Consider the following 288358-nt stretch of genomic DNA (forward strand, 5'->3'; position numbering starts at 1 on the left):
CCAGACTGGCCGGCTTCTCTGCAAGCAGGGCGGAGGGGCCCCATCTGGAAGTGTAATGGGTCTGCAGCAAGGCTGAGAGCCCAGGTGGGCTTAGGCCTTAGGGAGGTGCTGGAGAGGATGCAGAGAGGGCATCTGTGATTTACCTGAGATCAGGCCCCCATCCCACCCCACCCCGCCCCCAACCACTGAGGCTTCTGAAATAGCCAAGCAAGTTCTTCTGCGGCACTTCCAAGGTGGAGGGCAGGGAGAGAGGGGCAAGTAAATGCCCTGGTACTCAGGGCCTGTTTGCAAACACTGGGGGGAGGGGGAGGGGGAGGGGGAGGCACCCAGGTCTGGGCCTCACTCTCTGCCCTCCCACAGGCAGATTGCTGGCCCTCCTCTCCACCACCCCTCGACCTCCTGGCACACTGCTCCCGCAGGCCTGAGAAGGATGTGGAAGTTGCACCATGTCTGGAGCTGCAGCCCACACCATCCTGGGCAAGGAACCCTCCGAAGCCATTACAGGACATTAAGTCAATGGACTTCTTATTTGTCAGCACTCCAAGAGCCGAGCAGGTTTTTCAGCTCCAAAAGACTGCCCAGGCCAGGCGTATTTTATTCACTCTGCAGATCCTGCTGGCTGTAACCCTCTCAGAGACCAGAGCGGACCTTCCAGAGGGGTGAGGTGAGGCTGCTGAGGTGATGTTCTCGTGGGGAGACAAAAATGACTCCTGGTCCCTGCTGGGGGCAGTGCAGGAAACACCAAGGCCATGCTGTCACCTCCCTGCTCCCTGTGGGCAGCGACGTCATCACAGTTCTATCTTCTTTGCCCAGAGTCAGCTCCCCAGGATATCCAGCCCTGACAGATGCCCTGCCTCTTGTCCCTCCCCATTTGAGTCACTTTTTAAAAAATGTTTAAATTAAAACAAAATTTAAACATTTTTTGATTTTTGAAAAAATTGTATTGCCATATAGTTGATTTACAATGTTGTGTTAATTTCTGGCGCAGAGCAAAATTATTCAATTATGCATGTTTGCATTCTTTTTCATATTCTTTCCATTACAGTTTACTGCGGTTACTTTTGAATGCCCTATATGTGTGCCTCATGGGTTAATGATTGTCCGGGAGAAGCTCCACAAAGGGTGGGTCTTTGTTTAGTTCACTGTGGCGTCTCCATTGCTGAAAGCAGTGCCTGGAATACAGAAAGTGCCCAGCAAGTATTTGATAAATAAATGAACTTTTCAAGAAGGGACAATGGGACATGTGTAGATCGGCTGAAATATAGACTCAAATGTGAATTTTTGAGCAAAAACAAGACTCAACTTTATGCTCGTTCGTCATGTTAGGGTCCATGATTGGGGAGGGACATTTGGGGCCCCTCCCTGTGGGCCCTTGAGTACCCAGTTTTGTGATTCTCCCCTCCCATAGCACATGTTACTTGTCGCCGGCTTTTGTTTTTGTTTTTGTTTTTTTTCACTGTGGGCCATAGACCAAATCAAGAAGCATCATCCATCTTACCTGAAGGTTTTGCCATTTCAGTCTTGAAACCGGAGAAGTCATAAATAGGTTTTGCAATGGTAAAGGTAAGCTTTATTTTTCATTCACCTCTTGCTAATAACTGATGGGGAGGTCCGCCTTCACTTTCAGAAGCAAAAGGGAAAGGAGAGGGCTTCCTAGTGACAGGATAATTTGTCAGAAAGTTATGAGTGAGCACAAGCAGGGCTGTATAGGAAGTGTGTATTGAGTGATATGACACACTGGCTTCTAATTGCTGCTGCCTCTCTGATCAATAATACATGTTTTCAAAAAGCCTTCTGTTTGCATTTACACAATGGACTGTAACTACTGCAAAGGATCCATTAAGACCTATTTTAAAAAGTGCATTCGTAAAAACTTGTCTAAATCTGCATTACAAGGCAGATTATGAAACTGCCTTGGGAGATGTTTTTTCTAAAAAGCATTCAGGCCATATCTGCTGGCCTCGCCAATTCGAGCTCCCTGGATATCTCCATGGCTTGCTCGTGAGCCAGGATGGGCCTTCTGGTGTCCTGGAGGCCAGAGGCGGCCATTGCCAGGCCCGAGGCCCCATTGGTTTTCGGTGGCCTCGGGCCAATGGTACCCTTGGCTAGGACTCGTGTGAGCAAAGTCCCCAAAGTCCAGGTGAGACCTGAGCATTAATCAACCCACCACTCCCGAATGTGTATTAAACACCCAGATAAGTGCTGCTGCGGCGGAGAGGACTCTGGAATTCCAGGCTTGCTCTCCTACTGAGAAAGGTGCAGGTAAGGCCTGGAGGGTGAGAGACAGGTGCTGGCTCCCGCAGGCCACTCTCACTGGCTGCCAGCCCCGTACAGGTGTGACTCGTTACCTATGCAAGTGGGGAGCCAGAGCTGAAGGCATGAGACAGCCCAGTTTAGAGACCACCTGCTTTCTGTGCTACCTTAGCAGGGTCCACTGACCACACCTGGGCCTCAGCCTCTATAAGCCGATGGAAATCAACAACAAGAGCTCATGCCGATTACCTGGGACTCCTTTGTTCTTGGGCACCTGGGGAATTTAGGTCTTGATAAAAGCTGCCCTTGTGATACTCCAAGAGGGCCTGCCGCAGGGGGGGGGGGCACTGACAACACTGTGATGTGTCCCCCTCCCCCAGCATGAGAGCTTCTCAACACCCGAGGGAGCCACACCCCTCAACAGTGTGGTGGGGGCAAAGCTAATGCTACCGCCAGGTCCGGAGCCAGGGCAAGACCATGGCGGAGATATATTGAGCACTCCAGGTGTGCCTGGCACTGAGCTCCACCCTCTTTTCATCCTCATTCTTTCTGCTGAGAGGAGGGGGTTTGCAGTGGGGGAAACTAAGGCTAGGAGAGAGGTGACTAGGGGAAACTAAGACAGGAAGCAGGAACCTCCTGCAGACTCTCCTGTGCAACTGTTCAATTGCCCTTGGGACAAAGAGAAATAAGGAAAGGGGCTTCCTGGGAATCACAGACTGGCACCTTCGGATTCTAGCCCAGCTTGGCCTCTGGACTCCGCTTGTGTGACCTCAGGGAGGTCACGTCCATTTCCTCTCTGCCAGGTGAGGAAGCTCCTCCCTGTTGCTCTGATGTTCTGGATCTTGAGCCAATGCCTAAGCCCAGGCAGGGCAGAGTCGCTCCCCTCCCTGTGGTTCTGGGGCCAGCAAGCCCAGTGCTTCACCTCTGCCCTCTGCTGGATGTCCCTGTGGTCAGGTCCCTGGGCATGCACATGGTGGAAGGTATACACTCATGTCGCTGTATGTGAACCAGGTGTGTATAGACGTGTATGTACAGGGGTACACAAATGAGGCCCCCCAGGCCTTTTTCTGAGAAGAGGGCAATGTTCCCACCATAGTGTCAGATGTCTACTCAAGACCGGCAAGGGTGAAGGTGAAGAGAAGGTGGGAGGGCCTGAGGGGACCCAGGCAGGAGCACAGCCTCAAATGAGCCCCTGAGGTGGTCACACAGAGCACAATCGGACATCTAGCCTGATCAGTGTCAGCCAAGATCTGGCCAGGGTAGTGTCTGGGAGGCACAGGGGTGGAGCTGGTTGGAAGAAGGGACCACACTACCCCCTTCCTCCCGCTTTTTCCTGCCATGGGAGCCTGTTTGTAACAAAGAAGACATTTCCTTCAGGCCCTCCCTTCCTACTCAGGTCCCTTCCCTGTGTAGAGGCCTGAATGTGGAGCTTTAGCAGCTATTATTAGCACCAGAGGTAGGGCCTGTCTACACCCAAGGGAGTTCCCCATGGCTAATGCCAGCCCCATAAATCCAAGAGCTGGGGCCCTGGGAGTGTGAGGCAGGCAACACAAGGTCTGGTGGCCGCAGGGCGGCTCTCCTGAGCTGGCAGCCCTGAGCCCTGGCCTCCTGCCAACAGGCCAACTCTGGACATCTCAGCTGGCAGAGCCCCCAGCCAGTCTGTCTTGGCAGCTCCTCCTCCTTCCTGCAAGGGTGACTTCACTTTGACTTCATATCTGCAGAGTGATGTGCAGCCGCTCTTATTCAGCCCTGAGCTCAGCCAGGCAAGAGGGCGGGGCTCTGTGCACAGCACGAAGAAGAGACACTGAAATAGGGGCACCTCAGGCCTGGGTATCCTGGACCCTCCCACCCCAAGGCCCCATGGGCTTCCAATTCTCTGTGCCTAGGTGGAGGCCAGATCTCAAAAGGCAGCTAGGGGATGGGAGGAGAACAGTGAATTTTTCCCACGGAGGCCTTGAACTCACCTCTGACCTCGCCCAGGACCCCTCAGAATTAGGGGCCTAGAGCCTTCCCTTGCTTTTTTGGGTGTGTTTATGGGCATCATTTCTTGGGGGCAAAAATTAAATTCTTTTGGGCTCCAGTTCTTCCCTACCACTTGGTCTGCTACCCAGTCAGCCCCACATCCTAAGAGTTCTGTTTGGAGGGTGTAGGGGGCACCCACCCTCCAAGAATCTCATAAAGCCAGCTCCAGATCTCTCTGAAAGGAGTGCCCAGAGTTTCTTGCTCCCATTAGTTGAACCAGTCCTAAAGAGGGAGGCTCACAAACTACCCCTAGGAGACTCCTACCGTCTTCCCCATCGCAACCTCCTCGGACCTTGTAAGCCACGAGCCAGGTTCGCCCCAAGAGTGCGCCGCAAGCGCTCATGCTCCCCCTTCCCTAGCCTGGGCTCTTCCCCTCCTCCCGTCTCTCTGGCCCCAAGAGAGGCCGCGCTCCCACCGCGCCTCCCACCCCCCCTCCGAGAAATGGCGGAGGATGCGCGCCGCGCCGGGAGCCTGGAGGCGGGGCGCCTTCCTAGTCTCCATGTCCGCTCGGACGCACCCCCAGCCAGTCTGCCCAGACCGCGCATCCCAGCGTGGTTTCCCTGCCCTCTCTGGGCGGCGAGGAAGGTCGAAGCGCTGAGACTACGAGCGGGAGCATAGGCTGAGAAAGAGTGGCTGTGCGTGCGGAGGTGCGCGGATTGGGGCTGAGACTGGCAGGCCGGCACCCCGCGTTCCGCACCTCGCTCCTATTCGCGCCCGACTCCGCCCGAGCACTGCGTACAGCCGTGGTCCCCTCACCCGCGCCCAGTGAGCTGCACCAGGCGGAGCCCGGAGGGTACCCGGTGCCCCGCCCTTACTCCCGCACCCCGCCCGCACCCTGGCCCCGGCCGACCCGCCCCCAGCCCGCCCCCCTGCCGCCCCGCCCCGCCCCTGCCCGCTCCGCGGGCGCAGCCCGCGCCCGCCCCGCCTCAGTCCCGCGGCTAGAGAGCCCGGCGCGCAGCAGCGGAGAGTACCCCGGAGCCCGCGCCCCGACGCTCTGTGGCCGCAGTGTCCGTCGCGTCCAGGGCGGGCATGGGGCGGCCTGGTTGAGCGTCGTACCCCGCCGCGGAGACCCCCAGCCCAAGCCACCGTGCCTCTCGCCGCGGCCCCTGCGTGCACGGCGATGGCGAAGGCGACGGTCGGTGCCGTGGGGCTGCGGTTGTTGCTGCTGCTGCCGCTACTCGGCGAAGGTGAGTCCAGCCGGGGACCGGTGCCTGTAGCGGCCGGGGAGAAGTTGGCGCCGCGCGGCGAGCGGCAAGCGGCGGAGTGGACGCGTTAGGAAACGCCTTTCTGTTTGCGGCGGGCAGCGGGCTGCGCAGTTGCCGGCCGCCTGGGCTCGGCTGGGAGAGAGGTGGTGTGGCGGACAGGGCGCCTCCGGCCCCGGGTTGGGCGGGTCTCGGGTCGGAGCAGGACGCGGGCCGGGCGGCCGGGGTCGCTGCCCAGAGCCCGAGTCGCAGCCGCGCGCCCTAGCCTGGTCGCGCCTCGTGCCGCAGTCGCGTCTTGGAGCGAACTGAACGGACCTTGTCGCCGTTTCGGTGCAGGTGGGGGAGGACCGGTGAGGTGGCCCTAGAAAGCCAGAGACTTGGGCGGGGAGTTCTGTTTCTGTAAAAGATTACTCTGTCGTGATTTCCTTTTTGCTCTACCCGTCGGCGCATTCCTCCTCCAGCTCCCATACCTTGCTTGGTTCGCCGCGGGATACGGAGGGGATCCGTTCTTTTTTAAAAGGTCACTTGTCTCTTGTGTTTTTTGGCCCAATTTTGTACTTAAAAAAAAAAAATCAAAAAGCCAATGGTTTCTAGGGAAGCTGCCCTCGAGATCCCGCTCATACTGGCCCAGCGCAGCCTGCTGAGGGCTAGCAGTGGCTCTGCCCCACCCGCAGCTTTAGAGTCCCGCGCTGCTGCCAGGCTGGAGTTCCCAAAGGTGCGGCCTTTTGGACCATTTGACGGCTCTAGGCCAACCTGTACCAGGCGCTTTTGACCATCTTGGAGTGGAGTAGAGCTGTGTGCCACCAACATTGGTGCTGGGAGAATTAGATGTAGCCTTGCAAAGGCTGGTCATTGCCCCTTCCTTCAAACCCTGACAGGGTGAGTGAACCCGCAGAGTCTTTGACCCATCTTGGCCACGAATCTTAGTTTCCTTTAAACTGTCCCTGACTTCCCTTCTGCAGTTATGCACCAAGTTTCCCTCTGAGAGAAGAGCCTCAGCCACCCTCCCCCACCGCTTACAAAGGGCTTTCTCTCCCTGTGGCCTTTGGGAACAGAAGAGGCGGTGGCCCCCTGCTTCCAGCCTCAGGTCCTGCACAGACTCTGGGACCACTGGGTTCACAGTTCCGCTCAAGACTTCGTTTTCGTGATTGGATCCTGAGCTCCAGAGGCAGATGCTGAAGCCAGAATGTGCCCCAAGTCCATCATAGGGAAGGCAGGGAAGAAAACCTTTCCTTGTCCTGGAAAGGATGCAGGAAAGTCTGTTTCCAGCAATGGAAGTCTGGGGATCACAGTGCTGTGGCAAGAAGGGGAATCAGGTAGGAGGAGGCTGAAGGCAGGCTAGAAGTAAACACAAACAAGTTGTTGCAAAGATCTCTTACAACTCTGAGTTGCAACTTTGTAGTTGGGGGCAGGCTGGTCAGGTGTGAGTTGGAAGCCAGTGCATTCTGGGCAGTTCTGGGCAGTCTCCTCAGCCTGCGTGGTTTTCCATGCCTTTCCACAGTTCCTTGCTTAGCCAGGGTGCCCAGTGAGGCAGTGAGGAGCTGGACTGGAGGGGGCGCTGCGAGGGTGGGTCTTTGACACTTGGCAAGAATGCACGTGGCTTTTCCACACTCGAGGCCCATGGAGTTGGGTGGTGGAAAAAAGACCCTCCAATCCAGGGCAAGTGAGTCCCCAGCCCTGCCCACCCTTCCCATGGGATGAGCAAGAAACCACGATTTATGGCACTGAGCGTGGAGAGGTGGCCCCGGAGCACCCAGGAGGAGACAGCTGGCCTTTGGAAAGGCCTGCTGGGGCCCTTAACTCGCAGTAGCTATCCTGGAGCTGCCCAGCCTCGCTCTCAGTGAGCTACTCCAGACAGGAGCTAGCCAGCCGGCCAAGGCACCCCGACCCGCCCAAGGTGAGAGCAGTTCTGCCTATGGGCGCCCTCTTGTGGATGAATCCCTCCAGTGGCTGGGCCCTTCGCCTGGGGGATGGGCAGGGTCTCTAGAGGATGGAAGCCTTCCCCTGCTGGACCACACACCTCCCCAGGACCACAGGCTCCCTTCTGTGCTGGGGGACTGATGGGAGATGGGTAGGGGGACAAACCAGATGAAGAGGCAGGGCCTTGACCAGAGTGCTTGGGAAGAAAGAGCTGCCCCAAAGCTGGCAGGGAGGAATGCTCATAGCAAGGTCACGGGACAGAAACACATCCTGCTCCTTTCAGCATGTGTGTACTCTCACTGTGTGTGAATGCACACACCTTCAATCCAGAATCAGAATAAGACTTCTCACATACCTTGGTATCCATGTGACCACACATGCACACACACACATGCACACATATATACACCCTTGAACCAGGCTCACACGCTTACTCTCGGTCATCTCTAAGACACACTCCTGTCCTTTTTTAAGCATATGTGATCACGAGGCCTGTGAACATACACACATATTCGCACAGTGAGGCTGGCCCTCACATTGCACCCTCACCCAAGGAACCTGGCCCCTCCCATGTCCTGGGACCTCCATGTGTATACACAGGGACACCTGTCCCCTGTGGCCCCTGCTTCCCATTCTCAGGAGCACAGCCCATCAACCCTGGGTATCCTGGGACCAGAGCTAAAGAACTTCCATCTAAAAGTTGTCTGTAGCAGAGTTTCTGGCCTTTTGCTGCTCTGGTACAGGTACAAGCATGCTGGCTGCATGGATGAAGAAACTGAGTCCCCGCTTCTGGGGCTGCCCTTGGATGTCTCAGGCTGACCCCTCAGCCAGCACCATCTCCCTGAGCTCCTTCTCTTCCTCACCAGGCCTCACATCTCTCTGACCTGGCTTCTTGTGTCCCATTTTGCTTAGCACCTCTGGCCACAACGAAAGACGTGCCCTCTCTGCCTGTACATCCTCTGGGCTTCTCCCTTTCAGGTGCTGAAGAAGGGAAGGCTGGCCATGACTGGCCAGGTTCCCTGTCCCATGCCACGTCTATTTGGACCAGCAGGTGCAGAGCAGCCCCTCAGCCGGGAAGGCCACTCGGCTGACTTCTTTCTTTGACTTGGCTTCTTCTTTGACCAGGGGGTTGTGGAAGACGTGTCCTACTTCAGGGTTGCCTGGGCCCTTCTTTCTCCTCCACTCCAGCCCACTAAGCCCCTCTGGTCTTTGGGAGCTGCCTGTGTCCCCTGCTGGGACCCAGCCTACCCAGGGACTGAGGGACTGGGTCAGCTGGTGGGCTCCTAAGGGTGGGGTCTGAGAGTAGAGAGCAAATGGGGAGGTTTATGGAGACCATTGCTAAATTGCCTTGATTCTGCAGAATTGCTTTAGGAATATCTAAGTACATCACTGTTTCCTTGGTGGTGTGAAGAAAATGGGATGTATTCATCTAATGGGGAGCTAATGGCCTTTTAGCCAGGGGACGAGAAAACTAATTAAAAATAATGGTATCTATTAAAATGGAGCCTGGGGTGCCAAGGGGAAGTGGGGACCAGGAAGCTGCTGCTTTCCCTGAGGCCTCCCCTGCTCTGTGACCTGAGAGAGGACTCCTCTGTCCCCTGGTCTTGCCTGGATAAGGCTGATGCTGGCAGCAGCTACCAGAAGTTCATGGCCTGGTCCTGTGCTGAGCGCTGCCTGTCTGCTAGGTTACTGTGTCCTCCTGAAACCCTGGGAGACATAGCCTTGTTTCCCTATTTCACAGGTAAGGAAACTGAGGCTGCCACAGCCTGTGGACTGGGCCTTTGGAGAGGACTTCTTGACATCCCGTCCCTGGTCCCTGGGCCTTCAGCAAGCCTCTTCTCTGGGCCATTGGTGGTGGGGACCAAGGGTGGGGCTGAGGAGGGGTCCTAGGAGGGGAAGGTGGCCCTGAGTCCCTCACTCATTCACCTGCTCGTGGCTCTAGGGACAGGCTGGCCCAGGTATGGGAGGGAAGTGGGGCATGGTGCTCTGACACCTGAAATAGGAGCCCCAGTGGGTCTGGCTGGTTCTCAGGCGGGGCCATTGCTTTAGCTGAAGTCTAGAAGTCCTGTGGGTCCAGGCACTGCCACCAGGTGGGGTCCTGTCATAGCTGGTCCCAGGGAAGGGGGCATGTGTGCTCTGCCCTGGCAGGAAAAGGTCTCTGCTGGTGGTGTTAGGCCAGGCATGTGGCCCCTGCACCTGCCATCTGCCTGGGGACCCAGAATCTGACAGAAGCTACTGTGCTGGGGGCGGGGAGAGGGGGCTAAGGGCATGTGGGTACAACTGTTTCTTCTTGTACAGGATGCCTCCCCAGGGCTCCAGAGAGAGTGGGAGAAGAAAGTTGGGGTTCCTATTGTGGGGCAGTGGAAACGACTCCAACTAGGAACCGTGAGGTTGCGGGTTCGATCCCTGGCCTCGCTCAGTGGGTCAAGGATCTGGCGTTGCCGTCAGCTGTGGTGTAGGTCGCAGACATGGCTCAGATCTGGTGTTGCTGTGGCTCTGGTGCGGGCTGGCAGCTACAGCTCTGATTCGACCCCTATCCTGGGAACCTCCATATACTGCAGATGCAGCCCTCAAAAAAAAAAAAAAAAAAAAGACAAGAAATTGCCCAACTGGCACCCAAGGAAAAAGGGCAGAATTGGAGAAGTGCCCCTGCCATAGGAGTGGTTCCATCCTGCAGAAGTGGCTGCATTTCCACTGGGGAACACCTCCCCCTTCCTGTGCGTGTGAGGGAGGACATTTCCTTGTGTGAATGTTGTTCTGGGTGGGGCTCAAGCCCCCCTGTCCTCTGCCACCTGCTCGTTTCTTCTTCCTCTTCTCCTACCTCTGCAGTTGTTTTTCTGAGCAAGACACTTAGTAGTAACAATAACAGTAGCCCACAAACACTCCCTGAGGGACCACCTGCAGGGATGCCCTTGCAGAGACAATGGAAGGTCCCTTTAAACCTCAGGGTTGTCACCCTGTAGGGAGAGTGTACAGTTAGGGAGGCACTGAGCGGTCACTTATCTCAGATGTGTGTGTGATCTCAGGTGGAGGTATGGGGTGAGGGGTAGGCTGAGGGTGGGGTGGGAGGGGACTATGGGCAGCCAGACAAGGAAGTGGCCCGCCTGGCCATGGGCCACCAGGGTGTGACGGTAGAGGGCAGGAGGGGTCATCTGTCACCCTCCCATCCCCTATTCCCTCTCATTTGCCTCCCTTGGGTCTCCAAGGATCAATCTTCCACGCTTTCCATGCTTTGTGTGGAGGTGCTTCAGCCCCTGGAAGGCTGAGGGGGTCAGTGTGACTCAGAGAGATCAGGCTCAGGGTGTCCCTCTGAGGGCCATGACTTAGGTGGCCTGTAGAGGGCGCTCCACGGAGGGTGCCTTGAAAGGGGAGAAGGCCCACATGGCTTCTCCCTCCAGGGCCCCAGAACAGCAGAGTGGCAGCCAGGGTCATCTGTGTCCAGGTGTTCAGGGGAGACTGTGATTCCTGAGTTAGGACTCCACCTCACCTCCAAGGACCTTAGAGGATGGGGCCCTCTTTGGGCTGAGGCTCTGGAACACCTGGAGCCCCTGTGGACCAGGTCCTCCTCCTGCCCTCCTTCCCTGCCTGTCCTCCCACCATTCTCCTTCTCTGAGCTCTGAGGCAGATGAACTTGGGCTTCCAGCAAGCTTTGGGCTCACGGCTGTGTGATTGTGGGAGCCTAGAGCCCCCCCTCCACCCCTGAAGGCTGGAGGCTGTAAAGCCAGTGGCCCTCTCAGCTGTCCACTCTGAGACCCTGGGCAAGGTGGGGGTGGGGCGAAGACGGCAGCCGTGTTCCCTTAGCTCCTCCCCATGGAGCTGGTGCCCTGTTGAAAGCATGGTTGTGAAGTCGATGACGCCAGTGGGACCTTGAGGGAGGCAGTATTTAGGCACCACCTGGGCCCTCAAGGAGAGCAGGTGGCCAGCCCCAAGCAAACACCTCTGTTTGCTTTTGCCTTGTGAGTGGCTCCATAGAGTATAGCAGCCAGGGAAGCACTGCAGAAAGGTCACCTGTACACCTGGACAGGTGTGTGCCCACCTGGTGGTCCAGCTGGTGCAGGCTCTCCATGACATCAGCACCGCCTTGGTGGGACTGAGTGGCAAGGGGTGGCACCCCACAGCTGGCAGGGACCTGCCGAGGGGTGACCCCCTCCCCACAGCAGACCCAGGTCCTGGGCACCCCAGCCCCCTTCCCAGATTCAGATACAGGCAGCTGCAGGTGAGACACCCTTCCCCCCGTAGACCCACGTCCTAGGGGCCCCAGCCCCCCCTCCCATGTTTGGGTACAGGCAGCTTCACCTCATTGCAGTCTTAAGCCTTGACTCTTCTGACATGGGGTGCTACTGTCTGGGTTCTGCAGGGCCCAGAGCTCCAGAGAAGTGCCTGGGGCAGGGTGGCTGGGGGAGGGAGGCAGAGCCTTGACCTGTGCTCTGATTGGAGGAAGTGTTCTGCCACTGAACCGATCCGAAAGCCCCTGGCCAGGCAATGGACATCAAAACTGGTTCCAGCACCCCCACCCCCACCCCACCTCCATGTGCTATGAGATTGCCAGAAATTTCCAATGGCTGTCACTCTTGCAGAAAGGAGAAAAGAAGCATTGTAAGTTCCTAAACTTTAACCTAAGCCTGGAAAATTCTTGGGAAGATACACAGGTTGTGTGCCAGGATCTGAGAGTGGGGTGAGTGTTGGGGGGAGGCCTGGGGGTGCCCTGAGTCATGGTGGGAGTCTCAGTGGAGGGAGGGAGGAAGTTTACTGAGTTTATTCCTCAAACTTTTCTGCCTCTGAAACAGCCAAAGACCCAGAAACTGTGAAAGAAAGGAAGACCCAGAAGCCAGAGGGCTGGTCCCCTGTGGACTTTCTCCCCTGCCTGCTCCTCCATCCTGTCCTTCCAGCATTGCCCATGGGCCATCCACTGCTGCCTGTTCACTTCTTTTTTGGGAAAGAGAAAGGATGGAGTCAGGAAGTAGGGCTCCGTTCCAGCCACCACTTGGCCACAAAGTGGGTGCATCTGCCCCCCATCTCCTCACCTGGAAGCAGGGTTAACATGCACTTAGCACTGTGGGCACCTGCTCTGTTACTGGAAGAGGGTCTTCTGGGCAGCTGCAGGTGGTCTCTACATGGGACTGCACAGAGCCTTGAAAAGTCTCCACTGTGGACCGGACCCATTGGAATCTTCTTTGCTTCTGCAGCCCCTCATCCACCTGTATCTGTGAGGGCAGGAGAGACAGGGGACTTAGGGGTGACAGAAGCTCTCATATTCAGCGTCTCAGTGCAGTCCATTTACCTCCTGCTCTTGGTGCTCCACCCTCCCCAATCAGCCACGCTATGCCCGGCTGCATGCATGGGGAGGGGCCAAGGGCACTTTGCCCATGGGCATGAGCTGGAATCCTGGCACATGGTCCTTCTCTCAAAAGTAAGGTAGAGTATACAGGAGAGTGTGGTGGGAGTGGGGCACACACTGGGGTGCCTTCTCCTGGGGGTCCCCCCTCTGGACTTGTGCTTCTGTGCACTGCTCTTCCATATTGGCCTCTCCTGATCAGCATGGCAGGGGTTTGTGTGTGACCTGGCCACTGGGTTGGGTTGGGAGGGAAGGACGGGGTGGCAGATACTTACAATTCACTACTTTTTTTTTTTTTTTTTGAGGTGAAACTCACATAACATCATCTGTTTTAAAGTGAACAATTAAGTGGCATTTAGTACCTTCACAGTGTTGCTTAGGTATGACTCCTGTATAATTCTAAAACATTATCATCAAACCCTGTATCAATTAGGCAGTGCTGCCTGTTCCTCCCACCCCAGCTCCTGGTAACTGCCACTCTGCTTCTGTGTCTATAGACTTGTTCGTTTGGGATATTTAATATGAATTGACCTTTGTATCAGGCTCCTTTTACTTAGTTTGATGTTTTTGAGGTGTATCCACATTGTAGCATGTATCAGTACTTCATTCCTTTTTGTTGTGAGCCACAGAGGAAGTCCCAAGAACATTCCTTTTTAAGAGTAATATTCCAATGTGTGTATCTATCACATTTATTTATTCATTCAACTGTTAATGGAATTTTGGCTTGTTTGCACCTTTTGGCTCTTGTGAATACTACTTCTGTGAACATTTATGTGCAAATACCTGTTTGAGTCTGTTTTCAGTCCTCTTAGGTATATACCTTGGAGTGGAATTGCTGGGTCATATGGTAATTCCAAGTTTTATTTTTTGAGGAGCTAGCGAACTGTTTTTTCTTCAACAGCTGAAACATTTGACAATCCCACCAGCAGTGTGTGAGGTTTCCAGTTTAACCACATCCTTAACCAACCCTTGTTAGTTTCTGTTTATATTTTTAAATTGTATCCATCCTAGAGGGTACAAAGTGGTAACTCATGTGGTTTTGATTTACATTTCCTCAATTGCTAGTGGTGAAGGGCTTCTTTTTTGTATGCTTATTGGCCATTTGTATCTTCTTTGGGGAAAGATCTATTCAGGGCCTTTGGCTATGTTTTAATTGGGTGGGGTGTTTTTGTTGTTGGATTTATTTTGCTTTATCAAATTTCCACCAAGTGTTGTTGAGAAGCAGTTTTAGTCCAGAGATGTCTCTGTCAGTGTTTGAGCTCCAGGTCCCTTTGGAAGAGGACGTGGGTTCCTCCAGTGTCTTTTTGTGGCATCGAGTCACCATGACTCCACTGGGACCTTGAGAACAGTCTCAGATGATCTGGATCCTAAAGCCACATTGAGCTCAAATGTCCCAAAAGCAAGGATGTCACATCTTGTATGTGAGATGCCAGTATTCAAGGACTGTCCTGTGAAGGACTCAGAGGATGGGAAAGCAGGAGTCGTGGGAACTAGCGACCCACCCCGCCCACCTGACAAGGCAGGACTTGGCAGCAGGGGAACCCAGGGCTGCCCTGTCTTGCTCAACCTTAATCCAGGCTCTAAAAATAACCAGGCAGATCTGGTGTAAATTGATTACCGTAATTGCAGCAGTGTGATGTCATGCAGCCAGCCCCTTGAAGCCCTTTTCCCAGGTCGGCAGAACTCAGCGAGGCAGTGCTTCCCACTTGCACCCAGAAGCTGTGTGAGTGCCCCCAGAAGCTGCATGAGTGCCGGAGCCCAGTGCGGGGTTGGAAGGCCTCGACCAGGGGGAGCAGGAAACCTTTGTGGGCCTAGGCAGGTCTAATTCAAGAATCAGGAAGGGAGAGAGGAGGAAACTGGCTCTGGCTTCCACCAGCAAGTGCTCTGTCCCTGCAGTGCTTCCAGGGAGGGGATCCTGTCCCAGTTCACAGCTGGGCACAGACCCAGAGAGGCTGAGAGCCAAGCAAGCTATGCAGGAGGCAGTGAAGGCCACTAGTTGCTATGATAACTGCTAGACAGAAATGGTGGGCATGATGACTAGTTGTAAAGGGTTCAAGAGAGAATGAGAAGAAATGAAGAGAGATCGCAAGGAGAGCACAGCCAGAGGTCCATTAATAGAGCTGTGGTGTTGAAGAATCTTTTAAAGTTGGCCTTGCCCTTGTCCCTCTGCTTCTCAAGTCACAACAAAAGTCTCGCCTTTGTATCTAGACTCACATCTTCTTGCCTTATCATCAGTGGCCTAAGAAGACATGTGTGTTTCTAATCCCGTTCCGGCCCCATGTCCCTGGCTCCCCAAGGGACATCTAGAACAAAACCCACCCTGCTTATCTATCCTGCCCACTGTCCTGCCTCTCGGCCCCTGGTCAGGGAGCTCATCCCATGAACCTTCCTGCACAGACATCACAGAGGCTCACAGGGGATCCGAATTTGTTCTGAAAAAGCCTCAGCCTCCAGTGCAACCCTCTTATTGTACAGATGGGGAGACGGGACGAGGAGGGAGGTGTGGGTTTTCACTCTGGTGAGGCTTCAGTTCTGGACTTGGTTGCCATGACCCCCTTCCCCACGTGGCTGTTCCAGCCCTGGGATTGGGTTCCCTTTTACTCATAAAGTTGAGACCTTTGAGGCCTGGGGTCCCCGGCACTGGTCTGCCTGGTGCACATTGTCCTTCAGGATGTGCCAGCTTGTCCATCCAGGTTCTGCTCTGCCGAAAGCTGCCTCTCTCAGAGGCCTCCCCAGCTCTTCCCTCCACCCTCCCAGCAGAGCAGACCCTCAGGCCTTCTTTGGGCTTTACCCCCACCCCTACCCCCACCCCCAGGGAGAGCCCAGCTTCTGCCCCAGAGACCCTTGTTGCCCTGCCCCCAGCATCTTACCTGCAGTGCACGAGCTGCACCTCCCCACGCTCACAGTGACAGTGGGGAGAGGAGAGGACAGTGGGCCCAGAGCTGGGAGAGGGAGCGTGGGGGGCATCCCAGCAGTGCTCTGACATCCCGAGCCTGCTCTAAGCAGGAGGAAGAGTGCACCATGAGCAGGAGGGCAGGCCAGCTTGCTTCCTCTGAAAGGGTCGACCTGTCCCCCATTCCTCTCAGGCGTGACAGGGAGGTGCATCCAGGTAGTAGGATGGCCTTCCAGCAGCCCCTCAAGCTCCAGTGGGTCTTGGCAAGGCCCGGCTCTGACAGACTAGCTGCTGCAGGCTTTGCCTTGGTCATGCCATGTGGGTGCTGCTCTCCTAGGGGCAGGGCTGAGCCCCTCCCCCACCAAGAGGAACAGGTCCTGGGTCCCCATCCACATGCAGAATCTGCACTTTGCCTGATCCACCCTGATGGTCCTAGGGCCTGACAGGGGCAGAGAGAAGGATCCCACAAGGCTCACTTCTGTGTCCAGTGGGCGTGGCCCCTAGCATCTGGGGCGCCTGCGCACATAGCAGCCATGACCCTGTCTGTCCCTGAATGGCTGGAGCTGCTGGTGCTGCCTGAGCAAACTCCCATCTGGTCAGGCCTTTCTGGCCCTTTGCCCTACTCACTCAGATGCAAAAGAGCAAATTTACATGAGGAAACTTTTAGGGGTACCTGCTTTGAGAGGAGCCGGAAGGAGGCTTCGGATGGTTATTCATGGTTGCGATTTCTACCCGGTCCACAAGCAGGTGGCTGGGCGACCTGGGTTCCCAGGTCATGGTGCCCTGGCTGTTCTGCATGTGTGTGCACAGCCATCAATGAGCAGAGGAGCCTGGTGGCCACATGCCCTGGCCTGAGTGAGACTCTTGTCTTAAGTCCTGGCTCACCCTCTGTGTGGCCTGGGGCAAGGTAACCTCGCTCTGCCTCAGTTTTCCCCTCTTTAAGACAGGAATCATGGAGTTGCTGCTGTGGCTCAACAGGTTAAGAATCCAACTGGTGGAGTTCCCATCATGGCTCAGAGGTAAGGAACCTGACTGGTGTACATGAGGATGTGGGTTCAATCCCTGGCCTCACTCAGAGGGTTAAGGATCTGGCATTGTGATCAGGTATGGTGTAGGTCAAAGATGTGGCTGGGATCTGGTCTAGCTGTGGCCGTGGCATAGGCCAGCAGCTGTAGCTCCAATTTGACCCCTAGCCTGGGAACTTCCATAATCTCACCTGTGCACGGCACCCCCCTAAAAAAAAGCAAGAATCCAACTTGTATTTATGAGGATGTTGGTTTGATCCCTGGCCTTGCTCAGTGGCTTAAAGATCTGATGTTGCTGCAAGCTGCGATGTCGGTTGCAGACGTGTCTCAGATCCCACATTGCTGTGGCTGTGGCGTAGGCCAGCAGCTGCAGCTCCAATTGGACCCCTAGCCTGGGAACTTCCTTGGGTGTGACCCTAAAAAAAGAAAAAAATAAGTAAAAAAGACCAGAATCATAATCATTGCCACTCCTGGCGGTTGTTGTGTTGGTTAAGCAGGATGTCGCATGTCAAATATCTGGAACAGGGCCTCTCAGGCAGAATGTAGACGTCTCAGGGAGAAGGGTGCTGGAGGGAGGGGAAAAATGGGCAGGACTATCTCTATTTGAGGAGCTCACGCTAGATGAGGTGACAGATTTTGTTTAAGTCTGAGTCACAGTGCCCTGCTGGGGGTAAGGGGGACAGTTGCCCAGGCAAGGCACCGGGGTCAAGGCTGAGCTGGCACATGTGAAGTTGATGGGGGCCGCAGGGCACGAGAGCCCTGGAGCTGAGCGGACTTCGTGACCCTCACACGGTCATCATCAGGCCACTTGGGTGGCCAGTCTTTTTCCAGCCAGGCCTTGCTCTGGGTAAGAAATTAGTTGTAACCTAATTGACAGTTTCCTTTGCATAGAAGCCGGAAGGAACTGCCAGTGAGGCTAGTGATTAACTCAGCAGCAGCTGGGAAATCACATTTAGGCAGGAGTGTCCATCTTCTGAGCGAGGCCACTGCAGCTGGTCTGGGTGGGTGGGGAAGCCTGGATGGTGGCGGGGGGTGCCTGCTGGGTACAGCCTGGGACTCTGGGAGAAAGCTGGAGCCTGGGTGCAGGGGATGAGTCTGGGCTGCCGGCTCCCAGGTGCCGGGCTGCAGACCTTAGCTGTGCACCTCACTCCCAGACCTCTGCCAGGCCCCGACCCCTTCCCCAGGGCATGTGGATGAAGTGGGGTGTCAGGAGACCCGGGCCTGGTTGCTGTTCCACTCCAAGTGCAGGACGTGATTCTGTTTCCCAGCCCTGGATGGGGAGAGTGAGGTGTCTGGCTGGCGGCAAAAGCTTGGGCAAGGTGTGCAAGGAAGAGCTTTTCACAAATGTGGAGGAGTGGGCCTGTGCTCGCAGGGGCAGTGGTGCCTCAGACAAGGGGTGGCTCTCTGGTTTCTCCTCCATCAGCTGCTCTTCCTGGCCACCAGCCACCCTCTCCAGCCAGGGCGCAGGATGATGGGTTTCCTGGGAGACATTGCACCCCTACATGAGGTCCCCTGCCCTTCCCCACCATGGACCACACAGTGGGGGTTCAGGCTGGTGGGATGATGGGGGGAAGGACCTGGAGAGCTGTGGTGTATGAAGGCCCTTGGCAGGCAGGCAGGAGACTGGATTCCTTTTTTTTTTTTTTAAACAGCTGCACTTACAGCATATGGAAGTTCCCAGGCCAGGGGTCGAATAGGAGCTGCAGCTGCCAGTTTATGCCCCAGCCACAGCAACACCAGATCCAAGCTGCATCTGCGATCTACGTCATAGCTTGCAGCAACGCTGAAACCTTAACCCACTGAGCCAGGCCAGGGATCGTACCCACATCCTTACAGACACTATGTCACATTCTTAACCTGCTGAGCCACAATGGGAACTCCAGCCTGGGTTCTTTACTAGACAGAACCCTCAGGAATATGATGAGCCCCGGAGGTCTTTCTGGAAGACTCAGGCACCTGGTGTGTGCCAGGACGGCTGTTGCTCCCTCTTGTGTACCAGGCCCATCCTGCTTGCCCTTGCTGTGTACCGAGACCCAGGAAGGCCACTCAGCCTGTGGCCATAGTGGCACAGGCTGCCCACTGAGGGCTGCTGGCAGCATGTGGGGAAAAAGGAGTTTAAGACTGGAATTGAGGCCACACTTGTGGGGACTGGTTCCTTGTCAGGCACCAAGGAAGTAGCTGGCTCTGGCATTTATTGAGCACCCAGTGTATGCACTAAGCTGTCCCTCTGCTGAGGATACCTGCAGAGGCCAGAGTTTCCTCAATGGTTTTGCAGAGGCTTTGATTCCCAGCATCAGGATGGGAATAAGCTGTCAGATTTCCCCTGAAGGAGGCTTTGGCTTGTAAGTAGAGCAGAGCTGAGTCAAGGTCCCATGAACAGAGGCAACTGGCTGTCACATTGAGGTGCCCGTGGGCTGTTGGAGTACTAAAGCCCACCCCAGACCCTTCTCTTCATACCTGCTCTGGGCCAGGCATCAGGCAAGGTTCTGGGGATACAACAGTGAGCAAGACAGGCCCAGCACTGACCCTGTGGGTCTCAACAGCCCTGCTTTCTTCTCACAGCTGGGTGGGTCAAAACTGCTTTGGAAGCCTCAGGATGGGACGATGGTGGTGACAATGGTGATGGTGGCCATGGTTGGGGGTGGAGTGAAGGTAATGGTGGTGATGATGATTGAGGGTGGTGATGGTATAAGTGGGGGGGGGGTGGAGGTGAGGATAATGCTGGTGGGGGGTGTGAGTCCAGGTGATGATGGTGGTGATGCTGGTTACGGTGAGGGTGGTGATGATGGTAGTGGTGATGTGGGGGGGATGTGATGATGGTGGTGCTTTTATGGCCATACACAGGCGGGCACTAAGCATCCTAGCAGCCCCCCTCACTCAGGGCTCAGTAGGGCTGGTCTATGGGCCTCCTCTGTGCTTACAGGCAGGGCTGCCGCAGAAGCAGCCCCTCCTGCCATGGTCACACTGAAGTAGAGGCCTGCCCTGTCACTCCAACCCCTGCCATTGGGCCAGTCGGGTCCCTGAGCTCTCTGCTCTCAGCTTTCTCACCTGGAATTGGGATAATGAGAATAAACCCTGGAGGCTGTGGTGGTGCAGAGAGGTGGAGCAGGCGTTGTGTTCAGAGCAAGGCTAGTTTATGGGACACATGGGCTGCTTCTGTTAGTACCAGGTGAGAGCTCGGAGAGTTAAGGGAGGAACGGCCAGCATGGAACATGTTTCGGGACAGGAAGAAACGGGGTGCTCACTCAGGAGAGAAGACGAGGTGGGGGTGGAGGACCACATCCCTGGGAGCTGTGGGCAAGGCTGTGAAGAGTGAGTGTGAGGCCCAGAGCCAGGGTGTGACAAGTGGGACCTGCAGGCCAAGGCTGCTGGCATCAGGCCAGGCATGGGAGACCCCGCGAAAGGCACAAAGAGACACCAGGAGATGGGTGTGCATGGTGGCTGCTCAGGGCAGATGGGAGGCCGGGGGTGCTCTGAACCCTGGGTGCAGAGAAGGTGGGAAGGAACTGGGTTGATGCCCAAGGTGCCAGGCAGGGTACAGTGAGTGGCGGCATGGGACTCCTGTGGTTGGCATCTTGGCACATGTGGGGAGAAGCTGTGGCCACCCAGACAGAGGAAAGGGCTCTGAGCCAAATGCAGCTGGCCTGGGTCTGGGCTCTGCATTCTCTCTGGGGACCAGGTGACTCTCTGGAGCCAGGGCCACATCATGACCCTTGTGAATTCAGGCCCTGTAACCTTCGGGGACCCCTTTCCCCACAAAAAAGTGAAATTGTATTTTGTGACTATTAAGATAAAGACAGAGACAAGCTAGGCTGCTTTATTGTTCCATAGCCCTTATTATTACATTCTTTCCTCCTTCTGACTTTTTTTTTTTTTTTTGGTCTTTTTCTCCTTTTAGAGCTGCACCCACAGCATATGGAGGTTCCCAGGCTAGGGGTCTAATCAGAGCTGTAGCTGCCAGTCTACGCCAGAGCCACAGCAACTCGGAATCCAAGCTGCATCTGTGACCTACACCAAGCTCACAGCAACACTGGATCCTTAACCCACTGAGCGAGGCCAGGGATAGAACCTGCAACCTCATGGTTCCTAGTCGGATTCATTTCCTGCTGAGCCATGAGCAGAACTCTGCCCTCCTTCTGACTTTAACATAAATTAAAACATTTGCGTGGACCCCAGGCACTGTACCCACTGTGTGCGCTGAGACAGCTGGCCACGGGGGCAAAGCCCCAGTAGCTGCAGTGTGGGTGCCAATCAGAAACGGAGGACCCTAGGCCCCTGGCTCTGAGGGTGGGCCCACATGGCCATGCCTGTGTGTGCCCTCACCCAGGGATGCTGAGCCTCTCGGCTATTCAGGTCTGGTCTCTCCTGTACTTGGTCCTGCAGTCCTGTGAGTGGCCAGCAGCCAAGACAGGAACCACAGCAGAAACCAGCAGTGTCCAAGCATTTACCTGGTCTGTGGCAAGCAACCAGGGCGGCATTGGTGGGATGTCACATAGGGCCAAAATCTTACCATTTTTGTTTGGCTTCAGTTCTAAAGGTAGAGTTGTGGGGACATCTTTAAAACTTTTTGTTGCACAGGCAACCAAAGAAAAATTTAAAAATCATATTGCATCAAAATTCAAAACATCATAGGACACAAAGTGAAAGGGCAGCCTGTGAAATGGGAGAAAATATTTGCAAATCATATATCTGGTAAAGGGTTACTATCCAGAATATATAAAGAACTCCTACAATTCTACAACAACGCAAAACCCAGTTCAGAAATGGGCGAAGCACTTGGACAGATATTTCTTCAAAGAAGAAATAGCCATTATTGGCTTATGCACATGAAAAGATGAACAACACTACTGGTCATTAGGAAATGCAAATCAAAACCACAGTGTGATATAACCTCACACTCATTAGGTTGGCTGCTATCAAAAAACTTAAAAAAAAAATCACAAGCATTGGTAAGAATGTGGAGAAATTAGATGCTTATACACTATTGGTGGGAAAGTAGAATGGTGCAGCCACTGTGAAAAACAGCATGAAAGTTCCTCAAAAAATTAAAAATAAGGTTACTGTATGATCCAGCCATTCCACTTCTAGGTATATACTCAAGAGAATTTATATCAGGGTCTCAAAGTAATACTTGTATATACAAAGTCATAGTAGAATTATTCACAGTAGCCAAAAAGTGGAAGCAACCCATGTGTCTATCTGGGTGAGTGGATAAACAAAATGTGGCCTATCTAAACGATGGAATATTATTCAACCTTAAAAAAGGGAGGCAATTCTGATACATTGAAGACATTGTGGTACATGAAATTAAGCCAGTGACAAAAAGACAAATGTTGTATGATTCTACTCATGTGATGGTACCTGGAAGAGTCGGATTTAATGGCAGAAAGTCACATAGTGGTTGCCAGAGCCTAGAAGGAACAGGGAATGGGCAGTCAGTGTTGAAGGGGTGTAGTTTCAATTTCACAAGATGAAAAGCGTTCTGGGGTGGATGGTGGTGATGGTTAAAAAACAATGTGAATTTATTTAATGCCACTGAAATACACTTCATGATTAAGATGGTAAATTTTAGTAACCCTCTATGAAATATTTTTAGTAACCTTTTATCAAATATATGATTTGCAAATATATTTTTTTGCCATTTCACAGGAAATGTTATGTGTATTTTACCACAATTAGTTTTAAAAACTGGGATCCCAGAATTCCCTTTGTGGCTCAGTGGGTTCAGACCCCGACTGGTATCCATGAGAACACGGCTTTGATCCCTGGCCTCGCTTAGTGGGTTAAATATCCGGCATTGCCATGAACTGTGGTATAGGTCACAGATGCGGCTCGGATCCACTGTTGCTGTGGCTGTGGTGTAGGCCAGCAGCTGCAGGTCCGATTCACCCTCTAGCCTGGGAACTTCTATATTCCGTGGGTGCGACCCTAACAAGATAAGGAAGCGGGGGGCGGGGGGGGCAGGCAGGAAGGAAGGAAGGAAAAAACCCCACTGACCAATGAAGACTTGCTGTATAGCACAGAGTATGCTACCCAATATTCTATGATAATCTATGTAGGAAAAGAATCTGGAAAAGAATGGATGGCGGGGGTGGCGGAAGGGATGGAAGAGAAGACTGGGGCCAAGGTGTGCGACCTGAACTAACTGTGGGGTGCCTGGACTGCAGTGGGGAGTGTGTTGTCCTGTCAGCTGAGCAGAGACGCAGAGAGGCTGGAGGAAGTTGGTGGAGATGCATCTAGTGCTCGGGTCAAGTTCAGGGCTGGTGGACACCAAAGCCCTCCTCCCAGAGGCGGTCATTTGAGCCAGGGGGCTGGCTGCCCTTTGCTAGAGGAGAATCTCCAAAGGGAACACCTAGAGGAGGAGAGGCCGAGAAGGAGGCAACCAGCACGGGGGGTGAGCAGGCTGGTTAATCGGAGTGAAACTGGAGAGCAGCCAATATAGGAGGTCCTAGAAGCAACCAGAGAGACAACACCAAGGAGAGACAGGGACAGTTAGAATGAGCACAGAGCTTTCAGCAGTAGGAACAGAAGAGACAGCAGAAACCGTGCCTTTGGAGAACAAGATAACTGTCCTGCAGAATTCTCTTCCCAAAAGAAGTACCTTTCGAGAGTGCCATAAAAGTGTTTAAAAAAAAAAAAAAAAAAGTTGGAGTGGGGGAGACAGGCAAGAAAAACACAGACCCAGATTCATGTTTGCTGTGAGTAGATGAGGTGGGAGGTGGGGGTGTGGAGGGGCAGCAGCTTTGCTCAGTGTTTAGGTAGCTTGGCCACGGGTCCGTGGGTGTTTGTTGTGCTCCGTACTTGCAGCGTAAATGTTCTGCCAAATCTGCCCTTTGTATGTATCAGACATTCAATTAGAATAAAGCAAAAACGTGAACGGGATATGGGAGGCGGGGCGGAGGGGTGGACAAGCCACTTCCTGAGAGGGTGATGGTGCCAAGCGCCGTAGTCTGAGCTCTGGGGCTGGAGGGACCCCCCATGGGGACAGCTGGCCTGCAGAGGGAGGGGCTGCCCCTGGGGAGGAGCCCACGAGGTCTGGTTCCCATTCGCAGCGAAGATGATGGCATTAGGAAACCGTGCGTTAAGGAGATTCTGCTGGGCCGTAATAAAACTGTCATCTGCGCGATCTGGCGCTCATCAAGGGCAAGAGCAGGGAGGCCCCGTGAGTGGGTTCTGCAGGAAGGGCCTGCCTTGCACACAGATGCGAGCGCTGCTGCCAGCCCCACGCAGTTCTTATATCATGCCAACTCACAATATTGTTTCTTTCCTGAGAGCCCCAGATGCCAGCTTTCACGTTGCTGTCCTAGGACATCTTTTGTCAACTGGGGCCCTGTGCATGTCCATGGCAGGATGATCACAGTGAGCAAGAGTCACTGATGCTCAGAGAGTCTGGAGGACAGGCCCAGATGTGAGATAAGAGACCATGGTCACCTGGTTAGGAAGTACCTGCCTGGATCTGGACTCGCATGGTCGGATGGCAGCACGTCTTCCCCCAATGGTGGCAAAGGAGGTTGAAGGAAGCTTGAGGGAGCTGTGCGTGGCCCCAGTGCCAGGCTGGCAAGGTCCATGGAGCCCAGGGCCCACAGTCAGGGCCTGGCGGGCTCAGCGTGTGTTACTTAGTGAGCGAGAGAAGCTGGGGGTGGGGGTGAGTATGCAACATTATGAGATTGCCTGTAACCATGTGTGTGAGCTAAGTGTGTGTGTGTGAGAGAGAGAGAGAGGCAGATAGACAGATAGAGGTGTGGTAGTATAGACCATAAGGAGACAGCACCCACATAACAGGAGAACTTAGCATGAGAGTTCGTAAGCAGTGGGAATTCCCTAGTGGCTCAGCAGGTTACAGATCTGGCATTGTCACTGCTGCAACAATTGTCACATTGTCACTTGGGTTCCATCCCGGGCCTGGAAATTTCCAGATGCCACAGGTGGGACCAAAAATACCCCCAAAAAACCACATAAACAAAAAAGTTGGTAAGCAGTGATTAGTGTGGGCCATGCAGGGCTGAGGGCAGGCACCCAGGGAAGGAGCCTCCTCCCCAGGCTGGGGTCACAGTCCCCCAGAGTTGCTGGGCTGCAGCCCATTGCATGTGGAGAAGCTGGCTGGGTTGCCTGGGCCAGGACTGACCTGCAGCCCCAGGGCCAGGGAGGCGACCCTCCGGGGCAGAGGGGAACTGAGGCTGTCCATGGGCGTGCAGAGACGGCTGCGTCTGGGGGGCTGTGGGGAGGTAATGGCAAGGCAACTGTGTGGGCTGGACTAGCACCAAGGGACTGCATGCATGTGACTGGGGTGGAGCATGCAGGATGTCCCCACACCCAAGTTGCAGAAGCAAGGGATGACAGCCAGAAGCAGGAGCAAAGCCCTTGTACCCCTGCAGGGTCCTCCAAAGACTTCAGCAGGTGTGCCAGGAGCAGTGTGGGACCCGCCCCTCCTGTGTGAGCCCAAACCAGCTCCTCACCCCTCAGTGCGGTACCAGGGCAACCTGGGGAACCAGATGGAACCTGAGAGGCTGACCCTGGCCACACCTGCCCAGGGGGAAATGTGAAATGAGGTGTGAGGGGAGGACTCATCCACTGGTGGCATCAGAGGTGGAAAGCATGGGTAGGAAGGCCTTTGCAAGTCCTGCTGTGTTGACCTGCCCAAAGTTCCAGGAGAGGCTCTCATCAGAGGCAGGTCTGAGCTCATGGGCCAGGAAGCCCTTCCTGGCAGAATGGTGCCAGCAGTGAGCAGTTGGCTGGCAGGCCCTGGGCCCTGCGTCTGCCCTGATCCTGACTTCTACCACCACTTTGTTGTCCATTGTACCAAACCCTGAGGTGGAACCTTCAGCTGGTTGACCTTGGGCAGGCTTCTCACCTTCCAGCCTCAATGTTCTTACCTTCGAAATGGGGCAGTGAAAGGATTGGCACACAGTGGTTGTAAATCTGAAGTGAGAGCTTTGTACGGTGTGTACCTGGGCAAAGGTAAGACATGTCTGCACCTGCACTGGCTGCTCCTCCTCTCCCAGGTGTGCCCTTCTCTTGTTCATGTTGAAGAAACTGGGGCCCAGAGGGGGCCAGCACTCTGAAGAGGCTGCACAGCCTGTGAAACTGGAGACCCCTGATGGCCCTTCCCAGGCTCTCCTCACTCACCCACTGGGATTGGCCACATCATTTGTGGGGCCCAGTGTAGAATGAAGATGTGGGCCCCTTGTTCTAGAATTATGAAGGTTTTCATAGGACAGTGACAGCAGAGCATTACACCAAGCGTGGGGCCCTGTGGGCTCCCCAGGCCACCCCCACTTGAGGCCAGCCCTGCATCCACCTCCTCATTCTCTGCTTTGGACCATGTGTTTTTCTATCTAAAAGTGTTTGTGACAAGGAGGAGCATTAAGGCAGCCATGCCCTGAGCACGGACCACCTGGGAGGCATTTTAAGTGCATTTAAGTCTGTTTCTGCTCATAATCATTGCCCGACCCACAAATCCCTTTTGGCAGCAACAGACTGGGCCCCACATGGATCCCATGGGGCCTGGCTCTGTGAGATGAGAGCTGCAGGGCCCATTCTCCCCGGCACATGTGGTTTGTGTAGTTCGGACTGGACCAGCTTGGTAGCGGGTAAGGGGTTCCTGGGAGCACAGTCCCCTCCCACCTCCCAGCTCCGGAACCACAGAAAGTGCGTGTGCTCAAGGGCCCCTCAGAGGAGGAGCCATTCTGGATCTACTCTTCCCGACCTGGCAGGTAGGGACCTCTGAGCAAGCATCTGCCCCAGACAAGATACAGCTGCAAGGCCCTCCCGAGAGTGGCTCTGAGGGCCACCAGTTTATGCACAGGTGACCAGAGCCAGGAATGTGCGTCCCAAGAGAATGAGCCAAGCCGAGAGAAGCCATGATCCTCTCCTGACCTAAGCTCACACACTGTCCCCTTGCTGCTACTCCGGGGGCCAGAACGCTGCAAGCCTCACCTCTCCACAGAGGGGTCTGGCACACCAACGAAAGCTGGTGGCCTGTGGGCTGGAAGACACAGGCTGCCCTCGGCTGTATGCCATCCTGTGGATCCCACCCAACCCAGGCTCCCCCCGCTCCCTGGCAGAGTTCCCTGTGGCTTTGGGGGTTGAGAAACAGTGAGTCCTCAGGGGCCTCCTTCCACTGCGATCTGGTGTTCCTGACTTTCAGTGAACCTGGGTCACGGCTCAGGGCTTGGTCTGGGGATGGAGCCTCCCTGGCAGGCAGATCCCAGGCCCAGTCAGCTGGTGGCCAAGGGCACGGTGGTTGCAGGGCCCAGCCCTTGTGATGTGGGGCTGTGCAGGCTGGTGAGGGATGTGCTGCTGGAAAGACTGCTTTACAAATTCCCATGCTCTTGCTGTCCATGTGTGTGCCCTGGTGCATACAAATAACTTTCCTTTTTTCCAGCCTCAGTGTCTGTGTTTGCAAAGCAGTGGTCCCATTGGTGCACCTCCACCTGGGGCTGCGAGGAAGCTGGAGGGTCACTGTGTGCATGGGGGCTTGGCCTTGCACTGTGTAGGAGGCAGGTGCCATCTAGCTGGCTGCATTCATCCCCCAGGGCACTGTTGAGAGGCGGTGGGAGGCTGCAGCGGCCAGGTCCTCTGGAGAAGGTGGGGGTGGGGGGAGGGAGAGACGTTCCTCCTCTTGTCTGTAGGGCAGTGAGCATCAGCTTCCTAGCCCCTTCCCCAGACCCCTCCCTCCCCCGTCCACACAGCTCCCCCCAGACCCTCTGACCTTGTGGGAGGTTGGAGGAAAAAGAAACGGCTGCTGGTGATGCGGGCCCTTGTCTTGGGCAGCAGAGTGGTGCCTGGTTCTGATCCCCCTTCTGAGCCTGTCTTCCGGGACCTGGCCTTCATGGGGCTGGATAGGGGGCTAGGAGACCCTCTGATTTCTGGGAAGAGGCTGGGTGGCCCCCTGAGGAGGGCAGACCCCAGGTTACTCTGCCAGGCCGCATTGTGGGGCTCCAACACACTCCTGGTGGGAGGTGGCAGCCAGGCTCTGTCAGGGACCCCTCTGCAGCTGTCCCTCCCTTCCTATCAGGTGAGGAGATAGCAGCGATGAGCAGTGTTGTAGGGTCCACTTTGGGCCCCCAAACTCTGGGAGTGTGGGTGCTTCTCCCGGGAATGGAGCCTGCAGGGTGAATCCTCACTGTGTGCTGACTCTTGGAGGACCTGTCAGCTGTGGCCCATCACTCGGCCCAGCTTGCAGAAGGCCTGATCTGAGCCAGAGCCATCGGCTGCCCTGTAACAGCAGCAGAGAGGAGGCCAGCCTTGCAGCTGTTCAGGGCCAACACAGCCCTTTGCACTGCCTCCCATCCCTTCTGAGGGTCAGCTACTAAATCCCCAAAATGGAGCCCTGAGGGCATCTGGAGGGCATCCCGTGTCCCCATGGGCCAGTGCAGAGAGGAGAATGTGTTTCCATGTGGGCTGCTCCTGCCTGTGGTCTCTGCATGGAGACCCTGGGTGGGGGAAGCAGGGTCCCAGCACTGCCTTCCCAGAGTCCCCAGTGAGACTTCATCACTGGGCTTTGGCGGCCTCCCCCTGGGTGGCAGGCAGTGTGATGCTCTGGGGTGGAGCCTCCCTCAAGAGGCTGCGAGGCAGGAAGACCACGGCACAGAGCCTGAAGGTCCCAGGCTGCCCATCCCTGTGCTGCACCTGCAGAGGCCCAGTAATGCTGGCCCCACCCCAGGGATAGACCCTCTAGGGAGCAGCTTCTGAAGGTCTGGAAGGTCAGCAACATGCATGTGCCCCCCTTCACTCCATCTCTGTTTTTTAGATTTTTTTTTCTTTTTGCTGCTCCTGCAGCGTGTGGAAGTTCCTGGGGATTGAACCTATGCCTCAGTTGTGACCTACGCCAAAGCCGTGGCAATGCTGTTTAGTGTGGGATATGCAGGGCCAGGCCTTTGGCCCTTGACAGAGCCTCTCTCCCTTGCCCCTCCTCCTCTCCCCCTTTCTCATTAACCCCCTTTCTCTTTCCCCTCCTTCCCTTTCTCCTGCCCCCTCTCTCCCCCTGGTTCTGTGGTCCTGGCCTGGCTGGCAGGGTAACACCCTTGCTGGTCAGGCAGGATCAAGTGCACATTTCCCGCCAAGTGGGCAGTCCCAGCCTGGCTGCCTTTGAGGTCATCCTTGGGAAATGTTCCTAATTCCTAGCTCCTAGTTTTCTTACTGTTTTACCACTTTGGGATCCAGAAGGTCTTGCCTGTTCTCTTCACCTGACTTCACTTGACACTTGATCGTTTCCTACACCCACCTGTGTCTTCAAGGCCCCAGGCAGCCTCAGGGTGTCCTCTGCTGGTGCAGAGAGGACCAACTAGTCACCCTGATGGCTGCAGGAGAAGCGGGATGCATGTGGGAATAAACCAATTGAAAGGAGAAATCAGTTACGCCCACGTACAGTATTTCTAATGTTTGCTTTATCTGGCGATTTTTTGGTGTGCTTTGTAGAGGTTTTGAAGCATTGTTGGCACATTTATCCATCTTTTTTAAAGTTCTTACTGTTTTTTAGAACTTTTCTTATGATGAAAAATGTTTTATCATGAAAAAAGTCAGCCAAGTAGTAGGACAAGTACCCCATGGACTCACTGCGGCTAAGGTCAGCCCCGCCTTCCTCGTGGCATTTCCAGCTCTACCCACAGCTTCTTAGGCAAAATTTACATAGGTTGAAATGCACAAATCTTAGCTGTGCATTGTTGACAGGCAGCTGGGCCCATGTGACCCACACCCCTGACAAGACTCAGGAGCCTTTATGTTCCCTGGAACGTCCCACCTGCCCTTCGAAGTCTCTTGCCTTCCTCCACCCCCAGCAGCTACCCAGTCTGATTTCTTCCACCTAAAATCAGTCTGGAACCCTGCCATGTGGTTCCACTGCACTGCTCCTTCTGCTTCCTGTGACATCTGTGCGATCCATCCAGGCTGTCACCTCTTCACACCCTGTCCTGGCCACGCAGGGTCCCATGTGCGACATACCACCATTTGCCTATCCATTCCCCCACTGGAGCACATCTGGGCTGTTTCCAGTTCTTGGCTCTGTGAACAACTCCACCATTGGTGAATAAGTCATTTGATGGACATGTATTTTCATTTCTCTCAGATAAATGGAGCAGAATTTCTGGGTCATATGCTATGAGTGTGTTTGACTTCATCTATAGATTTGTTACTTAAAGGGCTTTGTTCATCTTGGGCGACTTCTGCCTGCCTGGCTTGTCTGGCAGTGTCTTGTCCACTTGAAAACTCTGACTCCATGTGATTTGCTCAGAAGCCTGGGCGAACTCCCAGCTGAGTAGGTTACTTGTTTATTGAACTTGAGTAATCAAGAATGACTTTGCCACTGTTTTATGCTGCCTCACTTCTTTTTCTGTTTTAAAGCGGTGTTTTTGCAATTAATGTTTAGTTATACAAATAATAGTTTGTTGATGTTCTTAGGACTACAGATGAGAAAGACCCTACTAAAATCAGAATTTTACTTTTTTTTTTTTACTTTTATGGAGGTTCCCAGACTAGGGGTTGAATTGGAGCTGCAGCTGCCTGCCTACGCCACAGCAATGTGGGATCCAAGTGGTGTCTGCTTACCTACACCACAGCTCAGGGGAACTCCAGATCCCTAACCCACTGAGCGAGGCCAGGGATCAAACCTGCATCCTCATGGATGTTAGTTGGGTTCATTAACTTCTGAGCCATGATGGGAACTCCTAAGATCAGAATTTTGAGTGAATTTTATTTTTTGGTCCACAAAGAAGCTCTTCTTAAAATCTGAAATACAGCAACTGGGGAACACTGGCCTCCCTGGGAGGCTGTTCCAGGCTCTGCTGTCACCTCTTTCACATGCCTCCCTGCTTCTTGCAGCCCCGCTGGGACTCTACTTCTCAAGGGATGCCTACTGGGAGAAGCTGTACGTGGACCAGCCGGCAGGCATGCCTCTGCTCTACGTCCACGCCCTGCAGGATGTCCCCGGGGAGGTGCCCAGCTTCCGCCTGGGCCAGCACCTCTATGGTGTCTACCGCACACGGCTGCACGAGAATGACTGGATCCGCATCCAGGAGGACACGGGGCTTCTCTACCTTAACCAGAGCCTGGACCACAGCTCCTGGGAGAAGCTCAGCATCCGAAGTAAGGGAGAACCCTTGACACCCCCCCCCAACACACACATCTCACCCCGACACCCACCACCTTGCCTCATCCTCCTGTGGCGCGCATCACACAGATGGTGGCTTTCCCTATGACTCCTGTGACTCCCATTGCCTAAGAGTGGAGGGAGGGAGATGAGGCTGGCCTGCCTCTGTGTTTAGCCTGGTGAGGGAACCATTGATGACCCCTGGGCCTTCGGAGGCAGTTAGGATTTTGGAGAACCCATGTGAAGGATTTGGGTGCCCTTTCCATGCTGGATCCAGGTGCCTCTTCCAGTTGGGTTAACAAGGCTTTGAGCTTGTGAGAAAGGCATTAAGAGGGAAAGAAACCCAGGTCTTGATTTAGCAGAGGATCTAGAACCTGCTGGAAAGCCTGTCATCCCATCAGCAGAAAACTGCCCTTGGCACCTGGTGGGGACGTGGCCTGGTGCCAGGGAGGAAAATAGAGCAGGGGAAGGCCTAGCCAGTGCCTCAGTGCAGGGATCCAAGCTGGAGTGAAGGCCACATGTGACACTGGTTCTTGAGGGGAGGGGGTTGTGGAACAGAGTTTTGCCTTATGGCACAAAATGGTGATCACACAGCCAGGATCTGCCCTGCTGAGCACCTCTTCCAGAAACATGGCCTTCTTGGACCCTCACACCAGCCCTGAGCTCCCAAGTGTGGTGAGAGGCAGGCCTACCTGTGAACACAGAACAGGTGGTGCTACCCAGTAGGGACAGAATAGCCGCACCTATCCGACAAGTGAAGCCAGGGTCCCAAGGAAAGATATCCCCTCCCCGTTGCCCGCTGAGGGCACCCCAGATAGTTCCTGGTGGAGGTAGCACTGGAGATAGGTCTTGGTTCTGCACACACTTAGTGGCCACCATCTTCATCTCGAGCCCCCAGTGGGGAACTTGAAGAACCAGGGCCCCTGGGGTGGAGGCCAGGGTGGAGTTTGCTGAGGATCTGAGTTTTCATAGGAGGCCTGTTTTGTTCATGATTGGAAAGCAGCCTCATGTCCCTATCAGACCCAGGCAGGAGACAAAGCACAGTAATTTGAACTGGGAACATTTGTATAGAGAATTATTAACCCCAGCAGGGGACTGGAACAGCAAAGTTCAGGCTAAGAAGCACAGAGAACCAATGACTTTGAGAAGAGCAGATGTGAGAGGCAGCCACTTCCCTGTGGTGGAGATAGAGGCTCCAGGAAGAGCCCCCTACCCCAGGTGAGAGCCCAATTGGTTGGAAGGGAAGTCACTGTGGTGCCTCCATGATGGAACTTGCCAGAAATCCCCTATAGGAGTTCCCACTATAGTGCAGCGGGTTAAGAATCTCACTGCAGCGACTTGGATCACTCCAGAGGTGCAGGATCGATCTTAGCCTGGTGCAGTGAGTTAAAGGATCTGACGTTGCTGTGACTGCAGCTCAGGTTCAGACCCTGGCCCAGGAACTTCCATTGCCGTGGGTGCAGCCATAAGAAAGAGGGAGGAAGGAAGGAAAAGATCCTGTCTCTAGGTTCTGGGAAGTCTGTGTCTCTGCAGAGGTGCTCCACAGTGAAACTGCCTGGGGGAGGGCGGGGAAGGGGTCCCCTTTTGTGGCAAGAGCCCACCTAGAAGCTCTCTACCTGGTGTTAGACCCAGGGCTCAGGGCACCTCCCTGGGGCGGAGGGTATGTGAGCTGAGACCTGAATAGCAAGAGAGGTGGGTATGTAAAACACCCCCAGGCTGAGGGAGCAGAAGGGCCCTGAGGTGGCCAGGGCAGCAGTGCACCAGCAGAGCCCTCTGGACCATGGAGAGGACTGAACTTTCCACCAGCCCTGAGCTCCTGCCCCACCCCCGCCACCGCCCCCCACCTGGCAGGTGTGGCTGACGCCACACCACACTTGACTTCTCACTTCTCTCTCTGCAGACGGCGGCTTCCCCCTGCTCACCGTTTACCTCCAAGTTTTCCTGTCACCTGCGTCCCTTCGAGAGAGCGAGTGCCAGTGGCCAGGCTGTGCCCGAGTGTACTTCTCCTTCATCAATGCTTCCTTCCCGGCTTGTGGAGCCCTCAAACCCCGGGATCTCTGCTTCCCGAGGCAAGCCTGTCCTTCCGCATTCGGGAGAATAGGCCTCCTGGAACCTTCCACCAATTCCGCCTGCTGCCTGTACAGTTCCTCTGCCCCAACGTCAGTGTAGCCTACAGCCTCCTGGGAGGTGAGTGCCGGCCACGTGGAGCTGTCCCTCAGTGCCACAGACTGTGGTCTTGCCATACGAGCCATCCATTCTAGTCTCCACCACCACATCATCCATTCATTCAGAAGTCCATGAGGCTCTAGTGTGTGCCCGCCATGGGTAGGCACTGTTCTAGGGGAACAAATCAGGCCAAAATCCTGCCTGCCTAGAGCTTTGATTCCTGGGAACACTCATACTAGGGAACTTGGGTGGCCTCTGAAGGGACCAGGGGGAGGGCATGGAGCAGGGGGGACCCCATCTCAGATCAGGTGGCTGAGAAAGGGGCACTGGAGCAGAGACCGAGGGTACCAGGCAAGCAGGGTGAACTGCTTTGAGAGCATGGAGGTGAGACCCCCTGTGTAGCTGGAGGACTGAATGATGGCTATGTGGAAGCTGCTGAGGGCAGAGAAGTTCCTGGGAAGGAGGCTGGGCTTCCCCTTGAAGGAATGGGGAATCATGGAAGACGTCTGAGGGGGTCCTTGATAGGACCTGATTTAACTTTAAAAGATTAGTCTGGCTGCTGTATTAGAAATGGTTCAGCTGAGTTCCTGTTGTGGCACAGAGGAAACGAGTCTGAACCCAACTAGTATCCATGAGGATGCAGACTTGACCCCTGGCTTTGCTCAGTGGGTTAGGGGATCTGGTGTTGCTGTGAACTGTGGTGTAGGTTGCAGACGAGGCTCAGAGCTTGAGTTGCTATGGCTGTGGTGTAGGCCAGCAGCGGTAGCTCCGGTTTGACCCCTAGCCTGGGAATTTCCATATGCACAGGTTTGGCCCTAAAAAAAAAGAGAGAGAGAGAGAGATGGTTCACAGTGGGTTGAGGGGGGAAGCCAGGAAACAATCAAGAGGCAGGAGAAATCCTTGAATGAGAGGATGAGGACTGGGGTGAGGGTGGAAGCCTTGGGGCAAACAAGAGGCATGCAGATTCTGAGTGTGTTTCAAAGGAAGATCCAGCAGGTTTTCCTGGTGAGTTGGATGTGAGGTGCTGGAAGAAAGAGGGAACCAAACATGGTTCCAGGATTCTGCCTGGGCAGCTGCAAGGACACCTACCCTTGCCACCTGATGGCCCTGCCACACGATGGCCCTGGGGAGGCCAGGAGCTGGCATGGGGGAGAAGGGGTTGGATTCCAATGGAGGTGAGCGTTAAACCACTTAAAGGCAAGGAACTGGGACTGAAAAGGGACACTCAGTAGCTGGACCACTAGTAAGTAGAACCTGGATTCACACCAGGCTGAGGGCACACACACGGTAATAATGTTAAAGAAAATCTCAATAAAGTAAGTAAAGGGTCACTCACACTCCCCCAGCATCCTTCCATTTGCCCTGCACAGGGAGTGGTGTCTTTGTACAAGATTGCCAGCAAAGCATATGGTTTAGCATGCTGCCCCTTTTTGCTAAAACAGCCCATGATTAAATTTTGATTTTGTTGAGCGGCAGGGCCGGCAGGGCGTGGGGGGAGTGTAACCATAAACAATAGAGGGAAGCATTATATGATAAGCATTTCCCACATGTGTAATTCACATGTAATGTATGGCTCTGTTGTGACCCCCCCCCTCCCCCGCATGGTTGGCTGTGGGGTGCTGAGGCACAGAGAGACAGAACGACCAAACTCAGGCCACGCAGTCAGAGTGTGGATAGGGTAGCAATTCAAACCAGGCAGTCAGAAATACTTGTATGGCAATGTAAACAGACCCTGAATGTCCACTGTGTTTGTCTTCCAGTGGTGAAATTGTGGCTTTATTCTTCCCATTATCTAAAATGAGCACACATTGCTTCCATAATTAAAAAAAAAGAAAAAAAAATTCCTAACTTTTTTTCAAAAACCAGCAAATGGTGGGAGCTGACAATCTGGGCCTGCAGTCCAGCTGAGCTGGTGCCAGCCCTTCCCATAGCAGAGGCAAGGTGGGTAGAGGGGTGTGCCCAGCCCTCCCAGGGTAGTCAGGATGAGGACCTGATGCAGGCTTCCTGGTCCCCACCCTTCTCCATGAGCACCAGTGACGCTGCAACCACCGTGGAAGCTTAGGGCACAATTCACTGCTAATTGTGCTTGGAGCGCTATGCCCCACGGTGGAGCTGAGGAGGAGCGTCAGGGCGGTGGAGGGGGTAGTGCAACCATAAACAACAGGGGGCTGCTGCCGCCCAGCTCTGTTCGCAGAGCCCATTCCCGTGCGCCTCTCCCAGTAGGCACCAGGGGGAGGCAGCTCAGCCTTTCCCCAACCCGGGAGTCATTCCCGGGGTTTCTGGTGTGTTTGGTGCTCAGGTGAGAGTCAGCCCTTCCGCTGCGCCGCCGACAGCCTGGAGGTGAGCACGCGCTGGGCCCTGGACCGTGAGCAGCGGGAGAAGTATGAGCTGGTGGCCGCGTGCACTGTGCGTGTGGGCGCACGCGAGGAGGAGGTGATGGTGCCCTTCCCCGTGACGGTGTACGACGAGGACGACTGTGCGCCCACCTTCCTCGGGGGCATCGACACTGCCAGCGCAGTGGTGGAGTTCAAGCGGAAGGAGGTGCCTGTTCCCCGCCCCCGGGTGCTTGTCCGGTGTCGGTTCTCTCTCTTCGTGTCTAAGTTCCTCCCTCCGCCATTGACTCCTAGCCAGACATGTGGCTGACCAGCCATGTAGTTACTTGTCATTCGTTTGTCTTTCAGTCTGTGGGATTTTCTGTTGCCCTCTGGGATAGCTGAGGAGAAAAAAGGAGACTAGGCCCGCCAGCACCCAGCTGACCCTGCTTGGGGGGAGGGGGTTGCAGGGTAGGGCGGCTGGGTTCCCAGCCTGTGCCGGACTCACATCTGAGGGGCGCACATGTGCCCCTGCGCGGGCGGGGCGCGCTGCCCGGAGGAGGGGAAGGGGACATTTGCCAGGAGGGCACCGCCTTCCCCGGGTTGTCAGCCGCTCAAGGGTTTGACTTTTGGGGTCAGGAGGTGGTTCCCAGGCAGTGAAGAAAGCCTGAATGGTGGATCCCACCGCGATCTCCCTGCCTGGCCCAGCCCGGCCCAGCCCTTCTCTGGTTCACTGAGGTGGAGCATGACTGCCACCTACTGGGCCTCGGCCCATCCTGCAGCCGGCAGGCCGGTGGAGTGAGGGGAGAATGGGGACCTATGTCGTCATTGCCTGCTTCTCTCCGCACCTCAGGGCAGGTTTGGCAGGTGGGTGGTAGGCAAACCCATTTTAAGGAAATGTCTCACAAACCTGGCAGGACCGCCTTGTGGTGACATTGGGGAGCCTTGGTTAGCAGTGAGAGCAGAGATGCCTTTGACTTTGCTCAGAACCTTCCTCATGATCTCCTCCAGCCTGGTGTACAGAAGATGCTTGGACACCTGGGCTTGTACCCCAGCTCTGATACTATCACTGTGTGACTCTGAGCTAACTCGCCCACCCTGTGGTGCCTGGTGTCCTCAGGGGAGAGTGGGGGTGCCCGCTGTGTTCTCTGGGGACCTGGATGAGATCTTGAGTGGAGCACCAGGGCATCTGCTCTAATCCATTCTTCCGGAAGATCTGTAGATGCCTAGCACATCTTCTGCACAGGTGAGGTGCAGTGGCCCAGGAAGGGTGAACCCAAGTGAGTCTGTCCCTAGAGCCAGCTCTGACTGCACACTTGGTCCACCTGTGGGGCACCTGCTCCCTCCCTCCATGGTCTCTGGCTTTAGGGACTCTAACTGGCACTCCCTCATCTCTGCAGGGCACTGTGGTGGCCACGCTGCGTGTCTTCGATGCAGATGTGGTGCCAGCATCTGGGGAGCTCCTGCGCCGGTACACGAACACACTGCTCTCCAGGGACACCTGGGCCCTCCAGACCTTCCGAGTAGAGCACTTGCCCAACGAGACCTTGGCCCAGGTCAACGGCAGCTTTGTGCGGGCCACCATACATGACTACAGTAAGAGGCCAGGCGTGGCCTGGATGGGCCCCCTAGGGTTAACCGGCAGCCCACTCTTGGGCAGGGCAGCACCCTGCGCGCGCGCGCGCGCACACGCACACCACACACACACACACACACACACACACACACACACACACACACACACACCTGTCCTGGCCCCCTGGGCCCCAGACAGCTTCCCCTTCCACCCCCACCCCTGCCCTTCCTTATTTCTGCTGGGCTTGCCTCAGCCACTTTGGTGGTGCCCACAGGCTCCCCTCTCTCCCTGAACTGTCCCAAGGACCCCCTGGCATCCCCCATGCTGACCCCTCTGGGGCTCACTGCTCCTGCCAACACATATGTCATCACCTGAGGCCTTCCTCTGGGCCCTGGCATCTACTTTGCCACCTGCCAGGTGCCAAGTGCCCAGGGATTATTGCCTTTACCCCAACTCCCGACAACTCTGCTAAGGTGGCAGGAGCGTGTTGATGTCCAATGGCAGCTCCGTGTCCTAGAGTTGGAAGGTTCTGAGTTGGTTGTCCTGTCTGCTCTGGGAATGCACCCACCTTCAGGGCTAAGCCCAGGTGGCCACAGCACTCACCTGCAGGGCAGGACATCCTCAGTACCTGCCAGGCTGCCCTGCTCTCCTGCTGGTGCTTTCCAGGGCCACCTTTCACCCCACTTGCACTTGGGTTCTTGCTTGGGGATCTGCTTCTGGGAAACCCAGGATCACAGGTGCCTTTACCAGCTTCTGCCTGGCCCGGCCCTATCAGCTTCTCATCCTCCTCTCCCCCACCAAGCCTCTGAAGGCCTCTGTCCCATGCGAGGGAAGTGTCATCCTTGCCCCCAGTCACTCACTCTGTACACATGTGTGCCACAGCCCCCCTTTTCTGCCCCTACTATAGCCTTGGCACATGGCAGGTGCATAGAAGTATGGAAGCGCCCAGATGCTGGAGGCCTGGGGGGTCCGAGGGGTCTTTACCCTGTGTGTGCCTACCCCGCACATATCACACATTGCACATGCAACGCACACACGGGTTACCAGATTACCTCCCAGCTGAGAGGGGTGTTCTGGGCTTCCAGCTCAGCACAGAAGCTAACATTTAAATAGTAGTTATAACTTAGTGCCTCCTGTCAAGTGTGTTATCTGCACTGTGTAGCTGGAAGTACCTGCTTGTGTTTGGGAGGAGGTGTGCAGGGGCGTGGGGCAGTGTTTCCCACCGGCAGGACCCCCACCCATCATCACTGTGCCCCCACCTGCAGGGCTGGTTCTCAACCGGAGCCTCTCCATCTTGGAGAACCGGGCGGTGCAGCTGGCCGTGCTGGTCAACGACTCAGACTTCCAGGGCCCCGGAGAGGGAGTCCTCCTCCTCCACTTCAATGTGTCCGTGCTGCCCGTCAGCCTGCACCTGCCCAGCGCCTACTCCTTTGCTGTGAGCAGGCGGGCCCACCGCTTTGCCCAGGTGAGCAACCACCTGCTGCCTGCCTGGGGAGGGGCGCATAGAGAGGGGGACCCCCAGGGTGGGGTCCTCTATTTAGCAGACTTCAAGTGGGGGGTGGGGGGTGGGCAACACCCCCTCCCTGAGCTAAGTCATAGACGGAGTGGCCTAGGGGAGCCATGAGCACAGATCCAGAGAGGCTGGGTCCATGGAAGTGGGACAGTCACAAGCTGGGCTGGTGGGCTCCAGAGACCCCTCTTTTTTGCCTTTTTGCCCTTTGTGGTATCTTTAAAGCGTGTTTTATGCTACTGAAAGAGCGGCACCAGGTAAATCTATGCATGCTGGCTTGGAAGGACATTCCTGGTGAATTAAGTGGAAAAGTGGTTTGTAGCAATACTGGTGTCACGTGGCTCCATATGTTCCAAAAGGAGTCTTCATTGCTGGGAGTTTGCAAGTGTGGGAATATGCAGGCAGCAGTTATCAGTGGCGCGCCCTCTGCAGGGAAAGACAGGGAGTGCTTCTACTTTTTGTTTTCCAGCAAGTTTGTTTGCTAGAGCTTATTTTGCATTTCTCCTTGGAACATAATGACTAGAAGTGGAAAAAGTTAAAGTAGGAGTTCTCTTATGGCTCAGTGGATTAAGGATCCAGTGTTGTCATTGCAGCAGTTTGGGTTGCTGCGGTGGTGAGGGTTCATTCCCTGGCCCGGGGAACTTCTGCATGCCCAAAACAAATAAACAGCAAGTAATAAGTATTTATCAAAGGAGATAAGGGATAGATGGGGGTTATCTCTTCTTTTCATATTAACCAGTGTTTAGCATTTTGGTGCAGTTCTTTCTAGAATGTTTCTCTTAAGCACTTAAGATTTTCTTGCAGTTACTACACGCACATGCTGCCTCCTCCTATGGCACCTCTGTGGATGCATCCTCTTTAGAATGCCCTGTTTAGAGCCATGTATTTCCCCTCCAGTGGTTTTGCCACTTACTGTGGTTGGTTCCTATGCCCCCTCAACTCCTGGAAGCCACCCAGGGCCAGCCACCCATGTGTCCTCCAACCGCCCCCCCGGACACATCCAGGCTCCCTGACCTACCACCCACCCCTAGGCTTTTCCTGGAGGCAGGGGTCCAGGATAGTGGAGGGGCAAAGGGTCCTGAGGTATGTCCAGTGGGCCAGGCAGGAGCAGACGTTGCTGGATGTGGATCACCTGTACTCCAATAGACTCAGAAAACCACAGGGGATCCGAATCCCAGTCCAGCCTAGGACTTGATGTGACCTCTCACCCACTCTACCATTTTTATGAATGTAAATTGAGGGTAGTGTCCTTGGGCAATTTGGGGGATCACGGGAGAGAGTAGAAGTGAGTCCCCTTGGTATGGGAAAGTGCTCAGATACCAGGAGGTGGTTTTGTTGTGGTGTCACCGGTGGGCTTGGAGGAGCCTAGTTCTCTGCCTGGGCCTGAGCAGGACTGAGCAAGGGCCTGATGTGTGGCTACAGGCAGGGCTCTGTCCCCACTCATCCCCCACCAAACCTCCAGCCCTTGGCCTTGACTAGTCACAGCTTCTGATTTCAAGCCACTACAACCCTAATTTTAACTTGAATGGATGAAGGAGTAAAAAGGAGAGTTCAACTGGAGTTCCCGCCATGGCACAGTGGGTTAATGATCAGGCTTATCTCTGTGGTATTATGTTCGATCCCCGGCCCAGCACCATGGGTTAAAATCGACCTTGCCAGTGGTATAGGTCACAGATCCAGCCCAGATTCTATCGCTGGCCCAGGAATTTCCATATGCCCAAGGTTTGACCAAAAAAAAGAAAAAAAAATAGAGTTAATTGCCCAGGTCCAGGCCCCTGTGATCGCAACTGTCAGCCTGGCAACCCTGGGAGAAGCATTCCCTCTTTTCTGGGGGGTCCAGCCCAAGTCCCAGGAGGGCCCGTTGGGTCCCTTGTGGGCAATCCTGCAGGCTGGGTGCCAAGCTCTGACTAACTGGTGGGTGGCCCGGGCAGGGAGTGGACCACCCCAGCCACATGCACTAAAGATGGGAAGTGGCGGGCCCCAGAGCAACACTGGCCAGGCTGGAAGAGATGGGAGTGGGGAGCATCCGGGCAGCCTTTGTGTCTGAATGAGTGAGCAAGTGAGGGATGAGCCTGGCAAGCCAGCACCTCTCTGAGGGCCAGCCATGCAACCAGAGCCAGTGCTTCGTGTTCTCTCACCTTCCCTCCCAGCAGCAGGGTGGGCGGTGGTGTGATGGCCAGGGCTGCACGATGGCTCTGCAGGTTCCAGAGACATGGAGGGTAGGGAGGTCGAGGGAGCTACCATCCCTGGGCTGAGCAGGAAACTGTCCTGGACTCAGGCTGCCAGGAAGTCCCTCCAGCCACCATCCCAGGCAGACCAGCCACCCAGCTAAGGCACCCCCTGTGTCCCACACCTAGATTGGGAAAGTCTGCGTGGAAAACTGCCAGGAGTTCAGTGGCATCCATGTGCAGTACAAGCTGCAGCTCTCCAACGCCAACTGCAGTGCCCTGGGATAGTCACCTCGGCTGAGGACACCACGGGGACCCTGTTCGTGAATGACACGGAGGCGCTGCAGCGGTCCGAGTGTGCCCAGCTCGAGTACAAGGTGGTGGCTGTCGACCGGCTGACCCGCAGGCAAACCCAGGCCTCACTGCTTGTCACCGTGGAGGGGACATGTGAGTGCCAGGGCCGCACGGAGGGTCGGAATGGATGGGGTGTGATAGAGCCTCCGGCTTTTCCCACACGGAGGGGCCTGGTCCTCTCCCCCTCACTAACTGGAGGCTCCCCTGGCCTCAACCTCCTTCCCTCTAAGATGAGAACAACTATGTGTGCTGCGCCGCCAAGCTGGAAGGACGACAAGGACAAAGGGTGAATCTGTTTAGCTTCGAGAGACCACATTGTGGGTGGTTGCTACCTGTCACTACCCCATCAGCATGTCCTACACATGCACTCACTTTCAGGCTGATAGATAGAACAGAGGACCCTGGGAGTTCCTGTTCCCGTTGTCACTCAACAGATTAAGAACCTGACTAGTATCCATGAGGATGCAGGCTCGATCCCTGGCCTTGCTTGGTGGGTTAAGGATCGGCATTGCCTTAAGATGCAGCGAAGTTCGCAGATGTGGCTTGGATCCAGTGTTGCTGTGGCTGTGGTGTAGGCCAGCAGCTGCAGCTCTGATTTGACCCATAGCCTGGAAACTTCTGAACGCTGTGGCCCTAAGAAGAAAAAAAAAAGAAAGAAAATAATAGAGGCCCCGTGGTTAAATGTAAATTTCAGAAACAAGAAAAGTACAAGCAACTTGGGGAGTGTAAGTATATCTCACACAACTTTTGCAGGGTCTCTTAAAGATAGATTTCCAAGTGTGTTACCATGATATGAGGGAAATACTTACTATATAATTATGCATAAGCATGTATTCGCTGTGATCTGAAGTCCAGGTTTCACTGGGTGTCCTATGTATCATTGGCTGAGTGTGGTCACCTCACATCCTCTCTCTATACTTAATCTCAGCCCAGTAGCTGTCCCCGCTTTGGGACAATGGTACCACCCATTCCCCGTCAGGCCCCATCACTGCCCTTCACCCTGGTCCCTAGTTACTCCCTTCCCTTTGGGCTCAATGCAGCTCAGCCAGTGCTGCCTATATTCGTGGGTGCCTGGGCAGATACCAGGCCCAGGCTGGGCCCCCGTAACCTGACTTCTTCCACCCCCAGATGTGGCTGAGGAGCCAGGCTGCCCCCTGTCCTGCGCGGTCAGCAAGAGGCAGCCCGAGTGTGAGGAGTGTGGCGGCCTGGGCTCTCTGAATGGCAGGTGCGAGTGGAGACAGGGAGACGGCAAAGGTAGGCCCCCAGCAGAGCGGGGCGATCTGCCAGCCCCTGCGATGCCCCCCGCAACCCCTACGCTGTCTGTTCCCCAGTGCCTTATCCCCTGTCGTGGCTCCTGATGCCAGGAGAGGGTGGAGGTAAGTTCAGGGACCAGACCACACATTCAGGCTGGTGATCGCTGAGGGATCACAGGTGCCTGAGGCTACACTCTGGGCTTGGGGATGGCTGGGCTATAGCTAGAACATAGAGGCTCTAGCTGGAGGGTCCCTCTCCAGGGGGTTTGGCCCCAAGCAGTAAGGGCCTGAGCAGGCTCGGATGTGGACAGCAACTGGCTCTGAGCCCCGCCCATGGAGGGTCACTGTGAGGATCCTATTCATATTGTGGCCTTGAGAGGGTGCCAGTCTTATCTGGTCAGTTCTCATCTCTCCTGGCCTCCTTGATGTGAGGCCGGGTGCAGCCCTGAGTCTGCCCAGCCCCTCCGGGCCTCCCCACCCGGGCTGCCCTGTACATTCAGGACCCTGGAGCTCTCCTCAGGCATGTGCCTGCTGGTGGGGCTCCGTTCATGGTGGTTCTGCTCAGGCCTCAGTTTATTCCTCCTGGCGGGGAGTGGAGTGGGGCTGGGGGCCAGGTTGGCCTGGGGGGCCCTGGGGTGCAGCCCTTCTTGTCCTAGAGGTCTGCTCAGGTGAGTGCACCTTTGTGGTGATAACCGGCCTGCTGTATGTCATAGGAATCACCAGGAACTTCTCCACCTGCTCCCCCAGCATCAAGACCTGCCCTGACGGCCACTGTGATGCCGTGGAGAGCAAAGATGCCCACATCTGCCCCCAGGACTGCCTCCGTAAGCAGCCCTTGAGCCTCACATGCCACCTGAGCAAGGGCAGGACCTGGGATGGCTGAGGGTGTGGCCTCGCCATGTCTCTTGCCCTGGTGACCCAGACTTCTGAGCTCACTGCTCTCCCAGGGCCTGTGTATGCTGTTGTCAGGTGGGGAGGTGCATCTCAGGTGGTCCCAGCTGCTCAGGACCACGTAGAAGCTGAGTGGGCTGCTGAGCGGGCTATATCTGTCACCAGGGGGCGGCAGCATCATCGGTGGGCACGAGCCAGGGGAGCGCCGGGGGATTAAAGCTGGCTTCGGTATCTGCAACTGCTTCCCTGAGGAGAAGAAGTGCTTCTGTGAGCCGGAAGATAACCAGGGTCAGTGGATGGAGGAATGGCATGCTGGCAGGGGTCCCCACACCTCCCTGAACTTCAGAAGTGAGCGAGCGAGGGAGGAAATTGCAGCAAGACACAGAAACCCAGGAGACCGTTTTCCTTCTCTCAGAGGTCTTGGTGCCCCCATCTGTGCAGACAGGGAGCTGGGTCAGCACCTCTAAGACTGCCTTTAGGCCCCAAGTTCAATAGTGAATATTGGACTGGCAAATTAGTTCTTCTACTAGGTAACTCAGCATCTGCTTAGTTGTCCCTGTACAGAGCCCTTGCTGGGCCCTTGGCATTGGCCTACAGGGTCCCTACCCTCCCAACTGGAGCCTCCAGGTGCTCCTTATGAAGCAGCAGGTACACCACTGAGCACCTAAGGAGCTTTCCTGTCTGAGCCCAGTGGCATATGGAGGTTCCCAGGCTAGGGGTCTAATCACAGCTACAGCTGCCAGTCTACACCACAGCCATAGCAATGCCACATCCGAGCTGCATCTGCGACCTACACCACAGCTCACAGCAATGCAAGATCCTTAACCCACTGAGCGAAGCCAGGGATCGAATCCTCAACCTTATGGTTCCTAGTTGGATTCGTTTCTGCTGTACTTCGACAGGAACTCCTGAGCCCAGAGATGCTTTTCTGGTATTTGGGTTGTTACTGCCCGGCCCCAGGTCCTGAGCTACTTTGTTTTCTTCCTCACTTTATATAAAGAAAATTCAGGAGTTACCGTTGTGGCTCAGCGATAACAAACCCAACTAGTATCCATGAGGGTGCAGGTTCAATCCTTGGCCTCGCTCAGTGGGTTAAGGATCCAGCGTTGCTGCAAGCTGTGGTGTAAGTAGCAGACGAGGCTCAGATCCAGAGTTGCCATGGTCGTGGTGTAGACTGCAGCTGTGGCTGAGATTTGATCACTGGCCCAGGAACTTCATATGCTTCAGGTGCAGCCATAAAAAAAGAAAACACAAAAGCCCCTGGGAGGAGCTTTGCCTCCCTCCCCACCAGCCCTCCTGGGCTTCTGTGCACACGTCCTGGCTGTCGTGAGCCTGGGAGAGCTATGGTGCACTGACTCCGCTGGGTATGCGGGGACCCGTCCTAGAGTGTCATCTCACGCCCCCCTCCTCTACCTGCAGACCCGCTGTGTGATGAGCTCTGCCGCACAGTCATTGCGGCTGCTGTGCTCTTCTCCTTCATTGTATCCGTGCTGCTATCCACCTTCTGCATCCACCGCTACCACAAGAACGCCCACAAGCCGCCCATTGCCTCGGCTGAGATGACCTTCCGCCGGCCTGCCCAGGCCTTCCCGGTCAGCTACTCCTCATCTGGTGCCCGCCGGCCCTCGCTGGACTCCATGGAGAACCCGGTCTCTGTGGACGCCTTCAAGATCCCAGTGAGGTTCCAGGCGTGGCCTTGGGGCTGGGAAGGCAGCCCCTTGCGGGGGCCCTGCAGATGGTGCCTCTGGTTGCGGGCAGCTGGGAGGTGTGGAGGGGATGGAGCACTTGGAGCTCCCTGCTACCCTGTATCCTGCAGCCCACAGGGACTCATGCATCCTTGCCCTCCAGAAAGACACCATGAGCATTCCAGCCAACCCACCCTCACTGAGCTGCCTTCCAGGGAGGGCTCTGCCTGGCGGGTGGGTGGAGAGTACGGAGCAGGGTGAAGAATGACAACTGCCGATTTAAATGGACTGAGATCTGGGCCTTAGCGTACAGGGAGGGCAGGCCGTGTTGTACCTACCAGGGAATGAGATCTATCCTGCAGATGCTCCAAGAGCTGAGGGGAGGAAGAGCGGGGAGCCCTGAGGATGAATGTGGATTTTATTCTCAGAGGGTGTGACATCTGAGGGTTGGGGTCCATGTTTGCCTTCATTTCCGCAGGCTGCTTTGTGCGGGAGTCCCTCCATGTTGAGGGACTGTCCCTATCCAGCCAAGAGATGCTGCCAGGCAGGGACTTGGCCAGGGTGGCAGTGGCAGGGAAAGGAGCTGTTTGTGGCAGGGAGGGTGGGGGCGCTGAGGGCCCATTAGGGCACCTGCTGTGGAGCCAGGCCCTGGGGCTCTGTAACTGGCCGGCTGATGGAGAGGTGGCAGCCAGAGCCAGCAGACCTTCTGAGTCCTCACGCATGGCAGGGCTTGGGCCTGCAGTCGGCCTGTACTCCTCAGACATCACCCCTGGCATGGCCAGACTTCTCCCCAGCCTGCTGTGCCCCTTCAGTGTTCTGGCCAGAAATGCCCAGGGAGCTGGAAGTTGGGTTCTGGGAGGGCCTGAGGGCAGTGGTCAGAGCCGAGGATGCATGGGAGCAGAAGTTGCAAACACAAGGCTGGGTAGGGAGCATGGCAGCGTGTGTACCTCTGCAGGGGCCTCTGGGCGGGAAGCTCAACACCTGGGGGCTATGGCATGGGGCCCTGGCAGTCTGCAGCCTGAGCTAGGAGGTAGCCAGGGTTCATAGGAGGTGTCACACCAAGGGATGCTCACTCCTTGGTGAGGGTCTGGGCCTTGAGGGCCATTCCCAGATGTGGTGGCCACAGCAGCCTCCCTCTTGACTTTCCTAGTTCTAATCGGTCAGCAGGTAGGGTTCTCCAGCCTCCACCCCCAGCAGCAGCTCAGCTTCCACAGCAGGCCTGTGAAATGAACCATTTGATCCTGTTACACACCCTGGTGGTTTGTGGTGACACTCACAGCCAGAGTGATGCTGTCAGGGACAGAGTGTGGGGGATACGGGCCACCCCAACCCCATGTTGTCTCTAGGCTAAGGCACAGAGTGGCCAGAGCTAAGCCTGAGGCCCAAGGGCCACAGTGGCCAGCTCCACAGTCTTGGACTGTTTGGCTTTAGTTAAAGTGGGGAGAATGATTTTTAACAGTTTTAAGAGAATCAAATCAGTAACATCCAGACTGGCTTAGGGTCTCTGTGTGCAGTAAGCCATTATCCAATGTGGTGTCGGGGTGAGGACACCAGGGCAGCGATGATGGTGGTGTTGGCTTTGACCCTGATTCTGGGTTCTTGGGGAACCTGAGATACCAGGACACCTGGAAGCTGACTGGAAGTCTCCCCTGGCCATGGTGCTGGGAGGAGGCTGCCTTGGCACCCAGATACCAGAATACAAGGCTCTGGTCATTGGAGGGCAGTGGATCTCCAGAGGTGTTATCTCTGTTGAGGGGAGCCTGGCAGTACACGTGGTGAGCAGCACCTGAAGCCACAATTGCACCCAGGTGCAGGTAGCCTTGGGGAGGAGGACGCCCAGTACTGGCACAAGAAGGCAGGTTCCAGCCAGGCTTCAGCATCCCCAGTCAAAGTTCAAGTACACAGGACCTAGATGGGGATCTCAGAAGGTGCCCCAGAGTGGTCTTGAGTGGGTGTGGAATATGGCAGACATCAGTGGGAGGGCAGGTGGGTGGAAGGAAGCCTGCAGAGAGGGTATGCATAAGCTCGGGGCAGTGGCCATGCTTGCAGGAGGAACAGCTCTGCCCCGTGTTGGGGTGAAGGCTCCAGGGAGCATGGTGGTACCTTTCCAGGGATGCACCAGACACCTCCACCCATAGCTGGGGGTCCTGGGCTAGTAGGCAACTTGGCCACTGGTGCCAATTTGGTTCTCTTGGGAGTTCTGGGGGTGGTCTCTGAAGAGGGCACACAAGGCCTGGGCTGCTAGCCAGTCAGTGCCCTGTGGTCTGGTGTTCAAAACAGAGGTGGTGCCGCAAGGCCTGGCTTGACTCCCAAGGAAGAGGCCACACACACCCCTGTAAGCACCTATGGATGCTGAGTAAGCCCTGCATCCCTCGTTAGTAACAGAGGCCAGCAGGGGTGTGGGCATGTGGAGCCCAACCTGGTCTGTGACAACACCTGCCTTCCCATGGGGAAGACATGTCATGTCACAGCACCTTGGGGACTGACTCTGGGGTCCTGCCTTTGGACGTGGTGACTGTCACCTACTGGTCCAGGCGACTGTCAGTTGTCTGCTGCCTGGAGCTTGTCCATTGGGTCTTACCTTCTTTCTTTCCTCTTACCCTCACCATCTTTCTTCCCTCTTCTCTTCTCTCCCTTCCGTCAAACCTAATGTAGGAGGATCCAAAGTGGGAATTCCCTCGGAAGAACTTGGTTCTTGGAAAAACCCTGGGAGAAGGTGAATTTGGAAAAGTGGTCAAGGCGACAGCCTTCCGGCTGAAGGGAAAAGCAGGGTACACAACTGTGGCCGTGAAGATGCTGAAAGGTACCTGTCTAGGCAATACACACAGTGGCTTTGCCACACACAACCACGGGAAGCCAAAGGGTAGATGAAGCCACTGTGACAGCCAGGGCCCTGGTGGCTGGCCTGCTGCGTCCTTAAGGCCACCCATTGCTCGTCTTGAGTGGATGCAATCTGGGGACCCCCACTGTGAATGATGTGGGCAGGGGTGCTCCCTAAGGAGCAAGGCAAAAACATTCCTCCCTTGAAAGTTCTCTGAGTGATGCTACTTCTGTTCCAGTCTTGGGTGAAGATCTGAGTTTTAAGTGAAAACCCTTTTGGTTTTGAACTGACAGCTCTCCCACCCCACTATGCCCCATTCTTTCCTCTCAGCCAAGCATCCATGGGGGTCCAAGTGAAGGGGCCACCTGTAAGGACCAGCCCCTGTCTCACCCAATCTCCACTGGTCCCTGGGGAGCCTGCCCCACCCCAGTCTTTCCACAAGCTGGGCCTATTCTTGTTTCTCAGCAGAGTGGGTAGTGGATTGACTCAGGGCCCAGTGGCCGTGGGTGGGCACAGGTCAGCTGGTGGGTTTGGCAGTCAGGGGGCCATGCTGTGCAGAGAGCTTCTGGATGCTTAGCCAGGTCCTCAGTCTGGCGTTGCCCCTTGCCCATGAGACCCCAGGCCCTCAGGGGCATGGTGAGACTGGCCCCAGGCCACCCACGTATAGTTTGAAGGGTCCCGACACCCCCTCTCCCAGCCGTCTTCTCATTTCTAGATGAGTCTGCAGCCAGAAGAGGTGGGGCTCTGGGGCCACTGACCCAAGAGGACTGTCTAAGCCACAGCTTCTGACTCAAAACCCCTCCACACCCACGCTCCTGGCAGGAGCCCAAGCCAAGCCTCATCTGCCCTGGGGACAAACGTGCTCAGTATGAAGTCTCTCTGTCCTCGCCCTTCTCCAGGCCCCAGCCCCCACTGTTGAGTGCTTGGTCAGCAAGTGTTTGGGGACACCAGGGAGTCCCTTGCCATCCCAGAGGGTTAATGGGGGGGGGGTCTCTGTGTACTCCTGTCTTTGAGCGATGGCGAATGCAGGGAAATACTGGCACTCGTGTGCACAGCCCGGCCCTGTGAGGCTTTCCATGGAATGATCGTGCTCACTGGAGGTGTGCTTCTCCAGTTCTTATTCCCCGAAGACATGTGAGGAGACACCTGAGGCTGCCATTGGCCACCCCACGGACTCAGTAGCCCCAAGCAGTGCAGTCCTTGTCGACCTCAGTCTGAACCTGGGTAGGGTGTCTGTAAAGGAGTTAATGGTCTATGCAGACCCCTGGCATGGGTCCCATGACCCAGCAAGGTCGCAGAAGAGGCTAACAGGAGGGATCCCTCTGCAACCTTCCATGTTCACCTGCATTTCAGAGAACGCCTCCCCAAGCGAGCTGCGGGACCTGCTGTCAGAGTTCAACCTGCTAAAGCAGGTCAACCACCCGCAAGTCATCAAGCTGTACGGGGCCTGCAGCCAAGATGGTAAGGCTGGCCGGGGATGAGCAGCTGCCAGGCACAGGCCAGGGGGCTCCGGGCCCTTCCGTTCTTCCTCCTCCCCCTTCCCCATCCTTTCATTCTGTGTTTCCTGTCCTCTGTCTTCCTTGAAGCATGGTCTCTGACCCTGCTGGAGCTTGCCCCCTCCTGTGAGGGTGAGGGGCCAGGAGGCCCTCTGCAGGAGTGTATGTGTGAGGCCTCTACCCGAGTGTGTGCCATGAGCCTGCTGGGGTTGCCACAAGGTCTCTGGCACTATCTTGGTTGTCATTACCCTGCCCCAGACATAGCCCCCAAGGCAGGGAGCTCCAGAAACGAACAGTGCCTCCTGGGCACCCACTGGGGGCTAGACATGCCATAACTGCCAGGTGATCCAACCTCAACCCTGCAGGACAAAGGCATTGTCACCATTTGTCACACAAAAGCATCCTGGTCTGTTGGTTTTTCAAACCTGCTGCATGCATGCGTGCGTGTGTGTGTTGGGGGCGCTAGGGCGACAGAGAGCCAACAAGGAGAGGGCAGCAGGAGCACTGGTCAGCACCAGCAGAACTCAGGCTTGGGCCAAGGACAGGACTGCAGCCTAGGAGCTGCTGAGAGCAGGCAGGGGCAGGGAGCAGGTGGCCATCTGCGGAGTTAGACCCTGTGCCTCCATCAGCTGTCCCCAGGCCATGCTGTGGCAGGACCAAGGATGCAGTGACCCCCTCTCTAGGGCAAAAGTTGTGCTCAACCACCCAGGCAGCTGGCTTTGGCACAGGCTCTGCAAGTGATGTGAGAGTGAGCTGGGACTTAAGTCCTCAGGCTGCCAGAACCCAGGCACCTGCCACCCAGAGCAGGGCCATGCCCATCTGTCCACTTACAAGTAGGGAAGCACATGCAGAGCTGGCCTGACCTTCACCTGCCCAGACCCCGCAGGCAGCCAGCCCACAGCCCCCTCTGCCCCCAGGGCCACTCCTTCTCATCGTGGAGTACGCCAAGTACGGCTCCCTGCGGGGCTTCCTCCGAGAGAGCCGCAAGGCGGGGCCTGGCTATGTGGGCAGCGGAGGCAGCCGCCACTCCAGCTACCTGGACAACCCCGAGGAGCGGGCCCTGACCATGGGCGACCTCATCTCCTTTGCGTGGCAGATTTCGCGGGGCATGCAGTACCTGGCTGAGATGAAGGTGTGTGCCGCCCCCGCCCAGCCCCCGCCACTGCCTGCTACGGGCCTGGGTTTCAGGGGTCCCTGCCCTTGTCTTCCTCGCAGCTCGTCCATCGAGACTTGGCGGCCAGAAATGTCCTGGTAGCCGAGGGGCGCAGGATGAAGATCTCAGACTTCGGTCTGTCCCGAGATGTTTATGAAGAGGATTCCTATGTGAAGAGGAGCAAGGTACCAGGCCCTGGGGTGTGCTGGGCTGGATGGGGGTGGTGGTCAGGGTGCCCACTGGGGGCAGGGGCAGAGCCTTTGGAACACCTGGAGAAGATAAAGCTGATTTTTAGAGTGTAAAGGTCTAGCTCTCGCCCCCAAAGCCTTTCCTTGTTCTGAGTCCCCAGAGACTCACTTCAGGGCCCACCCTGAGTCTGTTCCTTCTCCTTTCTCAGGGCCATACATGCCCTTTTGGAGCTGCCCACTGGGGATCAGGGGCCCTGGGGCTTCTCTCGCTTTTAATCACTCTCACCTTTGAAGGTCATCAAATGACGCAGAAATAACAATCTTCTTCTCCACACTTGTTCCTCTCACGTCTGCAGAATGAAGGTCCCTATTGCATTTCTGTGTAACTTTAGTCCTTTGCTTGGAGGAGAGAAATGAAATAAACCCAAATTTGGTAGTCATTCTTTGCAGAAGAGAATGAACCATTTTACCAAGTGGGGGTGCTCCTGGGACGGGGACCTGGGGACACCTGGCTAAGTGAGTTTGGTCGGTGTCTGGGGAGGCCCTGGAGACAGGGTCCAGGATGTAGGGATTTCAGAAGCTTTTTTCCAAGTCACTGAAACAGGTGATCAAGGGCCCATCTGGGGAAATCTGGCTCCCTAAGTCATCCAGTTCCTCACGACATTGGTTTTGACTCTCTTCATTCTGATGTCCTCAGCCCCTCTCCTGTGCCCTCCCTGTGACAGACTAGGTGGGGCAGCTCGTGGGCCCACTAAGAGCCACAGTTAACCTGGCATTCAGAACAGATGCCGCTCAAAAAGAAAAACACCAACAGTGGTGGCGCACACGTCAGCTTGGCTCTGAGGGTCAGGAGAAGCTGTTGGGTTGCTAAGGGCTGTGACGATAATGTTTCATTTCTTCTGGGGTTTCTGTTGTGACAGCATATCTCAGAACTACTGAAGGGGAAGTGAAAAGACATTGCTCCCTGCCCTGTGGAGGAGGGGTAGAGGGGGTGGAGAGCTTTCCTGCCGATGCCGTAGTCCTCACACGTCATGAAGCAAGAAGAAAATAGGCCATGCACAGCCCTGTAGCTCGTAGGCTGCAGGCAGTGTTGTTAGGAACACACACTCCTGAAACAGTCACATTTCATTAAGGACATAAATCCTAAAGAATAGGTTTTTGTTTTTGTTTTTATGGCCACACCTGTGGCATATGGAAGTTCCCTGGCCAGGGATTGAATCTGAGCTGCAGCTGCTGCCGCATCAGATCCTTAATCCACTGCAGCAGGCCAGGAATTGAATCCACACCTCTGCAGAAACCCGAGCCACTGCAGTCAGATTCTTAACTCACTGTGTCACAGCGGAAACTCCCCAAAGAATGGTTTAAAGAAAAAGGAATTATAGTAAACATTGCATTAAAATCCAACGCACATCTCTTTTATTGTTTTATGCCTTAAGCCTCACCTCCTTGTACTGAAAAGCTATTGCTGGGGTTGCATTGGAAAGAATGTGTTAGGTCTGACCCCAGCACCTATGTGGAGGGGAACACTTTCAGAGGATGCTGAAAGGGCCATGGGATAAAATAAAACCAAAAAACCAACCTCAAGTCACATACACAGATCAAGGGAGATCTTGCTGGATGGTGTTCCTGGCCTGCCCATTGGGCAGCACCACCCAGGGTGCCCCAGAGCTCCCCAGACAGCCACAGGGGGACCTGGTTCATACTTGGTATCAGTTCCTCTGGTCTCTTCTCAACAGGGACATGGTGCATGACAGGCACGCCTACGTAGCTGTGGGTAGGCCAGCTGACTCCCTCCAGCATCTCAGCCAAGCCTGGAAGGGCCAGGCTGGAGCTCCAGCCCCTGTGAGGCTGTGCTGCCAGTTCTGTACCCAGGAACTGGCTGGATGTCATTACTCAGAGCTGGAAGAGCCTGGGACATACCTCCCCAGCCCCCCACCCAGTTCCAGGATGTCAGAGCAATGTTAATACCTCTCTTTCACCTCCTGCAGGGTCGGATCCCGGTCAAATGGATGGCCATTGAGTCCCTTTTCGATCACATCTACACCACCCAGAGTGATGTGTGAGTCTGGGAGTCGCCTTCCTGGGGTGGAGGTGACGCATGCTGTGCCCTCTGTCTGGGCAGCTCTGCTGGAGAATGTGCTGGCCCTGAGTGCCTGTCCGCTCATGCCGGCCATCAGCCGTGACCCCCAGGTTGAGGGGCCCTCCTGTATTCATTCAGCAAACAGCAAGGGCCCAGGCAGTAGTTCTGAAGGCCGAAGTGGAGTGTGTGAGGGCATGAACGGTGGCTGCAGATCCCCTGGGCTACCCTCTCTTCCCATCCCCTCCTCTCCACTCCCCTCACCTCCTCTCTCTGGCTGGCTCAGGGACACACAGGCCCAGCCAAACATTTCCCCTCCTGTGGGGCCTGAGCATGGGCTGGCTTCCAGCAGGTCCCCTGGGACCAGCCCCCCCCTCCCCATCCACAGGCAGGGGTGGCCTTGAGTAAGTTTGTAGGCTTGTGTGCCCCAAATTTCTCCAAGACGGGAGCCAAAACTCAGTCTTCTAGGTCCAATTGCATTCTTGATGGTTTCCCAAAAAAACAACTTGCTTCCAAGTATTCTGCTGTGAACAAGCATGCATATTTTGAATACTGTGGGCTGTGCAAAGGCAGTTCTTGGAGAGTTTTAACAAAGTTGTGTTTTGATTACAAAGTTGACTGTCAAACAATTGGAAAATGCAGGGGAAAAGCATAATCAAGAGACTAAAAGTCACCAGGATCCCACCACCCCTAAATTACTACTGCTGGCCCTCGCAGGCATTGCCTTCTAGTGTTTTCTGTGGTGTGCAGGTATATGCTTTTGTGTGTGTGTGTGTTTTTAGGGCCACAACCACGGCACATGGAAGTTTCCAGGCTAGGGGTCTTATTGGAGCTGTAGCCGATAGCCTACACCACAGCCATAGCAACGCTGGATCCAAGCTGCATCTGTGACCTACAGCACAGCTCACAGCAACACCGGATCCTCAACCCACTGAGGCAGGATTGAACCCACATCCTCGTGGACACTAGTCGGGTTCGTTACCACTGAGTTATCACAGGAACTCTGATATATGCTTTTTGTTACTGTAAGTGGGCACATGCGATAATGCCATTTTGCATAGGATTTTGTTTACACTTCACAGTAAACGTTTCCCTTACAGTCAAGTCTTTTTCTTTAAAAAGCAATGCCTTTTTTTTTTTTTTTTTTGTAAGATCTTATGAAAATTTGCCAGCACACAGAAAAGATGAAGGAACTGTGCCAGGGAGCCTGTGACCTAGGTCCTGCCTCCATTTTGCTGTATTTGCTTGGCTGCTCTGTGCCATTTCTGAGGCTTCAGAGCCTCACCTCAGGGGCCAGCTGGGGGCCCCTTCCGGGTGTAGGGTTTGGCAGGGGCAGGGAAAGCAGGGGGCTTGTCCCCACCTGCCTTATGCGTCCACCTGCACGGTCAGCCAGGCTGAAACCTGGAGCACTTGGGCTCTTCTCTGTCCTGGGGTGACTCAGGGGCTCAGTAGCTGCTGGTTGGGTGGGCGTCTGGGCTGCGCAGAGGGCGCCACAGACCCCGTGCAGCCACTCAAGTGTCCTCTTGCTCCTCACAGGTGGTCCTTTGGGGTCCTGCTGTGGGAGATTGTGACCCTGGGGGGCAACCCCTACCCTGGCATTCCTCCAGAGCGGCTCTTCAACCTTCTGAAGACAGGCTACAGGATGGAGAGGCCAGACAACTGCAGCGAGGAGATGTGAGCAGACTTTGCTCTGGCCCAGCCTCCCCCAGACACACACACACTGGAGGGAAGGGAACCCAACACATCCCTTCCTGCTCCTGGGCAGCCCTGGGGGGCAGCCCAGGGAGAGCTGGGTGGCGGGTAGTGATGGGCATAGGGTGATAGAGAAGAGGTCAGAGAACTACCTTGGGCCTCAGGGCAGGTGCTGGGGACCATCCCTCCCCTGGGGGCCGGGCAGGCCTCCTGGAGGGACTTACTAGGATGAGGAGGAGCTGGGGTCTAGGGAGAGGTGGTGGAAGGATGAGAGGGTGCTTCAGACTGAGAGAGCTGCTTGAGCCCAAGGCCAGAGACCTGTCCCAAGATGTTTGGGGAGGGGCAGGTGATTCAGAGTAGTTCTGGGAACATGAAGGGGAGTGCCCACGTGGAAGGACAAAGCCAGGCAAGGAGCAGACAGGCAGATCCCGGATTTTAGCCTGAGAGTACTGGAATCTTCTCATCTGCTGGTGGTTCCATCAGATGATTCTCAGAGGACAGGTTGAGAACGCATGAGAAGGGGTCAGCCATGGGCAGAGACGCACTGGTCCAGTCAGTCCACAAAGTCTGTGTGCGTCTGGCCTGGGGCTAGACGGGGGAGTGCAAAGTTGAGTAGGTGCCACCTGCCTGGTGGCCTGGGCTGTCAGGCAGCCACCCAGCGCACACCCTAGAAGACCTGTAGCTGTGCCAGGGCCTCAGGGGAGGGAGGAAGGGGCAGGACAGGGGTAGGATTGGCAGGTGTTTGTATTCATGCCCCAGCTCATCATAAGAGTATTAAGGGTTGGCACTTCTGCCTCAGCCACCACAGCAGGCACAGCTGGCCCACAGCACCAGACACTTGTGAACCCCTGCTGACCCCTCAAACCCTGGCCCGCCCAGAGAAGGATGTCAGTGACACAGAAGCAGCTTTGGGGTTTGGAAACAGGGGCCCAGGGCACCATACTGGATGTGTTGGTATGGCTGGATGGTCCTTGCTGGATTGTAACCACCCACCTCTGCATCCCACCAGGTACAGTCTGATGCTACAGTGCTGGAAGCAGGAACCGGACAAGAGGCCAGTGTTTGCTGACATCAGCAAAGACCTGGATAAGATGATGGTTAAGAGCAGAGTGAGTACCTGGAGCTCATTCCTGTGGCAGCTGCTCGAATGCTGAACGTTGCAGTGGGGGACTCCAGTCTCGCCCCCGGCTGTGGAGTTCTCAGTGCCGAGGCATCGTGAGGCTGTGTAGGAGATGGTCATGCGGGAGATGGTCATGCTGTCCCCTGGAGGCAGCTGGTGACTGAATCCTTGTCTTTAAGCCAGGCCCCTTGGCCGTCTTTTTTTTTTTTTTTTTTTTTTTTTTTAATGGTCGCATGCACAGCATATCAAAGTTCCCATTTCAGGTATTGAATATGAGCTGCAGCTGTGACAATGCCAGATCCTTCAACCTATTGCACTGGGCCGGGGATCTAACCTGCACCTCTGCAGATTCTTAACCCACTGCGGGAACTCTCTTGGCCTTCTTTTAAGTCATGAAGAAATAGAGATTTTTTTTACATTGACACTTAGAAAGAACTCTCCACAGACAGGGGCAGGAGGTAAATATTCCAAAGCCAAACAAAATTGTTTTTCAATAACAGCACATGAGAAAGTAGAGTTGAAGTGAATGTGAATTCAGATGCTCTGAGGGGCAGCTGAGGTTGAGAAGTGGAGAACAGTGGAGACTGTGACAAACAGGAGCCCACCAGCTGCTTCTAAAGGACTCTCACTGTAGACACATGTCACCTAGAGAAATGAGTGCTAGCAGGTCAGGTCCTCTGAATTATAAGGGTTATTTTAAGTTTCTCAGGTTTTTTGGGTTTTTGTTTTTGTTTTTTTTTGTTGTTTTGTTTTTGGTTTGGTTTTTTTTTTTTTTTTTGCTTTTTAGGGCTGCACCCATAGCACATGGAAGTTCCTAGGCTATGGGCTGAATCAAAGCTACAGCTGCAGGCTTACGCCACAGCCACAGCCACGCCAGATCTGAGCCTCATCTGTAACCTACACCACAGCTCACAGCAATGCTGGATCCTTAGCCCATTGAGCGAGGCCAGAGATTGAACTCGCATCCTCATGAATCCTAGTCGGGATTGTTAACTGTTGAACCACAAAGGGAACTCCCAGTTTCCCGGTTTTTAACATTAACAACTCCTTTACATTTCCCAAAGCTCAGATAGAATGTATCTGTGCACCTCCAGTTTACAACTGCAGGTTGTTGAGGAGGTCAACCAAGTTTCAACTGAGATTAATTGAGCAATTGCTGCCTCTCATACTCTGTCTTAGATGCTGAGGATACAAGTAAACAAAATAGGCACAGACCTTGCCCTCGTGGTTTCATCCTTACATTAACACATTTACTAGAAGTGGTCATCTCTTCAGACACAAAAAGCAAGATGCGTGCCTGCTTGTAATAACACCTAACGTCAGTGTATCATTCAGGGAAGCCCCTGAATCCCATGAGTGCAGGGTTGTCCTAAACAAAAGTCATAGCTGATGCCAAGAGATAGCCTTCCTAGAACAGTGTGGAGAACCAGCCAGAGAAATACTGGATCCATTCTTTGCACATGTAACCAGCACAGTGGAAATAGCAAGTACTCTCGAATCATCATGCTGGGGAGCTGAAGCCTATGACAGCATGTAAATCCCAATCAGTGACTTGAGATTTCTGAGTCCTGATGTGATATTCTAGATGGCAGGCGTGCTTGGAGGAAAGCTGCAAAGTGTTCTGCAGATGGGGGATGCTCCTTGGTGTTCCCGCATGCGTCATGGGGCTGCAGTGAGCGCGCTCCTAGACCGGTTCTCCAGTGCTGGGCCTGAGGCCCCCAGTGCTGCAGAGAGAGGACTAGAATGACGAGGGGGGCACATTTCTGTCCCCAAGGAGCTGACTTTTTAGTGGCGGGGGGGGGGGCTTGTGGCAGTGGGGACCATGGAGTAGCGGCTGGAGAGGCTCAGTGCTGGCAACCCAGCCAGGGGCTTGGTCTTGGAGCGAGGCCAGTAGGTGCGGGATGGAACTTGGGCGGGGCTTCTGCTCTGCCTCAGGGAGGGGTGGGGCATGCCCAGTAGTAGCCGCACCAGGGGTGACCAGCCATCTCTCCCCTCCAGGACTACTTGGACCTGGCTGCGTCCACCCCATCTGACTCCCTGCTATATGACGACGGCCTCTCGGAGGAGGAGACGCCCCTGGTGGACTGTAATAATGCTCCCCTCCCTCGAACCCTTCCCTCCACGTGGATTGAAAACAAACTCTATGGTAGAATTTCACATGCATTTACTAGATTTTAGCCACGTTGTTCCTCTCTGCACTGTCCTTTACTCTCTGTAACGCTTTTTAGGAGTGTTTCTGGTCTGAATGAAACCAAGATCTGCTCAGAACCTTTTTGTTTGTAAATGTCTGAGTTTGCATCCGTTGACATTCAGGCATTTTGACCACTGTTGTTTTCTTTAAAAAGGATGTGAAAATATGTATAATTACCATGCTGCCCAGCCATTTAAGATGATAGAGAAAGAAGAAAGCAGGGCAGAACTCTCAGGGGATATGGAGAAAATGATAAATAAGTCATTTGTCGGGTGGGTATCAAGGCATAGTCCTTCTTGTATAACTACTGGGATAAATTTACCTGATCTGGGGGGCATTTAATTAGAAAGGAGGAGCCAGCACCTGTCGGCTGGCACCATGCGTGCAGCCAGTGGTTCCCCCAGGCCCTTTCTGAGTGGCAGTGGCTCTTGGAGGCCACCTGGTGCCGGGGACCACCATCGGGGAGGACACAGGCAGACTGCTTGTTTTCACATCCTTTGCATTACACCCTGTCGTGACAGTTGTCACTTATGAAGTCAGTGCTAAAAGCTGGAGCAAAATGCTTTTTGAAAGAACGTAGTCTGTGGTGCTGTGGTCTTGCAATGGACAGTAAATATGGTTCTTGCCAAAACTCCTTCTTTTGTCTTCGATTCAATACTTGAAATTTTTTTTTTTTATTCTGTTTCCTAACTTCACCATGGATTGTTTTGAAATCTTGGAGTTTCAAGCATTTTTCAGCTGAGATTGTTCCTTTTGCATGCCTCCTGAGTCAGTGATTCCTTGCTGGCTAGTGCTACTTGCCATTTGTCCCGTCGCCGCTGTGGGGCTCACCTGTGTGCGCCCTCGATTCAGAAGATGCTCTCCTCCGTGGTAGGCTTGGATGGAAGACAAGTAGGCTCCCTTTCGTTAGAGAACTTTTTATAGCGACTTCCTGCTGCAGTGAGCCATTCAGTAAGGCAAGGTGCTGATGCTCTAAGCTGCCTCAGAGAAAAAGTTAAACAGGTTCAACAAATATATATATTGGATTTGAGAGTTTGAAGCTAATGCAAGTCCAATTGGTAGTTTCTTTTAAGCTGCAGTGACCAAGCAAGGCCGTGCTATTTATCACCCCCCGCCCCCCCACCGCCTAGTGTCCCCGTGTTTTGGAAACCTGGAGCACAAAACCCTTCAGGCAATTGGCCCAGAAAGCCAGAAGTTTGCTTTGAACCTCAAAGGGAGTTTTGCCAAGGCCTTACTGTCTGCACATGAAGTTTGGGTTCTTCAGTGCAGAACAAATGATCTGTTTTCATTTTTAGGCATGTCAGACCCGAACTGGCCTGAAGAGAGTCCTGTACCACTCACGAGAGCCGATGGCACTAACACTGGTTGCCCGAGATATGCAAATGATAGTGTATATGCTAACTGGATGGTTTCACCCTCAGCGGCACAATTAATGGACGCATTTGATAGTTAACATTTCTTTGTGAAAGGTAATGGACTCACAAGGGGAAGATGCCGAGAACAGAAAGTCTGCCGGCCCCATCTCGCGCACTTGACACGGGCTGGTGACTTTCCCTCCCGGCAGACGTGGCGCACTGGACCAGCGTCCCGAGGCCAGTGTTTAGGGGTTCCTTCCTCTCCAGCCCCTCGGCAGTACCCCAGGTTGGTCTTGGGTCATCACCGAGCAACTCACCCTCCGTGCTCACGTGTGTGGGCCCCTCACTATCTGAACTGTTGGATTTTTCTGGCTGCCACCAAACAAGGCCATACCATTTAAACATGAAGCACACACACACACACAAGGCAGCAAGAAAAAACAATAATAAAAAAAAAAACAACTAGCCCAGACAACCTGTCCTTGCTCCGAACGAAACCCCAGCAGGCCTCGTGGTGATGTCAAAGCCCACCAGGAGGGAAGAGGGGACCTCGGGACAGCCCTCAGCTTGGCCTTGGAGATCCCGAGAATGGTTTTATTTTTTAAATCATGTAACCTTTTCATAGGAAGACATTTGATTTTTATCATGATTAAAATGATTCTTAGATTTAGCACAATGGATAGGTGTAATGCCATGTTTGCTAGGTAGACAGGCGGCGGGAGGGGAGAGGGCCCCAAGACATTTTGTCACCATCGCTGAGTGACCGATACCCTCTGGTGAGAACTGTGTGGAGGAGTGGGCCTTGGAGTGGAGTGGCCTCCTGTCCAAGGATTGCTGATGGCAGAGACCTGGCCGCTGTGAATCCCACCTACCCCACCCCCCACCCTCCTGCCTTCGGTGCAGCATCCGTTCAAGCGCCAAAAAGCTGTGGAGCTGTGGTGGCTCATCTCACATGTTGGTGGGTGGGGCTTGTGCTCAGTTTCAAAGGGACAGTTCAGCGAGAAGTAGCATTGCCAATGACCAAGGACTGCTCACTTCTGATTACAGTTCTGATGTGGAAAACACAGCATTTTGGCTCTTATAGAGCCTGTGTGAAAAGGTATGCCTATCCATCCTTTCTGAGTTTGTAACTTCATGCTGCTAGGGCAAGATGTTTTTTGTTTCTTCGGTTCTGACCATGACTCATAAGCTGCTTGTCATTCTTCACTGCTTGTTTGTGGTCACAGACACTCAGCACTCCTCCCATCCTGCGGGGGTGGCTTTCAGGAAGTCCCAGCGGCTCTTTCTGTCTCAGCGTTGTTACGTTGCACGAGAGGGTCGATCACCAAAACACTGCCTGGTCTTCAGACTTAAAAAGCACTGTGAAAGATCCTAGAGTCATGAAAATACTGGATTTTATAGGCGTGGCACAAAAGCAGTCAACTTACAGCATTTTTGTGGCCAAGAAGGCTTGGATGAGTATGTGAAGGAGACTTGTGGTGGGTAGGTGAGTGTGTTTCTGTGCACACACCCCCAGGGAGAGCGCTGGAAAAACACTGCAGATGCACTATGGCTTTAATATAAGCCATCGTTCAGATACACTGTGATAGGTTCTTTTACAAGTACCTAGTTGTGGTAAACTTTGGGGTTTCAGATGTGTTTAATGATAGTCTTGTTAAATGCAGAAGTAGGGGTAAATGCAAGTTCTTAAAAATGCCTACTCAGTAAGTACAAGTGGCTGCAGGGTGAGAATGCCAAGTCTAACTGGCTGACCCAGTGATGGGGAATTGCCCCTTGCCTTGTAATCTAATTGCCTATTCCTAAGTTATAAAGTACTCGTACTGATTAGTCCTATCAGACAGAATTTTCATAGGCATAGTCACAGAAGTTACTAAGCATTAAGTATTACTGAGTATTAAGTAGCAATCTGTCCATTACTAAAATTTGTTAAATCTATTTACGAAAGATTATTAAACGGTACCATGTTAATTTGCTTTTGTAATCAAGGTGACCAAGAAAATAATTTCCGTTCTGTAAATAAAATCATGTATCATAACATGTGTAAACTTCTTTTCTCTTTTTAACATTCTGGTTGGAAACATCAGGTTTCTGATGTTGAAGCTTAAATGTAAGGAATAAGATGTCACAGAGGATCTATTGTAGTGACAGCCGGCGAAGTAATAGTGATCAAAGGCTCCTGGTGATATTAATGACTCGTCACGAACAATGTGTACATGAACAGCCAACATTTATAGTAACTGTTAAAACTCAGCTAACTCTGCCCGTCAAGGAATTCCTTCCCTAAAATAGGGCAGCAGCCCAAGGTCGAGTTCAGGTAGTTGCTCTTCTCTGGCAATTAGCTTGCTGCCTACTTCATGAAGCTGCAGTTGAACAGTTGTGAGAGTATGTACAATGCATAGTCATTGAAGGGCCACAGCTGTTGGAGGAAAAACTGCCCTGAGCCGCAGTGAAGCTTGGAAGACTAAATGCTTCTGCGTACATCTTGCTGTTGTGTAGAAATTGTATGAGCTCGTCCTTAAAAGCCTGGCAAGGAGCAGGTAGGTCAGTAGGCAAACTCAAGTTGTTACCACACAAATCTGCTTTATGATTACATTGTGCATTGGCCGCTCAGGGCCTCTGTCATGTGTACACAGAGGTAGGTACACACCTGCACACACAGGCATGGGGCCACATCACCCAGGGGCTGCCCCCAGGCCCAAGGTGCTGCAGCTCCTGGCCTTCAGCTCCTGTGTCTGTTCTCAGCTTCCTCCTTCAATCTGTACCACAGGGACTAAAAACTAGCATAATTTCTAGGGTCGGTTATTTGCTAACACCCTTTACCTCTGAACATTAAGAAACCCATGCTGAGAAAAGCTGATGCCAGAACTAAAAACTCCCTTTTCAAGAGCAGAGAACTTCCACTGGGTGGGTGGGTGCATGCGTGCGTGCGTGCGTGCGTGTGCGTGTGTGTGTGTGTGTGTGTGTTTGGTTTACATTTCTGAAAAAGTACATTCTCCACTAGCCTCCACAAAGGATTCCTTAGCCACCAGGCCAGCTTCTTTGGGTGGAAATGTAGTTGAATATGATGTCTGAGGTCTTAGACAAATATTTAATGTATAAAAGACAATTTAAAGAAGCATAAATAGAGCATTTTCCCAGGCGGAGCAGGGAATGGTTTCCTCTCTCCTTCAAGCTTATTCACACGTGGGCTATTTGGCTGGTGGTATTTAGGGTGGTTCTAGAAAGTGCCTAAGACTTCCTTACTTCTGTGACCCTGTGAAAGATGCAGTAAAAATGGGCCCCTAGTGAAAATGGGCAGTGGGGGTAGGGGTGCACCCCTCTCTTCAGTGTGAGCTTGTGTGCTGTGCTGTCCACTGGGTGGGCCTGTACCTGCAGAAAACACCTCCCACTGAGGCTGCCCACCCCCACTTCCACCTGCTTCTCTTCTCCACAGTGGCAACCTTGACAGCCTTGTTAGAGCTTTAGGGAGCTGGGATTCATGTAAAGGATTCTTGGCTGAGAATCATAAGAAACCAGAACCTGGATATAGAGAATTTTTCAATTTGAATGTATTGCCGGGCCTTTAGCAGAGGCTGGATGGGAGACAATGGAACAGCCGGGAGAATAAGCCTCACTCCCAGAGGTAAATATGCATATGTGAACATGTGAGAGAAATCCCAGTTAATCTGTGCAACTCGGGTGCTGGTTGCTGTGTCCAGTGACAAGATATTTTTGCAGATATTTCTGGGATGTGCTGAATCACAGGACTTGGTCAGTGAAGATATCTCAGCAGGAGCCCTTCCAGGGGAACCATGACAGGGAGGCCATCTCCTTGTGGCAGCTTCAGGAACATCAGTGTCATAGGTACTGGACCAGGCAGTGTGGAGGGAGCCGCAACCAGAGACCACACCAGTTGCTGTGACTTCAGGCCTTCTGTACCAAACCAGGAGAGACCTTTCAGATCCTTAATCCTTTCAGATGACATTGAGCAATTCAAGTTCAAAATTATGTGGGCGGACAAGGTAAGGAAATTGTATTCTAAAACAAAGGGGAAAAGATTGTTTTTCAAGAAGGAAACTATTTTGATATTTTATACATGCAGTATTTCTCATGCAAGCTGTCACTTGAATAAAAATGGAAAGTTCATTTTTTGTGTCCATGTTTTTATTTATCGATGTCGGGTTTTTTTGGTTTTGTTTTTTGGGGTTTTGTTTTTGTTTTTGTTTTTGTTTTTGTCTTTTTAGGGCCACACCCATGGCATCTGGAAGTTCCCAGGCTGGGGATCAAAACAGAGCTGCAGCTGCCAGCCACACCAAAGCCATAGCAACATGGGATCCGAGTCACATCTGTGACTTACACCACAGCTCACAGCAATGCCAGATCCTTAACCCACTGATTGAGGCCAGGGATCGAACCCAAATCCTCATAGATACTAGTCAGGTTTGTTACTGCTGAGCCACAATGGGAACTCCCAGAAGTTTTTTTTTGTTGTTGTTGTTTTGTGGGTTTTTTGTTTGTTTGTTTTTGGCCTCGCCTATGGCATGTGGAAATTCCTGGGCCAGCGATTGAACCTGCACCATGACAGCAGCCCAATCTGATGCAGTGACAACACTGGATATTTAACCCACTGTGCTACAAGGGAACTCCAAGAAGTGATTTTTTAAGGGCAGGAATGACAGAGAAAAGGGAAGGATTCTGATTTCTCACAAGATAGTCATTGAAAGAAGTTAAAAGCTGCGTTGTGGCAGAAAATGATATTTTTAAAATTAGGTCAAATTATCTATAATCTTTAGTTTTGTAGAAGTAAATGAAAACCACCCAAATGAGGATGAGCAGGGGTTTTTTATTCTGAACTTGCTGTACAAAGGAAGAGGCCACCATCACTTGCTTTTGGCAGAGACTCAAAGCAGGTAAAGTGGTGGGAAAGCTTACAGGAAAAAAAAAAGAGGGAGGTTTTAGGTATGCTGTGATTGGAAGCTATTGGCATGAGGAGGCTGGAGGCAGGCAAACTAGAATCAGGGCATCTTATGAGATGGAAATTGGGGCTGAAAAAGTAGGGAATCTAGCAGTCTTTGACCAAATCCTGACCATTCTGGGCTGTGACTGCAGTGGTTGCGGGTCAGAGTTCTTTAGTTATATGTGGTCTGGCCGTTGTCTGTTTGCATATGTGGGTCTCAGTCCCCCTTTTGGTCATTTTCTTGGTTGAAGATTGATGAATTCAGGGAAATTTAGAAATCCAGATCTTCACAGCTTAGAGGTTGATTGTTCAGCCATCTCCATGGTTAACTGTATTGTGAGGTGTTCTTGACCTTCTGTTGTTGTGTCATCATGGTGATCCTCTTATGAAAAAGCAGCTGTGAAGAAGCATCTGAGACAGAATGCAGTGGACCAGCATCATGAATACTATGACAAAAATAACAGTTGTAATCCCTGCAAGATGTTTTGAACCAAGAACCCCTGCCCAAGCCAAGAACAAATCCCATATAAGCCATGAGGATCAAATATAGAAAAGCAGCTTTGCCTTAAGGCATTTTATAGTCTGTCCCAGCTTCCCTGTTTCAGTGATCCAAGGATGGTATTAGGAATGGCACAGGTCATGCCTCACCAACAAGAAATCTAGAGCAATGCACATGTCCATCACTCCTTGTGCCAACCAGATGGGACTGACGTGTGTGTGTTCCATCTTGGGAACAGGTGATATTCCTGAGGAAATTGGCCAGAGTTGGTGATAAGTTTCTTATAGTCCTATAGGCAAGTTTCCTACCAATAGGAACACTGCTGCAATTGTTCACGAGAACGGTGAGTCAGTAATTCCCCCAGGTGGAGTGCTAAATAATCAAGGGTGGCTTTGTTTTGAAACTCGGCATTTTCAGCCTTGGTAATTTATATATTTAGGTTCTCTATGTCCAGACAAGTCTTGGAACATTAATCCTTATGTGCATTAGATATTGGTCGGAAGCAAACAGCACCAGGCATCCTGACCACAGAAGATGGAATAGCTGGTAGGGACATGTGGCGATCTAGGAAAGAAGTTGTTCATGCCCGAAGGCGGGAACTAGGGTCTGTGTCAGCTGCATTACATATTTAGGGCTCTGTTGGTCTCCTGCAGGTGGTAAATATTTGACTTATCATCCAATGAAAGTTACCGAATTCAAATTTTAGAATTACCTAGCGTCTGTTCAGTAGATTTGGATGGATCGTAGATTCAGCAGTCAGCTTAAGATCTAAAGCATTGGGGTTCCTATTGTGGCTCGGGGGGCTTAAGAACCCAACTAGAATCTGTGAGGATATCAGTTCAATCCCTGGCCTCGCTTAGTGGTTAAGGATCTGGTGTTGCCTCAAGCTTCAGCGTAGTTCACAGATGCGACATGGCTCTGTCGTTACTGTGGCCGTGGCGTAAGAGGCACAATGGGCATTCCCCCTTTCTCTGCTTCTGACTTCAAGGGATATTGGGGAGGTTTAGGTAGTGGCTTGGTAGGATCTATATGAGCTTTAACAGGTTCTGTTCTGGAGTTCCTACTGTGGTTCAGTGGGTTAAGTAACCAACATTGCCTCTGTGAAGATGCAGGTTTGACCCCTGGCCTCACTCAGAGGGTTAAGGATCCAAGGTTGCTACAAGCTGTGGCCTAGGTTGCAGATTCAGCTTGGATCTGGCATTGCTGTAGCTGAGGTGTAGGCCTGCAGCTGCAGCTCTGATTTGACCCCTAGCCGGGGAACTTCCATATGCTATAGGTGCGGCCATAAAAAGAAAAAAAAAAAAAGGTTCTGCTCCAATTATTTTTCCCATATCAGTGGAAATTTTAGCCCATGGAGTGTCAAGTTCAGTGTCAAATACTTATTTGGATTATGTATCAAATATAATGGAGAAGGAAAAGGTATAACCAGGACAGAATCAACTTGTTTATGAATAGATGAGTCCTCTGGAATTTCACAAATAGTCCCAAATACCCTGGTGTATATTTAATATTGCAAAGTCTCTATTAAATTTGTACAGAACAGGAAGGAATGTTTGCAATCAAGGGCTCAAGGCTTGGAATTAAGAGCTAGGATATAGAGGAAGTCTGTGGATATTTTCAGATGCTTCCCATCCCATGTCATATGTTTGTTTACCCCTGGGTAAAGTTGGAGCAAAGATGGCAAGGTTTAGTATAGGAAAAGCAGCACCTGTAGCTACCTAAAATGGATGAGGTTGCCATGAGGATGAGGAAGTCCCTCACAAAATATGCCATGACCTTCAGAACTTCTAAATTTGATCTTATTTGAAAGCAGGGTCTTTGTAGATGCAATCAAATTAAGATGAGGTATTCCTGGGTTAGAGGAAGCCCTAACTCAGTGACTGGAGGGTGATTTGGAAATAAAGAAGACACAGGAAGAGGAACACGTGAGGATGAAGGCCGAGGCCACAGTGATGCATCCACAAGCAAAGGATTGCTGGCAACTACAAGAAGCTAGAAGAGGCAAGGAAGGAGCTTCCCCTAGAACCATAGGTGGGAGCATGTCCCTGCTGGCACCTTGATTTGGGACTTCCAGCTTCCAGAACTGGGAGAGAGTAAATTTCTGTAGTTGTATGCCACCTGGTTTGTGGTAATTTGTGACAGCAGCCCTGGCAAACTAACACATCATCTGTATTTGTACTGGGTGCATTTCATTTCCTTTCTCAGAGCACCCTCCTTAATCTGAATTGAGGGATTTTTTTTCTGTCTTGATTTTTCTCTCATAAGATGGGGCAGTCTTTTTTCGGTGTCTTTTCTGTCTCCGATAGCTGCAAGCGTCCTTGTCAGTAGGGGGTTGATTGGGAAATTAGCCACCGAATCATTTTGGTCTGCAGGGCCACAAGTTTATTTGGGGCCCTGTTTTGTCTTTGTTCTAAAATCCTTTCAAAAATATCTGCTAGGGATTGTTGTTCGGGTCAAGAGCTATTTCTCATCTTAATTTCTGGTTTTGAGATGGCTCCAATTTCAGGTGTAACCACATTAACGAAATGAATGGTGATAGGGCAATTTTAAAATTCCCAAATGTTGTTACAATGTATTTTCTTTCCTCTCCCAAAGATTTTCTGTAGATGCATCTTTTCTCTGTTTGCATGATTGAATTGTGGTTCAATTTGTTTTCCTTGGAGTTGTTTTAGGTATGGCTTTTAGGAGACTTCACTACATTTTGAGCTGTTTTGTGGACTCTCAGGTTTATTGTGGAAAGACGAATCCGATAAGCTCCTTTTCCAGGTGAATCCAGTCAGAATTTAGCACATAAGGTGCTGCGCAACATGTGTACGAGTTGATAAAGGTCAAGTCAACTTGGGTCACCTGCACCCCGAAGTATTCTAAATTATGCTATGAATAGTTGCTGATCTTGTCTGGGTTTGAGAAAGTATTTAATTATAGCTTTTAATTCAGCATGGATCCAAAGTTTAGATTCTTCAGTTGCCTACATGCCTGATGCATGAGAGGAATGGATCTTCAGAGACAAGTAGAATTTGAGAGCCTTAGAAGTGTTGTTAGGGAGTGGTAAGTGGTCTGGACAAGGGCAAGAAGGAGGAGTGGACGGAGCTGTGGTAGAGAGATCAGAAGGATGGGGAAGGGAGTTCCTGTTGTGGCTCAGCAGGTTAAGAACCTAATATCCATGAGGATGCAGGTTCGATCCCTGACCTCGCTCAGTAAGTTAAGGATCAGGTGTTCTTGCAATTCAGTGTAGGTGACAGATGCCCTTGGGTTCTGGTGTTGCGGTGGCTGTGGCATCGGCCGGCAGCTGTGGCACCAATTGGGCCCTAGCCTGGGAACTTCCATGTGCCACAGGCATGGCCTTAAAAACAAAACTAAAAAGCAACCAAAAAACGATGCGGGGAGAAGGGAGAGCGCCACATAGGATGGCAGGAGGAAAAGCTGTTTCTAGAAAAATGAGTCTAGTTTGTTGTTGCTTAAGTCTGTCAAATTTCTTGTTAGGATGTTTTCTGCTGTGGCACAGTGGGTTAAGAATCTGACTGCAGCAGCTCAGGTGGAGGAGGAGGTATGGGTTTGATCCCCAGCCCAGTGCATTGGGTTAAAGGATCCGCCTTTGTCACAGCTGTGGCTGGGATTCAGTCCCTGGCCCGGGAACTTCCATATGCTGCAGGAGTGACCCTAAAAAGCAAAAAAGAAAAAAAATTTTTCTCATCAGCTTTGGGCAAAGAATCTTTCAGGGAGACAGTTTTGGACTCAGAATTCTGTTTGGTGACTTCTGAATATGATTCAAATCATGCCATTAGACCTGAGAAAGCTTATTCTCTTTCTTTTCTAAGGCATCTCTTAAATGAACAAACTTGTCCAAAGTGACTGTTCCTCAGAGTGGCCACTGAACACCCAAACCATCCTCAATGAAGTTATGCCATTTGGAGAGACAGACCCAAAATTGAGATTGCAGGAGTTCCCTGGTGGCCTAGTGGTTAAGAATCTGGCACTGTCACTGCTGTGGTTTGGGTCACTGCTGTGGCGTGGGTTTGAGCCCAGGAACTTCATGCTGCTAGTGTGGCCAAAAAATGAAATAAATTGGGATTGCAATTGCAAAGAGAGCACATATAAGAAGCAGGGGTTTTCCTGCAGGAGACAATTTAGACCTAGGCAACACAAGGTGAGCTGACAGCAGTGGGTGGAATGTAATGCTTGTGCATTCCATGTCTCTCAGGACATAAAATCAAGATGGGAGAACCCCATCCAGTTTCATTAGCAACTGCAATAAATTCTGTCCTAGTTATTGCCTGTCTGGTAAGAACCCCACTCACAGGTTAGTGAGGCTGGCTTGAACAGCACCGTTCTAGGACCTATGACAGTATTCTATGCTCTGACTCTCCTGATGACAAACAGCATTTTTAGACAGCACAACTCAAAACAGTAACACCAAAGACAGTGAAAATGATACAAAAGAGTGAACTGATTCTATCAAAGATGCCCAGAAAATGGGAATCAATGACAAAACCTGAGTACCAAACTGAGATAAAAAGCCAAGGAATTCAACGCAAAGAGAGCAGAGGTTAGGACCCATTGCCAACTTCTCACATCCTTGGGGACTGGATAAATCAAGAACTGCAAGGCACAAGGAGGGCTCTGTGGGTACCACACCTGATGCAGCCTGCATGCAGTCTGAGACAACAAGCAGACTGTGGTGCAGGCTATATCTTGGTGGGGGCCACCAGGAAAACTGCAAACAAATGAAGATTGCTCAAATGAAACAGGCAAAGGCTATTTATTCAGCGTGTGATAGCTACGGAGTCAGACCCATCACTTGCTTTTGGCAGAGACTCAAAGGAAGGCTAGGGGAATGGGAAAGCTTTATAGTTAAAAAAAAAGTCTCAGATTAGAGATTGGTGGGAAATTTTAGTGTTTTTTTTGAAATACATTTTTCTGATATTAATCACACCACAGTAGTACTTTAGTGTTTTCCCCAAGGGAACTACTTATTTTATAAGCCCTGGTACATCACCCATTATCTGCCATTGAATTTAAATTATGCATTATCTTATCTCCAAATTCAAATTACATACATTTAGCATTTGGTTTGGCAGTTAAGATAATAATACACTTACAATTTAAATCCATTGATGGCAGAACCTCAGTTATTTTAAAAACAATTCTAATGGAGAATTCAAAGAATAGTTTTAAAGACATGACACTAATCCTAACCCTACACTGTGATTTCATGCCAGGTCCTGCCCTAGGAGAGCCTCTCTGAGTTTCCTCTCCCAAGTTTCCATTTTCTCTCTTGTCAGCTGAAGACCATAACCTACTCCATAGGATGTCAGGAGACTTGCACTAGAACTTAACTAGCCAACCAGACCAAAAGCTTAATTATAACAGATGGAAAATGTAATCAGTCATGCCATCTGCTCAAGGAGCCAGTCAAGTGGCAGAGGTTCTGGACGGGGGGAGGGATCACTGCATGTTCTCTTAATTCAATTTGTTTTACTCAACACTTACTATGTGCAAAGTACTGTGAGATGAAAAAGACATGGTCCTTATTTGTAGGAGCTTACAGACCCATGGACTCTACGACTGGTTCATTCTTTACTCGGGCTAGGTTGGGAGGAAGAGGCATTAGAACTACAAATGTTTTCATTTGCTCAGAAATAACTTGAGAGAAAAGTGAGATCTTTAAATTAGGTAGAGACTGGAGATTCAGCAAGACTGGCTTAGAAGTAGTCTGTCCTGTTTTGCAGATAGGTTCATTTGTGCTTCACAAATGTGGAAAACAGACTTGTGGTTGCTAAGGGGAAGTGGGAATGGACTGGGAGTTTCGGGTTAGCAGATGCAGACTATTACATTTAGAATCAATAAGCAATGGGATCCTACTGTATAGCACAGGGAACTATATCCAATCTCTTGGAATAGAACATGATGGGAGATGATATAAGAAAAAGAATATATGTATATGTATGACTAGATCACCCTGCTGTAGAGCAGAAATTGGCACAACATTGTAAATCAACTATACTTCAATTAAAAAAAAACTTTTTCTTTTTTTTAAGAAGTAGGCTGTCCAGGGAGTTCCCCTTGTGACGCAGCAGAAACGAATCTGACTAGGAACCATGAGGTTGCGGGTTTGATCCCTGACCTTGCTCAGTGGGTTAAGGATCCAGCATTGCCATGAGCTGTGGTGAAGGTCGCAGATGTGGCTCAGATCTGGCATTGCTGTGGCTGTGGCGTAGGCTGGCAGCTACAGCTCTGATTCGACCCCTAGCCTGGGAACTTCCATATGCTGTGGGTACAGCCCTAAAAAGCAAAAACAAACAAACAAACAAACAAAAAACATAGGCTGTCCAGACTTTTCTACCCATGGAATTTCCCACAGGACATATCCAAGGAGAGCATCCGAGTTAAAGACATCTCCAAAATCATCATCCAGTGAAGACAGTGGTGATTAGGAACATATCCCCCTGGAACGTTGCCCCTCCTGCAGGATGTGCCCCCCAGTCGTCCCAGACTTCTACTCTAACTAATGCATTAATAATGGCAACGAGCTCTGACTGCCTGCCACCTGCCAGGTACAGTGCCAAACATTTCAAATACAAAATTTCATTTAATCCTCAGAACAATATTAGGAAGAATAGGCTATTGGTATTGTCCCCATAACACAGCTGTGGAAACCGAGGCTAAGTCCGCATAGCCTGCCAAGGTCACCCATTAAGGAAAGCAGAGCCCAGATGGGAGGCAGAGCTCCTCTTAGCACGGCCATGTCCTACGCAGACATGGGCAGGGGCTGGCGCTGCGGGGTAGCCCCTCACCTACTCAGCTTAGACAGAGTGCCTTGGGGATGTCCCTGAAATAAGCAGCTGAATGGAGGGGATGCCAAGGAGGGCTTTTCTCTTTTCTCGACCCGATAAAGTTGTGCCTTGTGAGACCTTGAAGCCATTTTCCGGTAAGTTTACCTCACCCCCTCCTTTCATATATAAGGAAATTCAGGTCCAAAAAAATGGAGTGACTGGCAGCCCGGGGCTTCCCGGCTTGGGCCTCATGCGCAGCCCAGCATTCCTGAGGATGTTCGGACATCTCTGGAGACCTGTATGTCCTTAGCTCAGTGCTCCCTCGAGCTTCCAGGACAGGGCTCCAGAGCAGGAAAGCGTTGCCATCTTCCGCGGAGTCCCTCCGGCAAAGCTAGCCTTCAGGCCGGGCTGGTACTCCACTCCCTGCAGACGCTTGTTCGGGCAAGAGCGGTTTCCTGCCTCCTGCACCCTCCTAGCCGCCACAAATTGTTTTTTGAACTACACGAGCGCGCACGGACACAGACATATTTGTAACATATCGGATTAATCAGTACTGGATGCCGATTAGAGAGCCTTCCTTTCGCCTAGCCCTGGACTCGGGAGGGGGAGTGGGAGGGGCTGGGGGTGGTGTGGGCAGGGCTGTCCGGGCTGGGCGGGCATAGGAGGGGAGGGGCGGGCATCGCCGGGCGGCAGCCTCATTTCCTCACGCGCGCCGGAAGTAGAGGCTGGCGGCGCGGCGGCGCGCCCGAAGGGTGGGCGGTGAGGTGGTGGCGGCTGCAGTGTGCCAGGCGCCGCCTAGGTGTGCCAGCGGCTGGGGAGTTGGCGGCCGGACGGTGGCCGCCGTGTGCTGACGGGTGAACGCGGTGAGTACCTGGCCCTCTTGGCCTCACCCGCCCGCGGCTGTCACGGCTCCGCCGGCCCGTGCAGGCGCTGGGGCCGCGGACTCTGGGTCCCCGTCCCAGTCGGGTCACCTCACGGACGAGCTACCCTGGGGGCCATGTCCCCATGGGGTCGCCTTGCAGACAAGCTCTCCGGAATCTGCTCCGGTGTCAGGAGCAGCGGCGGGTTTTCGGTGCGGTTTGAGTTGTCTCTTAAGAACGGTGCTGCCAGAACACCGTTGGTTTGCGTGTTTTATTTTTACTTTTTTTTTTTTTTTTTAACCAACTCAACCACCGTCTCTGCTCCCCTCAGTGGATAAACTTTGTAGTCAGCTGTTACCTCTTTATTGCGTTAGAATAGTCATTTCTGGCGGCAGCCTCTCTATTTCTGCCAGACACTAGGCTCCTTTAAAAGATGCGCCTTTATATAGGAATTAGTTGGGGCCGTGGAGACCACGGGTCGGGAAGCTTCTTGCATTTTCAGACTTCATCTTGAAAATTACACTATTCCTGAGCAGCTTGCTGAGGAATAATCTGTAAACGCAGTAGTGAAGCTTTTGTTTATGATGATGTTATTGGCAGAATGAAAATTTGATTATAAATCTTTAAGTTTTTATCCTTCAGTCTACCCCTTAGGTTTATGTGCGGATGTCTGGACATTTAACTATTGATGAAGGTTCTCAGTAGCTGGGCCTTGATTTTTGGTAGAATTAATGCATTAAAATAGTACTTTGAAGAGTTCCCGATGTAGCTCAGCAGTAACAAACCCGACTAGTATCCAAGAGGACATGAATCCCTGGCCTCGCTCAGTGGATTGGGGATCCGGTGTTGCCTTGGGCTGTGGGGTAGGTCGCAGGCGAGGCTCAGATCCCACGTTGCTGTGGCTGTGGTGTAGGCTGGCAGCTGTAGCGCTGATTCACCCCCTAACCTGGGAACTTAAATACGCTGCAGGTGTGGCCCTAAAAAGCAAAAAAAAAAAAAGGACTTGGAACATGGAATTAGGAATCCAAGTACTTTATGACTGAGCATGTTAACATTGATTTTGTATTATTATTCTGATACCATTTGTTTAAAATTGTCATTATGCCTTAAGTAATGTAAAAAGGATATCAGATTTCCTTTTTTTTTTTTTTTCTTAGGGTGCACCAGAGGCATATGGAACTTCCCTGGCCAGGGCCAGGGATTGAACATGTGCCTCCACAGTGACCTAAGCCACCGCAGTCTCATTTTTTGTGTGTGTGTGTGTCTTTTAGGGCTGAACCCCCAGCATATGGAAGTTCCCAGGCTAGGGGTCAAATTGGAGCTACAGCTGCCAGCCTATTCCACAGCCACACCAACACCAGATCTGAGCCGTGCGTGCAGCCTACACCACACAGCTCATGGCAACACCAGATCCTTAACCCACCAAGCAAGGCCAGGGATTGAACCCATGGATACCCGGTGGCTTTGTTACCCCTGAGCCACAATGGGAACTCCCAGCAGTCTGATTCTTAACTCACGTACCACAGTGAGACTCTTTTGATGTCTAGTATTTATGGCACAGATAATTTTGACATAAATATTTAGTTCCAGCAGTTTGGAAGTTACATTTTTTTCCTTAACTTTTTGATTGAGGTATAAAATATATATGAAGTCATCAAGTGCATAAGTCTTAATTGTACAGCTCAGTGAATTTTTATGTATGTATTAACTTGGGCAGCCACCAGCTAGATCAAATTATATCTGTCATCCCAGGAGTTTCCCCCTGCTTCTTCCAAATTAATTATACCCATGTCATGTGATTCCTATTGGTTTTATTTATTGGAGCTTGATATTAATGGAATCATACAGTATCCTCAGCATATTGCTTATGAGATTCACCCATAATGTTTCATATGTCAGTAATTCTTTTTTTATTGCTGTGTGGTAATCCATTGTATGATATATGGCTCTTCTCATAGAAGAGATATTGGTCGATATTTATGTTTCCAACTTTTATATGTTATTATCGTATATTACTTTCAATAATGCTGTGAACATTCTTGTAAATGGCTTGGTGAACATCTGCCTTTTTGTCAGCTGTGGCATGGCTAAATCATAAGTTGATGGAAAATTACATTTTAATTATCACGGAGTCTTTTAAAAGATACAATTTGTTATTTTAACTTTTATCACGGAGTCTTTTAAAAGATACAATTTGTTATTTTAACTTCTGTAACATTAAAGATTGGTAAAAAGCCTACCTATTATGATTTCAAGACTTATTACCATATTACTGTTGTTTATTCCTTAGATTGCATATTTATGAAAGTCTTCTACCAGAAGACTTTTCCCAGACTTCTCATATTTGTTTAACTGTCTGTTAGTCAAGTCTGTTAGAGCCAGTTATGTTCTGTCCCTGAAGCTCGCATAACACTTAGGTAAGAACTGTGTTACTCAAGTTAGTGGTTGTTAGGGGAAATGAAACATGGAAAGGATATGACTAAAAATGGATTGAAGTATCATGGGATTGCATGTCAAAAACCTTACGTTATTGTTAGCATACTGCACAAGTTCTAGATATAAATACAAAATTGAATTTATTACAGGATCACAGTGATTTCCACTTGTACTGATATACAGGTACATTTATTGTGGGAACAGACAACAGAAATCACTGAACACTTGTAGGAAAGCAGCATATAAGACTAGACAAATATAAGGACTGGCCTTGAAGCAATTGAGTTCACGTAAGAAAAAGAAGGAAACTTTAAGATAAATAATAGTACGCTCAGATTTGGGAGGTTGTTATGCCTATTGAACATATACAGGCTGCCCTGAAACTAAGTAATCAGTTCTTGAATGTTAAAACATAGAAAGTAGGAAAAAATAACCATGGCATGGAAAATAGATTCAACAGAGCCAATGTACATCTAATCAGAGTTCCAAGAGGGAATAGAAGTTAGAAGAGGAGAAATAACCACAGAGACGACAGGTCATGAGGGCAATAGTATCCATGCAGTCTTGGACACCGGATTAGGTTCTAATCTGGGATGTGGAAAGTTAGATGACCATGGAGCAGTGTTTTAAAAGTGCTCATTGGACATATTCTGAACTCAGAATCTTATCCTGCCCAAACTGTTATTCAGAGTAGGGGTAAAATAAAGTCATTTTCACCCAGACCCACTAGGAATACCTCAGGATGTACTACATCAAACGGAAAATTAATCCAAGAAAAACAGATGTGGAAATAAAGAAACAGTAATCAAAGAAAACAGTGGAACTTATTTTTTTACTCCAAGGCATTGATAACTATAGTTAAGAAATTTAATGGAATGCAACAGAAGGAGTCATAAACCAGGGTAGGTATATTTGTAAAGTCTGTAATCTGGAACAAATACTTAATGTGATTTTATTTTATTTTATTTATTTATTTATTTTGAATCTGTTATTTTATTTATTTTTTTTTATAATTTTTTTAATTTTCCCACTGTACAGCAAGGGGTCAGGTTATCCTTACATGTATACATTACAATTACATTTTTTCCCCCACCCTTTCTTCTGTTGGAACATGAGTATTTAGACAAAGTTCTCAATGCTATTCAGCAGGATCTCCTTGTAAATCTATTCTAAGTTGTGTCTGATAAGCCCAAGCTCCTGATCCCTCCCACTCCCTCCCCCTCCCATCAGGCAGCCACAAGTCTCTTCTCCAAGTCCATGATTTTCTTTTCTTTGGAGATGTTCATTTGTGCTGGATATTAGATTCCAGTTATAAGTGATATCATATGGTATTTGTCTTTGTCTTTCTGGCTCATTTCACTCAGTATAAGATTCTCTAGTTCCATCCATGTTGCTGCAAATGGCATTATGTCATTCTTTTTTATGGCTGAGTAGTATTCCATTGTGTACATATACCACCTCTTCCGAATCCAATCATCTGTCGATGGACATTTGGGTTGTTTCCATGTCCTGGCTATTGTGAATAGTGCTGCAAGATTTTATTTTATTTTTGGCCACGCCTGTGGCATGTGGAAGTTCTAGAGATTGAACCCAAGCCACAGCAGTGACAACATCAAATCCTTAATGGCTAGGCCATGAACCCACCTGGGAACTCCTGATTTTAAAATTGATTGGGAAGGTGGGAAAAAGATAAAGCCATGTTGGAAGGCTTATCCTGAGTAAAGGGAAGCTATAGATACTAATTACATGTTGGAATGAATGCTTTAAGGAAATTTATCCCAGCATTTCCATTTCCGGGGTTTTATAGTATAGATGAATTAACATGTGGAAAGTCATGTGTATACATATAAGGCTATTCATGTTGAGATGTTTAATAGTTGCAGTATATTTAGAATGATGCACAAAAACTGGGCTTCTGGGAGAGAAGGGAAAGGTTTTACTATATGCCCTTATATCATGTTTAACCTTTTTATCTAATGTATTTATTTTGTGGAATTTTATAAATACAGAAAATTTTTTTTAGGAATGTAAAAATTGTAAGGGTTTAAACCATGGGTTGCCAGATCTGGTTGACCACCTGTTTTAGTATGATCTGAGATCCAAGAGTGGTTTTTATTTTATTTTTTTTTTTGCTTTATAGGGCCTCACCCACAGCATATGGAGGTTCCCAGGCTAGGGGTCTAATCGGAGATACTGTTGCTGACCTACACCACAGCCACAGCAATGACAGATCTGAGCCACATCTGCAACCTACACCACATAGCTCACGGCAATGCTGGATCCTTAACCCACTGATCGAGGCCAGAGATCAATCCTGCAACCTCATGGTTCCTAGTCGGATTCATTTCCTCTGTGCCACGATGACAACTCTGCCAAGAGTGGCTTTTTTTTAATTGCTTGAGAAAAAAACAAAAGAATAATACTTTATGACATGAAAATTACACGAAGTTCAAATTTCACTTTCCATTGGAACTCACCTGCATCATTCATTTACCCATTTTCTCTGGCTGCTTTTGTGTTATAAGGCAGAGTTGACTGGTTGTGATATTTACTACTTGACCCTTTGCCTAAAATGATTGCTAACCTCTGATTTAGAGGCCAGAAATAGACTTCTATACATATAGGAATTTTGCTTATGACAAAAGTGGCATTTCAAATTAGTGACAGGAGCATAGGTTGTTTAATAAGTGTTAAGAATTGACGATTTGAAGAAATAAATTTTTTTTTTTTTTTGGTCGTTTTGCCTTTTCTAGGGCCTTTTCCTGCAGCATATGGAGGTTCCCAGGCTAGGGGTCTAATCAGAGCTGTAGTTGTTGGCCTATGCCACAGCCACAGCAATGCAGGATCTGAGCCGTGTCTGTGACTACACCACAGCTCACGGCAATGCCGGATCCTTAACCCACTGAGCAAGGCCAGGGATCGAACCCACAACCTCATGGTTCCTGGTCGGATTCGTTAACCGCTGCGCCACGACGGGAACTCCAGGAAATAAATTTTATCATTAGTATTATTTCTGGTAGGGAAGTCAAAATCAAGAAGTCATGCAGGAAACGATTGGTAGGTTTAATGTTAACAACAACAACAACAAAACAAAAGTTTGCTTAATGGGAAATAATATCTAACACTTCATTGAATACTTAATGCTTGTCATGTTTTACTTGGTTAATTGTTATAGTAATACTCCAAGGTAGGTTCTGTAACTGTCCACACTTAACAGATGAGGTAAATCCAGATGTGTTGACATAGCTAATATCTGTGCAGTGGTGTTAACAAATTAAAAATATTTCTCATTTTCTATCTGTGTAATAGTGTTGGGAGCCAGATGGCCTGAATCTGTGTAGCTGCTCTGCCACTTTCTAACTCATCAATATAGACAAGTTCCTTAATCTCTGTAAGCATCAGTTTTCTCATCTGTTATCTGTTTTTATTTCACTGTTGCATATAATGCTAGTAGACTATTCATGTGACTTTATATACTAGTATGAAAATTTCTATAGTTGAGAAACTTAAAAGTGGAGTTGCAAATTGTTGCATTAAAGGGCAGTGCATTTAAATCAAATTTGTCGGAGTTCCCGTCGTGGCGCAGTGGTTAACGAATCCGACTAGGAACCATGAGGTTGCGGGTTCGGTCCCTGCCCTTGCTCAGCTCCGGAGTTGCCATGAGCTGTGGTGTAGGTTGCAGACACGGCTCGGATTCCGCGTTGCTGTGGCTCTGGCGTAGGCCAGTGGCTACAGCTCCGATTAGACCCCTAACCTGGGAACCTCCATATGCTGCGAGAGCGGCCCAAGAAATAGCAAAAAAAAAAAAAAAAAAAATAGTTAAGCTAAATCAAATTTGTCCTCCAAAATATAAGAGTGTGTGTATGTATGTATTTTTAGTTTATCTTTCATAAAGGAATTGTAACATCTTAGAAGGAACTTTGGCCATCCAGGCAAATGGCTTCTTTTTAGAGACAGGCCCAGAAAGGTTAAGTATCATGCTCAAGATTATATAACTGTTAAGTAGTTGTTACACTTGACTCTGAGTTGTTTTTACTGTGCCACAGGCTGCCTTTGGCACATTTTTCTACCTCACCTGTAATGATATAGGTATTACTGCCATTTGTCTTGCTGAAATCCACTTATTGTAAGTTTAGTTTTCCCCAGAAACACTTGTCAAAATGATCTATCTGGTGTTACTTGTTCTTGACACATAACACAGACCCTGTCTTATTTTGGGCAATTATAACAAAGTACCATAGACTGAGTAGCTTATAAATAACAAATATATGTCTCAAGTCTGAGATCATGGTGGGGTGAGGACCCTCTTCCTGGTTGTAGACTGCCAAATTATTGTATCTTCACATGGCAGAAAGAGGGCTACTTAGTCCCCTGGGGTCTCTTTCTAATCCATTCATGAGGGCTGCACTGCCATGAACTTATTTCCTCTCAAAGGCCCTCTCTCCTGATACCATCACATTGGTGGTTAGGGTTTCTACATACATGAGTATTACTGCCTTGTGGTGATCAGTATTTCTAAATATTTGCAAAGCATTTATTCAGTGACATGTTAAAGAATACATGTACTATTATAATACTCATCAGATACTCAAGAAATAAAAAGTTCTAATTCCCTCCCTCACATGTGTTTGTACTTCATAATGTTTTCGTTTAGTTTACTGACAGGTTTTTTTTCCAAATAATTTTTGTGACTTTGTTGTTTACAAAATGAACTCAAAATTATAAATTTAGATTTTTTTCTCCTTTTTACAGCTGCACACTATGTCAAGTTGTTAACCCCCTGAGCCACAATGGGAACTCCATAAATTTAGATTTTAGAAACTTTGATAAGAAATTTTCTGTACAGAAAATTTAGGAGGATTATACAGACTAGAACTTTGAAAATAGGTAGATACAGATTCAAATGGATTGCTTTGTATTTTATAAAAGGCAGTAAGCTACTCTTATTGCAGAAGTTAATTTGACACACTAACATGTGTTTGGCAGTGTAAGTATCCTGGAAATAAATGATGTATGATATGTGTATTAGTAGTTCCATAAAATTACAGAATCAAAATATTGAGTAGAAACTGCTTAAAGGTCATATTATGTAGGGATCAATGCTGTAGAATGAACTATATTTTTTTGTTGTTGTTTTTTGTTTTTTTTTTTGTCTTTTTGTTATTTCTTGGGCCGCTCCTGCGGCATATGGAGGTTCCCAGGCTAGGGGTCCAATCGGAGCCGCAGCCACCGGCCTATGCCAGAGCCACAGCAACACAGGATCCGAGCCATGTCTGCAGCCTACACCACAGCTCATGGCAACGCCGGATCGTTAACCCGCTGAGCAAGGGCAGGGACCGAACCCGCAACCTCATGGTTTCTAGTCGGATTCGTTAACCACTGCACCACGGACGGGAACTCCAGAATGAACTATCTTTAGGACTCATTTGTGACTCAGCATCACAAGACCAAATAGAAAAGCTGTAATAAGACCTTCAGAGTAGTCTGAATTCTGCTTTTTGTGGGGAAGGGGGAAGAGGTGTGCTTAGTTTTGTTTTTTAAATCAAAACTTGTCAACCAATCTTCATGTTTATCTTAATGAACAAGGTGGAGTTTACTCACAAATGACTCTTTAGCAATACCACTAGAATTAAATCTGATTTTTTTTTTTTTTTTTTTTTTTTTTTTTTTTTTTTTTTTGTTGTTGTTGTTTTTTTTTTTTCTGCAGCATATGGAGTTCCAGCTAGGGTTAATTGGAGCTACCAGACCAAGCAAGCAGGATCGAGCCGCTCTGCAACTACACAACTCACGCAATCGTTAACCACTGAGCAACAATCGAAGCACTCATGTTCCTAGTCGGATTCGTTAACATGCGCACGACGGATCATGATTTTTTTAAATAATTTGTTAAAAAAACATTTTTTATTTTAATGGCCATCCCTGCAGCATATGGAAATTCCCAGGCTAGAGTTGAATTGGAGCTGCAGCTACAGGCCTACTCTACAGCCATGGCAACACTGGATCCGAGCCTCATCTGCAACCTACACCGTAGCTTGCAGCAATGTCAGATCTTTAACCCACTGAACTAGGCGAGGGATCAAACACACATCCTCCTAGACACTGTTGTGTTCTTAACCCACTGAGCCACAGTGGGAACTCTGGTTTGGTTTTATTTTTTAAACAGTTTGATTGAGGTATAATGACTTGTAATAAATTATACATATTTAAACTATAAAATTCGATAATTTGAACATATGCATATACTTGAAATCACCACCACAGTCAAGATAATGGACCTATCCAGTACTCTGCAAAGTTTCTTTGTGCACTTTTATAATTCCTTCCAGATACCACCTTCCCCACCTCTGCCTCATCCCAGGCAACCACTGACTCCTCTGTTGTCAGTACAAATTAACCTTACCTTTTCTAGAATTTTCCATAAATGGAATCATACTCTTTCATTGTACTCTTTTCCTATTGGGCTTCTGTTACTGAGATTTATCCATATTGAAGCATGTATCAGTAGTTTATTCCTTTTTATTGCTGAACAATATTCCATTTTCTGGTTGTACTAGTTTATCCCTTCACTTGTTGATGGACATTTGAATTGTTTTGAGTCTTTGGCTGTTACATACAAAGCTGCTGTGAGCATTTATGTACAAGTATTTGTATGGACATATGAGTTCATTTCTCTCGGTTAAATATCTAGGAATGGAATGGCTTGATCAAATGATAGGCTTATATTTAACTTGTTAAAAACCTGTGAAACCATCTTACATTCGTACCAGCAGTGTATGAAAGCACATGGAGGTTCCCACGCTAGGGGTCTAATTGGAGCTGTTGCTTCCAGCCTACACCAGAGCCACAGCAACACCAGATCTGAGCCGCGTCTGAGATCTACACAACAGCTCATGGCAATGCCGGATCCTTAACCCACTGAGCAAGGCTAGGGATCAAACCCGCAACCTCATGGTTCCTAGTCGGATTCGTTTCTGCTGCGCCACGACGAGAACCCCCAGGCATTTTTTTGTGTGTGCTTATTTGAAGTGTTCAAATATTTTGCCAATTTTTCATTGAGTTTGTTTTATTATTGCATTATGATTCGTTTTGTGATTTTTTTTAATTGAAGTATAGTTGACTTACAATATTAGTTTCAGGTATGATATAGTGATTTGATATTTTTATAGGCTATCTTCCATTTAAAGTTATTATAAAATATTGGCTATATTCCCTGTCCTGTGCCTTAGAATCCTTATATCTTATTTACTTTATACCTAATAGTTAGTACTTCTTAATCCCCTTCCCCCTATCATGTACATTCCCCCTCTGATTAATTTTGAATTATGTTCTAGTACAATGAAGTGGTATCTCACTGTGGTTTTGATTTGCATTTCTCTGTTAGCTTACAACATTGAGCATCTTTTCATGTGCTTATAGGCTTTATCTTCAGAGAAAGGTCTATTCGTAACTTTTGCTCACTGAGTTATTTATCATTTTAATAATGGGTTGTAAGAGTTCTTTATATATTCTAATTACAAACCCCATCAGATATATGATTTATAAATATTTTACCCCATCCTTTTCACTTTCTTGATGATATCCTTTGCAGCACAAAAGTATTTAATGAAGTTAGATTTATATTTATTTGGTATTTGTGTCATATTTAAGAAACCATTGCCTAATCCAAGGTCATAAAGATTTACACTTTTGTTTTGTTTTGTTCTAAGAGTTTATAGTTTTAACTCTTACATTCAGATCTTTGACCCATTTTGAGTTAACTTTCAATATAGGATGAGGTAGAGATTCAGTTTCATTGTTTTGCTTGTGAGTATCCAGGTATCCAAGCACCATTTACTGAAAAGACAGTTCCCACTGAGTTACCTTGCTACTCTTGTTGAAAATCAGTTGACTTAATATGACCTTATTTCTGGACCTTAAATTCTATCCCATTGGTCTATTTGTCTAGTCTTATGCTAATTCCATTCTATCTTGATTACTGTTAACTTTGAAGTAAGTTTTGAAATGGGAAAGTTGAGTCCTCCAATTTTATCCTTCTTTCTCAATACTGTTTTGGTTATTCAGGGTTCCTTGAATTTTCCATATGAATTTTAGAATAAGCTTGTCAATTTCTGTAAAGTTGTACAAGTTGCACTGTTTTGGTAAAATTATTCCTAAGCATTTTATTCTTTTCTGTATAAATCAAATTGTTTTCTTAATTTTGTTTTCACATTGTTCATTACTATTTTATAGAAATGTAGTTGATTTTTTTGTGTATTGATCTTTTTTGTGTATGTGCAAGATCCCCTGGCCAGGGATCAAACCCATGTTACAGCAGTGACCAGAGCCGAGCCACTGCAGTGACATCGCTGGATCCTTAACCTGCTGCACCACAAGGGATCTCTGATTTATTGATCTTGTATCCTGCAACCCGAGCTCCTACATTACTAACAATAGACTTTTAGTGAATTTCTCAGCATTTTCTGTATACAAGATCACATCACCTGCAAATAGAGATAGTCTTTTTTTTTTTAATTTAGATGTCTTGTATTTTGTTTTCTTGCCTAATTGTACTGAACATCTTCCAGTATGATGTTTAATAGACATGATGAGAGCAGACATCCTTGTCTTATTACTGATCTTTGGGAAGCATGCAGTCTTTCACCATTAAATATAAGTTAGCTGTGGGATTTTTGTATATGCCCTTTATCAGGTTGAGGAAATTTCCTTCTAATCTTATTTTGTTGAGTGATGTTATCAGGAAGTGGTCCTGGATTTTGTCAAATGCTTTTTCTATGTCTGTTGATAACAGTCATGGGTTTTGTCTTTTATTCTATTTATGTGATATATTATGTTAATTGATTTTCAGATGGAAGACTCACCTTGTATTTTTGGGATAAATTTAGTCATGGTGTTAGGTGTTGATCAAGTTAGTGTGAAAATATTTTATTAAAGATTTTTGTGTCCAAATTTATAAGGAATATTTGTAGTTTTAATATCTTTATCTAGCTTTAGAATCAGTAATACTGGCCTTATTGAATGAATTGGTAAGTATTCACTCTATTTTTTGAAGAGTTTGTGAAGAATTGTTATTAATGCTTGGTTGAATTCACTGGTAAAACCATCTGGTTCTGGGCTTCTCTTTGTGGGTATTTTTTTGATTATTAATTCCATCTTGTTAGTCTATTCATGTTTACTGTTTCTCCTTAGTAGTTTTTGTCTTTCTAGGACTTTATCCACTTCATTCAGTTATAAAATAATAACAGAAATCTTATAATTATTCATGTAGTTAACATTTTTGGTTTCTTCATTGCTTTGTGTAGATCTGTATTTCCATCTAACATTTTCCTTCTGCTTAAAGGATTATAAGTGCAGGTCTGATGGTGATGAATTCTTTTAGCTTTTTAATGCCTAAAAGAAGTATTTTGCCTTTATTCTTGAAAGATACTTTTTCTGTGTAGAATTCTAGGTAGACTGTTTTTCCTTTTAGTTCTATAAAGACATTGCTTCACTCTTTTTTTTTTTTCTTGTGTATGATGTGTAATTTTCCCTGGGCCACTTTTGTGCATGTGTGCGTGTGCATGTGTGCGTGCTTTTCAGAACCACACCTGTGGCATATGAAAGTTCCAAGGGTAGGGATCAAATAGGAGATGCAGCTGCTAGCCTATGCCATGGCTGCAGCAACGCAGGATCTGAGCCATGCCTGTGATCTCCACCACAGCTCACACCAGCAAAGCCGAATCCTTAACTCACTGAACAAGGCTAGGGATCAAATCTGCATCCTCATGAATACTAGTTGGGGTCTTTATCACTGAGCCATGATGGGAGCTCCTCCTTTGGCTGCTTTTGAGGTTTTCTGTTTATCATCGTATTTGAGCAATTTATCATGAGCCTTGTTTTAGTTTTCTTTGTGGCTGTTGTATTTGGTATCTATTGAGCTTGGATCTCTTTGTTGATTGTTTTCATCAGATTTGGAAAATTTTCACCCTTATTTCTTTAAATATTTCCCCTAGCCTCCTTTGGAGACTCTAATTAGATACATATAAGACTCTAGTTACTTATATATTAGGCTGCTTGAAGTTGTAGCACAACTTATCAGGTTGCCCTATTTATGTTTTTCAATCTTTTTTCCTTCTACCTTTTGAATAATTTCTGTCTTCAATTTATTACTATTTTGTTCTAAAATATCTAATCTGCTGTTAATCCCATTAAGTATATATTTCAACCCAGACATTGAAGTTTTCATCTCCTATAGTTCAATTTAGATCTTTTATGTCATACAAGTCCCTTCTTAGTTTTTTTTTTTTTTTTTTTTTTAGCATGAACATCTCTTTAAATGCAGTTATAAGAACTGTTTTAATGTCCTTTTCTGTGAATTTCAGCATCTGTGTCATTTCTAGGTCAGTTTCAGTCACTGATTTTTTTTTTTTTCCACTGTGGGTTGTATTTTTCTTTTTCTGTGCCTGATTATTTTTGTTTGGCTGTCAAGCATTTTGAATTTTACTGGGTGCTGGATATTTTTGTATTCCTATAAATATTTGTGAGGCTTGTCGTGCAGTTACATGGAAACAATCTGATCTTTTCAGGCCTTGCCATTAAGATTTGTTGGCAGGATCAGACCCATGTTTAGTCTAGAGCTAATTATTTCCCACTACTGAGGTGAGACCTTTTTGAGTACTCTATCCAATGCTCATGAATTTTGAGGTTTTATAGTCTGGTGGGAACATTCACCATTCTTGGCCCTGTTTGAATGCTGAGTTCTGTGTCTTCTAATTTTTTGTGTGCTTCTTTCCTTAACCTCAGTTAGTTTCTTCATATTCCTATACTGATCAGTGCTCTGCTGCACATCCAGAGGGTGTTCTTTTCAGATCTCTGGAGTTATTTTTCCGTGCAGCATTATTCTCTGGTGCTGAATCCTTCGAACCTGGCTACCTGGTTCTCCTCAGACTGGTAGCTACACCTCATGATCTCAGGGGGTTGGCTGGACTCTGCTTAGGAGGGGCCTCGCTGTGCTGTGGCCTGGAAACTAAGGCAGTAAGCTGTGCAGTCATTTGTTTCTTGTTTCCTCAGGAGTCAATGTACTTTATTAACTAATGTTCAGTATTTTGAAAATCATATATATATATTTTTTTTAATTGATTGTTTTTGTTTCAAGTATGAGAGTGAATCTGGTCCATATTATTGCACCTTGGCTATAAGCATCTTTAGTCTGTTTTAAAGAGTAAAATTTGGTGGCTGCTAAGGTTTCTTTCAGCTCTGACATCTTTGATTTTGTTTTACATATCTTTGACAGTACAATTTCCCATCTCCACAGTATTCTGTTCTCTCCTTGGAACACTTAACTGTCTGCTGTTGGTGCTTGGAAGTTTGCTTATTTACTCTGGGTTGTTTATTTATCTATTTTTAGGGCCGCATCTGTGGCATATGGAAGTTCCCAGACTAGGGGTCGAATTGGTGCTACAGCTGCCAGCCTAGGCCACAGCCACAGCAATGCCAGATCCAAGCTGCATCTATGACCTACACCATTGCTCGCGGCTATGCTGGATCCTTAACCCACTGAGCAAGGCCAGGGATCGAACCGCATCCTCATGGATACTAGTTGGATTCTTAACCCACTGAGTCACAAACAGAACTGCTCACTCTGGGTTATGATCAAATCTTGTTAATCACACAGACATACTACAAAGAATGATGGCAGTTAAGAATTTAACACCAGAAAATGGATGTTTTCTTTAATACTATTTTTTTGTTTGTTTGTTTGTTTGGTCTTTTTGTCTTTTCAGGGCTGCACGCACGGCATATGAAGTTCCCAGGCTAGGGGTCCAGTTGGAGCTGTAGCTGCTGGCCTACACCACAGCCACAGCAACGCAGGACCCGAGCTGTGTCTGCGACCTATACCACAGCTCATGGCCCTGATGGATCCTTAACCCACTGAGCGAGGCCAAGGATCAAGCCCACATCCTCATGAATGCTAGTCAGTTCCCTAACCGATGAGCCATGATGGGAACTCCTCTGCTACTATTCTTAACATAGTTAGAGCTGTCATAGTCCTTTAGGATGTGTCTAAAGAGTCTCCTTCAGGAATTAGGCAAATAAGACTTTAATTGGAATCTTTTGTTTTTAACAACTACAGAGCTATGCAGCTAATGTTTGTATTTTCAAGTACTTACAGCAGCTTTTCTTTCATTGCAGTGGGTAATATTCAACTGTAAGATAAGCATGTAACACCTCAAACCTATATTTGCTTAAAGGAAGGAGAAAGAAATCCTTGGCTTTGATTCTACTACTTAATAGTTATGTAACCTTTTAAAAATCTTTTCATTTCTGAGCTATTTTTCCTACACACAATGAAGAGAATAGCAAACACTATTTTGAAAGTATGTCAGTATTTTTATAAGTCAGTATCACAACTGACTTATAAATACATTTTATGTGGATATCTCATGCATATGCATATGTATGTGTGTATGTGTAGATATATACATAATATTTGCAACACAAAACACCAGTATACAGCAATATTTCCTGTTCTGTTTTATTGAAAACTAAACCTCTGGTAGTGATCCACTAATGCATGATATATCACAGTTTAAAATACATTGTTTAGATAAAGAAGAAATGAGTTACCATATTAATAAAAGGTTGAAATACTTAGATACTGTTAGTTCTATTATCAAATTTGAATATAGTATAAAAATATAATTTTATTAATAGTTTAAGATTATATCTCCACATTTTTAGTTTTAGTCTTCTCTCTGATAAACGGACTGGTAATAACTTATAAATAGTTAAAAAGAGATACTGCTGAGTTTTAACTTTTAAACAATGAAATTTAAGTGGTTTCTTATGCTAAGAATTAGAGTTTTGAGGCATGTTAAAGTCCTGGAACTAATACCAGCTTTGCCTTCTTATTTTTCTACTTACTTTTCTTAATACAAAATTGTTTCCTATTTTTTTTCTATATCACTTAAAATAAAGATTTATGATCAGTAAAATAGATGCCATCATTGTAAAACTTACTTATGGTGAATTAAATTTTTACACATACTTGGTAATCTTTTGGTTAACTAAAGTAACAATGGCTTAAGATAGTTAAGTCTATTGTTTGTGGTCCACTTGCCAACTTGCCATAAGAAGTTTGAATCTGTCCTACATTTTGTACATATTGTCCTACAAAAAACACGTATTGCAGCATTTTTCACAGAAGGCATCCAGGCTGCCCTAATCACTAAGAAATTGACTAGGACTGATGTTCCCTCATGACCCTCCACAGGTTCTGCTGCACTGGTAGAAATCAACTGTTAAAATCCTACTGTAGTATCATATTCTTGACAAACACTTCATTAGAATAGAATTTCTTTCTGCAGTGGAAGCCTTCTCTGCCTGGTTGTGCAGTTCATATCACAACTGGTTGTGATATGAACTATAGCATGTAATTTTGTAAATTTATAAATGGTTCTTAAATTTTTTTTCCCTGAAGATAAATATGTTCATGTTTTGCTTTATGTAGACTCCAAACCTTTCCAGACTTGTGGGAAATCTGTTGCTGTGTAATACAGTGGAAAGATATGATCTAATGCTCAAATAATCTCCTGGAGGACTTCAGATATAAAAATGTTTCTTAATGAGTTTTCCAGATGTATGTGACCTTTTGAAATTGCTTTTCCCCCCACTTATTTTTAAGGCTCTTAGATTGAGTTGAGCTATAGAAATTAATGAAGTAGAATGTTTGAATTGAATAAGCTGGGAGAAAATCTTTCTTTCTAAAAAGCCATTATTGGAGTTCCAGTTGTGGAGCAGTGAAAATGAACCTGACTAGCATCCATGAGGATATTGGTTCAATCCCTGGCCTCCCTCAGTGGGTCAAGGATCTGGCATTCCCTAAGCTGTAGTATAGTTTACAGACATGGCTCAGATCCTGCCTTGTTGTGGCTGTGTCATAGGCCAGCAGCTGCAGCTCTGATTCAGCTCCTAGCCTGAGATCTTGCATATGTTGTGAGTGCAGCCCTAAAAAGCAAAAAAAAAAAAAAAAAAAAGGCATTAAAAAAAGCCATTACCAATATAACAGAAACAATTTATAGAAACTCAACACCCAAATGATGATATGCTATAGGTGGAAAATGGCAAGTTAATCGAAGTGTTATGTTAATAAAGAGTTACATGTGATATAATTTTCAAATTGTTAGGGACCAATAAAATCTATAACGCAACATAGTTTTAATGTTTCTTTGATTCTTTCAGGTTATGGATATGTAGATGTTCTGGTTGAAAATATTACATGTGATATTTTAGTGTTTAATAAGGTATTTTTCTTAATACGTTCTTCCAACATTTACTAAATATTCTCTCTATATTGGTGCCTCTCATGATGTTCTGTGGTAGTCACATAGCCAAGTTTACTGAAGCTATCAACAATTTGATATACTCAAGGAAACAAAATGCTGATTGATTCTGATCTGTTTCTTTCAGAAAAACCACCACCCGTGTCATGGAATTTTATCTGATTGTGTAGATCAGATTTCTTTATTCTGGGTATCATGGTAACAATACAGAAAATACACATTACTTCTCATTTCTGCAAATAGTCTTCACTGCTGAAGAAAGAAATTTTTAAAGCTACAACCAAATTCATTTTGGCACCTTTTATGGAAATCCTGATTTTGTTTGTACTTTTTAATAATCTTTTACTAAAGGTATGAACAAGCAGAGAGCTTATCTCATTAGACAAGTCCACATTAATAAGAATGCCTAGAAGAGGATTGATTCTTCAGACCCGGAGCCACTGGCTACTATTGGGTCTCGCTTTACTCTGCAGTTTGGTATTATTTTTGTACCTTCTAGAATGTGCCCCTCAGACGGATGGAAATGCATCTCTCCCCGGTATCGTTGGGGAAAATTATGGTAAAGAGTATTATCAAGCCCTCCTGCAGGAGCAAGAAGAACATTATCAAACCAGAGCAACTAGTCTGAAACGCCAAATTGCCCAATTAAAACAAGAATTACAAGAAATGAGTGAGAAGATGAGATCATTGCAAGAGAGAAAGAATGTGGGGGCTAATGGTATAGGCTATCAAGGCAACAAAGAACAAGTACCTAGTGACCTTTTAGAGTTTCTTCATTCACAAATTGACAAAGCTGAAGTTAGCATAGGAGCCAAACTACCTAGCGAGTATGGGGTCATTCCCTTTGAAAGTTTTACCTTAATGAAAGTATTCCAGTTGGAAATGGGTCTTACTCGCCATCCAGAGGAAAAGCCAGTTAGAAAAGATAAACGAGACGAATTGGTAGAAGTTATTGAAGCCGGCCTAGAGGTCATTAATAATCCTGATGAAGATGATGAACAGGAAGATGAAGATGGTCCCCTTGGAGAGAAACTGATATTTAATGAAAATGACTTCATAGAAGGTAATGTGAAAAATGTTGGTCCATAGTAATGTTTGTATGACAGAATTATATTATTGTATGCTGGTAATATAAGTCAGTCATTATCCAAAAAATTAAAATCATTTTTAATGATTAAAAAAAATTTTTTTTTTACATTGCTTTTCTTATATTATCTTCCATCGTGATCTTTCCCAGGAGATTGGATATAGCTCCCTGTGCTATTTTTTTTTTATTACTCAAATGAATTTATCACATCTGTAGTTGTATAATGATCATAATAATCTGATTTCACAGGATTTCCATCCCACAGCCCAAGGACATCCCCCCAACCCCCAAACTGTCTCCTCCAGAGACCATAAGTTTTTCAATGTCTGTGAGTCAGCATCTGTTGTGCAAAGAAGTTAAGTCTGTCCTTTTTTCAGATGCCACGTGTCGGTGAAAGCATTCAATGTTGGTGTCTCATTGTATGGCTGACTTATTCACTAAATTCTACCAAGAATTTGAAGTGACTTTTTAGAAAACCTTACAATGTGATTATAATAAAATAGAAAATAAGGACCAGGGAAGTAGAATAAATCTAAGCTTATATAGCAGAATACTCCCCAAGTTGAAGGACTCTTGGGGTTTGTGTGTTTATTTGCATGTGTATATATTTACATTCATCTCTTAACTTGTAATTGCATTCAATCTTAATTCCTTTTTTATATTTTTTGAAATGTGTGCACTAAGGCGCCAGATTTGAAAACTATTTGCTAAAGAAAAGAAAAAGAATCTAGTTTAACAGATTAGTAGTTATTCTGTATTTTAGGACGAGGAGAAACATATATCAGGAGGCATACATAGTTTTGAAAAGCATATTTGGCATTTGGAAAAGTAAAGAAATAAACCTATTTTCCTAATACAGACTGCAGAAAGGGCATAGGATTTTTGTATGTCAAGATGGGACATGACTCAAAAGTTGAAGATCACTTGTATAAATTTAATGTATTTGTTGATTGATATAAACAGGAATAACTATAGATCTCAACCCATCTCGATCTTAATACCCCCTGCTCAATATTTAATTGTAGACTTAAAACCATTTTGGACACAAATGTTTCTTAAAGTTCTCTTTGCTTGAGTCTATAAACAGTATACCACATGTAGTTTTTTGGACCCCAAATCATTGTGGATATCACTTGCTGTAGTATAATACCTTGGGGCCTTTAAAGGCCATCAGGGAGGGCCTTGTGCTTTTCTGTGGCATTTCCTCTGTCTTCTCCCTTTCGCCACCTCTTTTGCCTCTTGTCACTTCCTGCAGCCTTTGGTGTGTTATTTGTTTCAAAAATCCTGTAATTTTTCTGCAAGCTCAGCTTTTTGTCTTTTCATAAATTCAGTTTGTAATTTATGGCAGAATTGAAAGCTGCAGGGGAAATAAGATAACTAAGATAACATAAAAAAAAAAACCTCCCCCGGATTCTATCACTTCAGGATTTTTCTCTGTATAGAACATATTTTGTTCCTCATTTTTTCTCATTTGTGCCACTTCCCTCACCAAAAAAATAATTACTGACAGTGACTTAGTAGCTCTTGTTCCCCTTCCATACATCAGCTTAGATGTCACTTCTGTGAAGTCATCTGCAACGTGCATGTCTGAGATAGCAGTGCTTCCTGGGTGCTCTTGTTACCTCTACCCTGTGTCCCCTCTCATAGCATTTGTCATAGTATATGGCATTGCCCATCTCTGATTTGTAGTTCTTGTTAGACTATAAGCTTCTGGAGAAGTGGAACCAGTCTATCTTGTTCAGCATTTTATTTCCAGACACATCTGTTGGTCTAATCTCTCTCCTAAGTGTCACACTTAAAAATCAGATTGCCCAGTAGACTTTACATATTTTTCCCCAGAGGCATCTCAATCACTGTGTATGAATTTATACTAATTTTTCTTTGATCTTATTCTGAGTTTGTGTGTTTGCATGTGTATATTACTATATTATTTCTTTATTTTTCTGTCTCCCTCACTAGACTGACCCTTCCTCAGAATTGGGACCTCGTAAACCCCTTTATAACGTCAGTGCCCAACACAAATGCACTCAGTTCTTTTTTTTCTTTTCTCTCTCTCTCTCTTTTTTTTTTTTTTTTCTTTTAACAGCCATACCTGTGCCATATGGAAGTTCTCAGGCCAGGGGTCGTATTGGAGCTGCAACTGTAGCCTATGCTACAACCACAGCAACACACCAACGCTGATCCTTTACCCACTGAGCAAGACCAGGGATCAAACCCACATCCTCACAGAGACAACATCGGGTCCTTAACCCTTGTGTCATGATTGGAACTTCTCAGTTCATTTTTTTTTTTTTTTTTTTTTTTTTTTGTTAAGGTGAACTGAGCAATAAAAGTTTTGAGTCCCGGAGTTCCTGTTGTGGTGCAGAGCAGATGAATCTGACTAGTAACCATGAGGTTGCAAGTTCGATCCCTGGCTTGCTCAGTGGGTTAAGGATCTGGTGAGCTGTGGTGAAGGTCACAGATGCAGCTTGGATCCTTTGTTGCTGCGGCTCTGGCATAGGCCAGCAGCTCCAGCTCCAGTTAGACTCCTAGCCTGGGAACCTCCATATGCTGCAGGTGCGGCCCTAAAAAAGTGGAAAAAAAAAAAAAAAAACTTTTGACTCTCAGGTGTAGAATTTAATATTGCTAGAAGTAATTTCTTTATTTTCATCATTTGATTTCTGTGTTGATAGGCTCCACTATTAAAAAGGTCATATGTTGAAAAGAAACATTGTCATTTGGAGCGTATTTTATAGAGTAAATAATATAACAGAGTGGGGAACATTTTTTAACCTCTCCTTTTATTTATTTTTGGAGGCCATGCCCAAGGCATGTGGAAGTTCCTAGGCCAGGGATCATACCTGAGCCATAGCAGTAACAACGCCAGATCCTTAACCCACTGAGTCACCAGGGAACTCCTAACCTCTCTTTTAAAGAAATAGTTGTTAATGACTGTACCAGGGGGATAAAATTCTCACAAATAGATAAAAACCCTGCAAGTCTGTTTTCATACTTTTGATCTTTGAGTAAAATCAGTAGTCATATTGAATTCGTAAACTTTGGCATGAAGACATCTTTATCCTAATTCTTTCTTTTAGGTTATTATCGCACGGAGAGAGATAAGGGCACACAGTATGAACTCTTTTTTAAGAAAGCAGACCTTATGGAATATAGACATGTGACCCTCTTCCGCCCTTTTGGACCTCTCATGAAAGTGAAGAGTGAGATGATTGACATTACTAGATCAATTATTAACATCATTGTGCCTCTCGCTGAAAGGACTGAAGCATTTGCACAGTTTATGCAGAACTTCAGGTAACTCTGAGGGCTTAGCAATTTGGCTAAGTGCTTCTACAAAGAAGCACATTTAATGCCATTTTATTTAATCTACCTTCATTGAGTATGATTATTTAGAGTTGTAGAATAATTTTATAGGCTTTGGAAATAATTTATAGGCTTTGGAAATAATTTATAGGAATAATTTTATAGGCTTTGGAATAATTTTATAGTCCCTTTTTTCTTAAAGCATGTATAGTATATTGTGACTGACAGTTTGAACTATGAAGTAAGTCGAGGGTGACACTATTAGAAACAAAATTTGATCACCTTTATCATTGTGTTTGAATTTGTTTTAGAACAGGTTGAATTTTGAAAAATAACTTTTTTGAGGCATAACTGACATACAGTAAATCCACATGTTCTAAGGATAGAGATTTCATGACTTTTGACAAGTGTATACACTCATGTAACTGCCTCTCCAATCAAGGTATAGAACATTGCTGTCGCCTCAGAAAATTCCCCTGAGAACCAATTGAATTTTAAAATTGAAGGAAATTTTAGAAATACAAATAAAAAAAGCATGCAAAAATGGGAGAACATTATTCCTTCTTGGGAAGCAGAGACTATAACAGTTTTTAAAAGAATTTTTTCTTTTTTTGGTTATTACATTTGGATATTTTAAAATTCTAAAATGTTAAGGAATTAACAACTACGTGTTAGGGTAAGTGGGGAAAGTCGAGCTTTTTCATTTTAATTTAACAGATGTCATGTTTTTAATATTCTAATATGTTAGTTTTAATGCTTTGTAACCCCAATCTTTGTTCTCACTGAAGTTATTGGGTATAAAAGCCTAAATCTGTCATATAATATCTGGAAGCTGCCAAATGAGTTTTGCCTTTTTGAAATTGCTCTCTTGAGATCTGATTTCCTAAGCATTTTTAATTGCCTTTCATGAAGTTCCTGTCATATGCTATGTTATTCTTTACAGTTTATAATCTCAATCATGGCGAATATTTATTCCTTAATGATCGGTATAATTTCTGGAAATAGCCAGTCTGAAGACAAAATAACTCTTGACCTCAAATTTGAATTATTTATTTATGTGGTTTTGAACTGATTAAACTTATTTCCTTGAATAGCTTATAATTTGTTTCTGAGGGCAATATCAAAGCAAAAGTTCCAAAAATGTTCTGAAATATGGCACCCTTTTGGGTTGCTTACATGGCCGTCTAAGCATTGCATTCATTTAGACATATATTATTATGTGTTTGCTGTGATGCCTTTAATAATTCAGCAATATTGCCAGTTTTATATTTATTTAAACCTTCATGTGATTTCATTCTAAATGAGTAATGCTTATTTTCTTGTTAAAGCTTCATGTGATTGCTTTCAGAATGAGTAGTGCCTTATGTATTTTTCCGAATGAGCTTTATTTTTTCAATTCTTTTAGGGATGTGTGTATTCATCAGGACAAGAGAATCCATCTCACAGTGGTGTATTTTGGTAAAGAAGGACTATCTAAAGTCAAGTCTATCCTGGAATCTGTCACAAGGTTGGTGAGCCATGTCCACATTAAAGTCCTTGATATGTAACACTAGAAGAATGAGAATTTCAGATACTTCATGAGTTAATAATTTTGAACATCTGCCATTTAAAAGTTGGTTGAGCATGTGAGTGGTGGTGGTAGTGAGTTCCTCATTTCACCCCTAAGTGCACTCATGCATCTCTAAAAGACTCGTCTTCTCCTAACCTCTTGGCAGACAGCATGGCATGACTAGGGTGCTCTCCCTCTGCAGCCCACTCACCTTCTGTATATTTGCCTCCATTTATTCTTTATTTCCTTCTGTTGACTCTTGCCCTTTTTCTCACTCTAATCCCTTCACTTTGATATCATCTCCTGAGCTTGTCTCTTACTTGCCACCTTTATTTTCTTTCCTTCCATTTTCCTAAGTTCCTTGTCACCCTGTAAATGATGCTTAGGTATCCCCTATCCTTAAGAGACCCCCACTTGACTCTACAGTACCCCATAGCTACTGTTGGGTTTCTGTCCTTCCACAGCTAAACCTCATAGAACAGTAATCCTCTAACCAAGCAACTCCTATAGTACCTGGCACATAGTAGGTGCTCAGAGGTTTGAATGAATGAATTAGTAATTCCTTAATACTCTATTATTAATTCTATAGCTTCTCATCCTTTTCATCTCTAAGTTATGAAACAAAGTTATAACCTAACTGCCAAATTCAGCCTTTACTCTGTCATCCTCTTTGACTGCTTTTTTACATTTGATAGCTCAGCAGTACTTCCGTCTTAAAACTCTCCTCTGATGTTTGTAAATGTAAATATTTTATAAATGTAGATATGCTAAAATGTAAGATATTAGGTTGTCTTTTCTGACCCCATCAACTCTGTATCCTTTACTTGCTTCTTTACCTTTCTGCTAGTTGTGGCCATTCCCTAAGAGTCCAGATTTGGCCGACCATTCTCGAATCGTTCAACTAACATTCACTGAGTCCTACCGACTATGTTCCAGGTACACCGCTTGGGAGTCTGACCGGGGTGGTTGGGATAGGACTGGGTGCAAAGGAGGAAACTGTAGTCCCTGCCCCAAAGGGACTGTCATAGTATTGGAGTGTGAGAAACAAACATTGTCTGGGCCTCCCCCTTCACTAGCTCCTCCTCCTGATGGCCCCCTTTCAGTCCTGACTAGGACCATCTCATGATCCCCTGGGCTTGATGTCTGAGAGCAAGTGTGTTTCATTCATTCTTCCCCTCTAATTGGTCAATTCCTGTGTACTGCACGGGGCCTTTACTCCGTCCTTTCCTTGCTGTTGCCACCACTCTAATCAAGGTTCTCCCCCTCTCCATTTCTTCCTTTTGTCTCTTCCCTCTTTAACATCTTCAGATCACCTACTAGGTGCCAATGACTCACATTAGTATTACTGAAGTTGTCCCTGCATTAACCAAGACTCCTCTGTGGCAAATGATGCAAACTTATCTTGAACTTGGTTGAGAAAAATGGGAGCATTATTGAAGAATCTTGGATAACTCTCAAAATTAAAGGGATTATTATAACCAAATTTAATGTAGAAAACCAAAACAGCTTTGGTATCATAGGGGTTGGGACCAGAGACTCGAATACTGTCAGAATTCTCTTGTTGTCTTCTTGTCTGTTTTTCCCTGCATGTTGACTTCATTCTCCTGTTGCAGATTGGCTTCTTCCACATGTGAGGTATATGACTGTTGCGGCTCTGGGCTCACGTCTTCTCAGCTTTGCCATCAGAGAGGAAAGAGTTTTCTCCCAGATCCAGTTGAGGAAATCCCAGGGAAGGACCTTTGCCCACTCTTGAGCCAGTCACTGTGGCCAGGTGGGGTTGGGGGGATTGTGATTACCCCAGCTTGAGTCTGGTCCCTGCCCCTCTGAAATTACTAGCGTTTGAGTATTCTGTAATTAGCTCTTCCACTTGGGGCTGGGAATGTGAGGCCATCGACAGTTTCCCCAAAGAAGGGAGAGATTTATAACCTGTAAAAGGGAGCGTGGGCACTCAGAGCACTTGGAGTCCACTCCATGCACTATTGAGCCTTTGTTTCCATCTTTCCATTTCCCATTCTATACTACTGTAAGAGTAATCTCTTTGAAGTGTTCCTTTTTTAATCCAGCTCTCCCTAAGTGTGGCAGTTCTCCAACTTTAACATGAGAGTCACCTCAGTTGACTTGTCCCAAGAGAGACACAGATGCTCAGCTCCTCCCCTAATATTTGATTTAAGGGTTGGGCGGGGGAGGGCTTAGAATTTGCATTTCTTACATGTTCCCTGGGGAATCTGATGCTGTGAGTGAGAACCACTGCCCTGGTGGAAAAACCTTTGACTTCAGAACACTGACTAAGTTCTTTAACTTCTCATGGAAGGTAGTCCTCGGTCTGACCCTTTTCGGTCTTCTCTCATTGTTCCCATTTTAGGATCCCTCTTTTCCAATCTGACTTGTCTGGTCCCTCTTTTTTAAAATGCTTTCTACTTTCTTACCTCCTTGCCTTTGAGAATAATTAATTGGAATGATCTTTACACTCGCCACTGAATTCAGGATTTTAAGCAAGGCATAACTTAAATTCTGCTTCTAACATCTTCTCTAACTACTCCAGACAAAAGCAGTCTTTTTTTCCCCAGAACTACTGTTCATTCATTTATCCAGCAAATATTTATTGAACTCCTACTCTATAAGGGGCACCACATCCATAGCAGTGAACAAAACAAAATCCCTGCTCTCATGGAGCTTACATTCTAGTGGGAGACAATTGAACAAAGATGTCTGGTGGTACTGAGAACAACAATGCTGGGCAGGGAATAGAGACCAAGAGAGGGGAGGTCAGGGCTACTTCACATAGAACACAAGAGGCTCCCTCTGATAAGGGGACATTTGAGCAAAGATCTGAGGAACTCAAGAGCATTCTTAGTATGTGTCATCCCTGTGAATTGCATTACTTATTACCAAATGTTACAGCTATTTTTCCATGTGTGTGTTTCTTATCTCCTCAGTAAACTTTTAAGATCCTGAAGGGCAGTGGCCCCTCAATTCATACTAACTTCATACTATGAGCATGTTGCCTCAAATGTGGGCATTTAGTGTCCATCTGTCCCTGATGATGATCAGGCACGGGAAGCCAATGATTGCCTTTCCCTGTATGAATGTAGAACCAAGATAATAAATACCTGAAGGGTAGAATATATTTTGTAAGTTGTGTTGAAGGGAGAGAGTCAACTCTAAGTGGGACTTATCATTTGTTGTATGTGCTTTCCTCATAGTGAGTCTAATTTTCACAATTACACCTTGGTCTCATTGAATGAAGAATTTAATCGTGGACGAGGACTAAATGTGGGTGCCCGAGCTTGGGACAAGGGCGAGGTCTTGATGTTTTTCTGTGATGTTGATATATATTTCTCAGCCGAGTTCCTTAACAGCTGCCGGTTAAATGCTGAGCCAGGTGCGTAAAACATTGGTGGGTGAGTTGAGTGTAGAATTTAGAACAGTGTCAGCATGTCCCATAATTTGAATCAAGTTAATTATGTTTTTTAAGTTATATTAGGCATAATTTATCTGGAATAGTAAGTAAAAAAAGTAATTTTCTCCTCTGAAGTTCATACTCCTTCTTCTTCTACGGCCAATTCTGCTGTCTACATTTGAATCCAAATAAACAAGTGCAAAGAAATTGAAAGTCTTGAAATTGACAAGGAGGAGGCAACACTTATCAGAAAAAGAGCAGTGTGATGTGAGTCAGAAGCACTCTCCCTCAGGCAGATGGCGCCAGCATACACACAGGCAGGCGCTCACGCAGAGGTGGAGATACAGATGGTGCTTGTTCTCCAGACTATGCATGAGTATTGGAATGATTAATTTGCTTTATGTTGTACATATTCCAAGAAAATTTAAGAGCAAATGACATTTTTATATATTAAATATTCTTTTAAATGTGAAAAGAAAGTTTTCTGCATTAAAAAAAAACTCACAGTAAATGTTTTCTATATAGAACTGCTCATATCATGCCAATTACTACCTTCTTATTAATCAGTTTGGTTAGGGATAGTTGTAGGGAACTCCATGTGAGCCTAGTGGGTAAATGAGAGATAGATATATATTTTTTTACACTAGGCAGCATGAAGTCCAGAATGTGAAAGTTGAAGGAAACGTATTTGCTTAATGTAAAAGAAATATTTTATAGAAATATTTTCATGTATTTGACATTATTTCTTTAATGTAAAGAAATCAATATGCCTCTAGGAAGTTTAGCTCCCCTTGCCTAAGTGGGTATCAATGAAGATAATATGAACATCTGTAAGCCACCGTATAATAAAAAGGTTGTCACATTACCTCCAGGGTCTTTGACAGTTTCTGAGCCCTTCGTGTTGTCTGTCATGTCTGACTGAGGCTAGTCGCAGCAAGAAGTTCTCTGGTGAGGGGAGATGGGCTAGTTAGTTAGCCTTAAACTGCTAACAGTTTGAATACTAATGACAAGGCCTTTTGGAAGGGCTATCACATTGGGTATTTTTAAATCAGTCTTCCCAAGCTTTCCAATCTTATTCAAATCTGTCTGCAGTTCTGTATTTTAGTTTCCTCTCTGTATCCATTGTACAATATCCTTTAGATTCACTGTTTCTATGATTCATATTGAAGGGCGGATTTAAGAGAAGTTACTATGTTTCTTAGTGATTGTCAGAGGTTAATCTACATCTGTTACTGCTAATTTGATGAAATAATGATTAATAAATGACTCACGTAATGAACAGCTGAGAGAATAGACCTGTGCCTCTTCCCAAGGTCAAAGGGAATAAACATGTCAAAAGGGAATAAAGACCAGCAGCTGCAGCTCCAACTGGACCCCTAAACCAAGAACTTTCATGTGCTGCAGGTGTGGCCCTAAAAAAAAAAAAAAAAAAAAAGTTTAAAAAAATAAGTTAAAAGGAGTTCTCATTGTGGCTCAGCAGGTTAAGAACCCAGCTAGTAACCAGGAGGATGCAGGTTCCATCCCTAGCCCTGATCAGTGGGTTAAGGATCTGGCATTGCCATAAGCTGTGGCATAGGTCACAGATTCAGCTCGGATCTGGTGCTTCTGTGGCTGTGGCTTGGGCCAGCAGCTGCAGCTCTGATTTGACCCCTAGTCCGGGAACTTCCATATACTGCAGGTACAGCCCTAAAAAGAAAAAAATGTCTTTAAAGAAAGGGGGGGAGTAAAGGCATCCTTTAGTCTTTTTTGTCCGTTCGTTTCCAAGGTTATAGTTTCATAGCCTGACCTACTGATGTGTTATAAAATCATCATCATTTTCATCAACATGAGGTTTCAGTAACCTAAACATTGATAAAATACAATATTAATAAAATCATCCTATGTTACAAAGAAAGACTTTAATGAAGTCTTAGTAGATATTGCAATAATGGTGCACACCATATTTTATGACTTCTTTTTGTGATGTAAATGTGTATTTTAACTTATAGGTAAGAAGGTGTTTTACCCTGTGGTGTTCAGTCTTTACAACCCTGCCATTGTTTATGCCAATCAGGATGTACCCCCACCTGTGGAACAGCAGCTGGTAAGTCTCTTACTATCAGTTATGAAAAGCCTCAGAGATCCTTGCTAGGTTCCTTTATGTTTGTTTCACAAGTAGAAAACAAAGTTTCAATTAAAAACTATAGTTATTGTAAACACATTTTCATAGTCTACCCTCCTCCATAAAATGCTTTCATATTTATTGTTTCAGAAATAGGTGTCATTCTAGGGCAGGGAAAAAAGCTTTAGGCTATAGAGAAAAATTCATATTCTAGAATGTGAAAATTGTATGGTCTTTTCTACCAGCTTATTTTTAGAAATACTGAAAATTTAATTTTAAAAACCTTACTAACTAGAAATTAAAATGACTAAGAAGGAATAATATATTATAGAAATTACCTAGAAAGTCTTGGAATGAGAATGCCATATATCAGAACTTAAATAAATTTTAAAGAAAATTTAAATCAACTTTGTGGAATAATTTAGCTTTATAAAAAAGTTTGAAAGATAATATAGAGAGTTCCTGTTCACCCAGTTTCTTCTAATGTTAACATCTTACATGACCATGTAATTTCATCAGAATTAAGAAATTAACAGTGGGAGTTCCCGTCGTGGCGCAGTGGTTAATGAATCCGACTAGGAACCATAAGGTTGCGGGTTGATCCCTGGCCTTGCTCAGTGGGTTAAGGATCCAGTGTTGCCGTGAGCTGTGGTGTAGGTTGCAGACACGGCTCAGATCCCGCGTTGCTGTGGCTGTGGCGTAGGCCGGCGGCTACAGCTCCGATTCGACCCCTAGCCTGGGAACCTTCATATGCCACGGTAGCAGCCCAAGAAAAGGCAAAAAGACAAAAAAAAAAAAAAAAAAAAGAAAGAAAGAAAGAAATTAACAGTGGTAAGTTACCGCTAAATAAAGTATGGATTTTATTTAGGATTTCACTAGTTTTTCTACAAATCTGTTTCTGTTCTGTGATCCAGTCCAGGATACTGTGTTACATTTAGCCTAATCTTTTACTGTTAACATTAGGGAAAAAAAATGGAAACAAATGAACCAAGGAAACTATTTAATATGTTTTAAAAATGAATAATAACTATAGGAAAGAAATAAAGAAAAAGGCAGGGATTAATAAACCAAAAATAACTGGTTGACAAATTATAGGAGCTTATTCTTTACGTGCAGAAAAAACTTAATCATAAAGTGGGCAGATGCATGATAAAAAGGAAAACACAACATTAGAAATAAGAAAACACTGAGAGAAATAAATTTCTAGAACAATTACCAGTTACCATGCAGATACATAGATAGGTTTCACTGGTGAGTTTTTTCAGACTTTCAAAGAGCAGGAGTTCCCATGTGGCTCAGCAGGTTAAAGATCCAGCATTGTCACTGTAGCGGCTCGGGTTGCAGCTGTGGCACGGGTTTGATTCCTGGCCTGGGAACTTCTGCATGCCATGGTCACAGCCAAAAACAAAACAAAGAGCAGGTAATATTAGTGCCATATGATCTACTTAATATGTTTTATGAGACCAGCATTGTCTTCATACCAAACCCTGGCAAAGCATGTATACACACACACACACACACACACACACACACACACACACACACACACACCACTCTCTCTCTCTCTCTCTCTCTCTCTCTCTCTCTCTCTCTCTCTCTCTCTCTCCTGCCTTATCTGTAGGCTAGTATTAGTTAGGAATATAGATACAAATGGGGTCAAAATGGCAAACTAAGCATCCATAACTGTCTTACCCTCAATCCTTTGTGAAAATGATTACTAAAAATAAAAAGCATATTAGTATTAGAGAATGAAAGAAGTGTCATTACTAGATCTAAATTTTGAAAAGTTTCTGTAAGATGACAGTAGTTGTCATAGGATTGATTGATGGAGGAGAGAACAGAACCTTGCATCCTCTGAGCTCACAGAGAGCAGGGAGTGGTGGAGTGTGTCTGCTTCCCTGGGTGCTAAGTGGCAGGCATCACAGGCATTGACCTACAGGCTGAGGCAGTGTATGTGGTCACTGGAGCTAGAGAGGCAGGGGAGAGTTGTAGGAATATTGAGTTGTAGGATGGATAGGGAGCCTCAGACTCCAAACGTGAGCTGCTCTTGGCACATTCTGCCTAGGACCACGTTTAGCCCCTTCTTCGCTTTTATGAGAGATAGACCCCTGTAATCATAGCTAACAGCCGTAAGTTTTAGAACAATGATTTTTTGAAACAAAAATGAGTAGCAGCTAACTACAAGTAGCCAAATATTTGAGGGAAACCAACAATACGAGAGAGACAGCACATTTTAATAAATAGAAAAATTCACACACAAGAATATGAATTCAAAAAACAACTTTAAATATATCTTTAAGGAATTAGAGAAAACATTAATTTCACAAAACACTGCGTGTTGCTAAAAGAACAAGAACTTGGAAATTGTGAAAATATAAAAACTCAGTAAATGGACTAAATAGCAGAATCATCACAATTGAAACAGATTTGTTAACTAGAAGACAGGCCATATGGGCACATAAAGACCAAGAAATAATGTGAGAGAAAAACTGAGATGTAGGAGATCAATCCAGAAGTTCCCAGATTGTTTAATAGGAGTTTCGGAAGGAAGAAAAAGGAGAAAACAGTGCAGGCAGGAAACAGAAGAAAACTTCAAAGAACTAAGAAAGATAAGTCCTCTGGCATTTGAGAACAGAAGTTAAGGGACAATCCTAATAGTTTCTAGAGATGCCAGAAACAGCAAAGCCTAGCTTGTCTACAAAGAAAGAATAATCAGGTTGGCATTCGCCTTCTTAGTGATAATATTGGTTCTAGAAAACCATCAAGTGATACCTTGAACATACTGAAGAAAAACAACTTCGATTCTAGAATCCATATTCAAACTATCTGAGGGCAAAATAGACATTTTTGAACATTGAAAAACTTTTTTTTTTTTCTCTGAGACCTTTTCTAATTCAGCAGAATGAGAAATGAACACATTGAAAGAGGAAGATCTGAGAATAAAACAATGGTCAACAACAGCAAAAACCCAGTAACACTTTTGATTAAATAGTTGTTGATGAAATACGTAAAAGAAGTTAATAGCAATTTAGGATTAAAAAGTCAAAGGATGTATACATAGTATCTGTATGTGTATTACCTAGCTCTGTCCTGGAGAGGGCCTAGAAGCAGTGATATCTTTAGAGTAACAAGCACACCTAGCTCCCATATCTTAGTGCTGGGGCAGGAAATAGAGGAACCTGGAGCATCTTATAGCTCCAGAAAATAAGGAAATACTCAAACAACAAAAGGGCGAGGGTATGTCAGAGAACTCAAGAGCCTTAAAGAGCTCCCAGGGGCAAAGCTGGAACAGTTTGAGCAACAAAATAAATAACATAGTACTGGATTAAAACCACAAGCATAAAATAAATACCCACGAGTCCATATTGATATAAATAAATTTGTGAGTGAATTAATAGATAAATAATAAGGGTTGATTGTATTAGATTAGGGGAAAGAGATCTTCCCTACAGAATTCTAAATAACTTTTGTAGATACTCCCTTTTCCAGAAGGTGGGGCTAGATGACTCACTTTCAAAGAAACAAGTATGAAAAAGGAGTAACTTTTCAACAGAGAAACCTAGTAAACACCACCTTAAACCAAGTAATGAAGTGTTGTCATGTACCCCTTCATATGATGTAACAAGGGCACTTCACGCATGTGGTCTTCCTTCCAAAAACTTATAACGCCAGCCTAATGAAAAAAAGTCTCAGACAAACCCGTATTGGAAGACATCCTACCAAATATCTGACCATTGCTCCTCAGAACTGTCAGGGTCATCCAAAAGAGAAACTGTCCCTGTTCCACAGGAGACTAAGGAAACATAACAAGTGCATTGTCATCCCCTGGACTGGATCCTAGAACAGAAAAAAAGGACATTAAAGGAAAAACTGTGGAATCCAAATAGAGTCTAGAGTTTAGTTAATAGTAATGTACCAGTGCTGGTTTCTTAGTTTTGACCAGTGTACCATAACAATGTAAAATAACATCTAGGGGAAGCTGAAGCTGCATGTGAAGTACATGGGAACTGTTTACTATGTTGCAACTTTTCTGTAACCCTTAAATTATTTGAAAACAAAAAGTTTATAGAAAATTCTACTTGAAAAGCAAACCAAAAATAAAAAAATCCAAAATGGATTCAACCTACAAGGATGAAGTGCTGATAATATTGTCTGGTTTGGGAGGATGTAGGCAAGGAATGACCGGAGTGTGGATTCATCTGTTCCAGATGTTGTCTAGAAAAATAAGTTTAAGTACTTCTACTTGAAGTCTTGTTTCATCACTTTGTAACCATTGCAAGTTATTTGACCTTTTTAAGCTTCAGTCTCCTCAGTTAAAACACAAAAAACTTCCCTCTCTATAATGTTTAAAGATATATTAAAAGTAGGAGTTCCCGTCATGGTGCAGTGGTTAACGAATCCGACTAGGAACCATGAGGTTGCGGGTTCGGTCCCTGCCCTTGCTCAGTGGGTTAACGATCCGGCGTTGCTGTGAGCTGTGGTGTAGGTTGCAGATGCGGCTCGGATCCTGCGTTGCTGTGGCTCTGGCGTAGGCCGGTGGCTACAGCTCCGATTGGACCCCTAGCCTGGGAACCTCCATGTGCCGCGGGAGCGACCCAAGAAATAGCAACAACAACAACAACAAAAGACAAAAGACAAAAAAAAAAAAAAAAAAAAAAAAGATATATTAAAAGTAAATAGGACAAAAAAAACCAAAACAAAAACAAACTGAGTTCCCATCATGGCACAGCAGAAACAAATCCTACTAGGAACCATGAGGTTGTGGGTTCGATCCCTGGCCTCGCTCAATGGGTTAAGGATCTTGAGTTTGTAGGTCGCACATGTGGCTCAGATCTGGTGTGGCTGTGGCCGGCAGCTGTAGCTCTGATTAGACCCCTAGCCTGAGAATCTCCATATGCCGTGGGTGTGTGGCCCTAAAAAGACAAAAGACCAAAAAAAAAAAAAAAAAAAAGTACATCCAGTAGGAAAAAATATGTAAAAGGTAGTTGACAGTAATTCACAATAAACATATTTAAATAGTCATTTTTACTAAAAATAAATAAATAAACAATGCGGTACTACTTTTTTTCTGCTGTCAAATTGCTATTTTTATTTTTTATTTTTATTTATTTTTTATTTTATTTTTTTGTCTTTTTGCTATTTCTTGGGCTGCTCACGCGGCATATGGAGGTTCCCAGGCTAGGGGTCCAATCGGAGCTGTAGCCACCGGCCTACGCCAGAGCCACAGCAACGCAGGATCCGAGCCGCATCTGCAACCTACACCACAGCTCACAGCAACGCCGGATCGTTAACCCACTGAGCAAGGGCAGGGACCGAACCCGCAACCTCATGGTTCCTAGTCGGATTCGTTAACCACTGCGCCACGGGGAACTCCAAATTGCTGTTTTTAAAAAACAGCCTTGTGAGTGAGGATGGTAGGGTGGAGGCTCTTCCGTCTCTGCCAGTGATGTGGGAATGCAGGTGAGCTTTCTGGGTCAGGAGTTTTCAGACAAGTTCATCCTTCTGATCCAGCTATTTCCATTCCTAGGAGTCTCTCCTGAGGAAATAATCTGAAGCTGTAGAATAACAGTATGCGTATAATATTGACAAGATTAAAAGCAAGCAAAATTCTAATAATAAAATGATAAATTGAATTATATTGTGGTTAATATTATGTCAAGAAGACAATGTTCACGAAATGGACATAAATATAGCAGTATAAATGTAGAGGCAAATGTAAAGCTAAAAATGGGAAATGGTGGAGTTCCTGTTGTGGCTCAGAAGAAACGAATCTGACTAGCACTCATGAGGATGTAGGTCAATCCCTGGACTTGCTCAGTGGGTGAAGGATCCAGCGTTGCCGTGAGCTGCAGTATAGGTTGCAGAGGTGGTTCGGATCCTGTGTGGCTGTGGCGTAGGCTGGCAGCTGCAGCTCCGAATTTGACCCCTAGCCTGGGAACTTCTATATGCCATGGGTGCAGCCCTAAAAAGACCAAAAAAAAAGAAAAAAAAAGAGAAAAGGGAAATGCTGTATATGATTTTTAGAAATTTTAATCCTAAAATAGCTAATATTTTATATGTACCCTTTTCTATGTGGGAGGTACTGTTCAGTTTTTTATTTTTTGTTTTTTTTCATGCATGTTAACTCATTTAATCCTGCAACAACCTCGGAGGTAGGGACTGCTATTACCCCTAGTTTACAGAGGAGACAGCTATAAGAATTTCTGTGTAGTCGCCCTGCATCTCACTCAGATTTGTTATGTCCAGAACCGAGCTCCACATCATTCCTCTCTGGGCTGGCCCTTTCCCCCCTGCTCCCCCTCTTGGGGAAGGAACCATCACATACCCACAGTCAGAACAGCAGTCTGCTATCATTCTTGGTTGATCCTTCCCTCTTATGCCCCACTCCTGCCAGACTCATGTGAGTTCTTTGTCCTACATCCATCAGATTTTTTTTCTTTCTGTACGTACCATGATAGTCTGTAGTCCAGCCTCCCATCCCCAGGTTGTAACTGTTGCCTCTTAATCAGCTTCCCTGCCTCTGTCCTTGCCTTCTTACGTCTTATCTCTTCTCTCTTATCAGCCAGAATGATCTTCTAAAAACATCATCTGATCCTGTTACTCCTTCTGCTCCTACTCTTCAGAGAATTCCCTTGGCCATTAGGATTAAGCCCAAACCCCGTGACCAGGCGCACATGGTTCTCTCTGAGGTGGCCCTACTGATCACTCTAGGCCAGGGGTCAGTCTGTGGCCTCTAGGCCAAATGTGGCCTGCTGTCTAGTTTTGTATGGCCTTCAAGTTAAGAATGGTTGAAAAATATTTTTAAAAGGATGGTATTTCATAGCACATGAAAATTGTATGAAATTCTGATTTCAGTGGCCATAAATAAAATTTTTTGTAACACAGCATGTTCATTTGGTTATTTATTGTTAATGACTGCTTTTACACTACAGTGGCTGAGTTGAGTAGGTGAGGCAAAGGTTCTGTGTCCTGCAGAACTTAATAAAAGTTTACCGAGCCCTGTTTCACATTTGTGGGCACCTTCTGACCCCAGTGTTTAGTCCCACCATCTTTCATCCACAATTCTCTCTCCCACCTCAGGCCTGTGCACAAACTATTCATTTGCCTGGAACTTTCTCCCAGCACATTTTCTGTCACTTAGCTAACTCCTCCTTATCTCTCAGATCCCAGCTCTAGCTTCATTTCTAGGAGGAAGCTGAGGATGCTGCAGCTTGGGTGAGGTGCCTCTCTCCTTTCTATCAGCCTCCTTATATCCATATCCATCCACACTTCCCTCCTTACCCAATTCAGACACCATGGACAGGCATTGTCCATGGCCTCTTTTCAGCTATATATTTACCTCTTTCATCTCTCACTCCTTCTAGTTTTCTCTTAGAACCCCAACCGGGTTAAGGACAACTCTGTCCACAGAGGAGCAGAATATGGAGAGTGGGAAACATCCAGTCCCAGTACACAGCAGAGCTTTAACTATGTGACCACAGGCCTCAGGGGTTTCAGACTGCCCTGACATCCTGTGCCTTACCCTTGTTCACCCACTCTTTGTTCTCCAAGCCAGCCACACTGTCTTTCTCACACCTCCCAGCAACACTCAGTGTTCCTTACTCCCCGTGTATCCTGCTTCACATCTCACTTAGAAGCTGTCAGATGTTCACTTCCTTATTCTCCTGTCCTAAGATCCATCAGCCTCACTGCCTCTGTGTCACATCCTCAGCCTCTCCCCAGTCTCAGTGGAGGAACTGCCCCCATCCCTTTGTAAGCCTAGCTCATCCTTTTGTAGTAAACTAGTTAGAACCCATCCCTCATGCCTAACCAAGGACACCCTACAGCCATTGTTCACTCTCTCCTGTCCTAATGTTTTGCCTCTTCTAGGGCATTACCATAAGCATATCAGAAATACTCTAATACTGGAGTTCTCTGATGGTTCAGCAGCTTAAGGATCCGGCATTGTCACTGCTGTGGCTCAGGTCACTGCTGTGGTGAGAATTTGATCCCTGGCCTGGGAACTTCTACATGCTGTGAGCACAGCCAAAAAGGAAAAAAAAAAAAAAAATTATTTAAAAAAAAACTGTAGTAACACTGAAGTTTGAAAAATACAATAGCTGTTTCTTAATTTTTTTTTTTTCTTTTTAGGGCCGTACCCATGGCATATGGAGGTTCCCAAGCCAGGGACTGAATCCAAGCTGTAGCTGCAACCTGTGCCATAACTGTGGCAATGCCAGATCATTTAACCCACTGCACTGGACCAGGGATCAAACCTGCGCCTCACAAGTGACCTGAGTCACTGCACTCAGATTCTTAACCCACCAGTGCCATGATGGGAACTCCCGTATAATAGCTGTTTCTTGACCTGTTTTCTGAACTTGCCCATGGTTTCTGAGCTCTCGCCACAGTTGTTTCTTTACTGTTTGTCCAACACTTCAAGTGCACTTGTACCTCAGAGCCATTGTACATGCTGTGTCTCGAAAAGATCGCGAGATACTTGCGTAGCTTGCTCCCTAATTTCACTAAGGTCCCTGCTCAAATGCTAACTCCTCAGAGAAACCCTTTGTGGCCATTATATCTAAAACAGGCCTTCTATCATGCTCTCTCTTCTTCCTACTGCATCTTTCGTCCTGGCATGAATCACTACCTGAGACGTATATTTATTTATTTATTTGTTCTTTTCCCATCAAAACAGAGCCTCTGTGGTAGCAGGGACTTGGTCACCTCTGTTTACTGCTGGATTCCAGCTCCCAGAGCCAAATCCAACAGATTAAACACTTGATGAATGCCTGCATTAAAAAAAAAAAAGTTTATAGGAGTTTCCTGGTAGCCTAACAATTAGGAATCTATCGTCACTTCTGCGGCATGGGTTCGATCCCTGGCCCGGGAACTTCCATAGGCATAGCCGATAGATAGATAGATAGATAAAAAAGGTTTATCAAGCTTCAACTTTTACTTGATTCCGCAGGCTCAATATCATCAAAGTCCTGATTTTCTTTCTCTACTTGGACTTCAGTGGTGACTTCTCCATTTTAAAGCTGTTTTCCCTCATGGTGGAAAAGTAGTGCAGCAGTTCCAAACTTCACATCTATACCCTACACTAAGGGTTGGCAGACTTATTCTATAAAGAACCACATAGAAAATATTTTAGGTTTTGCAGGTCATGCAGTACCTGTTGCAGGTATTCAACTCTGCCATTGTACCATGAACACACCCATAGAGAGTTTATAAACAAATGAGTGTGGCTGTGTTCCAATAAAATTATTTATAAAACCAGGTGGCAGGCTAGATGTAGCCTGGAGGCTTTAGTTTGCTTACTCCTGCCCTACACCATCCAAAGAGAGAGCAGGTGTCTTTTCTAGTATCTCTCTCAGAAGAGTGAGGGAGCTTTGTTTTCCAAAGTTCCAAACAGCCCTCTTTTTTTTTAGCATGTTGACCTGAACTTTGTCTAATGCCTGTTAGTGAGTCAGTTCCCACAGTAAGTGGAGTGAGACTGTCTCACTGGTGTAGGGTGCCCATGACCCTTCTACGTGCAAGTAGAAGGCGCATCCCTGAAGTTCACAGGCTGCATGATGCCAAGTAATTACCAGAGCAGAACTTTACACAACCAGGAAGGGGGCAGGGGATAAGCACCAAATAAGGTCTACTGTGAAGAACTGATATGTGCTGGTATGTGCTCATGCAAGCTAGTGTCTTCCTAAAATAGAATGTAAACCCCTTAAGGTCACATCATTTTCTTTGATCATGAGCTTGCCACCTTGTACAAGGCTTGCATTCAGTTAAATTAAGAGTGGCAGGAATCCTGTGCTCATTGGAATTACTATTTGGAGTGGAGGGGGCAGTTTGTAAGCATTTAATAATACAAATGCATGTGATCCATTATCAGTCACATAAATGACAGGAAAAAGTATTATTTGGAAAATATTTTAATTTGTTTCATTGTTGATTAAAACAACTTCCAGTTTTTGAGGGATTAAATTGAATTTTATTTTTTAAACTTTAGGTTCACAAAAAGGATTCTGGCTTTTGGCGAGATTTTGGCTTTGGAATGACTTGTCAGTATCGATCAGATTTCCTGACCATTGGTAAGTATACCTTAGATTTAAGGATAGGACTCTAGGTATTTACTATAATACTTTACGTCATTTATCTAAAAGATTTCAGATTTGAGTGTCTTTCCTATTAAATTGTGAATGTTTAAGATTAGCTAAAGAGTCTGGAAATATGAAAGGCAAAGTGAGTTTATAATTAGCATTTCTTTGTGGTTCTTTCTTAGAATTTCTGCCTGTCTGCTTACGTTACCTATATTCTTGCATGTTGTCTACTTTTTCCATTAGAGTCCTTAGCAGACTAATCATAGTAGTTTTAAATTCATGGTCCTATAGTTCCAACATCCCTGTCATATTTGAGTCTAGTTCTGATATTTGCTTTTTCTCTTCAAACTGTTTTTTGACTTTTAGTTTGCCTAATATTTTTCTTCACAGCTGAACATGACTACTGGGTAAAGGAAAGTGCAGTAAATAGACCTTTAGTGAAGTGATGGTGAGGTGTGGGAGAAGAGGAGATGTTCTTTTGTCCTATTACATGGTCTCACTCTGTTAAAGAGTTTGTGAGTCTGTACTTAGAACTTCACAATTGTTTCTCAGGCACTGCCCCAACCTTAGGTGGAGCAGGATGGCCATAGTGGGCTGGAGTTGGGTATGTCCCTTCTCCCAGATAGGTTAGACTCTGGTAAAATAGTTTTTCCTGAGGGAAGGCCTTGTTCAGAAGAGCAAAATGCTCTGGCATATTTTAAGAGGGTTACTTTCCCCCTTCTTTTGTAAGCACTGGGGGATTTCTCAACAGTCTTCACCATGAGGACCTGGTAGACCTGGAGGTAAAACTCACAGAAGTGTAGAGGCCCCTCCAGGAGTTTCCAACTGCTAGACTTTTCCATTGAGCCTCTAGCAGTTCATCAATTATAGTTCAGATTTTCCTACCCCAGTACTGGTTCCCCTGGAGATTTCTACTCGTTGGTTTCTTCTCTCATAGTTGCAATTCTGTCTTACCCACCTATTTATCTCTAAATAGTTTGCTCTGTGACTGTTATTTCTCTGAGAGGTCTGAGAAGAGTTGTTTTCACTTTGTTCAACTTTTTACTTGTTATCAGAACAGAGTGATGACTTCTAAGTTCTGTACATACTGGACCAGAAACAAGAAGTTCTCTGTTTGTTTTCGCTATCTACACTATCTCTAATATTTGAAGAGCTTGTTCATATCTATAAGGAAAAAAAGCCAAGATATAGCAATTAGTAAAACTGTGACAATTTAAATTAATACTTTTCAGAGATCTCAGCATTACTGTCATCCTGTGACTATGCTATTAAGTGACATAGAATTATTTGACAAAAACATAATTTGGAAACCAAGCTATTAATTAAAGAATAAATGTTTTCTTCATTTTTAGGAATCTTTTCTAACTTTTTAAAAAAAAACTCAAATTTTTCTTTAAAAAATTAGTTCCGTTTAGATTAATTTGAAATAGTCTAAACTCTCCCTTTTTGTTGGTAAGGCTGTAAGTGACATTTGTGTTGCCAGGTCTACTTGATTCTTTGTAAATTCTTAATTGAGCAGCACACCATTGACCATTTCTTCCTGAAGACGCTTTCTTCATTGACTGCTAAATTGGCACATTCTCCAGAATTTCCTCCCTCTGCTAGAGCCATCTCTCAGTCTCTTTTACTGACTTGTCTTTCTCTGCCTGTTTACCCTCTAGAAACTGGCCTTTCTTAGCATTTAGGCATGAGCTCTGTTTTCTTTCTAAAAACTCTAGCAGTTTCATCCACTTTTGTGGCTTTAAGTCATCTGTGTGCCCATTCTCAATTTTATGTTTCCACCTTGACCATTTCTTCTGTTTTCCCCTCTGAGAAGTTTTCTGTGACCCAGAAAAAGTTGGATCTCAAAGGACAGAAAGAAAACATAATGAAATATTAAGGGTGGCAATATCATGTGTGATTTATATTTCCCTCTCCTTTATTTGACTTTCTAGAGATTTTCTGTAGAACTTTGAAGTTTACAAAGTATTCTCAAATATTTCATCTTGTTTTGATATTCTCAACAACAGACCTTGAGCGTCTAGATGCCAGCTGGTAACTGGAATTCCAAACCAGAACATCAGTCCTCTACTTCAGGTGTCTTTGGACTGTACAGTACCATCTCATTTGAAGCAGAATGCTTAAATATTTATCAGGCCTGACTGTGCTCTTGGCTGCCAGGCAGTTATTTAATAGTGTCAGTTTTGTTCCTGCAGGTGGATTTGACATGGAAGTAAAAGGTTGGGGTGGAGAAGATGTTCATCTTTATCGAAAATACTTACATGGTGACCTGATTGTGATTCGGACTCCAGTTCCTGGCCTTTTCCACCTCTGGCATGAGAAGCGCTGCGCTGATGAGTTGACCCCTGAGCAGTACCGCATGTGCATCCAGTCCAAAGCCATGAACGAGGCCTCTCACTCGCACCTGGGAATGCTGGTTTTCAGGGAGGAGATAGAGACACATCTTCACAAACAGGCCTATAGGACAAATAGCGAAGCTGTTGGTTAATGTAATCATGGACGTGTTAGTCTGAACCGGAAGCCAGCACTATTTATTTAGCCTTAATTCCAGTTCCAGATGCAGTGCCTCTTTCAGAGAAGACGTGCTTATCTTGCGTTCTTGCTGACATTGCTTCAGCAATTTAACTTGGCGTAAGAAGAAAAAACAAGTGTTGCAATGCAAAACTTCTATTTTGTGAGAATACTGCACTATGGAATCATTGACAAATCAAAATCTGGTTTTTGTTCTAAGAGTAGGTTTCCTGTTTGTTTTTTGGTCTTTTTGTCTTTTTAGGGCTGAATTCACGTTATATGGAGGTTCCCGGGTTAGGGGTCTAATCGGAGCTGTAGCTGCCGGCCTACACCACAGCCACAGCAACACCAGATCCGAGCCATGTCTGTGACCTACAGCACAGCTCACGACATCGCCGGATCCTTGACCCACTGAGAGAGGCCAGGGATCGAACCTACAACCTCACAGTTCCTAGTCGGATTCGTTTCCATCGTCCACGATGGGAACTCCTAAGAGTAGTTTTGAGTTAATTTGTATCCGGCTCCATGTTCTGACTGTATTCTGGTTGCATCTGCGCTGAGGGATGGAATGTATTGTGCTGATGGTGGGTCAGAAGCATCTTCTTCCTGCAGAGAGGACAGAGTGTTATGGATGGAGTGTGTTGACAGGGGCTCTTCACCTGCCAACCACTCAGTCAACCCGCTTGGTTTGTAAATGTAGATCTTTGGTCTTTTGCTTGAAGAATCCTTTTTTCACCAAAGCAGAGGGTAGTTAAATGACACATCTGAAATCCCCAACTAATCAAGAGAAGACAGAGATAAAAAAAATTCCTCAACTTTGTTGCTTAGCCCCCTGAATTTTTTTTTCTTTTTTTCTTTCTTTTTTCTTCTTTTCAGGGCCACATCCACGGCATATGGAAGTTCCCAGTCAAATCAGAACTGCACCTGCCGGCCTCTGCCAGAGCCACAATAACACAGGATCCAAGCTGCGTCTGCGACCCACGCCACAGCTCATGGCCAAGCCAGATCCTTAACCCACTGAGTGAGGCCAGGGATCAAACCCACATCCTCATGGATACTAGTCAGGTTTGTTACCACTGAGCCACAGTGGAAACTCCAGCCCCCTGAATGTTTTTAAACAAATGAGTAATAATAGAAAATACTTAGGTTAGCACCTATAACTTGATGAAAAATATAATGTGGTACTACTCATTTATTATGTTCAGGGTTAGGAATCAAAGTTTCTATAAACTACTTTGAACAAACAGATAAACATGGAAACGTTTTAACAGAACAGTTTATTATTTTGGAGTACAGGTTACTAAAGGCATCTGGGAACATAAGTTTACATGAGCCAGAGCCCTGTCAGGGCCTTCTTATTGCTAGTTCAGAATAGATGAGTGTAGCATGTGTGTTTTATGCTTTGTATTGTTTCATTTAGCATGGATCCATATGTATGTATTATCCTTTTTTCTAACATATTAATTATGCTACATCTGTATTTGCATTATTATAATACTTTGAGTTGAGGAGGAGTTTCACTGAAGGGAGAAAAACCAAACAATTGAATGAGGTGTAAAACCATAAGATCACACTGACTTGAGAAAAGGGGAGGAGGGGAGGGTTGTCTAAATGGAAATCTGAATTACAGAATACTTTAGAGAAACATATAACTTGTAGATAGAATGATGTTTTAAATAAGGTGTAAATTATATTGAGACAAAATGAGTAAGAAATTATATTCAGATAGGACTGTACTATGTTATTTAATCACACATGGATCTTTTACCATAGGGTCAATTGCTAGATCCACAAATTGGAGCTATGGTGAAAGGCATGCATAGATTTTTGAAACTTTGGCTTTATAAAGGGATCTATATTGAATTCTCTTTGTATATAAACTCCTGAAAATTCATGGAAGACAAATCATTATTCTTTTTTGCTCAGTAAATCATATCATCTGAAATGTTATAAATCCTAAATTTCTTGGTGCTACATGAATTCAATTTTGTAATAACTTAATATTCTTACAGGTTTAAGTTGGGGTAGCATTTAGGCTTGTTTTTTTAAGATCTATAAGATGTTCTCTGCAGAATTGTTCAGGCCATTGTCTCCTTTTATACGCAGTTATTTATTGTGAAGACCCGTGAATTAGGGTATTTAAAGTGAGAGAACTTAATTATTTGCAAAAGTGAGTTGTACCTTGTTTTTTGACAGAATTGAGTGATTTTTTTTCTTTCCTCCTATTTTTAAAACAAGCTTTTAATTTAAAGATGGAAGCTAAGCAATGGAAACATTACTATGTTTTTGACATTAAACGGTACCAATAAAGTATTTTATTACCAAAAGTTAAATGAAAATGTGATAAGTTTATTTCTGTTGTAAAATATCATAAATACAGAAAAGCATATGGCATGTAATTGTGTACTTTGAAAAATAGTGAAGCCAGCAGCAGTGCACCAGCTATTCAGACTAGAATAGAGACCATTATCTCTGTGTGCTCTTGCCAGACCACATACCCTCACTGTCCCCATAGTAGTCACTGTCCTGATTTTTTGTGCTAATTTTCACTTGTTTTTCTTCACAACTTTTCCAACAATGTGTATATCTCTACCCAATAGACGTTTTGCATTTTTACACATGTGATTTCATTATTTATCTAACTTTCAGTATTGTTTTTGAGGTTCACTCACGTTAACCTCAAAATTAATTCATTTTTTATTACCGCCTAGTATTCCACTGAATGAATATACTACAGTATTTATTCTACTGTTTACAGGTATTTGGGTCATTCATAGTTTTTGTTGTTTACTTTTGCTGTCATAAGCAGTGTTGCCATGAATACTGCTGAGCAGGTCTTACAAGTGAGAGAATCTCTCTAGGAGTAATGATGCCAGGTCATCAGTTGTGTGCACATTCAACTTACTTTCCAGGTGGACCACCTGCAGCACTGTAAGAGGTTTGCTTTGCATCCTTGGAAATAATTTTGTCAGGTTTATTAATTCTTGCCAATCTACTGGGCATTAGGCATGAATTATAATTTGCATTTCCAACCTTTTTGCCCATTTTTATAAGTTCATAGAATTCTTCACATTCTGGGTACCAACTCTTATTGGTTAAATGTTTGCATGTGTCTTCTCTCCCAGGATGTGGCTTATCTTTTCCCATTCTTGATGGTGCTTTTTGATGAATAAAAATTAATGTGTTTAATTCATCTTTTCCTTTATAGATTCTTGTTCTTCTTTTTTTTTTTTTTTTTTTTTGGTCTTTTGCCTTTTCTAGGGCCATTCCTGCAGCATACGGAGGTTCCCAGGCTAGGGGTCTAATCGGAGCTGTAGCCACCGGCCTACACCAGAGCCACAGCAACGCGGGATTCTTAACCCACTGAGCAAGGCCAGGGGTCGAACCTGCAAGCCATGGTTCCTAGTCGGATCCGTTAACCACTGCACCATGATGGGAACTCCAGATTCTTCTTTTTAATACTCATTTATGACCTTGTCATAGAGAAAATGGTCTCTTAAAGGTATTGGTCTGTATTATCTTCTGAATCCCTCATACATAGCTTTCTTTCTCCAGTTAGGTCTTTAACCTAAGTGGAAGAGGTTTTGTGTATGACATGAGGTAAGTATCTAATTTTACTTTTTTTCCAGTGTTGTTTTACTCTGAAGTCCACATTTCACCCTCTGATCTGCAGAACCACTCCCACTCATCAGATGTCATATATGCACAGGTCTAATCCTGGGCTCTCATCTGTTCAACAGATTAGGTTTTCTGTCTATCACCACGTCAAAACATCAGTTTAAATTACTGTAACTTTATAGAAATTGATATTTCTGAGAGCTAATCCACTCACTTTTTGTCAAGTTTGTCATGGCTGTTTATAGCCTTTGTATTTTCATTTAAGTTTCAGAATAAGCTTAAGTTTCAGGAAAACCTTTCTGAATCTGAATCTGTAAGATTACTTTGGGGAAAACATACATCTTTATCAGATTGAGTCCTCCAATCCTTGAACATAATATTATCCGTTTCAGTCTTTATTGTCTTTCAATTAAGTTTTATACTTTTTCACACAGTGGACTTACATGTATCATTTTTTATATTTTTTTTCCTAGATTGCATTTTTGATGCATTTGGATTTTTGATCTTTTATTTTTATTGTTTATTGCTGGTATTTAGAAATCCAATTGATTTTTGTGGGTTAATTTTTGTGTTAAGTAACCTTGCCAAACCCAGTTAATTCTAATAATGTATTCCTAATTTCTCTTGCTTTTCTTTTGCTGAATACAATCATACATCTATGAGTAGCAAAAGTTTTCAATTTTGTTTTTTGTTTTTTGGTTGTTTTTTTTTTTTTGCTTTTTAGCCACACCCACAGCATATAGAGGTTCCCAGGCTAGGGGTTGAATCAGAGCTGCAGCTGCAGACCTACACCACAGCCACAGCAACGCAGGATCTGAGCCGCATCTTCAACCTATACCACAGTTCATGGCAACGCTGGATCCTTAACCCATGGAGTGAGGCCAGACATCGAACCACATCCTCATGGATCCTAGTTGGATTCGCTAACCACTGGGCCACGAAAGGAACTCCCCTTTTCAATTTTTATACCTTTATTTTTCTTGTCTTCCCGTGGGAGACAGGATTTGTTGTGCAGTGTTACCTGGAGATGGCAGTAGTGGACTGCCTGCCCATGTTCCTGATTTCAAGAGAGATACCTAGTGATTCATCAGTAAGTAAATAAAATTAGCTTTTATTATATCCTAGCAAGTTTTTATTTGTTTGTTTGTTTAGGGCCGCACCTGCCGCATATGGAGGTTTCCAGGCTAGGGGCTAAATCGGAGCTGCAACTGCTGGCCTACACCACAGCCATAGCAATGCAGGATCTAAGCTATATATGTGAGCTGTGCTACAGCTTGCGGCACAGATCTTTAGCCCACTGAGTGAAGCCAGGTGTCGAACCTGAATCCTCATGGGTACTAGTCATATTCTTAACCAGCTGAGCCACAACGTGGGCTCCTTCCTGGCAAGTTTTTTAATCATGCTTGAGAGCGCTTATCAAATATTTTTACTTTATCTATTGAGATGATCATATGACTTTTTTTTCCATCTTCAGTGTTAAATTGATAAGAGATTTTTTATTGTTGTTTTTTGTTTTTTTAGGGCCAAACCCACAACATATGGAAGTTCCCAGGCTAGAGATCTAATTGGATCTGTAGCTGCCAGCTTATATCGCAGCCACAGCAATGTGGGATCCTAGCTGCTACTGCAACCTATACCATGGCTCATGCAACGCCAGATCTTTAACCCACTAATGGAGGCAGGGATTGAACCCGCATGCTCATGGATACTACTTGGGTTTGTTACTGCTGAGCCACGACGGGAACTCTTTAATAGATTTTCTGAAGTACCCTTGCATTCCTGGGGTAAACGCCAGTCTGTTATGACATATTATATTATCCATATACATTACTGTATTCTGTCTGCATGCACACACAAACACTTGTTTACATATTTGTGTATATTTGTGTGTGTACGTGTATGTATTTTTTTTCAGGTGTTTTTCATCTGCGTTCATGAGTAAGATTGCCTATATATATATTTATTTCTCATCCTTGGGCATTTCTGTTACGGTTTTACTAGCTTGTAAAATATGTTCTTATTCTGTTTCTAGAAAAGATACGTAAGCCTGGAATTATTTCTTCCTTGAATATTTGGGAGAACTGCCTGAAAGCCAAGGCCTGAACTTTTCTATATGGGGAGATCTCTAATCACTGGTTCAATATATTTAGTGATTGTAGAACTATTCAGATTTTCTGTTTCTTCTAGAGTTAGTTTTGGTTGAATTATTTTCAGTAAGGTGCCATTTTCTAGGAATTTATACTGGTAAATTTGAAATTATAGATGAAATGTGCAAAGTTGTTTGCCATATCTTGTAATCTGTATAATATGTGTGAAATCTATAATGATAGCCTCTCTTTCATTCCTGATATTATTTGTGCTTTTTCTTTTCTCTTGAATAGCCTTGCCAGTTTTTTCTCGGTTCTTACACATAACTGACCCCCTACCAGCCACATATGAGACATCTAGTTGCTTCACATCCTCCCCCTCCAAATATTTTCAGTGTTGTTAATTTAGACTCTTTCATTTCTGTTGGATATGTACAGTTATCTCATTTTGATTTTAGTTTACTTTTATCATCAGGGAAATGATGTTGAGTATCTTTTCATATGCTTATTGACCACTTGGATATCTTCTTTGTGAAATGCCTAACCCTTTTTCTTTAATTGGCTTTTAAAAAAAAATGGATTTGTAGGAGTTACTGCTATATTCTGGATATGAGTCTTTCGTCAGATTTATATACTGCAGATATCTTCTCCCAGGCAGAGAATGTTCCTTATTCACTTAATGTCATCTGTTAGTAAGTGAAAGGTCTTAGTTTTGATAAAATCCATTTTATCAGTTTTCTTTCTTTTGCAATTAGTGATTTTGGTGACCAGTTTTTAAAATTTTTGCCTACTCCAAAATAAAGAAGAAATTTTCATATTTTCTTTTAAATGTATTATTGTATTGCTGTTCATATTTAGATCTATGATTTATCTGGAAATAATTTTTATATATTGTGCGGTGGGAATGAAGATTCATCCTTTAGAAGTTTTTTTTTTAGTAGAGGTCTGATAACAAATACTAGTTTATAAATGTCTTTATCTTATTAAAGAAATATTTTTTGAGGGGTATAGAATTTTAGGTTGCATCTAGGAGAGGCAAACTATGATATATAGGATGGATAAATAGCAAGGACCGACCGTATAATACAGGAACTATATTCAGTATCCTGTGACAAACCATAATGGAAAGAAATAAGTTTACTGAATTGCTTTGCTGTGCAGCAGAAATTAACACAACATTGTAAACCAATTATACTTCAATAAAATTTAAAAAAATCAAGATCAAGAATTAGTTTAAGAGAAGAAAGAAAAAAGAATTCTAGGTTGAAAAATCTTTAGTACTGTCAACTTTAATAATCAAAAAGTTATTGTATGAGCAAAAGCAAGTTTATTCAGGAATAGCCAAAGGAATTGCAGTTCCATGTACAGATACCTGAACTATGGCAGACCACAGGCAAATGAGAGAACAAGGAAAGGAAACTTGCTTCTATCAGGTAAAGGGAGCAGTGGGAGGGACCGTAATGACCAAAGAGTTCCCTGTAGGAAGCTGGGAATCCAGAGTATGAAGGCTTCTCATTGGTGGGCTGCTATAGCCTCCTCCTGGCTGGACTGTCCTCAGGGGAGAGAAATTTTCTTCCTACTTGGTTGTAAAACAGGCAACACCTTCCTTTGATGGAGATGTTTGCTTCCTCTCTCCCTGTTTGGAGTAATTGATGATGTGTAGCTGGGTACGAGAACTGCCCCACCAGGCCTGTTCCAACTCTCTTAACTCTAGCTGAGGTTTCTTTAATTCCACAGCACCTTGATGTTATTATCCCACTGTCTTATGCCTTCAGTTATTTCTGTTGTGAAGTCCGCTATATAGCTTAACAGTTTATATGTATGCTTTTTTTGGTCTTTTTTTTTTTTAAACAGCCGCACCCTCAGCATATGTAAGTTCCCAGGCTGGGGTGGAATCTGGAGCTGTAGCTGCCAGCCTACACCACAGCAACGCGGGATCCAAGCTGCGTCTGCGACCTACACCACAGCTCACAACAACACCAGATCCTTAACCCACTGAGGGAGGCCAGGGATCGAACCCGCATCCTCAAGGATCTTAGTTTTGTTAACCGCTGAGCCACAATGGGAACTCCATTGGCTTTGAAGGTAATCAGCCTTCTTTTTTCTGGCTGTCTTTAAAATCTCTTTATCCCTATTCTGTATCACTCTGATATGTCTGTGTGCAGATTTATTTTTTTCTGATCCTACATGAGAATCTTTTGGCTTCTCAAATTGTTGTCTTTTGTTATTTCTGAAAGATTCTCAGCTATTACATTTTCATTGTCTCTGGCTTATTCTCTCTTTCCTTCTATAACTCTGATAACATATGTTAAACCTGTTTCATATTTTCCAAACTTTGTCTTTCTGTGTTACAATCTGGTAATCGCTACAGAACTTTGTCCAAATGGATTTGGGAAAGAACCAAATAGAGCATCTAGAAATGAAAATAAATTTTTAAAATACAGCTGGTGTGTTTAACAGAATATTAGACACAGCTAAGGAGAGACTTTTTAAGCTGGAATATAGGTCAGAAGTTTTGCTTCTACTGGGTAACTTAGGGATGGTACCGATTAAGGGCCATATTAGACTAAATTCTCAGCTTAAAATTTTTTTGACCAGTAGTTTCCTGGTGGCTCAGTGGGTTAAGGATCTGGTGTTGTCAATGCTGTGTTGCGGATTCAATCCTTGGCCTGAGAGCTTTTGCATGCTGTAGGCGCATCCAAAAAAAAAAAAAAAATGTTTCTACACTTCTCTTGTGGCTCAGTAGGTTAAGAATCCAGAGTTGTCACTGAACTGCTTGGGTCATGGCTATGGCTCCAGTTTGGCTACTGGCCTGGGAACTTCAGCGTGCCACAGGCATGGGCAAAAAAAAAAAAGTATTTTTTGACCAGTGTGATTTGTGCTGTAAAACTTTGTGACACTTACTGACTTGTGGTTATAAATCATCTGGGGTAAAATTTCCCCATCTCCATTCAGTGCTGAGGTTCAAAACAGACAATTTTTCTTAACCTCCTTGATGGGGTTGGAGTAGGAGCATTTTATTTCAAATTCACCATCACAGGGAGGGGTGGTTTTTTGGGATGTCAGCTAGAGTCTCCTACCTGACCCTTCTCGAGCAAGCAGGCTCTGGACTATCCCCCTTGACTTGGAGGTTAAAATTTTGCATAAGGGACTCCATTGGTTTCAACAGGAAAGCAGTTAGTCTTTCATGCTGCCAGAGATGAAGAGGTGCTTAAATTTCTCATAGTCTTGACAGCATTGTTCCCTTAACATTGTTGCTGAAGCTCCATACCTGAGAGTCCTAGGTATGCGGAGGTAGATACTTGTGGGGGGGTTGGCAGCCCCTTACCTCCCTCACAGTATCATGACATCCTCTTTGAGATAGACATTATGTTGGCATGGGCTAAAGTTACCAGTAGTATTTCATTTAGAAAGTAGTTTTAAATCCCAGCTTTGAATCTTTTCATGTTTTTCCCTATGTTTTCATATTTTTCTTATGTTTATAGTTGGTTAAATTTGATACTTAAGTGATTCTTTGGTAATGCTGGAATATATTTGTATTGACCAAGGCTTCCGTTATTCCTTTGAGAAGGGTGTTTATAATCCTTTGTTTCACTTTTCCTGAAGGATTTCTCTCTGTGGCAGAAGTGGTCCATTTTATCAGGGGCACCACTGCTGGTACACAGCTCACACTGACCGCTTCTAGTGAGCCAAGCATCGCACTTTCTGCCATATACAACAAACATTACAATAGCCTCATGAGGTCTAGAGTACTGTAATTCCATTTTAATCCTGGGGAAATGGAAGCTGAAAAATGTAGAGACCTTGTCTAAGGGTACCCAGCTGGGAACTGGAAATGAGGACTCTATAAGTTGAGCTCTTCATTCCTTGCTTTTACACTTAAGTCCTGTCTTGCCTTCCCAAAGAACATAACACATTTTACAAATGTGTGAGTGTGGTAGGTGTATACTTCACCAAAAAACCAAGTCTTGTCATAGAAGTGGCTATGGCCTTGGTAGAGATCCTTAGCTTAGCTTCCTGTCATATCTGATGCTGTAACATAGACTTGTTCCTGAAAGGTGGATGGGAAGTGAAAGGGAGCCCTCAGTCATTGCACAGATAGGAACTGCGCCCTCTGCTGGTCACTGGCCACACAGCTACTCAAGAGGCTCCTACACAGAAACAGCGAAGACTCCAGCCCTGTGATGTGGAAGGTGGGGCAGGTTCCGGAGGAGCACAAGCGCCACTCACCAGGAAGACGTGATGCTCTTCAGAGATACTCTCAGAGATTGCATGTGAGAATATACTGGAGGAGGTGAACGTGCACGAGTGTAAGCCTAGTGCCTGAGTGGTAACGTGCCCCTTGGAGACCTGGGCTATGAGGGAGGCCGGAGCCAACTCCTGCAGAACTGGACCTCCTGGGATCCCTGCTCACACTTGCCTGGGATCCCCACCCCCGCACTTACCGTTCAGCAGGTCTACAGTGGGGGCCCAGAAACATCTCAGACAAGTTTCCAGTGTGGCTACGGCTGCCAGGCTGGGACCCACACCTTGAGGACACTGCCTGGAGAGCCTGCCCCCGGGTGAAGGACAGTGCCGGGGCTAGCCAGGCCAGCTTACCTCTTGCTCCCAGCTCAGGCTCTGCATCTAAGACACAGACTAAGCAGAGGTAGGTAGAAACTTCCAAAAGTAACTTTACCAAGAAATCAAGGGTGCCATTGAATGGAAAAACCTAAAAAGTGTTGTCCTTTACCCAAAACTCACTTATGCATCTTCAAGGGACTCCACAAGGTACATGGAGGGGCAACAGATGATGAGGCCCCCAGGCCTAGCCTTGTATCCAGCATGGTGGCCATTAGCTATTTAAACGTAAATAAGGAGTTGCCATTGTGGCTCAGTGGATTAAGGACCTGACATTGTCTCTGTGAGAATGTAGGTTCGATCCCTGGCTTCGCCCAGTGGGTTAAGTATCTGACCTTTCCACAAGCTGTGGCATAGGTTGCAGATGTGGCTTGGATCTGGTGTTGCCATGGCTGTGGCATAGGCTTCAGCTGCAGCTCCATTTCGACCCCTGGCCTGGGAACTGCCATATGCCACAGGTGTAGCTATTAAAAAAAAAAATATGTAAACAAGATTAGAAATTCTGTTCCTCGGTAGTACTATCAGCACTCAGTCCCTCTGTGTGACCATCAGCCACTATGCTGGATGGTGCAGGTACAGAATACCCCCTCAGTGCAGAAAGCTTTCTGCTGGGCAGCGCTGTTCTAATGGGCTGAATTGGCTGCGAAGGAGCACAGTCAGGTCTGGTGAGCAGACCTCATCAGCCTGGGCACTGAGGACAGGACAAGACACTGCTCTTCTCTGGTGGGATGGACCAGAGAAGAGCAGTGTCTTGGTTCCTCTCCTTCACTTGCACAAGCTCCTGTGTACCCCCTCAATAAATCCCTTCTCTGTAGCTTTTCAAGTGTGACCTGTTGGAACAAAAAGAACTGCGTTCTGCATGCCTCCCTGCAGCAAGATGTCAGCGGGGAGCCCCAACATCCCCAGCCCCAGGAGACCCTGAGGGTTGTGATGAGTCCTGCAGGAAAGGAACCTTGGCAATCATCTAAGGTAGGTGTCCTGAACTTACATGACCATGTAACTCAAGCTGCTCGTGACATCTCTCTGAACACGGACCTTTGAGGAAAGCAGGATAGGACCTGTCTCTGTACAGTGCTATCTTGTTTTGCATTATTTGAAAAGCGCTTTGTCAGAGTGTGGAGGTGAGAACTCCTTGATCCATCTCTGAAAGTGTTGTAGGGGGGTCCTGCCAGTCTCTTCCTCCCTGGCCTGGGAACCACCCCCTGCCTCCTGCCGGCATCAGAGCTGCCCGTCCTTACCAGTCCCCACAGAGAAGAGGCACACAAGGGGAGTGACATGTTCTTTTATTGATGCAAGTACGTCCAGTCACACCAACAGCTGACATCCTGCATTATAGTACAGCTTTATCCTCAGAGTTCATCTTGAGGTACCAAAACGCCACAGTTAGGGTGTGTATCAAATTGGGAAGATAAAGTAGCAAATGTGGACACTGTGTCAGGTAGGGACTAGAACTGATGACCCAGCAAAGTGCACACTGATGGGAAAACTCCTGAACACGTGGACAGAAAAGGATCTAACATCGTATTCCAAATATATATTCTCAAGTTTTAAACCTTTCTTTATCTCAAATACATAAACAAAGCAGTATGTACTATCAATATACAATATGTACTATCTAGAACATCTGAAAAGTGCAAAAACACTGTGACAATACAGTGTAAAGAATATCCTTGCTCCACCCAGGGCCGAGGGTGACATCAGCAGCGATCACAAAGCCACCTCCCTCCTAAGGCTTCGCCTTCACGTCCCCAGCTCTCCTCGGAGGTTTGGGAATTAGCAACTTGCTGCCCCGGCCTCAGCCAGGACTCCCAGCTGGCAGAAGACGGGTGTGCGGAGAGAAACAAGGGTGAGTAATTCCAAATCGGTACGGAATGAGAGCCCTGCCACGAGGGGGAGCGCATCGCGTGGACTGCCCGCTTCTGGCCTCTTAGGGGCCAGGGCGTCAGAAAGAAAACGGAGTGTACCCCTCGCGTTTGGGTGTGGAAAAAACCTCCAAATGTTGGGCAGTGTTAGGTGAGAGGGCTCCAGCGGATACTGGCTAATGTTTCTGTCTCCGATTCTAGCAGGGGCGCTCCCCTGCGCAGAAGGAGGGAGGAGCCTGATTGGTGAGGTGCTTCTTTTCACTTTGAAGTGGGGACATTGAAAGCCAGCTTGAACCCCATCCTTAACTGTACTTTGTATTCGCCTTATTACAGCTAAGTCTCTTTCAGTCACAGCCTGGAAAACCGACAATTCCACGACTCCCCTCCTTACGTTATTTTAGATTTCCTCTTTTCCCAAAAAGTAGTTGAAGAATAACTTGCCGGACGTAATTCCAACAGAAAATATGCTGCCAGGTATCCCCCTGCCCTCCCCCCTGACCCCCATAAATCCCTGATAAAGGAACATGAAAATGTAAACTTTGGAAAGCCCGCGTTCAAGGTTCGCTTCCAGAAGTACGCAAATGAGACCTCCTGGCCACCCTAGTCCTTCATGCCGGGACCTCACTGGCCTAGGCTTTGAGGGCAGGCGCCTTTGTGGCCCAGGGCAGAGCTGGCTGCAGGCCACGACAGAGCGGGAGACCGGCCCTCCAGGACCCTCTAAGGCACTAACCCCGACATCAGAGACACTGGCTGGAAGGTAGGCAGGGCTCACGTTGGTTTTGGTTGGGTTTTTTAAATATTTTTTTTTGTAAGATGTTAATAATCAAAAGTAGAAAATAAAAATCTACATTTCATTAGAATAAGATGTTATCATGGATGCCATCCCCCATGATACTCTTTCCCCACCCCTCCCCAAAGCAGGGCCCTGCCCTGTTATTTAAAATAAACCAAAAAAAAAAACAAACAAAAACTTTTAAGTGCCAAAGGTTGATGCATGAAATAATTCCTTTTTTCTTTTTTTCATAAAAGGTATGTACAAAATGGACCCCAACCAGTGAGGCCTCCTCATCTCAACCCATATCGATCAGGATTAAAACTCGGTACATAGGTGTGCTTCATCCAGGTCTGCAGGCTGCATCCGTGCCTTCAGGCTCTGTTAAGGAGCGTGGTCCTAAAGGTGAGCAGGGAACGAGGAAATGGTCAGGGGGCTGGCAGGCCCTTCCCCTGAGCAAGCAGAGGGCAGGCCTGTGCTCTCAGGGGAGGGCCGGGCTGCCCAGAACTGGCCAGTGAGGGGAGGAATCAGGGACACTCAAATCCTAGGTTCTCACCCCGCCACGGGGAGGCCTTCTAATGCCTGATCAGGGTGGGGGTGCCCTCAGCCACCGTTCAGAGGGGCAGACCCGTCAGGGGTGGGGCTGGTCTTGGGGGCTCACCGACTGCTCCTGGACTTCTCCTACCTGAGGGTCTTCCAGCTGTCCTTTTCCATGTGGTTCTCGGGACCTTCACTTTCAAAGGAGGCGATGAAGAGAGCTGAGGGACAGGAAGGCCTTCAGAACCCATGTCCACATGCAGCCAGTCTGCCCACCACACCAGTTATCCCTTCTTGCCCGGAAAGGAACTCCCGGACCAAGATGGCTATGATTTTCTTTTCTTTTCTTTCTTTTTTTTTTTTTTTCCTTCACTTTTTAGGGCCGGACCCGCAGCATGTGGAAGTTCCCAGGCTAGGGATGGAATCGGAGCTATAGCTGCCGGCCTATGCCATAGCTACAACAACGGCAGATCTGAGCCAAGTCTATGACCTACACCACAGCTCACGGCAACGCCAGATCCCCAACCCACTGAGCGGGGCCAGCGATCAACCAGCATCCTCATGGACACACCCAGTTGGCTTTATTTCCACTGAGCCACAGTGGGAACTCCTAGGAGGGCTGTGACTTCTGCTGTGAGGGTTTCCTGGCCCCACAAAGCCTAGAGCTCCTGGCTGCCTGCCTGGGACGCTGAGAAGCTTCCTGGTTCTGCAGTGCTGGCTCTCAAGTGGCCTCAGGAGCCTTTTTTTTTGTCCTTATCCTTCCTGTGTCGTCCGCCCACAATCTGCCCTCAGGTGCTCACCCCTGGGAGTGAGCCTCTCCAGCGTAGCATGAGAATAACAACCCTGAGAGGGCAGCCTGGGGGGAGCTCTGTGACCTTGCCAGTGTGGGAAGGTGGCCCTCACCTTCCTCGCTGTAGATGGGAGCCGTCAGCAGGTAGCTTTGAATCTTCTTGTCCTTCTCGAAGGGACACTCTACCTGTGTCCATGTCATGAACTCATGGATCTGTCTGGAGATCTCCCAAAATTTCTGAAGGGATGGAAGACCAAATGGAATTCATTTCTTACCTTAAGCTTGAAAACCTTGGTTAGGGCAGGGGACTCAGGCTCTGGTTTCAGTCTGCTGCTCACCTCCCCAGTCCCAGTGAGCTGGGACACTGGCCCTAGAGAGGTGACTCTCATGGAAGCACTAGGTGCAACATCAGAGCCAGCAGGTGCCCCAAGGCCACTCCATCCTGCCCTGCGCCTGAGCCACCAGGCTGCAGCAGGGTCTGTACTCCCCCTGTGCAGGGACCCCAAGAGGGCCCCATCTGGGACTCCAGGCTGAGGCAGGCATCCCAGCCACACCCAGCACAGCACCACCAACTGGCACACGTCATGATCTCACTCTGGGGCCCTGTGGCTCCTAGTCCTGCAACCAGATCGTCCACCCAGAAGAACTGGGACCATCCTCAACACCTTGAGGTCAAATGGCACCCAGAACCCGCCCTGTAGCTTTCAGTCCTAACAGGCCCTTCTGCCACAGGGCCACAGCCCTGCACAGATGGATTCTGCCCCTCCTGTCCATCCCTGCGCTGGCACAGCCTGGCCCCCTCCCCTAGGACCACTAGGGGGCAGAGCTGACCTTGAAGTTAATGTGCCCATTGGGCAGGTGGTTGGTGTGGATTTTGTGCAGGAAGTAGATGTCCTTAACGAAGAGGTTGAACACAGGGATGACGATCTTCTCACGGCTGCTGTTGGCCATCTGGGACCTCTGCGTGGCCCCCTGCAGGGCTGTGCGGTAGTTGCAGAAGTTGCTGGATGGGTCCATGTGGTGCTGCAGGCAGATGGGAGGATATGGTGGGCAGGGCTCCCCTGCACCTCTCAGACCTGCTCAGGACCCCCCTCTGCAGGAAACAGCTCTGGGCAGCCCCATACTGTGACCCCCAAGAGGCCTTCTCTCCAGGAGTGGGCACAGGGGAGGGAAGCCCAGAGGCACCTGGCTGAGCACGGGGCCAGGGCCTTCTGGGTTTGGGTCCAGGCGTCATCGGGAAAACTGGAGAGCAGTCTGGCAGTTCACACATGCCTCCTCCCTCCCCTGCTGAGTCTGGGCCTCACCTCCTTCCTTTGCCCATCTGCTCAGGCTGCCACCTCCCAAAGCTGACCAGCTCCACAAGACACACATTTGCTAAAAATGGGTTCTGTGATCAAATACACGTAGGCAAGGCTGCAAGTGGACCCACCTGTCGGCCCCTGGGCCGCCTAGCGGATCCAGGACCATGGGAAGCTGAGCCAGGAAAAGGCCCGGTTGCTTACTCGGCATTGCCCAACCTGCGGCTGGGGGCCTGCCCAGCTCTACGACCCACTCCCCAGAACGTTGCTTTAGGTGATGCCCATTCTGACTGAAGTCCCAAGGGCCAAGAAGAGCACGGGGTTCCTGCCTCCGGGGGGCAGCAAGTCCTCTGCAAGGGGGCAGAGCGGGATGGGCAGCCCACCTCTCCTAGGGCCGACGCAGGACAAGGCTGGGGTGCCTACCTCTAGGACGTCGAACTTGGCCGTCTTGACTTTGGACCACGTTTTCTTCAGCCTTGCCACAGGACTGAGGTTCATGCCAGCTGCAGGGGACGACAGGTAGGGTCAGAGCTGGGGGAGGGGGCCACGCTGAGCTGGATGGGGAGCCCCGGGGCCCCACCCACTCACAGATGATGGCCATCATGGAGTTGAAGTTCCCGATGTTGAAGCACTCTCGGGCCACATCGATGAAGAACTCCAGCATGCGGGTCCGGTGCTTCTTTTTCACCACCTGGAAGGCGGCCAGAGGGCTCAGCAGGGGCCCCTCCCAGGTCGTCCCCTCCAGCATCAGACCCTGAAGCAGGGCCTGGACTGGAGCTGCCCTGGGCTGCAGCAGAGCTGTCAGGCCTGGGGTTGGAGGGGTGCTCGCAGGCTGCAGGGGTAGGAAATGCAGCCATGGCATTTTCCATGCTGGGCAGAGGAGCTTCCGGGCAGGCTGAGAAGACCGAGAGAGCCCCAAAGGTGCTCACAGACTATGCTGAGCACAGGGTGCCCTCCGTGGATAGGTCCGTTGTAACTTGAGGCACCTCTGCTGGAAGTGGGGGCAGGGAGGGTTGGCACTTCCAAGGCCCTGGCAAGAAGCGCCTCCTGCCTCCACTTGGGAAGTTTCATCATCTGAGAGGTGCAGGAGTTGGAGCCTCAGGCAGCAACTGTGGGGTCAGCAGGAGACAGTGCCACCCCACCCTGTCCCAGGCAGCACTTACCCGGCACACCTCAGTGGCCACTAGCATGCTGAGGCAGTTGAACCAGTTGTCATAGGCCTCCAGGCTGTAGGTCTTCGTCAGGTCTCCTCGGCACTAGGAGGACATGGCGGGTCACAGGGAGCCTGAGGACCCTGCCAGTGGGTGCTGCCCCGTCCCACCCCAGAACCAAGGAGCAGGAGCCGTGGCCAGAGGAGGAAACTGTGGAAGCAGTGGTGGGGTCCAGACCTTGGCAGGTCCAGGTCCAGGTCTCCCAGGTTGTGCGTCCCCCCGCCCCCCTGCCCACCAAGGCCTCCCAGCGTGCATCACCCTGCGTGGCCATCTGCCAGTGCCCTGGAGGAGGTGCTAGGAGGCCAGACCCATGCCTATCAGGTTGTGAGGTTTCCAGCCACCCAGGCGGAAGTGCCAGGCCGCCCCAGAGCACACCGCAGCCCCTCACCCTGTGCTTGTCCCGAGAGTCCATGTGGCTGACAATCTGCATCAGGTCCTCCGGGTGAATGCTGCTGACCCTCTCCTGGATAGAGGTGGGGAGAGAGCACAGGAGGGGTGACAAGTCTGCCCGAGGATGGCCCCACTCTTGGGGTGTGGGGGCGCTTTCAGAGCAGCAGTCAAGATCTCCCCTCAGGTGTGCCCCACAGCCACAGCCCCTCCTCCATCAGAACACCCAGCCCATGGGCAGGTGCTCTGGGTGTACCCTAGGGGTCTAGAAGGCCCTCCTCTGGGAGGAGATGGGGCAGGATGATGGGAGTGTGGCGGAAGCCTCAGGGCAGTGGCTGCAGGGTACCTGCCCAGCCAAAGGCACAGGCAGGATGTGGTGGTGGGTGGGGTGGGGATGGACCTGGCTCTTTCTCTTGAAGCCCTTCACCTCTTCTCTGCTGGTCCTCCATCCTGTGGCCACTGCAGTCCCCATCACCCCAGCCCTTCCCATTAACACAGGTCTGCCACGATCCTGGGGAGCCCACTGCTCATATGGGCACAGACCCACCAAAGACAGTGGACAGAGCTGGCAAGCGGGCATCACCTGACACCCCAGTCTGGCAGGCGGGGAGGCCCTGCAGCTCCAGGGGTCTAGTGGCTCTGGGTAAGCACCAGTGACCACGCCCAGCCCCGTCTTGGGAAGGGTACACTGCAGCACTGACCAGTTCGATGTGAGTCAGCTGCTGGGCCAGCACCAGGGGGTCACAGCACACGCCCAGGATGTCCTTCTGAGCAGCTGGCGGCTTGGCCTTGAGGACGGGCCCTTTGTCCATGGCCGGCGAACGGAGCTTCTCACGCAGTTCCTGAAGCTGGCTCCGGGCAGCCAGGGACAGCAGCAGGCTCTGTGTCATCTGGGAAATGGCCTTCTTCACTGTGCCGTTCTCCTGTGAGGGGCGGGGGCGCAGGAGGTGCTGGTGCGGGCTGGCAGCAAGACCAGCCCGCTCTCAGGGACCCATCTCACCTCCAGAGACATGCCTAGCTTGGAGCCTACCTCCCTTCCCCAGACCTCCTGTGGCACTTGGGCCTCTGATGCCAGAGCTGGGTACAGAGTGGGGAACTGCTGGGGAGGGTGACTCGGCTGGCTGTCCTATGGGGAAGGGAGCTGATGGCCAGGGCTGGGCTTCTGGGTCTGAAAAGCATGGCTTTCCTGGGGTGGCAGCTGAGCTACTCCTTATGGGATTCCCACAGCAGGAGGGGCCCATAGTAGGGAGACGGGGATCCAGAAGGTCTTCCTCCAGGAACCAGGAGACTGCCTTCCCCTGGCCCCTCTCCAACTCTCCCTGGGCTGTGAGCCTTCCAGGAAGGCAGAAGGTGCTGAGCACACGGGGCACTTCTGCCCTGGAGGCCCGGTGCCCAGGCTCCCTCCGCATGGGCTGGGGTCAAGACTGCCACCCCTCAGGTCTCATCACAAGACCAAGAGTGAGCTGGGAGCAGGGAAGGCAGACAGGCTCTGACAACCTCTCCCAAGGCCCCCACTCCACCCGCGGGACAGAAGGTCATTCCCGTTCAGGCCTCAAGGTCTCCCACACCTAGAGAATGCTGAGGGCGCGTCTGGCCTGTTGCTGGCCAGCTGAGCTGTCACCATGGGGTGGGGGAGGGACCAGGAGGAGTCCTCTGGGGAGAGTGACAGTGAAGGGGACCACATACAGAGCTGTCCCTGAAGACCCACCCCTCCCCAGACCAGAAGCTCTGCAGGGTCCAAGGAGGACCTCACCTCGTCACACTGCGTGACCCGGTGGGTGATGGCCTTCAGTTCGGCCATGGCCTTCTCGTCCTGGAAGTCATAGGGGAAGGCCTCCGTCCACTCCTTCAGCAGCTGCACGATCTTGGCTGAGAAGGACTTCAGCTTGGCCTGGGCGGGTGGGGGATAGAACAAAGACTGACCCTTCAGAATGAGCGACAAAATGTCAAGTTGTACCGGCACCCCCCTCATCCCCTAGTTTGGTGGCACCTTCCCACCATCCCCTGCAGGATTTGTGTTTCCCCTGATGGCGGGGAGCGGGGGTACTGCTGGGGAGGGAGGTCCCCCGCCCTGTCCACCTGCAGTCTTGTCATGCCTGCTTTGTTTCATATTCCCCTTAAGCCAGCTCTCTTTTTCACCTAAATTCATTTTCAAAAAGCCCATCCTATCGCTACCATGATGTACAAAGCTAGTTTAATTTGCTGTAATTAAAAGATAGCCATTAAAAAAAAAAAAAAACAACAACAACAACAAGAAAACCAAGCAAAATCATGAATGTTAAAGCAAGAGACTCTAGCCTGCCCCCTCTCAGTGAAAAGCAGGGCGAGGGCGGCAAGTACTGAGAAGGGGCACAAACACACCAGGCCTCCTCTTCCTGATTCCCTGTTGGCCCAGGTCCATGCGCACATGCAGCCCAAGGAGGGGGTGCGAATGCTCGGCGGCATCTCTTTGTGCCCAGCCCTGCACGGGCTCACCCCTCCTGTGCCCGTATTGGCTCCTGCCTGGCCCTGACCAGCCCCCTGTGCCCACCTGCCCAGCATGGACTGTTCCAGCCTCGTGCCCTCAGGGCCTGGCTCCTTCACAACCCAACTCCCCACCCCTGTATCTACTAGCCCACATCAGCCAGTCCACCCATGCACCTAGCCAGTCCCCGAGCGATGGCTTCCCTGAGCCTTACGAAGCCTCCCCCACTGGCCCTGCAGCCACTCCTGGCCAAAGTCCAGTGCACACGGCATCCCAGGAGGCCTTGCTGACACTTCCCCCAGATGCCCCGCTGCACCCCACGCTCAGCAGGGACTAGAACCCTGCATGGCTCCACAGACAAAGGCTGGCTGGCTCACCCCAGGCTCCTCTCAGGCTTCTGCTGTCCCCAGGCTGACCCTCAGCTTAGAATTTCACCTCCCACAAACTCTGTTCTGGTCTTTTTCCGCCCAGGCCTGATCCCCAGCATGTAGGGGGTGCCTGTCTGTGTCCCTGCCCAGCACACCCTGAGACCGGCCCCCCTCTGGAGAGGCGACTCTGACGAGGGCACAATGTGCACAGGCCTTTGCTGCAAACCTCCAGGAGCAGGAGGCCCAGCCTGGAGGGGACAGTCATCAGTGAACAGGAACGGGCCTTGCTCTGCCGAAACCCAGACTAGGCCCCTCCAGCACTTTGACAGTACGCCTGCCACCCCTTTGTCTGCACCAGCCCCTGGCCCTGGGGCCTCAGGGAGGAGCCATGGTTTCTGGACCACCCTGACTGCCCAAAGCCTGACTCAATCAGAAGAAATGACCATGGCAAACAGCCATACCTGAGGCACTAAAAACTCCAGCCTGAGGGTGCTGCCCCTGCCCCTCCTTAGCAGGGGGCAGGGACCCAGGCCTCACTGACTTTTCACCAGCTATAGCTGGACCCTTCGTTTTGGGGGTCCTGGCACTGACCAGGAGAGCTGGCAGAGCTGTCTACTGTGACCCTTCCCTTGGAGGGGGTGCGACCCCCCACCAATGGCAATCACATCCAGCATCCTGGGAGGTGGGCTCAGCTCTGCGTGTGTCCCTGTAGACCCCCGAGAGCCCCGCCCCAGGGACGCCAGAGACAAGCAGACCTGTCCCCCATGCAGAAGGCCTCAGCCAGACTGTGTTCTGCCCCCTTACTCCAAGCAGGCTTCTCTCTCAAGGCTGAGTGAGAGCGGAAGCCAGGGGGATGCAGACAGGCAGTGGCCCATGAGCACACCTTTACCTTCTCAGAGCCGGCCTCCAGCTGCTGCCGCTGCTCCAGGCAGATCTGCCCCACGCGGGCCAGCAGGTCATGAGGGGGGATGAAGACCCGGGAGCTCAAGAGAAACGTGAAGATGTACGTCCTCTGAGGAAGAGAGACAGAGAGAGGCTGAGGAGTGGGTCAGGCCTGGCGTGGTCCCCAGGTGTGGTCACCGCCTGCTCCTCCACCCGCTCCTGCCGCCTCCCAGGCCCAACCTCACCTTCTGCGGGGCCCCTCTCCCCTTGACTTTCCTTGTCTCTCACTGCAAAGCACAGGCAAACCCCAGCTCGCAGCCACTCTCACAGCCCACCCCCCACAAGTTGGGCTCCCAGCCAGCTCACTCTGCCAGCATTCCCCCCAACCCACTGCTCCACCCCACACTGCAGCTAAACTGGGAATGGAACGTTGGAGGGACTCTGAAGGCCTGTGTGGGCCTGCTGCCCAGCCCACGGTGCTCCCCGGGCCAGGTGCCAAGCATACTTGGGTCCAGATCCTCACTGGCCAATGCGGCAGGGCCTGGTTGGTGGGGGGTAGGGTCTTCCCCATAGGGCGGGGCCTCCTTGGCACCAGGATCTCACCTCAGGGACAGCTGCAAGGCCCTGTGCGGTCAACTAACCAGCTGTGGGCCTTGTCCCCACCTGCCACACCAGGTCCCCCCATTTCCAAGTCCACACGTCCTCGTCACCGGGTTGTGGCGCAGGCTCTGAGGGCACTGAGGATCAGGACTGAAAAGTGGCAGGGAGCAGGGCCCAGGATTCTTGGAAGCTTTCTGTCTGATGGGGGTGGATGCCCGGGGGTCTGCATCCTGGCCCGGGCCTGCAGACTGGGTGGGATTGGGGGAGGGGGAGGCTGCTCAGGGCTCTCCCGGGTCCAGTACTCCATCTGCACATGGCTGCCACGGGCTGGGGACCCAGGACCCTCCAACCCAACTCCAGGCCCAAAGGAGCAGGCCTTCCTTGTTCCACCCAAAGCAGGTTGGGCCGTGTTTGCTGGGAGTGTAGCTTCCTGGAACAAAACTCAGGCCCTCAGGCCCTCACTGCCGCCATGCAGCCTTTAGAGGTCACACGTGGGGGCTGCTCTCCCTGGAGCAGCATAGGATCCTCTTCCCCCAAAACGTCCCACATCCTGTCCTGGGCCGTGCAGCAGGGGTGCTTGGGGAGCCCAGCAGGTCAGATCTCAACAGGTCAGGGGATCCTCAGGGACCCCTTCCAAGCAGATGGCTCAGAGTGTGAAGGCACCCAGGTGTCACACCTTGGAGCTCTTAGCCAAGGGCAGAGCTGGGTGTCCATGGGGACTAATGAAGCAGTGTGTCCCCAGCGGCCCAGTTTGCAGGGCTGGGCAGTGAGGGAAGGGCGGGGGAACCCAGCTGCTCAGTGGAGGAGCTGATGCCTAGCTTGACCCCTGTTCTGTCCCCACCACCCCTGTGCTCTCTCTGGGGAGTGGGCTAGGCCCCCAGGGCACAGTGTTTTGGGGACAAGACCGAGTGAGCTGAGGAGGCCCCTCTGGGACAGGCTGAGAGGGGAGGCTCCTCCCCTGGCTACACAAGGCTACTGCCCCGCTGACCTGCACTGGGGTGGAGGTCCCAGCCCTGGGGGGCCGCAGCTGCTACGTCTGCACCACTCACACCAGCATCACCCAGGCTCTGAGAGGATTTACAGGCTGGATGGAAGGACAGACAATGGAGTGGACACAGTCCCAGGAGGGAGGGAGGAAGCCAAGAACCCCCAAAAGTGGTTAATTCCAGTGTCAGCTGGAAGCTGGGGGGCAGAGGCAGCAATCCCCTCCACCGCCCCCCACCGCCCCTTGCAGTCCTGTCTGTCAATCAGAGGCCAACAGGCAGGGCTCTGCCCTCAGGAGGAAGGGGGCACCGGGAGAGGCAGCTGGGCCCCCAAAGGGGAACACGCAACAACCCCACTGCTACTAAAAGATGCCACCTACTGGAGCGGAAGGGAAGCCACACGTGACAAGGTAACTCTCTCCCTCTTCCAAGAATGTGCCAGTGTCCCCTAGGTGGAGAGGCAGGATCTGGGTTGTTGGTGAAGGCCAGTCCTGCCTGCATAGGCATGTGCCCTGGGGTCTGCATGTCAGTGGGCTTGGAGGAGCTGATCCTCTTATTTCTGGACCGTGGCAGTTCATGCACAAAACAAACATCCCGGCTCGGACAGAACATGTGCTGGGTAGACCCTCGCCAGGACCCTGAAGCACTGATCTTTGCCCTTCAGATTCCTCTTCTGCCCCCAGGCCATCTCCCACCTGCCAGGGGATAGCAGGGAAGTCACTGCAGGTTCCCCTGCCCAGGCTGGGGGGTGGGGGGGAGGTGGTCGGAGCAGGTGGAGGAAAGCATGGAGGTGGGGCTGGGGCTCCCTGCTGTTGGTCCCTCCCCCGCTGCTCCATCCTGCTCTGACTGGTCCTCCCTCCCCAGCCCGAAGCAGCCTTCTCGGGAGCTGAGGTCACCCCCACCAGTCACTCACATCAGGGTAATAGTCCACTGTGGGGACCAGGTGCTCCATCAAGGCCTCCAGTGACCCGGAGATGAGGCGTCCTTCTTGGAAGATGAGGTCCCCGGAGCCACCGGCCCCACCTCCTCGCTCCCCCATGCCAGGCTGCCCCTGTCCACTACAGCTGGGCCCGAGTATGCTGGCAAAGACCACGGACGTCTGGGGCATAGTTTCCTGGGAAGAAAGAATGAGGCTGTGAGGCATCAAAGGCGCCTCCGCCAGGCCCTCCTCCCAGGCCGCCCACAGCTTGCATGCAGGTACACAGCAAAGGCCCCGGCAGGGCAGGGAGAGGAGTCATTAGACGTCGGCATGGGCAGAAGGGCAGGCTCCCCAGTGGCCCCGAAGCCGCTGATAAATGTGTCTGATAAATGTTTCTTCAGCACCTGCTCTGAGCATACCAAGCCTCATTCCAGGGACCTGCACACGGAGATCCCTGCCTCCTGGGGTTCCATCCCAGTGGGAAAGAGAAAAACACCACCGGGAAGAGGACACCAAGCATGTGGGGGTTGGTCAAGGCAGCTTCGGGGCAGTGGCACTGAGACAGATTGACAGTGTTAGCTTCGCAGCTTCCTGGGACAAAAGGGATGTTTTAGGCCAAAAGGACAGCAGGTGCCAAGGTCCTGAGGCCTGTGTATGGGAAGCAGATGAGTAGGAGAGTGGTCTGTGACAGGCCAGACCGTGCACAGCTGGGGGCCCAGGCTGCAGCATATGAGACGGGAGTGACCTGACTCAGTATGAAGGTCACTGTGGCTGCCGTGGGGAGACCCAGCACAGGAAGGAGCTGCAAAACAGCTGGTGGGTTTTGCCCTAACAAAACCCCAAGAGAGGTTTCTCAGGCCAGAAGAGAAGGGGAGCAGGGTGGACTCTGGACGCTGTGAAGAATGATCTTCAGCCTGAGCGACGGACCAGCTTGGGGAAGGGCTCAGAGGGTGAGGTGTGGGGAGACGTGGATTGCTTCTGGACATGCCAGACTTGAAATATCTACTAGACGCAGATGTTGGGTGGCGGTCAGGGGGCTCCATGTGACAGGGGCTTAGGGTCCGTGCCTCACATTGCAGCAGGGCTCTGCTGGCAGCTCTCAGGAGGCCTGAAGAGGCTGCAGTCCTCTGGGCCTAGGTTTCCACTCTCAGAGGCAGCTGGCTGCACCTGGAGGGACTCTGGGGGGATGGGGTGACTCACGATCGCCACCTTGAGGCCTCAGAAGCTAGTGCCCCTGGGCGCTCCCTCCCTCCTGCTGGCCGGGTTGTGACCTACCCAGCTCGCGGCCCTATCTAGCTTGGAGGGCAGGAGTGGAAGAGCTGGCCCTTCCTGCCTAGGTTGGGACAGTGGCCAGGCTGCACACTCATTGGTCACTGGCAGGCAGGTGCCACCGCCCCACACCAAGCCCCTTGAACTATGCTGCCTGCCCTACTCAGGCTCCCACGGCCCTCAGGGCGGGCCTCGCCCGTGATGACTGATGACACTTCCTACTAGCCCCAGCCTGTTCTCTTACCCGAACCAGGGCTGACCTCAGAGCCGTTCTGGCCTCAGTTTCCCCACTGTGCAGAGCAAACAGTAGCCATGATTATTTTACTGCCACGAGGGGTCTCAGGCTTTACAAGTAGAGCCGGTTCCAACCCACAGCACATCAACTCAGCCTCATACCAGGGCCAAGGCCCCAAACTACGCTGGCCTCTCTGACAGACACCTGGAGGTCGCCTTAGAATTCTCAGAAAATCCTTTGCAGAGCAGGCAAGAGCTCAAGGGAAGTCCTGGGGACAAGGCCAGGATTGCAGTATCTGTGCTTCTCACTCCACGACGGGGGTTCAGACTCACAGAACACTTCCCTCAACATGTTAGAAAGCACGTTCTCAGGACCCCCTGCGTCAGAAACCTAGGGTGGGACCTCTGATGACGCTCAAGTCAAAGCACTGCTTGAGAAACACCTTCATTTTTCAGATGGTGAAACAGAGCTCGGCAAGAAGGAGCTCAACTGAGGAAATCCTAGGATTTCCAAGCCCAGCCTGGGTGTCACCCCCTCTAGGAAGTCTCCCTGGGTTTACCTGACCCACGAGGCCAGAAGTAGCTGATGACTTGCCTTTATGTCTTCCTGTCTAGCTGGAGTCTGGCCTGTGGCTGTGCTCAGTCAACCGCTTGTGAGAGCAGATAACAGAGGTGGGCTTCTGGCACCTCGGCACTGGCAGCTGCTCGGCTGTGCTGTCACCGGCCCCCCAGGGGACCCGAAGCCCAGCATTTCAGCTGATGGCCATGTGTTGTGGGGCGACTTCCCCAAGAGCATACAGTGCTGGGTTCAAAAGGTGACCCAAGGGTGGTCACCTTCATCACCTGGACCTCCTGACTCCAAGCTTCTCGGTCACTAGAGTTGGCCTCTCCCACTGCGGGGGCGGCGGGCTGCTCTGTTAGGGAGGTGCCACAGGGGGAGCACACTCACACCCCACTAACTCACACAGTCCCTGCTGGATCCTCCACAGGGCAAGGCCACTGCAGGAACGCCTGCCCCAGGACTAGGGAGGCGGGGAGCCAGCCTGAGGACTCAGTCACCCAGCTCTGCTGCCCATGAGGGCACAGGCAAGCGGAGCAGACCAGGGGGCTGAGCTCTAGGCTGGGGAGCCGCTGTGTTCTCGGTCTCCATTGACAGGTGGGGACAGACACTCAGGATGGAGTCACCATCCCTGTGGAGCGGGGGTGGGGGCCCAGTCCGTGTGTCTTGGGCAGCCACTGGGAAGCACTTCCCATGGGCCCTGGTCAGCCCAGGACACGTCACACTGCTCCTCCCTCAAGCCTCCCCACCTATGTGGGGGCCTTGGTCCCACCAACACACTGCCCCCGCCCAGCCCAGGAGGCCACGGGAAGGAGCATCCAGGCGAGGCCCATCCCTTCAGCTTGGGACAGAGACCCCTCTTGCAGCAGCTGGGCCAGGGGCCCCACAGCTGGACTTCCCCTCTGCACAAAATCCCACATTGGTCACTTTAAAATGACATAACAGATGTGTCATGACATCTCGTAAATGCACAGAAAACATCTGGCCACCCATGGCCCCACTAACTGAAGGGTTTACTGTGAGGGAGCAGCAGGAGGGAGAAGATTTTTGTTTCCATTCTACACATTTGGCAACTATTTGGTAACTTTTCTAAATGGCACGGCTAGTTTATCCTTTTTTTTTTCTTTTTTCTTTTTAGGGCTGTACCTCAGGCATATGGAAGTTTCCAGGCAAGGGGTCAAATCAGAGCTGCAGCTGCCAGCCACAGCCATGCCATATCTGAGCCATGTCTGTGACCTACACCACAGCTCACGGCAACACCAGATCCTTAACCCACTGAACGAGGCCAGGGATCAAGCCCTCATCCTCATGGATACTAGTCAGGTTTGTAACCCGCTAAGCCACAACAGGAACTCCTAGTTTGTCATTTTTAAAATAAATTTTTTTTCTTTTTTTTTTTAGTGCACAGAAGCGGCATTTTGAAATCAGCACTTTTTATAAAGGCATGATTGGACAGGGTTGGGCCTGTGGACAGAAGCGTGGCCATCATCTAGCGGGTCACCTGTGAGGGTGCCATTTGAGACAGAGGCCCGGAATGCCCCTGAGAGGTAGGCAGAGCCCACAGGGCTGTGTGGGGGCCAGGCTCCCTGGCCGTGTATCTCCCCCTCCTCTGTACACTGAGCCCCATGGATCCAGGTGCCCCCTAGAGTCCCTTCCTTACCCACCCAGTCCCTAGCAGAGCCCACCCCTACCATGAACACCTTCCTTGAGGAGGGTCTCCAGGCCTGGTGCCAAGTGGGAAAAGGCAGGTTTCCCAAGTGCATCCTCCTTGGCAGGAATTTAGAGCATCCTTGGGTTCGAATCTCAGCTCTGCAATGGGCCAGCTCCTTGTTCCTAGACAAGCCTAACCAGCCTTGATTTCCCCAGCTGTCAAATGGGGATGACAGCAGGACTGCTGCTGGGACCTCTGCTTGGCATCTCTGCCAGCCAACCCACCTGGCGCAGTGGTCCCTTCTGCTCTTCGTGTCCTCCTCTTCTGTCCAGCAAGGACAGGAACTGAGGCTCCTAGCCACACACCTGTGTGTCCATCACCCCAACTGGCCCCCAACTCAGGGACGAGCCGCTCAGAGCAGAGCACCCAGGAAATCTGGGCTCCTGACTTGGCAGGGAACACAAAGCAAGAGTAATCATAATCAGAACCACAATAGCTCAGACTCTGAGGACTTCGTGCCATCAGTGACATTAGTGCCAGAGCCGAATCTTGTCATTAATCCTCACAATAACCCCACAAGAGGAACCACTAGTCTCCGTATGCTGCAGAGGAGGACAAGGCACAGAGGGGCCAAGGGACTGACCCAAGTCATGCAGCAGATCGTCAGAGGAAGGAAAGCAATGAGGGCTTCAGAGCTGCCATTGACAAGTCTTATGATAAACCTTCAGTAGATGACAGTGATGAAGACAGGGAAATGGAAGAAGATACAGAAGAAAGTTTGAGATCGGGGAGATCGCTGCAGGGCCAGGATGGCATTAAAGGCAATCAGGCCTGAGGCTGAGCCTGGCTTAGCCACTTGTGGCTTTATCAGGATCCTCAAACGCTTGCTGCCTTAATTTCCTCATCTGTCAAATGGGCGCAGGGAGCACTCCTTCAGAGATTTGCTGGGAGGGCTGAATGAGCTCACCTGGGTAAAACCTTGCATGCTAGACATGGTATTACCTCCTGCCTGAGGAGCCGACTCCCACATACGTGCCTGCTGAGCCCCCACCCTTACACAGGCTATTCTAGAAACACAGGTCCCCAGGGAGCCAGGCTCTGCGTGGCTGCTCCAGAGCAAGTGTGGTGCTGGAGCACCGTGTCAGCATCACTAGGAACCTGTCGACAGTGGCAGTGCACCTCCCCCATCCCCACCCAATCAGAACTCACCCTTCTTTGGAGTTTCAAGATCCTCTCCTTTAGAAAGCTTTGCTGCTTCCAGTGGGGCCCGACAAGCAGCGCCACCACCTGGTCGATCCCTAAAAGTGCAGGACCTCGAGTCCCAGGCCAGGCCTGCTGGGTCACGCCCACACCTTCCTTGGACGTGCTGGTCCCTGGGAGAGTTTTGGCCTCCGGGTGAAGAGAGCAGCTTCACCTAGGTCAGTGCCTCTGGCTGTATCTGCACAACACAATCACCTGGGGAGTTTAAAAAATTCCTTTGCCCAGATCCCACTCCAATCATTCTGATCTAACTGGCAGGGGTACAGCCCGGGCACTGGCATTTTTTAAGAGTTTCCAGGTGAAAATGGGAGCAGGAAACACAGGGAACTTCTCTCCTATCTCTGCTGTTCCTGCTGCAGCCAGACCCACTTGGAGGCGGCAGACTGGGACGGACATATGGTAGAGAGTTCTGGAGGCCTCCAGAGGCCCGCCCCGAGGAGAAGGAGGATGGGGCTGGGCCGGGCCTTAGGATGGAAGGCCTGAGGACCTCCATCTCTGCCTCAAGTCAGCTGGTGCTGGTCTGGACAAGGCAAGAGCCTTTCTGGAGGGAGTGGGGGGCCGACCTGCCCCCAGTCTGCCTCCTCTGACTCCTTACAGCCCTTCCTCTGCTCAGGCAGGAAGGCAGGCACCTTCTAATTATAGATGCAATCGGTTCACAGCCGGGCAGGTGAGAGTGATTCAGCGGCTCCTAGAAGCCAGGCCCCGCCAGCTTCCCACCTCCCACGTGGGTCCAGGTGCCTGGGTGCCCAGGTGAGGGGGGTTAGGTGAGAAGTGGGCCCTCCTGCCAGCTCAGGAAAGAGCTGGCTCTGAGCTCAGAGGCAGTTGCCCTGTGACGGCCACTTGCCAGTCTCAGACTTGAGTCTACTTGGCTCTCTTGGGACCCCATGGAGGAAGACTGTCCTCCCTGTATCTGGGTCCAGAGTCTCAAAGGGTGCAGGGGTGCCAGGTGAGAAGGCCACACCCACTGCCCAGGTGGAGCAGCACTGCTGGGCCAGGGTGGGCTGGGAGCTGGTAGGGCAAACTGGCCACACAAAGGCTGAGCCGGAGGGGACATTTTGCTACCTGCCTGGATGAGCTGCGGCCAGCAGTGTCCAGGAGGCTGGCCATAGGGCAGGTGGGCCAGGTGGGCAAAAAGGAGGTGCAAGGGCTTCTTGTGGTGGCACTGTTGCCCTCTCCTCCCTCTCCCACCCCTTTCTGGGGCTCCCTGCACCTCTCTCCTGGCCACAGGCTGCCCTGGCCCCAGGCTCAGCCGAGGTGCTCCACCTGGCGTGACTCTTGCCCATGCCCAGAGCATGAGTGATGACGCTCTGGCTATCCCAGCTCACAGTATAGCCCAGCCCCCAGTCTCCTGAAAGTCCATTCCTTTCTTGCTCCCTCTGCACCCTCATCCATGACCCTTGAAAGCACATCTTGCAATCCTATGCAAAGCCAAATCCTTTCCTGTAGTTTCAGGTTCGTGTCTGGGACCTGCTGAGAGAGCCCAGCTTGGAGGGGAAACCTTTGAGCTGCTCCGTGCCTCCCTTTCCTCAGCTTGCAAATTGGGTGTAGAGTTTCTCACCCCTCCTCCCTCGCAAGGTTGTGTTGAGGGTTAGATGAGAAAATGTGACCCTGGGGGCCGTACCGGTGCCATTATGTGCCATGACATCTGTGCCTGGCCTCAATGGCACCCGAGTGGCCCAGTGTGGGCTGCCACCACTTCTAACCTATGACCTCACAGCCATCAGCAGGCCACAGGCCGTGGGTTCTCACTCAGGTGTGAGACCCTGTGGATCCATCGCAGCCCAGCCCATGCAACCCAGCAGGTGGGGCCAGGTAACACCTTGGGGCAAACTTGGACCAGTGGTGATCGGGAGCTAGAAGGTAGGTTCCCCTTCCTCACTGCAGATGCAAAAAGCTTCACGGAGCCGCAGAAGACATCCAGTAAGACTGACCTCCAAATCTATTAATTCTCCCTCCCTCCTGCTCCCCAGGGACCAGCAGCCTCAGGCTGCCACCTCTGAGGAAGCTGGGCTCAGAGAAGGGCAGCCACTCCTCTGCCTTCTACAGCCCGCCCATGTCTAGACAGGCACAGCTGACAGCTCCCAAGTGCCCCGATGGCCAAGCCCCGGGCCCAGCCTCCCCTCTGCTGTTGGTCTGGATCAACTTACTCCATCTACATAAGCCCAGTCACATTTGTCAGACAGGACACTGCACCCCGAACCTCCCAGTGAGGTGTGAGGTACAGGAGGGAAGAAAGCATGGAGTGTAGCTTCAGCCCAGAACACGTGCTCACACACCAGGCTCGACACAGTTGAGAAAGTAAACCATCTCTGGGTTGTGCTGAGCCCGGCCAGGGACTGCGAGAACATGGTCCTCGATCCTGGGATCCTTTCCATGGGTGTGGCCCAGGGCTCTGCATCCACACAGCTTAGGGTGGAAGCCACTTTTAGGGACTCAGCCTAAAACTTTAGCTTCTGAGTATGTGTAGCTGCCTACATGCCCAGGATGTGCGCGCGCGCACACACACCACACACACACACCACGTGCACACCTTCTAAGGAACACAGTGCACCAAAGCATCAAGGGCATGGAAGCAGCTGGACTGAGGGCCCAGGAGGAGAGGGAAGCACAGCAGGGAAGTAAGAGACCTCAGATGGCCGCAGTGCTGTGAGACAGGCTGGCAAAGGCAGGGAGTGGGGGTTTTTAGGACCTTTCCACAGAAGACTATGACATTCCCTCTTGTAGACTCTTCGAGAGACTTCTGGCTGCTGCTCACCGCTACAGTGCTTTCCAATGTGGCCCCAGCAGAGGGGAGCCCACGCCCCTCCACCAGGAGGCAACATCGGGAGGAGGGGATCTGCTCCCGGCCACACGCAAGCAAAAGCCACACGCCCGCAGGGAGGGGCATCCGCGCACGCATGTACAGCATCTGTGCCGTGGGGCTCGGGCCCTCCACTCACAGACTCCAGCTGTTCCAAGCCAGCCTTCAGAGACCCTGCACCCCAGTCCCATTACCTAGGGGCCCTCTGGACCCCCAGGAGCTGCACCTGTGACAGAGGCGCAGAGCCTTCCGAGCCAGGGCTGCTCACACACTATGACGGTCAGCACTGGGTGTGTGCACCCAGGCGGGCCCCTTATTACGCCTTCACATGTCTTCACATCCTCCACTCCCACACTAATCCCAGCCTTTCCCAAGTGCCTTCCCTGCTTTCTGTACTGAGAGAACCAACAAGGCCTGGGGGAGGCCTGACACTGCCCAATGGCCTTGTAAGACTCACAGCTGAAGCTGTCACAGACAATTAAGCACACTTGCTTGGGTAAGAAATCAAGTGACATTGACCCTAGACAAACATCCCATTACTGCAGCATCGGTGTGCAATGTGACCTGTGCTCCCAACTGTCCAGGGAGGCCCTGCACACCTTCCTGGAGCTGCTCCCATGCCCGGAAGCTACTCTGGTCTCCTGCTTCCCAGCCCTTGAGAGCAAGGGTCCCTGCCCAGCAGTAAGGCCTGTGGGCCCTCAGCTTGATGCCTCAGCTCCTAACTGGAAGGGACTTGGGGTGGAAGGTGGGGCAAGGACCTCATCCTTCAGGAGCCATGTGGGAGGGATCCCACCTCTGGGCTCTCCAGGGGCCTCAGGCCTCCTGGCCTCTGATGCCCAGTGATCGGCTCCTACCTGCAGGGCACATCCTGGGAAAGGTGGGATAGCGCCCAAAGAGGATGCACTCCCCCCACCCTGGGGAGTCTGCCCCAGAGGGACTAAGAGAGGAGGCAGAAGGTGCACCAGGGATAACTGGCTGGCCTCAGACACAGCCAGTCTTGCCCCAGCTGACAATTAGGACAACAGCCCAGGGAAGGAACAGTCTCCTGCACAGCTGGACGGAACAGTGTCAGGCCTCTTTCGTCTATGAAGAAGAGCTGTCTGGAGCAGGTTCCCATGGCAAGGTCAGAATTCAGGAGCCCTTCCAGATCCTGGAGTCCAAAATTCTGGAAATTTCTAAGAAATGTAGAAGCAGGGAAGAGCGAGCTTTGACTACCTTTTGTACCTTAGATGTTTACCATCATGAGTTGGGTGCCTGGCCACATAATGGCCATTAAGTATCTCATCTCAGTGCAATGCCCCCAACCCACAAGGGGGTGGGGTAGGGGGGTGACACGGAGATGCCCATTTCTCAGATGAGGACCCCATTTCACAGGACTTGCACAAGGAGGTACAGGCAGGCAGCAGTAAGTAGGTCTTGCCCACGCCTGCCTGCCCCACTGCCCTGCCCCTTCTGAGGACTGTCATTTCTCCTTATCATGGTGCCAGGCCAGGGCATGACCCACTGAGCATCAGATGAAGGCTGGGGCCCTCACCTTGGATACATGGGTATGTGCACATTCCTGCAGCCCTCTACATTTGGTGCCAGGGATTGACAGGCTCCCAGAAGCTCATCCATGCTGCTGAGTTAAGTGTCCCAACTTCCTGGAAAACTGGGACAAAAATGGCCCTGAGGGCCCATCCTGCATGAGCCCCCAGGGATCTGCTGGGAGGTGAAGGAGGGGCACCAGTCAGCCCCCTGCCTCTGCCAGGCTTTGCAAGGGGTGCTTCTTTCGGAGGCAGCACATGGGCTTCTATTTTTCAACCTACTCAACAAAACGGAGACTATTTTTAGCTCAGCAAGCTGCAGGGCATCATAATTAGCAACTGAAAATTACACGTCTTGCCAGTCTCCCCTCTGTTGGCTGGAGGAGAGAGAGGGGGAAAGTGCTCCTGGGGGGAGCTGGGTGCCAGGCCTGTGGTGGGCCGCTTAAACCAAGAGGGCAGCCTTTGGCAGAAATTTCAGAACGAGTGCATTCGTGGGGCTGTCTCTGATTTTATTTGAGTCCCAGAAAAATCCGGCCTTGGTGGGAGCAGGGTAGGAGCCCCATCAACACTCACAGGCACAATTAGGGAGAGACTCATGCTGGCTCTTCTGGACCAGGGCCGGCAACACTGAAGCCCAGCTCTGCTGGGGACCTTGGGGTAGCTGAGGTTGGGTCTCCTGCCCTGTCTGCAAAATGAACCCGCTCACCCTTCAGGACCAACTGCCTTGTTCTCTGCTATCATCTGCATCGGGGTGGGGCTGGAGGTGCTGTGTTCCACAGAGCCCTTACTCCTTTACTGACCCATGACCATTCATTCATTCATTCATTCCAAATGTTGCCAAGGAACTGCCTGCACACTGGAGATCTACCAATGAGAAAAACAGGGTCTCTGTCCCTACTGACCCCCCTGGAGGAGGCTGGAGCTGGCCTGCATGATGACCACACAGATAAGAATATGATATGATGGGTTAGATGGAGGTCAGTGCTCCAGAGGAGGAGGAGGAGGAGGAAGAGGAGGAGGAGGAAGAGGAGGAGGAAGAGAGGGTCAGGAGAGCATCTGCTGCCTGAACTCTGACACGCCTAAAGCAGAACGCTCCCCCCGGGGCTGTTCTTGCCCTCCCCAGACCCCAGCCTTCAGATCTTCCTAACTTGAGGCTAAAATGCTTCTCTCCTAAGCTCCAGAGAGCTCTAGTCCTCTCTGCTGGGGCCACATGCTAAAGATAGGCTCTGGCTGCAAACATGGGCTGGGGGGTCCAGCAGGCTGGGAGTGAGGCCTGGTCGCCCCATGAGCTAAGTCGGAAGCCTCCTCTGTAAAATGGCACTACCAGGTAGTAGTGAGCATAGCGTGAGGCCACCATGCTCAGACATGCTTAATGCCTGCTGGGTTTGGCAGAGTCAGAACTGCAGGCCACTGGAAGGCACGTGGGACACCTGTTCACCAGGTGACCCACTGCTTTCCCAGACACAGATTATGGGGGCTGGTGCTGGCCCTCTCCTAGTCCCACCTCTGGGGCCCTCTTCCCTCCCCACACCCTAGACAGCCCTGGGCCCCTGCTACAGACAGGGAAAAAGTGCAGAGAAGCTGCCTCCTCCTTGCAGGCAGGCAGATTCACTGGCCTCCTGGCTGTACTGCCCTGACCTGGCACACGGGGCTCAGAGGGGGCTCTGTCTTAGGGGCAGCTGCTCGGCCCCTGCCCAGGGGAGGGAGGGAACGGCAGGGGTGACAAGTCTCTGTGGAGGGGCCTCTTTAGTCCTCACTCTTGTACCCCTGGTGGCCTGGCCAGCAGAGAAGTCCTTGGAAGGGCATGGCTGGCTCCATCCTTACAAGTGGAGCCATGGGACCACCCTTCAGCTCCCATCCTCCCAGCCCAGTAGGCACTGGGGGCTGGAGGGTGAGGGGTGACATTTTTCATATAAACCAAGCTTCAAGAAATCATATTCACAAATGCCAGAAGGAAGAGCCATCTTGACCTTCATATGCCCTCTGGGCCATCGGGGCGGTCCTGGGGCCTGGCAGGGGGTTGGTGGGGGCTGTAGGCCGGTCTCCAGCCAGGAGGCGGCTGCCATGGGAACCAGAGCCACACAGCACCTCGGGCGCCTTCTCCACAAAGGCTTGGCCTCCAAGAGAGGCTGACAATTAAAGCTTTGTTACAGATGCATGATTCATTTTTTTTTCTTCCCCTTCTGAATTCCTCCCTATTACCAAATCCTATTTGAATTGACTAAAGGAATCTCGCCATCTCCTCTTCACACTCCTAAGCACAGATTCTGCCGAGTCTGGGTTTTCTCCTCCTTCTTTTCTCCCTTTCTGTCCAGTCAGCTTCCTCTGGTGGCTGCTCAAGGGACAAAATGTCATTGTCCACCAATAACCATCCCATTATTGAGTCTTGAGAGGCCCAAGGAGGAGCAGGTAGGATTTTAGAAAATCCCTGCCCTTTCCCTGCAGGGGTGGGCTGCTGGCACTCTGGCTTCCCACACAGGGCCCTCAGGGCAGGGGACGGTGCCAGGGCCTCCCCTGGGCCCTGCTGTGCCTACCCTTTCCCGCCCTTCCCCTTTGGGTTCGGATTCCACAGGGATCATCGTACGTTCTTGCACGTGGGCGGGTGACTCTCAATTCCTGGAGGCTGCACTAGGCACAGCTTCAGACAGGCGAGAGTGTAAATTGAGATAAACTTGAAAGCCAGTCTCATCACTTCTGGTAACCCTTCTGCAACGTGCCACAGAGAAGGGTGGGCTCGGGGGTAAGGGCAGGGGGCAGACCCCTACCTCAACTGGAACTGCGCCTCTGGGACCCCTTTCTGTACTGGGCATCCACTTAAGACCACTGCTGCTGAGTGTATGCAGCGGAATCGGGGGCAGTGGCCAGAGCTCTTGCCCATCAAGATCCCAGGTTCCAGAAGGAAGCATCTGACCCAGGTTCCCCCCGCACTGGCCACGAGCCAGGCAGGACCCCAAAGAGTGGCAGGGCATGGCAGTGGGTGAGCAGGACCACAAGGGACTGGGTCAGAGCTGAGCGTCCTTGGAAGGCTGGGAGGCTGGGCCCCTAAGGATGGAGTAGGGGGTGGGGGGTGGGTGGTACAAGCACACTTAGGCCTTTCCAGGAGTGAGAGGCAGCCTCTAGTCCGCCCCCCAGGCTGCCTGGGGTGCCAGGGTACAGGAAAAAGAATGTACAGTTCTTTTATTTTTAAATGACATCTAATTAGGCTGAGCAATGATTTTCCTTTGTGTTTAAAAACAAATAAAAATCAATTTCCTTCGCTTGAATTGTCATCTTCCTGGCAGATGCCCAGAGCTGCGCCCTTGGGATCCCGCTGCACGGTGGGAGCTGGAGGTTTCTGTGTGTCAACCCCTGGGTGGAGGGCAGCGGGCACCCAGCTCCCTGCTGGGCCCAGACAGCCACAGCCTTGTCCAGTGGCCACAGCCTCTCAGAAACAGGACCAAGGACACGTGTCTTGACCCTCCAACAAAAACATCTCCCGCTCCCTGTGCACACTGTCTTTGCACAAGCAGCTTTCCTGCTATGTGTGTTGTGTCCCCTGGCCCTGGGGACTGGTAATCAGGTGGTAGAACCTGGCCAGCCCCCAGGAGTACCAGCAACACTGCTGCCTCCAAGCCCACACTCCCATCCCCCGGGCCAGGCACTCACTTCCCCAGACCCCGCCCTGCACACGCTGCTGGCATGGCAGCTGTCATCCCATTTTCCAGAAAAGGTACAAAGGCCCAAGGGTCTAAGTTAGCAGCCCTAGGCCTTATAGCTGCAAAGTGGGGGAGCCAGAATTTGAACCCTGTTGAGTGTGACCGCCATGATCTGACATGAAACCCAGGACCATCAGCGCAGGCTCAGGAGAAGGCGGGCAAGTGCAAGGTGAAGGCAAGTGGAGCTGGCCAGGGCCCCTTGTGAGATGGACAAGGTGTGGCCCAGAAGGAGCCACCTGCCCACAGTGTGCAAGGTGGGGCCCATGGGTGCAGCACTGTGGGGGGGTCGGGGCAGGGTTGCAGGGCCAGCTGTGCATATGCTTCCAAGGGCCCTGGTTCTGGGCAGTCAGATCTGGGCCCTCCCTGCAAGAGCCCAGCAGTGTCACTGCCAATAGATGATAGTCACAGGAGGTTTCCACCTACTGGGCCATCCTATGTCCCCAGAGTGCCCTTCAAGACATTATTGTCCACTTCCAGATGCAATGTAGCTCAGAAGGCTAAGGACAGCCTGAGACCACACAGTCTGGTAGGGCAGAGCCAGGAACAACGTGGGCCCTGGTCTGCAGGCTGGTTCTTTCTGCTAAGAGTTGAAAGTGAAAAGCGCGCGCACACACACACACACACACACACACACAAGAAAAAAAATAAAAAGCAGTTCCTGTCGTGGCGCAGTGGAAACAAATCTGACCAGAAACTATGAGGTTGCAGGTTCAATCCCTGGCCTTGCTCAGTGGGTTAGAGATCCAGTGTTGCCATCAGCTGTAGTGTAGGTTGCAGACGCGGCTCAGATCCCGCGTTGCTGTGGCTGCAGTGTAGGCCGGCGGTTATAGCTTTGATTAGACTCCTAGCCTGGGAACCTCCATATGCTGTGGGTTTGGCCCTAGAAAAGATAAAAAAAAAAAAAAAAAAAAAAAAAAAGCAAACCACCAAGAACATGCCTGCCCCACAGTGACCAGGAAATGGGTCTGGTGCCCCAGTGCAGGGAGCTCCTCTTCATGGACCAGAGACAGGCAGAAAAACTAGAACTTTCTATAATTCCTAACAAGTGGTTGAGACCCACAGAAAGGAGTGGGAGAAAGGAATGAAAATGTTGTAGTGCATTCTCTCGGAGACCGTGGAAATGGAAACCTAAAGAGAAACCTATGTGAAATACCATAAACTAAAACCAGCAAGGCCTATTCTCTCTGAGAGCACTCATCCATATTGTTCATACATCATATCAGCCACAAACCCCCAACAAGACCCCAAATGGAAATGTACAGGTGGCAGAATGATGTGCCTGGATATTAATAAACACATGATGAACCAAAAAAATTCACCCACTTGATAAAGAAAAACTTCCCTAAATCATGTCTGTGTCCAAGATGCAATCAAAACTCCAATTACAGACATTGCAGCAAAACAAGCCTTATAAGGAAACTTCTTGTGAAATTCAACACGGCCAAAGCTGTACCCAGAGAAAAATTCATAGACTTTAATATATTTTTAATAAGCAGAACACAAACACAAACACAAACTAAGCACTTGACTCAAAAAGCTAAAAAGAGCAGATGCAAAGCAAAGTAGAGGAAGGAATTACTAAAGCAAAGTGCAGAAAGGAATTACTAAAAGATAAATTAGTGGATATAAGGAAAGAAAGGCAGTAGAAGTGCTGATAACATTCAAGAGCTGATTTTCTTTTAAAAAGAAAAATTTCAAAGACAAACCTCTGGCAATTCTAATCAACAAAAGGATGGAAGGAATGAAAGAAGCTGGCATAGAGGGAAAGGAGGAATGGAAGCAGGGAGGGAGGAAAGGAATGACGAGGAGGAGGGAGAAATGCAAAAAGAGAGCTGTTAGAAATGAAAAAGGGACTCTAAACACAGATGTAGAGAAGAAACTTTAAAAGAATAGAGAATACAAATCTGTGCTAAAAGGTCTGAAAGCACTTTGAATTGGGATATTATCTAGAAAAATATAAATAACCAAAATAGACTAAAAATGTTTAGAACCCAAAAAGACCAATAACTATAGTACAAATTAAGTAAGGTGACAGCCAACTAAACCTCAGGGAAAAATAAAAGCAAGCTGTGGCTGAGCTGGTTTCTAAAATGAATTATTTCAAGCCTTGGAGAGTAAGATAATTTTATATGATATTTAAACTATTTCAACTATACAATTCGTGTTGAAAAGCTTTCCTATTCATTTTATGAAGCTAACATAGCCATGATTTATAAATGTGACAAATACCTCCCCTAATAGAAAAGTATGTATAAATTCTTACCTATGAATATAGATGAAAATACCCCAAGCACCATATCAGCAGAATGAACCCAGCAGCATTTCAAACCACAATCGAGCCTGACCCAGTGGGATTTATTCCAGGAACAGGATGATTTAGCTCAGAAAAGCTAATAAGTCAACACATTAATAGGTCCAAGGAGGAAAGGAATTTGATGATGTTGCTAGATAAAGGAAAGCCTTGGGTGAAACTGAATATTCTTGGTGTATACTCTCAGCAATTAATGTAGGAATGGAGGGTCCTTCATGATGAAAAATGTCTATCTGAAATTTAGGGCCAATTTCAGACTTAACAGGAAGACATTGGAGTCCTCCTCATTAAAATGAAGATCAAGCCAAGGACAACTGCTATTATTTAAAGCTGCTTTATACCTTTTAGAAAACACAATAAGATAAGAAAATGTTTTAAAAAGACATTAGAAATGAATTAAATTCACTCGGGTTTTCCAGGGAGCCCAATTGAATATTTGTTCAAACCAATATGAGAGTTTAATTACCACTTCCCTAACAGACATTTTTATAAGATCAATAACTTACCTATCTATCTTCCCCGGGTATAGGTGTCCCCACCGCCAAAGACAGCCTGACTCAGTCCACCTGGAGTGCTGCCTTTACGCTCATTTGGTGGCGAAGGGGGACGGGTGTGTGTGCGAGCAGGTGCCTGGGGCCTCTCAGTTCTGTAGGTCTCCTAGCCACTGTTCAGGGACACGCTGTCCCCCGTAAGGCTGCCCTGCCACCCAGGTCAGCCACGTGGCCCACAACCTCCTTTCCTGGCCACACACCCACGACATCACACCATTCTGCCCTCTGGGTTGGGCAGGCACCTCTAGGAACCTCCCATCCTTCTTCTAAGGATGTTGCCCAGGGCCCTGGTGCTTGCGGTCGGCCAGCCCCAGAATGAAGGTCGGCTCCTCCTGCTCTGCTCGGGGTGCTGCTTTAGACCTCAGCGTCTCAGCTTCCACTTGTGTCACTGGAACAGTGACTGCATGAGGGTTAAAGAAGACCCAGGTCCTCTGACTCACTCTCACCACGGGCAGGTGGCGGCTCATGTGACAGCCACACTGACCTTTGGGAAATGCCGTGGGCTGGACCCCAGGCAGGCAGGCGGTGTGAGTGGGACAGTGAGGGTGGGGTTATTCCACTGGAGGCTGAGACGCAGGGCACTGGGTTTGCCAGAGAAACCCCACTGGTCGGCCAGTGACCGTGAGGCTACAGCCAGAGCCCTTGGGGGCTGCAGAGCTCCAGAGAGGAGAGAAGTGAAGAGACAAGGTGGAGGCCCCAGGCTGCTTTCCTCCGGAAACCCCAGGCCATTGTCCACATGCTCTCATCTGGCCAATCACCTGTCACCTCCAATCTGTCTGCCTCTGGGATCCCTTAGTTCTGGAACCCACAGGGTTCCAGGCAGCCCAGAACCTAGCATAGCAGAGGTATCCTGCTCTGACCCCTGACGCACTGGCTGAACTTCAGCAAACCACAGCCCCAGTGGGCCTCACTTTCCCCAGGTGTAAAATAAGAAAACAGAACCAGGTAGTCTCCATAGGCCATTCCAGCCCTCATGTCTGTTTCTTCCTTCTCTCACTTATTCAGTCAACAAACATCCCTGAGGTCTTGCTGACCTGTGCGGCACACTTGGAAACAGGAGAACCTGTGGACAGCAACGTCTGCCAGTAGAGGCAGAAGTAACACCACAGTGCAGTGTGAGAAACTCAGTATTAGGGGTCTATGCTGGGTGCTGAGGGGGCAGGAGGGTAGGGGAACTAACTGTAGGGAGAAGTCAGAGAGGGCATCCTGGAAGAGGTGATTCTAAGATGGGCTTTCAAGGATGAGCTGGAGTTTTCCAACAGATTAGGAGATGAAAGAGCAGGGAGATAAAACAGGTCTCCTGGCTGAAACCACAGTCCCATCAGACCCAGTTCTCTTTTGGTCACTGACCAGCAGCTCCCTAAAGGGCAAGGCCCAAGGAGCCTAGAGGTGTAGAGGTTGCAGGCAGCTTCCACGGGTAGCTCAACTCCATCTCTCAGGTCAAACCCTACCCATCCCAAAGCCAATGTGTGACTCTCTCCCCTAAATAGCTCTCCCAGACAGCCCAGCCCTAGAATCCCTTGCACCACTGTAGTCCCTGTACTTGGTGGGTATGAGACCCACAGGTGGTACTGTCCCCAGTGCTCCTGAACCTCAGACAGTAGCCAGGCCAACACACAATGCTGTGGCTCCCTCAACTCACCTTGCCTCCCCTGGTGGAGCTCACACGAAGCTCCCCCTGACCCCAGCAGCAGGGGGACCCAGCAAGATGGAGGCGTGGGGCCTGGGGCAGCCTCTCCTGAGCCAGCAGGTACAGGTGTAGGTTGTGTGACCAGGAGGTGGCAGGGGCCCGCAGGAGGGAGAAAGCTGGGGCTCCAAATTAGCACCCCCAGCCAGACCTTCCCCAAACTCCATATTGCCCACCCACTATCAGGTGATGTCACCTCAGTTCTGGCAAACCCTGCCTCCTGCCCACCCCCTCCTGCTCCAGCTGCATTTTTCCTGCCTCTCCTTCCTGGAATCGGCCTGCCTCCTCTCCATCACTGGCACCCCATCTCCACCATGGTGAGGCCTCTTGGTTTACCTTCAGAGTGGGTCCAATCAGCCCTTCTCTCCTCCCCCACTGCTCCCTCCCTGGTCTGAGCCCCTGGGCTATTGTGCTAGCCAGACTGTCCTCTTACCCTCACCAGCTCTGCTCTTGACACCAGCCTCCAGGTTGGTCTCTGAACACATAGGCGGCTGCCTTTTCAAAGCCCTGCGTGACCTTTTCCAGCTGTGCCCCTCCATTCCCACTGCCACTAATCTTCCTCTCTCTCCTCCATCAGATGAGGGAGGCTGAGGCCTTCCCCGACCGCCCTACCCGAGGTACAAACAGCAGCCCCACACTGGTAGTCATAATGCTTGGCACCATACAAGCTGGACCCCCACTTGCCAGGCTGAGCAGAATTGTCATCACTGGTCCTAGTGAGAGTGAGTGGAGCCATGTGACTCATCTAGCTCAAGAGCAGTGAGTATAAGCGACGCCTGGCACTCGGAACTGGAGCATTAAAATGTGAGTGCAGGAGTTCCCATCAAGGTGCAGTGGTTAACGAATCCGACCAGGAACCATGAGGTTGCGGGTTCGATCTCTGGCCTTGCTCAGTGGGTTAAAGATCTGGCGTTGCCGTGAGCTGTGGTATAGTTTGCAGACGCGGCTTGGATCCCGCGTTGCTGTGACTCTGGCGTAGGCCAGCAGCTACAGCTCCGATTAGACCCCTAGCCTGGGAACCTCCATATGCTGCGGGAGCGGCCCAAGAAATGGCAAAAAGACAAAAAAAAAAAAAAAAAAAAATGTGAGTGCAGGCGTTCCCACCGTGACTCAGTACGTGAGAACCTGACATAGTGTCCCTGAGGATGCCAGTTCAATCCCTGGCCTTGCTCAGTGGGTTAAGGATTGGGCATTGCTGCAAGCTGAGGCATAGGGTGCAGATGGGGCTTGGATCTGGTGTTGCTGCACCTGTGGTGTTGGCCAGCAGCTGCAGCTCCGATTCAACCCCTAGCCGGGAACTTCCATATGCTGTGGTTGCAGCCGTTTAAAAAAAAAAAAAAGTAAGTATATATACATACACATGCTTATATGTATATATATATGATTGAGTCACTGATGTACAGTAAAAATTGACAGAACACTGTAAATCAACTATAATGGGAAAAATCATTAAAAATTTTTTAAAAAGAAAAAAAAAATGTGAGTGGAAGAGCCTCTCTCCCTCTCTGCCATGGGACCTGTCAGCCCAGGTCCCTGAGTGAGAAAGGCTTGGATCAGGGCCCTGCCAGCTCATGATGGACATGCAGATAAGTGAAAATTACACCATGCTGTTCTAAGCCCTTGGCTTTGGGGGTTGTTTGGTTACTGCTGATAACCTAAACGATCCCACCTGATGCACCTTTGATACATTCTACTCCTCTTTCCTGCTTTACTTTTTCTCTTTAGCACTTACCACCATGTAACATCCCACATTTCACTTACTGATTGTGATTTTTCCCTCCCGGTCTCTCTTGCTAGAAAGTAAGTTCCAGGAGGACAGAGACTGTGGTGTATCTACAATGCCAGCACACAGCAGGTGCTCAATAAATGTGCGCTGAATAAGTGAATGAACAAGAAACAAATGAGTCCTGCTTCTTGGGCACAGCCTGGTGGCCCCCATCTACACTGAACCTGAGGTCCCAAGTCCCTGCTGAGACAGCTTAGAGCCTCAACACCTGAATTAAACTGCCCGCTTGTTTCAAAGGGAGGGTTATAATAAACAGCTGTGGAAATGCAACACTGCCTCGTACTCAGGATTAATTCCAGGATGGGTTCTCAGCTTCTCCTGTAGAAAGCAAGCTGCCCCTCGCCTTGGGGTCTCTACCCCTCAAAGCCCCAACCTAGAGCTCACGCTCCTTAAATATACAGACATCTATCTGTGGGCTCACACAGGCACAGCCCTGCCCCCTATATGCCTATGCTTTTCCCTCTCCCTCACACACACCATATATAAACATGCCCACATTTTCACATACTCTCACTCTCGCCCACACATCATACATACACACCTCCCACCTGCCCACAGACCTCCTCTCCCCGCACCTCCTCCAGGGCAAACAGGTGTCCTCAAGTCCAGAAAAGGATCCACTGTCTTCTTGGCTCTTACAAGCGTGACTGTGCCAGTCCCAGGGCAGCCACCCACCTGCCCACCCTGCTGCTGGAGCTGCTGTCTTTTGCTGTTCACCCCACACTGTCCCTCCCAGATTTGCAGGTGCCCGTTCAGCCATAGAGGATCGTTGGCGTCAGCAGGCCACTCCAGGAAAGACAGTGGCAGCCTGAGCTGCCCATCCATTCTGAGCCCTGGGCACAGCCCACCTGGCAGCAGGTGCCCCGGTGGGAACACACAGAGGGAGTGGCCTGACAGAAGATGTTCTGGTCGGGATGGCCGGGAGGTCAGCACCCTTTCCAGAGCTCGGCGGCGCAAGAACGCTTTGCCCCGCGGTTCTACCGACACCAAAGGGTTGCCCTGCGAGCTCGTCCACGTCACCGTCTCCACGACGCGCCGCCCCTCACCTGCCACGAGAGACAGCCCTACCTGGGGCTCCAGAAACATCCTGGCTGCCTCCTCCCCGCGCTGTCCCCCGGCGCCCAGGGCGACCCGCGTGCCGTTGCTCCTCTCCCCGCGCGCCAAGGCAGCTTCAACTCCCGGGCCCAGCCCGCGGACTTCCCCACGCCCGCCTCCACCCGCTTGCAGCCTCCCGCGGGGCGGGGCGGGGCCAGGGCGGGGCCGAGGAGAGGCGGGTCCAGGGAGAGGGAACACTAGGGGTCTGGGTGGGGCGTGGCACAGGGGGCGGAGAAAGTGCGGAGGGGAGGGCGGGGAAAGGATGGGGGCGGGGTGCTGCTTGGAGGGTCCCGGGGAATAAGGGGTTTGGGTGCGGGAAGGGGCGCAGCGCGGGCAGGGCGCTCAGATCTAACGCTGGGCTTGGGGGCGCCAAGAGTACAGGGGACGCGGACCGTAGAGTCAGTTGGGACGCCTTGACACAGTGTCGGTGCTGGGTGCGCCACTAGACGAAGGGGCGCCTTAAGGGTCGGTGCTTAGCGCGGGATGGCCGCGGTCGTATTGGTGAGAGCCAGCTCACCCTGCGATACGAGCCCCCTGAGACCATATCCTCCCTCGAGCCTCTCTTCCCCCTCCCCGACCTCACCTCAAAGTAGGTGTCCACTATAGAGCTATGGCAGGTGCTTAGCCAGCATATGCCTCCACTTACCGGGCTCTCGCTCCACACAGCTCTGGCCTCGAACGTCCCACGGAACTCTCTGTCCGTCCATTCTCTTGAGTGAAGGGACACAGCAGCTGCTTTTGTGGGAGGACTAATCTAAGACATGGCGTGGGGCGGGCCTGGCCCATGACACTAAGGCTGTCATTTCGCCCCCAAGAGCCCCAAGGCACAGAAAGAATCCTATCAGGTGACTGATGTTCCTCTCCACTGGGTTCCTGCGTTGCCCGAAATCGGGCTCTGAGAATTTGAATGGAAAGGGTGGACTGAGGGAAGAGCGCCCTCTCGAGGAGATCTAGAACCAGAGAGCCCAGAGGCTGCGTTGGGAGAGGGAGCAGGGCAGGATTCTAGGCGAGCTTGAGAGCAAGCCCTGGGGTTGGGATGGAGAGAGGTGACATATCAGTGTCCAGACAGATCGCAGGATGCCTCTGACAACCACCCCACCCTACCTCCAGCAGCCTTGACAGGGCCATCTCTTCTCCCAGTGACTCTCCTTTGCCAGTTCTCTCACCAGTAGCAAGATTGGGCCCTCAGACTGAGTCTTGATTGACAGCTGTTTCTGTCTTGAGGAATTATAGGCTGTGCTAAGTGCATTCACCAGCCTCCCCCAAAGATGATGCAGGAGTTTGGAGACAGGTGTCCTTCTCTTGGAGGTCTGCCCCCCATCCACTTTCTCTACATGGACTAGAACCCAGGTGTCATTGCTTCAGCACTGCACAGACTTGTACAGCTCCTATGGGCAGGCTGGGGTCGGGGGTAGGTGGGTTTATCATCAGCAGAAATGGCCAGGACTGCAGGCTGCTGGCACATTAGCAACCCCCCCCCTTTGTCCCAGGCTTTCACATTGTCCTTCTCCCCCCACTGCTTCTGCATCTCATTTTAGGCCAGAGGATCAAAGCTCATACAGCATCTGCAGGGGATTTATGGCACCAGGACCAGCCTGAGCCCTTGGGACCTGCACCTGCTAGGCCACCCTACCCTTCAAACAGCTCCAGAGTGCCAAGAGGGGAAGGCCTGCAGTTTTTCCCTGAGGAAGTCTGCCAGGCACCTACCTCTGCAGTCCTCAGTCCTACCCCAGAGTCTGCAGGACATCTGGACCCTGAGGTGACCACAGCATTGTCTCATGAAGTCCATGTGGGAAGTTAAACCCCTCCTGCCACCTACCCCTAGAGCAAGCCCTCCCCTCTGCCTCTCTAGATGCTACAGCCCAGAGGAGGTGACTGAGCCAATGTGCAGCCCCAGGATGCCTTCCTGTCTCTGCTTACTCACAGATTTCACCAGTATCCCCAAAGACCTTGATCAGGAAGGTGCTTCCCCAGGAGGAAGGGGGACCCTCTACCTATTGTCTCTGCAGTAGGAATGTCCTTGCAGGCACAGATTGTGCTCTCTCTGCTTTGCTCACAGGTGTGACCTCAGCATACCTGTGTGTCCCCGGGACTACATCTACATCCTTCCTGGTGCCCAAGGAGGCAGGGAGATGGGTGTGCCAGGGCTGACCCCTGCTTGCTGCTGCGTGCAGAGGACAAGGTGCTGTGGGGAGAGCTTGTGGGGCCCAACACAGGAACCCCATTCCCCTGCCAGCATTGGCTTTAGAAAGTAGAGAAAGAACCAGGTGTGGGATGGCCAGTGGACAAGTGCTGGGGGATTCTGGAAAGAAGAAGCTCCCAGATGACGAGAGCTAGACATGAGGCCAGGAACAGTACACCCATCCCATGACCATGAGAGGATGCTCTGAGCAAAGAACAAAGAAGCCTGATTCTGGGTGACAGTGACCCTGGACATCCTCACAAGTACAGACACCTGGGACAGACAGGAAACTGGGACAGAAGGCTGGACCTACTGCTACAGGCTTCTAATTAGTGTCCCTGCTTCCACCCGTTCTGCCTCAACACAGCAGCTGGACTGTCCCTGTAACAGCAGCTGGATTGTCCCTGTTAAAACCTGGGTGGGGTCCCATCCCTCCTCTGCCCAGAACGCTCAGTGAAATGAAAGCCAGCATCCTGGTGGCCCTGCAGGCCCTGTTGGCCTGCCCCTATTTGAAACCTGTTCCACTGTTCCACTCACCCCTCACTCACCCTCTGCTAGCCTCCCCCACCCACACCCAGCCCTGTGTGCAGCATCTCTCTGGTGTCTGCAAGGCTCTCCCCCTTGTGTCTTTACTGACACGTCTCGTGCTCAGTGACGTATTTATAGTGTTAACCTCCACGACCACACTTCCTGTCCCACGGAACTTTTCTTCCCATGACTACTTCAGTCTGCCGTATCCTTTCCACTTGCTATTTGTTAGTCTCTTCGAGGGAGAATTTGAGCTCCGTGAATGCAATACATTTGTCCGCTTGTTCACTGCTGTACCCCACAGGCTGTGACATGTTTGCATATGGGGGGGCACTTGGCTCCTATCTGTTGAATGAATGTGTGTGTATGTATTTCTATGCATACATGTGAAGATAGAATATCCAGAATATATAAAGAACTCATACAAATAAAAAAACTTAGAAGATCTAACTTTAAAAAAAAATAGGCAGAGAGCTCCTGTCGTGGCTCAGCAATAACAAAATCGACTAGTTTTTGAGGACACAGGTTTGATCCCTGGCCTCACACAGTGGGTTAAGGATCCGGCATTGCCAGGAGCTGTGGTGTAGGTCAGACTCGGCTTAGATCCCGTGTTGCTGTGGCTGTGGTGTAGGCTGGCAGCTACACTCCGATTAGATCCCTAGCCTGAGAACTTCCATATGTTGCGGGTGCGCCCCCCCCCAAAAAAAAGGGCAAAAATAAATAGGCACAAGATTTGAAGAGGTACTTTATCAAAAAGGTGGTATCCAAAAGGGTTTTAAACATAAGAAAAAAGTGTTTCAACTTCATTTCCATCAGGAGAAGGAAAATTAATGCCACAGTTGACACTGCTGTACACCCACCAGAATGGCTGAAATGAAAAGGCAGAAAATTCCAAGTGCTGACATGGATGTGGCACAAGAGAAACTCCCAGCTGCTTGAGAGGGGAGCTGAACCGGTAAGGCCTCGTGGGAAGACGGTTCAATAGTGCCTATGAAAGCTGAGCACATGCAGGCCCAGAAATCCCTCCCAAGGTGTAGACCAGCAGCAGTGCTTACCTACTCACACTAAAAGGCCCATTCATGAGTGTTCACAGCAGCACTATTCATGATGACTCCAAACTGGGAACCACCCTGCTGCCCTCCACGGCGAGGAGGGGTAGCCACTCAATGGCACACCCCACAGTAATGAGAATGCATGAAGACAACCGCACACAAGGAGCAGACTCACCACCACCCCATAGAGCAAAAAAACCCAAGTGCCAAAGAACATCAGAATCCGAGGGGGCTGCTGGGTCCTGGGCACTCAGGCATTCGCCCCATGAAAATTCACTGAGTGACAACTTTTATGATTCAAGCACTTTTCTGTATGTACATTACACTTCAAAACAATTTGTTTTTCACAAAGTTGGGAGAAAAAAAGAAAAGAAAGGAATAGCATTCCAGGTGGGGTGGGCAAGCTGTCTGAGCCCCAAGGTCCTTCCAGCTCTGCTGTGGGTCATAACTCAGAGAAGCCAAATTGGGGGAAGGAGCATTTTAGGAACACTGGGTGCAGGAGTCTCAGCCTCCCTCTCCTCCTTCCCCCTCAAGACCAAAGGCCCCTCTAGTAAAAATGCCTGCTCCTTCTTTTAAAAAGGTGCAACCTGGGAGTTGCCATTGTGGCGTAGCAGAAATGAATCTGACTAGCAACCATGAGGTTGCAACCAGGTTCAATCCCTGGCCTTGCTCAGTGGGTTAAGAATCCAGCACTGCCGTGAACTGTGGTGTAGGTTGAAGACACAGCTTGGATCCTGCTTTGCTGTGGCTGTGGCATAGACTGGCAGCTGTAGCTCTGATTTGACCCCTAGCCTGGGAACCGATGTACACCGCAGGTGCGGCCCTAAAAAGCTAAATAAATAAATAAATAGGTACAACCTGTAAGGTTTTCGTTTTGGAGGGTAGAAGGTGACCTATTGCAAGGTACTGATTTTACAGAACAGAGGAAGCAGGAACCAAGTGCCCACACTGGGGACCTTGACCGGCATCACGACAAAGATACTGTAGAAGCTAAGACCTCAGAAGCTAGGGTTCCAGTGTGAGGGGACAGGCACAGGTGAAAGTCTGAGGGTGTCCGTGGTGTCCTCAGTGCAGGAGTAAGCACCAAAGGCGAGGGAGCACACTGCCCAGCTGGGACCACCCCCCCATCCCACCAGCCACTTAGCACCCGGGGAAGCCATGCAGGCGGAGCTTTGGCCTCCAGCCCTGAATGTGATAGACAAGGCAGGAGCCTCTCTGAATTCTACGTCCCAGGCATAAAGCAGGGTTCACGACACTCAACTCACAGGGTGGCTGGCAAAACACGAAGCAAAACGAATCGAGCGCTTGGTGAGCCCTAGACACATCTCAGATTCTAGTTCTGAGGGCTTCAGCTGTCCAGGGGCTCTATGCCTGCCCTGGGAGACAGCCCGGGTGCCTACACTCAGCAAGCGTCTACTGAGACCCCCTCCAGTCTCCTCCACGCCCCCGCTAAGAGGACTTAGCAGGAACCTGCTAGGATGCGGTATGGCCCAAGGGCCAGTCAGCACTCTGAGTGGTCACTGGTCACTCTGCGGCACTCACCCCAACGCAAATGGTGAGCTTCATGGCCTGATGCCCTGGAGGGGTGTGGGAAGTGCTGATTCTCCTGGGATGACCCTGTCCCCAGGGAACCTGGACCTTGAGCACAAGTTGATGTCCACTGGGAAACCCTTCAGGTCTCTGCGTTTCCCTCACACTGTCCCATTAACACTCCCTTTTGGAGAATAACGTTGGAAGCAATTGAATCACTATGGTTTTAGGCACTGCTGGAGCAAAAGTGTGAGGGAGGGAAAATGGGGGCCAGCTGACCATTATGAGGTCCCCTCATATCACAGAGGTTACTTCTCTGCCTAAATAAATCGCTCCCAGCAGGGCAGGATCCTACACAAGACTTTTCCCACAGCTTCTGCTTGCCCTTGACAGTGGCCCTCCCGACAAAACAGATCAGGGCAGAGTTGCCGGCCCTGGTGTGTAACTAGCCACATGTATGTAACCAAGTGTGTAACTAATTGTGCCTAACAGCACAGACCGCTTGGGCCAATGGCCTCTCATTGCCCCTGGGCCCTGTCATCACTGTCCCATCAACAGACTGGGAAGGGAGCAGGTAGACAAGGAACTTGAGCTGACCACAGGGTTGTCATGGTACCTGCAGCCCTGCTCCACACCCCTGGCCCAACCCTCACACGGCCCCCACTAGGCATGGGGACCAGTGGGTGGCAGGAGTACCAAGGGACCAGGTGGGCTGGGTGGGGACTGTTCCCAGGGGTCTGACCAGACCCAGAGGATCCTGGGGGCTGGGAAAGAGTGCTAATGGACCGCCTTCTGCTTCTGCAGAGGGAGGAAATGCAGAGGGGCCTCCATCATCCAGGTGAGGTCCCTCAGTCGGGGAGAGGGGCCTGGGCGTGAGCACATCTGGGTCCTGTCCTCCCAATGAAGGGGGATCCCGGAAGCGCCCTTCCCTGGCCATGCTCCCCTGCATCCTCTGCCCCTTCACACTGAGTGTCCACCAATCCAGTCTAGCTGTGGGAGGCAAAGCATGGACCAGAGCCCACTGCACGGAGATCACCAGGCAGAGGTGGAGTCACCTGCCCAGGGCGGCCTGCAGGAGCCTCTGGGATGATGCCCTGGAACCTACTGGGGGGTGCGTCAGGATAAGAAGGGGCGAACAAGTACCACCAGTGCTGCCTGATGCCACACTCTGGCCCCTTCCACAGTCCCACACAAAGGCTTCAGAGTGGCCACACTCAGGTTCCTGCTAAGAAGTAAGTTAATTCCTCACAGGCAAGGCTTCCCTTCGGGCAATACTCCCTCGCCAGGCCAGCTTCTGGAGTGAGGCTGTTTTCTCATCTGTGTGTGGGACCAGCAGCCAGAATTCAGTGCCTGGAAACAGAGGAGGGGAGGGAGTCCTCCCCCAGGGGAAGTGGAAACCCCTTCCCTTGAAGAAGCCCAGATGTGCCTCCCTGGCCATTGCCAGCGGCAGGCACTCCATAGCAAACAGATGGCTCACGGTGACCAGAGTCCCCCTGGGTCAGAGTGGCAAGACCCCACCTGCTGCTGTACCCCAGAAATTTCCTTTCCTCTAACTTGGACATTTGGCTGATAGGCACCCATGGCATTGAAGGGCCTGGTCCATCTCAGTGCCGGTTGTCTTCAGAGAACCTTCCTCTTACCAAGAAAACATGACCTACCCGTTTGGAGGCCCTTCCGTGGGGAACCTGACCTAAAGGGGTCACACAAAGGTCAGGGCTGAGGTGAGCCTTCTGGGTCCTGCAGGGTCTCAAGCTGGGAGGACAAAGATCCCAAGCCTGGGCCCTCCAGAAGGCCTGTGACATCAGGGTGGGCAGCCCTGTGGCCTTGGGACGCCACAGGCCACTCTGTCCAGGAGGGTGGTTGGTCTTTGGGCAGTGGTGAAGTAGGAAGTGCACAGGACTCAGTGATGTCATGAGCCGTGATGCCACCAGCAGACAGCCCTCAGCCAAGTCACAGCTTCTGTGGGCCTCAGTCCTCCACCCCAAAACGGGACTCATGATGTTGTTTCTCTCAAGATGGTGCTGAGAACCGAATATGATCTGGGTAGATGCTGGTTCTCGCACAGTTTCGAGGCAGAGAGGACTGTAAGCATGCCCCCAGGGGAATGGGGAGGGCTGAGGCAGGTACACAGGACGTGTAGGCCACGCAGAAAGTACACAGGATGTGTAGGCAGCACAAGCGGCCCTGGTGGAGAGAGAGAGGTGGGCGTCTGATAATCACCAACTCAGGGACAATGTCGGGGAGGCATGAGGGCAGAGGGAGGGACCCCTGGTCTAGCGCTTCCCCTTCCCCCATTGTACAGGGAAGGAGACTGAGGCTCAGAGATGTGCCTTGTTCCCAGGTGCACAGCCATCCAGGAGCATTAGCACCCAAGGGCCAGAAGAAGGGTGAGTGTAGAGAATGGCCCAGACCACTGTCCTTCCACTCCCATCACAGGGAGTCACTTGGCCCACCTCATCTCTGCCCTCAGCCCAGCTTACTTGCCTCCGCACCTGCCCCATCCTTGTTGGTCACCATGACAACAAACACTGAGCTGATGCCCCACAGCGGAGCTGCTGACTGGGTTTGCACCAACCCATAAACCAAGGGCAGGCTGTCCACGGCCTCCACGTTTCATAAGCAAGGGGACAGAGGCTCAGAGTGGAACTTGGACTTGCTCCAGGCTGCAAAGCAAGGCATTGTAAACACAGGGCTGGCCTGTCGCCTGGTATCGTGTGGCCTCAGGCCAGTGCTTGCCAAGGAAGCCCTAGTCCCCAGGGCTTCAAGAGAGCAGAGTTCTGGGATCCACGCTGGGTGGGCACTGGGCTCTCTACCCCGGGAAGGGCCAGGTGTGTTGGTCCTTATAATGCCTTTGTGAGAATTAGGGAAAAGCACCCCTCACCCTGCATGGCATGACAGACAGCGACCTGGCTGGCAAGCAGACAGCGACCTGGCTCTCTGCTGGTAAGTAGCAGCTCTGCTCCAGAGGGACCACCAGACTGGGCATTTCTCAAAGATATTTTGCCACAGAGCTGCCTTCTTCCAAGGGTTCCAGGAGACCCTGGGGCAGTTGAGGGAAGCCCTTCTAATGTCTCCCCATGCTGGCTGGCCCCCTGGTCCATCTGCTGGCTGTCCTGGTCTAGTTGTGGGTCTGCAGCTCTTGCCCTGATCGTATGTTTGCTGCACCCAAGCCCGGCCTCCTGGGTCAGGGTTTTCCTAGGGGAGGCTCCCACCAGGCAGGAAGCCAGAGCAGAGGCAGCCTTGCTTCCAGGCACAAACACATCATCAGATGGTACAGATGGTACATGTGCGTCTCTTCTCTATAATCCGAGAATTAGAATCTCCATCTGCAGGAAGGTGCTCCTTTGGAAGGTGCGTTAGGCCCCAGACAATTGGTAATGTCTTTTCACAAGAGGCTTCCTTCTAGGAATCCATCTGTCCACTTCTGCCTCCTGAAACCTAGAGGATAGGCATGTCTCCTGCAGTTCTTCCTGGAATCATGTCCTGGGTGCGCTCAGGTGCTGACTCTGCAGGTCAGATGGTCATGGCTCACCGTCCCCACCTAGACTCAACAGCACCATGGAGCTGTCACAGATGCAGGGGTGGGAAAAAGGGCAAGAACTCTGGGCTGGGAGGCTTCCAGATTCCCCTAGAACTTGCTAAAAGGGCAACAGCCAGGACCCATCCTCAGAGATCCTGCCTCCACTGGTACATGTGGATTCCCCACTCTGGGAGGTGACATCACAACTCTGCTTGGAAAGCAGGGCCACGGGACTGAGGGGCAGCCCATACAAATGCACAGAGAGGAGAGGGCGGTTCAGGGAGAGAAAGGACATGGGGCAGGGCAGGGGCAGGCCCAGGGCAGTAGGACCCAGTGAGGCTCGAGGCAGCTGCGGGGGCCAGAGGATGGAGCCAGATATGGGGAGGTCAGGGAGGAGGCTGCCAGGGCACCAGGCAGACAGGGACCAGGGTAGGTGACTTCCCTGAGATGAGGTGGACCACCATGTAAACCAGGCACCCACAAAGAGCCTAATGGAAGTATCTGTGGGGGCAGCAAAGGCAGGAGGTGTAAAGAGAAAGACCCCTTCCCACATGAAGCTCCCCCCTAAGTGGAAGACTGCCTGGGGAACAGGCCAGCGAGTGGGACAAGGATGAGGTGTGAAGGTCCTTGTGACACCCCACTGAGCCTCCACCTCAGAGCCCGGGGTGTGCAAATGAAGAAGCAGGAAAGGCCCATCAACAAGGAGCAAATTGCTTGGTGGCAACAAAAACCCCAAGTCATCAGTTTTCACCTGTACCATCTGCAAAAATAACTTGAGAGGTAACACAGGCTGTCAGTGTGAGTGTCAGGGTCACTGGTAGGGAAAGGAGAGACAGAAGACAGAGACGGGTTTCCATAAGGCACCCCACAGGAGCACAGCTCCTCCTTGGCAGCTGATCTGGCAGAAAACATGACACAATGTGATTGTGTGCAAGTGCAAAAAATGCATCTCTGTGTATTTGCACGTGTGCTTTGTGCTCAAGTGTGCATGTGTGTCTTGTGAGCTGGTGCCTGTGTGTGTGCATGTGCCTATAAAACAGACCAGCAAAACTGAAATGTTAATCGGGGTGCCTGCCTCCCTTGGCCTATTCTCTCATGTCCTCTTTTGTCTTCTCCATTTATCCTTGTCAAATGCCACTCAAGTTTTCTCCAAAGAACATGAAGGACTCTGTCATCGGTATAATGCACTGTGTGTTCTTTTGCTAAAACCAGGACAAGAGGCTGTGGTGCCCCTCCCAAGAATTCCTGGGGGGAGGCAAGGCTGGCTGGGCAACAGCCCACCTGGAGATGCTGGCCTCTGAGCACCCTCACCAGCTCCCAGACAAGGTACACCAGTTCCTGCCAGCCAGAGTATGACCAAGGGCAGATGGGTGGTGTGGAGGGTCAGAGAAGCCTGAGGACCCTGCTGGCTGGAGGTCAGGAAAGGCTGCATCAGGCAGCACAGCTGCATGGCGGCAGCCCCCTCCAGACACCTGGGTCCTTGAAGGTTCTGTCTCTCTATGCTCTGCCATAAAGAACCAACTACCAGAGGCCAGGCCCAGCATCTGCCTCCTCCGGTGGTCAGGGGATCCCTTGCAGTGGAGGGCTGATTTTGCAGATCAAGGTTTTCGCTTCTAATTTTAAAGGGGGAAGACGGCTGAGGCCATTATGTGGGCTATGAATTGGGGTTGGGAAGTCTGGCTTCTCTCCATCTCAGAATCCACAGCCACCCTGGGAAGCTTGGGAATACGCATTCCATCTTTCTCTCGGAATCAAGGGACCCAGTGTCACCCCTCACTCCCAGGAAGATGTCCCAAGACTACCTAGACTGCCCATCTCTCTCCTCTGGGCCCAAGCAAGGGCCTGCCTGTCCCCCAGGCCCTTCCCTGGGCCCATAGGTGCTGGCCTCTGCACTGCTGGCATTTTCTTCTTGGGCAGAGTCCAAATACCTACAGTATGATTTGGGAAATGCGAGCAACGGCTTGTGTGGACTTTGGTTATCTCAATATTTCAAAAACACCTTTTCAAGAAGAATAAACAGATGCCAGAATCCATAAATAGTTCCCCTGGAACCAGATGAAAGGAGGCAGGGCCAGCCCAGCGACTGTGGAACAGGCCCCAGCCTGGGCCACTTCCTGGCACAGGCATCCGTGTGCTGGTGGTAGACTGGCCCCTTGCTGGGCTGGGGCAGAAGGTTTGTTGTTGGGCCCTGGGCAAGCTGTGTTGCTCTGTGTGTCTCAGTTTCCCCATCTGGACTCACAATCTCTAAGGGTCCTACCTCTGATCCTGGCACCTCCAATCCTGCAAAGTCCAGAGACTGCTGGGCAGAGAAGTAGAGCTGGGAGCACGGCAGGTCGCATGAGCCTGGCAAGAGTGGCTGAGATGCTTGGGGGCCGGCCCGGCCCCCTCCACCTCGCCCTGCTCACTGCACCAGAGTTCAGCCTGCTCCCTGTGTGCTTGTGGTCCCCATGTAAGAAAGACCCAGATGCTGCCACCCCACCCACCACCCGTCCCATACCCACCGACTATGTGACCTGAGTGTGGGTAGAAAGAAAACTTCCAGGCCCACATGTGCAGGTGGGGCCCGGCTTCCTGCACCTCTGCATCCCCTGCCTCTGGCTCCAAAGGGGCAGCGCTCAAGAAGGAATCCCAGGCTGAATCCTTCTCCTGCCTGCGGGTATCACAGTTCTGGTGTCCCCTGCTGCTCCTACTGTTAGTCGGCTGGTCTGGGCCCTGCAAGGGAAGGTGACAGTGCTACACTCACCCTTCTGTCCTTGGTTTACCAGTCTGGGGCAGGGGCCAGGCCAGGTGGAAGCTGAGGTCACCTGCCTCTGAGGACTCACAGGTCAGCCAGGAAGGACACAGGGGCCACCAGGGGCTTTAGCCCTGGAGAGGCCAGAGTGCCGTGGGACCATGGGTTCCACCCTGTCCTGCTCTGTGGGGGAGGGCCCGGGAAGTTGGAATGCAGCTGGACAACTGCTTTCAGTTGGACAACAAAGTGCTGTGCACCATCACAAACCTGTCTAGGTGGGGCTTCTCATTTGGCTGTTTTATGGACAGGGAAGACTCAGGGGGACCTGTGACCTCCTAGAGATGATGCTAGAGAAGGTGGTGGGGCTGGGTCAGGGACAACCACCCACAAGGTCATCTGGCTCCATTTCTCAGAGGAGACTCTGGCAGAGAACTCACATCTGAGACCCCCTGGGGTGTGTGGTTTTTTTTTTTGTGTGTGTGTGTTGGAAGGTGGAAATGGATGCATAGGACCAGCTAGTAGGAGTGGGGATGGGAGCAGAGAGTCAGTACCAGCCTAGCTTGGTGGAGTGTAGGGTGGAGAGCGGGATTTGGAGCTGCCAGCAAATGAGGGGAGGGTCCTCCATCTTACTAGGTTCCCCGTATCCTAGGCCAGCTCCCAAACTCCTCCCAACCACCTTCATACTTCTGGAGCTCCTCCTGGCCCTCTCACCAGTCCCTAGAGGTTCCCTGTCTGCTCTCTCACTTCATCCTCCCCTTTGGACAGAGCCCCAGCCATCAAGAGGTCCCTCCTTGGAGCCCCCCGGCAATGGCGTTCTCTGCTCCCTCCCACCCCCTCCACCCCTCCAGCCTCTTCCTCTCCCTCTCAGCTCTGCCAATTCTCCAGAACCGCAGTCTTCCTGACCCTCCCACCCCTGTTCACTGCCTTCCACTCTTTTCTTTCAATCACATTTCTTTCCTTTTGTGTGTGTGTGTCTTTTTTGGGGGGGGGCATATCTGCAGCATATGGAGGTTCCCAGGCTAGGCGCTGAATCAGAGCTGTAGCCACCAGCCTACTCCAGAGCCACAGCAACGTGGGATCCGAGCTACGTCTGCAACCTACACCACAGCTCATGGCAACGCCAGATCCTTAACCCACTGAGCAAGGCCAGGGATCGAACCCACAACCTCATGGTTCCTAGTCAGATTCGTTTCTGCTGAGCCACAACAGGAACTCCTCATCCACATTTCTAGAAAGAGCAGGCTGCATCTGCCACTTTTACTTTGCCTGGTCCCATGCACACTCCCCAGCCCAGGCCTCTTCCTCTTTCTCAACCTTTGGAACAATCTTCTCCCCATTTCCCACACTGTTGCTGCCTGACCCATCCTGGAGCACCTGGCTAACCCAGGCCCTGATTTCGACACTATGTAACTGCTCACAGCCAAGCCTCCGCCTGGGGCCAAGCCCAGGCACCCAATCCCAGGGAGGTCCGCAGGGGCTCCAGCCAGGATGCCCAGGCACCCGCTCATCCGCACAAGCCACCAAGACACAGGTCCCAGGACTGCCAAGTCTCCCTCTGCATGGAGGAAAGTGAAGGCTTGTCCTTCCATCTCCTAGGCACAGGCACCAGGACACCCACTGCTCTCACCTCTTGGGCAGGGACCCAGGCCAGTAAGGCAGGTGGAGGTGTGGGGGGCCAGGAGCCACTGGAGGTGTGCCAGGGCCTGATGCAGGTACGTCTGAATTCCACCTTCGGGAAAAGGTTTTAACGGGAGCAGAACATATGGCCTCCTACGCTTGAGCGTCTCTATTTACTTGGCTGACTTCAATGTTTTGGAGAGTTACGTTATGCTTTCTGACAGTTTACTTATATTTTATTCTAGGCTTGAGGGAGAATTTGGGTTCCTCCTCTGATTTCCTTGATTACTGTCCCATCCTCATGCCCACATGAGTCCTGCAGAGATCCTGCAACCCTGAAAAGGCATTCTTGTGAGGGTTCCCGGGCTCTCCCCTGCCCTTGCTCCTTTGGCCGGAAGAGGCCTCTGTGACAATGGACAGGGGGGTGTCTGAGCAGGGGAGGGGTGCTGGGTGACTGCCTGCCTGTCGGTGCAGCCACAGCCTGAGCCAGAGAGAACGATGCTCCAGGCTGGTGGGTGGGGACCCGATGCCAAACAGGAGGTGACCTGTATGTGCCTCTGTGCACATGCCTGTCCCTAGAGCAGACACAAATGCTCCTGGGTGGGATCTCTCATGGCTGTTCCCAGAGTCAGGGCTCTTGAAAGATGCTGCCACCATACCCCCTCCTCTCACCCCAGACAGCAGCCCCCTGGCCAGCACCTCCAGGTCCTGGCCCTCACTATCTGAGGCTGTCCTGAGGACACCCATTAAAGTCACAAAGCTGGGAGTAGAGTGCATGTCCTTTGCCCTCCGGGGTTCCAATCCTGTCCCTGGGGACCCTGAAGAGGGAGAGTGGTGGGCACAGCCTGCTGAGAAGGGTTCTTCATTCTCCCAGCCAGAACCAGGGCCTCGGGGGAGGGGAGGAGACCAGAGCTGACCTGCGCAGGGCCTTCCGTATATTCACACGTTTGTGGGCCTAGTTTGCTTGTTTATGTTACCTGTTTTAAAATTGGAAGCATAATATGCTCATCAGAAAACAATCAGCAGTACAGAAGATTATGCGAGGAAAAGTAAATGTCCTCCCACCCAGGCCCCAGCCCCTCCCCAAAGACACCCACAATAAAGCTCCTTATGTACCACCAGTCAGAATCTTCTGTGTTTAATGAAATGATTTACATGTGTATGCAGGGTTCTTTTTCCAAACTGAAGGGCTTACACTTCACACATTGTTTTCCTTGCTTTTCTTTCTTTTCTTTTTTTAACAATTAAGGAGTTCCTGTATAGGGAACTAGTGGGGATAATAGCTCCTGACTCGTATCCATGAGGATGTGGCTTCAATCTCTGGCCTTGCTCAGTGGGTTAAGGATCCACATTGCCAGGAGCTGTGGTATAGGTCGCAGGCACGGCTCGGATCTGGCATTGCTGTGGCTGTGGTGTAGGCTGGTATCTGCAGCTCCAATTAGACCTCCTCTAGCTTGGAAAATTCCATATGCAGCAGGTGTGGCCCTAAAAAGACAAAAAACGAGATAAAACAAAAAACCCACAAAAAACAAAACCCCAAAACAAAAAACAGTTTGAAAAAAATTTTTTTGGCCATGCCCATAGCATGTGGAAGTTCCCAGGCTAGGGACTGCATTCACACCATAGCAGTGACTACTGCTGATCCTTAACTGCTAGGCTACTCTGTACACAGTTTTCAACTCGTTTTTTTCTCTAGGCAACTTCTCTTGTTCTATAATAGATGAAGGACAATCTGCTGGGTGGCTGGGCTGTCCCCTAGAACAAGGCACTCAGGTATGGCATGATGTGATGACCCCAAACATTCCTCAGTGACATCTTGACCAAGATACTCAAATGTATGACCATGCTCAAAGAATAATCTTCTAAAATTAGATGTGTTGGGTCAATGATTATGTGCATTATAAGATTAAAAAGACATCACAGAAGTGCTCTCAAAAGAGGACAGACAGGGAGTTCCTATCATGCTCAGCAATAATGAACCCAACTAGTATCCATGAGGATGCAGGTTCGATCCCTGGCCTGCTCAGTGGGTTGAGGATTCCGTGTTGCAGTGAGCTGGGGTGTAGGTCTCAGAAGTGGCTCGAATCAAGTGTTGCTATGGCTGTGGTGTAGGCTGGCAGCTGTAGCTCCAAGTCACTCCTTAGCCTGAGAACTTCTATATGCCACCAGTTCGACCTTAAAAGAGAAAGAAAAAAAAAGAGGACGGACAGATGTCAGCAAAATGGTAGAGTGAGGACCTCTGTAAACCTCTCTTCACAGAAGCAACAAGAAAACTCACAAAAATGATTAGAATCAACTTTTTTAGAACTTTGGAAATTAATTAGTGATGTGGAGAAAATCAGGGAGCATTTATTAACATACATACATACACAAAACAGCTGAATATCAGTAAAAATTGCAAGCTTCGTGATATTTTATCTTGCCTTAGTCCCATCCCCTGCTCATGAGCTTCCAGTGTCTTAAAGAAACAAAACCCCACACTGACAATAAAAACCAGTAGTCTGAAAACCAGTAGGGGAGAGAAGAACAGGGCTAAAACTTTCAAGGTCTTCTTTCCAGAAAATTGTCATTATTTGACTTGTCTGCCAGTTCCCTGAAAGGCTCGTTGGCAAGGATGTCTGTTTTTGACAGACTCAGGGCTAACCCTATACAAAAAGCCTATTCCTGGAGTTCCCTTTATGGCTCAGTGGTTAACAAACCCAACTAGGATCCATGAGGATTTGGGTTCGATCCCTGGCCTTCCTCAGTGGGTTAAGGATCTGGCGTTGCCATAAGATGTGGTGTAGGTTGAAAATGTGGCTCAGATCCTGTGTTGCTATGGCTGTGGTGCAGGCCAGCAGCTGCAGCTCCAATTCCACCCCTAGCCTGGAAATTTCCATATGCTATGGGTGCAGCTCTAAAAAGAAAAAAAAAAAAAAAAGCCTATTCCTGAATAGGAAACAATTATAGGTATTTACTTCCCAGCTATCGAGGCAGTGAATAACAGTTGGATTAAACAACTGACTAACCAAAAACGACAAAATTCAGTAATGAGATGGCCATAGGGGCTTTAAAAAGTTGTAGTGTATTTCTGGGTATCCAGAAGGCCACAAGTATGCCAAGGCATGTGCACATGCTTAGGTAAGCCTTGAGAAGGGCCTCAGCTCTCCTTCTGGCTGACTTTGAGGCTCTGTGCAAACAGGAAGTGAAGGCTAGGGCTGAGTTGTCCACTGCCTTGCTGAGAGTTGAAGATGAAGCCCAACATGCACCCAGAGCCCCTGGGCAGAGACTGGGAGACTGGTTCCCAGTTTTTTGTTTGTTTGTTTGTTTGTTTGTTTGTTTGTTTTGTCTTTTTGGGGCCATACCCATGGCACATGGAGGTTCCCAGGCTAGGAGTCCAATTGGAGCTGTAGCTGCTGGCCTATGCCATAGCCACAAAAATGCTCGATCCAAGCCATGTCTGGGACTTACACCACAGCTCACAGCAACGCCGGATCCTTAACCCACTGAGCAAGGCCAGGGATCGAATCCGCCACCTCATGGTTCCTAGTTGGATTCATTTCTGCTGCGCCGTGATGGGAATTCCTGGTTCCAGGTATTTAAGGAAATCTCTGTCCAATCATTACGTGACAACTAAGATAATCAAACAGAAACAATGGCTATACACAATAAAAGAACAGACTTTGCAGAATTAATTCAGAAAAGTCACTAAACAACCAAACCACAATGACTTCAACAAACAGCAATAGCAACAAACCCTGAAGAGGAGTGAGATTCTGATTTCCAGAGTTGTCCTGTTAAATTATTCAAAATGTCCATCTAGTTTTCAACAAAAAATTATAATACATGCAGAAAAACAAACAAAAAAAATATGTCCCACAAGGAAAGAAGTAATCACTACCAACTGTCCCTGAGGAAATCTAGACATCTGACTTTATTTTAAACAAAAACTTTAAATTAGCTATTTTAAATATATTCAATAAATTAAGGAAGGCAACTTATAGAATAGGTGAAAATATTTGCAAAGCACACATCTGATAAGGGGTTGCTATCCAAAATATATAAGGAACTCATGTAACTCAGTAGCAAAAAAACCCAAACATGCAATTTTTTAAAATGAGCAAGGGATATAAATAGACATTTTTCCAAAGAAGATATTCAAATGGCCAAAAGGTACATGAAAAGGTGCTCAACATTATTAATCATTAGGGAAATGCAAATCAAATCCACAATGAGGTATACTATTAGAATTACTATCTTCAAAAAGACAACAGAAAACAAATATGGAGAAGATATGGAGATATGGAGAAAGACATGCAAAGATATGGAGGAAAGGTGGAAATATAAACTCGTACAGCCACAGAAAATAGTATGGAGATTCTTCAAAAAATTAAAAAACAGAACTACCATATGATCCAGCAATTCCACTTCTGGGTGTATATTCAAAAAACAAAAAAAAAAAACCCTCACAAAATCACTATCCTGAAGAAATATCTGCACCCCATATTCACTGCAGCATTATTTAAAATAGCCAAGACATGGAGATATCTTAAATGTTCATCATTGGATGAATGATGGACACACACACACACACACACACATACACACACACGAATACTATTCAGCCATGAAAAAAGAAGGAAACCCTGACATTTATGATAACATGGATGGTTCTGGAGGGTGTTATGCTAGGTGAAATAGCTAGGTGAAATAAGTCGGGCAAAAAAAATACTATAGGATATCACTTATATGCGGAATCTGAAAAAACAAAATTCATAGAAACAGAGATCAGATGTGGGGTTGCCAGAGGTGGGAGGCGGGGGATGAGGGAATTAGGCAAAAGTGGTCAAAACATAAAAACTCCCAGTATGATAAATAAATTCTGAGGATGCAATATAAAACACGATGACTACAGTTAATAATACTGTATAGTATATTTAAAAGTGGCTAAGAGAGTAAATCTTAAAAGCTATAATTATAAGGAAAATAAATATATAACTGTGGGGTGATGGAGGTTAAACTTACTGTGCTAATCATTTTGCAAAAGATACATATATCAAATCATTAGGTTGTACACCTTAAAATTATACAATGTTATATGTCAATTATATCTCTAAAGCTGGAAAAAAGAAATTACAGAAACTATGCAATAATGTGGAAACAATGCTTCACTAAATAAAGAATATCAACAAAGGGACACAAATTATTTTTAAAAACAGAAATTCCAGTGTTGAAAACTACAATAACTGAAATGAAAATTTAACTAGAGGGGCTTAAGAACAGATTTTTATAGGCAGAAAAAAGAATCAGTGAACTTGAAAAGAGGTCAATTAATGTCATCAAGTCTAAGAAACAAAAACTAAAAGAATGAAGGAAAATAAACAGAACCTCAGATACCATCATGTATACCAATAAATGTATAACGTAAGTCCCAGAAAGAGAAGAAAGGAGCAGCAAGAATATCTGAAGCATTAATTAATGAAATGTCCCAAATTTGATGAAAAACATTAATATACACATCCAAAACAACTCAACAAACTCCAGATTGTGTCAGAAACCAGAAAGGCAGGGCAGATGCAGTGGAATAACATATACAAAGTACCAGGAGAAAAGAGATATCTATCAACAATTCTTTATGCATCAAAACCATCCTTTAGAAAATAAAAACAGAACTCTTCATTAGGAGACCTAACTTACCTTACCTTAGTCCACTAAAGAGAGCCCTTCAGACTGAAATTAAAGGACACTAGCCTGGAACTCAAATACGATGAAAACATCAAAAGCAGCAGTAAAAGTAACTACATAGGTAAATATAAAAGACAATATATAAGTATCTTAAGCTTGCAACTCTTTTTTTCCTCCAGTATGAATTAAAAGACAACTGCATAAAGCAATAATTATAAGTATGTGCTGATGACAATACAATGTATAAAAATGTAAATTTTATGATAATAAGAGCACAAAGGAGAAAAGAGGTAATAGAACTCAGAAAAACAAAGTTTTGTATGCTACCGGAATTAAGTTGGTATTAATTTGAACTATATTGTTATAAGTTAAGATGTTAATATTAATGTACCAAGCAACAACAAAAGAAATAACTCAAGAAGCTCCCATTGTGGCTCAATGGGTTAAAAACCCAATGTAGTGTCTGTGAGGGATGTGGGTTCGATCCCTGGCCTCATCCAGCAGCTTAGATCCAGTGTTTCTGTGGTTGTGCCACAGCTCCAATTTGACCCCTAGCCTGAGAACTTCCATATGCTATTGTCATAAAACAAAGAAATAACTCGAAAATATATAGCAAAACAATAACAAGAAAATTAAAATGGTACTACAAAATATTTATTCAATGCAAGAGAAGGCAATAATGGGGGAATAGAACAGAAATGAAAAACATGAAAATCAAAGAGCAAACCCTATCATACTGGTAAGTGCATTAAATGTAAATGGATTAAATACTTCATTTAAAAGTCAGAGATTAGCAAAATGAATTTAACCATGATCCAACTATATGCTTTTTACAAGAGACACACTTTAGATTCAAAGACAAACAAGATGAAAGTGAGAGAATGGAAAAGATACCCCATATAAACAGTAACCAAAAAAGAGTGGGAATGGCTAGATCAGCCAAAATAGACTTTAATACTAGACAACTAGACTTTATCAGACAAAATAGACTTTAAGAAAAAAATGTTACTAGAGACAAAGAAGGACATTTTATAATGATAAAAGAATCAGTCCATTAAGAGGATATAACAATTATAAATATATGCACCTAACAACAGAGTCACCAAATTTAAGAGCAAAAACTGATGGAATTGAGGGAACTAGACAATTCAACAAAAACAGTTTGAGATTTCAACACCCATTTTCAATAATGGATAAAGTAACTAGACAGTAGATCATTAATGAAATATGAAATAAAATACTTAAACACTATAATAAATTAACTAGATCTAACAGATGAGTAAAGAAAATTTAATAATAGCAGAATACATATTCTCTGCTGGTGCACAAGAAACATTCTCCAAGACACATATGTTAGACCACAAAACACATTTTAACAAATTTAAAAGAACTAAAATCATAGAGAATATGTTCTGTGGCCACAAAGCAATAGCAGAAATCGGTAACAGAAAGAAACCTGGGAAATTCACAACTATGTGGAAATTACACGGCACACTCCTGAATTACCACAGGGAAAAGAAGAAATCACATAGGGAATTTTTAAATGACTTTAGATAAGTGGAAATAAAAACACAATATACCAAACCTTATGGAATTCAGCTAAAACAGAGCTTAGAATGAAATTTATAGCTGTAAACATGTTATTATTATTATTATTTTTTGTCTTTTTGTCATTTCTTGGGCTGCTCCCGCAGCATATGGAGGTTCCTAGGCTAGGGGTTGAATTGGAGCTGTAGCTGCCAGCCTACACCAGAGCCATAGCAACACAGGATCCGAGCCGCATCTGCAGCCTACAACACAGCTCACGGCAACGCTGGATCCTTAACCCACTGAGTAAGGCCAGGGATCAACCTGCAACCTCATGATTCCTAGTCATATTCGTTAACCACTGAGCCACGACAGGAACTCCTAAACATCTGTATTTTAAAAGAACAAAGATCTCAACTTCTATTCGGTATTGTACTGGAGGTTCTAACCAGAGCAATTAGGAAAGATATGACATAAAAGACATCTCTACAAGAAGGAAGAAGTAAAACAATCTCTGTTTGCAGATATGATCTTGTATGTAGAAAATCCTAAAACACACACACATACTCACACACTTAGAACTAATAAATAAGTTCAGCAAGGTTCCAGGATACAAGATCAATATACAGAAATCAGTTGTAATTCTGTACACCTGTAATGAACAATATGAAAATAAAATAAGAAAACAATTCCAGGAGTTCCCATCATGGCTCAGTGGAAATGAATCTGACTGGTATGCACGAGGACACAGGTTCAATCCCTGGCCTCACTCAGTGGGTTAAAGATCCAGTGTTGCCGTGAACTGTGGAATAGGTCGCAGACGTGGCTCAGATATGGCTTTGCTGTGGCTGTGACATAGGCCAGCAGCTGTAGCTCCGATTCACCCCCTAGCCTGGGAACCTCCATATGCCTCAGGTGGGGTCCTAAAAAGACAAAAAAAAAAAAAATTCCATTCACAACAGCATCAAAAGAATAACATACTTAGTAATAAATTTAACAAGAGAAGTGCAAGACATGTATACTGGAAACCACACAACATAGCTGGAAGAAATTTAGTCTTAAATAAATGGAAGGAGACATGTTCATGGGTTAGAAGACAATATTGTTAAGATGGCAATACTCCCCAAATTGATCTTCAGATTCAATGTAATCCCTACCAAAACTCTAGCTGCTTTAAAAAAATTTTTTTTTGCAGAAATTGATATCATCCCTAAAAATTCACACGGAAATGTAAGAGACCTAGAACAAAATATTGCGAAAGCAATCTTTAAAAAGAACCAAGAGAGTTCCTGCTATAGCTCAGGGAAACAAACTCGACTTGTATCCATGAGGATGTAGGTTTGATCCCTGGCCTTGCTCAGTGGGTTAAGGATTTGGCATTGTTATGAGCTGTGGTGTAGGTCACGAACACAGTTTGGATCCTGTGTTGCTGTGGCTGTGGTGTAGGCTAGCAGCTATAGCTCCAATTTGACCTCTAGCTTGGGAACTTCCATATGCTACAGGTGCAGCCCTAAACAGCAAAAAAACAAAACAAAACAAAACAAAACAAAAAAAAAAAAAACAAGTTTAAAAGTTTATTCTTCTCTGTTTCAAAACCTATTACAAAGCTACAGTAATCAGGTCTGTATAATACTGGCACAAGGATGAAAATATAGACCAAGGGAATAGGATTTGAGATTCCAGAGATAAAGTCATACATCTATGATCAACTGAATTTCAACCAAGGTGGTAAGGCAATTCACTGAGAGAAAGAATAGTCTTTTCAGCAAATGATATGGAGACAACTAATAGTCATATGCCAAAGAATGAAGCTGAATCCCTACCTCACACCATGTGCAAATATTACCTCCAAAGGGACCTACAACCTAAAGAGAAGAGCTAGAACCATAAAACTCCAAGGAGGGGGAAAAAACAGGTGTAAATCTTTGTGACCTTGGATTAGGCAATGTTTTTTAGATATCACACCAAAACCACAAGCAACCAAATGAAAAGGAGATGAATTAGACTTCATCACAATTTATGACTTTTGTGCTTGTGCTTCAAAGGATACTGTAAAGATACTCAAAACACAACCTCCAGAATCAAAAAAATTTGTATACCATATGCTGTAGTGTCCCCTTATCAATGGCTTCACTTTTAAAATGGGCAAAGAATCTGAATAGACATTTCTCTAAAGACACACACAAATTATAAGTAAACACAAAAAAGTTGCTCAACATCATTAGTTATTAGGAAATGCAAATCAAAACCACAATACCACTTCATATTCACTAGGATAGCTATAATAAAAAGATGGATAATAATAAGTGTTATTGAAACTGGAGGAATTAGAACTCTAGTACAATACTGGTGACAATGTAAAATCGTGTAGTCACTTTGGAAAAGTCTGTCAGTTCTTCAAGATTTTAACCATAGAGTTACCAACATTTACAACCCTAGGTATATAATCAAGATTATCTGGAAACTTATGCTCACATAAAGAACTGTCATAGGGGGAGTTCCCGTCGTGGCGCAGTGGTTAACGAATCCGACTAGGAACCATGAGGTTGCGGGTTCGGTCCCTGCCCTTGCTCAGTGGGTTGACGATCCGGCGTTGCCGTGAGCTGTGGTGTAGGTCCCAGACGCGGCTCGGATCTTGCGTTGCTATGGCTCTGGCGTAGACCGGCGGCTTCAACCCCTAGCCTGGGAACCTCCATATGCCGCAGAAGCGGCCCAAAGAAATAGCAAAAAGACAAAAAGACAAAAAAAAAAAAAAAAAAAAAAGAACTGTCATAGAAGTTCCTGCTGTGGCAAAACAGGATTGGCAGCATCTCTCCAGTGTAGGGATGCAGGTTTGATCCCCAGCCCAGCACAGTGGGTTAAAGTATCCGGTGTTGTAGCAGCTGCAGCATGGGTTGCAACTGCAGCTCAGATCTGATCCCTGGCCTGAGAACTCCCCATGCCTAGGGGCAGCCAAAAAATAAAAATAAAGAATTGTGCATAAATGTTTATAGCAGCATTATTCATTTTAGCCATAAAGTGGAAATGCCCCAATATCCATCAACCAATGAATGCCTAAACAAAATGTGGCTATCCATATAATGGAATATTACACGGAATGAAAAAGGAATGAAATAGATGCTACAACATGGGTGAACCTTGAGAACATCATGCTAAGTAAAAGACACCAGAGACAAAAGGTTGCATATTGGTTTTTGGGTTTTTTTTTTTTTTTTTTTTTAGGGCTGCACCTGTGGTATATGGAGGTTCCCAGGCTAGAGGTCAAATCAGAGTTACAGTTGCTGGCCTACACCACAGCCACAGCAACGCAGGATCTGAGCCACGTCTGCAACCTACACCACAGCTCAGGGCAGCACCAAATCCTAACCCACTGAGCGAGGCCAGGGATCAAACCCACAACCTCGTAGTTCCTAGTCAGATTTGTTTCTGCTGCACCATGATGGGAACTCCCAAAAAGGTTGCATATTTTATGACTCCATTTTCATGAAATGTCCAGAATAGGCAACTCCAAAGAGTTAAAAAATAGACAGTGGTTACCAAGGCTGGCAAAGCAGCTGTTAACAGGTATGGGGGATTCTTTTGGGGGTAAAGAAAATGTACTGGAATTAGATAGCGATGATGCCTCTACAATTCCATGAATATACTAAAAACCACTGAATTACTCATTGTGAAAGAGTAGATTGGAGTTACCTGGTGGCTAAGCAGATTAAGGATCCAGCATTGTCACTGCTGTGGCTCAGGTCACTGCTGTGGTGCAGATTTGATCTCTGGCCTGGGAACTTCTGCATGCCATGGGTATGGTTTTAAAAAAAAGTGGATTTTATGCTATATGAATTATATATTTCAGTCTTTTTTTATTTTATCACAGCTCCATGGCATACAGAGTTCCCAGGCCAGGGATCAGATCTGAGACACAGGTGCAACCTACGCTGGGGCTATGGCAATGCCAGATCCTTAACCCACTATGCCAGGCAGGGGATCAAACCTGTGTCTCAGCACTGCAGAGCTGCCACCAATCCTGTTGCACCACAGGGGGAACCCCTCAATTTTTAAAAAAAGAAAAAAAGGGAGTTCCCTAGTAGCTCAGTGGGTTAAGGACCTGGCATTCTCACTGCTGTGGCTATGGTTTGGGTTTGATCCTGGCCCAGGAATTTCTGCATATTGTGAGAGTTGCCAAAAGAAAAAAAAAAGAAGACGGCCCTAGTTGTACTCCCAGGTTTACACCCAATCCCCCTCGCATTCACTACAACCTAATAGGTGAGCGTGGTCTCACTGCAGTCTTAATTTGTATTTATTTTTTTGTGTCTTTTTATTTATTTTTATTTTTTAATTTTTTTTTTTGTCTTTTTGCCTTTTCTAGGGCTGCTCCTGCAGCATATGGAGGTTCCCAGGCTAGGGGTCGAATCAGAGCTGTAGCCGCTGGCCTACGCCACAGCCACAACAACTCAGGATCTGAGCCTCGTCTGTGACCTACACCACAGCTCACGGCAACACCAGATCCTTAACCCACTGAGCAAGGCCAGGGATCAAACCCTCAACCTCATGGTTCCTAGTCAGGTTCGTTAACCACTGAGCCACGATGGGAACGCCTGTTTGTTTCTTTTTTAAGCCTCACTGGCGGCACCAACATCAAATGCTTTCACTGACATGTGGAATCTGAAAAAAGGACAGACTGAACTTCTTTGCAGAACAGATGCTGACTCACAGACATTGAAAAACTTACGGTCTCCGGAGGAGACAGTTTGGGGGATGGGGGATGTGCTTGGGTTACGGGATGGAAATCCTGTGAAATTGGATTGTTATGATCATTATACAACTACAGATGTGATAAATTCATTTGAGTAATAAAAAAATTAAAAAAATAAATAAATAAGCACGAGGCCTATGGTACAGAAAAAAATTTTAAATTAAAAAATAAATAAATAAAGCCTTACTGGCAGCATGTGGAAGTTTTCAGGCTAGGTGTCAAATTGGAGCTGCAGCTGCAGGCCTATGCCACAGCCACAGCAACACCAGATCCTCAACCCACTGAGCAAGGCCAGGGATCAAATCCACATCTCCACAGAGACAATGTCAGATCTTTAACCTGCTGAGACACAATAGGAACTCCCTGTATTTCTTTAATTATATGTGACATAATTAAATGTCTTTTACCATAAGACATTTATGGTAGAAGACTTTTATTTTTCTTGAATTGTCTGCTTTGGGGTTTTCTCCTTTATTCAACTGGCTTGTGGATTTTTCTTATTCATTCATTCAATGATTACATGCTGTGCATGTGACCTGCATTGTTCTAGCCACTAGTAATAAAATCATGAATACAATCAACAAAGTCCAGGCCCCCATGGGGCTTATGTGGGAAGATACAAATACTAAACAAGTAAATATACGTAGCTGGCAGAAAGTGCCCTGGAGAGAACTAGAACAAGTGGAGCAGGAATGGATGGGGAGGCAGGGCCTTTGTGATTTAAATCAGGCTGTAAGGGAAGGCCCTTCTGATGAGGTGACTTCATAAGACCTAGATGAAGCAATCCATGGGGATTGGAAGGAACAGCAAGTGCAAAGGCCCTGGGGCAGAGGCCCACGTGGCCTTTGTTCTTTGCTCAAGGCCAATATGGCTGGGGTGAAGTCAGGGTGGAAAGAGGTGAGAACAGATCTTGCTGGGTCTTGTGGGCCAGGATAAGAGCTTGTATTTGTTTCCTAGGGTTGCTATACAAATGGGTGGCTTAAAACAACAGACATGTGTTCTCTCACCACTTGGAAAGGTGGAAATCTGGAGTAAAGGTGTCAGCAGGGCCATGCTCCCTCTGAGGTCCTGGGAAAGAGTCTTTCCTTGCCACTCTCTAGCTTCTGGCTTACAGGTACATTGCTTTAGTGTCTGCCTTTGTGGTCACATGATCTTCCTCCCTCAGTGCCTCTATACTCCCTCTTCTTTTTTTTTTCTTTTTGCCTTTTCTAGGGCCGCATCCGTGGCATACGGAGGTTCCCAGGCTAGGGGTCTAATCAGAGCCGTAGCCACTGGCCTACGCCAGAGCCACAGCAATGCAGGATCCGAGCCGAGTCTCCAATCTGCATCACAGCTCACGGCAACGCCGAATCCTTAACCCACTGAGCAGTGCCAGGGATTAAACCCGCAACCTCATGGTTCCTAGTCGGATTCATTAACCACTATGGCATGACGGGAAGTCCTATACTCCCTCTCCTTATAAGGACACGAGTCACTGGCTTTAAGGGCAACCCTAATTCAGCATGGCCTCATTTGTTCACTTGATTATATCTACAAAGACCCTATTTCCAAATAAAGTCACATAGGTTCCAAGCGGACATAAATTTGGGACGGGACACCATTTACCCCAGTACAGGGCTCCTCTTCAGACCCTCACTCTACGTCTGTGGGTGGTGGTCCCTGCCTCTTTCATCCATCCACAGGTTCTCTTTCCTCCCCACCAGAGGGTTTAGAGTGGAATCTGAAACAATCAAATTTAAACCATTCTGGCTGATTTCTGGAGCTGAGACCCCAGGGGACAAGGTGGAAGCAGGGGGCCAGTCAGAAGCTCCTACGAAAATCTATGTGCTCTGTGTGCAGGGGGTGGGAAGTGGTAGCTTCTGGGCTTGATGGCAGAGACATAGGATCTTCTCATGGATCAGATGTGGGGTTTGTGAGAAAGAGAAATCAAGGCTGCCACTGCAGCTTTAGGCCTGAAAAAACGGGAACAAAATCTGGATTTGTGAGAGCACTCTTATGTAGGAAGAAATCCTTCTGACTTCGAGTTCAAGATCATGATGAACTGAGCACATGCTTGTGCTTTACACCCTTTGCAACTTGCATGAAACAAAAGAGAAGCGAGGAACGGTGGTGGAAGAGGGTGGGTTGCTGGTGGGTAAGAGTGACTCATGCTTCTGGAAAACGGAAGGCAGATGGGGCGGGTGGACGGAAGAAGCCACAGAGGAGCCCAAGCAGGAAACCCCACCTTTTAAGGGAGAGGTGGGCACACAAAGACCAAGCGGAAGGCTCTCCAGGGTGACACTCCCCCACCCTCCAGACACAGGATGTAAACAGGTCATTACCGGGCTGGAGGGGAGGGCAGACGCCCCCATGCAGAGCTGTCTTCTTCTTCTTCTTCTTTTTTTTTTTTTTTGTCTTTTTAGGGCCGCACTTGCGGCATCTGGAGGTTCCCAGGCTAGGGGCCAAATCGGAGCCATAGCCACCAGCCTACGCCACAGCCACCAGCCTACGCCACAGCCACAGCAACGCAGGATCCAAGCCGCATCTGTGACCTACACCACAGCTCATGGCAACGCCGGATCCTTAACCCACTGAGTGAGGCCAGGGATCGAACCCTTAACCTCATGGTTGCTAGTCAGGTTACACTGAGCCACGATGGACACTCTCAGAAGCTTCTGAATAGGCTTCCAGGGTTCAGCCAGGTGCCCAGCAGGCATCAGCAGGCCCTGAGGGGAACAGCAGCTGCCAGCCAGCCCCCTGCACCCAAACCTGCCTAATAGTAAAGTGCTAACACATCACACTTCACCCCACTGTGTCCACCTGGGAACTCCATGTGGGGAAAGACGCTAAGGGCTACAGTCGGATCCTGACATGGCAGAGGAAGTGCCCAGCCGGCCCCCAGACCTCCTTCTTAAAAGGGACAGATGGCCTCAAGTTCAGGAGTCATGAGAGAAGAATGGAAGGCAGGAAAGCAAAAGACCAAATGGGAAGAACCGACCCCAGAGAAAACAGATACTTTAAGCAATCCCAGAAATCTTAAAAGAAGAAGCAATTGTATCCTACTGTACAGCGCAGGGAACTCTATCCAATCTCTTGGGATAGAACATGATGGAAGATAAAATGAGAAAAAGAATGAGTGGGTCACTTTGCTGTATAGCAGAAATTGGCACAACTCTGGAAATCAACTATAGTTTCTAAAAATGAAAAAAGATGTAATTGTAAAAGAGAGAGACTTGAGAAGCTGTATCTCTATAGTGAGAAGGACACTACAGCGAGGACCAAGAGGAGCTGCCAAGCCCCATCCCTGGCCTCCGCCCCACAGCCCATCCATCACCCCAACCCATCAGTTTGCCTGCTTTGTATTTCACACATCTGACCACATCTGTCTGTCCATCCCCACTGGCACCCTAGTCCAAGCAGGCAGTCCCTCTCCCCCAGGGAATGGCACTGACACAGTGAATGGCCTTTTCACTACTGCCGCCCCCCCCACCCCTCACCCTTCCCATCGGCTAATCACTCTACAGATGGTCTCTGCCCGCCCCAACTTAAAACGGTTTAATGACTTCAAAGAGGACAATATCTGGTGACTTGGATGACTGGGCCCAGCCTGCCCTGGACCCCCTACCCATCACTGTCAGGTGGTTCAACTCACGCACCCCCACAAGAGCCCGCACAGGCTGTTCCCTCTGCTCAGAATGTTCTTCAGGCCAGGCCTCCCCCGGCCTGGCCACCTGCCCTGCCAGGGATCCAGAGCCTTCTCTCTACGACTCTTTCCAAATCCCAGCTACACTGTACAGGCTCATCCTATGACTGTCTCCCTTTGTAAACTCTCAGCCACCCTCCCCACCTCCTTTCAAACAGAGCCAATTCCCTTTGATCTATTTTGCATTATCTTGGGTTTCTTTCACTTCAGTGCTACAGAAAGTTTGAAAACGTCTGCCACACACCACGTTGCCTCCAATTAGGAAGAGGCACTTGGAGGGATGGGCTGAGCCTGTAAGGAGGCCCTGGCCACCCTGTGCTGTGCCCTTTGCAGTCCGGCCTGAGTCCCACCTCCGTGTCTCTCTGTCTTGCTCAGCAAGACTCAGGACCTGAGAACAGCTTACAGAGGTAGATGGAATGCTGTCTTCTAGGCTATCAGGCTCTCAGTGTGGACATTCACAGAATTCTCAAAGGAACCTTCTTTAGAATGAGATAGAAGGCACATTAATAATTCACTCTCAAAGAATGTGTATATATATATGTGTGTGTGTGTGTGTGTGTGTGTGTGAGAGAGAGAGAGAGACTGAGTTACTTTGCTGTACAGCAGAAATTGGCACAACATTGCAAATCAACTATACTTTAATAAAAAAAATTTTAGGAGTTCCTGTCATGGCTCAGTGGTTAACGAACCCAAGTAGCATCCATGAGGATGCGGGTTCGATCCCTGGCCTCCTCAGTGGGTTAAGGATCTGGCATTGCCGTGAGCTGGTGTAGATGCAGACGTGGCTCAGATCTGGCATTGCTGTGGCTGTGGTGTAGGCCAGCAGCTACGGCTCCTATTTGACCCCTAGCCTGGGAACCTCCATATGCCACCAGTACAGCCCTAAAAGACAAAAAAAAAAATTGATTGAAAAAAACAATTCTATCCCCAGAAATGAGGGGAGGGCTCAGTGAGCCCCCCTGCCCCAAGGGACTGAGGGCTAAGGTCTTGAGGTGGGCGGGTGTCAGGATGGAGGGGGCCTTGTCTGAGTCAGGTGGTGCTAACTGTGGCATTTGCTCCAGGCTCTGACAGTTTCTTAATCAGAGAAAATGCTCCTGCAGATGTTTCATTTCACATGTTTATACAGTTTCTTTTTTAAATTATAGTTGATTTACAATGTTCCTGTGTATTTCTGCTATACAGTAAAGTGACTCAGTTATACATTTATATACATTCTTTTTCTCACATTATCCTCCATCATGTTCCATTACGAATGATTAGATATAGTTCCTTGTGCTATACAGCAGGGTCTCATTGCTTATCCACTCCAAATGCAATAGTTTGCATCTACTAACCTCAAATTCCCAATCCATCCCACTTCCTCCCTATCCCCCTTGGCAACCGTAAGTCTGTTCTTCAAGTCCATAAGTTTGTTTCTTTTCTGTAGATATGTTCACGTGTGCCATATATTAGATTCCAGATGTAAGTGATATCATATGGTAACAATGAAATACTAGAAAAGGAATATAAAAACCAATACCTTTTAAAATTGCACCCCCCAAAATTAAATACCTAGGAATAAACCTGATGAAGGAGTTCTTACATGCTAAGAACTATAAAACATTAATCAAGGAAATTAAAGAGGATGCAAAGAAATGGAAAGATAGTCCATGCTCCTTGATTAGAGGGATTGATATTGTTAAAATGTCCCTACTACCCAAAGCAATCTACAGATCCAATGCAATCCCTATCAAATTACCCATGATATTTTTCGCAGAACTAGAACAAACAATCCAAAAAATTATATGGAACCATGAAAGACCCAGAAGTGCCACAGCACTCCTGAGGAACAAAAACCAAGCAGGAGGCACAACTCTCCCAAACCTCAAGCAATATTACAAAGCCACAGTGATCAAGACAGTGTGGTACTAGTACAAAAACAGACATATAGACCAATGGAACAGAATAGAGAACCCAGAAATAAACCCAGACACCTATGGTCAGCTAATCTTCAGCAAAGGAGGCAAGTATATAAAATGGGGGAAAAACAGTCTCTTCAGCAAGTGGTGCTGGGAAAACTGGATGGCCACATGTAAATCAATGAACACACCCTCATACCACACACAAAAAATAAACTCAGAATGCCTTCAAGACTTAAGCATAAGAAAAGACACCATCAAACTCCTAGAAGAGAACGTAGGCCAAACATTCTCTGACATCAACCACACAAATGTTTTCTTAGGTCAGTCTCCCAAGGCAGCAGAAACAGAAACAAAAATAAACCAATGGGACCTAATCAAACTTACAAGCTTTTGCAGAGCAAAAGAAACTATAAAAAAAAAAAAAAGAACCTACAGAATGGGAGAAAATAGTTTCAAATGATGCAACTGACAAGGGCTTAATCTCCAAAATAGACAGATAACTCATTCAACTCAAGAGCAAAAAAACCAACAACCTAAAGGAAAAATGGACAGAAGACCTGAATAAACATTTCTCCAAAGAAGACATACAGACGGCCAACAGGCACATGAAAAAATGTTCAACATCACTAATAACTAGAGAAATGCAAATCAAAACTGCAATGAGGTACCACCTCACGCTGGTCAGAATGACCATCAAATTACAAATTACAAATGCTGGAGAGGGTATGGAGAAAAGGGAACCCTCCTGCACTGTTGGTGGGAATGTAAATTGGTACAACCACTATGGAAAACAGTATTGAGGCACTTCAGAAAACTAAATATGGAACTACCACATGACCCAGCAATCCTGCTCCTGGGCATATATACAGACAAAATTTTCCTTGAAAAAGATTCATGCACCCATATGCTCATTGCAGCACTATTCACAATAGCCAAGACATGGAAAAAACCTAGATGTCCATCGACAGATGAATGGATTAAGAAGAGGTGGTATAGGAGTTCCCATTGTGGCGCAGTGGTTAACGAATCCAACTAGGAACCATGAGGTTGCAGGTTCGATCCCTGGCCTTGCCCAGTGGGTTAAGGATCCGGCGTTGCTGTGAATTGTGGTGTGGGTTGCAGACACGGCTCGGAACTGGTGTTGCTGTGGCTCTGGTGTAGGCTGGCAGCTACAGCTCTGATTAAACCCTTAGCCTGGGAACCTCCATATGCTGCAGGAGCAGCTCAAGAAAAGGCGAAACAAACAAACAAACAAACAAAAGAGGTGGAATACTCAACCATAAAAAAGAATGAAATAATGCCATTTGAAGCAACATGGATGGAACTGTAGACTCTCATACAAAGTGAAGTAAGTCAGAAAGATAAAGTTTCTTTTTAAAACAAGATTATTCAAGGACCCGGTCAGGTAAAGCCCCTCGAGGGAGGCAGCACAGTACATGCTACGGGGCCAGCAGCCTGATGGGGCCTCAGCTCTGCATCTCTGAGGAGGTTGGCACAAGCCTTACATCTCTCTGAACTTCAGTTTCCACTTCCAGAAGATACAGCACGTGACATACACCCAGGAAGGTAGATGCCACTCACCTCCTCCCAGCACTGCACGCCCACGGATGTCGCTGAGGTCGCAGGCCTGTGAAAGGTGACCCTGGAGGGAGGGCAGAAGAGAGTCCCCACCACAGGGTGCGCCAAGGAGCTCTGATTCCTGGGTGGCGAGAAGGGATACAGAGACCAACTGCCAGTTCAGAGAGCATCTGTCACTAACCACAAGGAGACAATTGTCCCAGTGGATGGAGGACAGTCCAGTTTATGCCTATTATCTGGCATAATTCACTCTCAGAAAGTGCACGCCATCTCCACCCAACAAGACTGCTAAAAATAGATTCCTGGGCTCCACCCCCAGACCAATTAAACCAGAATCTCTGGAGATGTGGCTCAGGAATTATCCACCTCCCCCCAGCTTGATGGGGCTTCTACTGTGCAGTCAGGTTTGAGAACCCCTGGGTGTGGGGTGTGCATGCCATAGAGGAAGGTGAGTCAGGTACCCCAGGAGGGTCCCCTAGCCCCCTTATCAGCTCCTTGTTTACATCTGCCCCTCACTCAGCCCCAAGGTCTGGCCAAAAAATGTCAAAGGCACCTGAGAGGCATCATGGCTCAGTTGTTTCCTCACCTGCCACGTGGCTGAGGGCAGCTTCCCACAGGGCAAGGGAAAGAGAGGCCCAGAGGCTGGTGCTGGGCAGTTTTCGAGGGACAAACCTCCACCAACTGGGAGGAGGTGGGGAGGGCAGGGATACTTGTGGGCAGGACTTGTCCCGGGCCAGGCAGAGGCTAAGGCCAGGCAGCCTGCTGAGCATCTGGAAGGACCCGCGTGAGCAGAGGCCTCTGCCCCAAAGAGCAGAGGAAGAGTCATCGGGGCCTGGGCATTGCACAGGGCAGTGCCAACTATACTGCAAACCCAGACATTCTGGGGGCACCTCCACAGCTGCAAGCATGGAAGGCTTTGGTTGTCACTCTGATGGATGCCAGCCAGGAGGGAAAGCCTGGGGAGGGAAATCCAACAGGAGGGCCTGTGGGAAGAGCAGCTCTGGGGTGGGAGCCTGGCTCCACCTGCTCTGTGACCCCATTTATGAGACTCAGTTTCCCTCCCCACCCCCACCCCCAGTCCCTGTGTGAGGTATGGATCAGCCAGTTGCAGACAGCTGGAGCCCTCGGGAGAGCCAGCAGATCCCCTTGCCTGTCCGGGGTGGGCCGAAGCCACATGCAGCCACATGCTGCGCCTCACTGTCCTGTGACTTGGGGCTTTATCGGGCTCTCCCCATAAAGCGAGCAGGTTTGGGCTGGAGCAGGAACACACACACACACACACACACACACACACACGTATCGAGAAGAAAAAGCCACACATGTTGAGTTGCTGTTCCTCATTTGCGGCAGAGCAGGAGGCGCTGGTATGAGTGATGGACACAGGCAGCTGTGAAAACTGAGATGTCAGTCCAGAGCCCCCAGCTATGCCATGTCACCTCCAGACGTGGCCGGGGGACACACAGCACAGTCCTGTTAACTGTGAGAACCCTGAGCAGACTGTGACACGCGCTGGGTGTGGCGGCTGTAGAGCCTCGGTCCCATCAGGACTGTCAGAAATCTGGGTCGCTGCCTCTGCACTCCCGCTCAGTCCCCGGCCACAGCCTGCTCCTCCAGGCCTGGACTCTGACGGTGGACAGGGCGCTGCCCAACAAGGACAGAAGCCATGTCAGGCCCACCACTGCCCCATGTGGGGTGGCCTCGGGGGTGGCCTGTACCAGTCCCCCAACCCCTATGAGGATCAGTTTCCTCTTGTTCTCATCAGGTTCAGAGAGGGATGGGCCCCCAGAGTCACCACGACAGCCTGATCACTGATAATGCAAGAAGGGGGGGTCCCTGGCTGGGTGGTAGCAGCATCCCTGAGGACACACAGCAGTGGCATCAAGCTCCCGCCTGGCCCTGGCCATGAAGTGTGGTGTCAGAGGTCTGGGCGAGGACACATGGGAGGCACCTGTCCCCAGTGATGCTGGAAGGACCCAGGACAGAGACTTGCCCAGGTCGGGCCCCTTCGGGCAGACGAAGCTTAGAGCCCCTGGTGGGAGGACGGGGTGTCCCTCCCATATGTATTTGGTGTCTCAACCAAACACACACACACTTCACATCAGGGGGACATGCCTCCAGGTCAAAAGGTATCAGCAGGTAGAGCAGAGACCAGACTTGGTAAAGGCAGAAGAATTGGACCCAGGAGCCTTGAACTGAGGCTTTGACAGTGGGAGAAGGTGGAGGAGGGTAGGAAGCCGACCTTCTCAAGACAGGTTGGGGCTCCATGAGCCCTTTCTAGGCGGGAAGGTAGGGAGAGGTAGGGTAAGCCATGTCTAGAGGGCCACCAAGGAGGGATACTGGGCTAGACAGAACATCCATGTGGGGGTGGCATGGGACAGCCTGTGCAAAGGGACGGGGGACAGATGTACAGATGGATGACTGGAGGGAGGGAGGCCTCTGTCAGAACCACTGAGAGGGTTTCAAAGCCCGAGTCAGGTACAGTGGCTTAACCTGGGCATATCACTGAATTCAGTATCCACCCAGCACACAGCACTGTCCACAGGGCTCTGTTCTCCCCTCTCCTGCGCCAAACTTTGGAACTTTCAGCAGCACCAGAGGAGGTGTGCTCTGGCCTTGGGCTGCAAGGACCGCCTGAATGGAGCAGATGGCTGGGCAAGCACCTGTGCAGTGGCTTGCAGACTCAGACTAGCTGCACACAAGCCCGGAGACCTCCTGCAGGCGGGGCTGGTCCTGATGCCTGAGGCTGAAACTGCCCTTCCTGCCCTGTGGCAGGCATGGCCAGTTGGGCTCTCTGGCTGCTGGCATCCTGACAGCAGGCCTGGGGACCCGCCCCGCCCTCATCACAGGCTCCCTGCTCCCTGACACCTTGTCTTCTGAACCCCACCAGAACCTCCATGATGTGCCCCTCCCCAAACCCTCCTCACAGAGGGCATACCTGCCTCCTTCCCTCAGGACCACCTGAGTTCACAGGGAATAGTATCATGGGCGTGACCACCAGGTCCCCTCTGGTGTCCATCCCCCAACAGAGGGCCTGCAGCCCCACTCTGGAAAGACCCACTGGGGTGAATGGTTCCTCCCACACATTCCCACAGTGCACAGTGCTGAGGAGTGGCACCCCCCCATCCAGAGAGGCTGTCTTTAGGGGAGTCCCAACCAGGCCTGCCCTGGGCTTGTGACTGCCTTAGGCCCTCAAACAGAGGCCTCCTGGATGCCCCAGAGAAGGGACCAGGCTCTCAACAGGGGGTATGGTCCCCAAAGATGCCCAAATCCTGATCCCCATGACTGTGAATGTGACAAAAACACTTGGCAAAAAGACTACACCACAGAGTTCCCATCATGGCTCAGCGCAAAATGAATCTGACTAGCATCTGTGAGGATGCAGGTTCAATCCCTGGCCTCAATCAGTGGGTTAAGGATCCAGTGTTGCTGTGAGCTGTGGTCTAGGTCGCAAATGCAGCTTGGATCTAGCATTGCTGTGGCTATGGTGTAGGCCAGCAGCTGCAGTTCCAATTTGACCCCTAGTGTGGGAACTTCCATATGCCCTGAGTGCAGCCCTAAAAGAAAAGTTAAAAAAAAAAAAAAAAAAAAAGACCACCACAAAAGGGACTTTGCAGATGTGATTAAGTTAACAGGCTTTAGAGATGACAGGATTATCTTGGATCCTTCAGGTGAGCCTAATCTAATCACATAAAATTGGGGAGGCTTCCTGGCTGTGGTCAGAGAAAGAGAGGTGATGACAAGGTAGGGTTGGAGAGAAGGCCCTGAGGTGTAGGAAGCCATGTGTGAAGCCTGGGGGTGAGTGCCCCAGGGATTGGGGACCTTAGTCCCACAGCAACGTGAAACAAACACTGGGATGGGCAGGGAAAGACCCTTCCCCAGAGCCTGCAGAAAGGAAGGCTGGCCAGCACCTTGGCCTTGGCCCACTGAACCCATGCCAGCCTTGGACCCACAACCCTAAGATAATAAGTATGTTATGGACAAGTTTGTAGCAGTTAGGCCAGCAACCTCATGGACATCCCTGGGGCCACGGAAACCAACTCTGCTTCAGAGCACCAGGGACTGGCTGCAGTGGCACCTGGAAAGGGGTCTCACACACCATCTGAACTCCATGGCACAAGCCATCTGGATGCAGGCTCTGGAGGCTACCCACCACCTGCGACCACACATGCAGAGCTGATGGCCCACCTGTCTGCCCCTAATGTGCTCAGGAGCAGGACCTGGGTCTGGCACCACCTTCCCCACCCTGCAGGGCTGCCGTGAGGATGGAGTGGGACCAGACCCCAGCATGTGTCAGTACCCTGGGAATCTGCATCCCTCCAGAAATGCCTCCCATGATTCCAGCTGTCCAAGGAGGAAGTGAGCTGGACAAAAATCCATGGTAGGAAGCCCAGAAGTCAGAGGGGATGTAGAGACGGAGGGGGTACAGAGTGGGGTTGCCCTCAGGGCTCTTGGGTACCAAGACAGCTGTGAGGGGCCATCGACCACCCCTACCCCTGGCCTCTCAATGCTAATGGCCCAGCCTCTCTGCATCTGCATCTGCTGTGGTGCCCCCTGAGACCACACTTCCTGGGCTGCTTCCCTGGCAGGGTGCTGAGGCCATCCCCACCCCCAAACCACTCCTGCTCAGGGCAGGCCTCTGTAAAGGCCATCTTTGTATAACCACTATAAGAAAACAATCTCAAGGTGCCTCAGAAAACTGAATATAGAACTACCATATGGTCAGCAATCCCACTCCTGGGCATATATCTGGACAAAACTACAATTCATAAAGATACACGTACCCCTATGTTCTCTGCAGCACTATCTACAATAGCCAAGACATGGAAACAACCTAAATGTCTATCAGCAGATGAATGGATTAAAAAGATGTGGTACCTATACACAATGGAATACTATTAAGCCATAAAAAAGAACAAAAATGCCATTTGCGGTAACATGGATGGAACTAGAGATTCTCATACTAAGTGAAGTAAGTAGAAAGAGAAAGACAAATATCATATGGTATCACCTATACGTGGAATCTAAAATATGGCACACATGAACTTATCTACAGAATGGAAACAGACTCACAGACATAGAGGACAGACTTATGGTTGTCAAGGGGGAAGAGGGAGGGACTGGGATGGACTGGGAGTTTGGGGTTGGTAGATGCAAACTACTCCATTTAGAATGGATAAGCAAGAAGGTCCTGCTGTATAGCACGGGGAACTATATCCAGTCTCTTGTAATAAAACATGATGGAAGATAACATGAGAAAAAGAATGTATACATATGTATGACTGGGTCCCTTTGTTGTACAGCAGAAATTGAAAAAACCCTGTAAATCAACTATACTTTAATTTTTAAAAAATTAAAAATAGAAAATAAAGGTCACCTTTCTTGCAGGCTCCATCCCCAACCCAGACCAGGCTGCGGGCTGCGATCTGCTATTCTTCCTGCCTGGTCCTTCCAGTCCTAATCTTTCCATTCGGAGCTCAATGAGGCACCACCAGCCTGCCCTCCCGAGCTCCCTCCTTTTCTTGTACTTCCAGTCTAGTCCCATCACTGTCTGTCTCTCAGAGGAGGACATGGAACTGACACCTGTGACACCAGGTCTCTTGAGCCCTGTGCTGCAGGAAGGGGTGGGGGATGGTGGGCACCCCGCTCAGCAGTTGCTCCAGCGGTGCACCTCCCTGAGGCTGTGTTTCCTGAGCAGTGTCTATTGCTAAAGCAAGTCTGGAACCAGGGCTATAGCTCAAGGTCACTGTGGGGTGAGCTTCAAGCAGGGGTTCTCCCTGGAGTCCCCAAAACTGGCTAAAGGGAAGGAGCAAAGGAGGCAGCCTCTTCATGGCACATAAAAAATGTCATGAGTGACACGTGGTGTGTCTCCACCAGGATCTGACCACCTGGGCACCCCTGGTATGGCTGGAAGCCACACCCATTGGTGGCTCCTGGGCCCCACAGCCCTGGCCAGAGTACACAGCAGGGAAAGTTGGGGACTTTCCTCCTGGGCAGAGGCCACAGCATTCCCAGGCATTTGGCGAGGAAACCAGGCAGCACTGAGATTCCTAGCACCTCCTGGGAAGTCCCCTCAGCTACCGCCTGGTCACTGCCCGGCAGAGTCGAGCCCCGCCCAGCCCAGCCCAGCCCAGGCCCTCTGGTTGGCTGAGGGGGAAACGCCATATGAAGAGGCAGGAAAACCCTCCCAATGTCACTGTCCTGCCACAGCCCCTCCCAGAAGCCCTCCCCACCCCTGGCCTTGGCTGACTGTGCCATCTTCACTCTCCCACTGGCCACCTGCTCAATGTCACTCTTTCCTGCCTCACCCACTGCCAACACCCCTGCCTTGCTCACCCCTCTGAGCCGGGACCCATCCAGGGATGGTCATGTGGGCTGGGTGTGAGGAACTGGCCCCAGTCCTGATCCAGGGCTGCACCTTCATCCAGTTTGTCAGAAGGCCCTGAACAGCCTGCCACCTTCATCTTCTCTCAGACTGTCCACTCCTCATGGAGCCTCCTGTGCCCCACAGCCCCACTTGTAGGTGCTCAGGGTGCCCTTGAGGACTGAATGGCCCTAGGATTTAAATATCACAGCTTTGTCATTTACTCCTCACAGTGACTCCTATGAAGAGCACTACCGGCCCATTTTACAGGAGTACAAACTGAGGTCAGAGATGCCAAGCAGTCTGTCCAAGGACACAGGACATGGGTCAGGGTCAAAGTCAAAACCAAAGCCCAGACTCCACATCAGGGGCACCCCGGAGGCTGGTGCTAGAGGCGAGGGAGAAACCCAGGCTTGGGTCCACCAGGTGGTAGGCATGTGGCCATCCCTGGGAGTCCCATCACCCTCAGCTCCTCTGGGAAGACAGCCCTGGAGGGAGAGCTTGAGGCCACCAGGGGCTTGGTTCCCAGCTCTATGCCCACTGACACCCCACTCACTGAGGAAGGCTAGCCCAGCGAGGGGCTGGGGCATCCGTGCAGAATGTGCTCTTCTTGGACACCCTCCTTGCTCCTCTGGTTGCCAAGCAACACCAAAAGCTAGGCATGCATGTAAATTAGAGAGGCCCTTCCTGATTCCCTCTCTGTCCCCTCCCTCACTCCCCTGCTACCTCTGTCAGACTGTTTACAGCAGAGGCTGTGCACCGTGTCCCCTGCCTGGGGGAAGCATGTGCCAGAGGAGGCCCCCGAGGTGACCCAGAGCAGACCTGACTACAGGGAGCCTGCGCGTGCTGACATCCTGGCCACATTGAGCCGTGCTGGCTGTGCAGCCTCCCCTGCACTCAGCCAAATGGGCCCGGCTCACCCACTCCTGGACCTGAACCCTGAGAGATGGAGCTGGGTGGCCCATGTGCCTTTGGGGCCGTGAGCACTGGGGGCCCCCTGCCAGGTTGGAGATCCAGGGAGGGAATAGGCCAGAGAGGACCCAGGCCCCCAGCCGTGTGCAGCCACCTCACCCTGGTGCACAGTTTACAAATCACCTCCTTTTGCAGGGGAGGCCTCTGAAACCCAGAGGGGGGCAGCTGCGGTGCCAGGTGGGAGGTGCCAAAGCTGTCCCCTGGCCTGTGTGCCTCCTAGGCTCTCGCTGTAGGGGATCATGTGGGAAAGCATCCTCACCCCCTGCCCCGCACTTTGGATGTGAGGGAGAAGGAGGAGGCCTGGGCCTGAGCACACACTCAGTGCTGGGGAGTCAGGGTCTAGGGGTGCAGACATCTGGGGGGGACACGAAGCAGGGACCAGAGCCCGGCCCAGCAGTCCCCAAGCCAGACACTTCAGGGCATCTCTGACCAGCGCCTCCACCTGACATCCCTGGCACCTTCCCCAACTCCCCCAAGTCACCAAAGACCCACAGGGTCCCTTGTCATTAAGCAGTGACAGGCTAAGGGACTCGGGCTTTGCAAGGGATGATGGATGCCACTTAGCCTCACCTAAGAAGCACAGCAAAGACAGTCGGCCCATCAACCCTCCTAGAGGATTCAGGGGGACAGTCTCGGGGGACTTGTGGATTGGTCAGCTGGGCAATGTGCACTGACTCTGGGGGGAATGGGGGCAGCCGCAGTCTGGCTGTCTACCTCACAGATGGGGAAACTGAGGCTGAGATGCCACACTGCTTGTCCTGGGCCCAGCCAGATGGCAGGCCTTGGCTCTGGGCTGAACCCCTGGTGGCCAGAGAGTGGCTCCCACTGCATGTGGAAACAGGAAGAAGGAAGGAGGGTCTGGCCACTTTACCTGCCCGGCAAAGGCAGCCAGAGGAATGGCCTGGGATGCTGCTTCCTGGGCAAACTCAGAAGCCAGACCTGCCAGGGGCGTGGTTGTGGGGCCTTTGAGCCACAGCAGGGCACCCAGAGATCCTGGGCCTTTGCCAGTGCTACCCCCGCTACATCCCTCTCTCCTCCACGGTCAAGAGCGCAGGCTGGAGCCTCCTGTACCTTAACCTTTAATCTGAGAGTCTCCTCACCTGTCAGATAAAGATGGAAATGGCCCTGTCAGGACTAGATGAGCTACCGCATGTGAGATGTTCACAAAGCGCCATACATCTTGTGTCAGCCCAGGTATTGTCATCATAATGTCCTCTGCCGCACCTGCAGGGGAGCCCGCCAGGGGTCTGCTCCACTGAGCCCCCTCAACCTCTGCGCCCACAGCCCACATCTGCACCCCTGCACCTCCAGAGGAAGAGGAGAGAGCCTTGTCCCCAGGCCATAGGCAGGGCTGAGGGAGGGAGGAGGGCTTCAGGGGCCCTGCAGACAGATGCTTCCTTTCCGCAGAAAAGGCTCCAGAGGTGTCTGGTCTGGGCTTGTGCTTCCTCCGACTTCAGCTCTGGGGCATTCTGTTCCCCCTACAGCAGGGGTGGGGGAGGGGTGGGGGCTCAGCATGGGGAGGGAGGTGGAAGGCAGAAGGGGTGCAGTCCAGGGTGAGGTAAGTGGCGGGAAGTGGGGGCCTGGCTGGGCACGGCTGCAAGGTGTGGGGGCAGGAAGTGCAGGGACAGAGGCTGCACCCCAGCCAGTGGCAGGACAGCCCCAGGAGGGGGTCCAGCCTGATCCCCGGCTCATTAAGACTCAGGCTCCAGACCCAGGGCCTGAAGTAGCCCAGAGCAACAGGCTCCCAGGAATCAGGCCTGGGGAGTGGCACAGAGGGCAGGGTGAGGCTGAGGCCCAAGAGCAGGGCTTGGATGATGGTCTCTTTGGGGGCAGGGAGGGGAGGCATCCGCCTGGCCACCACTCAGTGAGTAAGCAAAGGCCCGGAGGGGGAGGCTGAGGATGGGCAGGGCAGGGGGCGGGTGGCAAAATGGAAACTACTGGAAGGGGCACTGTGGGTGACAGGAGGGAAGTGTGAAGAGGAAATTACTGGCGGGCAGGAAGCTGGGGGCTTCCTAGATAGCGAGCACCGCCCAGGCAGTGAATGACTGAATGACGTGTGGTCCCACATCATACGCACCTCCCCCCGCCCAAGGCCAGCCCCCCCACCTGAGCTTGTCCCTGGGCTAAGTCTCTGCCCACATCTGCCCAGGACCCAGGAGGATGAGAGGTTGGAGGCTCAGCCAGGCAGGTGAGATCCAGCCCTGAGTTCTCAGTGTACGCCTGTACTCGGGACATTTCTTCTGCTCAATGCCCTTGCACTTAATGGACAGGCCCCTTGCTGCGCCCTAAGCCTGGAGGGAGAGGGGCAGGAGCCACACCCTGGGCCCCAAGGGTGGACAGAGGTTCTGGATGGGCAGTCTCCCAGTGACTTTTCTGGACCTTCTAGGGTGCTGTCTACTCCTGACACAGACCCCGACCCACCCACCAGGTCTGACGCAGCCTTGGCCCGCCACCCAGTGGAAGGAGGGCATCCAGGCTCTGGTCTCCATGGCCACACCATGGAACCTGCCTTTCCCACCAAGGCACAGCCAGCACCATGTGCTGCTGGCCAGCAGTCAGTGCAGGAGAACCTGCTGGGGGTAGCATTCCGGCCTCTCTGACGAGGCTCACGGGGCCCCGACCCACAGCTGCCTCTGCGGCTGCCCAGCCCAGCCTCCCCTCGCACAGGGTTGGGGGACACCAGTCCCTCCTCCCCAGAGGCTGTGGAGACTGTTCACTCTGTTGCTGCTCCTGAAGCTTCAGAAACCAAATAAACACATTTCGGTTCGAGCAAATCCCATGATAAAGACATCAATTTAACTTGTTATTTAATGACTGATTATTTCTCCCTGTATTTTCAGGGGAAGGGAGGGAGAGAAAGCCCCAGGTTGTACACTTGGTCCTAGAGTCTGAGGCTTATGTTTTGCCTGATAGGAAAGTCTGGTGCTCTGGGGACAGTCAGACAAGGTCTGAGTCCCGATGCTGACCCTTACTGCTGTGTGACTTTTACTGGGTTTCCCAGCCTCTCTGAGCCTACTTCGGGCTTCTGTAGAACTGGAGATGGCTGCTGTCCTAAGGGATCTGTGGCACCGAAAAAATCTCACATGAAAGCGTCCCCATCCCTCTCATTCTGCCACTTCCCTTACCCAAAGTCAGAGATTCTTTATCAACTGATCCATTTAGAGATGGTCTCTGCCAGATAAAATCTCCCACTAACGCAGTGGCTCCTTGACCCAGATGTTGTTTTGCCTCAGGCAGAGAGGGGGATGCCACAAGAGACATCAGGCCCCGGAGTGTCCTGGAAACCCTTCTAAGCTCCTGAGTGCCAATTACGGGAAGTCTGATTCATCTGTGCTCTGAGTAACTGGGGCCAGTGACACCCGAGTGATTGAGCTGAGTGTGTGTGGGGGTGACAAGCAGGGTTGGCCTGGGAAGTGAGCTCCCCCACGTCCTGGCCCTGAGCCAGCCACTAACCTCTCCCAGAGGCAATGGCACAAACTGCAGCCCCTGAGGTCCATCCCCAGGGTTTGGTCGACCCCATCTGCCCCATGATTCTGAGACCAAGGTTGAGAGCTGGCCCAACGCCCCGGGCAGCTCCCCAGAAACCAAAGCAAATAGGATGAGAGGAAAGTTTCCCATTTTCCATTGAACTCAAAGGTCCCTGCGCTGTGGCCTCCAGGGAGCCAAGTCCTGCCATGACTTGCCATTCCGGGCTGGCCCTGGTGGGACAGCATCTGGAAGCAGGCTTGGCACTCAGTAGGGTTCAGTGGGCTCAGAACTGCGGGTTGTGGTCTGGGAAGATTCCAGAACCAAGAGGAAGTCATTCTTGTCCAGGCCTGAACCCCTAGGCTGGTCGATCTGCTCTTGAGAAGTGGTTCTTCAGAAGGCGTCAAAATCCCTTGGAGGGCTTATGAAAACACACAGTGCAGCCCCCTCCCCTAAAGTATCTGATTCAGGAGGTGGGGGGAGGGGCCTGAGAATCTGCATTTCTTTCCTTTCTCGCTCTCTCTTTTTTTTTTTTTTTGGTCTTTTTAGGGCTGCACTTGCAACCAGGCTAGGGGTGAAATTGGAGCCTTAGCCACCAACCTACACCACAGCCACATCAGATCCGAGCTGTGTCTGTGAACTACACCGCAGCTTACAGCAACACCAGATACATAACCCACTGAACAAGGCCAGGGATCAAACCTGAGCCACAGCAATGACAACCAAATCCTTAACCACTAGGCCACCAGGGAGCTCCCAAGAATCTGCATTTCTAACATGGTCCCAAGGGATGCTGAGGCTTCTGGGATCCCTCTTTAAGGACTGCTGATCTAAAACCATAGTTGGGAGAGGGCCTGGGAAGCAGAAGGAAGGAGGCATTCCGTTCAGAGCCCAGTGCCCCACCTGACTGGAGGTAGCCTTGGGGTCACCTGAAGCCCAGGCTGGGCTGGGCAGCTCCATGAAGCATGTGGCTAGAGATGAAGCCACACCGTGTGGGAAGAACACCCCAGCCTGCAAGGAAGGCAGGCCTGGAGCTGCTGCACCCTTGCCTGGCACTGCCACCTACACTGGACAGGTGGTCCTGGGAGCTTCAAGAAACCCACTTCCTCCCACTGTGCTTCCTCCTGCCTCTCAGCCCTTGTCCTCTGCCCACCAGTCTCTCAGCACCTCACCTCAGGGGTCACTGCCGACCCCCAACCAAGCAGAGCCTTGTTCTTTATCACACACCTCTGGACGCCCCAGCACAGTGTAGACTAAGCTGCACAGCTGGCCAGATGGCTCACCGCTGTGCTGCCCTTGTGGCCCCAGCGATGCATCAGGGAGGCAGTTTCTGCCTGTTTGTTCATTCAACAGACACCCGCAGCTGAGTGCCCGGGGTGGGAGGGGAGGGAAGAGAAGGCGGCCTGAACATTCAGAAGCCTTCATTCAGGTACCATTAAACCCTCCCTGTCGGTGCCTCTACTCTGAGCCAGGCATGCGCTGGAGCAAGTCTGGACTGCGAGAGGCCTCCTGGCAAGAAAGAGGCAAGAGGGTGCCCAGGTGTGGATTCTGCTCCTGGTGGGTTCTTTTGGCCAGTAAGAGGGTCCCCTGCTTATCGCCCATGATCCACACCAAGATCACCCACCTTAGCAGACCCTAGGCATCACAGGAACTCAAATCCCCAAAAGTCAGCATGGAGGGAACAGGATCATGAGCTGGGGTCTGGAGCCCCTGACTTACTTGCTGGCCCCACCCCCACAGGCCCTGCCTTCCCATGAGCCCCAGGTCTGTGTCTCCAGGGGGCCCTTCTTTACCACATGACCCCACCTCCTTGGGCCCTTCACTGGGAATGCCCAGCTTCTGTACTGTCTATGTACCTGCATCCCCAGAACACCAGCATCTCCTCCCAGCTGGGAACCCTGCCATGTCATGAGCCTGCCACTCTCTGACGTTCCCGAATGTTCTCAACCATGCAAAGGCCCCTCTTGGGTTTCAGTAGACGGTGAGCCTGTCAAAGACTTCAGCTTCCCCTCACACCCTCTTGCCTAATGCACAGATGGCTCAAATCCACGGACAGAGAGGAGACAAAACAGCCAGGATGCACTTCTCCCAGGCAGGCCTCACTCCACGCATCCTTGTCACCAGCCTCCCAAATGTGCAAACATTTCTGCTCAAACAAGATCTAGCATTCGGGAGGGAAAAAGCCTCACCTGCTATAAGGCTGCCCCTCAACATATCAGGACTAATGGGAAAACCAGGCTGAGCAGACCACTCCCGTGGGCGTGACATCACAACCAGGAAACAGTCCGTCACAGGGACAGTACAGTGAGCACCAGCACAGGTCACAAGGCTCAGTCCTACCAGATAAAGGAACACTGCAGTGAATATAGGTCTGTACCTTAAAAAAATGGTAAAAGCAACTTGATGAAGAGCAGTGTGGTCGGGCGAGGTGGCTGAGTTATGGACACAAACACAAATTGAAAGATCAGAGGAACCACGCGTTGGCAAAGGCAATAATTTAGCACTTAATCCTTTTTTTTTTTTATGTGAAATGACTTCAGGGCACCCAAGTAGCTCTGGTTGATGAGGGTTCTTTTTTTTTATTTTCTTTTTTGGCCATCCTGCAGCATTTGGAGTTCCCGAGTCAGGGATGAGATCTGAGTCACAGTTGCAACCTATGCCACAGCAGCAGCAATGCTGGATCTTAACCCTCTGTGCCAGGCCAGGGATCAAACCTGTGTCCCAGCACTCCAGAGATGCTGCTGATCCCACTGTGCCACAGTGGGAACTCTAGGTTCTTCTTTTTTATAGAAGAATTCCACAAATGCCTTTGGAACAATTAGAAACAATTACCCTGGATGCCATACATGACTCAGATAGTGCTCGTCAATGGTCAAAATGGTTAGAAGGATGGACAAATGGATGCCAGGGCATGAGGGTCTATCTCCCCCACGTTCATGCCCACTGCAACCAGACCTGCTATGTGACTCCTCCCACAACGCTATGCAAAGGGCAGCACCATGAAGCATTCTTGCCCAGATAACAGGAATTCCCACAAAATGAAGTTATTTGAGCTAAATTCCAGGTTAGAGGAAGTAGGAGGAATGAAGGAACTAGTTAAATGACACCAAGAGGAAACAAACAAGACAAGTGTTGAAAACAGAACATTCTACGGACAGCTCACTGAGATTCTGCAACGCGCCAATGGCTTTTTCACAAGGTGGGGGAAAGAGGGACTGCTTTAGATACAGAGGCTTTATGAACAAGCCAAACCAAATGCCACATGCGGATTTAATTTGGTTACCAATTTTACAAACTAACTGCAAAAAAGCATTTTTAAGACAATTAAGGAAAACTGCATGTGTCCTGGGTGTTAGATGACAGCAGGGAATTGCTATTAATTTTGTAAAGTGTTCAATGACCATGTGGTTTTGTTTGGAAATGGCCTTGTTTGTTTTAGAGATTCATACTGGCGGATATAGAGACAAATTATGGAGGTCAGTCAGAGATTTGATTTAAATACTCAGTCAAAAGGAAAAAGAATAACAGAAGAGGAAAAGAAAAGAAAGAGGGAAGGAAGAAGTAAGAAAAGTGAAGCATAGTGGTAAAAAAAATCTTTCTTTCTTTCTTTTTTTTTTTTTTTTTTTTTGTCCTGGCTTCCCCATGGCATATGGAGTTCCTAGGCCAAGAATCAGATCTGAGCCACAGTTTCAACCTGTGCCACAGCTGTGGCAACACCAGATTCTTTAACCCACTGGGCTGGGCTGGGGATCGAATCTGTGCCCTGGTGCTGCAGAGACACCACCAATCCCATTGCACCACAGCGGCAACAAGCTGGTAAAATCTTAACTGCTGAGTCTGGGTAATGAGAATGTGGTGGTTCATGATTCTATTCTCTTTACCTTTCAATGCATTTGAAAATTTTCATACTAACTGTTGAATTTAAAATATGGTATCAGTACATGAATATACAGTCAGAGCAACGAAAGCAATGAAGCCAACAAGAAAGTCTAGGAAAAAACCCAAACACATATGGCAGCTCAGTATATCATAAAGGTGATATTTTAAATCAGCGAGGAAAAGGTAATTATAAACGCTGTTGGAAAAATGGGTGGCCATCTGGAAAAAATTAAGTGGATCAAATGGATGGAGATAAATCAAATATTCAAATATTCACATTTGAAAAAAATGAAACTATAGTCTATGAGAAAAACACATGAGAATTTATAGTTTCACAGAAGAGAAGGCCTCTCTATTAGTTTGAATCCCATGAAAGTATTGGTAGGCAAGCAATTTCATATAATTTCATGTATATTTCCAAACAATTTTTTTGGTGGTACCCATGGCACGCAAAAGTACTGGGGCCAGGGATCAAACCCACACCTCAACAGTGACCCAAGCCACAGCAATGATGATGCTGGACCCTTAACCTGCTGAGCAACCAGGCATTCCACAAAACCATTTTTTAAAATGATAGTTCTGACTACACAAATTTTTTAAATTTTGCATGACAAAGATCATAACAATAAAACAATTTTTTTAAATCATAACAACCAAAATGAAAACACAATAAATTGGGGGAAAGATTTGCAACTCATACTGCAAAGTATCCCTTTCCTCGATAGATAACTTCTATGAATCAATAAGAAAAATGCCATCAACCTAACAGAAATGCTACGTTAAATCATTCAAACACCCATTCACCAAAAAGAGAATACAGGTGGATCCTGTACATTTGAAAACATGCTCTATCTCACTCATAGTAAGAGAAATGCTATAAAAATTGCAAGGAGATACCATTTCTCAGCTGCCGGATTGGCAAAGAGAAGGGGGTGGAAAAACAGGTGCTCATAACCAATGAGGTGCAAATCAGTACAGTTGTGGAGGACAGTTTGGCAAAATCTATCAAAATTACACACGCACCTCCATTCCACTCTGCTAGTCTGTTCTGAGGGATTCATCCTATAAAAATGCTCACACTCGAGCGAAAGGATACACATACAAGGATATTCACTGCGGCACTGCTTATAATAGGAGAGCAGACACAGTCGGAACAGCCGCTTTTCAGTGCCCGGATGAATTATTGCACATCCACTGTGGAAAGACCACACAGGTGTGAAAACCAGCAAGGCCGCCCTGCACACACTGAGTTCGGAGCTCCAAGATGCACCGTGAAGAGAAGCCAAGCCAGGCCACCATGGCCCGTCACGGCCACGTGCACCACAAGGACTGACTGCCTGATGTAGAGACCAGACGTATGGGTGGATACTCAGGAAACAGACCAGGGCCTCAGCTGGGAGGAGCCAAGAGCTGGCCAGGGATGGGAGGGTCCGCAGGGACCCTGTATACTCTTTGGATGCTATTAAAATAAACACCACACCAGGATTTGTAAACTGGGGAGGGGGAAGGGAATCCTAGGACAAGGAAGAGATGAGGAGAGTCCCCACCTACATAGCCATGCCTTAGACTCAATGCAAGTCCATTGGTCTCAGCCTGTCCCCGCAGAAAGACGCTCCTCCCCCACCAGGATCTCTCCTGGGGGAGGCCCAAGGCTGTCCATACTGGGGCTGGGACATAGCTGGTGTGGCAAGCCATCCGCTCCTGTGTCCCTCACCCACATGAGTGAGCCATGGAGGCTGCATGAGACCCCAGTCAAGACCCCTGGCTCACCCCAGGGTGACATGTCATCAGTGGCCCACAGTCACTGTCTGCCCCAGCCTATGTCCTCCTGAGACTACTTGTCTCCTCTGCAGGGCACCCCCTGCTTCCAGATGATGGCATGGCTTCCTTCCCCCCTCCCTTCAGGACCTTCCCAGTGAGGCTGCCCTAGTCACTCTATTCTGAACAGAAGCCTCTGGCACTTCCTCCTCCTTCCCCCAATCTCCTTCTGATGATCCACTGTGTCCTTATCTATTTTCAGATTTTGTCTGCATTCCCTGAGCATCTCCCCAGGTTCTTCTGGTTTTTCAATGGCTTTGCCTGAATCCACTTCAAGGAGGCTCAGGGTGGGCAGCATCTCAGAGTGTGCGTCTCATGGCCCCAGTGGTCACGGTAATGAGGTGAGGAGGACAGGCCAGGGTCCATGCTCTGAGCTGGCACTGCTTGGCTGTCCAGCCTCAGGCAGGGTTCTTAGCCCCTCAAGACGTGCCACCACGTGTCCACATCCGCCTCACCCCCTGGACATCTGGGCCCCACACTCCTCTGTGCCCCAGTCCCCACCTCTGTCTTATTTGCCCTGCAGACCTATCCAGCCCCAGTGTTCTATGAAGCAGCATCCTTCTCTTTTTTTTTTCTTTCTTTCTTTTTTTTTTTTTTTTTTGTCTTTTCTAGGGCTGCATTTGCGGCATGTGGAGGTTCCCAGGCCAGGGGTTGAATCGGAGCCAGCCTATGCTACATCCACAGCCACAGCGACTCGGGATCCAAGCTACATCTGCGACCTACACCACAGCTCATGGCAATGCTGGATCTTTAACCCACTGAGCGAGGCCAGGGATCGAACCTGCAACCTCATGGTTCCTAGTCGGATTCGTTTCTGCTGAGCCACGATGGGAACTCCAGAAGCAGCATCTTTCCGCCCAGGCCTCCCCATCTCCCTTGCCCAGGCCACACACAGAGCCCTGGGCAATGTCACGTCCAGAGTCCAGGCTCCCCTCTCATTCTGAAGCAGGCCTGGGATGGACCCATTATCATTCTCAAATGCCAGCCCTGGGCTGTGGTCATAATTTTTATCCTTGCAGTAAAATGTCTGACTGAATCTGGGTTCCTCCTCGCTGGGTTCCCACAGGGGACATGTGGGCCTTGCTTGGCTGTCCCCCTCAGGGCTGACAGACTCACAGGGCCACAGCTGTCCTCCTCGCACTGTCCAGGCCTGGCAGACCAAGTCGTCAGTGCTTCCAGCCGAGGCACACGGCTGCAGCCTGGAGGGAAGTGGGGGGTAGGGGGCAGCAGGGAGGGGTGGGTGGCAGGCTGGGGCCGGGACCTGAGGGCCCCCAACGTCAGAGCTGTGGGGGCTCAGAGGACTTCAGCGGTCATCGGTGGGAGAACATTTATGAGCTTTGGTGAAAGCCACTCACCATAGATGAGCTCAGGTTGCGGGGGTGTGCAGTGGGTAGGCGGGAGGGCGTGCCTGGGGCCACAGGGACCCAATCTCTGGAAACCCTGCTCTAGTCGACCAGCTACCGAAAGAGGGAGAACAGACAAGCAGTTGAATTCAGTTCAACTCAGAATCACCTGAGGAGACAGGTGTTGGGGTGTCTGACCTTAAGGAGGGGCACTCAGGGGAGGAGGTGCCCACTGCTGGCGCAGCCAAACCAGCCTGCCCTGTCAGGAGGCCCCAGGGGAAGGGCAGGGGCAGATAAAGAGCCCCTCCTGCTGGGACTGCGTGAGAGCTTAGGTCTGGTTCTGTCAAGGCTCTCTCATCCTGCCCTCATACTCATGGCCATGGTGGACTGTTGCAGGGGGAGGGACAGCCCTCAGGGGGACAGCCAGAAAGCCACCTGCCATAACACACCTGATGCTATCAGTGCACAGTGCATTTTCTGGGGGTGAGGCTGTGGCCACACCAGATTCAGGGGGCAGGTTGCAGGGAGGGGCCTGAGCTGAGCTGAGGCTGGAGAAGGTGGCCAGGGGGCAGGCAGTGAGGATAGGGTCAGGACAGGCAGGTTTGGGCACACAAGCCACCGCTTCCCTGCAGCCCCACTCTGCCTCCATGTTATGAAGTCACAGATGTCCCAGTAGGGAGGGGGCTCCGATGCCCCGCCCGCCCTTGATCTCATTATGTGATGGGTTTGAGAGGCGGAGTATTGGACCTGGGCATCCGGCAGGCCTGAGCTCCGAAGCTTACTCTGCAACCTCTTAGCCATGCGACCTTTAGAAAAAGAAGAAGTGGCCCTTTCTGTCACTGTCTCTTTCCTCCTGGCCTATCTCCTGCCCTCCTAGTTCTCCCAGCATCTAGAACCTCAGGGTCTGGGGTGGCATCACGTGCACTGGAAACTTCCGTGGAAGACGCTGCTGAGGCTGCCAATCTGAAAACTGGGTGACCCTTCCCAGCATCATGGGGAAGAGCTTCAGAGCCTACTTAGCCCACCCATGTCCACTCACCACCAGGTTGTGCTCAGCCAGGCCCCTCCAGCCACAATGACAGGCACCCTGACCCCTGGACTGGGTGTCTGGGTGCTGCCAGAAGGGCCTTCTGCCTGATGCTGCTCCAGAGGCCAGGTGCCAAGGCACTATTTACTTATCTATCTATCTATCTATCTATCTATCTATCTATCTATCTAGCCACAGTATCTGGAAGTTCCCAAGCAAGGGGTCAAATCGGAGCTGCAGCTGCCGACCCATAGCCACAGCAACGCGGGATTTTGAGCTGCATCTGCGACCTACACCACAGCTTGCAGCAATGGTGGGCCCTTAACTCACTGAGCGAGGCCAGGAATCAAACGTGCATCCTCATGGATACTAGTCAGGTTCTTAACCCACTAAACCCCAGTGGGAACCTCTAAGCCGTGTCTTTCGAAGGCGCGTGTGAGGTAAGCAGATGCAGGCAGAGCCCTTAGAAGAGGACCTGGCCCAAGGAGCTGATTACCACCCGACAAGTCCCTGGTGTTACAGCCCAGAGGAAGGGGCATCTCAAAGGCCCCAGGAGGTGGATAAGCTCCTGCCAGGAGCCTTGTCCTTACTGAGACCTGAGGTGTGAATGTGAGTTCAGGGAAGCACAGGGCATAAGAGGAGGTCACGGTCAGAGTCAGAAAAGGGAGAGAGGGCCAGCTCAGAGCCTGGACGCAGGGAGACAGCAGCAGGAGAGGCACAGATACACAAAGGGAGGCACCAAAGAAGAACATCACCTCCTCTTCAAAGTGTTCCTTGGCACAGAGGAAAGACCTGAGTTCAAATTTTGCCTTTGCCTCTCTCTCCAGACACAAGAAGCTCATGAGCAGAACTGGTATAATGATGCCAGCATTGAAAAAAAAGAAAAAGAAGAGTTCCCATTGTGGCGCAGCAGAAACGAATCCACCACATTGCAGGTTCAATCCCTGGCCTCCCTCAGTGGGTTAAGGATCTGGCGTTGCCATGAGCTGTGGTGTAGGTCACAGATGCAGCCTGGATCCTTCGTTGCTGTGGCTGTAGTGTAGGTCAGCTGCTACAACTCCCTAGCCTGGGAACCTCCATATGCCATGGGAGTGCGGCCATAAGAGCAAAAAAAAAAAAAAAAAAAAAAAAAAAAGCTTACAGGGAGTCCCCTGGTGGCCTAGTGGGTTAAGGATCTGGCATTGTCACTGCTGTGGCTCAGGTCACTACTGTGACATGGGTTCAATCCCTAGCCAGGGAACTTCTGCATGCCTCAGGTGCACCCAAAAAAAAGTTTGCAGCATAAATTAAGTCAGGTATTAGTGAAACACACAGCAGAGTCCACATACATGTACAGCATGCCAGGATCCTGAACACAGACAGGGTGGTCTGTGTGGGACTTCAAGGCCTCTCCAAGGAGAGAAACTCAAAGAGCCTCTGGCCAGGATAAAAATTATCGTACCCTTATCATTGTCCCTTCTGTCCCACTGCAATTGTTACAGAGTTCTCAAGCTTTGCCAGCACAACCTGGCCTACTCTTTCCTCCCTCTACTAGGAAAGGTATGTAGCTCACTCCTCACTCCACCCCCAACCAACCAGCAAGTGTGTCAGTAGACTGTTCCTCTCTCTCCTTTGGGCTATAAAAACAGATACCACCATGCCCTCAGGTCAGCTCTCCCTGATCAGCAGGAAGGTGGCCCACTGTGTTCGCAGCATTTCTGGTCTCAATAAACTTGTCTTTTCTTCACCCCACCCTCTGAGTCTGGGAATTCTTTTTCCAACCCAAGCACAGACCACAACAGTCCAGGACTCTGGCCTCCACCACAATGCCCGCTGTTCTGTCCTCCCTCCACTCTGCAAGCTTGGGCCTTTCTTCACACTGCTCCCTCCTCTCCTTCCCGACAGTGCCCCAGTCACCTCGCAAAACAACAGCTCTTCAAAGCCTCAGCCCAACCTCAGACACACCTAGCATCCTCCCCCTCCAGGGCTGTGAGTGGCTATGACCAGAAGCCATACCCTGGTGGCCTAGCCACCAGATAATGTACTTTAAAACCCCTTGTCGCAGAGTTCCTATTGTGGCTCAGTGGGTTATGACCCCAACTAGTATCCACAAAGACATGGGTTCAATCCCTGGCCTCGCTCAATGGGTTACAGATCTGGTGTTGCCGCAAGCTGCAGTGTAGGTCACAGATGTAGCTCAAATCTGGCATGGCTGTGGCGGTGGTGTAGGCTGGCGGCTGCAGCTCCAATTCGACCCCTGGCCTGGGACCTTCCATATGCCATGGGTATGGCCATAAAAAGAAAAGAAAACCCCTCAGCTCCCCCAGACTCAGCCTGGCCTGACTGCAAGGAGAATCAAGGGGATCTTGCATGTCCTTCAGGCACCCCCACGGTCATGAGAGGTCCAGTCACTGCTCCCTGCTTCTAACCCCTTTGCAAGGTGTCCACTGCCTGGCGCCTTTCCCATCAGCTGGGGCCAAGGAGGAGGCACCTAGACATGGATGTCTCAGAGAGTGTGGGCTCTCCAGACAAGGTCAGCTGGTGACACATCTGCAGTACTACTCTGACTGTATCCCCCAAGTGTCCCCCATTATGTTTGTATTATTTAATTCCATTATCATCTCATTTCTACTATTTCTTCTTAGATTCACCAAGTATTTATACATGTGCTTTAAATTTTCCAAATATTAGACTTTTTTGGCATTATGTCTTGTTATTAAATTCTATCGTAACTGCATGGTAGGCAGAAAACAGGGTCTGAATCACAGTGTTTCTTTGGTATTCCTTGAGGCATCTGGATGGCCAGTTTGCAGGCAATTTTCATGAATGTTCCAATCATTAACTGCATGGTTCCAGGAGTGCGATGGAGCTCATCAGCCCTGCATTGCTGGGGGCGGTCTGGGTGGTGATAACATGGTCTGGGAGGCTCCACTCCAGGCTCTGCCCCTATCAAATGCCCACTCCTGAGAGTGATTTCACTGCCTTGGCCTTTCTAGGGGAACAGGTTGGACCCTGGCCATCCCTGGTCACTGTCAAGTCTCTCTCTGAAATCTTCGACAGCCCTCACTTTGCTGACCCAGCAGTGAGGGCCCAGGACCCACAAGCTCACAGGCCACCACAGCAGCGAGCATCTCAGAGACCAGCAGACCCACTCCCTTGGTCGGGTGGGCTGGGCTGCAGGAGGGAGGGGCACAGGGTATGGAGGACTCTTCAATGGTGGGGTCAAGGGGGAAGGGCTCTGGCCTGCCATGGGCAGTGTGGACAGGCTCTTCCAAGGGCAGCCTTGATATTCTCCTGCTTCTGGCCTGGTCTGGCCAGTAGGAGCTACCCACTGCTAATAATCACAATAAAATGAATAATGCACACAGCCTCCTGCCAGCTCTGACGATTAACTCATGAAAGCTGTAGAGGCTCCCCTAGGAACTCCACAAAATCTTTCTACATGAGCCTCCAATCCCAGCCAACCCTAATCCATCCAACCTAATCCCCGAGCTGGTCCACGTGGCCAACTCTCACCCTCCTTCTCTATCCCTCAGCTCTGAGGACCGAGACCTGGATTCCAGGGCCAACTGCCCCAGTCAGCATGGCCAGGGCTGCCAAGCTCTGGGCTCTCACCCAGTGCCACCTGTCGTGACCTCATTTAATTGGGCCGTAACCTCAGAGGAGGAATGGAAACCCAGTAGGGCTTGCTCAGAGTCTCCAACCTGAAGGTGCTTGGGCACAGAACTTGTCTTCAGGGAAGTCCTAGATAAGAAAAGTCTGGGCCTCTGAGCCTGGCTTTCTTCAGGGACAAAATGGGCCTCCTCACCCTGGGAAGTACCCGGTACCACAGTGGGGCACATCCCCCACACCCTAACTCAGAGGCCTCCCTGGGCCTGCCCAGCGATTCAGTGTGGCTGGGATCCAGGCCACATCCAGATGGAGTCAAGCCTTCATGACATTCACATTGGGAGGGTGTGGGTACCAGAGGCCCAGGGAGCCCCCTAGACAGAGGGGTCCATGTGATTTGGGCAGCCTTGGTGGGGGCGGGAAAACAGGCTCTGCTAATAAGCCCATCAGAACACACACCCTCTCCCAGCCCCCTCAGTTTCTGGGTGAGCCAGCCTCCTCCACGGAAGCTACTCTTTGTTAACAGTGTTACCATGACAACCAGATCCAGGGAGAACTCTCTCTTCAAGGTAGAGTCTGAGGGTGACACTTGGGGAAACAGAAGTGGTGGTGACAACAGGCAAGGGCCTGGCCTCCCAGCCCCATCTCTACTACTCCTTCCTGAATGAGTCTGGATCCCACAGACGCCCCCCACCCCATCTTGCCTGTCCCAGAGCTCATGGGTCTGCCCCCTTTTCCTCTCCCTGAAAGGCAACAGCATCACGGCCCAGGCCAGGCCCCTCTCCCCAGCCACCGCCCCCACATTCCCAGACACAGATTTGTGCCTCTCTGCCCAGCCACACACAGCAGCTCATAGCCCATGACTTTCACACACACATCCCCCTCCAGCACAGCCACCGTGTCAGAGCTGGTGGTCCGACAGGCCAGGTATGGACTTGACTTCAAGGGATCTCAGACAGGGAATGACACAGTATGCCCGGGGCACCCCTCACAGCACACCTGTGCAGGAAGGCTCCCCTATGAAGGCCTACCAGGTGGGGAGAGGGAGGCGTCTCACAAAGAGAAGGTAAAAGGGGTCACCTGGCTGAGCTGTGGGAAAGGCATTGCAGAGGCATTGCAGGGCCACAGCAGTTGTCCAGGCCAGGGGAGGTGGCAGGGTCAAGGGGAGGAGGACTGGGTAGAAGAGAGGCCAGGGTCAGGGCTGAAGACTCAACCCGTGAGAGGGCTGACCTGGCTGTGTCCCACCTGCTCACCTGGGAGGCTGAGCAGAGGATGCTCAGGAGTGGACAGGCTGCCTGTGGTCACCTGGGAGGGAGCCAGCAGCCCTGGGCTCAAAGGCTACTGGGCCAAGCTTGGATGCAATCAGCACCAGGCAGGGAACAGGGACTGGTTGTGGAGGAGAGGGTATCGGCTCAGGTCCCGAGGAGCAGAACACGGACTGCCCGGGAGAGGCAGGGAGCCTCGGAAAGGTCTGTAGGGAGGCTGGAGGATGTGGAGGCCCTAGAGCTGGGTCTGCAGAGCCATGGGGACAACAGCCTGGGAGCAGGGCCCTGAAGACCGTTTCCCTGGAGTGGGGCGGGAGGGGGCGGTGCACAGATGGGAGTGGGCTGGGGTGAGTGGGAAGTGAGGCTGTGCCTTGAGTAAGCAGAGAACACCCTTCAAAGTCAGCCAGTGCAGGGGAGGAGAGCAGAGTGCAAAATAGCTGGAGGGGGAGTGAGCTGAGGAAGGTATGTGGCTGTGTTGAAGCAGGGAGGAGCTGACGCTTCACCTCTGAGGCCATCACCTACCTACGAGGTCAGCAACACCACACCTGCAAGGAGGCAGCGCCCCTGAGTTTCCAAAGCTGCACCCCAGGGGCTGGCTCCCTGCCAGTGGAGGGGGGGTGGTGCGCTGACCATGTGTGTCCGCGGTGCTCTCCTCTGAAAAGCTGGGACCCTCATGAAGGCCCAGGCCTCTCCTGCTTGTTTGGATACTCATCCACTGCTCCCCCAATTCACCCTGCACCACAGAGACCCTCATAGCCAGCTCAGCAGGGATGCAGCAGACCCAAGCTCCTGCCACCACCCTGGACCACAGCACCCGTGGCCTTCCCCGCCCCTTCCCACCCAGGAGAGGTCTTGTGGTGGCTGGGAGGACAAGACGCTCTTTCCTCCTGTGCTCTGACCATGTCCTGGCACCAGTGCACTAACCTGGAGGGGCTTTTCTGTCAAATAAGTGCGATGGGGAGAAGCTTCCGGGGCAGGACCACTGGGCACTGCCCTGAATCATACTCAAAGGCACCCCATCTGGCTTTTAGGAAATGCTTTTGCAGACCAGAGCATCAGACACCTGAGGCCAGGTCAGCAACAGGCAGCCTGACCTGTCCCTCCCTGGACCTGACAGGCATCAGTGTGGACCCCAACGCTTTCATACTCTTTTTTTTTTTTTTTTAAGCTGAACCTGTAATATGTGGAAGTTCCCAGTCCAGGGATCGAACCAAAACTGTGGCAATGCCAGGTCTTCAACTGGCTTCACCACACAGAATCTTCCAACACTTTTTTTTTTTTTGTCTTTCTGTCTTTTCTAGGGCCCCACCTGTGGTATGTGGAGGTTCCTAGGCTAGGGGTCCAATCAGAGCTGTAGCCACCGGCCTATGCCACAGCCATAGCAAGGCCAGATCGGAGCTGCATCTGCCACCTAATCACAGCTCAAGGCAACGCCAGAGCCTTAACCCACCAAGCAAGGCCAGGGATCAAACCCGCAACCTCATGGTTCCTAGTCAGATTCGTTAACCACTGAGCCATGACAGGAACTCCTCCAACACTTTCATACTCTTGACCAGACACCTCTCATGAGCCTCTTTACAGGGCCTGAGGCCTGTCCCAGGAGGCGAATCCCCTAGGCCCTCCCTGCCCCAGGGTGATCCCCACTCCTCCACACCCGACCCTCTCGCTCCCACACTCCACGCAGGCCAGGACATGGTGAGACTTTCGACTTTCCCGTCTGTGGTTCCTACCATGCCACTGCCAGGCGGACATCAGCTGACCTTCCCAAATCCTGTGCAGGGTCGTTAGACTGGGACTTTCTGCTGTCCCCAGTGCAGGGACATTCTGAATGGGTCTACAGTGGTCAGCTCACTCTGTGCCAGCCCAGGGAATCCTAGTGTTCACTCTCTCTCTCACATGCACACGCGCACACACACACACACACACACACACACACACACACAGCCCAGGCTCTATGCCAAGAAAGAGACGAGAGGGTCACGTAATCTCAAAAGAGGGCAGTCTGTCCAACCCAAGACCCCAGCAGGTCAGGGGCCCTGCCATGTGGCCAGTGGGTGTCAAAGGCCTGCCTTGCCTCCCATGGCCACTGGCCTGGCAGCTTCCCCACTCATGCCACTTCGACACCAGGGCCTCCCTGCCTGCCTCCCTCCTCATATTCTGCCTGGCTAAGTAAACACTCATCTGCAGGAGGGAGGTGGGCCGGCGAGGGCAAAAGAATGAGAGGCAGCCTGGAGTGGGTGGGAGTTAGAGGAGGCAGATTTCTGCTCAGCATTTGGAAGCTCTGAGAGAAAAATCAGCCAGAGCGGACCAGGGCTGAAGCAGATGGCCTCAGGAGGGAAGTGGGAGGGCGGGGGAGTGCCAGCAGGGGGCAGTAGGAGGGCTGGGCTGGAACTGGGGGCCACACTGAGGCGGGACCAACTGGACAGGCCCTGGCCTGCACCTCTGTCCCTCTCCCCCATCATGGGCCTGGCACCCACCCCCAGGGGGTCCTGTGGGGAGGCCCGGGAGACCCTCTTCCGGGTAGGGTCCTGCAGAGATGTGCACAGGGTATCAGCCCACCCTAGCCCCACCTCCAGTCCTGGGGGCAGTGGTCAGACCTCAAAGTCCAGGTTCCTGGCCTCGCACCTTCACTTGGCATATTTGACAAATTTGGCTTTGAAACATGTGGCTTGAGAACAGGATTCTTGGTTAGAAATGAAATATCAACCAAAGCTATTCCAGTCCTGCCCATTCAGCCCATTACTGACAGATGCAGGGACAGGCAGGCTCAGGGGCTCTCAGGCTACACCTGAGCATCCTGGCCTCCAACTGCTCTCCTCCGGAGGCCCCTGGAGATGGACAGGTGGGTCTGTTCCTCACCTGGCCAGGTGGAGGGGGGCCACTTGTCCAAGGGACACCTTCTCCCCTCAGCCTGAGCCCATCAGCCACTGGCCTCACTTGGGCCGACCCAGCACAAATTCTGGTTAGTGCTGGTATTTTCTCCCCCCACCCCACCCCTCCGCCGCCTCCTCCTCCTCCCCAGCCTGCGGTTGCTAAGTTACACCAAAAAACCCCTCTGCTCTGTGTGAACTGTTCCATTTCCACGATTTGCCAGGTGGAAGGGAGCCATCAGGCTGGCAGCTCGAGGATGCCTCCCAGAGAAAAACAAACTTGTTGGCTGGCTCTCCAGCCCCCATGGCTTACCTGGGGACACCTGCTTTTGCTCCCAAACCCAGGAGCCATGTGCTAAAGCACACAGTTGCCCTTGGGGTGGTGTCAGCATGTGGGTCCACATGTTCAGATTCCGCTGCCACCCCCACCCAGGCCCATAAGCCCAGAGGGCTGCTGGTCACTATGACACATGTCCCTAAGAACAAAGAAAGGCTGGAGAGGCAGAAAAACCTAATCCTGCACCCTGAGCTGTGGCCTTCCCCTCCTTCCACTCTGGGTCCCCTGCTCCTATTCTGGGCCATGGTCCTGAGGTTCCAATACAAAGTGTCCCCGGATGTTATGGGGGAACTGCCCTCAGAAGTCATTAAAACCATGGTGTCATTCCAAAGATGCAGAAGGAGCCTGCAGCCTGCCCACAGCTCAGAAGTCAAGACCTGCACCTCCTGACTCCCTAGTTTTCTGCTCACTGCAGGAGCTGCCACTTTGCTTTCTGCGTCTCCTTTGGGGCAGGGAAAGGCCTGGATTCAGGCTAGGCTGGGCTGGGCAAGACCGTGTCCAAAGGAAAGTGGGAGACTCCTGAGGGGCAAAACAATCTGACTCCACACAGCTGGGGTCCCAGGGCAGGTAGCCATCCAAGAGGGTGGGAGAAGCATGACAGTGGTGGGGTGAACCAGATAGGGCTCCCAGGTCTAAGCAGGAAACAAGGGTACCCAGTCACCACCACATCTCAGTCCCAGGCAGCTCCCAAGAGGCAGGCAGCCTCCTGGTAAATATCCCACCAATGCTGAGAAGCAGCTAGAGATGCAGGGGGCAAGAGGCCTGCTGAGCATCTCTCCTGAGAGCAGAGCTCTCTCCCTCCTCCCTGCAGACCAGAACAAGCTGCACCTGCCCCAGGCTCTGTTTCCAGCAAGGAGCGCCTGGGGCAAAGAAAGGAGGTCCTTCAAATGACCCTTGCTCACGGTGTGGAGAGGGGCATCTCTCCCTGGCTCTGGCCGGCTCCCCTCAAATGCTGAGCTCACGCCCCAATTCTTCACCAAACAGCAAGGGCGTGAGATGCACCGCGGGGTTCAGAATGCAGACAAGCAAATGGAAACTTCCAATTGCGCAGCCCCAGCTCTTGAGAATTCCCAGCCCCCTCCTCCACGAGAGGCCCGGGGCAGAGGACCCTCCGGCGGGTGCTCATACCAGCCCACCGAGTGCGCTCCCGCCACGCCCAGGCTGAGACCGCCCGGTACCCCGCGGGGCCTGGGGACTAGCGGGGGTCCTGGTGCTGCCCAGCCCGGGGTGGAGTTGTAGGCAACTCAGCGCTGGGCTCCCGCAAGCCCTCCTCCACGCGCGTCCCCCGACCCGCGCCGGGAGCCCGCGCCCCGGCCCCACGACGGCCGAGCCGGGCGGGACCCTGGACCCGCGCACGCCCCGCCCTGCCAGCGCCGGCGACCGGAGGGGACGGCCCGCAGGAGAGGGGGAGGGACCGAGGGACTGAGGATCGGCGGCCGCTGCCTACCTCGGTCCGGGCCAGCGTAGCTCCCGCGCAGCCCTCGCGCAGCAGTCGGGCCCCGAGCAGCGCGCGGCCGGCGGCGGCGGCGGCTCATGCTCGGCACCCGGGCCCGCGGCACCCGCCCACCCGCGGCCGCCCCCGCGCTGCGCCAGCTGCGGGCAGAGCGGCTCCCTCCGCAGCCGGCGCCGGGCAGCGCGAGCGAGCGCGGAGCGAGCACGGATCGGGCACGAAGCGGGCACGGAGCGGGCGAGCGCGAGAGCGCGGGGAGCGGGTGGAGCGGGTGGCGCGGGGCGAGGGTGCGGGGCGGGCGCCAGGAGCGCGAGGGCGCGGTGAGAGTGTGTTGGGCGAAGGCACGGGGTGAGCTAGGGCGCAGGGCGGGCGCGTGGAGAGGGAAAGCGCGCGACGAAGGTGCAAGGAGGGGTGGTAGAACGGGTGGCCAGGGCGCAGGGCGCGGGGCGAGGAGAGCCCGGGCCAACCCTAAAAAAAAAAAAAAAAAGATAAGGTAAAAACAACCCAAAAGGTGATGTGACCACCTCATGTAAAAGACCCTTGGGGGGGTTCTCCCCGAGAGCTGCCAAAATTTTTATCATCGGCCTCTGACAGTGAAAGTGCTTCGGTGGGCCAATCTGGTCTCCTTGGTTATTCCCTTCAACCGTCACAACCACCCTGTATGTTGGTGTTGGTTTTGTTGCCATTGGGAAGATGAATAAACATATGGTCAGGGAAGTGCGGTGACCCTGAGGGATCTCAGAGCTGATCAGTAGCAGAGCAAGGGTCCAAAACCATCTTGAGAGATTCCATAGTCCCCCTTTTTCCAAAACCACTAAGAGGAGGATTCAGATCTTCTGGCTCCCATTGGCGCCTCCTGTCTTTCTGAAGGGATATCCCTGTTTTCTGGCGACTACGAGGAAAGGGGGGTGGGGGAGGTCAGGGAGGGGAAGGGCAGGAATAACTCAGACTCAGGTGACTATGGAACAGGTCTGGAGCTAGGAAGGGTGGGGAGGGGCCCGGGTGGAAGAATAGGGAGGTGCCCTATGATTCCTCTTGGTGAAGCTGAGGACCTTTTTTGTTCATGCAGTCTTTACATGTTTATTGAGCACCTACAGTATGCAGAGGGCCATTCCGGGTGCAGGGGTGAATGTCCCTGTCTTGAAGTTTGCATTTTTGAGGGAAGCAGGCAGTAAATAAAAACACAAGTGAATATTTCCTATGTCAGATGATGCAGATGCTCTGGAGAAAAGCATGGCAGTGAGGGGGCACGGGAGTGCAATTTGTGGAGTCATGTTTATTTGGGGTGCTCAGGGAAGTCTTCACTGAAAGGGTAACATCTGAACAAAGACCTGACTGAGGCAAGTGGTGCTGAATCTGAAGAATGCAATTTGACCCAAAGGGAACAGGACGAGCAAAGGTCCAGAAATGGGAAGTATGTCTTGGAGGTGTGCAGGCAATAACAAGGAGGCCAGAGTGGTATGAAAATGATTGAGTGAGAGTGTGGTGGAGTGAGATTCCAGGGGGTGCCAGGGTGCCTGTATCAGGAAGAGCCCGGTTGGCCATCAACCCATTGTGGCTTTGACTCAGAGGGAGCTGCAAAGCTGGTGGAGGTTTTGTTCTTTTTTTTTTTTTTTTTTTTTTTTTGTCTTTGTTGTTGTTGTTGTTGCTATTTCTTGGGCCGCTCCTGCGGCATATGGAGGTTCCCAGGCTAGGGGTCGAATCGGAGCTGTAGGCACTGGCCTACGCCAGAGCCACAGCAACGCGGGATCCGAGCCTCGTCTGCGACCTACACCACAGCTCACAGCAACGCCGGATCCTTAACCCACTGAGCAAGGGCAGGGACCGAACCCGCAACCTCATGGTTCCTAGTCAGATTCGTTAACCACTGCGCCACAACGGGAACTCCTGGTGGAGGTTTTGTACAGAAATGTTATGGTCTGACTTTTTTTTTTTTTAAACAAAAACACTTTATTTTGGAAAATTGCAAACATTTACAAAAGTAGGACCTGGAGTTCCCATCGTGGCTCAGTGGTCAACAAATCTGACTAGGAACCATGAGGTTGCGGGTTGGATCCCTAGCCTTGCTCAGTGGGTTAAGGATCCAGTGTTGCCGTGAGCTGTGGTGTAGGTCAAAGACGCGGCTCAGATCCCATGTTGCTGTGGCTCTGGAGTAGGCTGGTGCCTACAGCTCCGATTCGACCCCTAGCCTGGGAACCTCCATATGCCGCAGAAGTGGCCCAAGAAAATGGCAAAAAGACACACACACACACACACACAAAAGTAGGATCTAAGAAGGTATAATAAGCCCAATGGCCCAACCTAAACAATTATCAATACCCGGCCAACTTTCTTTCATCTGTACTTCCACCCACCATTCCCTATATTATTTAAACAACATCGACAACTTTTTATTATACATAGAGGATAGTACACAAATCATAAATTTTGTGCTTGACAAATTTTTCAATAAGATTATTCCACCTTCACCTTGGTTTTTATTGTGGGAAGGTTTTAAATTATAGATTCATATTCTTTAGTAGATATGGGACCATGCAGATTTTCTACTTCTTCCTGTGTCAGTTGACCTATGTCAATAGGTAAATTGCATTTTTGAAATACTTTTTCCATTTTGTCTAAATCGTCAGATTTACTAAGTTATTCATAACATCCTCATGTTATCTTCAGATATCTGTAGAATCTGTAGTGATGCCCCACTTTTCATTCTGATATTGGGGAATCTTTGTGTTTTTTCTTTCTTTCCTTGATCAGTCTTGCCAGAGTTTTCTCAATTTTATAATTTTTTTCAAAGAAGCAAATTTTAGCTTTGTTTTTTCTATTGTGCCTTCTATTTCACTGATCTCTGCCCTTGGTTTTTTTATGTTTCTGTTTCTACTTTGCGAGGAGTATTTTTGTTCTTTGCATTTGTTTGTTTCTTAAGTTGGAAGCATTGTTTTTCAACCCCCTTTTCTACTATATGCATTTAAAACTACAAATTTCGGAGTTCCTGTTGTGGCTCAGTGGTTAACGAATCTGACTAGGAACGGTGAGGTTGTGGGTTCGATCCCTGGCCTCACTCAGTGGGTTAAGGATCCGGTGTTGCTGTGAGCTGTGTGTAGGTCACAGATGAGGCTTGGATCCTGCGTTGCTGTGGCTCTGGCATAGGCCGGAAGCAACAGCTCCGATTAGACCCCTAGCCTGGGAACCTCCATATGCCACAGGTGCAGCCCTAAAAAAAATAAATAAATAATAAAAAATAAATAAATAAATAAACTATAAATTTCTTTATAAGCACTGCCTTACTATCTCTCACAAGTTTAAAATGTTTTTTCATTATCATTTAGCTCAAGATTTTTTTTTTCTTTTTAGGGCTGTGCCTGTGACATATGGAAGTTCCCAGGCTAGAGGCAGAATCAGAGCTACAGCTGCTGGCCTACACCACAGCCACAGCAACATCGGATCCAAGCCACATCTGTGACCTACACTGCAGCTCACGGCAACACTGGATCTCTCACCCACTGATCGGGGCCAGGGATCAAACACCCGCCCTCATGGATACTAGTTGGGGTTGTTACTGCTGAGCCACAATGGGAACTCCTAGCTCAAGGTATTTTTTAAATTTCCATTTTGATTTATCTTTCAGTCCATGAGTTCATTGAAAGATGTTGCTTAGTTTCCAAATATTAGGGAATTTTCTAGTTATCGTTCTATCATTGAGTTCCAATGTAATTATACAAAAGGCAAGGATGTACTCTGAATCATTTCAATTAAATGAAATCTGCTTATACATTCTTTATGACCCAGAATATGTTCTATTTTGGTGAATGTCCCACATGCCCTTGAAAAGAATGAATATTCTGTATGTATCAGTTAGGTCAATTTGGTTAATGAAATCCAAATCTATATTGCTACTGAATTATATCTGGTAGTCTATCAGTTCCTGAAACAAACTGGAAACACAAAAGTCCTTCAGTGAATGAAAGGATAAACAAACTGTGATACATTCATATAGTGGAATACTACTTAGCAAAAACCTGAATGATTCTCAAAAACATTAAGTGAAAGAATCCAAACACAAAAGGATCCGAATGGTATGATTCCATGTATATGACATTTTTATGGCATTCTAGAAAAGGCAAAACTGTGGAAATGGACAACAGCTCAGTGGAGTGAAGGAAAGTAGGGTGACTATAGCAGGGGGACAATTTTAGGGGCCATGAAGTATATCATCTTGATTTGTGATGGTGATCATGTGGTTATGCATTTATTAAGACTTAAAGTAACTATATACCAAAAAGAGTGAATTTTATTGTATGTGGGTTTTAAAATACTTAAAAATTTTTTTAATAAAAATTTTTTTGGCCATGCCTGCAGCGTGTGGGAGTTTCTGGGCCAGAGAATGAACCCATGCCACAGCTGTAATCAGAGCCACAGCAGTGACAACGCCAGGTCCTTAACCTGCTGAGCCACAAGGGAACTTCTAAAATAATATTTTTAACTTCCGCTTTTTACTTTATTGATGCACCTGCAGCATGTGGAAGTTTCTGATTTTCCCCTCCTTTTTGCTGTATCCCTTACTATGGGAAGAATCCAGATGATCCATTAGTGCCAATGAACACAGCACTGCCCCTGTTGCTACAAAGATGAAGTCTGATGGATGCCCAGGGGAAGTGGAAGGAGCAGTTTAAAGGCTGTGACAGTAGTTAGATGATAGATGGTGGTGACAGACCGGGATAGTCTCTAATGGTGCTAATATATTAGCGTGAACGGTGATAAGCGTTTGCAACTGGACATGTATGGTAGATGGAGACCAAAGTACCTGAGTCAGAGAAAAGGGAGGAGCCCCAAATCCTCTTGCCCCAGTCACTGCTGCACCCGTGCTGGGGGGGCACATCCCAATGTGCATCTGCATAGTGGGACACTGGTAGTACTTCAAAGGTTGCACTTTTTTCTTTTTGGCTGTGCCTAGGGCATATGGAAGTTCCTGGGCCAAGGATTGAACCTGCACCACAGCTGCGACTCAAGCCACAGCTGTGACAATGCTCGATCCTTAACCTGCTGTGCCACCAGGGAACTCCAAATGTTGTATTATTTGGGCTGGCTTTAGGGCTGAGGGATTTCTGCAGATTGTGGGAACTAAAAAATATATGTCCATGACAATTCAGCCACTCTTTTTTTTTTTTTTTTTCTTTTTGCCTTTTCTACGGCCGCTCCCGTGGCATATGGAGGTTCCCAGGCTAGGGGTCTAATCAGAACTGTAGCCGCCGGCCTATGCCAGAGCCACAGCAACGCGGGATCCAAGCCGCGTCTGCAACCCACACCACAGCTCACGGCGACGCCGGATCCTTAACCCACTGAGCAAGGCCAGGGATCGAACCCACAACCTCATGGTTCCTAGTCGGATTCATTAAACACTGAGCCATGATGGGAACTCCATTTCAGCCACTCTTGCACCTAGACGTTGTCTCACCTCAAATATAGCCCCGTTTAAGACCTCTCATCACAACGATTGCAATGGCTTTCCTCTTTGTACTTCAATGGAGACCAGTTGATTGACTGCACTGGTCCTTGATATCTCTGATTCCTGGCCCAAACCAGGTCTTCCCAGATTTCAGCTTCTTCCTCTTGACTTCACTTGCCTGCCCTCTTAGCCTTGTTTCCACAGAACAAGTCTGCGATTGTTCCCTTGCTGATATGCTAGAGTTCCTTGCTGGTTTTACCTTCCTGTCTCCCACCTGGCAAAACTCCAGTGACAGATGAATCCAAGTCTGTCTACTCCAGATGTACCCTCGGGTAGCTAAGTGCTGCTAGGGGCAATCATACAGCCCTGCTATCACTCTCAATTCACAATAAATTTATCAATGGAATGGAGGACTTAACACTACTCACTCATCCTCCTGTGGCTTTTTCTTTCCTTTTCTTAAACTGTATGTATGTCATACATACAGAAGAATGTATGAAATGCATATGTACAGCTTCAAGAATAATCACAATGAGAACACCGTGGAATCAGGACTTAGGTGAAGAAACAGGCATTGCCAGTACATGAGAGGGTCCCTTTGTGTCCCCCACAATTGTTTGTCCATCACCCCCTCTCCCTACCACCTCCCTTCCAGAGGTAACCATTATCCTGATATTTATTCCTATGCCTCTGTTTAAACTTTTACCCCTAGATATGTACGCCTGTCTTTGAACTTTTATAAATGGAATCATACTCTATATTTTCTACTGTTACTTGTTGGTATTATCAATATTAGACTTGTGAGATTCACCCATGTTGATGAATCACCCATGTTGATGTACTTTATATTTATTTGGTATTCTGTTATGATATATTTATTTGGTCTGCTATTAGTAGACATCTGGGACCTGACATTTTTCCTCTTATTCATTCATTCGTTGGACAAATATTTCCTGAGCACCTACTATGTGCCAGGCACTACTTTAGGCATTGGGATAGAACAGCTGTCAAAACTGATAAAATTTGGAGTTCCCTGGTGGCTCAGCAGGTTAAGAGATCCAGTGTTGTCACTACTGTGGTTCTGATTACAGCGGGTTTAACCCCTGGCCCAGGAACTTCTGCATGCCACAGGTGTGGCCAAAAACCAAAAACCAAACCAAACCAAAACATAGATAAAATCCCTTTGCACATGCGTATTCTAGTGGTGGGAGACTACAATAAACAGGAGAAAAACTAGATCAGTTATATTGTGTGTTAAAAGATAAGAAGTCCTAATTAGGAACAAAAGCAGGGAAAGAGATAGAAAATACCAGGATGGGAGGTAGTGATGGGAGGTCCTATGGTATTTCGCACTGGGTTGACATCTAAGCCAAAACACAGGGCCATCTGAGGTAAAATGTTCCAGCAGAGGCAGGACCAGTACCAAAGGGTCTGTGCAGTGCACTTCCATTGCTAACTGCCCAGAATTAGGCTAAGTTAAGGGCACAATCCCCACAAAACTGCCCTCACTTCAGACACTAGCCCCAAGCTCAGGGGTCCCCCAAACACCCAAGCTTCTGACCAACTGCTTACACATTTGCAGGTTTCCCTTACTCCCTCAAGTTCAAGAATTCACTGAAGGAGTTCTCCTGTGACTCAGTGGGTTAAGGATCTGGTGGTGTTACTGCTGTGACTCTGGTTACGCTTGTGGCTCAAGTTCAGTCCTTGGCCCAGGAACTTCCACATGCCTCAGGCATGACCCCAAAAAAATGAAAAAAAAAAAAAAAAAGAATTCACTAAACTCACAGAACTTAGGCAAGCAGTGTACTTATAACTCCAGTCTTACTATAACAGAAGGGATTCAAATCAAGAAAAAGAATTTCCTAAGGCAAGATCTAGGAGGGTCCTAAACTCAAAGCTTTCACATCTCTTCTGCATGGATTCAGGATGCATCTTCTTCCTGGCACAGAGTACTGTTAACCAGGGAAGTTCACCTGAGCTTTTGTGTCGAGAGATTTATTTCTGTGTCTAAGGTTTCATTATACAGGCATGATTAAATCATCCATGGCCCATGTAGTTCATTCTCCAGCCCCTTCCCCTTATCCCAGAAGTTGGACTCATGCCATATGCCTCAAAGCTCCAACCCTCTCATGACATGGTCAGTCTTTCTGGCATGATCAGCCCCCATCCTGAAGCCCCAAGTTAGCATAAACTCAGCTGTGGTCTGAGGACCCACCGTGAATAACAAAAATGCTTCTATCACTCAAGAAATTCCAAGGACTTAGGATCCCCCTCCCAGAAACAAGGGGACAAAGGCCAGCCAAATTCTTCATCATACACCACCTTGTGTGTCTGGAGAAAAGTAAGCATGGCCAAAAATAAAAGGAGATAGGATCAGAAACATACTAGATCCCTCTGGATCCACCTAATCAAAGGACTGGTTCCTTCTGATTTTTCTAGTGCCTGTTTCCTAGAGCCTGGTTGGAAAAGTTCTCTCAGGTTTGGGCTAGAAGAGGCATTTCTGAGTCATAGGGGAGGCACATGCTCAACTCTGTTGGGAAATACCCAGTTGTTTTCTAAAGTAGTAATATATGTTTCTACCAGCGAGGTATGGAGTTCCCATTGTGGTGGCTGGACTAACAGTCGTCCCACAAGTCCATGTCCTGATCCCTAGAATTTGTTAATATGTTTCCTTTCTTTACATTATTTGAAAAAAAAATTGCAGATGTAATCAGTTAAGATCCTGGGGAGATTGGAAGGGGTGGGTGTGGCCAGTGTAATCACAAGGGAGGCCTGAGGGTCAAAGTCACAGAAGGGGGTATGAGGTCAGAGGGAGTGAGGGAGAGATTAGAAGGTGCTACATTGCTGGCTTTGAAGATGGAGGAAGGGACCACAAGCCAAGGAAAGCAGACGGCCTGGGAAATAGATTCTCTCCTACAGCCTCCAGAAGGAACTAGCCCTGAGGACATCTTGAATGTATCCCAGTGAGACTGGCCTCCAGAAGTGTAGATGGTAAATTTGTGTTAAGATTGTGGTAGTTTATTTCAGCAGAACCTAATACAAAATCCTTGCCAATACTTTCTAAGTGTTGATTTCTCAATTTTTGCCAAACTCTGTATGGTACAGTATTGTCTCATTGTGGATTTAATTTGTTTTCCTGATGATAAATAGCAGCAAACATCTTTTATTGACAGAACATTGTAAATCAACTATAATAAAAAATTTAAAAAACATATCAAATATCTTTTAATATGCCTACTAATCATTTGAATTTACTCTTTCTTAAAATGTCTGTTCAAGGATTTTTGCTCAGTTTCCTATTGATTATTCTTTTTCTTATTAATTTAGTAGCTTTCTATATATTCTAGGTATGGGTGCAATGAGTTAAATGTGTTACAATGGGTTAAATGTGTTACAAATTGGTAAGTGTCCAATTGTTTGGACAGTCATCTCCCCATTCAGGGTTTATATTATCACTCCCTTTGTGTTGTTATCTTTTGATGGAGATAATGTCTTAACTTGTATAATAGACCCCCATAATTTGAGTTTTTCACTCTACTCCTCTCTAAATTCTCCAGACATTCGCAACAATTACAAATCCCCCAGGCCTTTACAAAACGCTGGGCTGCTTCTTCCTTCCCTGTCAGATGGTGACTCTCCCTCTTTTAGTTCATACAGAAATTCAAAACTGTCATTAGGAACTGTCTCAACTCTTACCCTAAATTGATACATTTGTCTTCATGCTTCCCTCATTCCTTCTTGTCATAATGGAGGACACAGTGCCTTTTCTCTTACAGGTCTTCCTCTAATCCTCTGCCCTGGATGCCTTTCCATATACCTCCTCTTTAATACTGTGCATTTAAATATTCCCTCTCTCATCTCTCTCTTTAATGTCCTCCATTTATTTATTTAGTTCCATATTTAGTCTTTTTAGGGCTGCGCCCATGGTATATGGAAGTTCCCAGGCTAGGAGTCGAATCGGAGCTGTAGCTGTCAGCTCACACCACAGTCACAGCAATATCAGATCCGAGCTGTGTTTGCAACCTACACCACAGCTCACGGCAATGCTCTATCCTTAACCCACTGAGCAAGGCCAGGGACTGAACCCGCATCTTCATGGATACTAGTCAGATTTGTTTCTGCTGAGCCTCGACAGGAGCTCCATGTCTTCTATTTAAATGTCCCACCCTTCTCATTTTCTTTTTCTCTTTTTTTCTTTTGAGGGCCATACCTGTGGCATAAGGAAGTTCCCAGGCTAGCGGTCAAATTGGAGCTGCACCTGCAGGCCTATGCCACAACCATGGCAACACCAGATAGAGCTGCTTCTGCCACCTACACCACAGCTTGTGGCAATGTGGGACCCTTAACCTACTGAGCAAAGCCAGGGATCAAACAAGCATCCTCACGGATACTCTGTCAGGTTCTTAACCCACCGAGTCATAGCAGGAACTCCCACTCATTTTCAAAAAATACCTGGAATGCCCATGCCTTGTAGATTCCATCCTGTTTTGTTTCCCATTCGGAGCCAGCCAAGAGAATTAATAATCTCCCTTCAACCTACTTGAGCCTCTGTGACATAAGAAATTCTTTGGTTTTTGTCCCCAGGTCATGACACGGAGTTCCTAAATGCCTTGGAATTTCCTGAGTGGGAAGAATGTCTTTTCTTTTTGTAAGATGATTCCTGGCAGATGCCTACGTACCTTCAGGATGGGGGCTGGTCACCAGAAAGACCAAGACTTGATTAGAATCTTGGAACTTTCCACCCCATATCCAGCTTCCAGGAGGTAGAGGGGATGAAGATTGTATTAATAATAGATCATGCCTACATGGATTTTTTTTTTCTTTTTATGGCCCCAACCCAAGCATGTGGAGGTTCCCAGGCTAAGGGTTGAATCAGAGCTGCAGCTGCTGGCTTACACCACAGCCACAGCAATGCCAGATGCAAGCCACATCTTGGATCACCACAGCTAACAGCAATGCCAGATCTTTAACCCACTGAGAAAGCCCAGGTATTGAACCTGTGTCCTCATGGATACTTGTCAGATTTGTTTCCACTAAACCATAGTGGGAACTCCAGATCATGCCTACATGATTAAACCTCCATTAAAAAACAAACAAACAAATAAAAACTCTAAACAATATAATGATGAGAGTTTCCATGTTGGTGAATACACTGAGGTGTGAGGAGGGTGGTTAGCCTGGAGAAGTCAGGCCCTCCTTTTGCATCTTGCCTCGAGTCTTTTTCATTTGGGTATTTCTGAGCTGTATCATTTATAATGAACCAGTAACTAAACTGTTTTCTTGAGTGCTGTGAACTGTTCCAGCAAATTATTGAAACTCAGGGAGTATCATGAGAATCCAAGTTGGACAGTAGTGTGGGTAACCTGGGGACCTGATATTTGTGACTGGTGTCTGAGATGAGAGCAGTCTTATGGGACTGAGTCTTTAAACTGGTGGAGTCTAATGCTAACTCAGGACGTCAGATATGAATTGAATGGATTTGTAGGATAACCATTTGATGTCTGAAAAATCAGATAATTGGTTGGTGTGAGGGGAAAAAAAATTTGATATCAGAAGTGTAAATAAAAAGAGCTCAACCCCAAACACTAGATTAAAACCATTCCAGGAGTTCCCTGGTGGTGCAGAAGGTTAAGATCTGACATTGTCACTGCTGTGGTGCAGGTTCAATTCCTTGCGCCATAGCAGTGACAACTTCCACATACCACAGGCGCAGCCAAGAAATTTTTTTAAATTAAGAGTTCCCATCATGGCTCAGTAGAAACGAATCTGACTAGTATCCATGAGGATGCAGGTTCAATCTCTGGCCTCGCTCAGTGGGTTAAGGATCCAGTGTTGCTGTGAGCTGTGGTGTAGGCTGACAGCTACAGATCTGATTTGACCCCTAGCCTGGGATCCTCCATATGTTGTACGTGTAGCCCTAAAATATTTTTTAAAGAAGAATTATTGCTGAAGTTGCCTAAGACCTATTTTGCCTGGTACAGCCACAGTGATCTTTCAAACACTCAAACCTGACTATGTCTCTCTCATCCTTGAAAGGTAATGCTCATTTTCTACCACTTTTAGGATGAAGCAAAAGTTCCATGAATGTCAACAGTTTAGAACACCTGCTCTTTTGTCAAACAAAAACGTGTGACATCAGAAATTCCAATCACTCCTTTTAGTAATTTGCATGGAGTCACCAGCACACCTCTCTGTGGTACGGAGGACTTTCATGGTCATTCTCCACCTCCCCCAGAGCACATTAAGATTCACTGGTATTCTAGTCCACCATGTAGGGAATTTAGAAGGGGCCACTCTGTGCTAACAAGCAAAAAACTAAACAAACTGAAAATTCAAGAACTCTTCTTGGCGTTTTCAGAGAAGTGAAGCTGTAGAACAAGCTACTATCCCCCAAATTGGAGAGCTAGACAGGCAGATTCAGAGAATCACAAGTTAATGGAGCAGAACCCTCCACGGGAATCAGTGCCAAAGCAACCTAAACTGTAACTGATGAATTTCTAGGAGCCTAACATGGACATGGAACATAGCATAACAAATATGCTAAACAAGGAAAGAAAATGGAATCATAAGAAATGCTCAATTAAAACTACAGAAGACAGGAGTTCCCATTGTGGCTCAGTGGCTAACAAACCCGACTAGTAGCCATGAGGACACGGGTTCGATCCCCCTGGCCTTGCTCAGTGGGTTAAAATCCAGCATTACTGTGAATTCTGGTGTAGGTCACAGATGCAGCTCAGATTTCACGTTGCTGTGGCTGTGGTGTAGGCCAGCAGCTACAGCTCCAATTCGACCTCTAGCCTGGGACCTCCATATGCCATGGACGCAGCCCTAAAAAGACAAAACAAACAAACAAACAAAGAACTACAAAAGACAGAGTTCTCTTTGTGGTTCAAGGGGTTAAGGATCTGATGTTATCACTGCAGCAGCTTTGCTGCTATGGCGTAGGTTCAGTCCCTGGCCTGGGGACTTCAGCATGTCACAGGCACATCCAAAAAAAAAAAAAAAACAAAACTACAGAAGGCAGAAAAAGTGTAAAAAGACAAAAAAAAGGAACAAACAATAAGGGTGACCAATAAAAAACAATAACAAATATGGCAGATATTAATCCAATTATATTAATAATCACTTTAAATGTCAATTACTTAAATATGCCAATTTAAAGATAGAGATTGTCAGTATGGATCAAAAAACAAACCCCAACTATATGTTATCTACATAAACCCACTGTTTTTTTGGCCACACCTCTGACATGTGAAAGTTCCTGGGCCAGAGATCAAACTCATGCCACATCTGTCACCCAAGCTGCAGCAGTGACAATGCTAGATGCTAAATGTCTGAGCCACCAGGGAACTCCAATGTAAACACACTTTAAATAGAGACATATATAGGAGTTCCCGTCATGGCACAGGGAAACGAATCTGACTAGTGTCCATGAAGATGCAGGTTCAATCCCTGGCCTTGCTCAGTGGGTTAAGGATCGGGCATTGCTGTGAGCTGTGGAGTAGCTCGCAGACACGGCTCTAATCTGGTGTTGCTGTGGCTGTGGCCTAGGCTGGCATCAGCGGTAGCTCCAATTAGACCCCTGGCCTGCTAAAGTCCACATGCCATGGGGGCAGCCCTAAAAAGCAAATAAATAAATAAACATATATAGATTAAAAGTAATAGGATGGAGGAAGATATGCTGTGTTAACACTTGTCAGAAGAAAGCAAGGGTAGCTATATTAATTTCAGACAGAACAGACTTGAGGGCAAGGAAGGTTATCAGTGATAAAGAGCGGGATTACATGATGATAAAGGGGTCAGTTCTCCAAGAAGACATAATAACCCTTAACACGTATGGACCTAAAAACAGAGCATCAGAGTATGTGAGGCAAAAATTGAGGAAACTAGGAGAAATAGATGAATCCACTCTTATAGTTGAAGACATACACTCTGTCAGAAATATACAAACTCTGCAGGCAGAAAATCAATAAGGATATAGTGAATTCAATAGCACCATCAATCAACTGGCTATAATTGACATCTATCAACTGCTCCATTCAACAACGGCAAAATACACATTCCTCACAACCTCACATGGAACATTTACCAAGATAGACCACATTCTGGATCATAAAACACATCTTAACAAGTTTAAAAAAATATAAATTACAATGTCTACTCTCAGACTACAATGGAGTTAAACTAGAAATAAATAAGAAAAAGATAGCTAGGAAATCCTAAAATACTTGGAGATTAAACAACACAACTTCTAAGTGAGACATGGTTCAAAGAAATCTCAAAATGAATTAAAAAGTATTTTTGGAGTTCCTGTCGTGGCACAGTGGTTAACGAATCCGACTAGGAACGATGAGGTTGTGGGTTCAATCTCTGGTCTTGCTCAGTGGGTTAAGTATCTGGTGTTGCCGTGAGCTGTGGTGTAGGTTGCAGACGCAGAGCTGGCATAGGCCGGCAGCTACAGCTTGGATTAGAACCCTAGCCTGGGAACCTCCATATGCTGTGGGAGCGGGCCTAGAAAAAGGCAGAAAGACCAAAAAAAAAAAAAGTATTTTGAACTGAATGAAATGAAAAGACAACTTATCAAAATTTGTGTATGCAACAAAAGCAATACTTAATGGGAATTTTATACCATTGAATGCATATATTTGAAAAGAAGGAGTTCCTATCGTGGCTCAGCAGAAACGAATCTGACTAGTATCCGTGGGGACTCGGCCTCAATCCCTGGCCTCATTCAGTGGGTTAAGGATCCGGCATTGCTGTGAGCTGTGGTGTGGGTCGCAGACATGGCTTGGATCTGGCATGACTGTGACTGTGGTCTAGGCCAGCAGCTACAGCTCCAATTGACCCGTAGCCTGGGAACTTCCATATGCCATGGGTTCTACACTAAAAAGACAAAAAAAAAAAAAAAAAAATAAGAAGCAGAAAGACCTAATATTAATCATCTAAGCTTCCCCCTTTGGGAAACTAGAAAAGAAGAGCAAATTAAATCCAATGTAAGCAGAAGAAAGATAATAAAAAATTAGAATAAAAAGCAATGAAATTGAAAAGAGCAAACCACAAGAGAAAATGAATGAAACCAAAAGCTAGTTCTTTGGAAATACCAATAAACTGACAAGTCTCTAGCCAGGCTAAGAAAAGACACAAATTGCTAATATCAGAAATGAAAGAAGTTCTCTAGTGGCACAATGAGTTAAGGATCCACCAAGTTAAGGATCCAGTATCGTCACTGCAGTGGCTTGGGTCACTGCCATGGCACAGGTTTGATCCCTGGCCCAGGAACTTCCACATGCCAAGGGCATTGCCCCCCACCCCTCAAAAAAAGAAAGAGGGACATCACTACAGATCTCAAGGATATTAAAATAATAATAAAGGAATATTATGAATAATTTTGTATACACAATTTGATAACCTAGATGAAAGGAGCCAATTCTTTGAAAGACACAATCTGCCAAAAGTCACAAAAGAAGAAAGAGAAAAACTGAATAGGCCCATGTCTATTAAAGAAATTGAATCGATAATTTATAACCTTAAAAAACAGAAAACACCAGGCCCAGATATGTTCACCAATGAATTCTACCAAACATTTAAGAAAGTATCCCAATTTTCTACTATCTCTTCCAGAAGATAGAAGCAGAGGGATGGCTTCCTAAGACATTCTGTGAGGCCCGCAATAACCTAAGACCAGAACCAAGCAAAGATAGTGCAGGCAATGATTCAACTACTTAAGAAAATATAATCTGGATTTCCTATTGTGGCTCAGCAGGTTAAGAACCTGACACAGTGTCCATGAAGATGCAGGTTCGATCCCTGGCCTTTCTCAATGGGTTAAAGATCTGGTGTTGCCACAAGCTGTGGCATAGGTCCCAGATGCTACTCAGATTTGGCTGTGGTGTAGGCCTGCAGCTGCAGCTATGATTCGACCCCTAGCCCAGCACCTTCTTTATGTCACAATCCTATGGCTCTAAAAAAAGAAAAAGAAAAGAAAAATATAATATACATGTTTTTGTAGCTGGGTCCATGGAAACTGCAATATGTGCAAAATTCTGAAAGCAGGAAACGAGGAAAAAAAAAGAAAGAAAGAAAGAAATCAGTTAAAGGAGTTCCCTTCGTGGCTCAATGGTTAACGAATCCGACTAGGAACCATGAGTTTGCAGGTTCAATCCCTGGCCTCGCTCAGTGGGTTAAGGATCCAGCATTGCTGTGAGCTGTGGTGTAGGTTGCAAACAAGGCTCGGATCTGGCGTTGCTGTGGCTGTGGTGTAGTCTGGCAGCTGTAGCTCTGATTAGACCCCTAGCCTGAGAACTTCCATATGCTGTGGGTGCAGCCCTAGAAAATACAAAAAAAAAAAAAAAAAAAGCAGGAAACGTGTGAAGGGGACCATAGTCCACCTTCTGCAGTGGGAGTTCCTGCTCTGCTCTAGCATGTTACCTTTACCAGACATGAACAAAACCCACCTGACATTGGGTAGGTAGGTGCCAGAGTCAGCCTGCATATTAGCTATTAGTAAGGCTAGACTAAGCTGTTTTATTTTTATTTTTATTGGCCACACCCATGGCATGTGGAAGTTCCCAGGCCAAGGAATCAAACCTACACCACAAAAGTGGCCCAAACCGCTGCAGTGACAGTACTAGATCCTTAACCGATTATACCACAAGAGACCTCGTGGACTTCCCTATTTTAAATAAATAGCTCTAAATGGATCATATTGCTCACCTGACACTAGACCCAACTGCTATATTTAGTAAGTAATATTTACCTACTAGGTCCCATCCCTGTGCTGAGTCTATTATGTGGATTATCGTATTTAATTGATAAACCTCATTGATAGAAGATAAACCTCATTGATAGAAGAAGTTGAAGTTCAGAGATAACCAAGTAACTTTCCCAAGGTCACTCAGCTATTGAGAATTAGATGAAAATCCAGATACATCTGACTCTAATCAGAGACACCGCTTTAACCATATTCATAATGGCAACCACAGTTGGGGCAGTATCTCCATTCTTTGCTTAGTGCAGTCACCCTTTTTATTGAACGCAAATCAAGTGCAAACTTATGCTACCCTTTTGCTATGACCCAAAGCTCTAGTCCCTTTTCAGGGGGAGGATGAAATCCATGGGCATCCCCAGCTGCCCTTGCCTCTAATTCCTGGATATCCACAGGGGATGTTCATGGTGCTTTCTTAGGGGTTACATTGGTCTTTTTTTCTATCTGGTCTTGTCCCATTTTTTTTTCTGGAGGAATATCTTGAATATCTGAATGTATGATTTGGCAATCCCACACTTCTCCACCTTCTAGCATTTACGTATGCTTTTCCTATTTCTATATTCTCTTGTTGAATATTTCAATGGAAATTTGGAAAGAAGTTAGAGTTGTGTACAAATGTAGCCACTTTATCTGGAAGTCTATTGCATTAAGTACAAGTTAAATATTTTTCTTGCCTCTAGAGTATGGTTATAGGCAAATTCTCTGAACTGAGACATTTTTCTTTCTTTCTCTTATCTGGGCTAAGAGCTCATACCTTAAGGTATTCCACAGTATGTACTTTATCAAATTAGCAGGGCCAGGAGAAGCTGGAAGGTAGAGAAAGGCTGAACTTTTCTGCTCACCCTACCTGGACCCATTCAAAGGCCACTGTTTACAAGGCTATTTTTTTATATATATATTTTTAGGGGCACTCTTGTGGAACATAGAAGTTCCCAGGCTAGGGGTTGAATTAGAGCTTCAGCTGCTGTCCTATGCCACAGACACAGCAATGAGAGATCATTAACCCATTGAGCGAGGCCAGGGATTGAATGCACATCCTCATGGATACTAGCCAAGTTTATAGACCACTGAGCCACCACAGGAACTCCCTCCCTCAAGGTTCTTTTTAGGGTCATTGTTTTCAGTGTGAATTCTCTGTGTCCCTAGGGAGTGGGAAGGAGGCTGAGGGTGAGACTGCAGAGCTCCCCCATTCCCACTTCATCCAAGCATCTCTGTGTGTATCTAGGCCAGGAACATGGCCTGAGTCCTCATCAGACCTTTATAGATGCTGCAAGTTGAGACAGGGGTATCCTCATGAGAGGAGCATGGGGGCTTCTGAGGTTCAGTCCTAATCCTGAGCCAGCAAGTCCTATGGCAGAGCCAGAAGGCCCCTGCCCCAGGCAGTAGTAGGGAGTCCAGTCCCATCTGTACCCAAGGCTGGGATTCAATTTTTCCCCTTAAAGGTATTCAATTTCTGGAGTTCTTACTGTGGTGCAGTGGTAATGACTCTGACTAGTCACAGACATGGCTCTGATCCTATGTTGCTGTGGCTGTGGCCTAGGCTGGCAGTTGCAGCTCTGATATGACCCCTAGCCCTTCCCTATGCCACAGGTGCAGCCCGAAAAAGCAAACAAACATAAAAAAGGGTATCCAATTTCTCCTATTTCACAAAAGAATAGGGACTTTTTTTTTTTTGAAATACATGGAAAAGGAGAGAGTATAACGTCATATCAACACATATTTAGGATAATGGCCAAAAGTGATATCCCTCTGTCCTGGAAAGTTTCTGCCTCAAATGGGGGAGTGTGTCCACTACAGCTGCTTCTGCTCTAGATACTGTGACCTGCTGGTCCCTGCTCTACAAGCAGCAGGCTGTGTACTGTGCTATACCCAAAGCCAAAAGAGCTTCAGCACCTTTTGACTCTGAGGACAGGCAGGAGGCATCAGGCTTCAGGTAGCATGAAGGTTTAGGAATGTGCAACTCTGCAGTCAAATGCAGATTTATACAAACATTTTACAGCCCACTCTCTGTCCTTGGCAGTTGGCCATAGGAGAGGCGATGCTGGTCAGCACCAAGGACAGCGTTTGGGACCTTGCTTAATAGAATTCCCAGATGTCAGGTCTCCAGAAAGAAGTCTCCTAAGGACACCAGAAAGGGTCAGACTAAGGGTAAGGGTGTGCCCAAGTGCCCTGAAAATACCACAATCACTTCATATCCTCTTTCACAACCAGAGTTCTCTAGCTGCATCCTCTAAAGTATGGGGCACTGACTCACTTAGGGGCTGAGAGGCCAAACATTTGGTGCAAATGGATGTTCTGAGAAGACTGGGGACTAGACAGCCTCCCTGAAGAGACCTATGTGATGTGTTTACCAAACTGCCAGCTCTGCCTGACTAACACATACTGGCCTCATGTCTCTGCCTTCTGGCCCAGAACACATTTTCTCTCCAGTTCCTGCACTCATGCTGTTAAGCTGGGATGCTGAGCTCTCCAAAGGCCCTCATCATGGGAAAGGAAGTGCCTTTATAGGTCCACCTTTTTATGAAGAATACTGGGAGCAATAGAAGCTACTGCAAAAGGGAGAAAGTTTCAATGGGATGAGGCTGCCCCACGCTCCTGCTGCCGGTTCCAACATAGCTGCTGGATTGGGGGCAGAACTCCATTTGAATAGAAGCTCTCTGTTCCCAGATCACTAAGTGTGCAACACTGTTCCTTCTTTCCATTCTGCATGGCTACCCTCTACCACCACTTCTTATGTCTGCAAACAATCATCTCTTTACCTGTGTCCTCTCTTCTGATCATCACAGCAACCCTGGGGGTGGGTACTGCTGCTGCTCTCATTTTGCAGACAAGAAACTGAGACTCAGAGAGGCTAAATTACTGCTGGTAACTGTAGCCAGAAACTGTAACTCAGATATGCCTCCCACAAATGTCTCTATTCTATACTGTATGACTCCAAGTGCAGAGCTTCCTGGGGAGAGAATCCTGCAGTAAAGGACGAACCACAGCCAAACCCCATAACCATCTTCCTCTAGATAGTCAAGAGGCCATTTAGCTTTGGAGGTCAGGAACAAATGCTGTTGCACAGTGCTGGGCTTACAAGGTTTCTGCAGCTGAAGCAAGAGTCCAATGGGAAGGCCAGAACTAATGCACAGATGGTCATACAGTGTTAACCTCCAAGCCTCCCCCATTTGCCTGTTCAATGAGAGACACAACAATTATGTCTCTCTCATGCACTGCCCAGGAAGAAATTCCACTATAAGGTGTCTGGCCCAAGGGTACATGCTCAATAGACATGACCTCCTTCTCAGCTGCATGTTGGAGACCTGAGAACTGAGACTGTTCCTGCTGGACGCTGAGTCTCCAGCAGCAGGTCTCCAGTCAGGGGCTGTGAAGTGTAGCTTCTGCACAGTAGCATCATGGTAGATCTACTATCCTGGGGGTGGAGGGTGGGATCTTCCCCATGGCCACTTCTCATTCCTTCACTCCCATGCTGCTACTGCAGGTCAGTAGGGGGGCCTCCCTGGTCACACAATTCTCTTCTTTGGAAGCCCAAGGTGCCTCTGTGTAAGAAGACTGCTGGATCCCACAGAGCATAGGAGTTTGGAGGGAAGGCCTCTGTCCCAAACTGAGAGGTGAGATAAGCCACTAGGTGCACCTGCACTAGAGGTGAAGAGAGCTACAGCCCCAGAGGGCTGGGGATGGTCATAGCTGATGTCTTCCCAGATCTGCCACTTACTGGCTGTTTGGACTTGAGCAAATCCCTATGTCCTGCAAGCAGTAGTTTCCACATCAGCAAAATGAGTAAACTGAAGCTCCATCTTCAGATAAAGTAGGAAGTGACGTGTGGAGGACACAGGGAAAATTCCCCACAGTAGCAGTGATCAATAGAGGTTGACAGCATGTGCACACGCATGTGCACACTCACACACACACACCCCTCCCAAAATATGCTTAACTAGTCATCAGGGCAAGATCTCCAAGACTGGGTTTTGAATAATGAAAATACTTTGAGAGCCTGTGGAGGCTATCAGCATTTCTCAGGAAGCATAGTTGGTGTCCTGCCTCCCATAGGGTGTGCTGAGCCTCCCTGGGAGAGGGGATGGCTGGTCCTTGAAGAGGAAGGACGTGGAGTCTGATGCCCACACCCCTGTTCCTTCTCTTACCTCCCAGGCTCCTGGCCTGGTACCAGTTGGGACACTGATGGGCTGTGGATGCTCCCTCCCTCTTTCCTCTTCTCCCTCCCCACCCACACAGAGGGAGAGTCACACACAGGGAGGAAGCTGAGTTCTGCTAATTGAGGGAGAAAGAGAGTTGAGTACTCTTGTCTTTCTTAAGGTTAATGTGTTTGTCAAAATCCAACTTCTGCCCCTCCTCACAGATAAAATGACTCATTTCTCGTTTGGATAAAAAACCCTAATGTAGATAAAAAGCTCTTACATGGGTGCTTCTGGTAACAATATTTGTCTTTACTCTAAACAGATCATACCTGGTTAGAAAGTTTTCTCCATCCTTTTGATTTATCTGCTCTGAAATGTCAGGTTCAAGGAAGCAAACAATGGGCTCTGAGCAAAAGGCTCCCAGAGAAGCCAGGAGGGAGTTGTGTGAAACAGGAGACTAGAGGGTTTTCAAAGGGCCAGGGCTGGATCATGTTGCTTCAGCCCCAATGTACAGTGCCATGACTAGCATGTGGCAGGCAGAATGAATGAAAGAATGGAGAAAATAGGCAGAGAAGTTGAAAGTGCAAGGAATATGTTATGTTTGTTTAGCTGGGCGAGATGGCCACTCAGGTCCTGTAACACTCACATTCCCCAGGAAAAACAGGCAGCTGTCTTACAGAGGAGGAGACAGAGCCAAGGGGTTGGAGCTCCAAGCCAATGGCAGGGATTGGGCAGAGCCCAGATGCCCCAGCAACAAGCCTGACCCCATCCATCATGAGGCTGCTTACCTGAGCTTGAGTTCATAGCAGGATGCCTGCCATTCTTCCAGGTTAAAGCAGCAGTGCTTCCTCTGGTGACCCTGGGGATGGAACCACAGCTATCCCTGTAGGGGGTGGCCTGTGAAGATGATGCCCAGGAGACAAGCAATGGGTGATGATGTCTCCCAGGATGTGCCCTGGATCTCATCCCAGGGCAGCAGTGTCTGCACTCTGTGAGTTACTGTGATGGGTCTCTGGCCCTGATTTTCATGCACCATGACCAGCCCTCCTTGGTCAGGGCAGTGGGGCAGCTTCAGGCTTGCCTCTTGTGCTCTGGGTCATTGTGACTGGTATTGAATTGACCTTCCCTGATCTGCCTGCAGCACAGCTGATGGCTGGTGGGGGAAAAAAAAGAACTCAGAAAACCAAAACTGAGTCTGAGCAAACGGAAAAGGAGACAGAGAGATGGAGGATGAGAAGTTTCCTTGAGAAAGTGGGAAAAGATAAAGAATCAGCAGATAAAAGTATAGGGAAAGAAAGAACGAAACTGATTTCTGAAGAGAACAGTGTATGCTTCCGTGTGTGCACATGTGAGTGCGTGTGTAGAGTCGGCATGTCTGTGCCAGTGCCCACACATGAGCCGGGTGTAGGAGGCATGTGTGCGAACAGTGCATATTCCCTGAGCCTTGCCAGCTGAGGGTGAGCATCAGTCAGATGGCCACCACCTTGGCCTGGGCAGCCATCACGTAGCACTGTGAGCAAAGGCAGTGAAGTTTGTTGAAATTTGTAAATCTCAGGGGGTGGGGAGATGGTGGGACAGTGCTTGGCTTTTCACAGTCCCATGAATTCCCATAGACTCCACTCTGAGAGCCACAGATAAACCAGTGACGTGCAGGCACTTTCCAAACTTGCTTGCAGGGAGCAATGAGGGAGGTCTTGGAATGCCTCTTAATGCACAGGTGCTGTCTGAACTTTGCCCCATGTTGACATTTTGAGATAGGAATAGGATACTCATTTTACAGATGAGGGGATGAAACCTTCCAGCCCCTTGTGGCCACAAATTATGGAATAAAAAACAAAACAAAACAGCAGGAGATGGGATTAAGATGGCAGAATAGAAGGCCTGGAGCTGAACTTCTCTCCTAAAAACAACAAAATTTACAACTAAATGCTGACCAATCTTCAATCAAATGCACCAGAAACTTTCAAAAAGATATCTTACTCCAGAAGACAAAGAGAAGGCCACATCAAGAGGTAGGAGGGGTGATTATGCGATACAAGCAACCCCATACCTCCCAGGTGGGAAGCCCCACATATTGGAAAGTAAGTAGTTCACAGAGACTGACCTACAGGAGTGAGAGTTCTGAGCCGCACATCAAATTCCCATGTGTGGGGATCTGGCACTGGGAGAAAGAGCCCCCCGGGGGAATCTGGCATTGAAGCCCAGTGGGGCTTGTGCGCAGGAGCTCCACGGGACTAGGGGAAATGGAGACCCCATTCTGAAAAGGCGCACTGCGTCCCAGGGTAAAGCAAATTCTCCATAGGAATCTGGGTCAGACCTGACTGCAGTTCTTGGAGGACTTCCTGGGAAAACAGGGGGTGAATGTGACTTGTTGTGGGGGAAGAGCATTGGAAGCAAAGCTTTTGGGAATATTCAGCAGTGTGCCTTTCTCTGGCGGTGAAATTTTGGGAAAATCTGGCCCCTACCATCAGCGCAGAGAAGCCAAAGGGCAAACAACAATCCAGGTGGGCTCACAGCCCAACCTATCAGTAAACAGGCTGCTTAAAGACTCCCCAGGCACACAGCCCCCCTCTAATCTCATCCAGAGACAAAGCCCCACCAACTAGAGGGATAGGAATCAGTTCCACCTACCAGTGGGCAGGCATCAGTCCCTCCCATCAGGAAGCCTACAGCAAGCCCCCATACCAACTTCAGCCACAAGGGGGACAGATACCAGAAGTAAGAGAGGCTACAACTCCATTATCTGTGAAATGGTCACCACACTAAAAACCTATAAAAATTAAAAGACGGAGAACTCAGATAAAGGAGAAAGAAAAAAAAAACCCAGAAAATCAGCTAAGTGATCAGGATATTCTCAGCCTCTAGGAAAGACTTCAGACTGTTGACGCTGAAGATGATGCAAGACATTGGAAATAAACTGGAGGCAAAGATGGATAACTTACAGGAAACACTGAGCAAAGAGATACAAGATATAAAACTTAGGATTTCCCATCATGGCTCAGTGGTTAATGAATCCGACTAGGAACCATGAGGTTGTGGGTTCGATCCCTGGTCTTGTTTGGTGGGTTAAGGATCCGGCGTTGCCGTGAGCTGTGGTGTAGGTCACAGATGCAGCGTGGATCCCACATTGCTGTGGCTCTGGTGTAGGCCAGTGGCTACAGCTTTGATTAGACCCCCAGCCTGGGAACCTCCATACGCCACAGGAGCAGCCCAAGAAATGGCAAAAAGACAAAAAAAAAAAAAAACTTAAAACAATCTCATGTATATATAGACTCTTACATCAAAACTTCAGAATAACTTCAAACCAAAAACTACAACTGGTACACAAACAAACAAAAAAAAATCCAAATCAAGTACAACACTAAAGATAGTCATCAAACCAGAAGAGGAGAGGACAAGAGAAGAAGGGAAGAAAAAAAAAGCAATGAAAACAAATCCAAAGAAATTAATGAAATGGCAATAAGAACATACATATCAATAACTACCTTAAATGTTAATGAACTAAACGCCCCAACCAAAAGACAAAGACTGGCTGAATGGATACAAAAACAAGATCCATATATATATGCTGTCTTTGAGAGACCCACTTCACCTATAGGGACACATACAAATTCAAAGTGAGAGGATGGAAGAAAATATTCCATGTGAACAGGAATCAAAAGAAAGCTGGAGTAGCAATACTCATAACAGACAAAATAGACTTTAAAATGAAGAATATTTTAAGGGACAAGGAAGGTCAGTACATAATGATCAAAGGATCAATCCAAGAGAAAGATATAACAGTTTTAAATATCTATGCACCCAACGTAGGTTCACCACAATATATAAGGCAACTGCTAACAACCTTAAAATCAACAATAACACAATAATAGTGGGGGACTTTAACACCCCACTTACAGCAATGGACAGATCATTCAGACAGAAAATCAATAAGGAAACACAGGCCCTGAATGAAGCATTAAACCAGATGGACTTAATAGATATTTATAGGACATTCCATCCAAAAGCAACAGAATACACATTCTTCTCAAGTGCACATGGAACATTCTCTAAGATTGATCACATCCTGGGCTACACATCAAACCTCTATAACTTGAAGAAAATTGAAATCATATCAAGCATCTTTTCTGACCACAACACTATACAACTGGAAATCAAAAAGAAAAAATCTGCAAAAAACACAAATACATGGAGACTAAACAACATGCTACTAAACAACAAATGGATCACTGAAGAAATCAAGGAGGAAATTTAAAAAATATCTAGAACCAAATGACAACAAAGATATGACACTCTAAAACCTATGGGATGCAGTAAAAGCCGTCTAAGAGGAAAGTTTATAGCAATACAAGCCCACCTCAGGAAACAAGAAAAAGCTCAAATAAACAAGCTAACTTTACATCTAAATCAGCTTGAGAGAGAAGAACAGACAAGACCTAAAGTGAGTAGAAGGAAAGAAATCATAAAGATCAGAGCAGAAATCAATGAAATAGAAACAAAAAAAAAAAAACCATAGAAAAGATCAATGAAACAAAAAGCTGGTTCTCTGAAAAGATCAACAAAATTGATAAACCCCTAGCCAGACTTATCAAGCAAAAAAGAGAGAGGACTCAAATCAATAAAATCAGAAATGAAAAAGGAGAAGTAACAACGGACATCACAGAAATACAAAGGATCATAAGAGACTACTATATGCAACTATACACCAATAAAGAGGAAAACCTAGAAGAAATGGACAAATTCTTAGAAAGGTATAATCTTCCAAGACTAAACCAAGATGAAATAGAAAATATGAATGGACCCATCACAAGAACTGAAATTGAAACTGTGATTTAAAAATTTCCAACAAAAGTCCAGGACCAGATGGCTTCACAGGTGAATTCTACCAAACATTTAGAGAAGAGCTATATCTATCCTTCTGAAAATATTCCCAAAAACTGCAGAGGAAGAGATACTCCCAAATTCATTCCATGAGGCCACCATCACTCGGATACCAAAACCAGACAAAGATATCACAAAAAAAGAAAACAACATGCCAATTTCACTGATGAACATGCAAAAATCCTCAACAAAATACTAGCAAACTGCATCCAAGAGTACATGAAAAGGATTGTACATCATGATCAAGTGGGATTTAGCCCAGGAATGCAAGAGTTCTTCAATATCTGCAAATCTGTCAGTGTGATACACCACATTAACAAACGGAAGAATAAAAACCATATGATCATCTCAACAGACGCAGAAAAAGCCTTTGACAAAATCCAACACCCATTTCTGATAAAAACCCTTCAGAGAGTGGGCATAGAGGGAACCTACCTCAACATAATAAAGGCCATATATGACAAACACACAGATAACAGCATTCTCAATGGTGAAAAGCCAAAAGAATTCCTGCTGAGATCAGGAACAAGACAAGGATGTCCGCTCTCGCCACTACTCTTCAATATAGTTTTGGAAGTCCTAGCCACAGCAATCAGAGAAGTAAAAGAAATAAAAGGAATCCAAATTGGAAAGGAAGAAGTAAAACTATCACTATTTGCAGATGACATGATACTATACCTAGAGAATCCTAAAGACTCTACCAGAAAACTGTTAGAGCTCATCCATGAATTTGGCAAAGTCACAGGATACAAAATTAATACACAGAAATCAATGGCATTTCTATACACTAACAAAGAAAGATCAGAAAGAGAAATTAGGGAAGCAATCCCGTTTACCATCACATCCAAAAGAATAAAACACCTAGGAGTAAACCTACCTAAAGAGACAAAATATCTGTACTCTGAAAACTATAAGATACTGATGAAAGAAATCAAAGATGACACAAATAGATGGAAAGACATACCATGGTCTTGGATTGGAAGAGTTAATATTATCAAAATGACTATACTTACTACCCAAGGAAATCTACAGATTCAAAGCAATCCCTATCAAATTACCAAGGATGTTTTTCACAGATCTCGAACAAAATATTTTAAAGTTTGTTTGGAAGCACAAAAGACCCAGAATAGCCAAAGACATTCTGAAAAAGAAAAATGGACCTGGAGGAATCAGCCTCCCAGACTTCAGACTATACTACAAAGCAACAATCATCAAAACTGTATGGTACTGGCACAAAGACAGAAATATAGATCAGTGGAACAGGATAGAAAGCCCAGAATTCAACCCATGCACCTACAGCCAACTCATCTATGACAATGGAGGCAAGAATATATAATGGAGAATGGACAGCTTGTTCAATAAATGGTGCTGGGAAAACTGGACAGCCACATAGAAAAGAATGAAATTAGAACACTTCCTAACACCATACACAAAAATAAACTCCAAATGGATTAAAGACCTAGATATAAGACAAGACACTATAAAACTCTTAGAGGAAAACAGAGGCCAAACACTCTGCAACATAAATGACAGCAACATCTTCTCAGATCCACCTATCAGAGTATTGACAATAAAAAGAAAAATAAACAAATGGGACCTAATCAAAGTTCAAATTTTCTGCACAGCAGAGGAAACCCTAAACAAAATGAAAAGACAACCCACAGAATGGGAGAAAATCTTTGCAAGTGAATCAACTGACAAGGGATTAATCTCCAAAATTTATAAACATCTTCTACAGCTCTATACCAAAAAAACAAACAACCCCATCAAAAAATGGTCAGAAGATCTAAACAGACAATTCTCCAAAGAAGACATACATATGGCTGAGAAACACATGAAAAGATGTTCAACATCACTCATTATTAGAGAAATGCAAATCAAAACCACTATGAGGTACCACCTTACACCAGCCAGAACGGCCATCATCCAAAAATCTACAAACAATAAGTGCTGGAGAGGGTGTGGAGAAAAAGGAACCCTATGACACTGTTGGTGGGATTGTAAATTGGTGAAACCACTGTGAAAAACAGTATGGAGATTCCTCAGAAAACTAAACATAGAACTACCATTTGATCCAGCAATCCCACTCCTGGGCATCTATCCAGAGAAAACCATGACTCACAAAGATGTTCATTGCAGCACTCTTTGCAATAGCCAAGACATGTAAACAACCTGAATGGCCATTGACTAGAGGAATGGATCAAGAAGATGTGGCACATACACACAATGGAATATTACTCAGCCATTAAAAGTAACGAAATACTGGCATTTTTAGCAACATGGAAGGACCTAGAAATTATCATACTAAGTGAAGTCAGCCATACAACATCAAATGCTTTCACTGACATGTGGAATGTGAAAAAAGGACAATGAACTTCTTTGCAGAACAGATACTGACTAACAGACTTTGAAAAACTTATTTATGGTTTCCAAAGGAGACAGTTTGGGGGGTGGGGGGATGTGCTGGGACGGAAATCCTATAAAATTGTATTGTGATGATTATTGTACCACTATAAATGTAATAAATTCATTGAGTAATAAAAAAGAAAGAAAGAAAAGAGAACCACAGCAGGAGTTCCCACTGTGTCGCAACGGGACCAGCAGTGTCTTGGGAGTGCTGGGACGTAGGTTCAATCTCCAGCCCAGCACAGTGGGTTAAGGATCCCAAGTTGCTGCAGTTGTGGCTTAGGTCATGACTGAGGCTCAGATCTGACTCCTGTCCTGGGAACTCCATGTGTGAAAGGTGGGCTGTGCTGGAGGCTCTGAGAAGAAGGAGACACAGAGCAGCGGGGTCTAGGCTATTGAGAGGTAAAGATTTGGGATTCTGGGGCAGCAAAATGAGGGGGTAGTGGTTAGGCCTTCTGTCTTCCTTCACTTGCTCCAGGACAGGGACAGTAGGTATGGGCACTTGGTCTGCAGGAGACAGACAGAGCCTGGGGCAGCTCCCAGGAAGCCAAGTAGACCCTGTCTAGAAACCTCCATGACTGGGCTCATGACTGACTGAAAGGCTTGCCCCTGCCCCTCGTGTTCCTTGGACAGGAGGCTGAGGAAGAAAGAGAACATTCATGAGGTGTAAACAGGAAACCGAAAAAGCAACAATGAGCACACAGTCACATGTTCCTGTGATTTAACACACACCAATGGGAAACAAACACCACTGAAGAAGAAACTACCACATCCAGTGGATGATATTCAAGGACCTAGAGTTAATTAAACAAACAGAAAAGACTTTAGAATAAGTATAATTTATATCCTTAGAGAGATGCAGCTGAATAGGAAGCAAGAAAAATGTTCAATTACAAGGCATCCAGATTGGAAAGGAAGAAGTAAAACTATTTCTATTTGCAGATAACACACTCTAGTATGCAGAAAATTTTAAGGAATACACACTCAAAGACACACACACACACACACAAAACTATTAAAGCTTATAAACAAGTCCCACAAAGTTACAGGGTATAAGACCGGTATACAATTCGTTGTGTTTTCATATATCAGCGATGAAAAAATCTGAAAATAAAATTAAGAGTTCTGTGTTAGTTTGCTAGAGCTGCCATAACAGCAGGCCACAAACTAGGTGTCTTAAATGGAAATTCTTTGCCTCATGGTTCTGGAGGATGGAAATCTAAGATGAAAGTGTTGGCAGATTTGGTTTCTTCTGAGGGCTGTCGAGGGAAGGATCTCCTCCAAGTCTCTCTCCTAGCTTAGTAGTTCCTTGGCTTGTCACATCATAGTTCCAGTCTTCACATGGCGTTCTTGCCATGTGCATGTCTATGTTCAAATTTCCCCTTCTTATACATACCCAGTCCTACTGGATTAGGGGCCCACCCTAACAACCTGATTTTAGCTTGATTACCTCTGTGCACCATTTCTCCAAATAAGGTAACATTCTGAGGTATGGGAGACTTAGGATTTCAAAATATGTATTTTGGGGAGATGTAATTCAACCCATAACAAATTCCATTACAATCACATCAAAAATAGTAAAGTATTTATGAATAAATTTAATCAAAAAGTGTGAGACATATGTTGGAAATTATAAACATACATGGAAGAAAATTAAAGATGATTTAAATAAATGGAAAGACATCCCATGTTCTTGATGGGAAGACGGAATATATTATTAAGATGGTAATACTCCCCAAATTAATCTATAGATTCAAATCAATCTTTATCAAAATCCCAGGTATGTTCTTTGAAGAAATTGACAAGCTGATCCAAAAATTCATAAGAAAATTCAAGGAAACCAGAATAGCTAAAACAAACAAAAACCTTGAAGAAGAAAAGCAAAGTTGGAGGACTTACACTTTCTGGTTTCAAAACTTACTACAAAGCTACAATAATCAAGTCTGTGTCCCTAGCACAAGAATATAGAGAGAGATCAATGAAATAGAATTGAGAGTCCAAAAATAAACTCTCACATTTTTCAACAATTGATTCTGAAAATGTTGCCAAGATGATTCAATGGAGGGAAGAATATTCATTTCAACAAATGGTGCTATTCACATATGAGAGAAAGGAGTTAGACCCTACCTCACACCATATGTCAAAATTAACTTAAAATAGATCTAAAATTTCAGTGTAAGAGCTACATTTATATCACTCGTAGAAGCAGCCAGGTGTAAATCATGACTTTGGATTAAACAATTGTTTCTTAGCTATGACACCCAAAGCACAAACAACCAAAGGTGAATAAATTAGACTTCATCAAAATTAAAAATTTTTGGAGTTCTTGCCATGGTACAGTGAGTTAAGAATCCAGCTGCAGCAGCTCAGGTTATAGATGCATGCTCAGATTCAATCCCTGGCCTGGGAACTTCCACATGCAGAGGGTGCAGCCATTAAAAAAAAAAAAAATTAAAAACTTTTATTCTTCAAAAGACATGATTAAGAAAAGTCAAAGTCAAAGGGCTCCCTTGTGGCCTAGCATTGTCACTTTTGTGGCTCAGGTTCAATCCCAGGCCTGGGAACATTCATGCGCCATGGGTGCAGTCAAAAAAAAAAAAAAAATTAAGTCAAACCAGACAATGGGAAAAAATATTTGTAAATTACATATCTGCTAAAAGACTTGTATACAGAATACATAAAAATCTCTTTCAAATTAGCAAAAAAGATTTTAAACCAAATTTTTAAATAGGCAAAGGATTTGAAGAGATACCAAGGAATACGTAGGAATTGCTAATAAGCAAACAAAAAGATGTTCAACATCATTAGTCATTTAGGGATATGCAAATCAAAACCACATGAGATATCATTTGCCAAAACCACAAGGAGATATCATTTGGTATATCATAGCTATAATAATAAAAAAAAAGACTGTCCATACCAGCTTTTGGTGAGAATGTGGGAAAACTGGAACACTCATAAATTGCTAATGAAATGTAAATGATGCAAATACTTTGGAAAAACGCTTTGGTACTTTCTTAAAAAGTAAACATAAATTTGCTATATGATCCAAGAATTCCACTCTTTGTAACCTAACCAAGGTAAATGAAAGCCTGTTTCCTCACAAAGATGTGTATGCAAATACTTATAGCAACATTATTCATAGTAGCCAAAAGGCCTATCAACTCATGAATTGATTAGTGTATCCATATAACAGAATGTCATTTCTCAAAAAAGTAATGAAGTACAGATACACACTACAACAAAGATGAACTTTGAAAACAGTATGCTAAGTGAAAGAAACCAGAAGAAAATGACCACACATTATATGGCTCAGTTTTTATTAAATGTCCAGAAAAGATAGAAAATTGATTCATCATTGGCTAGGGCTGGGAGTAGGGATAGAGATTTACTGCAGACGGACATAAAGGATTTTGGAGGGTGATGGAAATGTTCAGAATTGCATTGTGGTAATGGTTATTCTACTCTGTATATGTACTTTAAATAATCATTGAATTGTACACATAAAATGAGTCAATTTTATGGTACATAAATGATAACTCAATAAAGCTCTTAACCATACACTCACACACAACATATCTAGTTATATGTAGGTGAAATCTCAGACTTCCTAGAATAAAGAGAGATACCTAAAACTTCCAGAAATTTAAAATAAAAGGAGTTTCCTTGTGGTTAAGAATCCAGCTTTGTCACTACAGCAGCTTGAGTCACTGCTGTGGCATGGGTTGGATCCCTAGCCCGGTAACTTCCAGATGCTGCAGGTGTGGCCAAAAAAAATTAAGTAAGTAAGTAAGAGATTTCATCCAAATGAACAGAAAAGAAAGTATCTCCTTCTCCACATAAAACACAACTTATATGGAACAGTACCTATAAAATTCTGAGTAAGAATAAGTTAAAATACAGACTTCTGTTCACATCTTTTTGCCATTTCTTGGGCTGCTCCTGCGGCATATGGAGGTTCTCAGGCTAGGGTCTAATCGAGCTGTGGCTACCGGCCTACGCCAGAGCCACAGCAACGTGGGATCCGAGCCAAATCTGCAACCTACACCACAGCTCATGGCAACGCTGGATCCTTAACCCACTGAGCAAGGCCAGGGATCGAACCCGCAACCTTACAGTTCCTAGTTGGATTCATTAACCACTGAGCCATGACAGAACTCCCACAGAGAAATGTTTAAAGAATTTTTTAAAGTTTTCAGATATAAAGTGCTTATAACTTTCATTACCCATAAACCGTGAGACTGAATTACAAAAAGGTATAATCTAGCAGAGCACAAAACAGATACAAGAGGAAGAAAAATAATACTAGCAGCTACAGTGAGAAAAGAACCAATAATGTTGGGAGTACCAGTTCTGGCTCAGCAGTAATGAATCTATTATCCATGAGGACTCAGGTTTGATCCCCGGCCTTGCTCAGTGGATTAAGGATCTGGTGTTGCCATAAGCTGTGGTGTAGGTCGCAGATGTGGCTTGGATCCTGCATTGCTATAGCTGTGGCGTGGCTGGCAGCTATAGCTCCAACTTAACCCCTAGCCTGGGAACTTTCATATGCTGCGGGTATGGTCCTAAAAAGACCAAAAAAAGAAAAATGTTAACTTGAAATAGGTGCAGATTTTATATATATATAGATATAACATATATATGTATACACATATATACATCACTAAATACATAATACTAAATATAATAACAATCTAGAAAAATACTAGCTCATAATTTTATGAGAAATGATAGAAGGGACTGAGGCAAAAAAATGCTGTGTGAGAATTTTGTTTGGGAAAAGAATAGAAGTAGAAATCAATGCGAGGCATCAATAGAAAAGAGTTAAGCAATATGTCAAAAATTTAAGGTTTACACCAGGAGATTGAGATTTAAGGATTAACTATTCTCTCGTGACTTAAAATATTCATTAGTGAATAAAATAAACAGAGTAGGTATAACAAAAGGCAAGGAGAAGAAAATGTACAACCAACAAAATTGTGTGGGAATTGAAAGTACAAAATGAACCAGAAAGAATCAAGCCAAGCCCATCTGCATTCACAATACATGCCTGGGGTACATTCTCCCAATAAAACAATAAACAGGAGTTCTCATCGTGGTTCAGTGGTTAACAAATCCGACTAGTATCCATGAGGACAAAGGTTTGATCCCTGGCCCTGCTCAGTGGGTTAAGGATCTGGTGTTGCCATGAGCTGTGGTATAGGTTGCTGATGCACCCCTAAAAAGACCAAAAAGAAAAAAAGAAAAAAAGAAATCTCAGACTGGATAAAATAAAGGACCCAGTGATATTCTATTGACATGAGATACAGTTAAAAGAAAATAGCAAAAATTCTCAACAAAATTTTAGCCAACCAAATCCAACAACATATAAAAAAGGTCATACACCACAACCAAGTGGGATTCACCCCAGGTTTACAAGGATGGTTCAACATATGCAAATCAATCAATGTCATACACCACATTAACAAAAGGAAAGTCAAAAACCACATGATCATCTCAATAGATGCAGAAAAAGCATTTGACAAAGTCCAACATCCATTCATGATCAAAACTCTTACCAAAATGGGTATAGAGGGAACATACCTTAATATAATAAAATCATTTAAGACAAACCCACAGCAAATATAATACTGAATGGAAAAAAACCGAAAGCCTTCCCACTAAAATCTGAAACAAGACAAGGATGCTGACTCTCACCATTTTTATTCAACATAGTATTGGAAGTCCTAGCCACAGCATTCAGACAAACATAATAAATAAAAGATATCCAAATTGGAAGAGAAGAGCTAAAACTGTCAACTTATGCAGATGACATGATACTATATATAGAAAACTGTAAGGACTTAACCCCAAAACTACTAGAAATGATCAACAAACTCAGCAAAGTAGCAGGATATAAGATTAACATTCAGAAATCAGTCCCATTTCTGTATACTAACAATGAAATATTAGAAAAGGAATACAAAAATACAATACATTTTAAAATTGCACCACAAAAAAAAATCAAATATCTGGGAATAAACCTGAGCAAGGAGGTAAAACACTTATATGCTGAGAACTATAAAACATTCATCAAGGAAATTAAAGAAGATGCAAAGAAATGTAAAGATATTCCATGCTCCTGGACTGGAAAAAAATAATATTGTAAAAATGTTCATACTACCCAAAGCAATCTACAGATTCAGTGCAATCCCTATCAAATTACCCATGACATTTTTCACAAAACTACAAGCAAACAATCAAGAAATTTTTATGGAACCACAAAAGATCCATAATTGCCAAAGCACTCCTGAGGAACAAAAACCAAGTAGGAGGCATAACTCTCCCAGACTTCATGCAATATTACAAAGCCACAGTCATCAAGACAGTGTGGTAGTGGTACCAAAGCAGACATATAACCCAATGGAACAGAATTGAGAACCCAGAAATAAACCCAGACACCTACAGGCAGTTAGTCTTCAACAAAGGAGGCAAGAATATAAAATGGGAAAAAGACAAGTTTTTTCAGCAAGTGGGGCTGGGAAAACTTGACAGCTGCCTGTAAATCAATAAAACTGGAACACACCCTCACACCATGCACAAAAAATAAACCAAAATGGCTTAAAGACTTTAACATAAGACAAGACACCATCAAACTCCTAGCAGAGAACATAGACAAAACATTCTCTGATAACACCCTTACAAATGTTTTCTCAGGTCAGTCTCCCAAAGCAACAGAAATAAAAGTAAAAATAAATCAATGGGACCTAATCAAACTGACAAACTTTTTAACAGCAAAGGAAACCACAGAAAAACAAAAAGATGATTTACAGAATGGAAGAAAATAGATACAACAGATAAGGGCTTAATCTCTAAAATATACAAACAACTTATACAACTCAACAGCAAAAGCCATCAACCCAACTGAAAAATGGGAGAAAGACCTGAATAGTCATTTCTCCAAAGAAGATATACAGATGGCCAACAAGCACATGGAAAAATGCTCAACTTCACTGATTATTAGAGAAATGCAAATCAAAACCACTATGAGGTACCACCTCACACCAGTCAGAATGGTCATCATTAATAAGTGCACAAATAGCACATGCTGGAGAGGCTGTGGAGAAAAGGGAACCTTCCTACACTGTTGGTGGGAATGTAAATTGGTACAACCACTATGGAAAACAGTATGGAGGTACCTCAGAAAACTAAATATAGAACTACTATAGGAGTTCCCATCGTGGCTCAGTGGCTAATGAATCCGACTAAGAACCATGAGGTTGTGGGTTTGATCCCTGGCCTTTCTCAGTGGGTTAAGGATCCGGCGTTTCCATGAGCTGTGGTGTAGTTTGCAGACGCGGCTCGGATCCCGCGTTGCTGTGGCTGTGGCTTAGGCCAGTAGCTATAGCTCCGATTAGTCCCCTAGCCTGGGAACCTCTATATGCTGTGGGTGCAGCCCTAGAAAAAGGCAAAAAAAAAAAAAAAAAAAAAAAAAAAAGAACTACTCTATGACCCAGCAATCCCACTCCTGGGCATATATCTGGACAAAACTTCTTGAAAAAGACACATGCACCCGCATGTTCATTGCTGCACTATTCACAATAGCCAAGACATGGAAACAACCAAATGTCCATCGACAGATGACTGGATTAGGAAGATGTGGTATATATACACAATGGAATACTACTCAGCCATAAAAAAGAACAAAATAATGCCATTTGCAGCAACAGAGATCTAACTAGAGACTCTCATACTGAGTGAAGTAAGTCAGAAAGAGAAAGACAAATACCATATGGTTTCACTTATATCTGGAATCTAATATATGGCACAAATGAACCTTTCCACAGAAAAGAAAATCATGGACATGGAGAACAGACATGTGGTTGCCAAGAGGGAGGGGGAAGGAGTGGAAGGGACTGGGAATTTGGGGTTAATAGATGCAAACTATTGCCTTTGGAATGGATAAATAATGGGATCTTGCTGTATAGCACTGGAAACTATGTCTGGTCACTTGTAATGGAGCATGATAATGGGAGAAAAAAGAATGCATATAAGTATGTGTGACCGGGTCACCTTGCTGTGCCGTAGAAAATTGACAGAACACTGCAAATTAGCTATAATGGAAAAAATAAAAATCATTATTAAAAAAAAGGAAATAACATGCATACATGAGCACATTTGATGAAATTCAACACCCTTTCATAATAAAAGCACCAAGAAAAATAGGAATAAAAGAAACTACTTCAACATAGTGAAGGTCATATGTGAAAAACCCCTAGTTAATGTCATTGTCAATGGTGAAAGACTGAAAGCTTTCCTTGTAAGATCAGAAACAAGGCAAGGATGTCCATTTTTATCACTTTTATTCATCACAGCACTGGAAGTTCTAGCCAGAGCAATCATGAATGAAAAAGAAGTAATAGGCATCCAAACTGGAAGGGGAAAAGCAAAAGTATCTCCATCCACAAATTTTATATGTTGAAAACCCAAAGGAAAAGATACACATATGCACACACAAATTGTTAGTTAATAAATGATTCAGCAAAGACGTAGGTATAAAATCAGAAAACAAAAATCAGTTGTATTTCTATATATTCACAATAAGCAAACCAAAAGAAAAAATTCAATTGATTTACAATAGCATCAAAAAGAGTAAAATTCTTAGGATTAATTTAAACTAATGAGCTTAAACATTTTTACACAGAAAACTGCAAAATGGTGCTGAAAGCAATTAAATGACATAAATAAATGAAAAGATATCTCAAGCTCATCAACTGGAAGACTTAATATTATTATCATTTTTTTCTTTTCAGGGCTGCAGCCAAGGCATATGGAAGTTCCCAGGCTTGGGGTCTAATCGTATCTGCAGCTGCCGGCCTATACCACAGTCATAGCAATGCCAATCTGAGCTGTGTCTGAGACTTACACTGCACCTCATGGCAACAGAAGATCATTAACCCACTGGGCAGGGCCAAGGATTGAACCCACATCCTCATGGATACTGGTCAGATTTGTTACTGCCGAGCCACAATGGGAATTCTGGCTTAATATTATTAAAATGAAATAATATCCAAAATTAGGAGTTCCCATCATGGCTCAGTGGTAATGAACCAGACCAGTATCCGTGAGGACATGGGTTTGATCCCTGGCTTCACTCAATTGGTTAAGGATCCAGCATTGCTATGAGCTGTGGTGTAGGTCACAGACATGGGTTGGATCCCGAGTTGCTGTGGCATAGGTTGGCAGCTGTAGCCATGATTTGACCCTTAGCCTGGGAACTTCCATGTGCTTCCGGTGAGGCCCTAAAAAGACAAAAAACAAAAAAACCAAAAAAACAAAAAACAAATTATCTACAGATTTAGTACAATCTCTATCAAGATCTCAATAGTAATTTTTACAGAAATAAAAAAACATTGGAGGAGTTCCCTTCGTGCCTCAGCAGTTAATGAACCTGACTAGTATCCATGAGGATGTGGGTTCAGTCCCTGGCCTCACTCAGTGGGTTAAGGATCCGGTGTTGCTGTGAGCTATGGTGTAGGTTGCAGACATGGCTCGGATCCAGAGTTGCTGTGGCTGTGGTGTAGGCGAGCAGATGTAGCTCTGATTCAATCCCTGGCCTGGGAACGTCCATATGGCATGGACGTGGCCCTAAAAACAAACAAACAAACAAAAAGACTCAAAAATAAGAGCTGAAACTATAAAACTCTTAGAAGAAAATTTAAAGGAAATCTTCTTTACCTTAGATTTGGCAATTATTTTTGTCTTTGTTTTTGTTTTTTTTTTCTTGGCCATGCCCGTGGTATGCAGAAGTTTCCAGCCAGGGCCTGAACCCGAGACACAGCAGTGACACTAGACCCTTAACCCCTAGGCCACCAGGGAACTCCAGGCAATTATTTTTTGGATTAAACACCAAAAGCACAGACATTGAAACTCTCATAGACGGCTGGTGGGAATGTTAAAATGGGGCAGCTACTATGGAAAACAGTTTGGCAGTTCCTCTAAAAGCTAAACATGGAATCACTATGACTCAACACATCTGCTCCTAGTTACATACCCCAATGGAAATGAAAAGCAGGGACTGGAACAGATATTTGTATCCCACTGTTCAAAGCATTATTCGAATTAGCCAAAAGGTGAAAATAACCCAAGTTATCTGTCAATAAATGAATAGAAAAACAAAATGTATTATATACATACATGAAACATTATTTCTACAAAGGAATGAAGTTCTGATACATACTGCAATGTAGATGAGCCTTGAAAATCAGCTTAAATAAACCAGACACAAAAGCACAAATAATGGATAATTTCACTACATGAGGTGCCCAGGATAAGAAAATTCACATAGCTGTAAGCGGAGTAAAGATCAGAAGACTGGGAAAAGATGGGAATTTTTGTTTAATGGATACCTACTTTCTGTTTGGAATGATGAAAAAGTCTTGGGAACAGATAGCAGTGAAGGTTGTACAGCATTGTAAATGTAATTAATGCCACTGAATTGTATACTTTAAAATAGTTAAAATGGCAATTTTTTGTTTGTTTGTTTGTTTTTAGGACCGCACCTGCGGCATATGGAATTTCCCAGGCTAGGGCTCCATTGGAGCTACAGCTGCCGGCCTACGCCAGAGCCACAGCAGCACCAGATCTGAGCCGCATCTGTGACCTATACCACAGCTCACAGCAATGCCAGATCCTTGACTCACCGAGCGAGGCCAGGGATCAAACCTGCAACACTTCATGGTTCCTAGTTGGATTCGTTTCCACTGCACCACGACGGGAACTCCTAAAATGGTAATTTCTGTGTTATATATTTTTACTACAGTTTTTAAAAATTAATAACGTAATATATCAAAAAAATGTAATTGTACACTTTAAATGCGTGAATTCTTTTTGTTTTGTTTTGTTTTTGTTTTTTAGGGCCGCATCTGCAGCATAGGTGCAACTACAGGCTAAGTGTCTAATCGAAGGTACAGCTGCCAGCCTACACCACAGCCACAGCAACTCAGGATCCAAGCCACGTCTGCGACCACACCTCATGGCAGCACTAGATCCTTAACCCACTGAGTGAGGCCAGGGATTGAATCCTCAACTTCATGTTTCCTAGTCGGATTCGTTTCCGTTGTGCCACAGCAGGAACTCCAAAACTTTTTTATTTTTATTTTTGTCTTCTTTTTTTAAGGGAGAATTATATCTTAATAAAGCTATTTTTTAAAAAACTGATGAAAGCATCAGAAGATATTAATATATATGTAGGATATATTTATATATATAATTTAAAATAATAAATTTGAATTATTCCATTAAAATGCTCTACCAATAATAGAATTAATCTTTGAAAAGTCATAAAGATTTCCTGAGATGTAAACTCCTAAGTATTTTTATTTTTATTTTTTTATTTTTGGCTGTGCCCACAGCATGTGGAAGTTTCTGGGCTAGAGATCAAACCTGCACCACAGCAGCAACCCAAGCCACAGCAGGAACAACACCAGATCCTTAACCCATTGAGCCCCCAGGAAACTCCCAACTCCTAAGTATTTTTAAACTAAGTCCAAAAAGTATAATTCATATGGCCATATTCACTAGCTTAAAAGTAATAAAGTTAGAAATTAGTGATTCTCCCAAATTACATAACATGCTTAAAATTAACCCTTGGATTTAAAAGAACACCACAACAGAAATTACCAACATCACAACAGAAATTACCAACAACTGAAAAATGGATGAGAGAATACACATTTCTTAAATTTGTGAAAAGTTTTCAAGCTATTATCCAGAGAAAAATTAAAACTATATATATTTTTAATTTTTTTAATTAAAACTATAAATGAAAAGGAAGATTAGGAGTTCCCGTCATGGCACGGTGGTTAACGAATCCGACTAGGAATCATGAGGTTGTGGGTTCGATCCCTGGCCTTGCTCAGTGGGTTAAGGATCCAGCGTCGCCATGAGCCGTGGCGTAGGTTGCAGACGTCGCTCGGATCCCGAGTTGCTGTGGCTTTGGCGTAGGCCAGTGGCTACAGCTCCAATTAGACCCCTAGCCTGGGAATCTCCATATGCCGTGGAAGCGGCCCTAGAAAGGGCAAAAAGACCAAAAAAAAAAAAAAAAAAAAAAAGGAAGGTTAGAAATAAATAAACTGCATTTCTGTAATAATTAGTGATGTTGAGAATTTTTTTCATGTGCTTCTTGGCCATCTGTATATCTTCTTTGGAGAAATGACTATTCAGGTCTTTTGCCCATTTTTCAACTAGGTTGTTAGTTTTTTTGCTGTTGAGTTGTACAAGTTGTATATTTTAAAGATAAAGCTCTTGTCAGGTGTATCATTTGAAACTATTTTCTCCCATTCTGTAGGTTGCCTTTTTGGTCTTTCTATGGTTTCCTTTGCTGCGCTTGTCAGTTTGACTAGGTCCCATTGGTTTATTTTTACTTTTATTTCTGTTGCCTTGGGAGACTGACCTAAGAACACAATTGTACAGTTGATGTCAGAGAATATTTTGTCTATGTTCTCTGCTAGGAGTTTGATGGTGTCTTGTCTTACGTTTAAGACTTTAAACTTTTTGAGTTTATTTTTTGTGTGTGGTGTGAAGATGTGTTCCAGTTTCATTGATTTACAGGCAGCTGTCCAGTTTTCCCAGCCCCACTTGCTGAAAAGACTTGTCTTTTTCCCATTTTTTATTCTTGCCTCCTTTGTTGAAGATTAACTGCCTGTAGGTGTCTGGGTTTATTTCTGGGTTCTCAGTTCTGTTCCATTGGGTTATATGTCTGCTTTGGTACCACTATCACACTGTCTTGATGACTGTGGCTTTGTAATATTGCATGAAGTCTGGGAGAGTTATGCCTCCTACTTGGTTTTTGTTCCTCAGGAGTGCTTTGGCAATTCTGGGTCTTTCACAGTTCCATACAAATTTTTGGATTGTTTGTTCCAGTTCTTTGAAAAATATCAACACCTATCAGAATGGCCATCATTAACAAGTCCAACAAATGCTGGAGAGGGTGTGGAAAAAAGGGAACCATCCTATACTGTTGGTGGGAATGTAAATTGGTACAACCACTATGGAAAACAGTACAGAGGTACCTCAGAAAACTAAATATAGAACTACCATATGACCCAGTAATCCCACTCCTGGGCATATATCCGGACAAAACTTTCCTTGAAAAAGACACATGCACCCGCATGTTCATTGCTGCACTATTCACAATAGCCAAGACATGGAAACAACCTAAATGTTCATCGACAGATGACTGGATTAGGAAGATGTGGTATATATACACAATGGAATACTACTCAGCCATAAAAAAGAACAAAATAATGCCATTTGCAGCAACATGGATAGAACTAGAGGCTCTCATACTAAGTGAAGTAAGTCAGAGAAAGCCAAATACCATATGATATCACATATCTGGAATCTAATATACAAATGAAATTTTCCACAGAAAATAAATGCATGGACTTGGAGAAGAGACTTGCGGTTGCCAAGGGTGAGGGGGATGGAGTGGAATGGACTGGGAGTCTGGGGTTAATAGATGCAAACTATTGTACTTGGAGTGGATAAACAATGAGATCCTGCTATACAGAACAGGGAACCATGTCTAGTCACTTGTGATGCAACATGATGGAGAATACTGTGAGAAAAAGAATGTATATATATGTGTGTGTGTGTGTGAGAGAGAGAGAGAGACTGGGTCACTTTGCTGTACTAGAAAATTGACAGAACACTGTAAACCAACTATAGTGGAAAAAATAAAAATCATTATTAAAAAATAAATAAATGAACTACTGTCTTAGTTCAAAAGCAAGAATGCCAACCCTGAAATAAACCTGAGAGAGTTGAATAAAGAGTAAATAATCACTATTCAGCAGTTTAGAAATGCAATCATCTTATTTTTTTTTTTAAGGGAACTGGTTTTATTTTTGTTATGGCCATACCCACAGCATGTTGAAGTTCCTGGGCCAGGGATCAAACCTGCACCACAGCAGTGACCAGAGCCACAGCAGTGAAAACCAGATCCTTAAACTGCTGAGCCACAGGGAGCTCCATCCTATATATGGGAATATGGAAACTTCTTTCAAGATTTCTTGTTAAGTGGAGACGGTGTATTGCAAAAACATGAATATATAGAATATTGTTTACGTTAGCCATTTGTGTTAACTCACTGATGAAACCCAATTTATGCAAAAGCAAATTAAGCAAAAAAACCATCAGGAGGGGAGTTCCTGCGTGGCACAGTGGGTTAAGAATCTAACTGCAGGAGTTCCCATCATGGCTCAGTGGTTAACAAACCCAACTAGTATCCATGAGGATGTGGGTTTGATCCCTGGCCTCACTCAGTGGGTTAAAGATCTGGCATTGCCATGAGCTGTGGTGTAGATAGAAGACGAGGTTCGGATCCTGCATTGCTGTGGCTGTGGTGTAGACTGACAGCTGTACCTCCAATTGGACCCCTAGCCTGGGAACCTCCATATGCCACGGGTGTGGCCCTAAAAAAAAAAAAGAAAAAGAAAAAGAAAAGAAAAAAAGAATCTGACTGCAGTGGCTCAGGTTGCTTAGAGGCAAGTTTTCAATTTCCAGCTTGGTACAGTGAGCTAAAGGATCCAGTGTTGCCACAGCTGCAGCTCGGATTCAGTCCCTGGCCCAGAAACCTCCATATGCTGTGAGTGGGGCCATTTAGAAAGAAAGAAAGAAAGGAAGGAGGGAGGGAGGGAGGGAGGGAGGGAGGGAGGGAGGGAAGGAAGGAAGGAAGGAAGGAAGGAAGGAAGGAAGGAAGGAAGGAAGGAAGAAAAAGAAAGAAACGATCAGGAGGGATACTTGATGTCATCTTTGGGGAGGGCCTTGAGCTTGGTGGCAGGGAGCAGGCAGCTCTGTGGGAGGACTTGTGCATTTGACCTTATCTGGGAGCTCTGGAAGCTCTAAGTCCAGGGAATATCTGTGATTAAAAGACTTTGGCCAAAGATTGCTGAGTTCAATTTCTGAGCACCGAGTATTATGGGGTTGTTTGTTTCTTTGGTATTAAGCTGCAGAAGGTGTTTATAAATTTTGGAGATGAATCCCTTGTCAGTCAATTCATTTGCAAATATTTTTTCCCATTCTGTGGCTCATCTTTTTGTTTTGTTTAGGGTTTCCTTTGCTGTGCAGAAACTTTTAAGTTTAATTAAGTCCCATGTGTTTATTTTTGTTTTTATTGTCATTACACTAGGGGGTGGATCTGAGAAGATATTGCTGTGGTTTATGCCGGAGAGTGTTTGGCCTGTGTTTTCCTCTAAGAGTTTTATAGTATCTGGTCTTATATTTAGGTCTTTAATCCATTGTGAGTCTGAGTGCCCAGTATCATGGAGGGAGAAACTAGGAATGGGAAAAGCAAGGTCCTGGTCAGCCAGCACCATCAGGTAGGTGCTCCCTTAATTTTGGAGAAAGAATCAGAAGGGAAATGCAGGTGGGATTCTTCAGAGCTGAAGGGGTTGTTCCCAGCAGGGTGAGGCTGCTCTACCTGTGGGTCATCCCAGTCCCCTCCTGTCAGCACCCCATTCCCACCAGTGGACCTTCCCACCCACCTCCTAGGAGCAACCCTACTCCTCCCAACCAGTCTGACTGGACTCCATATCTCACCTGCCTGTGTCTCCCTAAACATTGTGTGTTCCTCTGCCCACCATGGTTAGAACTGGATTCCCTACACAACCCCCCAAACTGGTGCTGGAACACAGCACCCGGGGCTCACTACAGGGACATTCCCTGGTTCCAGAGCCTCCATAATTTAAAAACTTTTTTTTTCTTTTTAGGGCTGCACTCTCAGCATATGGAGGTTCCCAGGCTAGGGATCGAATCAGCCTACACCACAGCCACAACAACATGGGATTCGAGCCACATCTGCAACCTACACCACAGCTCACAGCAATGCTGGATCCCCAACCCACTGAGCAAGGCCAGGGATCGAACCGCATCCTCATGGATACTAGTTGGATTCGTCTCTGCTGTGCCACCACAGGAACTCTAAAACAAATTTTTTTTTTTTTTTTTTGGCTGTGCCCAGAGCATGTGGAAATTCCCAGTCCAGGGATGGAACCCAGGCCACGGCAGCAACCCAAGCCACTACAATGACACCACCAGATGCTTAACCCCCTGAGCCACACAGGAACACCCTCTTCTTTTTTTTGAGTTAATTTTTGTACACAGAGTGAGGCAGGAATCCACCTTCATTCTTTTACTGATGTCTATTCAGTTGTAAAACAAGTCACTTCTATCCTCTTCACAAGGTTCCTTGGAGGACCCTAAAGGGTTAGCATTAGAGAAGAACCAGCTCAGGAAGCAGCTCTGTTGTGGACTGTATGTATTTTTTTCCTAAGTGTCTGTTGTCCCTCCTACCACCCCTCTCTATTAAGATCATGCTTCCAACCCACTGACAGCAGGCTTGGCAATTGACTTGTTTTGGCCAAAGAAATTTGAGTGGAAGTACCATGTGCCTCTTCCAAGTGGAACATAAGGAGCCATCGTGTTGCTCTCCCATTGCTCTTTTCCCTCTTCTGGGAGACTGGCAGGTCCCCCGAACTGACTGCTTCTGAATCCTGAGGTCCTGAGCAGAGGCCAGCTTGCAATGGACTTTGGATGTGGACAGGAAATAATCCTTTGCTCTCATGCAGCATCAGGATTTGGGATCATTTGTGTCAGCAACACCTCTTAGCCCACCCTAACCACCATAGGCACAGAGGCCGGTGGAACACATTGGTTCCTTACCATCTCCCCTTTAAGGATGAGGCATAGTGAATCAGGAAGAACAGAGCTCCAAGATTCAGGGGCATAGCAGGGAGCCAAGGGCAGGGGCTGCCAGTGGCACTGCTGGGAGCGATGTAGTTAGGGAAGGGGGTGGTCAGGTGGAGGCTCCTGGATGTCAGGCTGGAAGTTGGGATTTTATCCGGTAGGCTCGGGTCCTGGCAGAAGGAATGAGTTCATCAATACAGGTGAAGGTGCTTAGGTTATGGGTTGAAGATCCAGAGGGACCAGGTGATGTTTCAGTGTAAAAATAGCATCATCACCTATCTTCCAAGGTTTTCAGTAACAAGGAAATTCTGTGAGTGCCTTATTTGGAAAGGTATGTCACATATCCCATTTTAGATGTGTGAGAAGAGGCCAAGTCAGGTATGCCAGGGAGTCAGCACAGGGGGAAGGTCCCTGGGGCCATGGGGTAGAGGTGCAATGACAAGGGCCCAGGAGCTCAGAGGCTGGAGGCAGAGCACAGGTGCGCCGGCTGAGGTGCACAGGGTGGGGAGGATATAGGGCAGAGCCATATGTAGACAACCCCTGCCCTTGTCCCCAGCCCAGGCTTCTCCACAGGAGGGAGACTGTCACATGGTCAGAGATTGTCAGGCCTGGGACCACTGCCAATGCATGCATTCTGTTTGTCTAGCATTAATGAGAATATTATCTCCAAGAAGGGACGCTCTCCTTGGAGGCACAGGATGGTCGTGGGAGACGTTTATCTCAGTAAACGTAAAGCCCAGCCACAGAGATCTGTGGAAGGAACACAGATTTCTGCTCCTTGTTAATTTCATGGTTGACTTAACTGTTCTTAAGTGATTATAGCACTGACGATAATGTGCTTGAAATGCTTTTACTTTTTTTTCCCAGCCAGTTCTTCTCTTTCTTTGTCCCACAAGATTCAGACTTTCAATTGGAAGTGCAAGTTCATTGTCTTAAGATTTCCTGGGCATCATCAGTTTGTGGAAACATATTCATTTTTCCTGTCATAGGAGGAAGAGCATTGAAGAGAAGAGGAGGAGGAGGATGGAGAGGATGGTTACCTGCATTCCCAAGCAGTCCTTATGGCCAGGCAGGGCTGAGTCTGTTCCATGCATTGTTACTTTGAATTTTCTCAACAGCTCATGAGGCAGCCACTGGAGTATGAGCTCCATGACACTTATTTTACCACTGCATCCAATCATCTAATGCATTAATTACAATCTCACAGGCTTTTCTCTATGAAATTGACTGACAGACACTTATGTTCAAAAGAGAAAATGGGGAGTTCCCGTCATGGCTCAGTGGTTAATGAATCTGACTAGGAACCATGAGGTTGTGCATTCGATCCCTGGCCTTGCTCAGTGGGTTAAGCATCTGGCATTCCTGTGGCTGTGGCATAGGCCGACAGTTGTATCTCTGATTCAACCCCTAGCCTGGGAACCTCCATATGCCATGGGAGTGGCCCTAGAAAAGGCAAAAATACAAAAAAAAAAAAAAAAAAAAGAGAGAGAGAGAGAAATGTGCAGGAGTTCCCCCGTGGCTCAGTGGGTTAAGGATCCAGGACTGTCACCACTTCAGTGGTATGCATCGCTGCCGAGGTGTGAGTTTGATCCCTGGTCTGGAAACTTCTGCATGTTGCCAGTACAGCCAAAAAAAAAAAATCACAATGAGATTCCATATCAAGCCTACTATGACAACTATTTTCTTTAAAGGAAAATAACAAGTGTGGTGAGAATGTGGAGAAATCAGAATCCTGTGCATTGCTGGCAGGAATGTAAATGGTATAGTTGCTGGGAAAAGCAGTTTGGTCGTTCCTCAAAAAGCTAAATATAGAATTATCATATGCAATTCTACTAGTTATCTATCCAAAAGCACTGAAAATAGAGACCCAGAGAGCTCCTTTTCTGGTTCAATGGGGTAATGATAAACTGACTAGTATCCATGAGGATGCAGGTTCAATTCCTGGCCCCACTCAGTGGGTTAAGGATCTGGCATTACCATGAGCTCTGGTGTAGGTCTCGGACATGGCTCAGATGTATATGGCATTGCTGTGGCTGTGCCAGCAGCTGCAGCTCTAATTTGACCCCTAGCCTGGGAACTTCCATATGCTGCAGGTGTGGCCCTAAATGAAAAAAAGGAAAGAGAGAAGAAAGGAAAGAAAGGAAAGGAAAGGAAGGAAGGAAGGAAGGAAGGAAGGAAGGAAGGAAGGAAGGAAGGAAGGGGAAAGAAAGAAAGAAAGAAAGAAAGAAGGGAAGAAAGAGAGAAAGGGAGAGAGAAAGAGAGAAAAAAGAGGAAGGAAAGAAAAAAGAAAGTAGAGACCAAAACAGACAAGCCAGAGTTCACTGCAGCATTATTCATAATAGCCAAAAGATAGAAATACTCATGTCCATAAACAGATGAATAGAAAAAAATGTGTATGTACAGACAATGGAATGTTATTAAGCCATACCAAGCCATGAAGTTCTGAAACATACCACAACACAGTTGAACCTTGAAAATATTATGCTAAGTGAAATAATTTGGACACAAAAGGACAAATACTACATGATTCCCCTAATATGAAAGATCTAGAATAGGCAAATTCATGGAGACAGAAAATAGATTAGGGATTACCAAGGACTGGAGGTAGAGAGAAATAGGAATTTGTTGCTTAGTGGGTGAAGTTTCTGCTTGAGATATGAAATTTTTTTGGAAACAGGGTTGAAGGAGGCAGACAGGATCAATCTGCAAAGACTGACAGAGGTATTTTTCTGCCCTCCTTTTGTTTTGTTTGTGTTTTTAGCTCTTGTCATTCAAGGTAATCTCTGTTAAAACATTAGCTGAACACGAGCTAAGGAAGAGGGACTTCTGTTTCAACCCACTACAGTGAATGTACTCTTTGCAGTAATATTTTAGGAAAGTCACTACACAAGCAGATTACTAAAAGCATGAAGATCTAGGGAAGGGAGAGACTTTTATTTCCAGTTACCATGTTATCCAAATGTCCAGTTTTCAACAAAAAATCACAAGGCATAACAAAGCTAAAAACAAAAAACTAGGAAGGTAAGGCCCACCCAAAGGAACAAAATCAATTGACAGAAACCATCCCTTAGGAAGTCAAGACATTAGACACATTAGTCAAAGACTTTAAAAAGCTGTCTTAAATATGCTCAAAGAACCAAAGGAAATCAGGCAAATTAAGTATAAAAGAATGATAATAAAGAGTTTGAAAATATTAAAAGGAACCAAATAGCAATTCTGGAGCGAAAAGTACAGTAAGGGAAATTAAAAATTCACTAGAGGAGCTCAACAATTGATTTGAGCAGACAGAATACAGAACTGATGAACTGAATGTAAGACAATTGAAATTATCACATCTGAGGAGAAAGAAAAAAAGAAAAAAAGAATGAAGAAAAGTGAACAGAGCCTGTATGACCTCTGGTACATTACCAAATGTAATATGCATATGATTATGGGGTCCTAGATGAAGAAGATAAAGGGTCAGAAAGAATAACTGGAAGCAATGGTCCAGGCTAGCTGGGAATCCTAAGGGCTCCAAGGACAAGGCCTGTGTTCATCAGGAATTTCAGACCTTCTGCACTTAGAGGTCACCAGGAACTGATGCTGTCACACCTGCTCAGAGGGATGTGAGAGGGTGTGTGTGTGTATCGGCATGTATGTATAGTGTGGGTGGAGTGAGCAGTGCAGTTCTAGCACTTAGCCCCAGCTGATGCTAACCACTGGCCCAGCTGGAGGGCTCAGAGTCCCTTCCCTGAACTTCAGTCTTGCTCCAACTTCCTTCCATCACTCCCTCTGTCAACTGAGGCACCTTATAAGAGACACAGCATTTTGCAGGCAATGCTGGGGGAAGGTCTGCCCCTTGGGCCCCTGGCTGTGCTCCTGCTCAGGACTCCTGAGTGTGGGCATACCTCAGGCTCACCCTCACAGTATGACTGCCCAAGTCCTGCCCTTGGTTTGCTCTCTAGGCAGAGGAAGCTGCCTCTCTCAGCTTGTGAAGGTGATTCTGCACCAGTCCACCTGCACACTGTGAGGACACAGCCTTATCTCCTGGGCGGGACTGGAGGGCCTTCCGCATGCACAGCCTTCCTGCCCAATAGCTCCTGGGAGGGATGGGGAGGGGTGACTAGAAGTGGGGGTGAGGGGTTGGGGGAGGGGGGTGGGTGGTACAGCAAGCAGGCTGCTTTGTTGGTGTAGATTTTTCTTTCTTTTTTTTTTAGGGCCGCACCTGTGGCATATGGAATTTCCCAGGCTAGGGGTCCAATCAGAGCTGCAGCTACCAGCCCACACCACTGCCACAGGGGATCTGGGCCACATCTGTAACCTATGCCATGGCTTGTGGCAACACCAGATCCTTAACCCACTGAGCAAGGCCAGGGATCGAACCTGCATCCTCGTGGACACTATGTCAGGTTCTTAACCTGCTGAGCCACAATGGGAACTCATTTGTTGGCTTTTGACTCAGTGCACTACCTACTTTGGATGTTGTCCCCGCTTCTCAACAAGCAGGGAAGGGAACTGGAAGGAATCCAGGTCTAGCATTTAGAGCCCAAGCCTGGTTCTCAGCATGCAGGCAGCCTGCGCCTGCCACTATGGGGCAGTGACAATTTATGCCAAACCAAGACACTCTGGTGTGGGAAAGGAAGTGCTAGCAACACTGAGCAAGTGTGAGTTAACTAACTTGTGACAGGCATGGTTATGTCACCTGGGCCCCACTGCTGTTGCTAACACCGTGGCACGTGGTGTTCATTACCATCTTCTCCCACCACCTGCCCTGGCACAGGGCAGGTTGGTCCTCACCCTCTCAGCTTTGGCTGACACCCTGATGAAGAGACCATGAGCCCAATGCTCAGGAAAGGTTGGGGGAGGGCCACCTTCGGGATCTACCTCTGTGAGGGCAGCTTCCCAGGCCTCGGGAGAATTCCACAGATCCTGGGCATCCAGCGCCCTGGGCCACACTTGCCCTGAACCTCCTTTGGTGCCTCCCAGAGGGACATCGGGGTGATGGCTGGCACTGCTAGGCTTGGGGAGGCTTTCCCTGTGGCTGTCAGATGCTGCACCAACTGCTACAGAGGCCAGGAGCCATAGGCCAATGGACATTTGCAATGTGGATGTGGCTGGTCCAAACTGAAACATGCTATGAGTGCAAAATCACATTTGGATGACTTGAAGGAAAAAGAGGATGTAAAATGTCTTATTGACCATTATTAAATTGATTACATGTCAGAGTGATCATATGTAGGATATATTAGGCTAAAGAAAATACACTATTTAAATGAATTGCACCAGCTTTTTTTTCCAATGCAGCCACTAGAATATGTACATGAGGACAGCATGCTGCTCCTACAGGCGGTGTTGCCCAGCCTGTCCCAGCCCCTGGGCGCTCTGGGGCCAGAGTTGGAGGCTCCCATCAGAGACTGCTGCCCCCAGTCCTGGGGGCTGAGGGCACCCTACCTGGGAGGGCACTGCGTGTCCTCTGCCAAGGGCCTTACATGGTGCCTTCCATCCTCCCCACCTGCACACAAGTGTCATTACCCCAGTTTATGGAAATGAAGGGGAAGAGGCTCTGAAAGGCTCAGCAAGTGGTGGGGAAGCAGGTGCAGACCACAGACCCTCACCCCTCAGCATACCTATGCCTGACCTGCTTATGGACTGAGGTGTCTACCCCTCCCTCCAACACAGATTCACCCATTTCAGGTGTAAGTTCAATGATTTTTAGTTAATTTATAGAGTTGAATAACTATCACCATAATCCAGTTTTAGAATAGTTCCACCATGCCATTCACAGTCCTTCCATCCCCAGGCAACCGTGAATTCCTTTGTCCCAGCACCATTTGCTGAAATGACTATCCTTTCCCTCCACTGAACCGCCTTGACATTTTTGTTGAAAGTCAATTAGCCGTAAATGTAAGGGCTTATTTCTAGATTCTCAAGTCTGTTCCACTGATATATATGTCTACCCATATGCCAGTACCACAGTGATTTTTGTGTGTTTGTTTTTACTGAAGCTTTATGGCAAGTCTTAAAGTCAGGAAATACAAGTCCTCCAACTTTGTTCTTTTTCAAAATTCTTTTGGCTATTTTTGTCCTCTGGGATAAGCTTGGCAATTTCTGCAAAAAGCCTCTGGGATTTTGGAAAAGATTGCATCGTCTCTATAGACACTTTGGAGAGAACTGCCATCACAGCACGATGAAATACCCCGTTATGATGTCCCTGAAGAGCAGAGGGAAATTTTTAAAAAACCTAACTCTAGTAAATGGGGACTTCCCAACACAGCAATCAACTCAGCTAAACCCACTGGTGTTAGGAAACAGCAGCAGGTTGGTGGTTCTGTGGTCAAGAGAACCGGTTCCAAACAATGCCAAACCCCGCTCGCCCTCTCGTGGCGACATCTGGCACTACCACGGCCCAGAGGACCCATCCGGGAGCCCCCTGTCCAGGGTCCCGGCTGCGGGGGTAGTGCTGAGTTCAGGCTGCCGGCACAGGCTTCCTGACATGTGCGGGAGGGAGGGGTTGTGGCAGTGACCACGGGTGCCGCGTGGGAAGGGGGATGAGATCTTCACCCCGTCCCCCTCCGTGCTTCTCCGTTAGGCCTGGTGGAATCAGCGTCCACTCACCTTTTGCCCACAAGCTCTGAAACCGTTTCTAAATGAATTCTACTGCTGGACACCATAAGTTTACCCAACAGCACATTGACTAAAAGTGTTTACTGAGCCCAAAACATTACTAAGGGAAGAAACTAAATGACCATGAGGTTGTCAATCATATTTCAATAAAGCTGGAAATAAATAAATAACCATGAGGCTAATCTACCCAGCTACATCCTAAAAATACTAATATTTTCCATGTAAAATACCATTTGTTGTTTTCTGTTTATAAGGTTAAACAAAATTTGGAAAAGTATCAAAAATCATAAAAGGAAAGACGTCATTACCGATTAATAGCAACTGTTAAATGTGTATGTACATATATCCACTTGAAACTATATATAAATATGTTTACTTTAATGGGGGTGTGTATATATTCATATATAAAGGCTATTGAAATTTTTGTTTTGTTTTGTTTTGTTTTGTTTGCTTTTTAGGGCCACACCTGCAGCATATGGAAGCTCCGGGGCTAGGGATCTAATCGGAGCTACAGCGCTGGCCTGTGCTACAGCCACAGCAATGCCAGATCCTTAACCCACTAAGCGGGCCAGGGATTGAACCTGCAACCTCATGGTTTCTTGTCGGATTTGTTTCCGCTGCGCCAAGATGGGAACTCCACCATACAAATTTTTTATTTCATTCATTTTTAATTTTTTTTTTGGCCACACCCATGGCATGCAGATGTTCCAGAGCCAGGGGTTAAAGCCATGCCACAGCAACAACAATGCCAGATCCTTAACCCGCTGTGCAACAAGGGACATCCAATTTCCAACTTTTAAAGTACTATTATGCAGTTCTCTAACGAGCACTGGATCAGTTGGGATGTTTTTGGCTTCAAGTAACAATAAATCCAAATGAAAGTGGTTTAAACACTGATACTGCAGAACATCATGTTACATGAAGCCCAGAGGTGGGATGTTCCCAGCTGGGTTGACAGACTCATGGATCCCATACTTTAAATGCAAGAGAAAACCACTGGAGGATTTTTAAAACATTTACCAAAATGTTTGCAATTTTGAAAGCTCTTTCTGGCTTCTGTGCAGACATTGTATGCAGTGTCAGGCAAGAGAGGAAATAATGGTGAGGTTATTGCCATAATTCAGGGGCAAGGAAGGGGCCTTAAAGTCATGTACTAGCAGTATAGACAGAAGACGTGGATGTGGATGCATTTGGGGGGTAGATTCAAAAGGGCTGACAGTGGGGTTGGACAACTGTTGGTTTGTTTTGAGCATAAGGGTGGAGAGGGTATATTTCCTGGAATAGAAAAGCTGAAAGAACAGGTTGTGAGGAAATCAAATGTTCTTTTTTTTTTTTTTTTAATGGCCACACCTGAGGCAAGTGGAAGTTCCCGGGCCAGGGATTGAATTTAAGCCACAGCTGCTGCAGCACCATATCCTTTAACCCATCTGAACAAGCCTCTGCAGTTGGATTTTTAACCCACTGCACCACAGCAGGAATTCCTCAAATGTTCTATTTTGGATGTATTACATTTGAGATGCTTACTGAAAACCCACATGGATATAAGTAGGCAATAGGATGTGAGTGTTTGGAGCTCAGTGGAGAGGACAGGGCTGGGGACACACAGCTAGTTCTGATCAGCAGGTAGATAGTATCTAATGCTAGGTTACTGGATGAGATCACCTGGAGAGAGGCAGATGGGCGGTGGAGGGCACAGGATGGCTATTTGGGGCTTTCAGATACTTATAATTCAAGAGGCCAACCAAAGAGATGGAGCAGGATGGTGGTGCAGAAGGATGAAAATGAAGAGTCATGGAAGCTAGACAGAGAATGCTTCAGAATGAAGGTCTGGTCAATTGGGCCAAACACAATTGAAAAATAAGATTTAAAAACTCCATTTAAAAAGGCGCTCCCATTGTGGCTCAGCAGTAATGAACCTATCTAGTATCCGTGAGGATGAGGTTTCGATCCCTGGCCTCGCTCAATGAGTTAACGATCCAGTGTTGCTGTGGCTGTGGCATAGGATTCAGTCCTTGGCCCGGGAAGCAGCTGCAGCTCTGTTTTGACCCCTAGCCTGGGAATTTCCATATACCGAAGGTATGGCCCTAAAAAGAAGAAAAAAAAAAAAAAAGCACAGAACAATGATCATCAGGCTTGACAGCACATAATCATTGGTAGCCGTGAGAAATTAAGTCCTAGTAGAGAAGTAGGGAGAGAAGACATGTGGAGTGGGCTGAGAACTGGATAGGATATGAAATAGAGAGTCCCTATAGACCTGTGCTTTTCCATATGGTAGCACTAGCCACATGGGGCAATTTAATTTAATTATGGACTTTTCCTGGTGGCTCAGTGGGTTAAGGATCTGGCATTGTCTCTGCTCTGGCTCAGGTCACTGCTTTGGCACAGATTCAATCTCTGGCCTGGGAACGTCTGCAAGCCAAAGCTGTGGCCAAAAAATAAGTTGATTAAATTAAAATTGTACTCCTTGGTTCCACTAGCCACATTTCAAATGCTCAACAGCCACATTCTAACTCTACCAAATTAGACAATTCAGAGTACTTCCCCCATCTCAGAAAGTGCTACTGGACAGCACTGCTATAGACAGTAATCTTCTGACTTTTGGTTTGGAAAAGAATAGAGAGATAGGCTTGTAGCTGGAAGGCAAGCAGGTGTCAGATAAGAGTACTTTTTTGTTTGCTTCTGGTTCCAAAAAGAGATATGCTGGAGAGTGACTGTGCTGATGAGATGAGCCATTGGAAATAGAGCAATGGGTGATAGAAGTAAGTGGGGTGTGAAGACCTTGAGAAAGCCAGGGGAGATGGGACCTGTTGAGAACTGTGAAGGGGCTGAGATTTTATGCCACTTTCAGCCCAACAAATTAGCCAGCAGAGCCTCGTGGATGCTGGCAAAAGATGCTGCCTGCCTTTGCTTCAGGGTGGTAGCTACCATCTCCATCATGCAAGGCTGTCTGCTACACAAATATCCTGAAAAGATCATCCAGTGCCTTGCCAGATGTGCAGAAACAAATGAGATCATATTGTCGAAACTTGGCACAGGTGCCGAATAGAAACACAGAGTTTTGGGTGAAGAAGAAAAAAAAAATAGCTTTATTGCTTTGCCAAGCAAAGGAGGCCACAGCAGGCTAATGCCCTAAAGGCTATGCCCTCCCTTGGGGAGAGGATAAGAGGTAATTTTATAATTTGGGAGTGGAAAATAGGGCCACAGATAAGGATCAGGGTAGATGCAAGCTTGCATTCTTCTTCAAAGCTGGTGTTTAGTGGCCCTGGGACGGGTTCTGGTGATCCTCCTTCTTTCTGGAAAGAAGAATGCTGCATCAAGTTGTTAACAACTCTCATTTGTTGGAGGTTTCAGTTCTGCAGAAAGACTCAAAGATATTATGTGTATTCCTTGAGGAGAAACCAGGATTCTGCCCCAAGGCACTATTGTCTCTTGGCTGCTCCTCCCTGGTCTTGGCATTCCATCCCTTCCCTGATTAGCAACTCTTTGAATCTGCCCTTTGGAACTCAGGGAAGGTCGAGGAGGATGAATGAGGCCAATTTCCTACCAATAAGAAAGGGGGAAGAAAGGTTTTTGTGCCCGGGAGCCCCACAGGGTCTTGCTTGGTTTCAATCACAGAGAAATGTCTCCCAACAGGAGCCAGAACAAGGGTGAACATCTCGAGAGTGGCTGGGAGCAGGGACATAGCATCCAGGACGACAGGAGGCCCAGCAGACAGCATGGGTCTAGATGCAGGAGGAGGCAATGTTTTGATGGTGGGATGACAAGGCAATTCTGGCCTGATGGAGTCTATTTTTCTCTGGTTGAAAGACAGTGCTGGGAATGTGAGGGGAGTAGAGAGGGTATGATAAATTGTCCTGGAAGATAGTTGCAGGGGGCAGAATAATGGCTCGTCCATGTCCTAATCCCTGGAAACTGGGAATGGGGCCGTACATGGTAAAAGGGCCTTTGCAGATGTGATTAAGGATCTTGAGATGGGGAGATTATCCTAGATGATCTGGGTGGGCCCTGTGTAATCACAAGTGTCCTCATAAGAGAAAGAGGGAGATGGGTGTGTCAGAGAAGGAGATCTGAGGACAGAAGCAGAGGCTGGAGTGATACAGGGCTATAGGCCAAGGATGAAGCAGATTCAAGAAGTTGGAAAAGGAGTTCCTGCCATAGTGCAGTAGGTTATGAGTCTGACTGCAGCAGCTCAGATCATTGCAGAGGCACAGGTTCAATCCCCAGCCTAGTGCAGTGGGTTAAGGATCTGGCATTGCCCCAGCTGAGGTATAGGATACAGCTGCAGCTTGGATTCAATCCCTGACCAGGGAACTTCCATATGCCTCAGGTACAGCTATAAAAAGCAGCAGCAGCAGCTAGAAAAGGCAAGGAAACAGATTCTCCCCTAGACCCTCCAGAAGGAACACAACCTAGCCAACACCTTGATTTTACCCCAGTGTTGTGGGCTGAATTGGGTCTCCCCCACTTCACATTTGTATGTTGAAGCCCTAACCCCCAGCTCCCCGGAAGGGGACTGTCTTTGGAGATGGGCCTTTAATGAGGCTCTTAGGATGGGCCCTAATCCAATATGACCAGTGTCTTTATAAGAACAGGATATTTAGACACACGGGGGTCTGCACACAGAGGAAAAACCATGTGAGGGCACAGGGAGAAGACAGCCATCTGCAAGCCAAGAGGAGAGACCTCAGAAAGAACAAACCCTGCTGACATCTTAGACTTGGAGCCTCCAGAACTGTGAGAAAATTAATTTCTGTGGTTTAAACCAAGCAGTCTATGGTATTTTGTTATAGCAGTTCTAGCAAATACAACCGGCAAAACTCACTGTGGTCTTCTGAGGTCTAGAAAATAAACTTGTGTTATTTTAAGACACTCAGTTCACAGTCATTGTTACAGCAGCCAATGAAATAATACAGGTGGGAAAGCATGTGCTTGGGGATGCTTAGACCCTGTGTGCCTCTGTGGGATCTGTGGTCTGATGTTAACGTGAGCCTCGCTGGCTGGGCCTGCAGATGCTGAAGGGACAGCTCACTGGCCGGCTTGAGCTGCAGCCAGCTGGGTCTGACAGTGAGAGAATGAAGCAAGGCAGGGAGAGTTGATGCATAGAAGTGGTTATGACCATGACCCTTGGAACCTGAGCTCTCTAGGGCAGGAAGTGAAGAGGACGATGCCTAATTGAAAGTAGGAGGGCAGACAACAGGCATATAAAAAGGGCATATGAAAATGTGTTCACCATTGCTAATCAAGGAGGAAATGCAAATCAAAACCACAAGGAGATATCACCTCACACCTGTCAGAATGGCTATCATCAAAAAGAACACAAACAATAAACATTGGTGAAGATGTGGAGAAAAGAGAACCCTACTACACTGCTGGTGGGAATGTAAATGGAAAACAATATGGAGCTTTCTCCAAAAACTAAAACTAGGAGTTCCTACTGTGGTGCAGCAAGTTAAGGATATAGCATTGCCACAGCTGTGGGGTAGGTCACAGCTGCACCTCGGATTTGATTCCCTGACCCGAAAGCTTCCATATGCCCCGGGTACAGCTGAAGAAGAAAAAAAAGAAGAAGAAAAACTAAAAATATGACCAACAGGAGTTCCCAGTGTGGCTCAGCAGTTAAAAAATCTGACTAGCATCCATGAGGATACAGGTTCGACCCCTGTCCTTGCTCAGTGGGTTAAGGATCCACATTGCTGTGAGCTGTGGTGTAGGTTGCAGATGCGGCTCTGGCGTAGGCCAGCAGCTACAGCTCTGATTCCACCCCTAGCCTGGGAACCTCCATATGGCACGAGTGCAGCCCTAAAAAGCAAAAATAAATAAGTAAATAAAAAAATAAATAGGACCACCATATGACCCAGCAATTCCACTCCTAGGTATATACCTGAAAAACAAAAACAAACAAACAAAAAACCACTAATTTGAAAAGATGTATGTACCCCAATGTTCATAGTAGCATTATTTGTAATTACCAAGGTATGGAATCAACCTAAGTGTAGGATAAAGAAGATGTAGTGTGATGGAATATTACTTAGCTATTAAAAAGAACAAAAATTTTACCATTTGCAGCAACACAGATGAACTTGGAGGGCATTATGCTAAGTGAAATGTCAGAGAAAGACAAATACCGTATGATATCACTTTTAAGTAGAATCTAAAAAATACAGCAACCAATTAGTGAATAAAACAAAAAAGAAGCAGATATATAGAGAATAAACTAGTGGTTATCAGTGGGGAGAGAGAAGGGGAGAGGGGCAGTAGAGGGGGAAAAAAGGGTTTTTATGGGATTATATGAAATCTTGAGTGTGAAACTTCTGAAAGTCATAAAGCACTATAGACTTATAAGAATCTTTCATTCAATTAAAAAAAAACAATGACAAAACAATAAAAACTTTGAGAATAAATAATGCTCTTTAAAATATATTAAAACTTTCAAACGTAAATTTTTTTTTTTTTTTTTTTTCTTTTTGGTCTTTTTTAGAGCCACACCTTTGGCATATGGAAGTTCCCAAGCTATGAGTCAAGTCGGAGCTGTAGCTGCTGGCCACAGCTACAGCAACTCAGGATCCAAGCCATGTCTGTGACCTATACCACAGCTCACAGCAATGCTGGATTCTTAACCCACTGAATGAGGCCAGGGGATCGAACCCGAGTCCTCATGAATACTAGTTGGGTTTGTTAGCACTGAGCCAAAACTTTCAAACGTTAAAATCTTAAAGAAAAAAGGAAAAAACTAGAAGAAAGAAAACAGACTAGGAAGACAGATTAAAGGTCTCAATGGGGCAAAAAACTGATCTAGTGGAAAAGAGTAAATTTTCTAAAATATCAGTCTAATCATATTACTCCCTTGCTTAAAATGGTGTTTTCCAGTTTCAGTAAGACAGCAATGCATTTCCTAACTTGGCTTGCAAGGCACCCCTGTTTTGGCCTGGCCTGCAGCTCATGCTTTGCCTTCAGGATTCCACACCCTCTGTCTTCTTCCAGCCTTTGCATATTCTGTTTCCCTATCTAGAAGTTTCTTCCAGCCCTCCACCCTTTGCCTTCCCCAGCTGATTCTTACTCATCCTTCAGGCTCCATCTGGGATGCTGTTTCCTCTGGCAAATCTCCCAGACCCCTGGACCAGTTAGAGCCTCTGTGTGGAAGGGCCTTAGATACCCCGCTCCCATGGCATCATTTAATCCACATCTCTACCTCCAGATACTAAGGCATCTAAAGCAAAACTCACCTAGCACAGGACCCAGCATGAAGGAAGTTCTTAAAGATGGGTTGAGTAAGTTAAGAACAAAATAGACACCATTTAAAATGGCTTAAGTGGTTCAACTCTGAGGATATCTGGGAGACTGGGACAATCAATCCCTAAGAAAATCTCCCTTTAGCCTTAGTCCCAGGGAACATTCTCATTTCTCCCTGACACACTGACGGGGTGGGGGGGCAGGACCTGGTTGCAGTTCCACCCTCAGTGGTGCTGAGGTATTTGAGACAGTACCGCCATCCAGTTTTGAACTGTTAGGTCTCTACATTTGTCTCATTTTTAGAAGTGATCAGTTCACTGAATGTCAATGCAAAGTGTTGGTCTTCCTTCATGTTGGTCTAGTAGCATTGCTTGTCTGAGCATTCTTGGTTGATTGTTTTTCCTCTTCCTTCCCTTTCCCTTGTAATATTTTTGTGGAGATCTTTTTCTGGTTCATTTTTGATACCTCCTCTCCCTTGAGGTGTTTACCAAACCAGCTCTTTGCAGAAGGCTCACAAGCAGGAGGGCCTAGGGCTAGTCAAGGTTTTGATGTGTGGTTATTTTTTTCCATTTTGAAAAAAGAAATACTGGCACATAGAGAATAAATGAAATATAAAAGGTATATCTAGGAGTTCCCATCAGAGTGCAGTGGTTAACGAATCCAACTAGGAACCATGAGGTTGCGGGTTTGATCCCTGACCTTGCTCAGTGGGTTAACGATCCGGCGTTGCCGTGAGCTGTGGTGTGGGTCGCAGATGTGGCTTGGATCCCTTGTTGCTGTGGCTCTGGAGTAGGCCAGTGGCTACAGCTCCGATTCAACCCCTAGCCTGGGAGTCTCCATGTGCTGTGGGAGCAGCCCTAGAAAAGGCAAAAAGACAAAAATATAAAAATAAAATAAAATAAAAGGTATATCTAAGAAAAAAAAAACAGGGAGTTCCTGTTGTGGTACAGCAGAAACGAATCCAACTAGTATCCATGAGAATATGGGTCCGATCCCTGGCCTCACTCAGTGGGTCAGGGATCTGGTGTTGCTGGGAGCTGTGGTGTAGGTTACAGATGCTGTGTTGCTGTGGCCGTGGCATAGGCTAGCCCTGTAGCTCCAATTCAACCCTTAGCTGGGAACTTCCATATGCCATGGGTACGGCCCTAAAAAGCAAAAAAAAAAAAGAAAAGAACAAAGGCCAGTATACCTAGAGGGGAAAAAAGGAGTTCTCTTGTGGCTCATCAGAGGGGTTAAGGATCAGATCCCTGAGCCAGAAACTTCCGCATACTATGGGTGCGACCAAAAAAGAGAGAGACCAGTGTACCTGTTACTCAGGTTACAAAATCGGGCATTATCACCATCTTTGGGGCCCTCACAGTGTGCCAACCACAAAGCAACCATGACCTAAATGTGTGCTTACTAGACACCTGTTATTATTCTTCATAGATTTTCAACGTCTTTTTTTATGCCTGCCCATTATATCAAATAGTTTTGCATACACTTGGACTTGCAAAGAAGCAGTTTTATGTTCTGTCTTCTGTGATTTGCATATCTGAGAGACTGCTCCAAGTTGGAGACACAGGTGACACTTGTCATTCTCTCTGCTGAACAGCATTCCACTCTAATGACAGTATACAATTTACTTCTCCATTCTTCTGTTCAAGGACCTCTGTGTTGTCCCCAGGCTCTATGATGTTATCCAGCTAGACTATGGAGAATAACAAAGCTGTCTAGTCCCCTGAGCCCCTTTCCAAAAGTCCCTCTGGGACGTGCTTCTTGGAGAGGAATTGCTGGGACCTGGGACGTGCCTGAAGTCAGGGGATAGCAAGCTGGCTTGCAAAGTAGCCACACTGATGACCCTCTAACCCTCAGAGATGGCCCATGACACTACATCTTTCACATCTTTCATACCTTTGTCATTCTCGCCAGCAGTGAGAGGACAGTGGTAGACAGAGGGGCAGCCCCGCCCCCAGCCTTTTCTCCACCAAACTTTACTATCTACGTGGTTTGAGCCTGTGAGTCCTTATTCATACCCACTCCTTTCTCCATGCAGAGAGGTGGTTGCATCCCATCCCTGATCTTACAAGCAAGGTGTTTCCATTCTGCAATGCAGAACGTCCACCCTTCTGCAGCCCATTCTACCCGCTCCCTGTCCTGGCCCCATATATGGTTCCTCTCCCACTGGGTTGGTTCAGCATTTCAGCTTTCCCTAGTTTATTTGATGATCATACTTGTTCTTGTCTTGTTTTGGAGAGGAAAGGAAATGCCAACTTAGAGTTACTTTTTTTTTTTTACATTTTTTTCATATTTTTTTAGGACTGTACCTGCAGCATATGGAAGTTCCTGGGCTAGGGTCGAATTGAAGCCATATCTATGACCTACACTGCTGCTGTGGCCGCACCAGAGGATCCTTAACCCACTGAGTGAGGTTGGTGACAGAACCCGAATCCTAATGGACACTGTGTCGAGTTCTTAACCCACTGAGCCACAATGGGAACTCCATAGCCACTCTGTTTTGAACCATCACCCACCCAATTTCATGCAGGACTAGGGTGAGGTGAGTGTGACAAACCAATGCCAAAAAAAAAAATTGATGAGAAAAATCTTGGGAGTTCCCGTCATGGCTCAGTGAAAATGAATCTGACTAGTATTCGTGTGGATGCACGTTCAATTCCTGGCCTTGCTCAGTGGGTTAAGGATCTAGCATTGCTGTGAGCTCATTGTTGTGAGCTGTGGTGTAGGCCAGTGGCTACAGTTCTGATTCGACTCCTAGCCTGGGAACCTCCATATGCCACAGGTACTGCCCTAAAAAGACAAAAAAAAAAAAAAAAAAAAAAAGAAGGAAAGAAAGAAAGAAAAATACCAACATTTCCAATAAAAATAGGATCAGCATTACTGACTTTTCCTTTAGCTTCAAATTCCAATATGGCTCAGTATGGCACTGTTGCTGATCCCTCTTAAAATATTTTACTCATTGGAATTTTTGGCATTAATTTTCATTTTTTAAATGTTTGCATTAAAGTATTATCTGGATTACAGGGCTTTTTGGCACCCCCTTAAATATTGTGCCCAAGGGGAGTGCCACACCCACCTCCCTGAGTCCCTGCCCTATTTCAGAAATCTCTAGAACAAGGAAGTCTATCTATGTATAGCATTGGCGGGCTTGGTCTGACTTGCCTGCTAGTCTCTGAGTCATAGCAGGTGGGAATCTCCCATTTTCATGCTATTCTAAAGCAAGAAGTGAAGAGGCATGAGGAAAGAAGAAAGCAATCCAAAATTCCTCCTGAGGGGTTAGGGCTTCTGTTTGTTCCTCAAGCCCCAGTTTTCTCCCCTACTTGAATTAAGGATCTAATCTCTCTTTTCCTAGAGATGAAATTGATAGGCTAAAATGGGCACTGAGCAATGTCAAGGACAATCCTGCAAGCAAGCAGCGCATTCCCAGCCTGTTGGTGGGTAGGAACAAGAAGGCTTCTGTGCCACAAATCCAATACCAGCCACTGGAAACCACATAGCGGTCTTTTTTTTTTTTTTTTTTCTTTAACCAAAATACCCCTATGGGTATTTTGCAAACAGTATTGCAACACTCTGGCGCCGCTTGTCAAAAAAAAATTAGGTATCAGGCCATGACATTTGTAGCATATAGATCATTAGCTAGGTCTAAAGCAAAAAGAAAAGTGTCTTATAAGATTTGTGAAAGTTAGGGAGTTCCCATTGTGGCTAAGTGGTTAACGAGTCTGACTAGGAACCATGAGGTTGTGGGTTTGATCCCTAGCCTCACTCACTGGATTAGGGATCAGGTGTTGCTATGAGCTGTGGTATAGGTCAAAGAGACAGCTCGGATCTGGCACTCTGGCTATGGTGTAGGCTGGTAGCAGCAGCTCCAATTTGACCCCTAGCCTGGGAACCTCCATATGCCACAGGTGCAACCCTAAAAGGACCAAAAAAAAAAAAAAAAGATTTGTGAAAGTGAGACAACTTCCAAATAGGTACCACCCGCTCCCTGGCCCAGATTCTGACTCAGGGGAAGGCCGGGCACAGAAATTTCAGCTCTCATCAAAGTCCCCAGGACTGTCAAGGTACAACATGATTAGGGAGTTTTTGATTTACAGATGCCCTATCTGCTGTGGTGTTTCCATCTAAAAAGTCACCTAATAATTGAAACCAACTGACTCGTTAAAAGAGGTTGAGACTGGAGTTCCCATTGTTGCTTAGTGGAAACGAACCCAACTAGGATCCGTGAGGATGCGGGTTCAATCCCTGGCCTCCCTCAGTGGGTTAAGGATCTGGCGTTGCCGTGAGCTGTGGTATAGGTCGCAGATGCAGCTCAGATCTGGCGTTGCTGTGGCTCTGGCGTAGGCCGGTAGCTACAGCTCCGATTGGACCCCTAGCCTGGGAAACTCCATATGACGCAGGTATGGCCCTAGGGGGGAAAAAAAGAGGAGGCCTGGGGGAGGCCTCTCTTTGAGCCCACATTCTATTCTACAAAAAGGGGAGGAAGTGTTGCCTTCAGATCCCACTGCTGACGTCTTCCTGGAAGTGACTTTACACTGCTTGGTCTTTGGAACACTTCAATTTAAGAAGTGCTTTTGTGAAAGTTCACCTGGAGTGGGCACTTCTGTCTTGTCCTTGACAACAGTTTGCCCTGCAGCCACTAGGGGGTGGGAGAGAGGTACCAAGAGTTCTTGGGTACCAAGGACACCTGCTGCGTTCCAGGTGGGTCCATGGTTTTCTGTCATTTTTCCTGCAGTTCTTGACTCCTCTTCTTATACATTTTTACTTGCTCAAATGGTTTTTGCTTGTTGCTTTTTATCTCTGCACTTCCCTGTACCTTTCTTTTCTCTCTTCCTGTCTGCATATCTCAGGCTTTGGCTGATGAACAGCTGAACGCCATGCTTCCCACTGCCCCTACCCCGGGGCGCCTCCGTGAACTGGAACCATAGGGACTGCAGCCTGTGCCTTCTGCACGTGGCTTGACTGTACTTGACGCCTCTTGGGTGATTCGCCAGGTGAGGCAGAGGCTCATTCTCAGGCACATTCAGAAGCTAGAGAATCAGCTTTGGACATGGGCTGTGAAGGACCTCCCCAATTCTAGGAGGTGGGCCAAAAGAGCCTTATTGACTCAGATGTGAGTTTTCTGTAAAGATTTTATGAATATATCTTCTAGAAGTTGGCTTTTGGGTGCCAGCCTTGCGGATTTTTCAAAAGGCACCTCTTGTTCTGGCCTTCTATTCACAATTGGGCCTTTTTCTAAGCATTTGTTGCATTTCTGGGCAGACATTTTTAAACTCTGGCTCAGTTCATTGTTGATTCACTCACTGTCTTATGGAGAGCAGGGCTCCAAGAACAAAATGGAAATAAGCACTGGCTGCCAGGGCACATTAAGAAACTAGCCCAGGGGAGTTCTCATTGTGGCGCAGCAGAAATGAATCTGACCAGGAATCATGAGGTTTCGGGTTCAATCCCTGGCCTCACTGAGTGGATTCAGGATCCGCCGTTGCTGTGAGCTGCAAAGTACGTTGCAGACATGGCTCGGATCTGGCGTTGCTGTGGCTGTGGCGTAGGCCGGCAGCTACAGCTCCAATTCGACACTTAAGCCTGGGAACCTCCATATGCTGCAGGTGCAGCCCTAAAAAGACAAAAAAAAGAAAGAAAGAAAGAAAGAAGGAAGGAAGGAAGGAAGGAAGGAAGGAAGGAAGGAAAAGAAACAAAGAAACAAAGAAACTAACCCAGGCCATGGATCCTCAGGCAACATGGCCCTTAACTCACCTAGTCCTTTTTTTTTTCCTCCCTTTTTTGGCCACACCCATGGCATATGGAAGTTACCCAGGCTAGGAAAGGAATCTGAGCCACAGCAACAACCTACACCACAACTGTAGCAACACTGGATCCTTAACACACTGTGCCACAGTGGGAACTCCACTCAGCCCTTATTTCTCTAAAAGCCCTGCCATCACCACAGCTTGAAGACTTGGACCTCTTCTAAGCCAGAGTCAGAGGTGCTTAGTTCTTGGGCCACATGGGTCTCCCAGTGCCCAGTCTTGCATGTCTATTCCAAGACTTGCTTCTCCACTCTCTGGTCCTCTCTGATGAGGAGTGAATGTCCTCACTTCACTCACTTCTGTCACTATTAATTAATTAATTTATTTATATTCTTGGCCAGGCCATGTAGATGGTCCCAGGCCAGGGATTGAACCCGCACCACAGCAGTGACCTGAGCCACAGCAGTGACAATGCCAGATCTTTAACCACTAGGCAACCAGGGAACTCCACGCACTCCTATCTTTAATTCTGAGGGTCATCTGACGATCTCCTTTAGCTGGTGTTTATTCTGCCCCTGTCAGTTGTGGTTCCTGTGAGGGGCTCCTTATGATTCTTGTTCTGCGTTCCTCAGACACTGAGCCAGCAGGGGGGTAGCCCCTCAATCCCAGAGCTCCCCAGTTCCTCAGTGAGCCTCAGGAACCTGATGCTTCCCGGGGACCCAATGCTCCAGGGGAGAGCAGAGGCGAGCAGGAGAGCAGCCGCTCAGAAACACTATGGAGTAGAGACTGGCACCCCTCCTGGTCTATCTCTGGTCCCGCCCCCTGAAGCTGGGCCCAGAGCACAGGACAGGGTGTTGCCATGGTGATGATATACAACCCTAAACTGCGGTCTGTGCACCACTTTCAGCTCCTCACACCTCCATCCCCAGTTCAGTGCTCAGATGTCCAGTAGTGATGAGCCAGAACACAAAGAAATGGAGCCTCAAATGGGAGATCCAGGGTCCTGGGGAAGGGGTGGCCAGGGTACTTTCGAAAGGAGAAAGAGGTCCTCTGAGGTCAGGAACCATGAGCCTATGGACCAAGGCTGTAGAACCTGGGAGACCAGGAATTTGAGGTTTAAGGAGCTCAGACTTGGGAACATGGACAGGAGGCCTATGAGAGGGAGTCCAGAGGTTCATGGAGCCCTAAAGAGCAGAGATCTGGGTGTTCCCATTGTGGCTCAGTGGTAACAAGCCCAACTAGGATCCATGAGGATGTGAGTTCCATCCCTTGCCTCAATTATTGGGTTGAGGATCCAGCACTGCCATGAACTGTAGGTGTAGGTGGCAGATGCAGCTCAGATCCTGCATTGCCGTGGCTGTGGTGTAGGCCAGCAGCTGCAGCTCCAATTCGACCCCTAGCCTGGGAACTTCCTTGTGCCACAGGTGCGGCCCTAAAAAGCAAAAAAATAAAAATAAAAAAATAAAGAGCAGAGATCCAGAATCAGCTAGTGGGGAGTCAGGCTGAGAGAGAGAACAGCTTGTCCTAAGGAAGGCTTGCTCCATCGCAGAGCTGTCCTATAGCAGCCTCCTAGCCACTGGAGATGTGTGGGCAGACTCCTTATCACCCCTGCAAGGGACCCTGACCAGAGGGCTCAGACACTGAGCGGGTCAGAAAAGAGGCTCTTTGTACATGTTTCAGATCATGTAGTTTGAAGAGTCAAATATGTCTCTAAGCATGTATCACAGAAAACAGTGGCTCCTTTCCCCTTTCTCCACTGCCTGCTCCCAGAGGAGATCATCCCCGAGCCGGGCTTGTCCATCCCTGAGCTCTGCCAGGTCACAGTTCCTCTCTGAGGTCCTGCCTTCTGCCGCTTAGCTCTCTGTCTCCACGTGTCTCCTGTTTACAAAGGGGACCCTATCAGCTGGTGTCACTTGATACAAGATGTTTGGCTGTGCTTTTTTTCTGTGCCTTGTGGTGATCCTTTGGTGGTTTCTTTCCCTTATCTTATCTTGAAGATGAGTTGTTCCTAAACCAGATTCACACAGGAGAATCAGGGCTGTGTGTGTCAGGGCTGTGTCCTAGGCGTGCATCGATTTTGATGTGGTTCAAGTGTTTGTATGCAGTCATGCCCTCACCGTAAAAGGATAAATGTGACATTATGTATAAGAGGTCATAAAGGTAGGTAGGGTCTAAAGAGCTCTAGTAAGTAAGGGCCAGTGTACGAGGTAAACACCCCATCAGGAGTTCCCTGGTGGCTCAGCGGGCTAAGGATCCAGTGATGTTACTGCTGTGGCCCAGGTCACTGCCATGGCTCAGGTTTGATCCCTTGCCCAGGAACTTCTACAGGTCGTGGGCACAGCCAGAAAACAAAACAAAACACGCCATCATCTCCAACGTCCTGTGTGAGCCTGAGCCTGAGCCTGTATCTCCAGGGGACAAATTGGCCCCGGATGTGATTATATCCCCCGATCTACTCTAGGGTTGACTTTTAGCCTCAGTTTTAATGATTTCCTTGCTTTTCTTCATAGTCATACTCTTTGTGCCGTATCCTGAAAGGGCAGGCTTCACGTGTCCCTGTACACTCTCTGTCCTGGGCCTTGGCCTGTACCTTCCTCTCAGAAAATTAGGGTTCAGCCTCAGCTAAGGGGCCAGTCTTTTCAGAGGATCCTTTTTGGTGCTGTCTTTTTTTGTTTGTTTGTTTTTTCTTTTCTTTTTTTTTTTTTTTTTTCTTTTTTTCCATTTTTTGGCCACTCTCAGCATATGGAGTTCCTAGGTCAGGGATCACAGACCTGAGCCACAGTCATGACCTGAGCCACAGCTGTGGCAGGGCCAGATCTTTAACCCACCAAACCAGGCCAGGGATCGAACCTGTGACCCAGAGCTCCCAAGATGCCACTGATCCCGCTGCGCCACAGCAGGAACTCCTGGTGTTGTCTTTCTTATGATCAGACATTAAACTTGGGGGAAAAAACCAATGCTGTCAATGTGGTTTTATACCCAAACCATTTTATTATTATTTTTTTAATGGCTGCACCAGTGGCATGTGGAAGTTCCCAGGCCAGGGATTGAATCCTAGCCTCAGCTTTGACTTATGCCACAATGCCAGATCATTTTACCCACTGCTCCGGGCCATTTTGAACCCAACCCCTCCACAGTGACCCCATTTTAGGGCTGTACCCATGGCATATGGAAGTTCCCACGCTAGGGGTCGAATTGGAGCTGCAGCTGCTGGCCTACACCACAGCCACAGCAATGTAGGGTCCAAGCTGCATCTGTGACCCACACCACAGCTCATGGCAACACTAGATCTTTAACCCACTGAGTGAGGCCAGGGATCAAACTTGTGTCCTCATGTTTCCTAGTCAGATCCGTTTCCACTAAGCCATGACAGGAACTCCTGAAGCCAGATTCTTAACGCACTGTGCCACAGCAGAACTCCACACCCAAACTATCTGGATGCTGCCTGAACAGCCAAAAGCTCCAAAGGCCTGCTCCTTCACCCTGCCACCTGGCATGGCAGTTAACGTGCAAGAGACCCCCTAGACATAATAGGCATAGCACTATTCTTTAAATTTAATGAGCTCCACATTTTTTATTAACACAACATTAAAGAGCTGACCTGCTGACTTAACTCAAAGGATAGGAAAAGCTTCAGAATCCAAAAGTGAAGTTCAATATTTCAGAGGTTAATTTTGTATATATAGAATGTACAGAGTATGAATAAAATGTTATAGTTAAAACCATTTTAGAGTTTGTAGGCTTTACAGGGTGACTTGGAAGGCCCGGCTGTGTCCGGGGGCTCACCCCTGGGGCAGGTGTGGGAAGTAGTTCCGTCTCAAACCCCAGGGAAGGTGACTTCTCTTCATTCTGAGATTGCTGGTTACTATCATAATATAACCAGGCCAGTCTTAGCTTCAGCAAATGGCTTCTGTTTTCCTGCCACGCATGCCTAAAGATCCATTTTAAGCTAAAAGCCAGAAATTGCACATCCAGGAAAGGACTGTCTCAAAGCCAGGGTGGGAAGGACTGTATTGAATATTCAGCAAAGGACATGACAAAAAAGACAAATCCTGGACACAGGATTTGAGCATCAGCTAATATTACCTCTAAGACTGTTCTAGGGAACCAAGTGAGGGCTTGTAGGACTCTGAGTTTGGAACAGAAGCAGGTAAATCATTGTAACTCTATGGCTAGGGCACTGACCTGTGGTTCAGGAATCCATGGAGATTGGTGTCTTGCTGCATCATGAGTTGGTGCTGCCTTGCTCTCAGTGTGTGGGGGAAACAAAGTTACATATCTTTAGGCTGACTTATGAACTCCATGAGAAGATAGTGGCGTGCCTGTGGCCTAGGTGGGGAAGAAGACAAAGGGTGATGGCTCAGAGTGCCTATGCCCTCAGCCCCCAGCCCCCACAGTGAAGTGACAGATGCCTGAGCTCATGCCTGGGAGAAGTCTATAGCTCCCACTCCTCCTGTGTCATCCTCTGCTTCAGTCCTGCCTCAAAAGGGGTCTTGGCATCAAGAAGAAACCATACAGGAGTTCCCATTGTGGCGCAGAGGAAATGAATCCAACTAGGACCCATGAGGTTGCAGGTTCAATCCCTGGCCTCACTCAGTGGATTAAGGATCCGTCATTGCCATGAGCTGTGGTGTAGGTCGCAGACACAGCTCAGATCCAGTGTTGCTGTAGCTGTGGTGTAGGCCAGCGGCTTCAGCTCTGATTGGACCCCTAGCCTGGGAACCTCCATATGCTGCAGGTACAGCCCTGAAAAGATACACACAAAAAAAGAAGAAACCATACATTAAAAAAAAAAAAAATTATTAAAAAAAAAGTCTTTTGGCCACACCCACAGCATAGGGAAGTTCCCCGGTCAGGGATCAAATTCAAACCACAGTTGTGACCTACACTACAGCTACACCACCACCAGATTCTTAACCCACTGTGCCGGCCAGGGATTGAACGAACCCATGCCACTGCTGAGACAACGCTGGATCCTTAACCCACTGTACCACACTGGGAACTCCAGAAACCATACATTTTAAAGCATTCCCTACTGTGGCCAGCCTGGACAATTCACTTACTCCCAGCCCTCAGCCTTCCCTTTTCCCAGAGCCAGACAGGGAGGCAGAGAAGACTTTGGAGAGCCAGGCTGAAGACCAGTGCAGTGGACTTGACCCAGGAGCCAGCTGGGATCCAGGCCACAGAGGCTGAGTGTATGAAACCTGAATGATGGCTCCTGAGTTCATGCCCCAGCTCTGCCACAAACTGGCCGTGGCCTCCCTGCATTTCCCTTCTTCTTTCTATGGAATAATGGTGACAAAGCCTGTCCTCCCCGCCTGGCTGGTTATGAACATGAAAGGAATTAATGTGTTCAAAGAACTGAGAACAGCACAGCCTCATGAGTGCCCATGGTGTCAGCTCTCATTTCACACAGAGACCTCGGGAAGATTGTTCCCTTGAGCTTTGGTGACCACTGTCTTTCAGTCCCGTGCTGAAGATCAAATGAGATCATGGGTAAGTGCTTTGTCAAGGGCCACTTGATACAGGAGCAGCTCATGAAGATGTTGTGGTGTCTGTAGCTTCCCTAGGACAATGCTCTTCCCTTCCCGCTGCAGCTCTACACTCCTGCCAGACCCTCGGTGCCCATTTGGGTCCCCTCCCTGCTGGAGGACCTGATGTTCCTGTCTCAGTTTTTGCCTCTAGTTCTTCAGGGCACAATTTCTGCTCGCCCAGGAGGAGGGTGGGTGAGCTTCACTCCATGTTGTTAAGCCTAGGGATGAAGTCTGGGCAAGGGGACTGAAGGTGGGTCCCAGTCCTCCCTCTGGGGGCTATTTGCCTGGCACATTGCTAAGCATCTCCCATAATAGATGCCTCTATCACAAGGGCTCTAGGGTCTATCATTTGGGAATTATAAAGCAATGAAAGTTTACATTTTACTACTGTTTGAAATAACATTTTGGTGAATATCCTTGCCAATAATTCTCTGTGCATTTCCTTAATTGTTTCTTTTTTTTTTTTTTTTTTTTTTTGGCTATGCCCATGGCATGTGGAAGTTCTGGGCCAGGTATCAAACCCTCACCACAGCAGTGACTCAGCCTACAGCAGTGAAAACACTGGGTCATTAACTACTAGGCCACCAGGGAATTCCTTCAATTGTTTCTTAGAATAATAGAAGTATAGAAATACATTAATTAGAAGTATACTAATTAGAACTAATTATATACTTAGAAGTATAGTAATAGAAGTATTGGGTTAGTATGTAATATATTTAACACATGTAGCCAAGTAAGTTCCAAACAGGTTGCTACCAAATTCCACTCTTACCAGCAGCAAATTAGCATTCCTGTTTCCTGAGCCCTTACCAAATACATATTTCATGGTTCTCTCTATATCTCTACATATCATTGTTAATTTCATAGATAAAAGTTTATCTATGAAATTATAAAAGTATAAAATTCCTGTAAAAATATACTGGTTGGCTATTGCCAGAATGCTATGTAACAAACAACCACAAAGTCTCTGTGACATATAAGATTTTGTTCCACAGTCATGCACCTGTGGGGTGGCAGGACCTCAGCCAATGGGCTTGCTTGGCCCCAACCTCAGGGTGTGCTCAGGTCTGTTCCCTGGGTCTCTAATTCTCCTGGGACCAAAAAACCACCTGGGTGTGTTTTTCTGCTGGTGATGGTAAAAACACATGAAAACAAGCCTCGCTACATCACAGCCACAAGAGTTTCAAAGCAAGTCTCCTTTCAGGCCCAAAGTCAAGGGACAAGAATTCCCTGCTACTCACCACGATGCCATGGGGGCTGCAGGCCACTATGCAGGAAAGTGAAGCATCCAGACCAGTAATTCAGCCACAGCTGTGAAGCTGAACACTACATGCTTATTAGCAATATTTCTTCTTTTGGATTATTACCTATTTGGAAGCACATTGGACAAGGGGGCAAATTTAGATAATGATCAGGGAAGGTAAGTCATGAAGCAAGGAGGAGCTTATACTCTACTCAATATTCTGTAATAAACTATATAGGGAAAGAATCTGTAAAAGAATGGATATATGTATATGTATAACTGAATTGCTTTGCTGTACACCTGAAACAACACAACACTATAAATCGACTACACTCCAATATAAAATAAATATTAAATTTAAAAATTTTATATAGCAGAAATTGGCACAACATTGTAAATCAACTATATATTTTTTTGGCCACACCCGTGACATATGGAAGTTCCTGGCCAGGGACTGAATCCAAGCCGATGCCACAGCTGAGGCAACACCAGATCTTTAACCCCTGCCAGGCTGGGGACTGAACCAGTGCCTCTGCAGCAACCTGAGCTGCAGTCAGGTTCTTAACCCACTGTACCACAGTGGGAATTCCAAAATCAGC

General features: G+C 48.2%; 3 protein-coding genes across 18 annotated transcripts; 2 read left to right on the forward strand and 1 right to left on the reverse strand.

Moving 5' to 3' along the window:
• Positions 5181 to 60779, forward strand: RET (ret proto-oncogene). The gene is given in 22 exon segments (XM_021072832.1): positions 5181 to 5462; positions 30469 to 30732; positions 32637 to 32810; positions 32813 to 32923; positions 35202 to 35443; positions 36615 to 36810; positions 38056 to 38255; positions 40658 to 40751; positions 40754 to 40915; positions 41951 to 42076; positions 42789 to 42899; positions 43132 to 43254; positions 44386 to 44642; positions 47307 to 47454; positions 48826 to 48933; positions 49886 to 50100; positions 50184 to 50306; positions 52298 to 52368; positions 53923 to 54060; positions 55088 to 55187; positions 57197 to 57344; positions 58685 to 60779. Coding segments are annotated over 22 exon segments (3336 nt in total). The 5' UTR covers positions 5181 to 5395; the 3' UTR covers positions 58843 to 60779.
• Positions 71652 to 114926, forward strand: CSGALNACT2 (chondroitin sulfate N-acetylgalactosaminyltransferase 2). 8 transcript variants are annotated; one of them, XM_021072398.1, is made up of 9 exons: positions 71654 to 71815; positions 77558 to 77639; positions 88694 to 89629; positions 92731 to 92947; positions 94362 to 94463; positions 97709 to 97887; positions 99894 to 99988; positions 109992 to 110073; positions 112278 to 114926. In XM_021072398.1, exons 3-9 carry the CDS (start codon positions 88969 to 88971, stop codon positions 112568 to 112570), a joined length of 1629 nt encoding a protein of 542 aa, XP_020928057.1. In that variant the 5' UTR covers positions 71654 to 71815; positions 77558 to 77639; positions 88694 to 88968; the 3' UTR covers positions 112571 to 114926. The 8 variants fall into 8 exon arrangements, with proteins under 8 accessions (XP_001926452.3, XP_020928060.1, XP_020928058.1 ...); XM_001926417.6 differs by lacking the exon at positions 77558 to 77639 and having other exon boundaries at positions 71652 to 71815; XM_021072397.1 differs by lacking the exon at positions 71654 to 71815 and having other exon boundaries at positions 77179 to 77639.
• On the reverse strand, positions 124185 to 217168 carry RASGEF1A (RasGEF domain family member 1A). Of its 9 annotated transcripts, XM_021072776.1 has the most exons (15): positions 156389 to 156577; positions 140914 to 141159; positions 136998 to 137169; positions 135986 to 136186; positions 133497 to 133619; positions 131529 to 131666; positions 130477 to 130698; positions 129777 to 129851; positions 129341 to 129433; positions 128766 to 128868; positions 128601 to 128680; positions 127711 to 127902; positions 126993 to 127116; positions 126238 to 126310; positions 124185 to 125951 (listed from the first exon to the last, which is right to left on the reverse strand). In XM_021072776.1, the coding sequence occupies exons 4-15, from the start codon at positions 136178 to 136180 to the stop codon at positions 125927 to 125929; spliced, it is 1443 nt and encodes a 480-aa protein (XP_020928435.1). In that variant the 5' UTR covers positions 136181 to 136186; positions 136998 to 137169; positions 140914 to 141159; positions 156389 to 156577; the 3' UTR covers positions 124185 to 125926. The 9 variants fall into 9 exon arrangements, with proteins under 9 accessions (XP_020928435.1, XP_020928437.1, XP_020928436.1 ...); XM_021072778.1 differs by lacking the exon at positions 140914 to 141159; XM_021072777.1 differs by lacking the exon at positions 136998 to 137169 and having other exon boundaries at positions 140914 to 141142.

The sequence above is a fragment of the Sus scrofa genome, chromosome 14 (genome assembly GCF_000003025.6).
Source record: "Sus scrofa isolate TJ Tabasco breed Duroc chromosome 14, Sscrofa11.1, whole genome shotgun sequence".
Taxonomy (NCBI): Eukaryota; Metazoa; Chordata; class Mammalia; order Artiodactyla; family Suidae; genus Sus; species Sus scrofa.

What these genes read in the sequence shown, in the direction of transcription:
- CSGALNACT2 (XM_001926417.6), top strand. Translation starts at nt 88,969, where the DNA reads ATGCCTAGAAGAGGATTGATTCTTCAGACCCGGAGCCACTGGCTACTA. An exon ending in TGAAAATGACTTCATAGAAG is followed by an intron (nt 89,630 to 92,730) that starts GTAATGTGAAAA and finishes TCTTTCTTTTAG; the next exon opens with GTTATTATCGCACGGAGAGA. An exon ending in CACCTGTGGAACAGCAGCTG is followed by an intron (nt 99,989 to 109,991) that starts GTAAGTCTCTTA and finishes TTTAAACTTTAG; the next exon opens with GTTCACAAAAAGGATTCTGG.
- RASGEF1A (XM_001926447.5), bottom strand. An exon ending in AGCTGACTCACATCGAACTG is followed by an intron (nt 129,852 to 130,476) that starts GTCAGTGCTGCA and finishes ACCTCTATCCAG; the next exon opens with GAGAGGGTCAGCAGCATTCA. An exon ending in TCCCATCTACAGCGAGGAAG is followed by an intron (nt 126,311 to 126,992) that starts GTGAGGGCCACC and finishes CCTGTCCCTCAG; the next exon opens with CTCTCTTCATCGCCTCCTTT.